The following is a 288,358-nucleotide window of genomic DNA, read 5'->3' as shown; positions in this document are numbered from 1 at the left end:
CAGTAGATGAATGAATCAAGAAAATGTGGTATACATACACAATGGAATTCTATGCCTCCATCAGAAAGAATGACATTGCCCCATTTGTTAGGAAAGGGAAAGACTTGGAAAAAATTATATTAAGTGAAGTAAGCCAGGCCCAAAGAAACATAGGTCCCATGGTTTCCCTTATTTGCAATAACTAGTATATGTCTGAGTCAAGCAGAAAAGGTCAGATAAGTTGGTGTTAGGGGAATGAACCCCAAAATAAGTATTTAAATGTTTTTTTTTTCTGTCATGCAATTGTTTCTATCATATTTATAAGATGATTTCTATGTTGCTTTGTATGTCCCTCCCCCACGGTATAACTCCAGCTTTCACTGTATTTGAGGTTGGTATAATTTATGGAAGGGAAAGGCAAAAACAAATCATTTAATAGAGATACAGGTGGACCCATTGCAACAACGAGATGTACAAGTCGTTATTTCCAAAACCGAACTTTACAACTTTGGTTGGAGGTGGGGGATCAGCTGGGAGTGCTGGGGGGAGTATGGGAAGTGATGGGAAGGGAAAACAAACAGGAGGCAACAATGCTTGATAAGATATGTACTCGTTATCTTGCCCATGTAATTGTAACTCCTCTGTACGGTATTCTCACAATAAAAATAAAAAAATAAAAAATAAATAAAAAGAATCTAAATAAAACTGACTTAACAACTGGAAAAAAGTTTTAATATGGTAAACAAGCACATATCTCTGAGTTACATTCTTAGTTCTTCAGTAAGGATTAAGCTTAGGTCACAGAAATCTTACAAACTTGCTCAACCTTGTTTGGCTGTTGCTGTTAGAATAGTTTTTGTTTTCTTCAGTTCATTATATTTATTTTGTTCTTCATATATTGTTATTATTATTATAAATGTGATGTACAGAGGGCTTATAGGTACATAAGTCAGAAAAAGAGTATTTGTTTTTGCACAATATAATCCCTTTCCTCACTCTCTCCTAGTTTTTCCTTCCTATTCCCATCCACATATTGTACAGCTCATTTTCAACATAGTGTCTAGTGAGTACCACTGCTGTATTTTTGACCCTTTGTCCCCCCATTTTTTGCTCCATTTTACCTTCCCTAAATCAGATAAACAAGCAAATAATAAAGAAAGCAACAAAGAGAAAATCTCTTTTTTCCATTTCCTGGAATTCATTTAGATTAATATTATTTCAGGTATTGCATTTTTATGATCCTCTCCTAAGAATATCCTTTGGTTCTCACTTGTGTGAGACTGTATCATTTATCATGTTCTGGTGTGCTTTTTTTTAACCATCCAGTGTGCTTACTTGTAGATTTATTTATAATTGTTCTCAATTTGTGCAAAATCCATACCTGAACTGGTGCTCACCTTAATGGTGGTTGCTTTTAATTAAGTGATCAACGTGGAAACAACTGGCATTTAAAAAATCTTTTTCACTGAAAACAATCAGGTTATTTTCAAATTAATGATGCATTCAAAGTTACAAATAGTTAGAATAGTAACTGTAGTGACCACATTTCTTTGCAGATGCAGCTCTACTTGAACTTTTGAGAGGGGAAAAATAATCTTCTACATCTTAATGGCTGTGCTTTGTGAAGAAATGAATTTTAATGAAACAGTGAAGGTACAGTAATTAAGACTTCTTTCACTTTTGGTTTAGCTAAGATCCGTTTGGAAGGATTTTTCCAGAACTGCCTTTTCAGAATAATACAGGAACTTGTGAAGTTAAATAATTAACTTCCTTTTCCTTGGCAAAAAATAAAAAAAAGAATGCTATTTTTAAAACTACTTTTCTATCTCTAGTTTCTTTGGTAAACATTAATTTGCATGTGGCCTTTGTGGACTGATATTATAGAGTAGTGTTTTCTTTCTTTAATTTTAAAAATATATTTTATTGTAAAGATACTGTTCAGAGGGTTAGAGTTACATGAGTAAGGTAATGAGTCCATTTCCTATCTAGCATTGTTATCCCCTCCTTTGTTTTTCCCCTATCATCCCTTTCCTCCCACCTCCACAACTCTTCCCACCTCCCCCCTCGCAAAGTTGTAAAATTCATTTTCAACGTAGTGTCTTGTATATCTCATTGTTACAATGGGTCAAAATAAGGATATAGAAGTGTTTTTTAATTCAATTTTTTTCCATTAGATTATAGCAGATTTTCATTTACTTAACTGTATGTGAAATCAAGCAAATCTGATTATGTGTTGCCTGGAGTTCACTGTATTACTGTGGTCCTTCCAACCTATGATTGGAAATGATAATTCTTTGTCCCAAGCCGCTGTGGTGCTGAGATTACAAGCATGTAGCCACCACACCCAGTTTGTATTCATTTTTTGGTGATTAATTTAACATAATCTACAATAAGTTTTGTTATTAACAACAAATATACATTTTAACAGAACTTGATATTTTGCTATACATTTCCATTTGGTTCATGTCCCAGTATTCTTAAACACAATGAATTCTTCTCTTGAATTGTTTTGGATTTTAGATACTCTTTCCTTGACAGTGTGGCATTTTATAAATTCATTTATTCTTATTGAAATTATTCTTAGAATGTAACCCTTCCAGGGAAAAGGTTTTAAAAAAGCAAACACTCTATAACATTGTAAAATAGATATTTCTTAAATCTAAACATTCTAATTTCGCTTAATGTTGTCTTGTTTGTGAAATAGTTCACATGGAATGAGTCTGTATTTGCAAGATGACAGTTCATAAGGATACATTACCTATTTCTCTATTCTTATTCAGAATAGTTTCTATTATTTCAAAAAGTCTTTGCTTTTCTGTGCCCTATCTCCATGTTCTTCATACTCTCAGAATTAAACTCCCAATTGATTACAATATATTATTTTTCCTTTAGTCAAAACATTATCCATACATAATTACTAGTGTATACTTACTGTACATCACAAAATGGTTTTATTGTAATATGTCCATATGTTATTCTTTCTTTGTCTCCTTTTTTTCCTTGTATGTTTTAGGGGTCTCATTAGTCTACTTTTACATATACACACAAAGTACCTTAGTCACATTCATCTTCCTCCCTCCCTGATTCTCATCCTCAATCATCCCCTTTTCACACTATCAGTTTGTCTTTAATATGTCCAGATTCTACATATTAGTGAAAGCATATGATATTTATCAAGTCACTGGGTTCAATATACAGAAATGAACAACTAAAAGGTTCATGAACTGATGAATGGAGAAAGAAAATGTGGTTACATATGCACAATGGAATATTTCTGAGACATAAAGAGAAATGACATTGTTTATAGTTCCCAACCCATTCCCTTCCCCACAAGTTGTATAGTTCATTTTCAACATAGTGTCTAGTAAGTATCATTGCTGCATTTGTTCACCTTTTGTCCGACCACTTTGGTGCTCCTCCTTACTCTCCTCCAAACAAATAAGCTTATATATAAGTCAAAATGAGCAGAAGTCAAAAACAGTGCCAAAGGGGAAAAACACACAAAAAAACAAAATAACAAAAAAACTCTGTACCCATTTCTTGGAATTCATTTCAATAAATGTCATTTTATATGATGAGATACACTTAGTTATTGAGTGTACTTGGTTATTGAGTGTCTGTGATTCTCTCCTAAGAATATCCTCCATTGGCCACACTGTCTCAATATTTAGAGTTCCAAATATTATGTCCAAGGTAAGCATCAATTTATAAAGGAATCAAGATGCTGTCACTGATTCAAGGTATTTAAAACGCTAGAATATATGCATTCAATGGAAAATGTTAGTTATGGGTAATATTGGAAAGAGATAATTTGCATCATTGTTGGATAGAAATGTACACACTTTGGAATTTATCTGAAAAATTACAAGCCAGGATAACCTAAAGACACTTGCATATCTATGTTCATTGCTGCACTATCCACCATAGCCAAGTTATGAACACAGCCTAAATGCTCTTCAGTGGGTGAATGAGATTTTTAGATACGAATAGATACCTGAATCTCTATATAGATAATAGAGATAGAGGTATTGATCTATATCTATCTGTGTATATCTACATGTATGCACACATGAAATTTACTCATCCATTTTATAGAATGATATCATTTGCATGGAAATAGATGTAATGGGAAAATTTATAGTAAGAAAAGAGTCAGGTAGACAATGGATACATATGTGGAAGTTAGATTTAATCATAAATGTATTTGTATTGAGCCAAGAATGGTATATTCGTGGAATGGTATATTCGTGGGGAATGTTCCAATGGTTTAACTCCTTTGAACAACTAACATTTAACAAACAGATTATCATTAAGCCTGGAACATGTGTGATCATGGAGGTTAAAGTAAAGTTGTTGATGGAGGAGACAAAGGAAGAGAGGAAAGAAAGACAAATGCAGCTATAATATTAAATAGACATATGTGAAAATGAAATCAGGAAAAATGAGGTGATGAAGGTATAAACAGGAGCTGCTTGTGACAGAAAGAAGCTGTATAGTTCTCTTTGTTGGCTTGTCTGTCCTTTTAGAAATGAGTACAACACTCAGAACAAATCTTTTAAGGCCCCCAAGTTCTGAGTGCTCCACTCATTCCAAAAACAAACTAGCCAACAAAGAGAAATATAGAGCTTCTTTCTGTCACAAGCAGCTCCTGTGTTCATCCTAGCATCTAGGACAGCCCCTTCCACTGTCTACAGCCACAGGTGTGATTTTTTTTCTGCCGAATTCTGAGAGCTGACCAGTGTATTTTGCCTCATCCCTATGAATTTTTACACTCATCGCATGGGTAATGCACGGTAGTAGCAAAATCTGCTTAGTTTTACTGATATTTTAGAGGTACTTTTTTTCTTGTATCCTATGCAGCTGTGATTATTTTCTCATATTTTTTCAATGAAACAAATTATAAAACATGCATTACCACTTTTCTCTTAGTTTGCACAGAACTTTTTTTTTCCATTTAAGAAACAATTCAATTCTTTCTTTACAGTAAATTTATCTTGTAATTATTTCATAACCGCAAGAATTTCCTTATTGATCATTAATCAAGGCAAGAGTTTTTGTTCATCTGATGCAGTGTTATCCACTTGCTCTTTAGCGAGAAAGTAAAAACAAGCTGCTTAAAAACTGGAAAAAATATATCTTTTCATTTCTTTCTAAAGATGAATACCTAATGTTATTCTTTAGTATTTCTGCTAGAATTGAAGCCCATAGAATACCTTTGCACTTCTTAAAAAAAAAAACATCATTTTGTGTGACCTCTTTAGGAATCTGAAGCTACATTTCTAAACTAAGAGATTAATTCACAGTGCCATTCTTTTCACTTTTCTTGTTTTAAATATATAGAAGCAGTTTCTACTGCCCTCTTTTTAAAAAGATTTCCCTTGTGTATAGTTTAAAAACTATGGTATTTTTTCTTTATTTCATAAAAGTGAAATTTATGTCAATATGATTACTTAATTAAAATAATTTAATGCTCCAATTCACAGAGTGTTAAAAGAGACTAGCACAATTGCCTGGCAATTGATCAGTGTTTTATCTCTTAAGACAATACTCAGATAAAAATAGCTCATAAATCTAAAAGATCGATTAGCCTAGCATCATGGGAATATTTTTACAAAAAAAAAATTAATGAAGAGAGAGGTTTAATGATATACACACATAGTATTTTCCTATATGTTTCATGTGCAAATTTCATTAAATGTTTTAAAAGAAAAGAAGAGCTCTCTTTCAGTAGAGTCCACAGTACTTGAGAAAAATGGTGCTTCATTGAAAGGATGGACAAACCGTAAATACAAAATAGCTTCACACATTTTTGGAAGTGTACCTTTAATACAAGTAGGTCACTTGCGTGCTCTGTAATCACTCATCATTTGTATATAAATTAATTGAGTGTTTTATGGCCATGTGCAAGTGATTTCAACTCTAAAAATCTGTCATTCCTGAGGCATTAGAAAAGCATGCCTCATAACCAGATCCTTGATGCCTATTTTCCTATAATAAATGAGCCACTTTAACCTAAAGGCATAGAATAATGATCCTCAGAATTTCCTACACAAATAAATATTTTCCAAACAATAAATTATAGACATGGTGCTATTAGAAGTAAAGTTTCTTTACCCAAATACATCCCATATTATAAAACCTAAATATATATCTATTCACATGAAGAGGACGTTGATACTATGATTGCCTTTTGATGCTTTATATAATACAATTTCAAAATAACTCTAGCATTTCTTCATAATTGATAGAGTGGGATACAATTTACAATCATCCCAAAGACTGTCCTGACTATCATCTGTAACAAAAAGTTATATACAAATTTACAATGTAAAAAAATACATGGGATACATTTGTAAGTCAGTTCTAAAATACAGAAGCACGGAATGGTCTCTTAATAGCAGTGAAATGAAGTATATCAAAACTGTACATACTGGTTTTCTGGAGGATACAAAATATTCAGCTACTGATAATTAATCACAAAATAACTTCATGTAATAACAAATACAATTATTATGGTTGTCAGAGTTCATTGTATGACAAAAAAGTGTAGTTGTAATTGGGCCAGATTTACAGATTTGAACCCTACTACTTATTAACTCAGGATAGAACATTGAAACTCTTACTGATAAGAAATGCACTCATTACCTTGATCATATAATTGTAACTCCTCTGTATGGTATTTTCAAAATAAAAAATGGGAAAAAAGAACTTTGCAAATCAAAAAAAATCATATAAGAAAAATTTCAGGAAATGTTCCCTTTAAAATTAGTATGAGAGCTAGGGGTAGGAGACCAATGTTTCACACCTGGAATCTTAGCTGCTCAGGTTGCGATCTAAGGGTCAAGGTTTGGAGCCAGCCTGTGTGCATAAATCCTTAGGAATTATATCTCCAGTTAAACCAGGATAAAGCCAGAAGTGTAGCTGTGGCTCAATTGGTACAGTGACAGCCTTGAGGGAAAAAGCTAAGGAAGAAAGTTCAAGGCCTTGAGTATAAGCTCCAGTATAATTTTAATCTGTATATGTGTGTGCACGAGTGCATGAACACACACACACACACACACACACACACACATGCACACACAGATTAAAATGAATTTATTTCAAAATAAGGATATAACAATGAATAGACAAAAGTCTTTTCCTTATTTGCACAAAACAATGGAATAGTATTTTTAAATATTTTTTAATTGTAAAGATACTTACAAAGGGGTATCCGTCACATGAGTAAGGTAATGAGTACATTTCCTCCGGAACATTGTTACCACCTTCTTTGTTCTGCCCCTACTATCCCTTCCCTCCCTACCTCCCCAACTTCTGCCTCCCTACCTCAAAGTTCTAAAGTTTGCTTTCAACATGGTGCCTTGTACATCTCATTGTTTCAATGGGCCAGCTTGTATTCTTGTTTCAGCATTTTGTCATTTCCCTTCCCCTCCCCAAATAAGAAAATTGTATATACAAGATGTAGGGCACCAGAATCAAATACAGTGAAAACAGGGCTTATACAATGGGGGAAGAATATACAATAGAAACAAAAATATCACATAGTACATTGTAAGTACATTAAAAACAATAGCAAGAAAGATTTAAAAAAAAACCTCTTGTGTTCCTATGTTGAGGTTCATTTCACTTAGCTAAGTGAAATGACCGTATTATATGGTCATATGTGCATAGCTTTTGACCTTTTCTACTTGCCTGGTAAGATTATCCTAGACATATACTACTTATTGCAAATGAGGAAAACCATGGGACCTATGTTTCTTTGGGCCTGGCTTACTTCACTTATTATAACTTTTTCCAAATCTTTCCATTTCCTAATAGATGGGGTGATAACATTCTTTCGATGGAGGCATAGAATTCCATTGTGTATATAACCACATTTTCTTGATCTATTCATCTACTGAGGAGCATCTGGGTTGGCTCCATATCTTAGCTATGGTGAATAATGTTGCGATAAACATAGTTGTGCTGGTAGCTTTAGCATGGCCTTGCATGGCAAAGGACATACCTAGCAAGATCAACAGAAAACCCATGGATTTAGAGATTTTTCACTAGCCATACAAAGATAAGGGCCTCATATCTAAAATATACTTAGAATTCAAAAAATTAAATCCCCCAACAACAAAGAATAACTTCCCTATTAATAAGTGGGCTAAAGACTTAAAGAGAGACTTCTCTGAAGAGGAAATAAGAATGGCCAATAGACAGAGTAAGAAATTCTCAACTTCTCTAGACATAAAATAAATGCAAATCAAAACAACATTGAGATACCACTTCACGCCCGTTAGAATGGCTATAATCAAGAACTCTAATAACAGCAGATGCTGGAGGGGATGTGGACAGAAGGGAACCCTACTGCATTGTTGGTGGGAGCGTAAATTTGTTCAATCACTTTGGAAAGCAGTATGGAGGTTCCTCAAAAGACTCCACATAGAGTTCCCCTATGACCCAGCAATCCCACTTTTGGGCATTTACCCAAATGATCACAAACAAGGACTTTTTTAAGTAGGCTGGACTAGAAAGATATTGAGACCCAGTTTTCTGCTCTTACTTGTATTTGTAGCCATGCAGCCATTTGACAATGGAAAAAAAATGACCATATAAAAATTGGTCTCACTATGCTCCTTAATATCTTCTAGTCTTTCTCAGCCTCATTTCTCATAAAATGTGGACAAGGTAGTCAGTTGCTTTCCATTATAATCAAATGGTCTGAGGCCAAATTACTAGGAAAAACACATGTATATTCTATAACAAAAATTTCAGGGGGGAAGCTTGGCTTGGTGGCTCATGCCTGAAATCTTAGCTACTCAGATGGCTGAGATTTGAGTATCAGGGTTCAAAGGCAAGCATTGCAGAAAAGTCTCATGAGACTCTTATCTCCAATTAACCATCAGAAAACTGTATGTTAGGCTGTTACTAAAAGTGGTAAGAACACTAGCTTTTAGTGAATAAAATGTTTACGCACAATGACTAGGCCCAGAGTTCAAGCTCCATGAACAAGAAGAAAAAAACTAAAAAAATTTCAGGGAATCTTTATCATTTTTTTTTTGGCGGGGGGGGGGGGGGGTTCTGGTCATAGGGCCTGAACTCTGGGCCTGGGCGCTGTCCCTCAGTTCTTCAGCTTAAGGCTAGGGCGCTACCACTTGAGCCATAGCACCACTTCCAGCTTTTTTTTTCCTGCTTATAGTGGTGCTGAGGAATCTAACCCAGGGCCTCATGCATGCAAGGCAAATGCTCTACCACTGAGCCACCTTCCCAGCCCAATCTTTATCATTTTGATTGTATGGGTTGGGTTTTGCAGTATCTGCTCTATGTTACTCTGATTTTATTTTCATTTTTCTTTATTCTTTATAATTAAAGTATTTAATTTTAGCTCCAAAAGATGCTTCCTTTTAATAATTTTAATAATATTTCTCCCTTATTTCAACTAAAGTTATCTAATGAATGATGTTAGAATAGTTGAAATCTGTTCAGCTACAATAGTCGTAGAAATGTACAGAAAACTTCTTTTCTTGTTTTTAAGCTGAACATGTTTTGAGAGCAAAAGAAATACTAGTCAAGACAAGCAATGAAATTTTTATATGATTTAAGAGCATAACACCTTCTCTACAGAATTACTATGGTTTGCAGCAAATTCCACATCAGCTATGAAATATAAAAGTAGCAAGATCTATGATTATGTATTGTTATACTCATACTTCTTCCAAATAGAATAGATATTAATGCAGACATCTGACACGGCTTGATACCAGCACAGCAACACCAAGCTTCTGAGAGCCTTGCTTCTCTTTCTTTTGACTGAAAAAGAAATACTCTGGCTCTACTTCCTCAGATGTTACTAAGACACATGGAGAAGGATGTGCCTACCTCTAATTAACTAATTTGCACAAGACATTAGTGGCAGACATTACTATTCCGTAAAAGTTTAATAACACTTGAGATAAAACATATTTTGTACATCCAACTTTATTTCTGCTTCACCTAGAAATCACTATATATTCAAGAAAGGTATTTTTAGGTTTTAGATCAAATGCACACTAACTTTACTTTTGATAAATGGTAAGACTTTTTTTTTGTAGGTTGTAGGGCTTGAGTTCTGGACCTGGGCGCTGTCCCTCAGCTCTTCAGCTCAAGGCTAGTGCTCTGCCACTTGAGCCACAGTGCCACTTCTGGCTTTCTGGTGGTTTATTGGAGATAAGAGTCTCATGGAATTTCCTGCCCGGGCTGGTTTTGAGCTGTGATCCTCAGATCTCAGCCTCCTGAGTAGTTAGGATTACAGGTATGAGCTACCAACTCCCTGCTATCACTTTTTTTTATTGTAAAGGTGATGTTCAGTTGCATAAGTAAGGAAATGAGTAAAATTCTTTATGAAAAGTGTTAACCCTCCCTTGTTTTCCCTTGCTATCCCTTCTCCCTGAGTCCCTCTTTTAAAGTCATTATTTTACTTGCTTCATACAGAAATTCTCTTGATGCAGATAAAAAATATGTCCATGCTTATGTATACTTTAACCATCCCATAAAAATTCATGGTGTGAAAATGCATTCCAAAATTTCAAGTTGCTTGGAAAAAAGTGCAGACACATTTTATTGCATATACTAATATTGGCAGCTCTCAGTGAAATCAAGCTTTAAGTCTACATAAGCATAGAAAAGAGTTAAAAGTCAGATACGCATACACACACAAAATCACATTTTTTCAATAATATTGTTAGTTACAAAGCACAAACAAAGTTCAAAACACTTAGTTTAATTTTTTTTTTGTTATTTTCTTTTTGGTGGGGCTAGGGATTCAACCCAAGGCTTTCAACATGGGAAACATGGATTTTTACCACAGAGCTACACCTTGAAAATTACTTCTATCTACAAGATTAAAAAAATCAACAATATTTTAAAGAAATATTGTTTCAATGTACAAATGGGTATGTATGGCAATATTGATTGGAGCCTGAGATCTGCAAACATTATTTTCCTTAAAAATGGTCAGGCACCAGTGAATCATGACTATAATCCTAGCTACTCAGGAAGCTGAGATCTGAGGATTGTATGTATATTTAAGCAGTTATACAAAGGAGTTACCATTTAACAAATCAGTTTATGAGTAGTAACCGCCAAAAATGTGGGAAATGGAACTGTGGCTCACATGATAGTGTGCCAGCCTTTAGTAAGAAGGCTAAAACTCAGCAATTGGCACTTGAGTTCAAGCCCCAGTACTGGCACAAAGAAAAAGGTGCATATAGAAATATCTGTCCTCATGTAGGGGATTTTATGTAATTTAAGAATTTGTGCATCATCTGGATTATTAGCAGAAAAAATACACTTTGCTTCAAGCAAGATGGTCGTAGAACTGAGACAAGAAGATTCTTAATATGATGGTCCTTTTTAACTGTCATATATTTATTTAAGCCTTTGTGGATGAAATAAAAGATCTTGAGGAGTGACTGACAATGGCTTCATGAGTGAGTGACAGGAAAAAAAAACCTGTTTTCTGCATGTAGCTGTTGCCAGTTAGAATCTGCAGAAGTAAGTCTGTGCCTTAGATCCCTAATCATCAGGAAAAAATGTCTGGAAACTAGTTTTTAATAACCATGAAGGTACATTTCTGAAATGCTCAGCTGCGAAGCTTATTGTTATTCACAGGAAAAAAAAATCTCTGTGCTTTCACTGATATGCCAGCACAGATCTTTGACTCTACTTGTGATTTCCCAAATTATCTATATCAAAATATTGGACTTTGGGTGAAATAAAGCGCCATGAAAAATAGTAAATAAACTTGTATTGAAATGATTTTTTAAACTCTTTCTATTCAATTTTATGTAAAGATTGATTAATTTCAAAGAATAGCTTTCTGAAACTGGCTAGAAAATATTAACATGTAGAACAGAAGATAATGGCTGTCTGACCAATGAATCACAGGGTTCTATAGCTTTGCTTTGTTGTATTTGTGTGTGTGTGTGTGTGTGTGTGTGTGTGTGTGTGTGTGTGTGTGTGTGTGTGTGTGTGTGTGTGTGAGTGCCAATCCTCGGGCTTGAACTCAAGACCTGAGCACAGTCCTTGAGTTTTGTTTCCAAGGCTAGCACTCTATTACTTGAGCCACAACTACACTTCTGGCCTTTGGGTAGTTAATTGGAGATAACAGTCTCAAGGAATGGGCTGGCTTCCAACCATGGTCCTCAGATTTCAGCATCCTGAGTAACTATTCCTAGCTTTTGCTGCATTTTGAGTGTGGGTAAGATGTTTTTAACCAAACTAAGGCTATTTGTAAGAGATGTCAACAAATCAATAAATGACTTCTTTGGCCTAATTGATTATAATATTTCAAATAACCAAACTTATTAAAGATTTTATCATAGAAAATTAATTCCCTAATTTTATCATGATAGGTTATAACAAGAAAAAAATCTAGGTTACATTGATGATTTCATTTTTCTGATATTATTGTTGCCAGTAACAACATTATCTTCAAGCTCTTAACCTTCCATCCTATTGTACATATTTTTTATCTAGCTATTTGTTTTATAAGCTTTCTTTGATCTCTGCTCTCTAGTTAGATGGTATGTAAGATATTTTTTACTCATTCTTAGATATACCTTTATATTACTCTGAAGGTATATTTTATTAAGAGGAGGTCCATTTCAAATGGGAAAACGAAGTATTTTTAAAAGTGAGCTTCCACCTTTAAAAATATATCCAGTATTTGTTGTGATAAATTTTAGGAATTCAAAATAATTTGCAATAACAGAAATATACCAAATTAAAAGGCGGCACTACCACTAAGATTGATTGAAAATCTAATGGGAAGCATAAGGTCATTATTAGGGTTTCCAACCAAGAGAAGGGAATAAGAGAGAAAAGGGAACTGTTAGGTAGTTAGGGATAAAATGTGGTGGGCATTCTCTCCACTTTTCTTCAACCTAGTATTAGAATGCCTAGCTACAGCAATAAGACAAGATGCAGACATAAAGGGGATTCAAATAGGGAAAGAAGAAATAAAACTCTCCCTCTTTGCAGATGACATGATCTTGTATTTAAAGAATCCCATAGACTCCACTCCCAAATTACTTAAGCTGATTCAAAACTTTGGCAAAGTAGCGGGGTATAAAATTAACCCTCAAAAATCAATGGCTTTTCTGTATGCCAACAATGAGAAAAGTGTGGCTGAAATTAGGAAAGCAACTCCATTTGTAATAGCCCCACAAAAAATAAAATACCTAGGAATTAACTTAACCAAAGAAGTGAAGGACCTCTATGATGAAAACTTTAAAAAGTTGAAAAAGGAAATCAAAACAGAACTTAAAAAATGGCAAAACCTCCCATGCTCCTGGATTGGAAAGATTAACATCGTGAAAATGGCAATACTTTCCAAGGCTATCTACAAATTCAATGCGATACCTATCAAAATTCCAACCTCGTTCTTCAAGGAAATAGAAGAGGCAATCCAAAAATTCATATGGGACAATAAAAAACCCCGAATAGCAAAAACGCTCCTCAACGGAAAGAACACTGCTGGAGGAATATCAATACCAAATTTCAAACTCTACTATAAAGCCATAGTAATCAAAACAGCTTGGTACTGGCACAAGAACAGACCTCAGGACCAATGGAATAGAATTGAAAACCCAGAAATGAACCTACAGACCTATAGCCATCTAATCTTTGATAAGGGAGCTAAAACAATAGAATGAAAGAAAGACAGCCTCTTCAGTAAATGGCGCTGGCAAAATTGGTTAACTACTTGCAGAAAACTAAAGTAGATCCTTATATATCACACTGCACCAGAATCAACTCCAAATGTATCAAAGCAGACACTCTGAAAACATTACAGGATGGAATAGGAGAAACCCTAGATCTCCTTGGCGCAGGCCGAAATTTTTTTAATAAAGACCCAGAAACACAACAAATCAGAGAAAGGTTGGACAAATGGGATTGCATGAAGTTGCAAAGCTTCTGCATGGCAAAGGACATAGCTAGCAAGATCAATAGAAATCCCACGGATTGGGAGAAGATCTTTACTAGCTATACAACAGACAAGGGTCTCAAATTTAAAATATACTTGGAACTCAAAAATTTAAATCCCCCAACAACAAATCCTCAAATAAACAACTGCCCAATAAATAAGTGGGCTAAAGACTTAAAGAGAAACTTCTCTGAAGAAGAAAGAAGGATGGCCAATAGACATATGAAGAAATGCTCAACCTCCCTAGCCATAAAAGAAATGCAAATCAAAACAATATTGAGATACCACCTCACCCCAGTTAGAATGGCAAAAATCAAGAACTCTAATAACAACAGATGCTGGAGGGGATGTGGACAGAAGGGAACCTTACTTCATTGTTGGTGGGAATGTAAACTTGTTCAACCACTTAGGAAAGCAGTATGGAGGTTCCTCAAAAGACTCCACATAGAGCTCCCTTATCACCCAACAGTCCCACTTTGGGGCATTTACCCAAATGTTTACAAACAAGACCACACTAAAGCTACCAGCACAACTATGTTTATTGCAGCATTATTTACCAGAGCTAAGATCTGGAACCAACCCAGATGGCCCTCAGTAGATGAATGGACCAAGAAAATGTGGTATATATACCACAATGGAATTCTATGCCTCCATCAGAAAGAATGACATTGCCCCATTAATTAGGAAATGGAAAGACTTGGAAAAAATTATATTAAGTGAAGTAAGCCAAGCCCAAAGAAACATAGGTCCCATGGTTTCCCTTATTTGCAATATCTAGTTTATGTATGAGTCAAGCAGAAAAGGTCAGATAAGGTGATGTTAGGAAAATCAACCCTACGATATGTATTTTAAATGTTTTTTTCTTTCATGCATTTGTTTCTAATGCAATTATAAGATTATTTCTTTGCTGCTTTGTATGTCCCTCCCCCACAGTATAACCCCTGCTTTTACTGTATTTGATGTGGGTATAATTTGTGGAGGGGAAGGGGAAAAACAAGTCGTTTAAATAAGGATAGATGTGGACCTGTTGCAACAATGAGAAGTACAAGTTGTCATGTCGAAAACGAACTTTACAACTTGGGGGGGGGAGGATTGGGTGGGATAGGTGGGAGGATGGGAAGGGATTGAAAGGGTAAACAAAGGAGGAGGCTGCAATGCTTGATAAGAAATGTACTCACTATCTTGCCCATGTAATTGTAACCCCTCTGTACAGTATTTTCACAATAAAAAAATTTTTTTAACTGTGGTGGGCATAACACATGGAAGATAACATGTGACCAATCATTCTTCTTGCTGTTCCCATAGTCCCTCACGCTCCTATTTAAATGCTACTTCCTCCCATAATGTCCTGTGTGCCCATTCAACAACGACAACAAAACTAGGGCAGCACATGCACAAAGCAATCAGCAATCAGCACAGAGCCAAGGTAAGGAGGTATATGAGGAACCCCATACCATACAAACCACATTCTCTGTGGACTCCATTACAGTCTTCTTTGGGCCCCTCTTCAGATAGAGAATCCTGCTACTTCCTTTTGTGAATTTCTTTCCACTTTCAAATAAACTTTCTTGTTTGCTTAGAAAAAGAAGTAAACATAAGATCCTGATTAGAGGACAGTGGTGAATCCACTACCACTACTAGAAGATGAAGAAGATGTAAATTCTTGAGAATAGAAAGCCAATGAATGGAAGCTCAATTGGGCTCATAGCCCAATATTGTCCAATGAACTATGCATCTCTGAGAGTACTCTTTTACATTCATGTTCTCTCCTCAGATTCCAATTATGCAAGAGAATGGTAAAATAAAAAATAGAAACAACAGTGAAATGGTAACCAAACAGAAAAATGAAGAAAATATTGGAATTGGAGAGAAAACAACCTTATAATTAGGCAAGGAGGACTGACTCTCATAGGCTTGTAGAGGAATGGAGACATGGCTACATCAGCAGTAAACAAGTTTCTGGAAAATGTTAATTATTGAATCAAAATGATGCTCCCTTCAAAGTTCTTTCACAATTAATATACTTCAATAATTTCCATAATGAAAAGAATAAATGTTTTACAAGAATAAAAAGTAGTGTACTTTTGAAGAAACTATTTGCCTAAGATTATTATTAAAGTATTTTTTGCAAAACATTATCTTATGCATGTTTCTTCTCAATTGATATTGTCAGTTTGTTATTGACTAAAAGTATAGTAAATGTATTTAGATTTATATGTAAGTAATTTGTTATTATCAGGAAAAAGTATTTTATGTAACCGTAAAAGTATTGAAACTTTGGCCGGGCGCTGGTGGCTCACGCCTGTAATCCTAGCTACTCAGGAGGCTGAGATCTGAGGATCGCGGTTCAAAGCCAGCCCGGGCAGGAGAGACCGTGAGACTCCTATCTCCAATAAACCACCAGAAAACCGGAAGTGGCGCTGTAGCTCAAGTGGTAGAGCGCTCGCCTTGAGCTGAAGAGCTGAGGGACAGCGCCCAGGCCCAGAGTTCAAGCCCCACGACCGACAAAAAAAAAAAAAAAAAAGTATTGAAACTTTGGAAGTGTCACCCAGTCATTTCTTCTGTCCAAAGTGACACTGTTCAAGTCCTTTTTTCTCTTTGAGCTTGCATCATTGCATTTTATAAAATGTAGTTCATTTGCCATTTTCCCTGGGATTATCGAATTAGGGATTTTGTAAACTACGTGTCAAGTTATAATAATGTATGAAATGAGATTTTCAAAAGTGAAAGAAATTGACCTATTTCAGTGGGGTTCTAAATCAATAAACTTTTGCATTCATTTTTATTCCCTGTGATTAGTTCTTAGCAATAGTAAAGTCTTAGTTATTATAAGAATAGTTGAGACTTTATAACACATAAGGAGGCCTCTTAAGAACAAATAACTCAGTGAGAGGAGAGAGACAGAAGACAGAGAATAGAGAAATAATTCAGTTAATCTTTCAACCACAACCTAAGCTTGATCATGCAGTTTTGCAGCATTAATTATACCTTAGAGTTTGTTCTGCCTTGAGGCGAGGTGATGTAGTTTCATGTGCCTATTTTAATCTGTCATTGGCTGTGGCATCCAGTAGACATAGGGAATTCCTCTGGTTAAATGTGTTTCCCCAAAACGTACATATTGCAAGTCTCTAATTCATATGTTCATTTCATTTGAGATGGGCCTTTCAGAAGACAAGGACTCAATGAGGTTCTTAGAATAGAACCTTAGGATGGCAATTGTGGCTTATAAAACAGGAGAGATTGTATTAGCTTGATTATGGCATCTGTCACATGATGCCTTCTGCTATATTATGATACAGTAAGAAGTCCTTACCAGATGTTGAGCCAGAGATGGAACCATGGCCACAATGCTAGCAGGATCTAGAACCATTAGCCATACAGACTTGGCATTTATAAATTACAGTCTCTGGAATCTTGCCATACAGAATGAAAGAGACTAAGATGGGGAGAAAAATGTAAAAGACAGACAGCTTCCAGGTCTTCTGTTCATATGGTTATTTTCTGCAGTCGTTGCTCATGTGCATTGTTAAGATCCTACAGAGACTGTGGGGGAGTACAAAACCAAGAAATTAGAAGGTTTAAATTTAAAGGTGCCTGAGACAGGCACTAAACAGTTCCCAACACCTAGATTTAATGATATTTATTGATGATATAATATCTATCAGATTCACCAAAAAATTCACTGGGGATATGGCAGGGAAAATAGAGATGAAAGCCACTGTCCTTAGTATTTTCTATAGACGCTAGCAATGTCTCTAAGAAGCAGGGAATATATGGCTTGCAGCCCATGAATCTTTTGGTACATGACAGAACAGCCTCATAGGCTTCTTCTCAACTCCCTTCAATCTGTCTGCCTGTATCACTAGTTTTTGCCCATGAATAATGCTATAGATATTCAAATGGCTCTTACCTGAAGAAAAAGTCCCCCAATCCTGAAGGGTTACATGAATTTACAATATATTGGAGTCAAAATCCAAGACTTAAATGAAAGTCATTTTTGAGGGAGAATAATTTAGAAATCATCAGTAACAAATTAATAACAAGAAAGAGACTATATCAAGATATGTTATGGCAAGGGGGGAAAGGAATAATAAGGGAATAATTTGTTTTACAACAGAGGAAGGAACAAATTATCTTTCCCAATCCACAGGTATCTGAAAGCTTAGGCAAAATGGTTTTTCTTATTTTCCTTTATAGAGAGAAGTGTATAAAGTTAGAAGGAACTGAATGTGTGAATGCAGATGGAAAGGATGTTTAAGCCTGCCACCAGCCTAATTTGGGGAAGAACTGTGATGGGTGTTTATAAGCTTCAGAGGCTGTGGCTAAAAATTTAGGAACCTGTAGCAGTAGAAACTTTTGATCCATAATTTTGACCAATAATTGGGAGACAAGTTGTGAAAACAAAGCAACAAAAAAAAGATGTTATGGAGTTGGCAGTTGCTAAAAGAGGATTCTCAATCCTTTATGTCCTCCAGAAAAGCTTTATCAAGTTCATCCTAAAGGTATTTGTCCAGAGGACAGAAGGTGAGGGAAGCATGGATCCATGGATTGCCCATCTAGCCATAGGTTTCACATCTATCTATAGATGCCCCATTGGTAAAAAGCTAACCTCTAGAACTACAGCACCAAGAAGTTTATTGTGTCATCTACATTGTGCTGTCCCCAAATATGACCATAATAAAGGGCAGGAAACTAATTATGGAAGAATTCCTTTGAGGTACTTTGAAAGCAATTACATACCTAGCTGAACTACAATAACAAAGGCTACAGACAATGACAGTTGCGTACAATCGAATGTAAGTTGTTCATAGGGGCTAGTGTGTGTGTGTGTGTGTGTGCATGCTAGTACTTAGGCTTGAACTCAGAGCCTTGAGATCTCCCTTGGATTTTTGGCTCAAGGCTCGCTCTATATCATTTGAGCAGCACTTCAACTTAAAGTTTTTTGATGGTAAATTGGAAATAAGAACCTCATGGACTTTTCTTCGAAGGCTGACTTAGAACCTCAACCCTTAGATCCCACCTTCCTGAGTAGCTAGGAAAACAGATGTGAGCCACCATTACATGGCTCATATGGGATATTTGAAACAGATCCTGCTGTCACCATGCTGTTTTATTCATTTTCTTCTTAAAACAATCTTCCTTCTTTGATCATATTGAGCAGTTCTAATTAGAATTTTTACCACCCTTCTTCTTATCTCTCACTTGTAACCATCAGTTTAGTTGCTCATGAGTTGTGGCAAGACCAATATGCTTAAAATACATGAGTTCTTATTTGGCTTATGCTTGTCAAGCTGTACTGACTCTATATTCAAATTTATCACTAGTCCCAAGAGCTAAAAGAGACTCAGAGAGAGAATGTCTTGGATTCTAGCAACTTCCTCCTCCCTTATGAGGTAGTACTCTTAATTCCTCATTTTAATTGGAGTCTATTACATCTGACACTATAGTAATTACTTTCTTTGCTAGCTGGCCTAGTAGAACAAAAATACTAAAGTAAACAAAGTGATAGTGTTACTTTTCCATGGGATAAATAGTGTTTTCATAAGCAGAACCATCCTCTTGAGTTTTTGAGAAATGGCAGGTTGGCCCTGACAAAGCTTAACAAGGTAGGTAGATAAAGCACTCTAGTAAAGGAAAGCATACATATCTCTAAAGCACAAGTCAAATCTGTAATCTCTGTCCTTTCCAGAGTAAAAGGTATCTGATGTAGTCATCCTGCCACTTAAATACACAGTGGTCTCCCTGAAGACAGATGGGGCATTCCAGCTCAACATTTGTCTCTGGAAAAGCAGTGTCCACATTCATTGAGGCAGGAGGTACATCAGCCTTAGAGAGAAGGCAGAAGAATTCTGTTACTACAGCCCTTCAGTCCCATACTAAAGTGTCCAAGGGAACTGACTGATTGCCATTGCTACAAAATACCCTATATCCCTCTTGTGTAAGGGTCTAAGGGTAAATAATCCCCTTTGGGGTGTTAATTGGGGCACAATTAGTGTCTAGTCCTATTGCAATACTCATGTGATTCTGTATAGAATTTCTTTTGCCTGATCTTCTTCTGATTCCTTCTAGAGATCTGGAAGGTACACACACACACACACACACACACACACACACACACACACACACACACACACACACACACACACACACACACACACACACACACACACACACACAGGATTTTTGAAAAATTCTTCCTAGTGATATATTAATAATAAAGAAAAATTTATGAAAGAGTAGATTTAAATATAAATATACCAGATCTCGTCAAATACTGCCTTTGTATTCCATGACAGGTACTTTGTGTCTCTAACAGCTTTCAGTAGCTAATTTTTCAAGTGAAACAGAAAACTATAATTTTCTTATAAACCTCTCAAGAACTGTGCTACAGCTCTTCTAATTTTTTTAATTTCTTTTTAAAAATTTGTTTTTACTAAATTTTATTGTTTTTCTTTTTATTATCTTTACCTAGTTGTACAAAGGAGCTGCCAGCTAATAAACAAAGCAGTTTATTAATGCAATATATCTTCATCAACATCTCCCCTTTCAATATCTTGTTCATCCCTTCCCTAAACATCCTTCCCTTATTCTTCTTTATTTTTCAAAATAGACATTGATTTTTGGCTGCATTCTCTCCTTCTTCTCCCCATTCATCTGCCTATTTTCCCTGTACCTCACACTCACCCCTTTCCAGTACCTGTTTCCTGGTGTTATTCATGGAGAGTTTTATCATCTGCCTATGTATCTGGGCTCTTCCACTTGGGTCCACTCTTGCCTTGGTCTCAGTGAACACTGGTAATTTTCAGATCACCAAAAAAATGAGTTGTGCTGAATAAATCATATGTTCTTTGCTGATATCAAAATCCAAAGAGGCCTACCAAGCAATGCCTCTGTCCTTTTATTTAACAAGGTTAACCATTTCCCCTTTATCTGACAGAAACTGTGGTGGACAATTATATTTCTGTAAACTTCACCAATTTAAGATAATGTGAAATATTTTTCTATCTGGATAAATTAAGAACGCTGAGCCAGTGCAGAACTTTGGAATGTCAAAATGATTAAATTCCTACAGATACTACTGTGCAAAGAACACCAATGCAAGGATGTGAACATTCACTGACATCCTTTCCATGTAAATGCAAATCATCTTTGATTCTCCTCGGTGATAAACATTAGCAAAAATGTCTTCGTAAGGAGATAATGACAAAATAAAAACCAGAAACCAGTGATCTCCTGCAGTAACCATTACTGAATAGGGCATGGGAGCTATTAAGTTTCCAGAGAACCAACATAACCCCAGCCCCTACAATTCATTTCATAACAATCATTTGTGACTGAAATGCAAACTGTATATCTTTACCATTTTGGCAGAACACTATTTGGATGATTGTTTTAGAGCAATGAAGAAAGAAAGAGTGAAGGCTATGAGCTCGAGCATTATATTTTCCAGGACTTGTTTCAGTAAGGTATTCAAAGGGTCACCAACAAGGAATTGAACGATATCATTCCTTTATCAAAGAATAGAAAGAGGATGTTTTTCTGCATACGTAGTTTTTCCACATATTCCTTTTCCTATCAAGTCCTTATTCCAAACAAACAAACAAAATGATACCTTTAGAAGCTGGGTTCATCTACTTTGCAATTCTGCCTTTTTTACCCTGATTCTAGATTCTACCCTGAAATTCAATCCATTTCATGTGGAGATGATGAAAAATAAAGTTCCTATCTATCTTGGAGACACATACTCTGTAGTCACTTAATACATGATTTGGCCTATAAATTTTATGGCTGCCTCACCATGATCTTTAAATAATTATCACTTCCAAATATGACATCCATATACAACGGAGAACCTTGCCTGCTCCATCTGCTTTACCCCCACCGAAATCTGTCACAGGTAAGAATTACACTAGCATAAAATTTGTTCATCTCTAAGATTTCCAGAATTCTCTCTAACAGCATGAGTAGTTTCTCATTTTCATGTGACCCATTTTTGATCCACCTCCAAAATTTCAGCTTTCTAGGGGATTTTTATTATCATTGCTTTAGCATGGTTATTCTACCAAAGCAAATTCTGAAATGAAAGGTATAAATAATCTGTGTAGAATAATTCCAGAAGCAAAAGCCCGAGATGAAGGAAAAGAAAATAGCACAAGAAGTAATAGAAAGTCACACCAAATAGGCAATGACTATAGGAGACTAGCTACTCAAGCTCATAAAGCCTTAATTTGTTTTGGAATAACACACTATACCCAAGAAATGAGATAGTACCTATTTATCCAGTGAATCCAATTCTCCATTAGTCGTTCCACAGAATGTGAAATTCCCACTTTCCACTCATACCTAGTTGAGATCCATATGCTCTGTGTCTATGATGGCAAATGAAAAGAGCAGGAAGTCAGAGGCTCGTGAGTTGAGGTATGAGACAGGAAACTATCAAGTGGTTCCCCCAATGAGACCATTTGAATCCTCTTCAGAACTAAAAACCATATTACTGACATGGGTAAAAATTAGGAGAGGTTGAGTGAATATGAAATAGCATAGTAGAGATGGATGATAATGAAGAGGCATAAACAACAAATACATCAAAGTACAATGCGGGAGACTGGAAAACTACACAGGAAGAAAGGGACATGCACAGGGTCATTTTAAACAAGTTTTATTAGGGAGGATCAGAAAGTTAAAATATGGTGAAATTATGTACAGAATTGAGGGCCATTTTAGGGAATCAGAACTGAACATTTTGGCAGAAATGATGGTGTATGCTTCTATCTAAGCTACTCAAGAGGCTGACACAGAATATGACTTAAGCCTGGAAATTCGAGTCTAGCCTAGGCAATTGTTTATTGATCTCATGTAAGTAAAAAGAAAGGCAAGATCTGAGAAAATATGTGGGGAGATGAATCTTGATTAATTATTGTCTGCAATCTATGGAACAAATTGTATATGAAGAAAGAGCTAAAGCAAAGAGACACATTTGAGCTTGTCATAGTAATCCAGTAAGCAAAGGTATAGTAGTGGTGGTATGAAATTTTTAATAAAGGGTGTATTCACATGTAGACCTAATGTGATTTGCTTTGAGAGTTTATGTGAGTTTTAAGGTTATAGACTTAATTCAAAGAATAGAAATGCGATATATATATATATATATAATTTTTATTAAGTATAATTTCAGCAGAGTTATTATTATTAAAATTCCAGCCAGAAGTTAGTGGCTCATGCCTATAACCCTAGCCAATTCAGAAGCTTACATCTGAGGATCACAGTTTGAAGTCAGCCCTGGCAGGAAAGTCAATGAGGCATATATCTCCATTTAAGCAATGAAACCTGGAAGTAGAGTGGTGGGTCAAGTTGTAGGACATTAAACTTGAGCCAAATGAAAGCTCAGGGAGAGTTCAATCCCTGGGACTGACACAAATACATAAAGAGATAGAGTGGTAATTTCATTGATCCATCCACACCAAAAAAATGGCTTATGTTCACATCATTCAATGCTATTTTTTTAAAGAAAGAAGATACCATAGTGAACAATCATATTGAAGGGGAGAAGTACTGACTCTTTTGAGTTCCAGTCCATTTTTTGTTACAATAAGGGTAGGAAGAAATAACACATTGTTTGAAAAATAGATTATTGGAAATTGTACAGGCTGTCTACATCAAGTCATCTAGACTCATGACTCTTCTGATTTCCGATAATGCTAAACTTAGATTGACATCCCTAAGTATATAACATTATGTAAAGCATGGTGTAGCTCCTCACAGAGATGGTTAATAGCAAATGTTTTTCCTTTAGGTTCCTACTTCTGTTATTTTAAGAATTCTACAGACTAAGTGAGGAGAAAGGCGGGACAGGATTTCACATATGAAAAAAGAATATGGGTTAATAGAACCTGTACTGAAATATTATCACCTTACATCAAAGTCATTTAACAACTGAAAAGGCACTTTGATTAGCATGTTTTAAATAGAAACTTTGTATCACAATAATCAGTAACTGAATCAATTATCTAATCCACTGATTCATTAAAATATGGACAAATGTGTTAGTCTATTAAAATAAGTTCTGTTGTTGGATGTTTGTCAAGGTGAAAATTTAATCCTACTACCTGTTGAAAGTTCCAATCTTTGATATACTGTTAAGTCAAAATCTCTATTACATGGCCATTACATCATTTATGCTTGTAAAAATGATTATATTTATATAGAGTTAAATTGTGTATAGACTGTTCTAATTGGGGAAATCTTGAGAATTCTTGAGTATGCAACCGATACCTTGGAATCAACGTTACACAAGAATTTTTATAAATGTAATAATAACAAGAATTGATTACAAGTTTTTTAGCAAATATATTACCTGATATGTTTATCTAAGCACTATATGAACACACATATAAGAAATATAAGTATCTTTTCTTTGAATGTGTGATAGTATAAAATGAAGTCAATACAAGACAAGAATAACTAAAACTCTAATACTAAGTAGGAATATGTCATTAAGGAGATATACATTAAATGATAAAGAGATTGAATAGAAAATCTATTTTTAGCTCTGACAAATGCAGGCACCCATCTACAAAGTTAATGACTTGGTATCCGGTGACTAAAAGTGAATTAAGTACTTAAGTAAAATATAAAGTAAAATCTTGGCAATGGAAAATCCTTCATTTAAGACTCACCTGAGACACTGGGAAGAAATCATAGGAAAATACGCCATGTATTTCCTTTCAAAGGGAAATCTTAATGGATAGTTCTAAAAGGAGTCCAAAACATGATATGGCTTTTACTTCATGATTTAGTATCTTCATTAACATCTTAGTTAGTGTTGTATGTTCTAGTGGAATATGTTATCTCGTTTCATCTAAATGGTGTGTTGTACATGGGGATAAAAGTTTAGCAACAACTGTAACTATTGATTTCTTTAAAATGATGTCAACTTTTTTGTATTTCTACCTTCAAAGTCTTTATGGCAGGCCATAGTAGTGGTAGTGTGCATAATTGTATGTTTTTATATGCTTAATAGTTACAATTAGAGAATCAAATGACAAAGTCATTCCTCTTGAAATGTATTTCTGAAAGATTCAATGCTTCGATGCTTTTTCAAATTGTAGTTGTTTTATATAACATAGGTAGAAAATAAACTCTTTCTCATGAGCCCACACATACTATTTTAGGTCACTTGAACCATGTTTGACTTACAGTAATGAAGAAGTGACAATTTCAACTCTTTCAAGAATTTTTGGTGAATTTTCATAACAGCAATTATGTTGTAAAGTTTATATTTCCTTCATTAGAGATGATAGATACTAGGTCAAGATTGTATTTGATAGATATCTGATAATAAGTCACTTGGCCAATTTTGTGATATTCTCATAAAATATCTGAGGTTGGCTATATTCATACACCCACACACATGGACATATGTGTATTTATATGTATGTGATTGATCTGGCTAAAGTATGGTATGTACATGTAAGATATCATGATCAAACTCCTTTGAAAATTAATATGCATCAGAACAAAAAAGAATAGAAAGAAGATGAAATATTTCTTGTATGGGGTGTACGTATTAATGGGTGGGGAGAAGATGACTAGAGAGGGGGAGAATGGATGAATGTAGCCAAGCATTTTATTTACATATATAACATGAAACAGCAATATAATGAGACTAGTTTGGGAAGAGGGAGAGGGAGAATGGTAGACAGTCGATATGGTCGAGAAGCAGTGTACAGATAAGTGGCTTTTTAAAACTATAACACAAAAATAACATTATTAGCACAACCAATTGATATAAGTATAAAATTGAAAGTGAATAAAGTAAATAATGAAACCATTGAAAAGAAACTTTATTAGAATATTCTAAGGTATATGTGCATGTGTGTGTGCATGTGTGTGTGTATGTGTGTGTGTGTGTGTGTGTGTGTGTGTGTGTATTCAATAGCTATCTGGAGATTCTGCATGAGACCCTAGAATTAGACAGTGTCTAGCTATTGGCTACAGAGATAATGAAATATTCCTGGTGCTACAGATGTTTCATTTTATTGCTATCTTCTGATTCTTTTTCTTTTTTTTTTTTTTTTTTTTGCTTATGTGGTGCTGAGGAATCAAACCCAGGGCCTCAGGCATGCAAGGCAAGCGCTCTACCACTGAGCCACCTTCCCAGCCCTTCTGATTCTTTTTCTATGTTTAATTAGATTAATCTCATACACATGATGCACAGTCCAAGATTCCCAAGGGACCTTCTTTAGATTTCTACAGAGCGAATTTTCTATATATCCTTCCTTTCTGGTTCTTAGCTTTACAAATCTGTCTTTACAAACTATAAATCTGCTTCTGCCATCCAATGAGCCCTGAAGATTATGTCTGCCTCCCTGCTCTGTTGCCTAAAAACTACTAATAAGCAAGTAAATGGAGCCATCACCAGCTTTCCCTCCAGCCTTCCCTTAGTGCCCAGGGTCCTGAACTGCCTTTTTTCCAGTATTTGACAATTGTTTTATGAAGCTAGAGGGCAGTCTCTCACATCTCACAATACTCTACAATAGAAATTCCTACTTCAATGTTTTATGTACAATATTATAATGAACAATATACGATATTACTATGTTACTTAACAAATCAGAAGTAATGCTCATTTGAATTTCCACACTATTGAATTGGCATTATCATATGCTTTGTGCTCCATGCATTGGCTTACCTTTCTCATGGGTGACACATTGAAATCCCTTCTCAAAGGAAAACTGGAAGTGGTAGAGACACATTGACTGGAGCAAAGTGTAAAAATCAATAGACACAAAAGTTTAGGAGTTCACACCCAGAGTTCTCCTTTGATCTGTATGGCTGACATTAGTGTCTTGGTGGGATGAAATGGGAAAGAAAAGAAAAAGCATGAAGGAAGTAAAAAAAAAAAAATACCAAGAAGTTTTAGTTTGCTGTTGACTCTTATAGGAAATTAAATATTTGTGGGCATGGTTTTTGAGGTTTTAAAATCCTTATGTACTCCAGTTCTGAAGCTGCTGATTGAAAAGTAAAGAGGAGTTACTCACCAGTCTTTTCCTTTTCATTGATAATTTATGAGTATATTTCTTTCTGTTTAGGTTTTTGTTTCTCTAGATGGAAGTCTTATAACTTGTCAAATCCCAAACACAACTCTATTTTTCTTTTAAAACCTCAAACAGAAATAGAGCATAACTATAGAAAAAAAAATCACTTTAGACATGGCACCAGAATACCACAAAACACAATACTGACTATATACAATACAGACTTCACCATATTTAAATGTACTTCAGTTTTAAACCAGATTAGAGCTATAAAGGTAAATAAGCACACATTTGTAAGGGATGCTATTAAATCAGATTTTTATGTCTAGTGATTTTGTTATGCTGTACATACAAATAGTTCTAATAGTATATCCTTAACATATACATTTCCATATGTTAATGTTATATAAAATAATTAAAATGTATGTATGTAAACAATACAATCAATTTGTCATCATTGAAGTTGTATATTACGTAAACTACAAATAATTGGAGTAATTTATATATTTTAATAAAAATTTAATTTTATTAAATCACTTATATACAACAGACCTATTTTTCTAGATATAATAGTCTGCTGACTCATACTGCTTATTCAAATTCCCCTCATTAATAACAAAACCTTGCATGTGGCAGAGAAAAAATGAAATCAATAGGCTTCTCAAACAATTTGGCTTTGTAGCAAGAGTCTTATGCTACAAGGTTCAGTTGAGTTGACCAGTTACAAACCTAATTCAAAAAGTATTTCAAAAGAATTCTTTTTACATCTTCCCATTGTACTTTGCATTAATTTTCAGGAAGTTAGCAGTCTTTACTTTAAAACAAACTGTTGGAAAAATTGTTTCCAATCCACTCTGAAAATGGTGTAGTGTATCTGTTTTGTCCACTGACTATATTTGATTCAAATTGTCTGATATTTTATCTACTATTTTATTTACTACTTGGGTTATGAAGCCATTCTAATCAATAACACCTATAAATTTAATGACTACATTTAACCTTCAGGAAAAGGACATCCTCTACTCCTCTACACTTTGTGATGTTAACCTCGAGCATAGTGTGCACAGTGTGTTTCTACTCGAGGAAAGGAAAATAGTTTTAATTGGGATTTCATGCCAATTAAAATATATATTTATATGTTAAAAATAATTATATTATTTGCTTCTTAAATTACCTAATTTGTGTCTGTATACCTAATTGAACCAACATAATTAGTTAAAAATATAATTTCCATTAATGTTTTGGTATGTGAATATAATTAGGGCTAGCTCATATTTTAAATAATTTGAATAAAAGTGTCAAAGAAATTATATACTTGATCTATTGGATGTCACTATGGGTTGGACATGCTAGAAAAAGGATCATCAAAGGGAATCATGAAAATTTTAAAGCGATGAACTAACATTTTCTAGATTTATTGTTTTAATAAGGAGTGATGACTTAAGTAAATGACATTTTGAGAGAGACCAGCAGGGAAATAGAGAAGCATTTGCCACCTTTGAATATCGATTCAAACATATAACTAAACTATCAGTACAACCATTTACTTTTCACGCTTTCTCAAAATATATTTATATCATATCTAATCATGAAAACATGAATCATTACCTATAGAATATGGAGTTCATGTTTGCATATTACATCTTTGCTCATGGAAACGTGAAAATCTGGATGCTAATTTTTTTTAATTGGGATTTGAATAAGCAGTGTATTTGCTGCTTCCCTGTGATCCTTGCTAGTAACTTGCCATGCTTCGCAGTTATAGTTGATGTGATCACTGCCACTTTATCCCTAGTAGAAACTATGTTCCTGCTGTCTGGAGGTGGCTAAGTCTTTAATCTAAGCAACCGAAGAGGTTGAGCTCTGGAAGATCAGAACTCCAGCTCTGCAAAAGGCAGGGCAAAAGGTGTGGCTCAAGTGGTAGATTACCATCCTCAAGCACAGAGCTCTGAATTCAACTCTAGCATCTGTAATTCTTGCTACCCAGGAAGCTGAGATCTAAAGATCATGGTTTGAATTCAGCACTGCTTCAAATAGATCCCATTTAATTTCATCTCTAATTAAACAACAACCACAAAAAAAAAACTTTTAAAAAAAACCCTGAAGATGTAGCTGAAATGGCAGGGTAATTTTGAATAAAACGCCAATCTTTGAACCAAAAAGAATGAGGCCCTGAGATCAGCCCCAGTATTGGCATAAAACAAAACAAAACAGCAACAATAAAAAAAGAAAAACACCCAGGACAATCACCATCCAAAAAAATTGTGATGGTTTTATTCATGCCAATAATTTAAATATTTATGAATTTTCATAAGATTTCTTTATTTAAAAAAATCAGTTAGACCCTGGGGTTTTATTCCTAATACAAAATAAAAAAGGAAGGAAGAAAGGAAGGAAGGAGGAAAGGGAGGGAGGGAGAAAAAGAGAGAGAGAGAAGGGAAAGAAAGATGGAAAGAAAGAAAGAAAGATAGGAAGAAAGAAAGGAAGAAAGAAAGAAAGAAAGAAAGAAAGAAAGAAAGAAAGAAAGAAAGAAAGAAAGAAAGAAAGAAAGGAAGAAAGAAAGGAAGAAAGAAAGAAAGAAATTGAAAGAAAGAAATTGAAAGAAAGAAATTGAAAGAAAGAGAGATAGGAAGAAAGAAAGGAAGAAAGAAAGAAAGAAAGAAAGAAAGAAAGAAAGAAAGAAAGAAAGAAAGAAAGAAAGTAAGGAAGGAAGAGAGAAAGAGAGAAAGAGAGAAAGAGAGAAAGAGAGAAAGAGAGAAAGAAAGAAAGAAAGAAAGAAAGAAAGAAAGAAAGAAAGAAAGAAAGAAAGAAAGACAAGAGAGGGAGGGGGAGGGAGGGATGTAGAAAAGAAAGAAAAGAAAAAAAGAAACTAACTACAAAACCAAGAAAAGAGGAAAGAAAAAGAAAAAGAAAAATCAAATTCAAGCCAATTTTACTTTCAAATAAAATACTAGTTGAAGGTTTAAAAAAAAATAAGGCACATTTGTCAAGAGAAAAATGTATAGTAATTGTAACATCTGAAAAAAATGTACTAAAATTTTATCATATTGTCATAGGTGCAACTCAGAGTGGTTTTGGCAGAGCTGGCCTCCCAAACCTGGCTCTACAATTTTTCCATATTCCTCAGTGTTGTAGTGGACAGAGGAGTGTTTCTAGGGTAATGAAGTAGTTGAGGTATCTGAATCTAATGATTTCAGAGCCACAGAATTCCCCAAGATGTTTTAATGCAGAGCAAGCAACTCTCAATCCCCAAACAAATATAAATGTTTCACTGTGATTGCCTCTGATTAGAATCTTTTCAACATCGCTGGCTGCCTATTGCACAATTCAGCCACCATTTCCACTGGGAAATGATGTCAGAAACACCGGCATCTCACAAACCAGTATGACTCTTTCCTGATGATTTATGTTTCCTGCTAAGCTCACAATACAAACAAATGTGTAAAGAGTATTCTGGGCTCAGAATCAATGAACACAAATCTCTATTTCCTGAAAATTAGAATTTAGTTAAAAAATTGATATTTTCCATCTAGTTGATATTCCTTTAGATATAAGTACTAATATCCATGGGCTTGCATGTTCTATCTTCTCAGAAGGTCAATAATGTCATATAAAACAGATAAACACTAAGCTTTTCCTCTCAAAGCAGAAAAGAAATCTGTCACAACTTCAAGTGAAACTGCATAACTATAGAAAGCCACAAGAAAAGGGAAAGTTTGTGGACAGTATTATATCATATTTTCACATATTTCATCATATATCACATATTTCAAAACTTTTCACATTCAATTCACTTATAATAATTTATTCTAAAATGTTATACAAAATGCTGATAATAAAATTTTTTTTATTGTGAGAATACTGTACAGAGGGGTTACAATTACATGGACAAGATAACAAGTACATTTCTTATCAAGCATTGTAGCCTCCTCCTTTGTTTCCCCTTCCCATTCCTTCCCATCTTCCCCCCCCATTCCCCCCCCCCCCCGCACCGAATCCTCCTCCCCACCCCCCACCAAAGTTGTGAAGTTTGTTTTCGACATAACGCCTTGTACATCTCATTGCTGCAATGGGTCCACCTGTATCCCTAGTTAAATGATTTGTTTTTTCCCTTCCCCTCCACAAATTATACCAACATCAAATACAGTGAAAGCATGGGTTATACCGTAGGGTAGGGACATACAAAGCAACATAAAAATCATCTTATAAATATGTTAGGAACAATTGCATGAAAGGAAAAAAAAAACAAAAAACATTTGAATACTTATCGTGGGGTTTATTCCCCTAACATCAACTTATCTGACCTTTTCTGCTTGACTCAGACATATACTATATTTCTTCTACCATGTTTATTGAAATGCTACTGATAGTGGCAAATAAATAGTATTGAATATAGTATTGAGTATTGAATAATACATTTTGACTAGGTAAACTGCATTATACTAATGTCATATATTATACAAAAAATGCCACATATACTTGTAAGAAGACTTTAAAATTTCTTTAAATTAAAAGTAATATACTGTATGCCAGGCACCAGTGTTTCAAACTGGTAATCCTTGTTACTCAGGAGACTGAAATCTGAGGACTGTAGCTCAAATCTAGCTTTGGCAGGAAAGTCCATGAGAATCTTTCCTCCAATTAACTACCCAAAAAGCTAGAAGTGGAACTTTGGGTATAGTGGTAGTGCATTAGTATTGAGCAAAGAAGCCCACAGACAGGGCCAAGGTTCTGAGTTCAAGCTCCAGGGCCAACACAAAAAAGAAAAAAAAGAAGAGTCTAAAGTAATGAACAAGGTGTTGCCACATAAACTCTAGAACAGAATCCTAATTCTAGTTTTTCTCTAGGCAGCTGTTTCTCTTGGGGCTGTTGGGAGGATATGTTGGTCGATATGTCTGTACTTCAGTGCTGAAATCAAGGAGGTGGTCAGATCTGCATTGGGTCCTTGCGATGAATGAGGACTGCCTGTGGAGAAAGTGATTCCCCTGCAGAAATCATTCTGTAAGATTAGATCATATTACTATTTGCATGAAAACGTTCCTGAAGTCCATGTGTTATGTGAAAAGAATGTAAAAACAAGACTGAATTGAACGGATGCATTGAAATCATTGATTGGAAGGAGTAACTCTCTTCATATGACTTTGGTAGTTTTTTCTACTTTTATTGCTTCTTTTGATAAGAATTTGTAGTTTTAATAAGCTATTTATTTATTATTTATTTGTGCTGGGAGTAGGTTTTGAACTCAGTGTCTGGGTGCTGTCCCAGACACTGTGCTTTTGTTGTATGCAAGGCTGCTGCTCTGCCAGATGAACCACAACCACATTTTAGACTATTTTATAGAGACAAAAGTCTCACAGACTTTCCTAACTGGGCTGACTGTAAGCAATGGTACTCAAGTCTCAGCCTCCTTAATAGCTAGCTAGCTAGGATTATAGGGGTGAGCCAACAGTGCCTTCCTTTTTTAAAAATAAGCTTTTGTTCTAACCAACAGTACTTTATTAATCAAGATTTGTCAGAGGCTGATATTCTTCTAAGATAAAGAAATGCGAATTTATATTCTCCGATCTCATTTACTTTCCTACACCTGACTCTTTCTTTCTCTCTCTTCCCTTTCTCTTGCTAACTAAGCCTAACTACATATGACTAGGCCTATGAACCCCACTTGTTATTATTCAAAGGTTGCATTTGAAAAAACTAACCAACACAAATGGGAAAAGAATTTAAATATAAAATAACCAGCTACACTGAATACTTTTTAATATTATGACATACTCTTGGTTATTCTATTCTGCAATTTCCATTCTAAGTCTTTGAAAAATTTTCTGTGTGTTTCCAATGTCATTTCTGAGACTCTTAATCTTGGTTTAATCCAGACTTTTCAACATAATTGCCCATAATCGTTGTGTCCATTGGAATTACCTCACCCAGTGACAACAAGTTACTGTTGTCATTAAGGAAGGAATTCCTATTATTCAATGGCAACTATAATTGTCATAAGCAAAAAAAATCATAATTGTACTTCATTATCAGAATGCTGTTATAAAAGAAAGTGACTCTGTCATGAGAAATTAATATGATATAGTTCATGTGGCAAATTATTGTCTTTAAATTTTAATGCTTTCCACATTTGTATGGAATAGATTTGATTTAATTGATTCTCCATTCTTCCCTGACACACACCCAGACAACATACACACACATATACATGCATACACACACACACACATGTACTCACATGCACATACACAGACACCAAAGCTTATGCTAGTAAGGATTAGAATTAGTGATAGAAGGTCTTAAAATCCTCAAGGAGATAAGTGATACTGCTAAAATTTTCTATTTCCTCTAAGGTGGCTGCTTTTTCTCTACATGAACTATTTTTTCCTGGTGTACCACTTAGCACTCTACTCGTCTGTGCTTTAAACATTCCTTCCAAAATTGAAAGCCATGTCTTTTACTAAATAAGTTAACATCGTTCATTCAATCATTCTGCTTTTCCATGAGTCCATTTTGATATACAATTAGTTAGTTTGTTTACTCTTTCTGAAGATCCTTGTTACTTCTCTTCTGTACAAAACTATCATCATTGCTGAAATAAATTTCTGGCACACTGTGGGAATAGAAAGAATAGGGACGTCTAAGAATCAAATAACAATGAGTTGGACAGAAAACAGCAATGGAACAAAGCCAAAAATAATATCCAAGGCAAATCTGAGTCAGTAATAAACTGGAATTCAATGGGTATCTGGAAGTACATAGAGAGCATGCAGCCCGACATAAGAGACCTCCAAAAAGAAGAAAAGCATGCAGTACTTTTACACTGTCAAACTCGTCAATAATGAGAGGCATGTTGGTAGATGGCAAGAAGAATAGAATCAAGGTGAAAGGGCATTAAGAAAATAAAATATTAAGAAACAGACACAATGAAACATGACTTGGAAGCTAGAGTAAGAGGAGTCCACTACTTTGAGATCACCCTAGGCCACTTAGTAAATGCTATCTCAAAATAATAATTGTTAGTATCAACTACTTAAAACAAAAATGGGAGTTTTTAATCTGAAAGGAGACAAAAAGTGAGTGGCACTAGAATACCACAAGGATCAAGACAATGTCAGAAACTAAAATAGAAATATTAGCAGGGGATAAGATTCTCAATAAAGGAATTTAAGTACCTGTCATATGAGCCAGCAGACAAGAATAACTTTTTTACTCCACTAAGTATATAAACCAACCAGTGAGTTTTCTAACATAATATTGTTGAGTGAAAGTTTAATACAAGGAAGTTGTGCTGTGGCTCAGGTGGTAGAGCACTAGCCTTGAGTGAAAAAGCTCAGGGAAAGCACCCAGGCCCTGCATTCAAACCCATCAACCAACAAAAGGGAAAAAAATATTATTAGTGGAATTGTAGAAAATAAATCTTGAGCCAAGTGCTGGTGGCTCACACCTGTAATCCTAGCTACTCAGGAGGCTGAGATCTTAGGGTCACAGGTCAAAACCAATCCAGGTAGGAAAATCTGTGAGACTCTTATCTAAAATGAACCACCAGAAAACCGGAAGTGGAACTGTGGCTGAAAGTGGTTTAGTGCTGGCTTTGAGCAGGAGGACTCAGGGACAGCACCCAGACCCTGAGGAGTTCAAGTCCTACAAACTCACACACACACACACACACACACACACACACACACACACACACACACACACACAAAGTTAAATGCAAAGTTTTTTTAAATTTTATTTTATTTGTGAATATACTGTACAGAGGGGTTACAATTACATGGGCAAGATAATGCATACATTTCTTACCAAGCATTGCAGCCTCCTCCTTTGTTTACCCTTCACCTCCCTTCCCAGCCTCCCCCCTTCCCCCACCCAACCTTCCCTCCCTCCCCCCCTCTACTCCCCCCCACTGACATTGTAAAGCTCCTTTTTGACATGACAATTTGTACTTCTCATTGTTGCAACAGGACCACCTGAATCCTTAAATGATTTGTTTTTCCCCATCTCCTCCATAAGTTATACTGACATCAAATATATTGAAAGCGGGGTTATACTGTGGGGGAGGGACATACAAAGCAACAAAGAAATAAACTTATAAATGCGTTAGAAACACATGCATGAAAGAAAAAAAAAACATTAAAATACCTATCTAAGGATTCATTTTCCTAACATCACATTATCTGACTTTTTCCGCTTGACTCATACATATACTAGATATTGCAAATAAGGGAAACCATGGGACCTGTGTTTCTTTGGGCCTGGCTTACTTCACTTAATATAATTTTTTCCAAGTTTTTCCATTTCCTAACAAATGGGGCAATGTCATTCTTTCTGATGGAGGCATAGAATTACATTGTGTATATATACCACATTGGCAAAGTAGCAGGTAATACAATTAACCCCCCAAAATCAATGGCTTTTCTGCATGCCAACAATGAGAAAAGTGTGGCTGAAATTAGGAAAGCAACTCCATTTGTAATAGGCCCACAAAAAATAAAATACCTAGGAATTAACTTAACCAAAGAAGTGAAGGACCTCTATGATGAAAACTTTAAAATCTTCAAAAAGGAAATCAACACAGAACTTAAAAAATGGCAAAACCTCCCATGCTCCTGGATTGGAAAGATTAACATTGTGAAAATGGCAATACTTTCCAAGGCTATCTACAAATTCAACGCAATACCTATCAAAATTCCAACCTCATTCTTCAAGGAAATACAAGAGGCAATCCAAAAATTCATATGGAACAACAAAAAAACCCTAATAGCAAAAAACGCTCCTCAATGGAAAGAACACTGCTGGAGGAATATCAATACCAAATTTCAAACTCTACTATAAAGCCATAGTAATCAAAACAGCTTGGTATTGGCATAAGAACAGACCTCAGGACCAATGGAATAGAATTGAAAACCCAGAAATGAACCTACAGACCTATTGCCATCTAATCTTCGATAAGGGAGCTAAAACAATAGAATGGAAGAAAGACAGCCTCTTCAGTAAATGGTGCTGGCAAAATTGGTTGACTACATGTAGAAAACTAAAACTAGATCCTTATATATCACCCTGCACCAGAATCAACTCCAAATGGATCAAAGACCTTGAACTCAAAGCAGACACTCTGAAAACATTACAGGATGGAATAGGAGAAACCCTAGGTCTCCTTGGCTCAGGCCGAAATTTTCTGAATAGAGACCCAGAAACACAACAAATCAAAGAAAGGTTGGACAAATGGGATTGCATAAAGTTGCAGAGCTTCTGCATGGCAAACAACATAGCTAGCAAGATCAATAGAAAGCCCACAGATTGGGAGAAGATCTTTACTAGCCATACAACGGACAAGGGTCTCATATCTAAAATATACTTCCAACTCAAAAAATTAAATCCCCCAACAACAAATTCTCAAAGAAACAACTGCCCAATAAATAAGTGGGCTAAAGACTTACAGAGAAACTTCTCTGAAGAAGAAAGAAGGATGGCCAATAGACACATGAAGAAATGCTCAACATCCCTAGCCATAAAAGAAATGCAAATCAAAGCAACATTGAGATACCACCTCACTCCAGTTAGAATGGCTAAAATCAAGAACTCTAACAACAACAGATGCTGGAGGGGATGTGGACATAAGGGAACCTTACTTCATTGTTGGTGGGAATGTAAACTTGTTCAACCACTTTGGAAAGAAGTATGGAGGTTCCTCAAAAGACTTCACATAGAGTTCCCTTATGACCCAGCAATCCCACTTTTGGGCATTTACCCAAATGTTTACAAACAAGACCACACTAAAGCTACCAGCACAACTATGTTTATTGCAGCATTATTTACCATAGCTAAGATATGGAACCAACCTAAATGCAAAGTTTTGACAGAAGATCTTGTGAAGTTAAAAACAAAAGAAATAGACGGGGCGCAGGTGGCTCACGTTGGTAATCCTAGCTACTCAAGAGTCTGAGATCTGGGGATCGAGGTTTAAAACCAGCCCAGGCAGAAAACACCATGAGAATCTTTTCTCCAATAAACAGCCAGAAAACCAAAGTGGCGCTGTGGCTCAAATGGTAGAGCGCTTACCTTGAGTTAAAGAGCTCAGGGAGAGCGCCCAGATCCAGAGTTCAAGCCCCACGACAAAAAAGAAAAAAAAAAAAAGAAAAGAAATAAGAAATAAGATCACAACAAAAGCCTGTGGTTCATTTGAAACATTCAAGAGCAGCCCCTTTCCAAGCAACCATGATGGACTATTTGATGGGTCATCTACCATTACTGCAACTAGGTGGCTGCTGGTTTATTTTTCTGAATGTCTAATTAGATTAAGATTTTTTTGCCTCATAGTATTGGTGACATGGAAACTATATGTAAAATATTACATGATCAATGCTTCACAAATGGTGCTTTTCTTTATTTGTATTAAAAGCAGGAGAAAAAAGGGTTATATGAATAATTTAAGTGGTAATATATTGCTTTGCAAAGCCTATCCATTCTTCTTTTTATTTACTATATCATGTTAATTTTTGTTCTAGTAAAGGGATTTGAACTTGGGGACTCATACTCTCTCTCACTTAGCTTTGTCACTCAAGGCTAGCGCTCTACCACTTGAGCCAATCATCCACTTCTGGGTTTTTATTATTTAGTTGAAAATAAGAGTCTCAGGTTTGGCTTCCCTGTCTGGTTTCAAACTGGGATTCTCAGATCTCAGCCTCCTGAGTAGATGTGAATATAGCCATGAGCCTCTGGAGCCTGGCTTGGGTTAATAGTTTCATGATTTACTATAAAGATGTGATAATTACTTTTGTGGTGATGTGTACCGGTTACCAATGATGGCAACCCTACTTCTCAATAAGATCATAGTTTTCTGCTAATCTTCAAAACTCTTCAACTACATATGAACTGTATCTGTGTGTACAGTTTTTCTATCTCATTGGCCAGTTTGTTTTTCCCAACAATATTTACATGTTTACATGTATTTTCTGCTTTATAATATATTTTAAAGTTTGATGTTTCTTTTATCTTTTTTTTCTTTTCTGTATTTTTTCCCCAGTCCTGGGGATTGGGTTTGGGTGCTGTTCTTAAGCTTCTTTTGCTCAAGGTATTACCACTTGAGTCACAGGGGTACTTCTGGCTTTTTCTGATTACTTCATTGGAGATAAGAGTCTCACAGACTTTTCTACCTGGGTTGGCTTTGAACCTCTATCCGTAAATCTCAGCCTCCTGAGTATTAGGATTCCAGGCAAGAGCCACCAGCACCTGGCTTGGTGTTTCTTATTCAGTATTTCTAAGATGAATTTGTTTGTCTATTCTGGCTCTTGAAATTTATATGCTTGGAATGCTCCAGTAAATCATACTTTCACATGAAAGGTATTTTTGCTCTTGAGGGGACAAGGTTCTGTGAATGTAGTCGTGTTCGGCTGTCACCACTGAGAGATCACTATGGTTGTGATATGGGTTAAAGGTCAGGGATGTTGTTAAACACTGTACAATGCATGGGACACTCCTGTTCACAAAGAAAAATAACCTGGCTTTAAATGCCAACAGAACTGTACTCACTTTAAGAAAAGCTATTTTATAGACTTGGTAACCTCAGGTTTGTGCTTCCTCAGTAACTGGTCTTCTGAACTCTATTTGTCACATGACTTCCCTTAGCAAGTGCTCAGAGATTGTGCAAGGAAGAGAATGATAGGAGAGATGGAAGGATTCTAGGTCTTTTTCGGATCTGTGTGTCTAAAGCAATACCTTACATGGCATTGGTGTGGTGTCAGAGGCCCAGCCACACATGTGATAAAGGAATCACATGGAACTGTGTTAAATTCATTGTGGGCCACTTTTTCCTGTTGTATACCATTACGATTTTTTTTTCAGTTCTGAAGCTTAAAAATGAGGGCCTTCTATTCTTGCTCGACTTTCTATCTCACAGCTTACCCTTTACCATGCCTCCAACACAGCTTTTTTGCTGGTTATGTTGGAATTGGAATCTCAGGGGATGTTTTATCTGGGTTGGTTTTGAACTGTGTTCCTCCAGATCTCAGTCTCCTGAGTAGCTAGGATTATAGATGTGAGCTCCTCGCCCCAGCTCATCCTTCTCTCTTAATAATTCAAACTGTCCTTCATATAAAACAGGCCAACCCTCTCTCTTTTCAAAATCTTATTCCATTACAGCTCAAGTCCAGAATATCAATATCTAAGTCAAACCCAAATATGGAAATAAACATTTTCTGTTGGCCATCTTGATTGAGGCTATTATTATTGTTTCCCAGTAGAAAAGAGAAAAACAGAGACAGAAATATCAAATCTGAATAAGTACATGACAATTTGAATTATTTCACTTTCTTCTTTGCTATATGAATGGCCATACAAAGTAGCAGTATTAGTGACTGCTTTATACTATATGGCACAACCTAAAGTAAGAGACATTGACAGCAGTTTGTTTTGGTTTTATAAATCAATGTTTCAAACAATTTTATTTGCTTTGTTTGAGGAATATCTATTTCAGGATAGCATATGAGAAATCTAAGAAAAGAAAATCTAAGCTAAATTTGTACAACATCTAAAGATTTCTTAAGATTTCTAAGTGACAAGGTTCCAGCTAACAAAACAATGACATACCGACTTAAATTTTCAGTAACATAATTCCATTTCAACTGAGTTTCTTTGGATTTGAGCACTTATTAAAATTAAAGTTAAATGAGTTGCACCAATGTGAGAAGTAGGTGAGCATCATGCCTTAAGAAAAGTGTAAATATTTGTAATGGAGGTGATATTGAAACACAATATAGTTCTCTTCATTCTCAAAATTAAATTTAATCCATTCTTTAGGAGTCCTTCTCATATCATAAAAAGATCTTTTATATCTGTGTTGTTGTTTAGTATTAATATTATTATCATTAGGAGTACGGGGCATGAACTCAGGGCCTTAAGGTTTGTTAAACAGGTGTTCCTCTACTTGAACCATGCCTCTAACACTTTTGTACTGAAGTTGATTTTTGAGATAACTTCTCACTTTTTGCCCTAGCTGGTAAAAACTGTATTCCCCCTATTTATATTTCCATAGCTTAGATAATAGGCATTTGCCACTACCTACTATATTTTATATTATATATATAATACCTATACACAAACATATATATGTATATACTTGTCATTATACCTTTCTATACTGAGATAGTTTTTCTCTGTGTGTGATTATTTTATACAGTTTATTCTTGAGACATGATCTTCCTGAATAGGATTACAGTATGCCGGTACCGTCGTGAACTCGTGGCCTTGTACACTTGCTTGGCTTTTTTCATTTAGGGCTGGTTCTCTACTACTGAAGTAATACCACCAATTCTGGCTTTTTGCTGATTACTTGGGGATAAGAGTCTTGGGGACTTTTCTACCCATATGTGTTTTGAATCATGCATTACCCTCAGATCATGACACTAAGATGCCTTAGATTTTTCACACTTGCAAGCAAATTTCTCAACTTGTTTACATCCAAAAGAGGAAAGATTGCTTTTCTGACACTTAATTCTTCTGCTCTTTCCTTTTTTGTACCATAATAGACTAAGTTCCATTGACTTGTACCAGGAAGGAAATAATATCAATATCTGAATCATAAAGAAATTAAAATTCAGTGCCTTGGTTGGTAAAGTTTCAAGTGATTTTGTTACTACTCCAAATTACCTTTGTGAAAAGAGGCTCACAATTTTTCATGAGCCAGGCAAGCTTTTGAGGACACCTACAAATGAAGGAAATAAGATTGCAAGCATCTCAATTATTTTTCTTCCTTGTAAGATTTCTTTCATTGGATAAAAATATGCCTTTGTCAAGACTAAAAATTCAATAGCAACATACTCATAGTTCTCCAACTGAAATTCTAAATGTGGGGTCACCAGTATCTATATGGATTACAAATTCATAATGTAAATCATATTTCAGATTATATATATCTTTAAAATAAACCAAATTACAATGAGATCACTCCCTTGTTATAGGAAACAGAAAACAGAAGAATATAGCACCATGTAAAGAAGGAGAGGCTTAGAGTAGCATATTCAACCTGAAATACATCACTGTCTTAAATCCAATACTAACAAGCTGTGTCACTATGGGAAACACATTTATTTCTCAAGATGAGCTTACTCTTTTCTCTGCATTATCAAGCATTGCTAAGTGATTGTTCTAGATATGTTTTTAAAAAAATAATTGCTCTAAAGATAGCAATGTAAGAACTTGGGTAAGAGAAACAACTTTGAAGTGTTGATTCAAATTCCATGTCTACCATTTATAGCTTTGGGCATTAGGAAAGTCATTTAACTTCCTAAAGTAGCATAAAATTACAGAAATTTGAATCTATTTCACAAGATTATTTTAAAGATTTAATGGCTACTATTTGTGAACCACTTTTTAACATCGAGAAAATGGCAATACTGCCAAAGGCTATCTACAAATTCAATGTGATTTCTATCAATATCCCAACCTCATTCTTCAATGAAATACAAGAAGTAATTCAAAAATTCATATGGAACAATAGAAGACCCTGAATAACAAAAAAAATCCTTAGCACAAAGAACAGTGCTGGAGGAAAATCAGTAACAAATTTCAAACTCTACTATAAAACCATATTAATCAAAACAGTTTGGTACTCGCCCAGGAAAGACCTGAGGACCTATGGGATAAAACTGAAGACCCAGAAATGAACCCACCTAATCTTCGACAAGGGGGCTAAAAAAATAGAATGGAAGAAAGACAGCCTCTTCCGTAAATGGTGCTGGCAAAATTGGTTAAACACCTACAGAAAACTATGTAGGAGATATTCTAAAAGTGTTAAAATATTTTACACATTTTAAAGTTCATTCTTGTGATCAATAGTCTTTTGAATATTTAATAGTTATTTTTCTTTGTTAATGATGCTTATTATTTAACCTGTTGTACTGACTATAGATATGTATTGCATACATCCATATGTATAGCATACACATCCAAGTGGTAAAGAGAACACAAATAGATACACTAACTCCTGTGACTAGGCTACACATGACTTGAGTTTCAGCTAATTATTAAGTAACTGGATTAGTATTTGAGAAATGTCTACTTCAGTCAGAGAGGTTATAAAAATGGGCATAACTGTGCCAGGCGCCAGTGGCTCACGCCTGTAATCCTAGCTACCCAGGAGGCTAAGATCTGAGGATCCCAGGTCAAAGCCAGCCTGAGCAAAAAAAAGTCAGTGACACTCTAATCTCCAATAAACCACTCACAAAACCAGAAGTGGCACTGAGGCTCAAGTGCTAAAGCACTCATCTTGAGCTGAAGAGAGCAGGGACAGCTCCCAGGCCCAGAGTTCAAGCCCCATGACTGACAAAAAAAAAAAAAAAGAGCACAAATTTAAAATACCATATTCAGAGAATTGTTGTGACTTTTCATAGAACCTTCTGCTATATTGATTTTACTCAGTATCATTAGAAGGACATTAGGCTGTTTCCTTGAATCCAGAGTTCAAAGTGAAGTTTAAATAATGACAAACCAAGTCACAGACCCGTTGTATCCATCATGCAATGTTTTCCTGGCTCCATTCTTCTTCTTTCCTGTATATCAAGCATCTACAGAGAACAAAGGAGAGTAGTTAGAAAATACAAAATTAAAATCTTAGCCATGCCCATAATCCTAGCTAGTCAGGAGTCTGAGATACGGAAGTCTCTAGTTCAAAGTCAGCTCAGGAAGAAAAGTCAAACAGACTGTCCTTAAAACAACCAGCAAGGGCTGGGAAGGTGGCTCAGTGGTAGAGCGCTTGCCTTGCATGCCAGAGGCCCTGGGTTCGATTCCTCAGCACCACATAAGCAAAAAGAAAAAAGCCGGAAGTGGTGCTGTGGCTCAAGTGGTAGAGCGCTAGCCTTGAGCTGAAGAGCTGAGGGACAGCGCCCAGGCCCAGAGTTCAGGCCCATGACTGGACCCCCCCAAAGAAAAACAACAACCAGCAAACTGTCATACTGGAGCGATGGCCCAAGTTACAGAGCACCATCTGTGAGCAAAAAAGCTAATCAAGAATGCAAGACCTTGAGTTCAAGACCGGGTATTGGAAGGCACCCACCCCCCGACCCACACACATATGTTAAATCTTTGCTTGTTTAGAGAACACAGATAAAATGTTTAGCACTAAAACAATAATACAAAAAATTTGATTTGATTCTAGGTTGATGCAGATGACAAATCTATACAATGGAATTCTATGCCTCCATCAGAAAGAATGACACCGCCTCATTTGTTAGGAAATGGAAAGACTTGGAAAAAAATTATATTCAATGAAGTAAGCCAGGCCCAAAGAAACATAAGTCCCATGGTTTCCCTTGTTTGTAATAACTGGTATATGTCTAGGACAAGCAGAAAAGGTCAAAAGCTATGTAAATATGACCATGTAAGATGATATTAAATGAAATGAACCCCAAGATAGGAACACAAGAGATTTTATCTTTATTACTACTGTTTTTAATGTACTTATAATGTACTATGTGATTGTTTTGTTTCTTTTGTATGTTCTACCCCCATGGTATAACCCCTGTTTTCACTGTATTTGATCCCGGTGCCCTGCATCTTTTATATACATTTTTCTAATTTGAGAAGGGGAAGGGAAATAACAAAATGCTGAAATAAAGATACAGGTTGATCTATTGAAACAATGAGATGCACAAGACACTATGTTGAAAACGAACACAGCTTCGGGGTTCAGGGAGAGGGAGGAGTTGGTGAGGTAGGGAGGGAAGGGATGGTAGGGGAAAAACAAAGGAGGAGGTAACAATGCTGGACAGGAAATGTACTCATTACCTTACTCATGTAACTGTAACCCTTCTGTACAGTATCTTTACAATAAAAATATATTTTAAAAAACTTGGACCCAGCAATGGCTTGTGGACAGGGTTTTTGGGAGTAAACTCACTGCCTATCTCAAATCAAGTATGTGAGAATATCATGCCAAGGTCAGTTAGAGAAGAGAAGATGCAAGAAGAAAGTAGGAGGAGTGATGGGTGGGACATTAGTACAAGCTCATTACCAAGACAACAGCATACATCTTATCATTCATTTTCTCAGAAAAAGTGCAATGCCTAGATTACACATTATGGATTTAAGGGAAACTCCAGACAACTGATGCAAGCAGGTGAGTATCCTCTGCGAGATACAGCACAGGAAAAAACAAAAACAAAAACAAGAGGGTCTAGCTAGGGCAAGGCGCATCAAAGAGCATCTTAAAGAGGAGGAAGAAGAGGAAAGAGGAAAAAGGGAAGAGAGACAAGAAGTATGATGGGGAATTAGAGAGATGAGACTGTCAAATGAAGCCTTGACTCTATGGACATGAAAAGCCTCAGGTTTCAGCTTAACTAGAAGTGTGGGTGGTTGCGCATTTCTCTGGCACAGAAGAAAGGTATTCAGAGGAGTATCATAGTAACCAGCAGTCATTTTCCCATTAAACTACAATACTAGGGTTTGAAATCAGGGTGTCATGCTTGCTAGGCAAAAGCTCCACCATTTGTCCCAAGATTCAAACTTTTTGTTTTTATTTCTCTGAAATTAATTCTCTGGTAGGTTCTTGTGTGGTTTTTTGTTTGTTTGTTTGTTTTTCCCTCAGCTAACCTTAGATTGGCTTTGCCCTTTAATCCTTCAGCTCTTAGCCTCCTGAGTATCTAGGATTACAGGAGTGAGCTACTATTGTCTAATAGTCAACTATTTTCACTGATTCCCTTCTCTGCATGAATGACTTGTGCAAGACTATGTGGTTGTTTTTTTTTGTTTTACTACAAATCCCCTCTAAATGTTTTCTTTATACTTTGCTTTTCTTTGTATACATTATGCTCTGAAACATTTTCATTTCATCTTTGTAACTCTCCAGTCTTACAATGGCCTTGTGTAGGACTAAACATAGTGGTTTGTCCCTAAATTTCTAAAGCATCAATTACTGTCATCCATTTAACAAACCTGCATTATTCTAACTTCAGTGCAGATGTGTTTTCTTGAAAGCATTCTTTTGAGCATTTTTTATTATTTCTAATACCATACTTATTTAAAATTATATTATGTAGAGTTATATTTTGAACACAGATATTCTAATTTAATTCAGATATACTACAACTATATCAAATTTGATGCAAATTAAATTAAATTAAGAAATCAATGGCTGTCTTGTTTCTTTCAACTTCTGTAGAATGAAGACACCAACTGCCAATACAATTATGCTGAAGACACTCCAAGGTAATGATATTAAATTATTTACTAGTTTGGACTGAATACATGATACATTTTAAAATGTGTTTATATAACACAAATACAATGAAAAATTTTCAAAATAAACTTCCAGGGTTTAAAAGTGTAGTTTGTAAATGATATAATTTTGAGAAATTTTTAGGGGGCTTAATAAATACTTCCAGAATAAAAAAATTAGATATACTTTACTTTTTTTGCAAAGGAGCATTTAATATAACTGTTAAGTTGCAGATAATTCATATTAAATCTCCAGAAGTTATTTCATAAATGTGAAAATTATTTCATAATTCTCACTCCTAGGAAAAGGTAAAGTGTGAATTCACAATTTATTTAAAGATTAACAAATATAATAGAATGGAAAGAAAACAAGAGGTACAAGATTATACATGAAGGTATATATTAGTAACTACAAAAACTAACCTGAAATTACTAAATAAGTTCTTAATTTGAGTAGAAAATTTTAGTTACAGGGGCTGGGAAGGTGGCTCAGTGGTAGAGTGCTTGCCTTGCATGCATGAGGCCCTGGGTTCGATTCCCCAGCACCACATAAGCAAAAAGAAAAAAAGCCGGAAGTGGCTCTGTGGCTCAAATGGTAGAGCACTAGCCTTGAGGTGTAGAGCTGAGGGACAGCATCCAGGCCCAGAGTTCAAGTCCCACGACTGGACCCCCCCCAAAATAAATAAAAATAAATAAATAAATAAATAAATGTAAAAAAAAGAAAATTTTAGGGCTGGGAAGGTGGCTCAGTGGTAGAGCGCTTGCCTTGCATGCATGAGGTCCTGGGTTCGATTCCCCAGCACCACACAAGCAAAAAGGAAAAAAGCCAGAAGTGGTGCTGTGGGTCAAATGGTAGAGCACTAGCCTTGAGCTGAAGAGCTGAGGGACAGTGTCCAGGCCCAGAGTTCAGGCCCCACGACCGGACCCCCAAAAAATAAATAAATAAAAATAAAAATAAAAATATTTGTGAAAAAAAGAAAATTTTAGTTACAAAATGTGAGGTTCAGTTGATCACAGTGTTTATAACAGTGATAATTTTATAGACAAATTAAGCTTTTGTCTCTCATAAATCAGAAGTTAATCAATTAATGTATAATTCTAATAGTAAGCTTTGATAAATATCACTTGCCAATAGAGTTAATCAGTTATATAAAAACAAATAATTTAAAAATCAAAGAATTAGCTGTCTACATGAAATGTTTTCTGAGATCTACTACTGCCTATTTCTCATAATTCAACTGAAATGCTGACACATTTGAATAGTATAGTCAGCATCTTAATGTTTGAAAAGTCAGGTTTATTATCTTTTACCAATAAACTACATACGTACTTTTTCAGTGGATACAAGTTGACCTCAATAAATGTAGACTAAGAATATTGTTTAAGATGAATGACGATCCCATGAAAGTTAATTAAAAGAAACCATAGATGATGCTTCGAATTTTATTTTAATGCTTTTTTTTTTTTTGGTCTGTTTTGGAGCTTGAACTCTGGGCCTGGACTCTGTCCCTGAGCACCCTACCACTTGAACCACAGTGCCACTTCCAGTTTTCTTGTGGTTTATTGGAAATAACAGTCTCACGGACTTTCCTGCCCCCGCTAGCTTTGAACTGTGATCCTCAGATCTCAACCTCCTGAGTAATTAGGATTACAGGCATGAGCCACCTGTGCTCAGCCTAATGCTTCTTTAGATATTTTGAAATATCCATCCAGGTCCAGTGGCTTAAACCTGTAATTCTATCTTCTCAAGAAGCAAAATTGGAGGATCGCACTTTGAGGTTTGTCTGAGCATGAATGTTGAAAAGACTCCATTTCAGTTGGCATTGCAAGCTACAAAGAAAGCATGTAGGAAAGTCTGTGAGACTCTTAACACTAAACACTAAACTTAACACTAAAAAGGCAAAGGCAGAGTTGCTCAAGTGGTAGGGCACTAGCCTTGAGCCAAAATCTGTGTACTGATACCTAGTATCAGCACAAACATATAAAACTACAAATAAATAAAGGTGAGACTTTATCTTCAACATAACCAGTGCCAAAAGGGACGGGCAGATTGATTCAAGAGGAGGAACACCAGCTTAGCAAATGTTAGGCCCCAAGTTTGAAACAATACTGATGTGTTTTCTTACAAATTCAAGGGAGGGGGGTAGATGAATGCAGGGAAATGGAATAAAATTCAGCAGAAAATTCAATGAATAGCCTACAGAATTCAGAAAAGTGAGGGAAGGGGTGGGTAGATAGGTGTGGGTGAGAAGCTCGAAAGGATGATATTGATCAAGATGCACTGTATTCACAAATTGCTCCCTTTAATAGTGACTTCTCTCTTTTTTTACTTTTTTTTTTATCAGTCATGGGGCCTGAACTCTGGGTCCCTCAGCTCTTCAGCTCAAGGCTAGTGCTCTACCACTTGAACCACAGTGCCACTTCTAGATTTTACTGCTTATGTGGTATTGAGCAATCAAACCCAGGGCCTTATAAATGCAAGGCAAGTACTCTACCACTGAGCCCTAATAGTGACTTCTTATACAACTATTAAAAGATAATAAAAATATTTCAAAAATTCAAAAGATGGTAACTTTAGAAAAAATTGTTCAAATTGTCACAACGTAATCTGAACTATTAAGATACGTTTATGAAAAGTTTTTAAAAATAGGTAGCAAATAATAGAGATATATATGGTAAACTAGCAGCAAACTAAACATTGAATAACATTTGTTGGTTTCACCTTTTATTTTGTTTCCTCTAATTCTTTTGTTTTTTGGGGGGGAGGGGGATTGCCTTTTCTTCTTTAGAAAAAAGCAAATTAGTTATCAATTTATTCAACATTTTGGTTCAGTCAGAATAATCCAGTTCTTCTGTGTTCCAAATTTTGCCAATGATAGTCTATTTGTACTGACCTTATTAGGCTTTCAAGCAATATTTTTCTTCTCTTTTTTGTGCCAGTCCTGGGGCTTGAATTCAGGACCTGGGCACTTTCTCTGAGCTCAAGGCTAGCACTCCAGAACTTGAAGCTCAATTCTACTTTGGCTCTTTTGTTGGTTTATTGGTGATAAGAGTCTCAAGGACATTCATACCTGGGCTGGCTCAAACTACAGTCCTTAGATCTCAACCTTTTGAGTAGCTAATATTACAAGTGGGAGCCACTGGCACCTGGCTTGAAGTATTATCATGTTGCACAAGATATACTTGGCTACCTTTTCCAACTCTTTGTCCATATTTTGAAAATGTGCTTCTAATTTTTAAAGAAAATATTGGTTTCATGAAGGAAAAAGTAAGAAAGACTTGTGTCTTTATTGCTCTGACAAGTTTTTATGAAGATTAATGAGAAGAGTGATTACAAATCTGCCTTTGGCTTCCTGAAACAACTCTGGGAGAGTTGTAAAATAATGAAGTCACTGAAAACTCCAAGATCTGGGATATATAGACATCTCCTAGGCTGAAATTACACATTATTTTCAAGTCTCTCAAAAGCCAGAAATGCTCAAATATCAAAACATTAAACAAGGCAGACTGCATAGAGAGACAGCATGAAGGAGCAAAGTGAATAAGCCATGAACACACAGGATCTGGAAGTACCTTAGTTTTATGCATCTCTCAGAGATAGATGAAATTACACCTTTGAGTCTAACAAAGCCAACCTATAAATAAGAGACAAAAAGAACATCTAGACAACAAATATCCATTATGATGTCTGAAACATCTTTGAACTCTCCTTAAAAGGTACATATTTATTCCCAAGCAAATAAATTAATTGGCTAAAAATATTTGCATACTCTATAGGAAGTTCATATAATCCAGATAGTCAGCAACATTATATTTAAAATGTCCAACATGTAATAAAAACTGTAAGCCACGTAAAGAATCAGGATATTATGACTCATACCTAGGGACAGAATTCTCAATATAAACAGATGAAAACTTGCCAGAAGAGAAACAAGTAAGAAGCCAAGGACTTTGAGATAGCTATTCTAACTTATTCAAGTATTAAAGAGCATAAGCAAGAGATATATAGATATAAAATGCAGAATACCTAGTGCCAAAAATATATTCGAAATAATCACTAGGTGAGCTTAAGAGTAAATTTAAAAAAGAAGGATCAGAAAGTGAAAGTGGGTGCCAAAGACATAGAAGTAGCTACAATGAATCACAGAGAGAAAATCGGGTAGGAAAATCTAAAACAGCTCTTTGATGTTTTGTAGACTGATACCAAGAAGGCAGACATGCCTATAATTGGAGGCAACAAAGAGGCCAAAGATAGGATAAGGAGCACAAATAAGGGAAACACAAGTTTTCATTGGAATTCAATTTAGAAGACAATATAATAACATGCTTAAAGTGCTGAATGAAAAGAAAAAGTAAGATTTTTCAATCTGGATGTTACCGACAGCAAAGCCTCTGAAGGAATCACCATAAAACACTCACATTCAGACACACAGAAGTCAAGAGAATCCTGAGGGAGGAGACCTGTATAAGAGAGGACAAAGGAGCTTGTTCGGGCTGAATAAAGTTTTACAAAGTGGTAAAAATCAGGATGAATAATTCTTACTTTTGAATTTCTTTATGTGATATGTTGAAAGGAAAATTAATATCATGCCTCCAGGAAATAGGAGCCTGTGCATATGCGTCTTCATGTCATTTCTCAATCGTAATGACCACAGTATTGCAGAAATCAGCCTGCTAAAACAACCATGATTTAACATGAGGGCTAATTTTGTACATTTTCTACAAGTGAGCTGAAGTTCTTCAAATGAATAAGCCTCCTAAAGTTGCGGGTTTTTTTATGTTTGCTGAATTGTATTAACGTCTTTTAATGAAAGTGCACCCTTGAATTATTGAAAATCATCAAATCATCACGTTCATGAAAGATTATGCTACCGTGATGAATGAGGAATTTTCTGCTCTGGTTTAGACTATGAGGAAGCATGAATGCAAGGTGGGTAAAGTTTCTCCCTTAACTTCGTGGAAGAAGTCACTAATAATGGATCTAATCTGGGATTTCTCTTCAAGTTAATATTTTTATGAAAATTTCCCATTTGAATAGATCTGAAGCTAATCAGTTCATTTCTGATAGCAGTTCTGGCAAGTTTTGATTTGGGAGATTTTTGTCAATTTCATTAAAAATTTGTGCAGGTAAAGTTACTTATATTACAAAACAATAATAATTTGAACAATTGTAGAATATTGATATTCATTTTTAGAATTAATATTGAAAATATGTGATGTTATTCTTTTTGTAGTTAATCATGCAAAAAACATAAATTTAGTAACTTTTTATGAAAAGGTAAGTTAGTCTAGGAGACATTCACGACTGGACACTTCTTCAGTGGTCTTTCACACTTGGTTTTATTCCTACAGTCCAATTTTACCACATTTACTTTCCTTGCTTTTTTTATTATTATTATTTTATTTTTTATTGTGAAAATACTGTACAGAGGAGTTACAATTACATGGGCAAGATAATGAGTACATTTCTGATCAAGCATTGTAGCCTCCTCCTTTGTTTCCCATTCCGATCCCTTCCCATCCTCCAACTGCCCCCCCACCCAATCCTCCCGGCTTCCTTCTCCCCCACCAAAATTGTAAAGTTCGTTTTCGACATAACGACTTGTACATCTCACTGTTGCAATGGATCCACCTGTATCCCTATTCAAACGATTTGTTTTACCCTTCCCCTCCACAAATTATACCAACATCAAATACAGTAAAAGGAGGGGTTACTCTGTGGGGGAGGGACATATAAAGCAACAAAGAAATAATCTTATAAATGTGTTAGAAACAATCACATGAAAGAAAAAACATTTCAATACATACCTTAGGGTTCATTTCCCTAACCTCACCTTATCTGACCTTTTCTGCTTGACTCAGACATATACTAGTTATTGCAAATAAGGAAAACCATGGGACCTATGTTTCTTTGGGCCTGGCTTACTTCACTTAATATATTTTTTCCCAAGTCTTTCCATTTCCTAACAAATGGGGCAATATCATTCTTTCTGATGGAAGCATAGAATTCCATTGTGTATATACACCAGATTTTGTTGATCCATTCATCTACTGAGGGGCATCTGGGTTGGTTCCATATCTTAGTTATATTAAATAGTGCTGCAATAAACATAGTTGTGCTGGTAGCTTTAGTGTGGTCTTGTTTGTAAACATTTGGGTAAATGCCCAAAAGTGGGATAGCTGGGTCATAGGGGAGCTCTATGTGGAGTCTTTTGAGGAACCTTCATATTGCTTTCCAAAGTGGTTGAACAAGTTTACACTCCCACCAACAATGCAGCAAGGTTCCCTTCTGTCCACATCCCCTCCAGCATCTGTTGTTATTAGAGTTCTTGATTTTTGCCATTCTAACTGGAGTGAGATTGTAGCTCAATGTTGTTTTGATTTGCATTTCTTTTATGGCTAGGGAGGTTGAGCATTTCTTCATGTGTCTATTGGCCATCCTTCTTTCCTCTTCAGAAAAGTTTCTCTTTAAGTCTTTACCTCACTTTTTTATTGGGCAGTTGTTTCTTTGAGGATTTGTTATTGGGTATTTAATTTTTGAGTTCCAAGTATTTTTTAGATATGAGACGCTTGTTGGTTGTATGGCTAGTGAAAAACTTCTCCCAATCCATGGGCTTTCTATTGATCTTGCTAGCTATGTCCTTTGCCATGCAGAAGCTCTGCAACTTCATGCAATCCCATTTGTCCAACCTTTCTTTGATTTGTTGTGTTTCTGGGTCTCTATTAAGAAAATTTTGGCCTGCGCCAAGGAGACATAGGGTTTCTCCTATTACATCCTGTAATGTTTTCAGAGTGTCTGCTTTGACTCTGAGGTCTTTGATCCATTTGGAGTTGATTCTGGTGCAGGGTGATAGATAAGGATCCTGCTTTAGTTTTCTACAAGTAGTTAATCAATTTTGCCAGCACCATTTACTGAAGAGGCTGTCTTTCTTCCATTCTATTTTTTTTTAGCTCCCTTATTGAAGATTAGATGGCTATAGGTCTGTAAGTTCATTTCTGGGTTTTCAATTCTATTCCATTTGTCCTGTTGTGCCAGTTACCAAGCTGTTTTGATTACTATGGCTTTATAGTAGAGTTTGAAATTTGGTATTGATATTCCTCCAGCAGTGTTCTTTCTGATAAGGATCGTTTTTGCTATTCGGGGTCTTTTATTGTTCCATATGAAGTTTTGGATTGCCTCTTCTATTTCATTGAAGAATGAGGTGGGAATTTTGATGGATATCGCATTGAATTTGTAGATAGCCTTGGGAAGTATTGACATTTTCACGATGTCGATCTTTCCAATCCAGGAGCATGGGAGTTTTTGCCACTGTCTAAGTTCTGTATTGATTTCCTTTTTCAAGTTTTTAAAGTTTTCATCATAGAGGTGCTTCACTTCTTTGGTCAAGTTAATTCCTAAGTATTTTATGTTTTATGGGGCTATTACGAATGGAGTTGCTTTCCTGATTTCAGCCATAGTTTTCTTATTGTTGGCATAAAAAAGCCATTGATTTTTGAGGGTTAATTTTATACCCTGCTACTTTGCCAAAGTTTTGAATCAGCTTGAGTAATTTGGGAGTGGAGTCTATGGGATTCTTTAAATACAAGATCATGTCATCTGCAAATAGGAAGAGTGTTACTTCTTCTTTCCCTATTTGGATCCCCTTTATGTTTGCATCTTATCTTATTGCTGTAGCTAGGCATTCTAACACTAGATGGAAGAGAAGTGGAGAGAGTGGAAATCCTTGTCTTGTTCTTGAGTTAAGAGGAAATTGCTTTAGTTTTTCACCATTAAGTATAATGCTGGCTGTAGGTTTGTCATATACAGCCTTTATTGTATTGAGAAATGTTCCATGGATTCCTAATTTTTCCAAGACCTTCATCATAAAGGGATGTTGGATCTTGTGCAATGCTTTTTCTGCATCTATTGAGATAACCATGTGTTTCTTATCCTTGCTCCTTCTGATGTGATGAATTATATTAATTCATTTGCATGTATTGAACCAGCTTTGCATCCCTGAAATGAATCCTGTTTGATCCTGTTTGTGGTGTATGATTTTTTGGATGGATTGTTGAAGTCGATTAGCCAAAATTTTGTTGAGAAGTTTTGCATCAATGTTCATCAAAGAAATAAGGTCTATAGTTCTCTTTCTTTGATGAGTCCCTGCCTGGTTTTGGGATGAGGGTTATGATGGCTTCATAGAATGTGTTTGGTAGTGAACTTTCTCTGTCAATTTCATTGAAGAGTTGGTGGATTCTTGGTGTGAGCTCTGCTTTAAAGGCCTTGTAGAATTCCACTGTAAAACCATCTGGTCCTGGACTTTTCTTATGGGAGGTCTCTTATTGCTGTTTCTATTTCAGTGCTTGATATGGGCCTGTTAAGATGGTTTAACTCACCTTGGTTTAGTTTTGGCATGTCAATACTTGCTAGGAAAAGGTCCATTCCTGCCAAGTTCTCAAACATATTAGCATGAAGTTTTGAGAAGTATTCCCTTATAATGTTCTGAATCTTGGTTGTTTCTGTGGTGATGTTTCCATTCTCATCTCTGAGTTTATTTATTTGGGTGTGTTCTCTTCTTTTTTTGATAAGATTTGCTAAGGGTCTGTCAATTTTGTTAATTTTTTCAAAGAACCAACTTTTGTTTTGTTGATTCTTTCTATAGGTTTTTTGGATTCTAATTTATTTAATTCTGATTCAATTTTAGTTATTTCTTTTCGTCTACTGGATTGGGGTTTATCTTTCTGCACTTTTTCAAGGGGGTTCAGATGTCTCATTAAATGTTGGTTTCAGATCTCTCCAATTTGTTGATGTGGGAAATCAGAGCTATAAACTTGCCCTTGAGTACTGCCTTTGCTGTGTCCCAGAGGAGCTGGTAATTTATGTGCTCATTTTTGTTGAATATCATGAACATTTGAATTTTCTTTCTAATCTCTTCCATGACCCCTCATGATTCAGCAATGTGTTGTTCAGCCTCCATGTGTTACCGGACTTTGGTGGCTTTTGGTGTTGAGTTCTAATTTTATTCCCTTATGGTCAGAGAGAATGCAAGGTATAGCTTCCATGTTTCTGAATTTGGACAAGTTTGCTTTGTGGCCTAAAATATGGTCTATTTTAGAAAATGTTCCATGTGCGGCTGAGAAAAACGTATATTTGATGCTGCTGGGTGAAATATTCGGTATATGTCTGAAAAATATGGGATGCTTCACGAATTTGCATGTCATCCTTGCTCAGGGGCCATGCTAATCTTCTCTTTATCATTCTAATTTTAGTATATGTGTTGCTGAAGCGAACACTGCCTTGCTTTTTTTAAGCATTCAAGGATAAAGGCTGAGATTATTGTTTTTGAATCTTTTTTTCCATGTTTTTGGAAATTTTTAGCATCCATTAGTCATAGAAAAAGGGCTTTATTTTGACATTTTCATAAATGCCTAAGTGTTTCTCAATCAAACTTACCTCTTCTCTTTCTCTTTCTTTCCCATCATACCACTTCTAAAACAATTTTAACAAATGTCATTTTTCTGTTTGTATATATGCAAATAAACGTCTTCACCCATACTAATCTTTAGTCATTTTCTCTGATAATACCCACTCTACCAACAGAGCCTGTTTTACTTTTCCATTCCTTATATTTTAATCACAATAAAACTTTGTATTGCTTTCTCTTTCCTTTTTCCTCCGGTCCCCCCTTGATCTTTCACTGGTATTCCTAAGGTCTTCTTCATACATAGTTGCAATGTATTTTGAAAGCATTCACCCTTCATTTTTTTCTCTTTCCTTCCTTTCATCTCAATAAAAAGTACCATAGTTAAAAGTGTGTTTTTAATGCTCAATTATATATATATATATATATATATATATATATATATATATATGAACACACACATATATGAATGCATATATCCATGGATGTTGGTTCTTAACAAGTATCCACATCTTGACTCCCCAGACTGGTGGCTTCATTTACTATCACTCTTTCCTTACCCTCTTCACCTTGACCATCTGGACCCATGTGGCTGGTGTTAGAACAAATATTTACTTCTGGATAGGACCTTGAACAGAGACCCTTACCAGGCTTCATCCTTGCCTTTTACTCATTCTACTTATGTCCGTACATCCTCATCAGACAATTCTAGTATTTCTTTGAGCCCACTACACATACCCAGCTGAAAAGCATGGGGTGAGTCTATAACATTAGCTGGTAACTCCTCTCACAAGTTTTCTCCCCCAAATAAATATGTACTTGTGTTAAGCCATTTCTCTGTCTCTCCTCCCTACATTAAAAAACCTTAGATGGTGATTTACACTGTATTGGATATATGTCCAGTGATGACATTGTGTTATTGTAATATAGGTCTATTTTTTAGCTGTTTTCATGAATCTCCATATGGATTTCCATAGTCATTGCACTAACTTATATTTCCACCAACAGTTGATGAGAGTGATTTTCTGAGACATACATATTATTCTTGAAAATATGTGCTAATGTGCCTAAGTAAGTTTGGCATATAACTCTATAAGCATTAAGATGAAAATATTTTCTAATCTCAGTTCTTATATTCTTTAAGTCTATGGGTTATTTAGCAGTATAGGACTTAATTGCTAAGATTTAGGAAACTCAATTATTGACTTCAACTTCATTTTTCTAATGCCAGAGAATAAAGTTTGAACTATGATACATCTTTTGTGAGTCAGAACATAATTTTGGTCAAAGTTACAGAAGAGCTTGAAAATAACAGAGCTTTCATTATTGTTGATGTGGATTCAAAAGATGTCAGGACAGTTTACAAATGATGCTTTTCAGATTTTACAAAATTATTTTTGTCATTTTCTTCTGCTAACAACAGGGTGAACTATAGTAAACTTCTTCAAACTGATTATGATTTTTATCCAATTTTTCCTTTTCCAGATTTTCACTTTTATACTTCTACTTTGCTGGGTAACGCGGTTATATTGTTTATCTTCCTTGTGAATTGAATATTGAACAAGTGAAATAATAATGTGAATCTGTAGTAATATGAATTAATAAAGCTTTTTCTAAGACTGATGGTAATTCATTCACATGAGCCTTTTGTGGTTAGAGAGTATAATATTTTATCCATTTATTTTTAAATATTCTGACTTGTCTCAGAAACTACAGTTGTAATTTGAATTGGATAGTATTACAGCATTTTAGAGATGCTATTTTAATGTCATGTGTTTCTGTCTTTAGTGTTGAAAGATATTTCTTTTCGTGTGTGTGTGTGTGTGTGTGTGTGTGTGTGTGTGTGTGTGTGTGACAATCTTTATAGTTTGTCTCTTCTGATTAGTTTGAAAGTTCTTGTTTTTGTTTGTTAATGGTTTTGCTATGAAATGCTTTATATTCTTTGAGTTTTCTATTGGCCATATCACATTTCAGGTCTATATAGCATTTGCTATTATGCCAATGATTACACTGCCCGTATTTGTTTCCTTTCTCATGCTCTGAAACTTAAATACTATATATGTCAGGAACTACAAGTATGTGTATAGTTTATACCATCCCACCTGTTCCTTGTGATCTCATAGTTTTCTCCTATTTATTTATTTTTTGCTTTTGTTTTTCTCTCCCAAGGAATGTGTTTCCTAATGCACTAATTTAAAATTTGCTAGCATGATTTCTGCCATTTCCACATAGTGGTTAATCCAGTATAAGGTGATCTAACTTTTGACATAATTTTGAGAATGTCCATTTGATCTGTTTAGATTCAATTTAATAGGTGAGATTCTTTTCCTTCTAAATAATTTCTTCTGTGTTTTCATTCTATTTTATTTAACATGATTATACAAATTATTTTATAGACCATATATGCCTCTTTACTACCTGAATCCTGTACATCTGCTACTATTGTCTATTTTGTCTCTTAGCAATTTTTGATTGAATGTGAGGCATACTATGTACAAACTATAGGTTTCTACAATATCAGCCATTGAACTAAGATCACCTATTCTTCTGCTTAATAGGTAAATAGATGTTTTAAATAGATGTTTTCATCTAAATAGAAATTGAGTTGAGTTTCATCCAGACTGTAGTTTGCTAAAATTAAGGACTGATCCATTTTTTCCTTGAGTTAAAATGTGCCCTGCTTTTTTTTATTGCTCATTTCAGAGGCTCTCTGGTTTTTAATAGATCTTTCCCTCTTGAGTTCCTCTAGACCATAAGACATGACACATACTACTGTGAGTCTTTAGCCTATCTGATTATTTTACCACTCTGCTAACCTTCAGAACCATGGACATGTCTGGCAGAGTAAATAGCTGTTTGTTGATTTTCCTCAAATCTATTTTGATACTTCAACTCCTTGTGTGATCCATAAATTCTTCTAATTTCTCTATTCAGACAAGGCATGCATCCCACTTCAGATTGGAAAATTCTGATAAAGAGAAAATAACCCCAGAGATTAGAATTATAGATTATCAATATAATTTAAAATTAAACTCTCAGTTTATATAAATGGTTGATTTATATAGTTAATCAAGCATTTCTTTCAGTGAGATGTTTACTACAAATAATTTCATCTTACCTAAAAAATGCACAATATTATTAAGTAAATTGCTGTGGTCAGGTGTAGTGGTTCATACCCATAACTCAGGTTACTGGGAAGGTAGAGATTGAAGGATGATAGTTAGAGGCTAACCCAGGCATTAAAAACTCACAAGGGCCAGTGCCAATGGCTTAGGCCTATAATCCTAACTACTCAGTGGGGTGAGTTCTAAGGATTGAGGTTTTAACTCAGATGGGTCAGGAAAGTCCGTGAGACTTTTATCTTCATTTAACTATCTCCACCCAAAAAGAGTCAGAAGTGGAGCTTTGGCTCAGGTGGTAGAACCCTAGCCTTGAGCCAATAAAGCTCAGGGAAAAAGCCTCAGTTTAAGGCCCAGGACTGGCGCGCACACACACACACACACACACACACACACACACACACACACACACACACACACACTCACAGGAATTCACCTGAAACAATGTCTGGGTGTGGGAGTTTATACCTATAGTCTCAGTTGTAAGGGAAGTACAATGTCTGGGCACAATAGCAGGCTTCTCTCATCCCCTATGACTCGGGGAAATACAACTGGTATCACTATAGCCTTGTTCAATCGAGGCATAAAGTGAGAATGCCAATACAAAAGTGAGTGGTAGCATGGCTCAAGTGGTAGTTCACCTGACTGACTAGCAAGAGGCCCTAAATTCAGTTCTCACAAGGACGTGAAGCAAGAAAGAAAAGAAGGAGCAGAGGAAGGAAGGAAGGAAGGAAGGAAGGAAGGAAGGAAGGAAGGAAGGAAGGAAGGAAGGAAGGAAGGAAGGAAGGAAGGAAGGAAGGAAAGAAGGAAGGAACAGAGAGAGAAAAAAAGAAAGTCCCTACAACTCTACTTCATGTAGAAAAATTTCAAGTGTACAGTACTCTTCTCAATATTTCTACAGGTCATTCCAGATGAGTTTCAAGTGGTTTTCTGTTAAGTTTTTCATTCTCCTGTGTCTGCCTGCAAGCTCTTTAAGTCCCAACCTCAACTCAATTTCTGTCTTTTTTAATTTAAATTTTATTGTAAAGAAGATGCACATAGGAATTACAGTTTCATAGTCAGGTAATGAGCACAATTATTTTTGAATAGTGTTACCTCTCCCTCATTTTCTCCCACTTTCCTCCCCAACACCCCCTCCTTCAAGTTATAAAATTCATTTCCAGTATAGTGTCTAGTGAGTATTTGTTGAATTGTTAAACCACCATTTCTGTGGTTTCCCTTCCCTTCCCCAAATCAGATAAATTCATATACAAGAAAAAGGGTACAGAAATATAAAACAGTGACAACAGGGAATAAACCAAAGGTAGACAAAAGAAAAAAAAGAAATAACTAAAACAGTGAAGTTTTAAAAAAAAAACACCTTGTTTCCATTTCTTGGGGTTCATTTCAATACCATCATCTTATATGATCATATTCACATTGAGCCACTGTGATCCTCTCCTAAGAATATGCTCCTTTATTCTCACTATGTGATTATTACAGCCTTGTTTAATTAATCATGTCTAGGTATAATTATTTGTTTTTTTTACTCTCTATTGTATTAAATTGTAGACTTATAGACATATTCTAGTTTCTTACAAATGAGGCAAAGCATGCAGCCCATGTTTCTTTTTGTCTGACTTACTTCACTAGAATGTGAAGAGGCCTGAGAACCAATAGAATAGAATCAATGACTCAAAAATGGTCTCATAGACCTATAGCCTCCTAATATTTGATAAGGGAGCCAAAAACACACAATCGAAGAAAGACAGCCTCTTCAACAATGGTGCTGGCAGAATTGTCTATATACTTACAGAAAATTGTAGTTAGATCCTTCTATATGATTTTGTACCAGAATCAACTCCAAATGGATCAAAGAACTAATGTAAGAAAGTATTATGATTTGTTTTTCTTTAGAAAATGTTGAATTGCAAGAATTGAAAAATTTGCCAAACCTAACCTTGACCACATATTGGAAAGTATCATTTGACTGTTGGTATTTATAGTTAGAGAGGTTGTGTTCTGAACCTGCCACTCATTGGTTATATATATCTTGGGGTAAAAGAGGGAATAATCCATGTATTAATATCTATGTTGGCCAAATGTAAAACTAACTCTCCTAGGAAAAGTTTGTTTTGAAATGTAATAACAAAATTATCTATTCTTCTATTTCTTCTGTCTCTTCTATCTCTTAATGACAACATCAAATACAAGACATAGTGGCGTGGAATGAGATGGAAGAGCCAAGAAGTTTCAGGTCTGCAAGTGGTTAGTAACTAGTGAAAATAACCAAGGTATAGATACATGATTACAATTCGCTGTGATAAATGTCATGGCAGTAAAGTTCAGGATGTAATAGACACACGGAGTAAAGCCTACCTACTACACTCTGAATCAGAAAAGAAAAGGAATGGAGCTATGAGACCAAATATAGAAGTTGGGGAAAGAAGCTGAATAGAGAAGACACTTTTTGTGGAAGAGCCTATTGCACAAGGCATTGTGGAAGTTCCAAGATAGTCAAATATGTCTAGATATTCTTCGCATTACAATTAAGCAAGTTCATTCTACTGAGAATTGGAGGTTCAAATGCTAAAGAGCTTGTGTGCTATGCTAAGGGATTTATACTTTCGTCATCAAGATAGAAGGGGCCACAAAAGGTATTTTCAGAAGTATTTTATTGCATTTTGAGAAATTTATCATATTCTTATTAAATACTCAACAACAATTATATAAATGATAATATCTTAGTTGAATCTGGAGTCATAGATTTTCAAAAGATTAGTTATGAAAAGAGCCCAGGTTATACCCTCATTAGCCTAAAATTTTGCTAGACACATTCTTATTGTGTCTGATTAAACACTAGAAGACTGGACATTGAGCTCTACAAAGCATTCAAAGTCAATAAATTGTCAGGCTATCCCTATGGAAAGCTATATGGTCAATGCCTAATTTCAATGTATTTATCATCTTTTGAAGTTTCCAAAATGATCACGCTGTGAATTTCTCAACAAAATACTTTAAGAAGCTATCATATATGAAGAAATGACGTGGATGTTAACTAGATTAGTAGGGGTGAATAAATAAAAAAAAATTAGGGTGAAACCACAGACTTGTTTTTTTGGCCATAGTTTGCCTTAACTTGACTACCTTTGCTAAACTAATGATTTTTGTCTTCAAAGCCTAAATCAAAATCTTTTGTTTGCCCTGATGAATTCAGCATCCTGCCTTACAATAAAATCATGTTGGTTTTGCAATATATGTTTTACACACAACAATGCTGGCTACTATTTTGCATCTGCAGTCCTCATGATTTTGTCAAATGTGATTGATGATTTGGTTCTGTCTTTTCTTCAGCAGTTTTGATACAATGATAATTCTGTAGCTTCAAAGTTTTTCTAGCATCATTTACAGGAAGGAAAAGGTCATGCATTAGTTTTGTCTTGTGTTTGTTTGATGGTAAGGAATTATTTCAATAGCTTTCAATTAATGCTTAATGATAATAGCAAAATAATTGATGCCATGAAGTATATAGCATGAAATTTCCTGTAAATTAAAGTATTCAGATTATTTTTGAAGAGGAATGTCTTCATTAAGAATGAGTGCTTACCTGTGTACCAATGGCTCACACTTGTAATCCTAGCTACTCAAGAGGCTGTAATCTGAGGATTGTGGTTCAAAGTCATCTTGGCCAGGAAAGTCTGTGAGACTCTTAGCTTCAATTAACTACTTAGTAAAAGCTAGAAGTGGCACTGTTGCTCAAGTGGTATAGTACTAGTCTTGACATAAACAGGTTTAGGGACAGTGCCTAAGCACTGAGTTTAAGCCCCAGGATCAGGAGAAGGAGAGAGAGAGAGAGCCAGAAATAGAGTGAGTGAGGGACTGAGTGAGCAAGAGAAAGAGGGAGAGAGAGACACACACACAGAGAGAGAGAGAGAGAAAGAGAGAGAGAGAGAGAGAGAGAGAGAGAGAGACAGACAGACAGACAGACAGACAGACAGACAGACAGACAGACAGACAGACAGACAGACAGAGACAGAGAGACAGGAGAGACAGAGACAGAGAGAGACAGAATGCTTTGGCCAGTTACCAGTGGCTCATACTTGTAATCTTAGCTGCTCAGGAGTGGCTGAGATCTGAGGATCTTGGTTCCAGGCTAGCTCAAGCAAAGAAATCTGTTTATCACCAATTTACCACTAAAAAAAATCAGAAGTGTTTCTGTGGCGGCTCAAATGGTAGAGCACCAGGCTTGAGTGAAAAGTTAAGGAACAGCACTCACTCCCTGAGTTTAAACCCTAGTACCAGCGCGTGTGTATGTGCACGCACATACACACAGACACACACACAGACACACACAGACACACACACACCATCATCATCATCATCATCGTCATCATCATCATCATCATCATCATCGTCATCATCTTCATCATCATCATCATCATCATCATCACCATCAAAGATTCTGGGTGCTGGTGACATACACTTACAATCCTTGCCACATAGGAAGCTGTGATCTGAGAATCTCCTGTTCTTTACCAAGCATGGATTCCAGAGTATGCTTCAAATTAACATGCTTTGATTTTTAAAAATGGCATAATCTGTTTTGTTTTTCTAAAATATTGATAACTTGCACGTGTCATCTTTATGTAAAATAGACAACCCATTAGCATCTCTGTGGAATATTTTGTTTCCCTGTAAGATCAAAAAGGAAAAAAAACAGTAAAATAAATTTTATTCCTTCAGATTATGTTTCTTGGGAAAGGTACTATAAAATACTTTAGAAGAATACACATGGGAAGACGTGCAAAATGAAGTAAAGTCACTAACACCAAAGCTTACTGTAACACTATTGATGCTTCAGGTACTTGGATTTTCCACTTGGATTCCCCAGCTATATCTGTAGTTATTACATAGACATCAAATATTTACTTATGAAATGTGAAGTCCTTTATCTTTAGTCCTCTAAAAGCAAACTAGAATCCCTGAACACAACTTCATCATAAGCACTACTCTGTTTGGTATGGCTAAGCATAATTACTAACTCTAAAATATTTATATTTATAATGTTCATTGGAAATCTAGATCTACTGCTATTGCATGTATTTAATTGTTTATCAGAATTCACTTAAGTTATTTTTCAGTCAGGATAACTTGTTGAAAGAGATTATAAATCAAAGAACTTAGGTACACTTAAGGAATTGGAATCTTCTTAATATGTCTTGGGCAATTCTGATGATGGTAATTTGTATATTAAATAATGTAAGTAATATTAAATGTTGGAGAAATATTGAAAATGAGAACTGTCACCATTTTATTTAAATGAGAATCAAGGGAAGTCTAATAAAGGTAGTAATGGAGTCCAATTTCTTAACTTTAGCATTGACTCTTGGATTTAGTATAATAGGTATGATAGGTAAAGTTCATCACAGTCTATTACTCATTATTTTCAAAATAGAAAATTGAACAGAACATCTTTCAATGGATTTTTATGAGAATGATGTTAGATAATCCTTCCCAAATGTATAGCAATGGTCCTCAACATAGAGAAAATGCTTTAAAGCAGTTGATTTGAATTGATTTTCCTCTGCTTTCACCACAGTTCTGCAGATTATTTTTGCTGTGCTCTCAGAGTCTCCAGTTTCAAGTGGAGATGCACTCAGATGTTTTTAAAGGTCAGTCTGGTGCCTGGGGCCTGGAGTCACAACTATTTTAGAGGCTGAGATGGCAGGATCACTTGAACTCAAGAGATCTTACCTAAGTGACACAGCAAGATCCTGCTTTAACAGGAAGAGGAGGAGAAGGAGAGGGAAGTAGCAGGGGAGAAAGGAAGAAGAAATAACAGAGGGAAGGAGAGAGGAGGGAGGGATGGAGAAAAGGAAGGAAGGAAGGAAAGAAGGAAGAAAGGAAGGAAGGAAGGAAGGAAGGAAGGAAGGAAGGAAGGAAGGAAGGAAGGAAGGAAGGAAAGAAGGAAGGAAGGAAAATAAGAAAGATATCAAGGTTATATCAAGGTTCTCCAGGCCATTCTGAAATTATTCTTTCTCTTCTAGATTCATTCTGCTTGAATTTTAATAGCTAGCATCTATAACAATTGCTTTCTTTCAATACAACCTTTTAAATAAATACCTTTGTTGCCTACAATTTGGGAAAATCACCCTTGTCCTTTATCTATTTGCTACTTTTACATTTTCCTCTATCTGTAAAATATGTTCTATGGCTTGAAAACAATATTGCCACACTAAAATGGGGAATAAAAATGTGTGTGTTGGGTGTGTTGTGTGTATGTGTGTGTGTTTGTGTGCGCACGTGTGTGTATGTGTGTGTGTGTGTGTGTGTGTGTGTGAGAGAGAGAGAGAGAGAGAGAGAGAGAGAGAGAGAGAGAGAGAGAGAGAGAGAGAGAGAGAGAGAGAGAGAGAGAGAGAGAAGTAAGCCAGGCCGAAAGAAACATAGGTCTCATGGTTTCCCTCATTTGCAATAACTAATATATGTCTGAGACAAGCAGAAAAGATCAGATAAGATGATGCTAAGTGAAATGAACCCAAGATAAGAACACAAGTGTTTTTTTTTCTTTCTTGCTATTGTTTCTAACATATTTATAAGGTTATTTTTTGCTTTGTATGCCCCTCCTCCACAGTATAACCCCTGCTTTCACTGTATTTGATGTTGGAAGGGAAAAAACAAATTGTTTAAATAGTGACACAGGTAGACTCATTGCAACAATGAGATATACAAGATGCTATGTCAAAAAATGAACTTTACAACTTTGGCGGGGGTGGGGGAGAGGTGGTGTTACACATACCTTGCTCATGTAATTGTAACCCCTCTGTAGAGTATTTTCACAATAAAAAACTTATTAAAATCCATAATTATTTTTGAAAGCACTATAGGTAGATCTCTGGAGTACTGTGTAGTACTGTGTAGTACTTCTCAGTTGATTGTTATAGTGCCTACAACATTCACACATTTGAATTTTTGATTATTTATTTTTTTGTCAGTCATGGGGCTTGAACTCTGGTCCTAGGGGCTCTTCTTGAGCAATTCAGCTTAAGATGAGCGCCCTACTACTTGAGCCACAGCGCCACTTCCAGTTTTCTGGTGGTTAATTGGAGATAAGAGTCTCATAGACTTTCCTGAATGGGCTGGAGTTGAACCATGATTCTCTGATCTCAGCCTCCTGAGTAGCTAGGATTTATAGGCATTAGCCACCAGCTCCGGGCTGCAGTTGAAGTTTTGAACAAAGAGTAGGATAGGAGTAAGTCAGAGGACAAAAAAATAGGTGAAGGAGGAGTTCATTCCTGACCAGTTACATTTCTCAAACGAAAACAGCCAATTCTTCCTTTAACAGAGAGAAGTAGATAAATGAAGAGAAAGAAAAAGACTAGACTAGATTTGTTACTATGCGGAGTAGGTAAGGCTAATTGATATTCACAGGGAATTAAGTAATAGATATATTATCAGTCTTTAGTTGTTGAAATACTCATAAAATGCAGATGGTGGAACATATAACTCTCAGACAAAGGAGGCTCTGTCTTATACTTAAGGTTGGATTGCCCCTACAAGTTCAGAATAGGTGTTCGAAGTACACAGACATTAACGAATACGCAATTATTTGTGTATGGTGTCTTACTCTTGGCCCTGTACTGCCCTTCAACCACTGTGTATAACGTGAAAGTCCAACATATATAACATTATTTCCATGTGAAAATGGACAATTATCATTTAGAAAGTTTTAATTACTTAAAAGTTAGAGAATTGTTCTGTAGTTTTCTTGGTGCTTAACACAAATGTACAAAATTAAGGACATCACACTGTAAGTCTTCTGTCATTCTTATGTGATTCATAAAGTTTTTAAATAATTTTAGCCATACTTTTGTCCTTCCAATATTAAAACACATATGGAGCAACACAGAAACTAACATCCAGTACTAAAGTTTTATAATTGTTAAAGCTTATACTTGTAGCTACCATACATAAAACTAACAAAATCTTATCTATTACATTGTAGTCTTTATTATTTCCCTCTGTTCCCAGTGACATACATATTTTATATGCATTGGGGTTTAACAACAATTAGAAACATTTTTCATGTTTTACTTTCATAAATCATACTATATTTGACATAATTTTCAATATTATTCTTCATAGTATATATTCTAATACAGGAAAAAGAAGATAATTAACATATTAAGCCAATTATAAATAACGATAATATTCTGGATGTTAATTTAGATAGTTAGGGAAGGTAATAAATAGATGGAAATGGTTTAAAAGTTATCCTCAAGACAGAGTAAAAGTGCAGAAGGTAAGAAATAAAATTGTGCCACTATTCTAACAGGCGAAGAACATTGGGACGCTAATTAATGGCAACATTTCTTTTTCTGATGAAAGATTAAAGAAACACTTAAGAATTGCCTGCCAGATTAATTCTTATGTTTGTCAGTGTTATGTAATAGGTGAAATCATATAGTAATATCATTTTATAACATAATATGATATATCTGAAAGACTGAAGCTCCATAAAAAATAAAAGTGGTGTTCTATTTAATCTCTTTTTTTAATTTAATTTTATTTTATTTGTGAACATACTGTACAGAGGAGTTACAATTACATGGGCAGGATAATGCGTACATTTCTTACCAAGCATTGCAGCCTCCTCCTTTGTTTACCCTTCACATCCCTTCCCAGCCTCCCCCCCTCCCCCCCAATCCCAATCCTTCTCCTTCCCCCCCTTCCCCCCCCACACCGACGTTGTAAAGCTCGTTTTCTATTTAATCTCTTAACAAAAGAAGTCTAGAACAGAGATAACTACCAAATAACACTATTCTTCTACAAATGAGGATTTACTTTACAATACTGCTTGTACCCAGGACCTTAGGCTTGAATGCAGAGCCTGGACATTGTCCTTAAGCTGTTTTTATCAAGATTATTAGCAGCACTGTACTACTTCAGTAGCTTTTTGGTTAATTGTAGAAAAGAGTATCAAGGACATTCTTGCCTTGGATCCTTTCAAATGAAATCTTCACATCTCAGCCTTCTGAGTAGTTAGGATTACAGGTATGAACCACAGGAATTGGCTTGCTTTTATACTCTTAAGAATTACCATAATTTGGGCAGGGGAAGGGAAAAAACAAAATGTTTAAATAGGGATACAGGTTGTCCCATTGTAACAATGAGATGTACAAGACACTATGTTGAAAGATGAACTTTACAATTTAGGGGAAGGGAGTGTAGTTGTGGAGGTGGGAGGGAAGAAATGGTAGGGGAAAAACAAAGGAGGAGGCAACAATGCTTGATAAGAAATGTACTCATTACCTTGCTCATGTAACTGTAACCCCTCCTCTGTACAGTATTTTCACAATAAAAACCTTATAAAAAAAGAAAATATCTGAACAGCAAAAATAAAGGAACCTTCAAGAGTATCAGTATTTTAATAGAGACAGTGAAATTGAAAGAAAGAATAAAGTATGCAATTATAATCACAATTTTAAAAAGAAGAATTACCCCCCCCCCCGAACTCTGGACCTGGCCACTGTCCCTCAGCTTTTCAGCTCAATGGTAGCACTCTACCATGATGCTACCTCCAGCTTTTTCTGCTTATGTGGTGTTGAGGAATTGAACCCAGGACCTCATGCATGCAAGACAAACACTCTACCACTGAGCCACCTTCCCAGCCCAAGAATTACCCTCTGGTTCTAGGTTTTATGTTTGTGAATACATTCATTGTTACACATGATTTTTTTTTACACATGATTCTGTAGGCAGTACTGTCTAAAGTTTTTCTAATGTTATATAAGTTGTGGATCAATTTTATGCTTATTGTAGGTCATAAATTCTAATGGTAGCTATTTGACATATAACTTTAAATATTTCACAAATATATTCTCATTAATCTATTGAAAAATACAGGATTTCCAAATGTATTCTATTTATCGTACTTTATATGTTTTAAAGTTAACTATGGTTGGTAACCTGAAATGAGAAGGAAAGCCAATGTAGTCATTCCATTTCTTTTATAGAAATTAAGACACTGTGTTGGAAATGAACTTTCCAACCTGTTGGGTAAGGATTCAGGAAGGGAAAAAGTGGTAGAAAATGAGGGAGGGGTAACACTGCTCAGAAAGCAATGTACTCATCATGTGACTTATGTAACTGTAATCCCTTTGCACACAACCTTTACTATAAAATGTAAATTAAAAAATAAGCCATAGTTGCTCTGAAAAAAATTCTTTTAACAAAGACAGAAGAGAAACTTTCATAGACAATCTTCTGTGTAGCAGAAAAACTCTACAGAGTATTATGCACAGATAGATTGCACTATGACCTCAATATCATCAAATAAATTGCAAATAAATACAAATTATTCATTGACAAATGGCTAAAAGGAATCATCATCATCATACTTAAGAAAAACTAAGCCATTATATTAACTTAGAAAAGCTATAGAGGGGCTGAGAAGGTGGCTCAGTGGTAGAGCACTTGCCTTGCATGCTCATAGGCCCTGGGTTCGATTCCTCAGCACCACATAAGCAAAAAGAAAAAAGCTGGAAGTGGCGCTGTGGCTCAAGTGGTAGAGCGCTAGCCTTGAGCTTAAGAGCTGAGGGACAGCGCCCAGGCCCAGAGTTCAGGCCCCACGACCGACCCCCCCCCCAAAAAAAGAAAAGCTATAGAAATAGCAGGATATCAAAGAATGTGTACTGTTTAATTCACAGCTTTTGTTTTTTTTAATTTTTTAATTTTTTTATTGTGAAAATACCGTACAGAGGGGTTACAATTACATGGGTAAGATAATGAGTACATTTCTTATGAATCATTGTTGCCTCTTCCTTTGTTTCCCCTTCCCATCCCTTCCATCTCCCCTGCCCCCTTCAACCGCCCCGGACCCCACCTCCCGCCCCAGGCCAAAGTTGTAAAGTTCGTTTTTCAACATAACGTCTTTTATATCTCATTGTTGCAATGGGTCCACCTGTATCCCTATTTAAACAATTTGTTATTTCCCTTCCCCTCCACAAATTATACCAACATCAAATACAGTGAAAACAGGATTATACCGTGGGGGAGGGACATACAAAGCAACAAAGAAATAACTTATAAATATGTTAGAAACAATAGCAAGAAAGAAAAACCATTTGAGTCCTTATCTTGGGGTTCATTTCATCTAACATCATCTTATCTGACATTTTCTGCTTGACTCAGACATATACTAGTTATTGAAAATAAGGGAAACCATGGGAACAATGTTTCTTTGGGTCTGGCTAACTTCACTTAATATAATTTTTTCCAAGTCTTTCAATTTCCTAACAAATGGGGCAATGTCATTCTTTCTGAAGAGGAATAGAATTCCATTGTGTATTTATACCACATTTTCTTGATCCATTCATCTACTGAGGGGCATATGGATTGGTTCCATATCTTAGCTATGGTAAATAATGCTGCAATAAACATAGTTATGCTGATAGCTTTAGTGTGGTCTTGTTTGTGATCATTTGGGTAAATGCCCAAAAGTGGGATTGCTGGGTCATAGGGAAGCTCTATGTGGAGTCTTTTGAGGAACCTCCATACTGCTTTCCAAAGTGATTGAACAAGTTTACACTCCCACCAACAATGTAGTAGGGTTCCCTTCTGTCCACATCCCCTCCAGCATCTGTTGTTGTTAGAGTTCTTAATTTTAGCCATTCTAACTGGAGTGAGGTGGTATCTCAATGTTATTTTGATTTGCATGTCTTTTATGGCTAGGGAGGTTGAGCATTTCTTCATTTGTCTATTAGCCATCCTTCTTTCCTCTTCAGAGAAATTTCTCTGTAAGTCTTTAGCCCACTTATTTATTGGGCAGTTGTTTCTTTGAGGATTTCTTGTTGGAGGATTTAATTTTTGGAGTTCCAGGTATATTTTAGATATGAGATCCTAGTCCATTGTATGGGAGCTAAAAAAAATAGAATGGAAGAAAGACAGCCTCTTCAGTAAATGATGCTGGCAAAATTGGTTAATCACTTGTAGAAAACTAAAGCTAGATCATTATATATCACCCTGCACCAGAATCAACTCCTAATGGATCAAAGACCTCAGCGTCAAAACATACACTCTGAAAATATTGCAAGACAGAATAGGAGAAACCCTAGGTCTCTTTGGCACAGGCCGAAATTTTCTTAATAGAGACCCCAAAACACAACAGATCAAGGAAAGGTTGGACAAATGGGATTGCATGAAATTGCAGGGCTTCTGCATTGCAAAGGACATAGATAGCAAGATCAATAGAAAACCCACGGATTGGGAGATCTTCACTAGCCATACAGCTTTTGTTTTTCAGTGGCATGTTTAATACCGCTTTGATTTATTACTGAACTAGGTTGTTCTCTACAAATGACTAAGTTTCTCTTATGGCAAGTATGTTGTAAGTATGCTAAGATCATCTGTTTTCATTTGTAGCATAATTACCATGCATTACTTACTTTAGATCTCTGCATATTATCATCTTCTCTCACATTTTTATAGCAATGTTTCATTGAATTTGTCTTTTCACTAAGTCCTTGTTACACATGATACACTGGTACCATGGAATAGAGAAAAAAGGAGGAGTTAAAGGCCAATAGAATACTTTTTTCAATCACTAATGTTGTAAAGTATAAGTACCACAGCAATATTTTATTTCCAGAAGATGAATCCCAACTGTAAGAATACCTGTTGAACTTGAAATTATAAAGTTAACATAAATAAGTTTCCATATTGTAGCTTGTCTACTTTTTCAATACAAATTATTTTCTTTACTCTAGCTAGTCATCTTTATTCAGTAAAGATCTAATAAATATTTATTTGTGTTTTTTCTTTATTATACTTAAGTAGTTGTACAAAGAGATTTCAGTTCAATATGTTCATTTATGAGTACAATGCATCTTGATCCATCTCACCCCTTTTGACATTCTCAGTATCTCCCAATCCAACCAGTGCCCTCAATTTACTTAATTCTATTCTTAAACATTCAATACAAATTTTTATACTCACATAAATATACTGCCCTCTTTGTGAAATATAAACGTGAAGAACTTAAAAAACACATGCTTTGAGAGGAGATGTAAGCATATGGAAATATAAATAATTTTTAAAAGTTATTTTATATTTTGAGAATCAATAAATGTAAATACTTAAAAGGTTATTTTGGAGTTGAATGACCTTGGCTTCATGCCTATAATTCTAGCTACTCCAGAGGCTGAGATCTGAGGATAACAATTCTAAGCCAACCCTGGGAAGGCAAGTATATTAAACTCTTTTCTACAATCAACCACAAAGGAACTAGAAAGGGAGCTGTAGCTCAAGTGGTAGATTGCTGCTAGCCTTGATCAAAAAAGCTCAGGGACAATGCACAGGCCCTGAGTTCAAGTCCTAGGACACACACACACACACACACACACACACACACACACACACACACACACACACATACACACACACACACACACACACACACACACACACACACACACACACACACACACACACACCAACAGTTATTTTGTCCTTGGGGAATTAGTAGTAACTATTCCTTACTTTATTATTCAGCTACCAAAATTTTACAAATTTATTGTCTAATTTTGTAGCCATGTGAAAAAATTTACACTAGTGCACCTAAATTCTTATGTGAAAATCATTTATCTAACATAGATAGATAGGAAAGAAACAAATGTAAACAGCAAAAAAGAGAGCGAATCACCAATATATATTAAGGAAATAATCCCATAGGACAGAAATAACTGCAGTTTTATCTAATACCTCCGAAGTTTGATTTGTACTTCTATTAGAAAATAATGGGAATTCTCAATGTTTTTGCTAGAGTTATCATTATGCTAATAGCACCATAAGTAAGTAATTCCATCTTGTTTTCTATTATTCTACAATTTCTTTGTTATGCACAATCCATCCCTTCAAAGGGAGTTTTCAGATATAATTTACTACATATCATCTATTTTTTTAAGAAAATAATGACCTCAAGGTCAAACACAAATGCATACACATTAGACATATCAAATCTTTGGCATTATTTGTTTAAAAAATATTTGAATCTTAACCACCCTGTTTTCACTGTATTTGATGTCAGTGCCCTGCATCTTGTATATACACTTCTCTATCTTGAGGAGGAGAAGAGAAGAAACAAAATGCTTAAATAGGGATACAGGTTGACCCATTGTAACAATGCGATGTACAAGACACTATGTTGAAAAATGAACTTTACAATTTAAGTAGGGAGTGGGGAAGGGGGAGAGGGGAGTGTAGTTGTGGAGATGGGAGGGAAGGGATGGTAAGGGAAAAACAAAGGAGGAGGTAACAATGTTTGATAGTAAATGTGCTCCTTACCTTGATCATGTAACTGTAACCCCTCTGTACAGTATTTTTACAATAAAAAACATATTAAAAAACTGAGTATTTTCAATAAAGGCTTGATGGGGATTTTTTTTCTTTTTTTTTAAAGGCAATATTTCTCTTTTTTTTCACCAAATCATAATTGTTAGAAAAAAAAATCTATAAGTATACAAGAGGGCTCTATTTCCAGGCTACATCTGCCCAGATCCTCTTGGCTGAGTGAAAAGGGTTGTAGGATTTAAGATGAAAGGTTCTTTTTCCCCTATTTTATTTATTTTTTAATAATATGTTTTTATTGTCAAAATACTGTGCAGAGGAGTTACAGTTACATGAGCAAGGTAATGAGTACATTTCTTATCAAGCATTGTTACCTCCTCCTTTGTTTCCATCCCCCTCAAATTGTAAAGTTTGTTTTCAACATAGTATCTTGTACATCTCATTGTTACAATCGGTCAACCAGTATCCTTATTTCAGCATTTTGTTATTCCCTTCCCCTCCCCAGATTACAGAACTGTATATACAAGATGCAGGGCACCGGCATCAAATACAGTGAAAACAGGGGTTATACCATGGGGGAAGAACATACAAAGAGACAAAAAAATCACATGGTACATTATAAATACATTAGGAACAATAGCAAGCAAGAAAAAAACACTTGTGTCCCTATCTTGAGGTCCATTTCACTTAACATTATCTTATCTGGTCATATGTACATAGCTTTTGACCTTTTCTGTTTGTCCTCGGCTTGGGCTAGTTATTGCAAATAAGGGAAACCATAGAATCTATGTTTCTTTGGGCCTGGCTTACTTCACTTAATATAATTTTTTCCAATTCCTAACAAATGGGGCAATGTCATTCTTTCTGATGGAGGCACATTTTCATGATCCTCAAAAACTCCACATAGAGCTCCCCTATGGTCCAGCAATCCCACTTTTGGGCAGTTACCCAAATGATCACATACAAGGCCATACTAAAGCTACCAGCACAACTATGTTTATTGCAGCATTATTTACCATAGCTAAGATATGGAACCCAGATGTCCCCTCAGTAGAGGAATGGATCAAGAACATGATGGGGGTTTTTTCTCCTAAACAGTTTCTCTTAAAACAAGCAATGTCCATAGACCTACTTTGCATATATTAATGCTTAGGAAACAGTAATTTTAGAAAATATCAGGTGTAATTGTTTAAGAAATGACCAAATCCTCCTTACCTTTCTATATTTTTGATAACACTTCTCTGGTTTCAAAGAAATAAAATTGTATAAGGATAGTTAAATGATATACTATTAGTGACAGGTGCTCCTTAACTTTTTTTTTTTTTTTGCTCTTCTGAAGGAGCTAATCACTTCTTTTAACTTTTTCCTTTCTTTTCTTAAATTTTCTTCTTATGTTTTCTGTTTTGCCTTTTCCCCCTTTTTAACTTCAAGAAAGTATATATATATATATATATATATATATATATATATATATATATATATATATATATATATATGAAGGATTAGAAACAGCCAAGGTCTATCCATCACTGAATTCTTCATGTCACACCAACAGGGAGTTTATTATATGTTTATGGAGATGGTAGGAGACACATTTCTCTGGGGGGGGGGTAAGATAGAATATACACTAAAAGATTTATACTAACTTCCATTTAAAATGAGATTTTTTTCGTTTAGTCTTCATAATAGTTCCAGACGACCAAACATCCTACATTCATATACAACGTCTAACCAACAAATTAATTCCATAAAGTATTCACTAATAGCCATCCACACCTATAACTGATCAATCCATCTACAATCATCGCGTGTGTGTTTGTGTGTTTGTATCTGGGTTAGAAAATGCACACTGGTAGTCTGCACTACAAACTTTGTTTAAAACCGTAGGACATCAGGTCTTCGGTCAATGGCAGCAGCCGCTTCCAGTGAACTGTTATTTGTTTCATAACCCTGGATAGAGCTGGAGCCTCTTCAGATCAAGTTGCCAGCAAATGCTCAGCAGGAACAAGGGAGTCAATCCTTGTTTGGTGAACCAATTCCCCGCAAAATATCTCCCCCCTCCTTCAAACCCCCAAGAGCTGTAGTGATGTCATATCCGTTGTCCAGGTCTCCACACCTTTCTCACCACTTATTTTCCCTTTTTCTTTGCTCTCGGGTCAAAACTTTTGAGGTCTAGCTTTTGCCTGTCTAGCTGCGGGTGCAGAGGAGAGACCTGGAGGTGCACGGAACGGAGGAGTTTCAGCACCTTGGCCAGCGCTCACTGCAGCCCCAGCTCACTCTCGGGTGGACTCCCCGCTCCAAGAATGCCTGCGGAATGATCGCCCCCCAGGGCGGCTGCTGCTGCTGCTGCTCCTGCTCCTGCTCCTGCTGCCGCCGCCGCCGCTGTTGCCTCCTCTCTGCTCCGACTAGCAGGCAGAAAGTGCAACTGCGAAGCAAGGGAAAGGTTTCTGCAGTGAGTGGAGTGCTACATAAAAGAGAGTAAAGAGGGGCAGAAACCCAGCTCAGAATGCAGGCGACGTCCAGCCTTCTCAACCTCTTGCTGCTGTCTTTGCTTGCTGGATTAGATCCTTCCAAGGTAAGGGTAATATTTTGACTCTTGTTTCAAATTAGTGAGAAACAGGCGATCAAAAATACCATAATTAATAATAATAATAATAATTACCAGCAAGAAAGAGCTTTCAGCTACCTTGTGTGGTGTCTTGGTGCAGCATCCCATCCCCACTGCTTGGAAGATAAAGAGGTGAACTACCAGAGGAATAGCTCCTCAAGGTAGAGTCGTGGTGTGAGTAGGGAAGGACGGGAGCGAACAGAAGGTGCATGGACAGCTGGCAATGCGGCTCTCGGGGGAATGGGGCTGCATGTTTTCTTCTGAAGTCTGACCGGCCAATGCAAAGGAGTTTGCAGTTGAGACAATGCAATTCACAAGCATGTGTTAGGAGAAGGGGGACGTTTCTTCCTTGGAAGCTGGGAAGTGTTTCCCAGCGAATCTTGGTCTGTCTTAGCCCCCATCGCAGACGTGCTGCGGTTTGTGTCCAAAATATTTGGGATGCAGCTTGTAACACACAGGGCAGAGCAGCAGAGCTGGACTCTGTGCCACAGGCAAGGGGCGCGGGGGAAATAAAAGGGCTTGTGTTTGCTTCTTTCATATTTCATGAAGGAAATTCGGGAGCCCTGGGGAAGTTCTGCTCAGCCAGGCTGAGAAACAGGAAGTAAGAACCCCATCCAACTAAGGAAAGCCAAAGGAAGGCGGCTTGGTCTCCTACGCTTTTGAACTCTGACCATTAGCCAGTCCTGCTAATTAAAGTGACTGCTAAGCAACTTGGGATACAAAGGCAGGAAGACATGAGAAGATAGTCCCAGCGACATTGCGAGAAAAAGCCTGCTAAAATAAATGCTCTTTTCAGAGCATCAAACACTCTTAGGAAACCGTAATTATGTGGAGTAAGATGTGTGGTATCTGTGACCGGAAAAAGAGCTACAATATGTTGACTATTTTACTTACTGAACTGGTAGACAGTACCTTGACAGTATTGGTAAAACACAAAATAAAAGTCATCTGAAGCTGTACATATATATATATATATATATATATATATATATATATATATATATATATATATATATACCAAAATCTATTACTGTGGTGGTGATATTTCCCAGACTAACAGAGTCAAAACTTAAGATCACGCCATATGTTACTTTTGTGTGTATGTATGTGTGTGTGTATATATATATATACATATATATATATATATATTCATTTTCAGAGAGGTGTGATAAAAAATAAAGCTCACTGTGGTTTGCTACTATCCCTAGGAAAGAAAGAAAGCTTCCCACAGTGTGTGATTGCCATCATGACGATCTGGATGGCAGATTTCATATCCTAAGGGGTAGCTTTAAAGCCTTTTATGTCTGTGCAGAAGTGTCAATTCTGTTTTTATGTTTTAAATCTTCTTCACTTTTATGACTTTTTGCCTGCAGTGAAATACTCTACACCCACTCTCCTGTGATACTGGTTAAAACTTTTAAAAACATTCCCTTATTTAACACATTGATAAAGTACTCTTGGTAAGACATTTCTATAAAACAAGATTAATTATTGAGGTGATACAGACACCATCACTGGGCTTAAAGTGAGTTTTCTCATTATTGAAAAATTTCAATACTTGTATCCTCATTAGCAAATGAATGTGTGTTTATTTTCTGACATCTTTAATACAGAAACATCATCACTGGCAGTGCTTCAGATGTCCAAAATTTTATGAAGAGAGGTAGAAGTAATCTTTTAAAATAAATTTCCAAAAAATAAACATCCCAGTTTGGATTAAGATGATTTTTTTCTAGTTTTCCAAGTTCATTTCTGCATATTCAATGATATCAAACTTTGCAATTTGGTCAGACTGAACTTTGGATGTTACAGATGAGAAATCCAGGAATGCAAAGGAATACATTCACTTTTCAAACTGTCCTACTCACGGTGCTGATGCTTCAATACAATGTGCAATGAGAAAAATTTGGCATTGTTCAATGCCATAGATGTCATAAGAGAGAACATATACTTGTTGATATCATATGATATTAATATTGCAAAGATTTTAGATTTGAGGATACAATATTTCATCTACAAGGGTAAATAGAGGGTAGTTTTGCAACTTGTGTATTGTTACCAAACTATATTATCATCCTTTCAAAAATATCACAGATATCTCCACTATGTCCTCAAAATAATTATCAATTCATTTAGAAACTGTGGATTTAAAAAATATTTATTATCATACTAGATGATGTCTTCAGCTGGAATTGATCAGGTAAATGATGTCTGTTAAAATAAAAACACAATACCAAAGAAGACCACAGTTTGAAGACAATTAAAGTGATGACAATTAAATGAACAGAAATTCCAAAGACCTACATTTTTGAGTACTAGTATATTATGACTGTTATATTGTACCATTGAATTTCAAAAGTAAATTCATTCTCTCTTTATGCTTGCTTTAAAAGTTTGTATAATCAAACTTGGATACACACAACCTGACAAAATCAGAGATCTCTCTAAATTAAGTGATACATTTTTAAAAAGTATTAAGACACCACATAATCAAATGTTGTAAATCTTAGAGTGTTTCTTGTATTTAATTTGTCTAAAAAGAAAATACCTCACAACATTGCCAATTCCATCATCTAAAACAACAGATATTGTTCACATTTATAGCTTTTCTTCTATGATTGAAACATACCTAACATATATGACATTCTATAAAATGTTGAGGTATTGACATCTTATGGTAAGTTTGTTTGTGAGTCAATTTTATTTAAAAAAAAAAAAAGCCCAAAGAGTCTAGGATTAACAACTTTTAACTGGCACCTACTTTCTTTTCCCTCACTGAGTACATGAGAAAATTGACAAGATCAGTATTTTCCTCCCAAAGGAAGCAATTTGTGGTTGATTAATTATTTGCATTTTCATATGGAAATATTGATTTTTCTTCTCAGGAAACTTACTTGAATTATGTTTTCTTAATTAAAGCCTAATTAGCAAGTTTCCAGTTCCTTTCATAAAAACTCATGGGTATATCACTTTGTCTATTTCAAGAAATGTCCTTTATTTTCATTTGCAATGGATTGTGGAATTTAGGTGTTATGCCAAATCACTACTCAATACATAAAATATTCAAAAACAGAAACTCACTTATTGCTCACTTACTTTCATAGAGAAAGGGCTATCTCTGGGCAGGAAATTCCTTATGATGTCTGCTAGATGGCGTCTCTGTGCTTTTAAACCAAAGGCATTGGAATTAGAAATGACCTTGATTGTAGGAGAGTGGACTTTTTTTCCACAAGATTTTTTTTTAACAGACTGTTATTTGAACATTTTAATAAAATGGTAATCCCTGTGACTCAGATCCACACATTTCTCTACTTTCTAATGCCAAACAATGCAGACAAGAGTATATAAATATCATTGTTCAGGTTCCAACCAGAATATTTATATTTAGAGAATAATTGGAGGAATAAAAGGTTATATGGACATGCCCACACATCCAAGTGGCTTGTGAGTTTTAACGTACTCATAGTTTTGTGACAATGACATTGCAAAATGTCCCTGCTAGTGGAATCATGCCTAGATTGAGGGAAATTTCACTCTCTTCTCACCCAGAAATATATTTATCTCAATGTCAGTATTCATATGCACACGTAAAATGCAACAATGATTCAGCAATAATCTCTTACACCCAACTTTTTCTTTCTGTCCAAAACAAACCAGACAATTAAATTTAAAATAATAATAATAATAATGCAAAATCACATATGCTGGATGGAAGCTAAGAGAATTACAATGTTATATTGATAAATGATTCATAGTTCAATAGACAGTAATGTCTTTATATTTTGAATTACTAATAACTTAATCTGTATAGAGGTAGTTTTTGCCATAAACCTATTGAAGTTCTCTTTCTCATAATTTTAAGTGAATTTATGAAAAAGCAAAAAACAGAAACATTCATTGAGATTCTATTAGTTTACTTTTAAGAAGTCTATTTTCTCCCATGTCTGCTGAGGGTCAGAAGCATCCTGTATATACTAAGGTTAACCCAAAGTAGGACAGCAAATATGGATCGATGGTGTTTGGCAAGGATCTGTAATTATGCACCAGTAAACCCGAGCTAACTGGCTCATGGCAGCACATCTGTGTTGAAAGAGCAAAAAGCACCCTTGTCTTACTTTCACTCACTCCATCAGCCTAGCTAAACTTGTTTGAAACAGTTAAGTACTCTTTCTCTCTTCTTCTCTAGATGAGTTAAAAAATAGTACTGCTTTCATTTTTCAATGATAATTTGTATCTGTGTCTCTGCAGCTCACTATGGTGGTATAGATCAGACTATTGTGCACTCGTACTTTCTCGTTTCTGGCCTTACTTTGCTACTGACACACACACACACACACATCCATGTGACAGAGGATGAAGGTCTTGGAACCCTCACATTTAACAGGAAGAGTTGAGGTGTTCATAAATAATAATTCTGTTCAATATTTTTTGATCACTCATCAAAAAATGTTTATGTTCTTTCATAAGATATACTTAATAAGATCGTAAGCTTTAGGAGACCTGCAAATGAACTTTCTAACTAATAGGAAATTTCTATCACTCATTGCCTATTTCCTTCTCTCCAGACTCCATACATGCCATCTGTTTCTTCAAAACCTTCTCCATTCACCATCAAACTGTTGTCCCGAGAGATCGTTTATCAATGAAGCAGTACTGAACAGCCATGTTCCCTATTTCAGCCATGAGTCTGTTATGTAAGGCAAAGTTCCCTAGTGAAGAGTCAAGTGAAAACTTATTTTCCATGTGAAAGTATTGGTGAGGATATATTGCAAGGTGTGGATGGTATTCAGGAAGACTAACTGCAAAGGTTGCACATGTTCTCTTGCTGAATCTTCTAGGAAGGCACATTCTTAAGGATGGTTTTTGAGAGGTTGATTTTAATTTTTGTGCTAGGAAAATATACAATTGCAAAAGAGAGACAAGTATAGATGCAGCCTAGAAACTAAGCTGTGGCATCTAACTTGCTGAAATACTAAATGACCACAATTTTACTTTAAAACAAAACAAATCATAATTGGCAATAGTAAATTTGAAAAAGGAGATAGAAATCCAGACTGTTGTCTTGGCAGGTGAGGTAAGGTTGCAATATTCTTGGAATCATCTATGCACTTACACATAGATGAATAAAATTACATTCTGGTGGTGGTATTAAAGTATTAAGGTAACATCAAAGTACTTTTAGACACAGTTTAAATCTGAAATGGGATGCTCATTTGTCATGCTCAGACAATTTGATGCAACTAAAACTAGCCGCCCACTGGGAACTCATGGTATATGCCCATAATCATAGCTACTCAGGAGGCTGAGATCTAAGGAATGTAGTTTAAAGCCAGCCTAGGCAGGAAAGTCCGTGAGATTCTTCTCTCCAATTAACTGGTACCAAAAACGCAGTTTTGCATCTCTAGCATAAGTGATAGCTCTCTAGCCTTGAGTAAAAATAAAAGACTTTAGGACAGAATCCTGGCCCTGAGTTCAAGCTCCAGGAGCAATGTGTGCACATGTGTGCATGTGTGTGTGTGTGTGTGTGTGTGTGTGTGTACACACACATTCACACAACCTACTCATCCATCTGTCATCCATTACCAACGAATAACCTGAGGAACCTTTTTATAAAGTTGATATTACTTAACTTCCTGACAATTTGCCAAATACAATTTTTAAAATTACATTTCTGAAAAGTGTAAAACTAAAGACAGAGCATGAAATTCTAAGACTTGCCTTTAAGTCCTAACAGTTGAACTTGTCACTAGCCAAACTAAAAATCTGTTTTCTTAAACGAAGAATAATACAATGGCAATGGGAAATTACTTGTTGATGATGTTCATAATGTGAAATTTTATTTTAAGCCATAATGTTATAGTCAAATGTACAATTTAAAGCCAAATGTAATGTCTTTGGAGATATTAAAGATATGTAATAATAATAAGTGCTTCCTGAACCAAGTGGTGGTCGCTCATGCCTGTGATTTGAGCTACATAGGAGGCTGGTATGTGAGGACTGGAGTTTGAAGCCAGCCCAGGCATAAAAGTTTGTGAAACATTCATCTCTAATTAATCACAAAAACAATACTGGAAGTGGAGCTGTGGCTCAAGTGGTAAATGCTAGCCTTGAACAAAAGAGCTCAGATCTTGAGTTCAAGTCCAAGTACCAGCACCAAAATATAGTACTTCTTATACCCTTTCAAACTTATGGTTACCTATTTTCAGTTATTTTTCACAATGGAAAATGCCACGTAAACTTATCAGTCAAACTCCTCAGAACCAGACAGTAATCTTGTTGCAAATTCTGATTTGAATCTGTCATCATGAAATCTTACGGCATCACCAAAGGATTATTTTACAAGTATTTTAGAGGAAAAAAATGAAAAAGAAAAAAAGTAGACCCAGAGTTATTTCAAAATATCAAAGCCAAACCAAAGGGTTTTTTTTAGTAATCATAGACAGGAAATCGCTGAAGGAATGAATGCATTTTAACAAAGAATCTACCAAGAGATAAACTTGCATTTTATCCCAGTGTGCAAATTATAGCTTTTTGTATCTTTGCAAGGTACAGCAATCATAAGGTGGTTTAACTGCTCAGGAAGATTAAGATACAGTACTAAAATAAGGACAGGAATTCTCTCAAGTTACTCAGTCTGAAAATGTCCAAGGCAAAACTCATGCAGGAAGGACTGAATTTAAGAATGCAGTTTCTCTGCTTCTTTTTACTGAATTGTTCTGTCTCTTCACTTGTACTTGTCTTCCTGCTGTCTTCGACAGAGTTTTCTAGAAAGTCTGTGGTATGATCTTGACCCAAAACCACCATAGTAACATTTTGAATGCAGTTCCTTCTCCAAGAGAAAATTCACCAGAGTAACTCTCAAAACAAATTTTTCTTTACCTAATTCAATGCATGGGGGTGGTACGAAGCTTAATAAATATGTGAACGAAGCTATATATGATCTCACAATCTATTCAGGAGCAACTAATAATTTTAAAATGCATTGGTTCAAAAATACTTCACACAATACCATGAGATTTAACTTATCCTTGATATGTTATACCTTACACAAAGTGCTATATTATTATATTATTGTTATTACTATCATTAATTTATAGGTCATTAGAAGATGCATGACACATAACATGAATCAACTCTATTATAATAACAGATACTAATAATCATACTCAAAAATGCTGTCAAAATAATCTTTGAAATAGTTTTCCAAGAACATTTATCTTTTTTTAACTTTAAAAACAAGGTGTTTAAAGCATGTATCACAGAGATATGCCGTCTGTTAGTCTCACACAAAACCTTTAGTGGAATAAAAATAAGCTAAGAGAGAAGATGGCAGATGCTCTTTGCAGTCCTGGTTTACCTCTCCCTGCAAAGCCCTTTCCTTTTTGCCCATATGTTAAAATTTTACCTCTATTTTAAGATGTAAAATGAATAACATGTTTTCTGTAAGTGCTTCCTGGACAATTCTTGAACTCCATGAGGAACTAATGTGGATGAGGAAATAATTTCTTTCTTTCTTTCTTTCTTTTTTGTCAGTTGTGGGGCCTGAACTCTGGGCCTGAGTGCTGTCCCTCAGCTCTTCAGCTCAAGGCTAGTGCCCTACCTCTTGAGCTACAGTGCCACTTCCCATTTTCTGGTGGTTTATTGGAGATAAGAGTTTACAGACTTTCTTGCCCAGGTTGGCTTTGAACCGTGATCCTCAGATCTCAGCCTCCAGAGTAGCTAGAATCACAGGCGTGAGCCACCAGTGCCCGGCTTGAAGAAATAATTTCTTTATACTAAATGTCATGTTTGTTCATCTTTTGCATCCGTATCCAACACTTCTGCTATCAGCGAGAGTAGTTCAATGAACAAAAGTAGGACTGTATTTCTATTCCTTTCCAACTTGTCAAAGCTCTTCATTTCCAATCCATTCCAATTTTTCATAATTAAAAAATATTTTAAAACACAATTTATTTTAACTGGTAAATAAAATTATATCTATTTGGGGTCCCATGTGAATTTTTGAAAAACAAATTTTAGTCCTGGGACTAACACCTTGAACTTGCTAGATAAGTACTAGACTAATTGAGCTGCATCCTCCAGCCTATTTTGCTTAAGATATTTTTGAATAGGGACTCACACTTATGCCTGGCTTGGCCTAGACTGCAATTTTCTTATATATGTTTTCCATCTAGTTGTGATGACAAGAAGAACACCATTGCTCCCAGCTTTAATAATAAAAAGCATTTTCTTTATGGTAAAGATATTCAAACTTCTTTTACTTCTAGATTAAAAAAATATATAAATATTTGAAATCCATGGTAAAGACCCATCTCTCCCTGCAGCACTGAGAACAGAAGTACAGCATTGGTTACAATGCTGTTGAATATTTTTTAAAAGAACTATTATCAGTCAGCCTCTATTCTAAGTACCACTTGGAAAAGCACTTTGGCACAACTTAACTGACCTTCTATCCTGGCCAGAAAGAAGCCAATCATTATTTGTGGGGATTTAAAAAAAATAATGTTTACTGTGCACTTAACTTTCTTCTCTTCCTGGTGTTCATTTTGTTGTATCTCTGACACTAAACTCTACAGTTTTTACTCTGTTGTGGCTATCTACTAAATTCTGTCAGGTTCTATGTCTCCATTAGTGTCTTCTTTATGCCTACCCAGAACCCAACACTGTGTTTTCTTCAGATAAGATATTAGTTATTTGCCATAAATCAACAAAGAAACATTTAAGAGACTTTAAATCCTGGGTTCAATGATAAGCAAATATGATCTCAAGTTTTCATCCATGCTTCCAATTGATTAGATGTTAGGGACAGAGAAGTAAGACTGAGTTTAAGAACCTTATTTCCAAGGGTTCATAATATGTATATCAGGTTACTTAGCTGACTAATGCTGAAAAAGTACATCTTTTTGAAATGTGTGTTAATTTCCCATGCTTCCCACCATCCTCACTGTTGCTTTGGACCTGTGGCATCTCTCTTGTATGAAACACACTGATTGTTCCTGGGAAGTACCTGTGTTTCATAAAGCTGGATGGCAAAGCCAGTAAATCCATTCTTCTCACTTACTGCATGGGTTTATAAGGCTAATCATTTAATAAATATGTGTCTTTTTTTAACTTTCTTTAGTTTATGTAATGTCTTGGTTTATTTGATAAATCAGCATATTGCCTATGTTTAAGGACTATGCTATCTTTAAGGATCTCAAGCATTCTATTGAAATTGTTCTTATTCTATTTTTTCCAACTTTGAATTTGTACTTAAGGCTTTACACTTGTACAGTTATTGGACTCACAGCAGGTTCTCTATTACTTGGACCATGCCTCCAGCCTTGCTTTTTGCTGTGATTTTGGAGATGGATTCTTGTAGACTTTTATGCCCAGGCTCTTTTAGACTCTTATCCTCAGCCTCCTGAGTACCTAGGATTACAAGTGTGAGCCACAAAGGCTGACATACCCTACATTCTTATAATGGCCTATGAAGAAAGGTAATTTTGCCTTGGTATTTATATGGTACTAAGAGACCATTGTAAAAACTTAAAGCAGTAAAACCATAATTATAGCAGAGTTAGAGTTATCACAAGTATAGCTTCTTTTTTAAAAATTTTTTTTATTGTGAAAATACTGTACAGAGGGGTTACAATTACATGGGCAAGATAATGAGTACATTTCTTATCAATCATTGTAGCCTCCTCCTTTGTTTCCCCTTCCCATCCTCCCCCCAAATCTTCCCCACACCCCCACAAAAGTTGTAAAGTTCGTTTTTGACATAACAACTTGTACATCTCATTATTGCAATGGGTCCACCTGTATCCCTATTTAAATGATTTGTTTTTCCCCTTCCCCTCCACAAATTATACCGACATCAAATACAGTGAAAGCAGGGGTTATACTGTGGGGAAGGGACATACAAAGCAACAAAGAAATAATCTTATGTGTTAGCTTCTTAATGGTATCAGAAGTTTAAAAATGTTCTAATTAGTTTTATAAGTCAAAATAGTCTGAGAAGTAATGCCAATAATAAAACAATTTAAACAGCACAAAAACACAGCTATCAAGATAACCCCAATGGGAGGGTAGCAATGGAAATGACAATTCTTTTAATTTTTCAAACTAACTTGAAGACAATGAAGAAGCATTATCTCTTGATGATATAAAGAGCATCATTGCAGGGACCAATTCCAGAGAGCAAAATTTCTTCAAATACAGCAGTATTGAAGATGTCAGTCATTGGCACCAAAATGTCACTGGTGAAACATTGCCTTACAAAGGACACCATTCTAGAAATGATCTATGTCTGGAACTGAGTAGGCAATTGTTTATCTGGAATTAGCACTGGTTGTATTTTTTACACCTAGTACATTTTGTTGCTTACTGATGAAATCCTAGCGTATTGTAACTCAAGACAATCTGAAATATCTGACTTGATGCTTACTAAACTCTTGTCACATATTTACTACCTATATAATGATACAGACATAGCCTACAAGTTGAACCCGTTATGCAGAAACAGAAATCAAATGACTCTATTTTTATCTTACCACAAGGAATAAGCATAAAGAAATCCATAGAATCTCATGAAGCTAATTCCACATATGATGCTCTTGGATGTAATTATTTTTTAAAAAATCGGCACAAGGGCCTGGCACTGGTAGCTAACATCTGTAATCCTAGCAATTTAGGAGGCTAAGATTGGAGGATTATGTTTCAAAACCATCTCTGACAGGAAATTCCATGATATTCTGATCTCCGATTGACTACCAAAAGGCTGGAAATGGAGTTTTGGCTCAAAGTGATACAGCACTAGCCCTGAGCACAAAAACTCAGGGACAGGGACCAGGTCCTGAATTCAAGCCCCCAAATCATCATTACTCTTCCCCCCCACCCTGCAATAAAAGGAACATAAGACATTTGAGGATAAGGAATCCACGCAATGGAATGAGTCAATGAGTTATTCATTAATGTCAAAATATTATAACTTTCCTGTCAGGGAACATAAAAGAAGACTACAAATTTAATATTTGTCATAAAACAAAACTAAACCTTAGGAAGTAATATAATTATAAATTAGTTAAGGTAGCATATAAACACTATATAGTTAAACAAAAAAGAGGAGTTGAAGATATTTATTTATATGTCATAGAGGACCTTACTTTCAAATTATATATACACACATATATGTATATATCATGCATTTACTAATATTTATATGTATGCAAATATTTCAAATAAGTTCATTACCTCTAACAACATCATATATACATGCAAACACACACATGTGCATACACTATATGATTATAATTGATTAACTTAAGGCTTAATCTGTCTTTTTTTATTTACATGTAAACATTTATTTTTAGATGAAGGTCTCCATAGTTCATCTAATCCTCACAAGAAGGGAGAGAAGACAGAATAAAGCAAAAACACATTTTTGCCCTCTGTTCCTTTTCCTTATTTGCATCTTAATTTGCAAAGAAAGAAGCAATCAAAACTGGATTGCATTTTGCCCATTTGTACATTATCACATTGGAAATGACACTTTTTTCCTCTCTCAAGAGATTCAACCTAAATAATATTAATTTAGCATATAAAATGAAGATAATGGAAGAGAGGAACCATATCAAATCAAAATAGCACACACTTAGTAGGAAATTGAAAACCTCATAGTGTTGTGGACAGAGTACTAAATTAGCAGTTAGAATAGCTAGAACGTGTGAACAGCCCTGCAACAATCTAGTGGTATGGCTTCTGGCAACTCAATAAAGTTTTATGCTTTCAGTGTTCCCATTACAAAAATGCTCATGCTGAAATATCAAATGCTCTTTTATGTTTGGTAGTGCATCCTGAAATGGGTCACACTGATCTCTGAAAATGTAGCTCATCATCATCTCACTCCCCCTCCTTCAGCTCACAGAGTCTCAAATTGTTGGAAATAAAGGTAGGAATCCAGGCTTCTTTCATTTCAATGAAAATTAGAATTAATGTCATTGCTTAAAGCATTAGCATCTGACTGTATCTGCATGCTAATAGAAATGCAAAAATAAATGAAAACTCGCAGGCATTACAGTCTATTTAACACATATTCTAGATTCTTCCCTTCCATTAGCTTTTGCAAGCTTAATTGGAAGATAAATTTTAAAAAATGTCATTGTATTTCTACTGTCTTTCTCTACAAAAGTAAAAACTCAAAAGGGACTCAGAATAATAAAGAAATAAACTCTTAGTTCAGCATGGACAAACCTCTACTACATAACAGATGAATTTTTTCTAGCTTCAGTTTGCATATGTCTAATATTAAAGAACTGGACAGTATTCAAGGAATTGAATTCAGTTTTATTCAGAAATAACTATTAGAAAGGTTCTTTTAAACCTGAAGTACATTGCTTCAGTGATGTTTTCTACTATGAAGCAATGATTTTTCTTTTGGCTAAACATATTAAGAATAAAGAGAATATTGGCTTTAGCAGGTAGAAACATATCCACCCAAAATAGTCACATCCTAACTCTCAAACCTACACATTATGTGTGTATTTGTATGTATGCATAAATGTGTGTGTATATACGTGTATACATCATATATTATATATACACACATATATACCTTATTTATTATATATGTATCTATACATATACATAGTTAGACTACTAAGGAAAATGTTTAAGAGTGATCTAAAAAGGATCTTCAGACTACTAATGACAATGTTTAGGAGTGACCTAATTAAGGATCTTACGATGACATTGATATTTTTAACAGGCTCAAAGCATTCAAAACAATGCTCACTAGGAAACTAGGGGCTCAAATGCAGAAAAGGCGGATGACAGAAGCTGAGGGGGGAGAGATGTACTTTCAATACAAACTAAGGAGCCAAAATCCAAAGAGTGGGAGCAGCCTGTGAAAGCTGAGAAATTAGGAAAAGTGAGTTCTTCGGCAGAGCCACCAGAAAAACACACTTTGATTTGTAAATTCCTAAGATACTTTTCAGATTTTGGATTGCCAGAGCCACAAACTAATACATTTTCAACCATTAGCTTTGTGGCAATTTGTTATGGTGGCAAAGGAGAACTAATAATTCTATGTGCATGCATTATTAATTACAGTAGTAATTATTATTACCTAAATTATTAATTGAATTTGCCATTGCTTATTGCAAAAGAATTGTGAGATCATCAATTTATAAAAAGAAAAAATTCATTTAGTATCAATTTTTGAAAGTTACAATGAATGTCATAATTCCCATTGCATGTGGATCTGTGGTGAGCAATAAAGAATGTAAAGGGAGCAGGGAGAATGTAATGGGGCAAAACAACTCACTTCATGATAAGAACATAAAACATAAAAGTGAGCCTAGTGCCTTTGGCTCACGCCTGTAATCCTAGCTACTCAGGAGGCTGAGATCTGAGGATTGTGGTTCTAAGCCAGACCAGGCAGGAAAGTCTGTGAGACTCTTATCTCCAATATAACACCAGAAAACGGGAAGTGGAGCTGTGGCTCAAGTGGTAGAGCGCTAGCCTTGAGTTGAAGAGCTGAAGAATTCTATGCCTCCATCAGAAAGAATGGCATTGCCCTATTTGTTAGGAAATGGAAAGACTTGGAAAAAATTATATTAAGTGAAGTAAGCCAGACCCAAAGAAACATAGGTCCCATGGTTTCTCTTATTTGCACCAACTAGTATATGTCTGAGTCAAGCAGAAAAGGTCAGATAAGGTGATGTTAGGTGAAATGAACTCCAAGATAAGGACTCAAATGTTCTTTTTTTATTTCTTCCTATTGTGCCTAACACATTTATAAGGTATTTCTTTGTTGCTTTGTATATCCATCCCTCACAGTATAACCCCTGTTTTCACTGTATTTCATGTTGGAGGGGAAGGTAAAAAACAAATTGTTTAAACAGAGATACAGGTGGACCCATTGCAACAATGAGATGTACAAGTCGATATGTCGAAAAACGAAATTTACAATTTTGACAGAGAGAAGGGGTGGAGGGAGATGGGAAGGGAGGGGAGGAGGAAACAATGGAGGAGGCAACAATGCTTGATAAGAAATGTACTCATTACCTTGCCCATGTAATTGTAACCCCTCTATACCATATTTTCACAATTAAAAAAAAACAACCCAAATACCCAAAAGTAGGCTCACCTCCAATAACCTGAAAATGTCCCTGAACTAGGCTCCACCAGCTCCCAAGAGCACAAGATGAAAAACAAGCTTTTATCATCACTTTTGTGAGCAGATATTCTAGAACTAAAGTACTATATATATATATATATATATATATATATATATATATATGTACTATATATATAGTACATATATATATATATATATATATATGTACTATATATATAGATAGATAGATAGATATGTACTATATATATATATATGTATATATATATATCTATATATATATACATATATATATATAGTTTTTTGTTTTTTGGGTTTTTTTTGGTTGGTTCTGGGGCTTGAACTCTGGGATTGGGTGCTATCCCTGCGCTCTTTGGCTCAAGGCAAGCACTCTACCGTTTGAGCCACAGCCCCACTTTTGGTTTTCTAGTGGTTTATTGGAGATAAAGAGTCTCACAGACTTGTCTGCCTGGGCTAGGTTTGAACCGCAATCCTCAGATCTCAGATCTCAGCCTCCTGAGTAGCTAGGATTACAAGAGTGAGCCCAGCTTAAAGTCTACAAATATTGAACAAGTAGAAACAAAATGTAATATGTGAGATAATGCTAGTCTATGCTAGAGAATATTAAGGTCAGAGAGAGGCCATAGAAAGGAAATTATAGCGCTTTATAAATTTTCTAAAGAAGCTAGATAATATTAAAATTAAAAAAATAACAACAACAAAATCTTTTTTTTAATTTATTTTTTATTGTGAAAATACTGTACAGAGGGGTTACAATTACATGGGCGAGATAATGAGTACATTTCTTAAAGAAGACTTTAAACTGGGCACTGGTGGCTGATGCCTATAATCCTAGCTACGCAGGAGGCAGAGATCTGAGGATCTCAATTCAAAGCCAACCCTGGGCAAGAAAGGCCATGAAACTCTTATCTCCAATAAAACACCAGAAAACTGGAAGTGGCACTGTAGCTCAAGTGGTAGAGCTCTAGCCTTGAGCTGAAGAGCTGAGGGACAGCACCCAGACCCATGTTCAGGACCCATGACGGATGAAAAAAAATGAAGACTTGAGTAAGCTTAAACATAACCTTAATTAAATTTCATGAATTGTGTGATAATTTTTGTCTACTTTATAACATACTATGTCAGTCTTTTTTTATGATAGTTTGGCAAAGTCTGCTGATAGAATCTCAACCACAATATAAGGATTAATTGATTGTGATTTCATTTCTTTTCTAGTATAAGGTTTTGTAAAGCACTGATGGCAAATTCCTTATGTTGGCTTTGTAATCCACCTTATTTGGTAATGAAATTACAAATAAATAGGTGACCTATGACTCAGTACAATGATGGTTATGACTTCTTCTTCTTCTTTGTTGTCCTCAGTCATAATTTGATTTACCAAAGGTATTGGCATGTCTTCAGATGAATGCATTTTTGTTTAGAGGAGTAATGGATATTATGCAGCACGGACATGGTCAGGAAGATGACAATGGCTTAGTGATATTTCACAAAATATACGACGATTCTCCTTTTGGTAGCACCAAAGAAAAAAATTCTTTTTTAAAAATGTTTTTTATTGTAAAAATAGTGTACAGAAACATTGTTACCTCCTCCATTGTATTTTGCCTACCATCCCTTCCCTCTCCACCTCCCAATTCCTCACCCCACTCCAAGTTGTAAAGTTCATTTTGAACATAGTGTCTTGTACGTCTCATTGTTACAATGGGTCAACTAGTATCTTTATTTCAGCATTTTGTTATTTCCCTTACCCTCCCCAGATTAGAAAAATGCATATACAAGATGCAGGGCACCGACATCAAATACAATGAAAACAGGGGTTATACCATGTGGGAAGAACATACAAAAGAACCAAAAAAAAGCACATAGTACATTTTAAATATGTTAAAAACAACAGCAAGCAAGCAAGAAAGAATTGTGTTTCACTTAACATCATCTTGCATGTTCATATGTACATAGCTTTTGACCTTTTCTTCTTGTCCTCGGCTTATACTAGTTATTGCAAATAAAGGAAACCATGGAACCTATGTTTCTTTGGGCCTGGCATACTTCACTTTTTTTTGCATACTTTTTGCATACTTCACTTAATATATATTTTTCCAGGTCTTTCCATCTCCTAACAAATGGGAATTCTGGATGGAGGCTTAGAATTTATATATATATATCACATTTTCTTGATCCATTCATCTATTGAGGGGCATCTGAGTTGGTTCCATATCTTAGCTATGGTAAATAATGCTATGATAAGCATAGTTGTGCTGGTAGCTTTAGTATGGCCTCTTTAGTAAATGGTGTTGGCAAAATTGGTTAAACACCTGTGAAAAACTAAAGCTAGATCCTTATATATCACCCTGCACCTGAATCAATTCCAAATGGATCAAAGACCTCGAAGTCAAAGCAGACACCCTGAAAACATTACAGGAAGGAATAGGAGAAACTCTAGGGCTCTTCAGCACTGGCCAAAATTTTCTTAACAAAAACCCAGAAACACAACAAATCAAAGAAAGGTTGGACAAATGGGATTGCATGAAACTGCAGAGTTTCTGCATGGCAAAGGACATAGCTAACAAGATGATTACAGATTGGGAGAAGATCTTCACTAGCCATATAATGGACAAGGGACTCATATCTAAAATATAATTAGAACTCAAAAAACTAAATCCCCTAACAACAAATCCCCAAAGAAACAACCACCCCATCAACAAGTGGGCTAAAGACTTCAAGAGAGACGTCTCTGAAGAGAAAATAAGAATGGCCAATAGACACATGAAGAAATGCTCAACTTCTCTAGCCATTAAAGAAATGCAAATCAATACAACATTGAGATTCCACCTCAGCCCAGTTAAAATGGCTATAATCAAGACATCTAATAACAACAGATGCTGGAGGGGATGTGGCCAAAGGGAGTCCTACTGCATTGTTGGTGGGAGTGTAAACTTGTTCAATCACTTTGGAAAGCAGTATGGAGGTTCCTCAAAATACTCTACACAGAGCTTCCCTATGATCCAGCAATCCCACTTTTGGGCATTTACACAACTGATTACAAACAAGGTTATATTAAAAAATTCTTACTGTTATGTTTATTTTGAAGTCTTAAATGAGATTTATTTTTTTACCTTTAAGAAGATATGTAAAGTGGAAAAAATCCAATGATTTTAATGATTACATGTAATAGAGTAGGCCATTGGCATTTATTTTGCTTTTTTGGTGCGTGTGCCTGTTCCAAGTCTTGAACTCAGGGCCTATGCACTGTTCTTGAGCTTCATATTTTAAAATTTAATTTCATTTTCAAGATGATGTAAAGAGAGGTTATATTTTCATATGTAAGGTAATAAGGAAATTGCTTGTCAAACATTGACCTCCTCCCTTTTTTTTTTACCCTTCTACCCTTTCTTCCAAATCCCTTCCCACCAACACCCTTCCCCCAAGTTGTAAAGTTTATTTCCAACATATTGTCTTGTGAGTCTGATTTGAGGAAGGGAAGAGGGACAACAAAAATGTGAAACAAAGGACAAAAAGTGAACCAGTGATTCAAGACAATATATTTCTGAGCTTTTATGCTCAAGGCTAATGCTCTACTTCTTGAGTGACAGCTCCATTTCTAGCTATTTGATGTGTAATGGGAGCGAGGAGTCTCACTGACTTTATTGACTGGGTTGGGTTGGAACTGAAATCCTCAGATCTCAGCCTCAATAGCTAGGATTACAGTTCAGGTTATCTGGAATATTGCAATGATGTTTAAGCTGAAGAGAAACCAGTGATAAAGACTATAATGGAATGTACAACCCAGGGAGAAATCTATACCACTATGAACAAAATATCTTAGGAAAAAATAATTAATTAATTATGGATTTATCAATGATAATACTCTATAATAATCAAACTTGAACATTGATCATTCTCTGTAGAAATGGAAATTAAAAAATAGTTTCACTAGACGGTTGCTGCCAAAACTTACCATAATAGATTTGGTAGAATATGAGAGAGGAACAATTGGAGGTAAGAGATATCAACAAAACTGAGAAATTCTTCTGTAAAGAGAAGCAAAAATGGAGTATGTATCGAGAATGTACAGCATTCTACATCTTTAGATTGATGATTAAGGTCAGACTATAATGCAGACTGGAATGACTTAAAGAAATTAATTTTAGGGGCTAGGGTGGTGGCTCAGTGGTAGAGCACTTGCCTTGCATGCATGAGGCCCTGGGTTCGATTCCTCAGCACCACATAAGCAAAAAGAAAAAAGCTGGAAGTGGTGCTGTGGCTCAAGTGGTAGAGTGCTAGCCTTGAGTTGAAGAGCTGAGGGACAGCAACCAGGCCCAGAGTTCAGGCCCCACAACCGGACCCATAAAAAAAAGAAAAAGAAAAAGAAATTGATTTTAAATGGGAACTTCTATGGGATCAGGTAGGCAACATCTATGGTCTGGATGATGTTGGTAGTTTAGATTGAAAAATGTGAATGCATGAAGGTTCACTTGTTAGCATTGTTTACATTTCCTCAGTGAAATAAACAGCAGGTTCAGCATTGAGAATGAGGAGATGAAAGGAAAGGAATGATGTCCTGAAAACTGCAATTAGAAACAAGGAGAACAAACAGCTTCTCCACTGCCAGGTTTCGTGATAAAGAGTGTGCCAAAGGGGTTGGGAGGCCTTTAGGAGCTTGGTTTCAATAAAGTAAAAGGGTGAAGGAAATTTCAGGGAACTAAGTAGACATGAGAAAATGTCACTAAAGATTGATGGTGAGTTTCTCCCATGTTACGGTGTGCATTTATTCAATACTGACTCTTTCATCTACATCGAAAGACAAGTCTGGTTTTCCCCCAGGAGCTAGTTATTTTTCAACTGGCCCAATGAAATGATATAAAATACTTGGAGGAGATCCAGCCCAGCCTTTAGCAGAAATGGGGAAATGATAATGCTCCTGTCTTTGCTCACTCTGACCCTTATTTATCTGAGGTGACCGCATCATATGCAAGGATGTGCCATGTATCGAGTCTTAGAAGGAGATATAATATTTTGAAAGCTTAGGTGGGACTATATATATTAACCATATTGACTCAAAACCTTATCCTGGGAACATATTCAAAGCAATGTGAGAACTCTGTGTTGCTAACTTTTGTGGGAATTATCAGCTCCAAATAGCAATAATCTCATAACTAAGAGAGTGTATTTTTTTCAATCTCCCCAAACATAATATGAGAAGGAGGTGAACACTTATTTCTTCCATAAGTCCTGGGACAAAAAGAAATAGAATATAAATTAACTATATTGTACTAAAGGAAATAAACTTAGAGCCAGTGACGTTTAACAATTTATCTCACATTGGCACTTAATTTATTACACTGTCTTTCTAATTATCTAGTAAATATCCAAAAGATGACAAATATTTAATTTCATGTGACTAAAGCAAGGAAACAAAGAGATCATTGTACCATTCTTCTCACTTCCCTACTATAGAAAAATATAATAAAGTAATAGGACTACATAAGGTATTATAATATTATTGAATTAAGGATACAGATGTGTGCTTCTCTCTGTGAGTGCAAATACACATTCAATATGATATGGCAAAATTTGATACAGAAATTACTATAGATAATAACATAAACACTTGATACTGATAATATCAGAAATAATTTTAATCCCAAACTGTGTACAATGTAAAAATGTAAGAGAATAATATGAATTATGGGTCTCTTTACACTCAGCTTGAATCATTTCATATTATATAAGACTTGTTACTTCTAATAATTTGATTTGAGCTGTTACCTAATAAGGATCTTTAGAACTCATTCTAAATTAGACAGAATTGCTTTCAAATTATCTGATTGATTAAATAAACATGGGTAATGAAAATTTTCTTGTGTGATTTAAATTCTCTGGATGAAAATGTTGGTTTTAACACCAAGAAATCTTCTTATCCTTTTTTCTTAATTTTTTTATGCAAAGAAAATGTCATTTTTAATCTCTGTCGCAGTTTTTATATGGTCTGAGTGATAAGAAATTGCAATATATAACTTTCCTTGTTTAGAATAGCAATCAATAATGTGTCTCGTTTGAAGCATGCTATTTCTCTCCAAATCACACTTTCCCAAGGAATATGGCAGAATAAAAAATATCTTTCATGGGACTGAATGAGGCTAACTTCCATTTTGAAAAATAAATTCACCCTTGAAATTTTAGTAAACCATAAGTGAATGGTAGCTTACTGTTCAGTAAGTTATGTTTGAAGACATTGTTTTTATTGTATATTTCATCTCTTAACTAATATGCTAAATCTACAACTGACATTACTTATTCATCCTATCCAGTGTTTGTGTGACTTTTTCAGGAAGGAAAAAAAGTTAAGTTGTTCCTCCCCTCCCTCATAAAGTGTAATGTTTTCAGGTTATATATTTTTATTGTGAAAATACTGTACAGAGGGGTTACAATTACATGGGCAAGACAATGAGTACATTTCTCATTACACATTGTAACCTCCTCCTTTGTTTCCCCTTCCCATCCCTTCCCATCCTCCCCCCCCCCCCCCCCGTCTCCCCACCCAAACCCCCTCCCCCCGTACCAAAGTTGTAAAGTTCATTTTTGACATAACGACTTGTACATCTATATCCCTATTTAAGCAATTTGATTTTTCCCTTCCCCTCCACAAATTATACCGACATCAAATACAGTGAAAGCAGGGGGTATACCGTGGGGGAGGAATATACAAAGCAACAAAGAAATAATCTTATAAATCTGTTGGAAACAATCGCATGAAAGAAAAAAATTTGAATACATATCTTAGGGTTCATTTCCCTAACATCAACTTATCTGACCTTTTCTGCTTGATTCAGACATATTCTATTTATTGCAAATAAGGGAAACCATGGAACCTATGTTTCTTTGGGCCTGGCTTACTGCACTTAATATACTTTTTCCCAAGTCTTTCCATTTCCTAACAAATGGGGCAATGTCATTCTTTCTGATGGAGGCATAGAATTCCATTGTGTATATATACCACATTTTCTTGATCCATTAATCTACTGAGGGGCAACTGGGTTGGTTACATATCCTAGCTATGGTAAATAATGCTGCAATAAACATAGTCGTGCTGGTAGCTTTAGTATGGTCTTGTTTGTGATCATTTGGGTAAATGCCCAAAAGTGGGATTGCTAGGTCATAGGGGAGCTCTATGTGGAGTCTTTTGAGGAACCTCCATACTGCTTTCCAAAGTGGTTGAACAAGTTTACTCTCCCACCAACAGTAAGGTTCCCTTCTGTCCACATCCCCTCCAGCATCTGTTGTTATTAGAGTTCTTCATTCTAGCCATTCTAAGTGGGGTGAGGTGGTATCTCAATGTTGTTTTGATTTGCATTTCTTTTATGACTTGGGAGGTTGGCATTTCTTCATGTGTCTTTTGGCCATCCTTCTTTCCTATTCAGAGAAGTTTCTCTTTAAGTCTTTAGCCCACTTATTTATTGGGCAGTTGTTTCTTTGAAGATTTGTTGTTGGGGGATTTAATTTTTTGAGTTCCAGGTATATTTTAGATATGAGACCCTTGTCCGTTGTATGGCTAGTGAAGATCTTCTCCCAATCTGTGAGCTTTCTATTGATCTTGCTAGCTATGTCCTTTGCCATACAGAAGCAGCTTCCTGCAATACCATTTGTCCAACCTTTCTTTGATTTGTTGTGATTCTGGGTCTCTATTAAGAAAATTTCGGCCTGTGCCAAAGAGACCTAAGATTTCTCCTATTCCATCCTGTAATGTTTTCAGAGTGTCTGCTTTGACTCCGAGGTCTTTGATCCATTTGGAGTTGATTCTGGTGCAGGGTGATATATAAGGATCTAGCTTTAATTTTCTACAATTAGTTAACCAATTTTTGCCAGCACCATTTACAGCCTCTTCAAGGCTGTCTTTTTTCCATTCTATTTTTTTAGCTCCCTTATCGAAGATTCGATGGCTATAGGTCTTTAGGTTCATTTCTGGGTTTTCAATTCTATTCCATTGGTCCTGAAGTCTGCTATTGTGCCAGTACCAAGCTGTTTTGATTACTATGGCTTTGTAGTAGAGTTTGAAATTTGGTGTTGATACTCCTCCAGCACTGTTCTTTCAGATTATATTTTGAAATAGTTCTGTTAAATGTTTATGTTTAAAGATAAAAACAAATTCTGTATATCAAGTTTGTAATAACAATTAACTTCTTTTTAAAGATTGCAAATGGAATTTTTATAAAAGCCACGTGTTGGTGGTTTATAGCTGTAATCCTAGCTACACAGGAAACTGAGATCTGAGTATCATAGTTCTAAGCTGGTACAAGCAGGAAAGTCCATTAGACTCTTATCTCCAATTAGCCAACAAAAGACTGGAAGCAGAGCTGTGGTTCAAGTGGTTGAGCATTAGCCTTGAGCAAAAATACCCTCATGGACAGCTCCCAGGCCCTAAGTTAAAGCCCCAGGACAAGCATCAAAAAACAAACTAGAAACCAACAAGACTCTCTTAAGCAGAAAGGGGTATAACCTGTAGGAATAAATTGAGCATATAGTAAAAAAACATAAATGATATTAAACAAAAGTTTTCCATAAGAGTTGAAAATTATTGCAACTTTTCCACGGGGGGGGGGGGGGGTGAGGATTGGGTAGAGGGGGAGAAGGCTGGGAAGGGATAGGAAAGGGAAACCAAGGAGGAGGTTACAATGCTTGATAAGAAATGTGCTCATTATCTTGCCCATGTAATTGTAACCCCTCTGTACAGTATTTTCACAATAAAAAAATAAATAAAATTAAAAAATTAAAAAAAGTTGAAAATTATAGAAAGGAGATAATTTAAAAGTTCGTTTTTGATTTAATTATGAATTATCTCTGATTTGTTGACTATCACTTCAGATTTGCATAAAGCCAGAGAAAATTGGACTAACAAGTGACCTTTGAGGTGATTCTCAATTGGAAAATATGTTTCAACTCAACAAATCTATGCTGAACATATGTTCTGGTCAGTTCTCCTGGAAACTGTGATTTTTTAGCTGTATCAATTTTTAATGACTTTTTTAAAAATTCATAGTTCATTTGATATTTATGAAGAATTATAGCAAGTGTTCAAAGAAAATTATATACAAACATTTAAATTTTGGTTGGCTTTGCTCTAATTTTTAAGCAAAGTCGAAATCTCAACATTTCACAGTAAAAAATTAAATAATTGATTTATTTATTTTTATTTTTTTTATTGTGAGAATACCGTACAGAGGAGTTACAATTACGTGGGCAAGATAACGAGTACATTTCTTATCAAGCATTGTTGCCTCCTCGTTGTTTCCCCTTCCCATCCCTTCCCAACCCTTCCCATACTCCTCCCCTCTCCCCACCCCCCACCAAAGTTGTTAAGTTCGTTTTTCAACATAACGACTTGTACATCTCATTGTTGCAATAGGTCCACCTGTATCCCTAGTTAAACTATTTGTTTTTTTCCCTTCACCTCCACTAATTATACCAACATCAAAAACAGTGAAAGTATGGGTTATACTATGGGGGAGGGACATACAAAGCAACATAGAAATCATCTTATAAATATGATAGAAACAATTGCATGAAAGGAAAAAAAAACATTTGAATACTTATCTTGGGGTTCATTCCCTTAACATCAACTTATCTGACCTTTTCTGTTTGACTCAGACATATACTAGTTATTGCAAATAAGGGAAACCATGGAACCTATGTTTCTTTGGGCCTGGCTTACTGCACTTAATATACTTTTTTCCAAATCTTTCCATTTCCTAACAAATGGGGCAATGTCATTTTTTCTGATGGAGGCATAGAATTCCATTTTTTATATATACCACATTTTCTTGATCCATTCATCTACTGAGGGATATCTGGGTTGCTTCCTTATCTTAGCTATGGTAAATAATGCTGCAATAAACATAGTCGTGCTGGTAGCTTTAGTGTGACCCAACAATTCCACTTTGGGGCATTTACCTAAATGATCTCAAACAAGATCACACTAAAGCTATCAATAATTAATTTAAAATAGCCAGAATAACATAAGATTAATTAGTAACAAGGTTATATGGGAATTTTTCCCAGCTGAAATAAAATGTTGGTGAAAATGTGGAGAATTAGGAAAGAATTGATTTTAAACTCCTAGATGAAACTTATTTAAGGTACACTCATATTTTAATAAAGAACATGTACATTACTTCTTGAACAGTTATTAAGATACATAATTTTATAATTGCCATCTAAGTTTCTAGAGAGTAAAATGTCAACTTTAATATGACTATTTTTTTATGGAAAGTATTGTTAAAAGCAAGGGAAGGTGTTCAATAGACTAATGCATCAAACCAGATGGTCCATGATCTAGAAAGTATGATCTTTCTTTCTTTCTTTCTTTCTTTCTTTCTTTCTTTCTTTCTTTCTTTCTTTCTTTCATTCTTTCTTTTTCTTTCTTTCTATCTGTCTGTCTTTCTTTCTTTCTTTCTTTCTTTCTTTCTTTCTTTCTTTCTTTCTTTCTTTCTTTCTTCCTTTCTTTCTTTCTTTCTTTCTTTCTTTCTTTCCTTATTTATTTTGGTTGACTTAAGTCTTGAAGTTAGGGCCTGGGCAATGTCCCTGAGGTCTTTTGCTCAAGGATAGTGATCTACTGTTTTGAGCCACAGCTCCACTTCTGGTATTCTGGTGGTTAATTGGGTTAATTGGAGATAAAAGTCTCATGAACTTTTCTGCTCTGCTGGCTTTGAACTGTGATCCACAGATCTCAGACTCCTGAGTAGCTAGGATTACAGACATAAGCTATTGGCATGGGACCTATCATGTTCTTCCTATCTTCTACATTTTGTTGATCTTTTATTTTATTTTATTTCATTTTATTTTATTTTTTGCTGGTCTTAGTGTTGACCTCCTTTTGCTAGTGTTCTACCAATTGAGCACAGTGCCACTTCTGGATTTTTCTGAGTAGTTTATTGGAGATAAGAGTTTTAGGAGTTTTCCCACAAGCTTCAAATCTCAGCCTACTGAGTAGCTAGGCATAAGCCACAAGTGCCCATCTGTGGTGTATTGATCTTATTGAAATATTCCTTGCTATTGTGCATAATAAATCTATCAGTGATAGACTTTTTCACATCTTCAATAAAAAGGGAAGACTGTTAATTTGTAGCTTGGAGTTCAAGATATAACAAAAATTTCAGTTTTTTGCAACTTGAAGAACATTTACATATACAGCATACAGCATGGTTTAAAGCTTATGGAATGACATAAAGGTTTACAAACAATAGAATCTTGAGAAATTGTTAGTTCCTATAAGCATTAGTTTACTTACATATAAAAATCAAAGAAGTATTAAACCTGTTACAATATTATGGGAAGTATATAATACTTTCTAAGGATGACTGAAACACAGAGATAATTACAAATGCAAATACCAATTGTAGTCTAATGGGTTAATTCTATTATTGGTACTAGTATTGGTGAGTGCATATAATTGCCCCTTTTTAGGATACTGATTACATAAGCCCTCTCTCTCAAGTGGGTGGAAAAGATGTGGACACAGATAAGTAACTGGAACAGTCTGCCTGGTCCTGGCACTTACCCAACCACCAGATGGTCAGTTTAATCCAATTGGTTACATGTGGTACTCTGCAGATAACACCAGGGCAGAATTCCTTAAGTTGGAATTAAACAGAAAATGATGTAATTTGGAGTCACTGAATTATAAATTAGGTAAATTTTTTCAAAAGAGTAGAGAAAAAGTTAATTACCATAAATCACTAATTACAATTTGAATTGTGTCTTTGTTGGGGTGGGAAATTTTATGTCTTAATATTTTATTCATTTATGTTCTCTCCTTTTTTAGGTTTCAAAGAATTTACTATATTTTAATTTGATAATGTCTGCTTGATTACCAATTATGCTTCTGTTTACTTGTAGCCGATCATTTCGAACTTACTGTAGTTTCCTTCACCTTTGCTCTTCATTTATGCTTTATCTCGTTTTTACATCCTTTCTTCCTTAGTTTTTATATTTGTGTGTATGTATGTGTGTATTTGTATATATGTATATATGTATAAGACAATGTTCCTTTTTTATTTCTTAAACATTTTTTTCCTGGATATGGTATCTTCTATTTGAAGAACATCATCTGCTGCCTTTCTCTTATTTTGCGGAATATTTCTGATAATTTGGATCTGTTATGGAAAATTTTATGAATTCATCATGCTACTTGTTGTGTTGCGAGCATTAACACATGCTTTACAATTTTTATGGCAGTGGTCAGTTGCATTTCTAAATGACATTTTACTGGCTGAAATGAGACTATTTTTTTCTTCATCTTTTTTTTTTATTGTGAGAATACCGTACAGAGGAGTTACAATTACATGGGCAAGATAACGAGTACATTTCTTATCAAGCATTGTTGCCCCCTCTTTGTTTCCCCTTCCCATCCCTTCCCATACTCCTCCCCTCCCCCTACCCAATCCTCCCCCCACCTCCCACCAAAGTTGTAAAGTTCGTTTTTTGACATAATGACTTGTACATCTCATTGTTGCAATGGATCCACCTTATCCTCAACTTTTGTTGATATTTTGACAAAAAGGACTGGTAGGGGGTCAGAAAGCCATAAAAACATATATCCTTTAGGAAACAAAGCAAAGAAACAAAGCAAAGGATTTCATATATTCTTCAGAATCCTCTAGCAACAGCAGGAAAGTAACATATTCCATGAAATGTAAAACAAGGTTTTAACATTTTTACCATTAATTTTACCATTAATTTTGTGCAAAAGATGGTGCTTGCATGTCTACAAAGAAAAGAGTAAATGTACACTCGTAAGAAGCTTAACTTCCTTTAAAAGAGCATATGTGGTTTATTTAATTTCTGCACACATGGTTCTATTTTGCTGTGTCACTGTAAATGTTAATGTAAAAATTATCTGACAATTATCTGACAGAGACATTGGGATACCGAGTTAATTTCAGATAACGGAAATTATTTGTTTTCTATAGAGCAGGGAGAATTACATGACTTACCTTCCATATGTAAGGCCCATCCCTTCACAGCCTTTGTGTTAATGACCTCATATTGGCTGCCTATTACTTACCTTCCATATGTAAGGCCCACCCCTTCACAGCCTTTTTGTTAATGACCTCATATTGGCTGCCTATTGAGTGAGTTAGGCATAAGCCACTCAGAAGCAAGTTCCACATCATCCACAGTGACATCAATCACTCAAGTAACACCAAACCTGAAGTTCTACTGCTGCTCCTCTTTTTTGAAAGATAAAATTAGGGACCCTGAGAAAGTTTTGCCATGCGTTTTCTGTTTTACTTATTCCTTGCTTTAAAGTATACAGTCCAAAATCATTCCAGAAACTGTACTTCTACTTGAAGATTACAAAACACTTGTAGACTCAGATTCAAATGAAAGGAGATAGCAAGGTAATGAGGTAGCAGAATATCAACAAATTATCAGAGGACTGCTTCAGAGAACAAGCATGAGTGGACTACATAGTGCTGATACGTACTAATGCAGCTAAATTGGATGATAGAACATTCTAGACCCTTGTCGTCTAGATAAGGGTGATTTTACAGCACCATAGTCATGACCCAAACATTATTTTTAATAATGGTGAGATGTTCAAATCTAGTGAAAAATGAGAGCATTCTGGTATCATTCATGTGTGATCCCATAAGGTCACTACGTCCCTAATTTTTTAGAGAGTATCAAGCTCTTTGAAATTAAATTAAAGATCCTCAAAATAGTTAACTATGATGAGGTTGATTTCAAGCACTATACCATTTTTGGAAATACAAACCTAGACAACCAACGCACTTACTAAGTCATTCACTTGTACCTCTATAAGCCATGAATGAGTAAAATGCTGGTTATTGGCAAGAATTTTTCTCATTGAGATAGATCTAGCAGTGGATTGAAATATGTGAGCAGTATTGGGTGATTTGTTTTCAGGTATGTTTAAGAAACTACCAGATTCTAGTCAGTAAGTTTGTTGAAACAAAATTTCTATGATACGGGCTAACTTGATTGGCATTTGAAAGCATATAAGATTTGGGCTGTGAAATTTAATGTTAAGGAATTAAGCAAGTGAGAAAAATCCTTGGGTTGTGGGTGATGCTATTAGAGGGTCAAAGGTTTAGACTATAAGATTTTTAACCTTCTGGGACATCAAGGCAAATCAAAGGCTTATTCTATCTAATCCTCTTATTAAACTTCAATAGTAAGACAATTTCCTCAGAAAATTATGTCACATTCCATATAAAATTCTCACACTATGACTTCATCTCTCTTTTCTTTATACTTATTATATCTCTATTCAAAGCTGTACTTCCCCAAACATCTAAAGCTCTAGATCTTGTGATATTTATCTTGCCTAGAAGACCAATCTTTCTGATTTTTTAATTTCACCAGTCTTTTGTAGATTCATTCAAAAGTTCTATTTTTCTCCTAACACAATTGCCTTTTACTTCCACAGTAACTCTGATAATTAATTGCATGGGTTAGCCTCACTGGGCTAAGAGCTACCCAGGTTCCTGATACCCTTGTGCAGGGATGTGAAGAGAAATGATTTGTACTTTTCAGTAGATGTGCAAAGATCTACTCCCCTCAATGTGTTTAGGCCTCATCATCCCATTAGAGCTTAAGTAGAATAAAATGATAGAAAAGGGGAAATTTTAATCTTTTCTTGAGCAGAAACACCCAATTTTCTCTGGATGTAAGACCAACCATCCTCTTGAGTTCTGCGGCCTTCAGACTCAAAACATTTCCTCATTCTCCATATTACAGATTGGATGTCCTTGGGCTTCTCAGCCTCCTTCATCTGTAAATTCATAATAAATCCCCTCTTATAGGTCTTTAGGCTTATCTATCTGTCTAACTATCTATCATCTATCATCTATCTCTCAACTGTCTACCTAGTCACTTGGTTGGGTGTCTCTGTGTAATCTTGACTAATACAGCTCACAGAGCACTTCATTTTTTAGTTCTGCAACAACATTTAAAAAGCTTAATCTTGGAAGTGGCACTGTAGCTCAAGTGGTAGAGCGCTCGCCTTGAGCTGAAGAGCTGAGGGACAGCACCCAGGCCCAGAGTTCAAGCCCCACAGCCGACCAAAAAAAAAAAAAAAGCTTAATCTTTTAGTGTCAATTATACAAGTTTAATTTCCTCATGAGTTCCTCAAAATTAGAAATTTTATTCTGCTTGTTTTGCATCTCTCCGAAGGGAAGCACACAGCAGCTTCCCAAAAGATTTGAGACCAATAGATCTGCAAATTCACCTTGTTAGGTATCTACTGTAAGTTTGATACATTATCTGTGTAATGTATTCAATGTAAGAGAGAAGGATGAGAGCTTTGGAGCATGGAGACTGTTTTGGAAAATAAATTAACAGAACAGAATGTAGATCTCACAATACAAATAAATAAAATACTTTTTAAAAATTAAAACTCTTCTTTGTTTTAAGGGCCCAACTAGAAGGAAAACACAAGACTGTGTTTTCAAGGGTTCAGGTAATGGTCCACAGTGTCCTCCCTCCTCAGCTCTCTGGACTACATTATCTTCATCTCAAACTTGAAATGTTTTCCAGACCAATATTTCTAAAGTCTAATCTAAAGAATTAGCCAGTGAAAAATAATAGGCATTTCAATCAGACAAAATAGTCCACTGGAAACAATTACAGACCAAATAGCAAAAGGGATACCTTTTTTAATGTCAAGGTCAATAAACAAATTTTCAGCTTTTTGTCACTGAAGTACACAAAGAATAATACAGCACTCTCCTAAAGCTATTTGGTATTTGCAGGTACAATTTAGAACATAGAGTGAGATTTTTCAACCTCCTTCTGAAAATATCGTAAGACTAGTTTCTATTAGGACAGAAACCCTGGATCTACCCAATGAGCACTCAGTGCTGTATCCTTGTTACTTTCTCAGAAAATGATAGAAGCAGAAAAATTAAATGCTCGACAAGAAATGTACTCATTACTTTACTCATATAACTGTAACCCCTTTGTACGGCATCTTTACAATAAAATAAAATTTAAAAAAATTCTACAATTAAAAAAAACTATCAAAAATACCAGTGTTGCTACAGTCATAAGTCAACAGAGAAAAATCCAATGTAAAACAAAATTAATGATTATAAACTCATAGGTTGATGCTTTAAAATATCTTAAAAGTCAAGTATATATGTGTATATATATATATAGCTTATATGCATTATACCTGTGTAAGATAGATACAATGCCCTGGCATCTTACTATATTTATAGCAAAATGAAGTTAAATTTGAACCTATTGGCACATTAATTATTTATAATATATTCCTTTATTTCTCTTTAGGTTATATGTCAAATATCTAACAACTTGCTTGATAGTGAAAATAAATCAAACTATATAAATTAAAATAAATTTATCTACTTGAAATTGTAAGATTTAGGTTTTGGTAGAGATGTGTACTTGACCCTCAAAAGTAGTTTTAATATAGTAAAACAAAAAAAACATGTGCTCCAACTAAATTACTTATTCATTTCAATTTAACAAGGCTTATGAACATTACATGGGAACTTTTTGTCTTGTAAAGAATTAAAATGGGCTGGCCCTTTTTTGATGACTAGGTTTCAAAGATCTGTCAACTAGTAGGGCTGTTTGATAATGTGTAGAAAGGATTGTACCAATGATTTTACCACTGGAAAATAGAATGTTAGCATTCTGAAATCTTTAGATATATTTTGTATAAATTGTCATTTCACATTTGGGGAAAAATAAACTAGCTGAAATGAAAAACCAGGCCATCTTAAATCTTAATCCAAGTATTGTCCCAGGTTACTCCCTTGTCCTAAAATCACATCCAAGTAATCACCAGCCTCTGCATCCATTCTATTAATCTGACTTAAATCTTTTCTCCTGCATTCTTCTTTTTACTGCACTAGCTCAAAACCTCATCTCTCTCAAGGGCAGCACAATTGATGCCTACTTGTCTCCTGTGCTATATTTTCATAGCACGGATCATTTCTGATTTAGCGTTGAGTTCCTCTTAAGAGTTTTTGAATTTACAATTCTATGAAAGTAATATACATTTAATAAAAACCGAACCTAGGCGTAAAGTCTCACACATGTAATAACAGCTATGTAGAAGATGTGAGTAGAAAAATTGCCCTCAAAGTGTCCAGGACAAAAGCATAAGATACAATTTTAAAAAATACTGCAACTGGGTGCCAGTGGCTCATACTTCTAATCCTAGATATTCAGAAGCCTGAGATCTGTGGACCTTGATTCAAAGCCAGCCTGGGCAGGAAAGTCTGTAAGACTCTTATCTCCAATAAACTACCAAAAATAAAAGCCAGAAAGGGAGCTATGGCTCACCTGGTAGTGCCAGCCTTGAGCAAAAGAAGTTCAGGGTCCAGGCCATGAGTTCAAGCCCCTGGAACCAGCATACACACACACACACACACACACACACACACACACACACACACACACACACACAAGCACACACACACACACACACACACATAAAATGCTGAAAGCTACAATCCCCAATCAGCAACCTAACCACTGGACAAAGAACCAGCACAGTGCGTAATTTCTAAACTACGTAGGGCATTTAGTAGGTTAGGAGGGCTAATCTATTTTTTGATTCTTGATAATTCCAAATTATGATGGATTATCAGTGATGTAACTCTGTTCTAAGCCAAGCAGTATATGGACATCGTACTCCTGCAGAGAGTACACCCTGACAACAATGACGAAACATAGGACTATTTCAGAATCAAGGTGTTCAAGACATTTTCATTATCTCAAGACAAAACCAAACCTCCTTTTATTTGTTGTTGTTGTTGGCCCTGGGGTTTGAACTCTGGGCTTGGGCGCTGTCCCTCAGCTCTTCAGCTCAAGGCAAGCACTCTACCACTTGAGCCACAGTGCCACTTCCGCTTTTCTAGTAGTTTATTGGACTTTCCTGCCCAGGCTGGCTTTGAACTGCGATCCTCAGATCTCAGCTTCTTGAGTAGCTAGGATTACAGGCATGACCCACCTGTGCCCAGCTAAACCAAATCTCTTTTATATGGCTTATACAGGTCTTCACAGATTGTGCAGTGCCCATCTCCCACTACTCCTTTCCTTCAGGCTTTATGTCTAGTAATGTACTTTAAAGTTCAAAACCCGTTTCCGTCCCGCCTCCTAAGGCATGGCTTTCGCGATTAGGGGAAGGATCCTCCTCCCCCCTGTTGCTTCTATATTTTGCAAATTCTTCAGATACAGCTGCTGTGTGTGTGTGTGTGTGTGTGTGTGTGTGTGTGTGTGTGTGTGTGTGTGTGTGTGTGTGTGTGTGTGTGTGTGTGTGTGTGTGTGTGGCCAATTCTGGAGCTTGAATGCAGAGCCTGAACATTGTCACTGAGCTTTTTTGTTCAAGACAAGCATACTACCACTTGAACCACAAGCTCTATTTCTGTTTTTTGGCTCTTAATTGAAGCTAAGCGACACCTAGACTTTCTTTCCAGGACTTGGCATTGAACATGAATCCTCAAATCTCAGCCTTCTGAGTAGCTAAGGTTACAGAACAGAGCCAGGGACCTAGGCCAGCTGCTCCTTTTGTATGAGGCCTAATCTAGCAGAAAATGCAGGAGGGGGCTATTTTTTCCCTTTTTTTTTTTCTTTTGGAAAAATCATTACAACACCAAATTTGATTATGATTTTCCTAATTGTGTTTGTCTCTCAAATAGAATGTGATGATCTTGAAGATAAGACTCAGAGCTCTATCTTCCTGACTTAGGTATCAGTTGTGGCAGAATGCCTGACAGAGAATAGGTAACCAGGAAAGATTAATTACAAAAGTAAGGGGAAAAAAACCAGAAAGGCAAAACGCAAAACAGAGTGAAAGATAGGATGGATGGAAGTGAGAAAGGACAGAATTCTTGAGCAGAGAGCAGCAGACAGCCAACAATGAGTCCAAGAAGGGTTGAAATAGTATTAAGAAACAGGATGGAAGGGGAAAAACAAAGGAGGAGGCAACAATGCTTGATAAGAAATGTACTCAATACCTTGCTCATGTAAATGTAACCTCTCTGTACAGTATTTTCACAATAAAAAAAACTTATTAAAAAAAAAAAAACAGTGTCTCAAGCCAGGTACTGGTGGCTCATGACTATAATCTTAACTACTCAGGAGGCTGAGATCTGAGGATCTCAGCCAGCCCAGGCAAGAAAGGCTGTAAGAATCTTTTTAATGTTTTTTATTGTCAAGGTGATGTATAAACTGGTTACAGTTATATAAGTAAGGTTATAAGCACACTTCTTGTCAAATGCTATCCAATTAATCACCAGAAAACTGGAAGTGGTGCTCTAGCTCAAAGTGATAGAGACTAGCCTTGAGCAAGAAAGCTCAGAGACAACACCCAGGCTCTAAGTTCATGACCAAGTTCCAAGTTCCATGACCAAATAAATAAATAAATAATGAAAGAAACAGTGTCTCATTGAAGTTCTGGTCTACATGCTTTCTAATACCATTTAACTTCACTTTTTTTCTTAATCTATTTTGTCTTGCTATTGTAAAGGTTGTAAAGGTGATGTACAATGTGGTTACAGCTACACAAGTCAGGTAATGAGGACATTTCTTTTTGAACAGTGTCACTTCTTCCCTCATTTTCTCCCATTTTTCCTCTTGACTCCCCCTTATCCGTAAGTTTTATAGTTCATGTTCAACATTGAGTCTAGTTTGTATCACTGCTGCACTTGTTCATGCTTTGTCCCACAAATTCTTCTAATCAAGGTCTTCTTAGGCTGAGTGTCAGTGGCTCATGCTTCTAATTCTAACTACCCTGGAGGCTGAGACTTGAGGGCTCTGTAGCCAATCTAGGCAGATAGATATGAGGGGCTCATCTCCACTAACCAACAAAAACCCAGTGGAAGTGTGGCTCAAGTGCTAGTTGAATGAAAAAGCTATGAGAATATGAGGCCCAAGTAAAACCACACAAAAAAAGAAAACTTCTGAATAAAAAAATCACTCCTTTAAAAGCTACAATTCTCTTCAATAATGGTAATGAGTTTTGTGTTTATGCATTGGTATCATTTATGCAATCTTGTAACAGATTTCCTACCATCCTGAAGTCACTGAAAAAAGTTGCCTATCTAATGCAACAGGAACAGCCAATTTATGGGCAAAGCGAGAATTTACAATGAAGGCAAGGGGTGGTTTTACTTTAGTCCTTTCCATATAAGTTGCCTTAAAATAGTATGTAGAGCACCTTTAGAATATGTATAGAGAAAGGTCCTAAAACTGATTTATTTTGCTTCGTTGTTCTTTAATAGAAGGGGCTCTATTCTTTCTCCCTTCCTCCCCCCGCTCTCTTTTTGCTAGTACTGGGGCTTGAACTCAGGACCAAGATGCCTCTTTGTGCTCAAGGCTTGAGTTACAGCGACACTTCAGGGTTTTTAAATAGGTTGTTAGAGATAAAAGTCTCAGAGGGACTTTTCTGCTTAGGCTGGCTTGGAACCTCAATCCTTAGATCTCAGCCTCCTGAGTAGCTAGGCTGACAGGCATGAGCCACCAGAGCCCAGCTCCTTTTACATCTCATTTTATTTTATTCAGTAACTCCTCCCCCCCAAATAACCCTACTCCTAAGATCTAGAAGTGAAGACAGTGTTATGTATTATTCCATTATGAGTGAAATATAATTCTCTGGGTTAATTACATTATTTCTGTGAAAACTATGTTCTTTCAGTTTCAAGCAATAGACGTGGAAATCTATTGAAACATAACTCTTTATGATATGAAGATTTCCTCTGTATGATTAAAGTGATTATTAAAAAAAAGAATAGCATACGTCTATTCACACCTGCCACGTGTTTGGTGCAGCTATGAGCTCATAGGCCTATAGAGGTCTCTAAACTATGTGAAATTGTTTAATAGGATATCTCATCCTTCCTAGGATTCACAACCATCATGACTTCGTAGAAGGAGCGACCACTCAGTTTTGTGTTTGCCACCTATGGAAATTAGAATATCATAGAATTACTGTTACATCAATGAAAGAGGGGTAAAGAATGTGGCTTACTAGTAGGGAACACACATAGTAGAGGATCCCCATTGTCAGTGACAATAAATGAACAAAATAAACTAGCCATTCTTGCTCTCCAGTTAACAAGCCACCAAACTTTACTGAAAAGAATTTGTGATTTATAAAGCGGGGGGGGGGGGGGGGGGAGAGGGGAAGGAGCAGAATAATCATCAATTTTTGAGCCAAGGAAAGGCAGCAAGGTATGTTATATAACAGCACACTATCTTTTCTTGAAGAAAAGGAATCTGCTTTATCGTTTTCTTGAGACATAACATGGTGAAGAACACAGTGTAAAATATAAAGAGGCTGGGACCATCATTAGAGTAACTGTTATAACACAATTCTTCACTCACCTTCTTTTCTTGCTGACAAGTGATCCTACCTATGTGTAAGAGAACTAGTGTGTACATATTTCCCTTTGTCTATTGAATGGGATAAATATAAGAAGGTGCAATCTTGAGCAGCTATTTCAGATTCCAAATGAGAATGGTGAATAAGGGGTTAAAAAACCTCTATTTTTACCAGCTCTGGTCAACTAATGTTTGATTGCTACATAATGAAAATATAAACAGTCTTATGTAAACCTTTGCTTTATAGTTTACTATTTTTTCTTTTTTTTTCTTTTTGGTAAAGCAGTTTAGATTGCTTTCAGATATAGCAAAGTAGAAAGGAAATATGTCCAACTATCGAGGTTCCAGTGTCTAGGAATTTGTCAAAATTAAATGTAAAATTGTTAAGCCTTTTGAGTAGAGAAGGTATTTAAGAATAGTCATTCTATCTGGGTGCTTGTGGCTCATTCCTGTAACCCTAGCTACTCAGGAGGCTGAGATCTGAGAATCCTGGTTTGAAGCCAGCCTGGGAAGAACAATCTGTGAGAATCTTATCTCCAATAAACTACTCAGTAAAAGCTGAAAGTGGCACTGTGGCTCAAGTGGGAAAGCACTAGCTTTGAGCACAAAGAGGCTCAGAGACAGCACCTAGGCCTTGAATCTTCAATCCCCAGGACTGGCAAAAAAAAAAAAAGTTGGATAGCAATTCAGAGATACATCAAGAAATTCAATAAGTAGCTGTTGAAATTTTGAATGCATAATAGATCCTGAAATAAGTAGAGGAGAGGCTAAATAATGAATGAAAATATGTAGACTGAAGGAACTCTCAAAGGAAAAACAACTGTTGGAGGTTGGTGAACATATGTGACAGAGAAGAAACAGCCAGAGAAGTAGAAGAGAAAAAAAGCTAATGAAGGAACCATATTACCCCAGATTTCCACAGTAGGCATTCAGAATACTTCCCTTTGGGAAACATATTTTATTTATTTTTATATATGAATTTCATCTAAGTATAAAAGAGGAGGTTTATTAAATTCAAGCAAGAATAAATTTTCTGTTGCCTTGTACATTTTCCTGCACAAATCAGCATATTTCATTAAGTATATTTCTCCACAAGCTAAACTTTTCTCTTTTAGAAAGTAGATGCTATCAATCACAGCCTTGGGTAGATACAAATGACAAATGCAAACAAGGAAGTTGCATAAAGAATTTATTTACCAAAGAATGAGACAGTGAAAGAAAGCCAACAGAAAGGGATCTAGGAATTTGAAGCCCATAAGAGACAAGCAGCAAGCTGAGCACCAGTGGCTCATGCTTGTAATCCTAGCCACTCAGGAGGCTGAGATCTGAGGATCATGGTTCAAAGCCAGCCCGGGCAGGAAAGTCTGTGAGACTCTTATCTCCAAAAAACCACTAGAAAACCAGAAGGGGTGCTGTGGCTCAAGTGGTACAGTGCTAGCCTTGAGCTGATGAGCATAGGGACAGCGACCAAGCCCAGAGTTATCACACCCCACGACCAACAAAAAGAAAGAAAAAAGAAAAAAAAAAGAGAGAGACAGCTACTACCGCAGGGCTATACAAGAAAAAAAAGAGCTAGTCATTGCCTTATTGGAGAGGCCAAAGTTCACCCCAAATTAGCACAGACACTGGTAAGACAATGAATCTAGTTTATAAACACTGAACTTCACGTACTTTCATCTTTGATATCCTACCATTACCTCCCATTGGGCATATGTACCCCAAACACAATCATCAATCTCCTTCCTCCCACCATATTTCATGAGATGATGGATGAGCAAAAGATCTGGAGGTGCAAATGAAAAAAATCTTCAGTGTAAGAAGTCTTTGGTTGTAAGAAGAGTGGCTAATGTAACTGAAAAAAGTGCTGTGTTGTGTGATCAAATGAGAATGTAACGTAAGTGGAACCAATGAACAGTATCTTAGCTTTTCCCCAGAATGAGATATTTATGGTGCATCATTTTATACCCAATGACTCTCAACTCTACACAAAGACCTAGGGCATCTGGGTTTCTACATGCCTGCCAGATGGTATGAACTGCTGAAAGATCTGGATAGCTAATTTTACACAATAACTGCTTTTAATAGGAATTTTATGTTGAAACCCCTGACATCCTTTTACCAGCACTTGCATTGCCAAGTCGGCCTGTAATAAACGGGCATGATTTAATAGCTAATTCTTCAGAAATTCACCTACCCTCCCCCCCCCCACCTTTCAATACCTTATTCAGCAATCCTTTATTCTACTGCATGCAGCCCTCTTTTGAAACTTTTCTGCCCCTATGAGGCGGCTCTCATTAACCTGGGTGTATACATACATTTGTGTGTTCCCATGGGAGAATTACAGATACTTTTAACCAAAGCACCCATTCCTGAATATTGAGGAAATTCCACTACTCCTGTCTTTTCCTCAAGTCCTTTTGCAGCCTTGAAAAATGCTCTGGTCTGTCTTAAAAGTGTGGCTGTCGCTACAATTTTCTCAGCTTTTCAACTTCATCACAATTTAAAACGGCTTTGAATGCTCTTCCGTTTGGAGCCGGAACAGTTCTGAGTGGCTTGTACTGAGAAATTTGCTGTCGCAGATTTGCTTTTTTGAAGATTCTCTGACATACATCATGCAAATGAGAGGAGGCGGAAAAATGCCAGAGTCCTCCCAGTGCAGTTTTGCCTTTCATTTGATTCAATTTCGACATTCTTCCCTTGTTTTCTGCTAGCTTCTCTAAAATAAAAATGCATTTTCATGGAGACTGGCATTTTGATGTTCTTGTGTTGAGTTTTCACTTCCTCTCCCTCAAAGCTAAATCAGTGCTAAAGGAAAGGATAAGCTTGCAAGAGCAGAGAGCTGTTTCTAGGGCTCTCCACCATGACTGTAAAGCAAAGATGGCAATAACATTCATAGTTTAAACTATCAGTTCAATTCTTTTGTTTCCAAAAAAACTAAAGGCCAGAAAGTTAGGTCTGTTTCATGTTGGTAAAGGTTCATCAAAATTTTGTGTGTTCATTTTTTCATTTTGTACATGTGTGTGTGTGTGTGTGTGTGTGTGTGTGTGTGTGTGTGTGTGTGTGTGTGTGTGTGTGCTGGTCCTGAGGCTTGAACTCAGGGCCTGGCTGCTGTTTTGAGCTGTTATACTCAAGGCTAGTACTCTGACCTCTTGAGTCACAATTCTAGCTTGTTTGTGGTTAACTGTAGATAAGGGTTGCATAGGCTTTCCTGCCCAAGCTAGTTTTGAACCATAATTCTCAGATCTTAGTCTCCTGTCTAGCTAGGTTTACAGGCGTGAGCCATGGGACCATGATTATTTTGTGTATTCTTGTCAACAGAAACATTCATTAGTGATGAATATTAATGACTATATTTTCACTGGATGCTACTTGCTCTTACCTGTAATCCTAGGTACTCAGGCTGAGATCTTAGGATGATGGTTCAAAGGCAGCACTGACAGTAAAGATTTTGAAATTTGGATCCTCTGATCCCCAATTGACCATAAACAAACAAAAAAGCCAGAAGTGAGGCTTGAACAGAAAAGCTAAGGGACAAAATCCAGGCTCTGAGTTCTAGCCCCAATGCTGGCACACATACAAATTCAATCAATTAATTTGTGGTATTAAGACTTTCATTTATAAATTTATAAAAATATTTTTCTCAATCTATGTACAACTTCTTCAAAGTCTCCCCTCTATCCTAATGTAAATTTGTATTGTTCAGTGTAACATACACACACCCTATGCTATTATGTGGTTTCTTGACTTTCCAAGGTTTCTCAGCATGATCTTCCTCCCACCCTTGTGTTTTAGTACTAACACTTCTGGCCTTAACTTCTCCCACACTTTTTTCCAGATACCATCATTACCACACCACCACTGTTTTCTACAATTTGCTTCAAGAATAATGTAGAGGCTCTGCCCCTGAAGCATTGCTTACAATGCTTACTAGATAGAGAAGAGATGAGAACCAACTACCAAGTTTATGTGAATTAGATTATAATGTAATGTGGGCATAAAGTCTATATCTATTTGTTTTTAACAATCCTGGGGCTTGAACTCTGGCCTTGTGTGCTATCCCTGAACCTTTGTGCTGAAGGCTAGCTCTCTACTATTCCAGCCACAACTCCACTTTTGGTTTTGTGTGGTTAATTGGAGAAAATAATTTCACAGATTTATCTGCTAGGCTGCTTTTGAACACCAATTCTCAGAACTCAGCCTCCAGAGTAGCTAGGATTGGAGGCATGAGCTGATACCAGCACACAGTTTATACCTATTATTATTCATTACTTATCCATATTCTCCAAGCATGGTACAAGCTCCTGACAACACAAATATGTGTGAGAAGAGTTCCTGTCCTCTAAAATGTAGTTATCCTTGGTCTGATAAAACTAGCTTGTAAATCATTATTTATATTATTTAATAACTTGTATTATCAGTGTCAAAGGATGCTCAAATAAAACAATATTTCTAGAGAGAAATCATCAAGATAAATGGCAGGATAATTTCTAGTTCCAGATGAGGAAGGAAGGTATTAAACTCTCATCCCTTGATCCTCTTATCAAAATCTTGGTTATTAAAACATTGCACACAGGGATTAAAAGAAAGTTGTTTACAGCTCTTTGAGTTATCATCAAATGCACAAATATGAAAGAGTTATGAGACCATTTAACTACAAAAAAAAAGAACAAAAAGAGAAGAAGGAGAAAACAATGAAGGTAACGAAGAAGGAAGTAAAGGAAGGCAGGAGGCATGAAAGAAGATAGATTTCTTCTGAGAACCTAAAATCAGGCTTTGCCCTCTCGATATCTGTGATGCTACCTTCAGGTCCAAATCCTAGTGATAAGACCCACTTGAAGAACTTTAAATGGATTGTCAATAGTTAGAGAAAACTGTCATTAAACTTAAAGTTGATTGGGAACTGAGCCCACCTAAGAAAGATCTAAAAAAGAGTGGTGACACTTGCTTTAGAATGAATCCAAGGAGAGTGATCAAGAATTTGATTTTTCTTCAAGAGTTTGTAAAGAAAAATGCAATACATGAGAATTTTCCACACGGTATATAAGTCAGTTGAGAAGAAGGTTTTCTTAGGCCCTGGCCAATAGAGTAGTTCACCTAAGGAACATCCAATCCTGAGCTGATAAAAGAGTGCTACCACCTACATGGCGCATTCACTAATAGCAACTCAACTGCAACAAAGAAACTTCACAATGAAAGTTTCAGTGAGATAGTCAACTTCCATTAAGGGTGAGGTAAGGATACCCAATTTAGGGATTAGTTTAATATGTATAAATATATTAAAATTGGTAAGAACTGGATTATTTCCTGACTCTGCTCCCCCTAAGCATGATAATCAAACTTCAACTTTGGCAAGAAGTGAACTACCCTTGAAGGCTAAAGATCCTTTGAATGCACAAAGAAGAGCTGTCAACCAGACAGTAGACTTCCAGTACAGAGACAGCTTGAGATGGGTGAGAAAAGACTAAAGGCAGTTACTGTCCTTTGGTTATTACAGTGGACATATTAATGTCTCTGTCCAGACCATGTTTACAGCTTGAGGTTTTTTTCTGAACTATCTGTAACTACTCTTAAAGTACAAAACCCTTAAAAACAGCTAGTATTTCCATTCTGGGCCCAAGAAACTCATTTTAACATATAAAGCACTAATAATAAACAAAATCTAAGATGTTGTATTAGGCCCTCATGCAAGTATCATTAAGCCAACAAACTAGTAAATGTGTAAAGTCTAACTTATTCGTCAAAAATACTGTAGGAGAATTATTTTTTTCTTTTTTGTGATGGTTACAGATTTTAAAAAGGAAGGAAAATGAGATTTGTCATGACTTAATATTAATCACTTGTCAAGTGATTTGTGAACACTGTAAGATTATAAATCATGACATTAATATGAAGGCTTTATATTACATAGTTCTTTACATGGTCAGGAAACAATAGCATTAAGAAAAGTATTTCTGCCAAATACTGGTGTAATCCTAGCTATTCAGGAGGCTGAGATCTGAGGATCATGGTTCAAAGTCAGCCAAGGCAGGAAAGTCCGTGAGACACTTATCTCCAAAATAAACTACCAGATAACTGGAAGTGGCGCTTGTGGCTCAAGTGGTAGAGTCTTGTCTTGAGCTGTAAGAGTTGAGGGACAGCGCCTAGGCCGAGGGTTCAAGCCCCAGGACCAACAACAACAACAAAAAAGAAAAATATGTTAGAAACAATCACAAGAAAGAAAACAAATCATTTGAATCCCTTGTTTTCACTGTATTTGATGTTGGTATAATTCGTGGAGGAGAAGGGAAGAAACAAATTGTTTAAATAGGGATACAGGTGGACTCATTGCAACAATGAGATGTACAAGACGTTATGTTGAAAAGCGAACCTTGGCCAGGATGGAGGGGTGTGGGGTGGGGAGAGAAGGGAAGGGATGGGAAGGGGAAACAAAGGAGGAGGCAACAATGCTTGATAAGAAATGTACTCAATACCTTGCCCATGTAATTGTAACCCCTCTGTACGGTATTTTCACAATAAAAAAAAGAAAAAATTTCTGAATTTTTCCCCCTCAGTCTTTTATTAGACAGACTTAAAGATTTAAAACTATTTTAAACATATTGTTTAGAAAAACAATTTCTTCTAGCAGAGTTATTTCTCACAAACAGAAGACTTGATATAAGGTATATACGAGTGCTAGGTAGGAATTAAAAATATAATGTGAAAATTAATAGAGTGTTAAATATTGGATCCATCTTAAATGTCAATGTAATGTAAAAAATATTTAAATCATATGGCCTACTGAAATTAAATTCCTTTACTTACAAATTACAAGTAAGTGTGGTTTTTCTTTTAACTTCCACTGTATACATTCCATCATTAATTTCTTGGGGAATTTATAAAAATTATATAACAGAAAGATCTTATTACTCTACTGTAAGAGGATGAGGTGAGACTGCCCATGATAAACTATTATATTCAGAAAGGTGTTTCCTAATCCATTGATTAATAAATAATATTTGGTGTATGCTGTCCATGTAAATCTGAACATCTAATAATTTGGATCAGAATTTTCTTTGTATTCAAATTAATCTTAAAGATTCATGTAGATATATCTTTACCAAATGCTCAAAATATTAGTTATATTATGAGTAATTTTTATGAATAGATGAAAAATAGTCCATCTTCAGTGTCAAAGAACTCACCATTTTCTGTAAGATTCTGAACAAAAACAGTTTAGGATGGATTGAGGGGCCTATGTGGGGCTTGTGTAGGGCCTGTATAGCTTATGTGGTGGAGCCTTGTGTAAAGTCTGTGTAGGGCTTGCATGGGGCCTGTGTAGAGCCTGTGTGGGGCCTGTGTAAAGGCCTGAATGGGACCTGGGCAGGGACTGTGTGGAGTCTGTGTAGGGTCTGTGTGGGGCCTGTGTGGGGTCTTTGTAGAGGTCTGTGTAGAGGCCTGTGTAGAAGCCTGTACAGGACATGTGTAGGGTTCCTCTAGGCAGATCCCTAGGATTCTAGAAACTCTAACCCTTTTCTGCTCTGAAGAGTGACAACTGAAGTTACCATGACTGAAAACATTGTACAACTTAAGAACATGGCAATCCAAAGGTAGAGTTGATCGGCCATAGATAAATCCTAGTATCCTAGCCTAGCTCTGGCTTCCTGGTACCTAATGATCACTACTGTGATCCTCTAAAGAACAGCTCACAATGATAGAGTCCTGCTCCTTTCTCCACTGCTCCTCAGTCCAAGACACCATTTCCACTCAATTGCCTCCCACTATTATCCATTTCACGGATATCTAGACCTGTCTCCCCATGTTACCCAAGTAATCTTTCAAGGTCCCAGTCATTGCTTCGGTTAGGACTCTGGGTTCACAATTTTATCAGTGCTTGTAGGGTGGTTTTAGTCTGATCTTCATGTCTCCTATAAGCATGAAGTTTTTAGTTAGTTATGAAGAATACAAGATTTTTTTTTTAGTGCAAGCATTCTGTTGTAGTAGAAACAATTGTAATCCTCTGTAGCCAGTCTTGAGGCTATAGGAACCAGTAATGGAATTATATGACCATGAGCTCTTGCACTAATTTCATTTTCTGATAGCTACGTGTTAATTCAATGCAAATATTCAAGCATGTGTCCTGTTCACATGGGAAATTATAAATTTACCTTTTACTATGCATGTTAATATTGTGAGAAGAAATTCTGAGCAAAAATTAAGATCATCTTGTGAAATTTTGTCTCAAAAATTACTAGCCTCATTCAGAATTGAGCTCATTTTATATCTTAGCAATGTTTTATAAATTGTATAATTTCTTTATTTCCTCAGAGGAGGGATAAATCTTATTGTCACCAGGTCTGGATAATTCAGTGAAACCTAAGGCTATTTTTCCTCTTTTTTTGCTTTAAAACTAGTATGATATTCAGGTACCTATTGCATAAGATAGTGGTGAATGGGTCATAAGCCAAGCACAGTATTTGTCATATAGAAGTTCTTGATGAATTACACCCACTATTTAGTACCATTAATTACAGTGAACAACACACTGCACATTGTGTGCCAGTCTTTTCTCACCTTTATGCTTTCAAATCCAACATCGGTTTAAAAAATACAGGAGATGAGAATGAAGACTATATTTCTATTTTAGGAGTTTGTGTTGCTGGGGACTCTATATCTATTGAGTTAGGCTTTATAGTGCTTACCCCTAGTAAATGTAACAGCAAAGAATAATTCAATATTTCTGAGGAGGAAAGCACTATACTTGATAGTATAAATGATATATGCAGTATAGCCCCAGATAATAAGACTCTTAGGGAATAAAGAGAATCTTCTGGAACTGGCTTTTAATGCAACATTTTGTAACTAATTTATCAAAATTCCAAAATTTTGGCTCAGGCCAAAAGTATTGGAGAAATGGAGAAATATTGGGCAAAAAGTACAAGCTATCAGAGAGAAAGAGTGAGTTGTGAAGATCTAAACACAGTGTGACTATAGATAGTACCTGAATGGAATACTTGAACGTTGCTAAGACAATGGATTTCAGGTCTTTCAGTTACCAAAAAAACGTGAGGATGAGAAGTGATGAATATGCCAGCTATATATTTTTACAATGTACATGTACATAAACACCATCATAATAGGTATCATAAATGTACGATTCTGTATCAATGAAAGGTAATATAATTTTAGAACAAATTTATTTAGCAGATGACAACACATATATCAGGAATCCACTTTCATCCTCACACACAAGAAATGCTTCCTGTATTATTGGAAAATATGTTGTACATCACTTGTTGGAAGAGAACAAGCATACCAGCTTCTAAAATTACAATGAGAAAAAGTCTATACATATCCCCAAAATGCAATTCATCTTTATGCTCTAGTAGTCACTAGATCTACAGTGTCATATTCTAGAAAGAATTCTTAATTGGTATGAAAAACTGCCCAAGCCACTATATACCACTAAGTTTACTTTCCCCAAGTAGAGTGGCACTATTAACATCACCAAGGTCTCCCGCCTCACAGTGTGGAAAAAAGAAAAATAAAAACATTGAGATGACTTAGCTGTAATTTTATGATGGACTACAAAAATGAAAGGCCTACCATCATCCCACAACTTCAATGATTTTTAAATGGAAAGCTTAATATAAAAAAGTCCAAGCTGAAGAAACAGAGTACTTAATATATAATATCCACAATACATAGTGCGATCTTAAGTTAATGTTATTTGTTTCCTACCATATTTCAGAAAGTTGTAATGCTTCAGGAAAACTGTGCTTGCTTCTGCAGTCTACAAAATTAGAGTCAGAACAGGTCATCAAAAGTACACTCCTACCAATGCCATTTCCTAAATGCAATAATAGCACTTCTAGGGTTCATTCATTTAGCTACATCAATCATTGCAGGATACAAGGCTTTGCAACATCTCTTTCCTGTTGTGCTGCTCAGATCACATTTTGCTCTGGTTGTCAGTTAAATCAAGCATTATGTTACCTCCCTCCCAACCCCCTTGGGATACTTCCAGAATTAAACACACTTAAGAAGAAAGTAAGGTCTAAAGTTTCTCTAATTTCTATTCTCACTTCCTTACTGTCCCTTGATATATGATCCTTGGAACTGGTGATTTGTCAATTTTAATAGTCTCTAACCTTTTAAGAACCCACAAAGTTATTCTCTCACTTCCTAATTATTCAGCTTCTTCCCAGAGAGACCTAATTTATACAACATCTACTTTTTTATCATTTTCTTATGATTCAAGTAAGAAAAAGTACCTGTAACTTATTAGCTGTTATTTCATTTCTGTAAGGACACCTTGGTGCAACCACTAACCACAAAAGCTACACTCTCAGCCGTATTTGGGAATACAATTAATAATAATTACATTTTCAGGCTATAGTTAACAGAACATTGTGCTGCAATTTAATTTTAGATCTTTATTTCTCTGTGTGGCTCTCTGTAAAAGTGAGGATGATTTTCATTTGTATTCAGCTTAACATTTTTATTGTCCCTTTGATGAGTCTTAGGTTCACCTGCCTTTTCTCTTCCTTGACTCTGGAACTCTGGTGGAGTTCTGTCCAAGTGTTCTTCCCACATCTTTCACTTTTCAGCACATTAAAGTGAAAAGCTTTGTTTACCACATTTTGAGTGCAAATTCAGAGACAATCTCACACAAGGGCTATGATATTACAGGCTGTTGTTAGGCAGCAGTTAACCCTAGTACCATCTTTTGAGTGTATATTTATGTTTTATATTATCAGATGTGCATACCTTCCTTTGAATTAATGTACTATGATGACAAGCCTCCAAAATACAACATACAAATTTTATGTCACATATGACCAGGCTACTGAAAGCCACAGAACATATACAAAATCACAATACATGCAATAAAATACAGAAATTTTATAAAGCTAATTTTGAGTCTAGTTTATCAACATCATTTTGTTATAATGAAGGAATTGGTTGAATTACAAAATGCAATATTGTCAAAAAGAGAAGTAATGACATGTAGTGATTTTAAAGATTCCATTTTCTAGAAATTAGATACATGTTTGGAAAAAAATCTCAGAACTATAATTCTTTCACACTTGATTCTGTGAAGTTTAGAGTAGCTGAGAATTTACTCATTCTGTTCAATTAGGAATGACAATTGTTCATTGCAGGTATCTGCAGGACCGAGCTAAAATTTTATAATTTCTATTACCTTTTTATCTTCCTTAGAAATCATACTCACTGAAACTACAGTAATTATTCACTTTTTTCTTTTCAGTCACATGGCATTTGATTGATTCATCTAGTAAGGCAGTAAGCTATGAGTAAGAAATGCTCATCAGAAATAGCAGAATGGGATTCTATACTATAATGCTGTTTTGACTAGTGAGCTGGCTGATTAATTGAATATATTTATTGATGTTATTCTGAGATGTAAACGAGCATATAAGAAGTATTTGATTACTCCTTGTGGATTTCACAATCTATAGGAATGTAGTTCTGGTTTGAAAAGTTATGAGTCTACTTCTCAAAAATCACTAGAAAAAGCCTGGCAGAAGGCATAACTCAGTGGTAGGATATTTGCCTGATATGTATGAAGAAGCCTTGGATTCAATCCATAGTACTGAAGAAAATGAATGAATAAACAAGTAAGAGGTGAGCTGGGAGCTGGTGTTCATGCCTGTAATCCTAGCAACTGAGGTGAGGAGATCTGAGGATCATGACTCAAAGCCAGTCTATGATGCTCTTCTTTAGTTAATCACCAGAAATGCCAGAAGTGGAGCTGTGGCTCAAGTGGTAGAGTTCTAACTTTGAGCAAAGAAATTGATGGGTAACATTCAGGTACTGAGGTCTAGCCTCTGGACCAGCACCAAATAAATAAATAAATAAGATGCATCTTTCCCCATAGCCACTCCCAAAAGATAAGTTCAGAATGATAAATGTGCAATTGTCTTATTTGTTTCTACACAGCGTGGAGATCTCTAGTGAGATGGACTGTTGTTTAAAGAAAGAAAGCCACTTGTGTCACGGCAAGTGATGTTTTCTAGAACTAAATGAAAGCTTATAACTTTAGGTTTCTTGCATATTTTTTTCTAGATAACATAAAGTTCGTTACTTGCAGTTTGGTTTGAACAGTTCTTTTGCTCTTCAGCAGTCTTAGGATGAATAAATTCTGTCTTAAAGGAATTTATTCTCCAACAGGGAAGAGAGAAAAAAAAAAGAACCAACTACTGCATTATCTGAAAGAATTATCTATAAACAAGGAATTGAAGAAAGTCACAGACACAAAAAAATTGAATACTTTCTGTCTCTACCCTATTTCTTTTAGATTGTGTCTGGGGAAATCTGCCAATTGCACCTACACAGACATTTACAAAGTAACCAAAGCAAACAGTTGGTGAATTATGAAGGGATATTTAAAATACCAGAGCATTCTATTGACATTGGTTAGTTTACCTGTACCAAATAAGATACTGCTTCAGATTCAATGTTTTCTTGCTGTGTATGTGTGCATGTGTGCATGTGCACCTGTGCATTTGCCAGTCCTGGGGCTTTAACTCAAGGCCTGGGCACTGTTCTTGAGCTTTTTCCCTCAAGGCTAGCACTCTACCACTTGAACCAAGCTCCATTTCTAGATATTTGGTGGTTAATTTGAGAGAAGAATCACATGACTTTGCTGCCATGGCTATCAGCCACAATCCTCAGATCACAGGCTGTTGAATAGAGTAGCTACAATTACAGATATGAGCCATCAATAACAGGCAAGACTCAGAGATCTTTTTGTTATTGATTTTGTTTTTTGTTTTCTTGAACTCTAGACCTGGGCACTGTCCTTCAGCTCTTCAGCTAAAGGCCAGTGCTCTACCACTTGAGCCACAGTGCCTCATCCAGTTTTCTGAGTGATTTATTAGAGATAAGAGTCTCATGGACTTTCCTGCCTGGGATGGCTTTGAACCATGATCCTCAGATCTCAAACTCCCAAGTAGCTAGAATTACAGATATAAACCACTGGTGCCTGGAAAGACTTAGAGTTTTAAAAGCAAAATTTATGTTTAATGTTAAAGGAATTAATGTGTTTATAAAGAAAATAGAATCCTGGCAAAGAGATTAAGAATAAAAATGAATTGATATTGGAAAACAAATACATGTTTTTAAAGAAGAGCTTACAGTATCATATGCAACAAGAAGACAGAAAAAGTCAAGGAGTTTTAAGACAGTTTATGATTGAGGGTCCAGAAGAAAATGTATTAATCCTGAAACCAAACACAAATGGCCTGGGGATCGGAGGGAGAATGAAGTATGAGATTAGATTAGCTGAGAAAATCAGGAGCAGATTATAAAAGACTCCAATAATAGAGAATATTAAGCAGATTTTGTTTATAGTAAGATTACTATAATGATATTAAGTTTAATCTAGTAAGAATGAAGAGAGAAAAATTCCAAGACAATTTTTGGAAAATATTTTTTAACTGAGATTATGGTGAGTTGACTGATGAGAGGTACAAGAAATAATCCTAAAATAAAATGGACAGAATTTGGAAAATGGTAATGGGTAAATTAAATATATATATATATATATATATATATATATATATATATATTTACTGTTATTTACTGTTAAGTAAATGACAGTTCTCAGTTTTGTAGCTCTTTAGTGGTTTATGTGGTTTAGTGGTTTAGTGGTTCATGAATTGAGATAAAGAATATGGAATAATGCCAGACACCAGTAAGTCACACATGTAATCCCAGATACTCAAGAGGCTGAGATTTGAGTATTGCAGTTCAAAGCCATCCTGGACAGTAAAGTCCTTGAGACTCTTATCTCCAATTATCCATCAAAAAGTGTGAAAGTAGAGCTATGGCTCAAGTGGTAGAGAAAATCTTTGAGCAAAAAAAAATCTCAGGGACTTCCCCCCCCTAGTCCCCCCACACAAATATTAGAATAGAAAACAGAATAGGCCTTTAGAGAAACAAGTAATGAAGAATTTGTGAAAATTCAATTTAAGGAACCTCAGTTGTTCAGGAAGGATTTTGCTGTCAGTATGTACTAAGCTCACAACTGAGAAACATTTGTACATTGAATTAGCTGAAAACATTGGGTAAATATGACTACCCTAAAATACATAAAGGTTTCTAGTGAAAAAATAAAGACCCCCACACACACACCTATAGACTTACAACTGGTAAGAAGACTTCAGCCATGGAAAAGCAAAGTGAGTAAACAGGTAAGAATTACTTTAGAAGGAGAATTAGCTTAGTGACTAATAGTGAAAAACAATTAAGAAATGGAAGATGGGCAATAGTAGTAATCTACACATGGAAGTTGAACAATGCTAAATACATGTGGCACAATATATAGATTATGAGTTTGTTAGAAGCTTAAGAATGTTTTCCAGTTATGTGCAGGTGACTCTTGCTTATAATCCTAGCTACTCAGAGGGCTGAGATCTGAGGATCACATTTTGAAACTAGCCCGGGCAGGAAAACCCCTGAGACTCTTACCTCCAATTAGCTACCAGAAAACTGGAAGTGGTGCTATGGCTCAAAGTGGTAGAGCACTAGCCTTGAGCTAAAAAGCTTAGGGACAGCACCCAATCTCTGAGTTCAAGCCCCTGGACTGACAAAAAAATTCCATTAAGCATAAAACCAGAGTTGAATTAAATAAGTATGAAAATTCATTAAAACCTTACTTGTACAAGGAGCTAGGCATATGTTATTATAAGTTTGGTCATAAAGAGTCCAAGTAATGGTGCCTGGGACAGGAGAGAATGTCAATATGTTGAGCTTTGTCTTTCCAGGACAGCCAAAGTGGCATTTTGATGATGTTACCATGAACCAAGGGGTATCTGAATTCTGCCTTAACAATTGCTTTTCTCCATTCCAACCTTGTAGAGGTAGGGTACCTCAGCAGAAAAAATAATTTAACATTTCATTTGATAACCTAAGATTTCAATGGGGGATATCAATGTATTATAGTGGAAAATATTTTATAAATTACTATATAAAATACTTGGGCAACTGAAAGAGTTTCATCATGAAATTAGAAACAGACTAGCCTCAGCCCCACCCATCTGAGGATTGGACCTGAGAATATTCAGCAAAGTTACACATCCCCACAGTAAAGTGTGTTCCGACTCAAAGCGTGACCAGGAGGAGAGCAACAACCTCAATAATCATTCATCATTGTCTGGGAAGCCCTAAAAGTTTAATTTATAAATACAATAGCTAAGAAAAAAATTAAACTTGGATTAGCCTAGATCACCATTCTTGCTTGTTTAGGATAAAAATAAAAGAGAGTAAGCTTCCTACTTCAGAAAAAGTACCCACTGATTAAACTTTTGTTAACACTATTATTTGGATATTCAGTTATCTCACTTTTCATTTCATTGATCTTCATGTTTAGGAGGAACATCTAGTTTAAGATATTTAAAGTAAGCTTCTTTCTTCTGTCATGTTTTTATGCTCAAGGTGAGAACCCTTAAGAAAACTATAAAATTATAATACCATAAATAGATATTTCATGCTGAATTAAACTATTTTAAGGGACATGTAATGAACATGTACCTATATATTACATAGCCTATCCAGGAAATTAATGAAATGTAATTATTTCACAATGTGAAATGTGTTCTATGTGTCCTATGAATTCTGCACACTTGCTCATGGAATTTCAATAATGAATACTATAGATAGGAGGAATCATACATTCCTACAGCAAAATATGAAGTAAATTTGTTTATAATGAAAGTAGTTACTTATTTGGTTCTCTATCACATGACACAAAAGAAAATCCCTTGAGTAATTATTCCCCTCATGTAGATGGACAACCTGGCCAATTCTTAATTATATAAGAAATAATCATGCCATTAATATAGCCTTAAAATCCAAAGGTCATTTTAAAATTCACATTGAAATCTATTATTAATAATTATAATCAAATATGAATGTATCTTAGGAATAATCTTCTTTTAAAATAAAATATTAACATTAAAATTCAAGAAGATCAAAGTCAGAGAAAGTTGGCAAGCCGAACCATTTGCCCTGCTTTCTTATTCTATCAGCTGCTTCATGCTTTCCTCTCAAAGTGTTCCCTTAGACTCCCCCTTACAACCTCAAAGCTGAGCTAGTTGTTTGCCATTATTTTATCTATATCTGTAATTGGTATATGAAAACCTCAAAATGTACTTATTAGAGGAGTACCATGTAATATGCAAGTAAGTGAACAAATGTATGGCATACCACTTAAATCAGATGGAACATATATAGCTCCTTGAATTGTATTATATCCTTATGTTGAAAATCTTCAAAATCCCAGCCTGGCATGGTGTTACATGTCTTTAATCCCCACTACATTAATCCTCAGACCCTAGCCCAGATAAAAATCAGCTCAGACGCTATCTCATAGTGGTACACACTGTGGAAGGATCAAGGTTGCTCCATGTGACATTTCCTATCCAAGAAACAAACTAAAATGCAAAAGAATTTGGTGGCTCAGTGGTAGAGCGCTTGCCTTGCATACCTGAGGCCCTGGGTTCTATTCCTCAGCACCACATAAGCAAAAAGAAAGAAAAAGCCGGAAGTGGCGCTGTGGCTCAAGTGGTAGGGTGCTAGCCTTGAGCTGAAGAGCTGAGGGACAGCGCCCAGGCCCAGAGTTCAGGCCCCACAACCAGAAAAAAAAAAAAAAGAATTAGCGATCTGGATCTGACTTGAGTCATGCAGCACTTGGCTGGCAAGTGTAAGGTTCTAAATTCCATCTTCAGTACAAACAATTCAATAAAATATTCAAAATCCTTTCTTACATTTTTATGTGTAGTACATTATTGCTGCCTGTAGCCACTCTGTTGTACACTAGAATACATGAACTTCTTACTTCTAGCTAACTGTAACTTATTACCCATTGATAAACCTTTCTCCATCTCCCTTGCTCCCTTATCTGTAGTTTTAAAAAGGGACTAAAATAGGGATAAATATATTTGACATATGGGTGATATTTCCTGCCTGCTCGCTGAAAAGTAAATATTCAGGATTATCACTTATTGGGACTGAACTGAATAGCTAATCTGGCAGCTAGCTCAAATGGTCTGTCCAGAATTGCTCTACTCAATAATGTTGGATGGGCTAAAAAGTCTGTATTCATCTAAAGTTTAGAGATTACAGATACTTATCTAATTAATAGCAAGAAATGACAGCGCAAACAGTGACAGAGCAGAGGAATGAGAAAAAGCTGTCTAGACCATGAATCTATAAACATCTTTTTCTAAAGGGCTTCAAAGTAAAGTGCAGGCCTAGTGGCTACAGAGTGTGTCACAATGCTTCCTCTCTGCCAATGTAATAAAAAATAAAGTGGCTTCAAAAATATGAACAAATGAGTGTGGTTAGCCACCAATGAAATTTTTATTTATAAAAAGAGGTGGCCAGAGCTATCCAAACTTCTTTATACAGTAGTTTAGTTGGCTTTCCTATGAACAGTGCAATCAAGTTTGCTTTCCTCTATATCCTCACCAGCGTACGGGTTTGCTCAAATTCTTGATGATAGACATTCCATATGGAATGAGATGGAATCTCAATATCGTTTTGATTTGCATTTTCTATGGGACCAGGGATATTTGGCATTTTCTTCATGGATTTCTTAGCCACTTTTACTCCTTCTAATAGAATGTTTACTTAGTCCTTTACTAATTTAATAATTGGGTTAATTTTGAGAGGATTAGTTTTTTGATATCTTTGTATATTATGGTAATTAGGGCTTTGTCAAACAAAACTTCTCTTGTTCTGTAGTCTGTCTTTTATGCTTAAATGATGACTCATATATAACACTCAGCCATTTATCCCAAAGATTGTAAGGATATACAATAAAGACACCTGCATATCTATGCCACTGCTGGACTATTCACTATAATCAAATTATACAAACAGCCATAGATCAGATACTCTACAACTGATCAAGAAAATATAATATACATTTAATGGAAATTTATTCACCTATCAAGAAGAATATTAGATCATTTGTAGGGCAATGTGGAGACCTGAAAAAAATTAGGTTAGGTGAAATATATCAGAATCAGAGGGCCTATAGATCTAAAATGTAAATATGTATGAAAACAGTTACAGGGTTTGGTATATATGCACAATTAAACTAACTAAAATAGGGTGTACTACCAACTCAATGTGTCACTAATAAAATAACTGCTTAGAAGTTTTATGTGCTTTGGAAATACTTTTGAATACTTTGAAATCTTTGGAATTCTTGGAAATAGTATGGAAAACATGTTATTGGCTATCAGTCTGAATTACTAGCTCTAGATTACACAAAAGAGTATGAGATTCACCAGTCTACAGCAATTGCCAGGAATTTTGAGCTGCAGAATTTTCTTAAAGATAAACTGGGAAGATCTTATTACTGTAAAGCCCAATCTAAAGTATGAGTAAATAAATTAGTATAAAAGTAATAACAGGAATGCCAGCTGGTAAGTAAATGAAATCATCCCTTGCTTTACATATTTTATATACATTAGAGTTTTCATTTTTAAGCAAGGCTTTCTTTTAAGAAATGGGATTCATTTCCATATGAAAATAAGCCTAAAAGTCTCTTCTACTGTATATCTTACTATTTCAGTGAAGGGGCTCCAAAGGTATTTGTTAAGTAGTGCTCATATTTATCATCTATTCCCAATGTCAGTTCCTTTTGAATAAGTCATTTGAATGTTCTAGCTGCATATTTACCAACTATTTAGCAAAGTGTTTGTGCTATTTGAAAATAAACCATTGAGATCTGACATAGAAGTGTAGTAAATATTAGGGAACTTTAAAATAGAAAATACACTATAAATTAACTTTAAAACAAACTGGGCTGGGCAGGTGGTTCAGTGGTAGAATGCTTGCCTTTCATGCCTGAGGCCCTGCGTTCGATTCCTCAGCACCACATAAGCAGAAAAAGCCAGAAGTGGCTCAGTGGCTCAAGTGGTAGAGTGCTAGCTTTGAGCTGAAGAGCTGAGGGATTGTGCCCAGGCCCAGAGTTCAAGCCCCATGACTGACAAAAAACAAAAACAAAAACAAAAACAAAAAACCCTAGGAGCCAGGCACCAATGGCTCATGCCTATAATCCTAGCTATTCAGGAGGCTGAGATCTGTGGATAAAGGCTCAAAGACACCCAAACAGGAAAGTTTGTGAGAGCCTTATCTCCAAAAGCTGTAAGTAGAGTTGTGGCTCAAATAGTACAGTGTTCACTTTAAGTAAAAGCAGCTCAGAGTCAACATGCAGTCCCCAAGCCTGAGTTCAAGACCCAAGACCAGCACAAAGACACACAGACACACAGATACAACACACACACACACACACACACACACACACACACACACACACACACACATTAATATGTAAGTCATTCTAGACAATACCTACTTTCTCTTCCTTCAGCAAAGTCCTAATAGATGGCCCATTATTTGTTTTTATTTTTTTATTTTTTATTAATTTTTATTATGTGGTAAATAGAAAATTAAGGGAATTGTTTGAAAATGACTAATAATCAATAGAATGGGGAAGAAATTTTAATAAAAAGGTAGCTATCAACCATATGTACTTTGGTAATTTGAAGTCTTCTAGTCCTTTGAGAAAATTTAAATATATGTAGACTTTAGTTTTAGTTTCATTTGATAGAAACAATTATCTCAACCATTGTGCATTTATGTGTGTGTATGCATGTGTGCCCGTGCACACGTGCATGCACACACGTTCACGTGCACCAGTCCTGGAACTCAAATTCAGAGCTTGGACATTATCCTTGACCTTTTTTACTCAAGGCTTGTGCTCTTCCACTTGAGCCCCACAGCTCCACTTCTGGCTTTAAAAAAAAAAAGTTGACGGTTAAATGGAGATATGATTCTAACAGACTTTTTGCCTGGGCTGCCTTCAAATCACAATCCTTAGATCTCAGCCTCTTGAGTAGCTAGGATTACAGGCATGAGCCACCAGTGCCTGGCTCAGTGAATATTTTTCATTAAAGTATTCCTTTTTCTTAAGGATATCTTTGAAAAATGTAAATATCTTTTTAAGCAAAGGCAATTATTAACTCTTTGGGGAAAAGAAAGTTGAATTTGAATCATGTATTGACATATTCTGAAATACATTATTATTTTCAAGACCACAGATCTTGTAATTTATGTTTCTGAATGAAACCTTTAGAGATGCAGAATATTCCAAGATTTATCATGAACAGAACATGTTTGTTAAAGACACGACATCTTTGAAATCTTGAATCTGGCTGACCTTTCCTTTTCTCTGCTTCTACAAGATAAATGGCTACAGAATGACTAAGTGTTGGGAGGGAAACAGAGAAAGCTAAAAATCTTCAAAACTCCAAGGCATTTAAAGACTGTAGATCATTCTCTTTTATCAAGGGAACCTTTGGCACTGTCTGATCATTTTGATGATTCGTTCAACCTAATCATGAATGATTCATTAAGTCAGCCCAGTTGCTAAGAGGAATAAACTGCAGGTATCTTGAATATAGATATAGAAAAGTGATCATTGTGTTTCATTTAAAATATTTACCAAAGTATAGGTCATTATATACAAAAATAGAGATGGAACTAATTCAAAAACAATCACCCTGAAAGGTTACAATACAAGAGTACTCCAGAGGTATCCGGACACCTGTCCTGAGAAGCTCAAGGAGTCAGAGACTGAAGTGGTGAGCAGCAACTCATGAAACAGGAAGTGAACAGTGGACCAGAAGAGCTCACCACAGAGGTGACTCTGGTCAGTGGGAGGAGACAGCAGACGATAGCTAGGAGATAGAGGATGGCAAAGAAATCCAGTTTGAGACATTATACAGAAATTAGGGCTACAAAATACCCCCACCCCAAAGTAAGTGGCGCTGTAATTCAAGTGGTAGAGCACTAGTCTTGAGCTGAAGAGCTGAGGGACAGCGTTCAGGCCTAGAGTTCAAGCCCCACGACCAACAACAACAACAACAAAATACCCCCCAAAGAAAATTCACCTTGGTTGAGGTGAGGAGGATGGCTAGAAGAAGTGGAGATCAGATATAAGGAAAACATCTAAGTTTGGGGTTACCAGTGGCTGAAACTCTGTAAAGATGCTCTCTGTACTGTCGTAACTACAGCAATTCCCTCTGGCCCACACTGAGAAATTTAATTCAGTGCCAACAGTATCGCCACTGGCCAATCTGACACACATTAGCCAGGAAAACAACACAGAAGTCAACTGGACATGGTGATACATACCTGTAATCCTAGCACTCAGGCAGCAGATGAGTTAGGAGGATCAAGAATGTCTCAATCAAGAGATTCACTCAGACTCTGGTAGATCCTATAACATAACTGAACTTGCATAATTGTATCTTTTCAATATGAACATTAGTATCTTTTCAATATGAACATTAGATCTGGATAAAGCTTTGATTTGTGGACAGTGGATAATTTATCATCTGTGTTATCTTAGTTAAGTAACTGCACTGCTCTCAAACTCCACATTTACAGATTACTTTTGTGAGGGAGTAAACTTTATATTGGGTAGCATAGTTAAGGAGCTCTCAGTGGTACCAAAACCAGAGTTAACAGTCAAGTATTGCATAGGTAATTCATAATCATTACCATTTGCATAGGTAATTCATAATCATTACCATTAGCCCTGAGTAGAAATTATGGTAAATTGGAGATCTCTGGATGAGAACTGGAGAAAAAAAATGGTCATATGCACATATGAAATCACCATAAGAGGAGTTAGATTTACTATCTGTACCTGAGGTACATTTTTCTCCAGGGTTTATGCTTTCTTTAAGTTGGCATTAGGTACGAATATCCTGAAACTGCTTCTACTCTTTCTTTATCTCTCCAGACTAACCTTCCCTTAAACATTCCCCTTTCTTGTCTGTATTCTGCTTTAAATTTATTAGAAAATAAAGTTATAAATCATTCTTATAAGGTTGATGAAATTTTATATGTGAATTTTTTGTATATTGTATTGATGGTCATGGATGACTTAGAGGGATTTTTGGGGGGGGGGGATCCAGTCGTGGGGCCTGAACTCTGGGCCTGGGCACTGTCCCTCAGCTCTTCAGCTCAAGGCTAGCGCTCTACCACTTGAGCCACAGCGCCACTTGCGGCTTTTTTCTTTTTGCTTATGTGGTGCTGAGGAATCGAACCCAGGGCCTCAGGCATGCAAGGCAAGTGCTCTACCACTGAGCCACCTTCCCAGCCCATTATAGGGATTTTTCATAGATTGACATCTATGATGTTTATTTCATAGGCAGGAATAAAATTTTAATCAGAAGTACCACAGATAATTTAAAATTATTTACATGTCAATAATCTAGTCACTGTCATATTTAGAAAAATTAGTTGCATCATAACTTTCAATTCAATGTTGAGTTGAGGTTAATGGACCATTAATTATTTGGCAATGCTGAAAGAAGCAAATTTTTTTATCTCCTTCATCATTAGTACTATGATACACATGTATTACTGTGTTTACTGATCTTAACCAGATATGATGCATTTAAATATAACAACAATAATAATAGCCATTATTCTTCTTTGTCTACCCCTCTGAAAATACATGTTGAAATATATGAGTATATAGATATATAATAGATGGTATACAAATACATGGATAATATGTCCGTGTGTTTTTTACTTTACAAGTTAAATTTGAATAATATATTATGTGGTATCTAGAAAAGCAACTTTGTGAAGGAGATTGACCTAATGTTTCAGAATCATTATAATTCTTCTATAACTCAAGGTAATACCTTCTGTTGACCTTGTATATTCCCTGAGGAATGAGGAGAAACCTGAACTTGTTAACTCTAACCTAATGGACATTTGCATACCGGTGTATGTTGTTAAGTATTCAGACAAAGAAGCAGAACCAATAGGAGGTATATATGAGATATATAGCAAAGAATTCTCCTTGAAAATTGTGCCATGTGTTAGTCCAGATTGAGATCTTATATTCATAGCATGGGGTAAAGCTTCCAACAACAGGAGATTTTTCTATTCTTGAAGGAAGTCTGATTTCTGTTTTTGAGGTCTATTAACCAATTGATTCAGGCTCATCCAGACTCTCTTAGGTATGCTCTTTCACTTAAAATCAATGATTGTGAAATTTAATCATGTCTCAGAACACCTTCACAGCACCATCTAGATTCATGTTATATAGGAACTTGACCGGTGAGATACAGAAAAGCCACATGTTGAGAGGGTGAATTGGGAGTCTTTATTAGAAATTCAGTAACCACAGATGGACTAGCATCCCCAAGACCCTGCAGCCCTGAATGCAGAGATTACAAAGCATCTGAAGGAAAAAACCACAACAAGGCAGATGTCACATGGTGCAGAGACCAGCAAAGCTTGTTCTACTGAAGAAAGTGATCTAAGGGGAACAATCAAGCACAACAAACGGCAAGTATTCTCTGGAGCAAAACTTTCCTGGAGCTAAACAACTCATGATACACCTGCAGGTCCAACAATATGACCTCTATATTGCTTAACAACCCACAACACATCTGTAGATCAAAGAAAGTCTTATATCATCTCCAGAGTTCTTGGAACTGGGTGAAAATTCCCCATTATCTCTTAAGATGACGAAATGGTGATGAGGACAAATGGCATTATTTAAATCCAGTATCCATAGTTCAGTGTTTGGTTGAATTGTTATAAGGGAATTCCGTCGAGAGATAGAGAAAAGCCACAATTTGAGAGGTTGAACTGGAGGTCTTTATTAGAAAACTGACAACTGTGAGTTTCCAAAAAACTTGTAGCCTTTTATGTACTTAATACTGTTAGGAAACTGAGTCATGGGGGTAGTAAAGGCAAAGCAGAAAAGCAATCTCAACAAACTGGATTCAACTCTAAAGAAAAGGTGAAAGGACACCATGGTCACCGGAGAAGAGTCAGGAGACATGAAGCATGGCGGCAGAGGTGGAGGGGTTTAAATAAGGTCCTGGTCAGGGAGCAGGGTTACAGGGAGCTTGCTTGTTCACAGTCACTTGAGTTAGTGGTACACGTCTGGCAGGTCGGGAACCTATTGTCCAAGTCCTGCCCCGTCTGCTTTTAGGGATTCATGAGCCTATCAGCTGAGGATGAGGATGAGAAAATGAATTTTACCTTTAAGAGTTTTCAGAAAGTCCCACCAACATATCAAAATGGCGCCAGTTAGACCCAATATCCATACGCATCCATATTTCAGAATGACATGAGACTGCAGTGTAACACTGCCGATTCATCCAAAAGGCCATCTCAGTGCTCTGATGTTTGGTCAGGAGATACAGGAATAGAAAGCTTAAGGTTTTTGTCAGTTTGGGATGTTTCCAAGCTCAGATACTCATGGATCCTTTCACCCTGAGATATGTAAAAACAGTAAGGGTTGCAAGTAGCAGTTCACAGCAGTCATTGTTATGAAACATAGTGGAAATTACAATCTAATTGCTGATAGGCTAAAAGATCATTCTTGATTTTCTCTCTCTTCCTAAGAACAAAGGAGGAAGAGAAGTATAGTTGCTCTTAGTGCAGTGCTATTATTCAAAGATCACACTCCAGTAATTTATTCGTTAACTGTGGGAGGAAAATAATTGAAAAGTTCTCGTATTGTACCACATGCATCAAAGAACAGTTCACACTATGGCTACCAATTATGACAGGCAATTGTCTAGTAGTAATTGAAAATATTTCAGAAGGTCCATAAAATAATAGAACTGTAAAGGTTGTTTTATAGAGCTATGATGTGGGTTACTGCAATAGCAATAACCAAATAGGAAGATGTGTCTGAAGGACACATAAAAAGAAATAAGATCTGAATAGAAACCCCATTCCCCAGGATACATATGCAGATGATATTAAGAAGAAATAATAATTTCACCCTAAAACTCAAGGTATGGTATTTGTTATTACAAAATTAATTCTCAAAGGTTGTTATTTTGCTTTTGTTACACAAAATCTTCCCTCAGTAAACTCCATTTCTATAGTACCTAGTATACTTCTAACTCTAAACTTATGTGTTGTGAGACCTTTAGATATGATGGATTGACTTTCTTATGAATATTTCATTTGTACATAAGCATTTCTGTGAAGTTTTCTGGAGAAATTACTACTAACATGATGAGATTCTCAAAATTTCAATTACCACAGAATAATTAAGATGAACTCTACATGTGCAAACTCACATCAAGGTGACTGTAATTGGAATCCAAACAATGATTCAAAGTCCCTATGGACCTAGGGCATATTTTCATTGTTCTATCTTGCTTCCACATATACAAAATTGGAATGAAATATTTTTAATAGTTATGATTAGCAAAAAATAAGATAATTAATGTGAACACGATAATGTGAACATGATAATGAATATGAACAGAGTAAAAATGTTTTCCTGTGTTATTTTTGGGGTATAATTTTAAGGGTATTACATCTGGCCTCTAACTCCTGAGGGCTTCAAGAGTATGTAACTAAAATTGCAGCTAATATCAATAGCACACTTAACCTGAAATGAGGTTGTCCTAAAATTTTACAAGTGTCAGTTATATTTTAACTTATGTATTTCTTTCACCTAATAGTTTTGAACTTCTTAAAGCTATTAAAAATGTTTTTATAATTTTAATTTTTCATTATTTCGGTCTCTGTCCTTCCTTTAAATAAACCATTAAGTTCTGGCAAAAATAAGTTTGTGATAACAAAGATAATACAAAACGTCAGTGGCCTCACCACCTCATTGATGGGCATAGATGAGTCCCACTCATGAATAGGTTAACCCAAAATAAGAAAACTGCAATCTCTCTGCTTTACCTTTAAAACTCTCTTGCTGTGGCATATGATCAGGTGCCCCAGTGAGATTCTCGTGTTTACCAATTTCATCTAGAAAACCAACTAATCTAAAGCTCCAGGTAGAGCCACACCCTGTGATGCATGGTTAGAACTGTACTAGGTCTGCTGACAGCCATTGTTTCACCAAGACAGTTACTGTCATAGCTGATCTCTTTGCTAAGGGAGAACTTTGTCAAACTCTTAGGAACCTGGACTCTTAGTTGGTACCTTCATTCTGCACAGATTTCTGTGAATTGAAGTGGAAAAGGACACGCTTCCTTCTATTACAATGTCCCACAGAATGGTTCCTTGAGCCTTGTAGAGCTGCAAAATTTCATGGGGAAGTTCTTCATGTTAAACAACCTACTGTTCGCAATGCAAATGTGTCTCTCAGAAGAGATAAGACTGATATTCTGTATATATGTGTGTGCAATCCCAAACATCATTTCCTTGTTGTTGTTTCTATTGTTGTTGTTACAATGCTAAGGACTGAAAATATGGCCTGTAGTACCAGGAAAGCGCTCTACATTCCTTTAGATGCATGCAAATTCCCATACCCATGAGTAGGTACCATGAAGGTTAATGAAAATGAGATGAATATGTGAGTTATGTTGTATATTTTATACTGATTTTGTTGTGTGAGTCTTTATTTTTGTTGGCCTTGAGGCTTGAACTCAGGGCCTGTGCACTGTCCATGAGCTTTTTTGCCCAAGGCTGGCACTAAACCACTTTAAACCACAGTGCCACTTTCAGGTTTTGAGAAGTTTGTCGGAGATAGTTTCATGTACTTTCCTGCCCGGGCTGGCTTCTAATCATGCTCCTCAGATCACAGCCTCCTGAATATCTAGGATTATAGGTGTGAATCACCAGCACCCAGCAAGTCTCTTAATTTAACTATAACTATTTTTACCATTACTATTACCATAAGTGATTTTTATCATCGATGCTGTTTTATGGATGATTTTTAAAGCAGGAGATCAAAATGACATAACTGAAAAAATATATGCTCCATGAATAGAGACTATGACAATGTCTGATTGTCATAAATTTTGAGTGCCCAAAATACAGTAATGGTAATTTAATTGTGAGCATCACTCACCAATACAAAATAGTAACCTCTAGACATCTCTTTCAATGTTACTTAAAAATCTTCCACTACTAGGAACTTTCTTCCTCAGAAAAACTCCCATCTTTTCTTCAGTCTACTTTATCTATCCTCTCCTCAGAGGTCCCAGCCTTGCCTTGTTTTACCTTTTCTTTCTGAAGTCTACTCTTCTTGCTGCATGTAAAACTTCCACATATATGAAGACTGAAATCTTGTCCCTAGTGTGTTTATCTGTTTTTCAATTGTGCCGAAGAACCTGAAAAGAATCATGATTTCAGATATTATCAACTTTGTCAAGAAAGCCTTTAAAATGTGAGATACAGATTTAGATCTTCATGATTCAAGTACTTGAGCGGATAGATAGTTGCTCAATCTTTAAGAGTCACAGGTTTTTTTAACCATTAATGAGCAGTTAACATATTTGTCCAATGAATAGAAGAATGGAAAAAAATCTGTTTTCTAAATATCTTTCTTATACAATTTGCACTTAGAAATTATTTCCTTCTATAATTTAATTTTTCAGTCACTTTTTGTTTGCAAAATAATCTGTTAAATCCAAAAACAGCACATTAAAAATGAAAGCAAATTCATTCCTTGTTGATAAAAAAATATTAGTGTAGACACTGCAATCTGTCTTTTTTATCCAGATAGAGTACTAGATAGTGTATGTGAAGTGTCTTTTTTTCCCAAGAAGGTTTTTAGACTTTGCAGGAGTTTTTACAAAATGACCTTGACATCACAATGTCTAAGAGATACTGAAACTGGGACTGTGACACACAACAGAGACAAAGAAACAAACTACCCCTCTCACAGTACCAGCCTCTCAACAAGGCCTCCAGGTGAATGGGAAATTTACCCTAGATAAGGAGGGAGGAGCCATCTGGGATTTTCCCGGCACACATGTCGCTTCTCAGCATGGCAGGATGGTCTGGATGAATACTTGATGGAGACACTCCAATTCTTCCTCGCCTCACGGGAACTCGTTACAAATACCTTGACAGAGACGACTGAACAAAACTGAGAGAGCAAGCCAAATAAGTGTTCCCCTCTAAAGTGTTCCAGGGAGCAAGATACAAAACTGATGCAAGGAAACTCAGCAGGAACCCTAATAACTTTTAAAAGTAGTGAGGTGAAGTTTCTGTGTCTAACAGAAACAGCAGGTGCTAATGACGTGCAAAGTATTAAGGAACATTGCTGTTGATGATTTTGATGGGCACCATGAAATCCCTGCCTAGTGGCCAGGTAGAGTCTAATTCAGAGTCCATCAGAAGACCAACCAAAGTTAAGCAAAAGCAAACAAGCCTGAGGATATTTCAATGGACACCCAACAATTTGTACATTTCATGAGAATAAGAAAGCAGGAGCCCTTATTGATTTACTTGGGTACAGATTCAGAACTAAAGAAATGTTTTTAGTGTTCTGCGATGAACCTAGACATAGATTTGCTGGAATTGCTTTAACAGCATACCAAGAGCTCAGTGGAATAAGAAGCTATATATTTCTTTCGGATTTATGTCTATAGCTGAGTGCTAGTGGCTCAGGTCTTATAATCCTTGCTACTCATGAAGCTGAGATCTGAGGATTGCAATTTGAAGCCAGACCAGGCAGGAAAGACTGTAAGACTCTTATTTCCAATTAAACACCAGAAAAACTAGAAGTGGATCTGCGGATCAAACAGTAGAGTATTAACCTCGGACATCAAAGTTCAGGGACAAAACTCAGATATATGTATACATATATATATATATATATATATATATATATGATGTGTGTTTATGTGTGTATATGGAGCTATATAAATACGTAAACATTGAGGAAAGAATGTATGACTCACTGAAAAGTGCTGGACTAATTTTTCTAATAATTTACAATGAAAAAAGAATTTCAATTTCTGGCTAAATCTTATAACATAAATTAAGGAAAACATATGTGTATTCTGGAATATGGAATTGGTTTGCAACTGCCAAATGCCAAGATGTATTCAGGAGTTCAAATGACAGCGGTAAATAAACCTCACAAAATGCGCTATTCTGGAGTTTACATTCTAGTAAGGAGAAATATCCAAGAAGCAAAATTTACGAATGCAACATTGATAAATGCTTGGAAGAAAGATAATACAAGGAGAGAGGACTAGATGTTTTGTATGGATAAAGGAAAATTGGAAAATACCAGTAAGAACCAAGACAATAATATCTTGTATATCAAATGGCATGAAGGTTTCTAAAAGGAAAGACTTAACTGTACAAATACAGTCACAGGAAAGTAATAGAAAAGAATGTTAGAAACAATAACTTACCTTTGAAATAATGGAATAAATCAGATGCTTAATTTTGACAAGAATCTGAAATATCCCTCTTAGACAATTCATTAAAATAAAATGTAAAAAGTCTCTGAATCTGATATAACAAGAATCAGACATCTTAACATACACTTGGTTGGTTCAAAATAAAAGAAAATAGACTGAGAAAACAACAGATGAGTAACATAAGCTAACAAGAAATAGGGTGAACCGTGTTCAAATGCATTGTGAATCCACTCACAGCTTCTAGGTACTAGAGATAAAAAGACAAAGAAAGTTCTTGTTCTTGACCAGGTCACTAGATAATGATTTAGAGGTTTCAGTTCAGAACATGTTTCCTCAATGTTTCCTACATACTATATATTGTATAAGATGATAAGGATAAAGAGACAGAAAGGAAAACCTATACAAAGAAAACCATTGTCAACAAGCAGAGAACATTGTAACTTAGAATTTTAAAATTGATTTGAATTAAATGTCATTGTTCTACAAAGTTAAGAATATAAAAATTATTTTACTCATTTCTGATATAATAAGAAGTATGAGAAATAGCTCTATGAAATTAGAAGTATGACTTTCAATTCATGGCTGGGTAAATTCAAATCCTCTCTACTGATTACTAGCTGGGTAATTTAATAGGAACTTAACCTTTCTGTTCTTCATTGTCCTTATAACAAGAAAGATAGTAATAAATGAGATAATAATAACACCTATATGATAGTTTTCTTGGACATGTTATAAAAGTGTCTAAATTTAGTGAGGACTCAATAAATATTACCTAGTAATAGCATTATAATGATACAAAATTAGAAATAAACTGGATCTTCTATTGCAGCACCAAACTGAATATAAGTGGGGAAAAATCATTACAATTGATGTAGCTCAGTGGCGAAGCACTTGCCTAGCACTTGCCTTGGGTTTGATCTCCAGTACTACAAGAAAAAAAAATTTAAAAATCAACAGTTGGAGGTGTTGGTCAGACGATAGGGCACCTGCCAACGAGCACAAAGCACCAGACAACAAATTTGAATCCTGGCTTCAGATGAGAAAACAAACAAAAATTACATAGATGAGAGGAAAATCAAGACCTTTCAATTCATTCAGGTATCCATCTAGTTTGTACATTTGAATACACGTTATAAACCAAATACTTTGAAATATAAACAAACAGGATAACGTGAAACACAAAAGACAGGAGCAGATCTGGCCGATAATGCAAGTTGGGATAACAGTTTATTGCCTTGTGCTATGCAGAATATATACTCTATCATCTTCATCCATATCTCAAACCCACACTGCTCTGGCTATGTTGACGGTGCTGCCACATCATAAGACGCAGTCATTAGATCTGTTTTATTGTTGGGTCAAAATGGCACAGAGAGAGTCATGGCATGATGGAGATAAAATATAGATGAAATCATATGTAAGCTGTAATGAAAAAATAAATTTGAATCCTGCAAGATGTCTTGCAAGAACCTCTGAGAAGCTACTGGAGTTGATACTCACTGAAGAGTTTCTTGAGCCATTTCAATAATAATTAAAACATGGGTCTTCCCCTATAAGAGGAGGATTGGGGAATGGGGATCGCCATGGGCATGCCGTGGGCCCTTTTGTCTGGTCTCATGAATGCAAGAGGCAATTCAAAAGATGCTTTAACTCTGAGTAATCTGAATCATCTAGAAGTCCCGAGCTTTGTATCTGTACCACTTGACCTGAGGTCTTCTTTGCTACAGTCAACTCTGCAATCACCATGAGCTCCAAGAAAGACCAAATTCAGAGGAGAACCCTCAAACAATGTTTCTTCCTGTTATCTTAAAGTGAACAGCCAAAAAAGTCCTCCTCTGCTACAATAATACAGTACTTACAAAGTCTCCTGAATTTTTCCTGGGACAATGAGCTGATGATGGCCAGGCAAGGCAAATCTTCCTATGCATACCTTTCTTGGTCCCTGTCCTTAATTCTCACTAATGTCACCCAAATCCAATGTCTGTACCTAGGAAGATGCTGAATATGTACTGAATACCATGTAACAAATCTCCTTTCTCTAACCTTCAACATTATCTCCTTTTTAAGCATATGGGGTGAGTGTCTGAACCTAATTTCCCACCCCTGGAGTTTAAGCTGGGGCCTAGAGCTTAAAATCTGCTTTCAAGCATACCAGGACTTAACTTAACTTTTTTGTTTGTTGCTGTGGTTTTGGGTTTGAGCTGAAGTTTTGTCACAACTATCATAGGGCCACAGCTGTAATGTTTCTATTGGAAGAAGGGAAGATGCAACCCTGGAATTTGCCCAAATACTCAGTGACATGTGGAATAATTTGAAAAGAAAGTAGAAATTACTCTGAAGAAAAAAAATGTAATTTTGCTATAGAAATAACATGAACAAAGACCAGAAATACAGACCAATTGAAAAGTGTCTGTGGTTTATGTTTAATCAAAACCTATTGTTAAGCCAAGTGCTGGTGGCTCATGCTGGTAATCTTAGCTTCTCAGGAGGCTGAGATCTGAGGATTGTGGTTCTAAACCAGCCTAGACAGGAAAGTCCATGAGAGGCTTATAACCAGTTCTGGTACCAGAACACTAGAAGTGGTGCTGAGGACTAGCCTTGAGCAAAAAAAGCTCAGGGACAGCTCACAGGCTCTGAGTTCAAGTCCCACAATGGATTAAAAAACAAACAAAAAACCCCAAACAAACAAAACTCAGAAAGCAACAACAAAAAACAACCTTTGTTATAAACATGATTCTTTTTTTGAAAAATTGTAACATAAGTACATTATTATCAGAGTTCACTCCCCGCAGGTTATATATGGAAAAGAATATCTCTGTAATCACAGGATTATGTTATTCTACATTAGTTTCATGCTGAGCTAAAAAGCTATAGGGAATTTTTCTTTACATATTGTTTCATAATCTTCCTCAAAACACAGTAAATTCAAGAGCTGAAGTTACTGGGCCTGGACTTGTTTTCTCAAATATACTTTCCTATGTTTTGGGCTACATCGGTTATAAAGCAATAGTCTACATCTTGGCTGTATACTATGACTCATGCAAAATAACTAGAAATTTCAGGAAGATGTCTTTAGGTAACCTCTGGTTCTTATTTGCAAAATAAGAGTAAGCAAAGAGAAAAGATGAGAAAAACTTACCAGGTATCTTCAGCAGTTTGGATGTATTGACCTCTGAATACTAATTACAGTGCATGTTGATTACTTTTTTTACTTAAGGAAATGGAACATTTGAAATTTAAAAACCTCAATTAATTTTTCAAATCAACCTTAAAAGCAATTTTACTATGTTAATTTAAATTCAAAGAATGGAGGATTTCTGCTAGATTGTTGTTTCATTTGTCCAGCAAGGATTTGTTGAATGCCACTTTTAGCCATTTATTAAACATTTATTACTTATTGTGTATATTGTCAGAACAGATCATCTGTCCAGAGATAGCCAAGGTAATAGCTCTCTTCTCCTATGGTTTTCTTATCATGGCACATACATCTAGCCAACCTTTACCAAACATACCATTTACACCTTTCAATGGAAAGTATATATTAGGAGCCAGGTACAAATGGCTTTAATCCTATCTACTCTGGTTCAATGCCAGCTGGGTTAGGAAAGTCCCAAAGACTTAACTCTAATTATAACCACCAAAATGCCAGAAGTGGAACTGTGGCTTAAGTGACAGAGAGATCTAGCCTTGAATAAAAATGTTCAGAGACAGACCAGGCCCTGAGATCAAGCCCCATTACTAGGATAAAAGAAGATTTATATAGGAAGTGTTACTTCATGCATAAAGCATTAGAGTGCCTGTGTATTGCAGTAGTGCACCTGTGATGCATGATCCTATTTGTATCAAAAGCAGGCAAAATTAATCTTACTAGAAGTCAGAACCCTGGTTCCCTTTGTGTTGTGGCAAAAGAGTGACCTGAATTTGAGGGACAGGTCTTTTCCTTTGTCAAAGAGCATGAACATAAACATATTCATTATGAAAAAATACCTCAGGGTTGTGTATCTATAAACTATGTACATTTGATATGTAGATTATACCTCATCAAACGTATTTTTGAGTAAGTCTAAAAGTGGTCAGTTGAGATTCCCTTTTATAATCATAACCAGAAAAATATCAGATGCCTGTTTTAAAATAATGTTCCTAAAGCATTCTGAAGTTATTTAAACACACTCTTTTGAAACATTAAAACAACAACAGCAAAAATCCATTAGATATGAGCCTGGAATACTCTAGAAGGCAGACAGTTAACGATGACTATGTATTTTCCTCAGTATATGACTCTGGTCAAAATATGAAGTGTGGAGAGATTTCAGGAGGAGTAAGCTTGGAATAATTTTCTCTTCTGTTAAAAAATAGTGTTGTAGGAGTTTCATTTAAAGAATCAGATTGCATGACACAATTTCATCTATATGAATATGCATAATTATTAAAATTTAGGTTAATTGTGAGTTTTTAGGATCAGTCTGGCATATATTTTTACTTCATATTGTTTTCCACAAAAAGTGAAAGACTCATCTATTTATAGTTAGAACAGATCATACTGTTCAGATATGGCCAGGGCAGGATCTTTCCTTCCCATGTGCTTTTCTTATCATGGCATATTAACACCCTTCTACCTAGAGATTGGGTCTTATGTTTCCTTTTTGAAAACTGAGTGGACATATGTAATTTCCTTGAAAAATCTGTGGTAGGCTGAAAGCATTTCCTGACTTCTAGGCATAAGCTATCAAACGCAATGTATCATTTCTCTTATTATTAAGATGGTGGCCTTTGAAATCTGATTTCTGTATTATAAGGAAATCAGGTCATATAATAAAGCTACATAAGTGTTCCTACAGTCTTAGCTGCCCCCAGATTAGTCCATACCAGCCTGTATATAAATAAAGAAGCCTTTGAATAATTTCATCACTCAATCTTTGAGTCTTCTAGCTGAGAGCTCAGCTATCATGGAGAGGTAAGAGCATTGTCTCTCCTGTAATTTGTCTCAGTTCCTGAACAGGTAAATTTGCTAAACTATCAACTTAACAATCACATGGTAAAATGCTTATAATCAGGACGAAGCAGTAAGTCCGAGTGTATGTACAAGGTCACCATATTTGCCAGCAAGCGTCATTTGATTATAAGAAAAGTTACACCCAGCTTGGCACAGTCATATCCATTTTCACGTTTAATACTATACAGTAAATAAAAGTTATGGAGTTTGATTGTCTTGCTTTAGTGCCCAAATCGCCTCAGACTTTATGTATGATCATAGAAGAATGAATAAACTATGTGTATGTTTCCACATCTATACCAGAGGACAGAAAGAATGCCCAATATCAGATACTTAAGGCTGAACCAAGGGGGAGCATGTTCAAACTTCTTAAATATGACTGGATCACGATCATTGTTTCTTGATGTTAGAGGTACTATGCCAAACTGCAGGGAATTAAACTTGACTCTTTTGTCTCAATATTCTTTTGTAAAATGTCTACTCCAGCCAGGAAAAAAAACAGTAGTTAATATATATAATTACAGCACTCAGAAGGCTGAGGCAGGAAAGATGAAAGTTTGAGTCCCTCCAGTTAGGATATATAGCAACAAAACAAAACAAAAACTCATCTAAAAGAGAATTAAGATATCCTTTGCTTTCACGGCAGTCTTAGTAAATCAGTATGTTGGAGGATAGCCCCACCAATCTCCAACTCAGAGCTTAGAGATGATGCCAGAAGGTTCTTGTGCACAGTGTTGGTTGAAAACTGCTTACAGTGAACCAATAGAAGCAATATAAAATTCTCACAAAAGAAAGATTGAAATTCACTTTTCCTTGGTGAAAGCTTTTCAGCAGAGAAAAAGAAATCGCTTGATCTTCCATATTCATCATAAATAAAATAATTCAGAGCTGTGCAGATTTTTTTCCCATAAGATTCCCGTAAGTGTTTTTAATATATTTATGACCTACGAAAAGCAACCCTTCCATCATTGTAAGTTACCCTTAGTTGACCATGGGAAAAACAAGATGAGCTTGTCCCCAGGTGTTGCCTTGTTGCTTCCTGGCAAGGGCAAATTGCCTTCTGTACATTTGATTCTGTTTATCTGGCTACCCACAAAGTTACAGGAAGAATTGTGAGAGTGGTCAATCCCTGAGGATTGTCAGCTACCAAGAGATGCCATTGATGAGCTCCCACAGCTGTACTGGGGTACGAGTGACAGATCTGTGGATTCTGAAGAGTAAGAACAGCCCTCTATCTATTCCCACTTCTCGTTAAAAATTAGGCATCTGTTCAATGTCGCTACAGGTACCTTTGTCTCATTTTCTCTGTGAAGCCTGACTCTTGTGGTTCGTTCTGTTTATGACTGCTAATGCACTAATGCATAAACCATTACTGCATGGACAATGGAGGCAAAGACAGAGACACTGAGGATTCCTCAGTGGCTCTGCCACAGGCTACCATGTACTTTCCAAATGGAAAGGCAACAGCATCATTGGCAGATGATGTGTCTTAGAGAGCAATGTGAAGGGGAGGGGAAGAAGAAAATAGAGAAGGGTAGATTTTGTTTTTCCCATTGAGAATACTGATTTGTATTAATGCCATAAACAATGGGACAACAATGGAGAATTCTTTTGGCCATATATATTTTATAAGAATATAGTATCCTGCCGGGCACCAGTGGCTCATGCCTATAATCTTAGCTACTCAGGAGGCTGAGATCTGAGGCTCACAGTTCAAAGCCAGCCCAGGCAGGAAAGTCCATGAGACTCTTATCTCAAATAAACCACCAGAAAACCAGAAGTGGAACAGGACTATAGTATCCTGAAGTGGATAAAAATGTGTTTTCAGTAGGAGCTATGAGATCTTTTTATTGAAAGAAAGATTTTATTTTATTTTTACTGAGAAAATTTAGACATAGGAACTCATTGAAAGTAACCTAAAACTGATAGAGTTCTTAGATATTATTCTATTTAAAGCTTCTTTGAAAAAAAAAGAAATAAAAGAGACACAGGCATGAAAGGAAGAAGTTAAATTATTCCAATTCTAGATATTCTTCTATAGGTAAAACACCCTACAGTTTGAAAAAAAAACCTCTTGGAACTACTAAAAGCTTTGGCCAAAGTAGGAAAATATAAATCAATACACAAAAAAACACCAACAACGAGCAGGCTGAGAACAAATCAGGACAGCAATCCTATCCTAATTACCATGAAATTACTTAGAATAAGCTATCTAAAAGGGTGATAGAGTTCTACAATGAAAACTAAAAACACTGAAGAAAGAAATTGAATAATACAGCACTGAAAGAAAGACCTCATGTTTATGGAAGCCTGGTTAATATTATAAAAATGATTATTCTACCAAAAAAAATCTGCAGATTCAATGATATCTACATCAAAATTCCAATGACATTGTTCACAGAAAATCCCCAAGTCTAGGTAGTGGTATTAAAAAAAAACACAGAAGAAATTCTTAGCAATACTAGAAGTATCACAATACAAGATTTCAAATTATAAAGCAACATTATCAAAAACAAAATGGAAATGAGCACAAAACAGGCAGGTAGATCTTTGGAAGGGAGTAGGAAATCAAGAAATAAGCCCAAAAGATTACAACTACTAGATATTTGGTAAGCATACATTGAAGAAAAGATCATTTCTTCAATAAAGGGGCTGGAAACCTAGATATCCTCATGTAGATGGCTGAAACTATATACCTACTCCTCAGCCTGCATGAAAGTCACTTTAAAAATGAATAAAAATGTTAATGTAAGTCCAGAAATTTGACACAAGAATTGGAAAATAAAGATTTTTAAGTACCATATTTCTGAATAGTAACCAAATAGCTCAGGAAATATGATCCATAATTAACAAATGGCTTATATGAAATCAAAAAGCTTCTGGCAGGCAATTGTTACAATGAAATTATAACCCACAGAATGGGGAGGGGGGAGAGGAATCTTTGCCAAGATTACTGGACAGTCACTAGATAATGAATTATTTAGAATATATAAAGAGATCAAAATGTTAGAAAAAGAACTAAATAATCCAATTAATAAATCAACAATTAAACATGCCATTCTCAAAAGAAGTAAAAATAAACAATAAAGACATGAAGACAAGTTGAACATCCCTAGCAATAAAGAAAATGTAAATCCCAATGATACTGACATTTCTTTTTACCCCAATCATATTGGAACTTCACTCAGAAAATAACAAAAAATGCTGGCCAGGATGCAGGGCAGAGTAACCTTTATATACTGTTGGTGGGAATATAAATACATATATCTAATTTGGAAATCGATTTGAAAGTTTCACTATAAACTAAAATAAGATGTTTCTATACCACTTTTGCTTGTATCTGGAGGCATAAAACTCACTATATTATAGCTCTGCATGCACACTCATGCTTACTACAACACTACTCACAATAGCCAAATTATGGAAGTAACCTTGGTGTCCAACAAACTATGTATAAAGAAAATATGACATATTGCACATGATGAAATAATATTCAGTCCTAAAGAGGAGTGAAAATATGTCATTTGCAAAAAAAAAGAAGAAAAAGGAATGGAAGTAGAAGTAATTATGTTAAATTGTAGGAAGATCAATGTTGTGTGCCTTCTTTGATCTGTGGGATATAGAACCCTCCAAAATATGCCTTTATGAAAATATCATAATGCAATACCGTTGTACAATTAACATATGCTACTAAGCATCTAAAACATAAAAGTCTGTTGTGGATGGCCCTCTGAGTTAGTACATATTACCATTGATTATAAAAGGTAATTGTAACACAAACATCAACTTGTAAAACCTGTGAGATAGCTCGGCATGCATTCCCATGCATATAGAGGATTCCTTTAGGGCCTATCATTTTGATAATCCATCTCAAAGTGAACACATAATTGATTGCTTCTGGAGCCTAGGGTCCTGGCTCAGCCAATCCCAAACATTGATATATTTATTCACTTGTTCTTAGTTTTCATTTTCTCATCTGTAAAGTAAGAAATGGAACGTCAAGCATCTTTAAAAGCATCGGAATCTCTGTTGTATTATATTGACTTCACCCTTCTTTAAAGCCTGCTGTCATTTGGTAAACTGCATGTCCTCCTGTTTATCCAAACAACTATCATTCTGCACACCCACACCACACACTATACAGCTGGGCAGTAAGGACTAACTTGTGTACGAATTAATGGATTGTGTGAGTGTGTGTACATGTGTGTGTGTGTGTGTGTGTGTGTGTGTGTGTGTGTGTGTTTGCCAGTTCAACTCAGGGCCTGGGCACTGTCCTTTAGTTTTATCATCCAAGGATGTCATTCTATCACTTCCACCACATCTCCACTTCTTGCTTTTTTCTGATTAATTGGAGATTGCAAACTTTCCTGCTTCCAAACCTTCATCCTCAAATCTCAGCCTCATCAGTAGCTAGATTATAAACATGAGACATTTGTCACCTGACCTAATTGATGAATATTTGAAGTAGAAAATCTTGTGCAAAACATCTATGAAGTACATCTTGTGATTCCTTTTTGATATGTGTGTGTGTGTGTGTGTGTGTGTGTGTGTGTGTGTGTGTGTGCATGCACGTGTGCGCACGTGCCGGTTCTGGAGCTTGAAATCAGGGGTTGTTTTAAATCCCTAAGTTTTTTGCTCAAGGCTAGGGCTCTACCACTTGAGCTACAGCTCCACTTCCATCTTTATTGATAGTTTATTAGAGTCTTACTTTCCTGCCCCATTTGACTTTGAAATGTGATCCTCAGATCTCAGCCTCCTGAGTATCTAGGATTACAGATGTGAGCCACAAGCATCTTGCCCATGTAATTGTAACCCCTCTGTATCAGCCTCCTGAGTACCTAGGATTACAGATGTGAGCCACAAGCATCTTGCCCATGTAATAGTAACCCCTCTGTATGGTATTTTCTACAATTAAAAAAATTAAAAAAGAAAGAATATAAAACTTCAAATTTTCAATAATTTGCCATGGACCCTAAACTGGAAATTGGAAAGGCCCATGACTAAACCTCAGCTAAAATCTAATCACTTTATCATACAGATTTCAACATGATGTAGTTTCCTTTCAGAAAACTCACAAAGCATTTTGTATTTAGCCTGTGGCCAATATTATAATTCTTCCCTGCACTGAGATGCTAGCACTTGGCTTATCCACTAACTAAATTATAGATTCCTTGAGGATAGACCCACACATTACTGACCTTTATGCTTAAATTCATAATGCCTAGTTTAATAAATATTTGTAGAACTGAGAAATTTAGCTTTCTAAAAAGATACAGCTGATCTCTTTGGGATGATTTAACTGTAACCCTATCTGTGGCAAAGGACAGGATTAAATGGTATTCAACAGCAAGATTATGTCTCTTTTATGGCAAATTCAAGCATTCTTCTTTCTCTTGTATTAAGTGACTTCTATACAAACATTACCTTTTGGGCCTATAATCTTATATCAAAATTTTCATGACACTACTGGGAACTATCTAAAACTTTTGAATATGTTTATCATATGCTGAATATCTTCACTACATGAATTATCATCGGATCTAAAAATATTTAGAACAAACCAAGCAAGAAAGAATTATCCAGGTTATTTACTTTGCAAACAAAAATGTGGAAAATTCTAGTTTCTCTTACTTGCTGATAATTTTTGGGTGATCCAAAGAAATTTCATTTATTTTGGGTGGCAGAATGTTTGAAATGAACCCCTATAACCTCTGCACATAGCATTTTAAATTTGATTTTATGGAGCTCTAAATGGTTTCCTAAGTTATTTTTAATTCATGGGAATTACCTGAATTGGTGGTCCATTAACTTTCATTACACTGTCTCCGGAGCTGACTGGGTGGCAAATTGCCAAACTCCTAGAGCCAGAGAGCTTGAGACAGAGGAGCAGCTCCCAGAGTGGGGAAGAGAAGAAATAAAATATGTCTCTATCAAGAACTAAACCCTCTTTACTGTTCCACCTTCACATGCATGAAACTCCAATTCTTTCATTTAAAATTATATTGTAATATCTTTCATCAGTCCTACAAAGGGGTTACTATGCAACATGCCTGTTTGTGAACACAGTGCATCTTAGTATCACACTTTCATTGTTCTTGCCCATCCCTCCCAACCTCACCCCGCCCCTCAGTCTTCCTACCTTCATAGGCTATGCATTGAATATTATGAATGCATTCTCCCTGCCCTGTCCTAAGATCCCAATTCTGTTAGTACTTTGGCCATTCCATAATCAATATCCCAGAAAAAATAGCATAACACCAGAAGAAGGTATCCCCAAAAAATGCCTCTGTTGTCACTCTTCTAATGCTTCCTAGCTTGACTTGTCCAAATGTAGTAAAGAAACAAAAAAATGGTTACACTGGGAGCACTTATGACATTTTATACTGCCAGAATGATTGAATATCTGCTTAGTTAAGAAGTTTTACCTGTGCAGTTGCTGCTGCTAAGAATCCATCACTAATGAGCTGGGGCCCATATATCATAGCTAGGAAGCATGTGACAGTTTGAGTACAATCCAAGTCCTGGCATTTCTTCGGGATTGTACTTGTAATTTCTATCAGGATTTCCTACAGTATGTACACCTTTATATAGAAGCTGACGTTGGTGATGGAAGCTAGGAGGACAATAAATTGGAACAAAGTTGCAAAACTAAACAGCAACAGCAGTAAATATACTTAGACCCACACTAACCAGAATTTGAAACTCTGGACAATCATTCCCATATTAACTTTTCATGAACAAATTAAAAATCTCTAAATTTCAGTTTCATCATATCAAATGGGTGCAAAGTATCTTTTTAATGGGTGTTTTTAAGAACTAAATGTGTTGGCTGCTGGAGTACTAGCTACCTACTCAGGAGTCTGTGAGATCTGAGGATTATGGTTCTAAACCAGCCTGGGAAGGAAAGTCTGTGAGACTTAATCTCTGATCAACTACCAAAATAAAAGGTTCAAGTGTTGGTAGAGTGCTAGCCTTGAGCAAAGCAACAACAACAAAAACAAAAACAAAACAAAACTCAGGGATAGCTCCTAGGCCCTGAGTTCAAGCCCCAGGAATGGCACGTGTGCGCACACACACACACACACACACACACACACACACACACACACACACACACACACACACACACACACACACATAACTAAATGTATATAGAAAAGATGTATAATGTCAACTCTAAATAAGTCTTCAGACATAGTATTTTCTCTGTCTTTGTCATTGTTCTGGACACATCTAAGCAAATGATTACCTTTCATTACATTCTCTCTTTTTTTGGGAGGGGCAGTCCTGTTATGGGGCCTGAACTCTAGGCCTGGGCGCTGCCCCTCAACTCTTCAGCTCAAGGCAAGCACTCTATCACTGAGCCACCTTCCCAGCCCTTTCATTACATTCTGACATGTCCTGTGTCCTAAGGTATCACCAGATATAATGTGGAATTTGAGAACTCAATGGCTTTTCTCAGGTTCTCTGTGATATAAAAGGAAAACAATGCTTATGAATTTAAGTAGAAGAAAACATAGCCTGTGAAAGTAGCACTGAATAGATTTGTCAGTAAACCTTCTCCCAGAGCAGGAAGGCACCAGGAGGTAGGGAAAAAGTCAGGATCTATTCCTGTCAGTTTGTAGATCTTGCCAAATCCAAAGCAAGTTAAGTCATGCACAAGAAACTTCCAGAATTCTGCAAAAGAAGCTATCCTAGAAAATGTAATGAACATAGATTTTGGATTTGCTTGTTCGTTTGTTTCATGACATGAACCTGGAAATGCTTTGAATGTGTTTATTTCCCATGACAATGTGTGTCTCTAAGATGTTTCATCATAGCCTAATAGTGCAAATAATCCCATAGGACTCAAAAATTTCATGTGGTCTCTAACTGCAACATTAGAAATAGTTGTGACAGCTTTTATAATGTCTTCTTCATTTGTTCAAGAGAGATTATTTACTTTCTGGTGAGTCAGGCATTGTAAAACGCAAGTTAGCACGTAGAAACAGAGCATGAATTTATAGACGGTCCACTGTACATCTTATTCTCTTGCTGCTAGCCCACTACTAATTTTTAATGACATCTTTATGTAATTCACCGAGAGGAACCTCATCCCAGAGTCTCTAAGAAACCATCTAAGAAACCCTAAGAAGCCATTGTTGTTTCCTGTTCTCTTCTAGTGTGATGAATGAGAGGCAAGTCTTGACAGTTGCCACTACACAGAGCTATTTAATGCCTGAACAAATACATTGTGTCTTCATGGCCGAATTACTAAAAGCATTTTTAATCCCCAGAATAGAAAGGAAACTTACTTTATCACCCTATTGTCTGTGAAACTACCACCATAAATTACCTTCTATGTGTTTTCGTTTTTCCATTCATATGCATATAATTGCTATTACAAAAATGTTATTGCAAAGTTCTTAGTACTCGAAATGCTACAAGGCAGGGTATTGTGGTTCATGCCTGCAACTGTAGCTCCTCAAAAGGCTGAAATCTGAGGATTGCAGTTCAAAGCCAACACAGGCCGAAGAATCTGAGAGACTTTTATTTCCAATGAGCCAGCAAAACACCAGAAGTTACAATGTGGCTCAAGTGGTAAAGTGCCAGCCTTGAGCAAAAAAGACAAGCAAGAGAGCATAAGGGCCTGAGTTCAAGCCCCAGTACTGGCACACACAAAAATAAGCTACTATTTTCATCCACATAATGATAAATATTTAAGGACATAGATATATGAATCTAGAATTGAGCATTACATAATCTACTCATATACCAAAACATTGCAGAGTACCAAGTAAACATTATGTATAATTGAAAACAATAAAAGGGAATGGAAACAAACTTCAGATTTTAGCAAAACCAAATAGCCCTATGGACTTGTGAAAGAAAAATTTTGACTGAGCTGCTAGTTTTAACCAGATTACCAGTCACCACTTGCTTATTATTTTTTAAACATTAAAAAAAATGAACTGATTTCATGAAATGGGGCTTCTTAAAGAAAATTTTGAATGACATGATAAGTATGCTGCCATATTGCCAGGGAATCTTTGAATGGATTAATTTTCAAAGGATAAAAGTTATTCTAGGTTAATAGAAAGCTGGTTCTTTTCTGTTTCATTCAAAAAAAATCCTGAAAGACAAGTCAGAATCATTTTAGGGAAAAAATGCAATTTTATATCAAACCCTTTGAGGCAGCTTTTACTTCCTTTTTCACAAGTCCTCCCTAGGCTATTATAGAATAAGGTTATAGAAGGCTGTCATTTCTATTTTTATGAAAAGTAAAAGTACGTGTATGGAAAAAAATAAAAGCCACTCATCCTTAGAAATCAGGCTACAGTTTTAAAAAAAAACAGATTTCAAGCTAAGTTTGTCTCTCAAGAGAAAACTAAAAGCAAACTAAAACTAAAAGCAAAAGTAATTGCATGGTTTTCCCAATTCTCTCATCCCAGCTGGTATTTTTCATGGGTTAGCACCATCATTAACTGACTTCCTCTTAGAAATACATTAAGAAGAGTAAAACATTTTTAGTAATCCAAGGTCACAAAACTTTGTATGGTTTCTATGTTTTATGTTTGATAATTTGAGAGACAATTGTCTAAAATATATCCGACTAATTCCATAATCACTCTTCTTTGAAATTGTATATTTATGATGATAGATATCAGAAATAATACTTTCCCTCCCACTTTAATAGATGAAGAAATTTAGGGACATGACAAAATAACATGGTTATTTACCTATGGCTTAATATACATTACTTTAATTAAATCCTCTTAAGCAAAAAACAAAAGAGGCATCCAGTTCAGACTATGTTTGTTTTTTTCTGGAGTCATAATTCAAATTAATTGCAGACTGTGCCTTTTGCTAAAGATTTTTTAAATCTTAAATACAGGGCTCTTTCTACTATACCAAGGATCAAACAAAGGCTTACATGAGTAAAGAGATCCTAAGACAAAAACAAGAAAGCAGGAGCTATACCACCACAAATCCCTTGGCAAAACCAAGGGATTCAAGACAAGCTAGGATTTGCATGATTTTTGTCTTTGACATAGACACACCTACTACGTGTAGATTAAAAATCATCCCTATGTTAGTACTTAACCTCTATTTTCACAGACAGAAGCTTGGTGACCAAACTGTTCAATATAATTGTGGATGGCTTAACTCTACTGTAAGAACATTTTAATATTTTCATATCCTCATTCAATTAAATTAGCCTAAGGCTTTAAACATTGACCTATTCATTATGAGCAAGAACATTACATATTCACAGCACTGTACTTTAAAACAATGTCTTCAACTCAAACAGCCTGCCATATTCCTTCACTGACTGCTCACCTAACTTCTCATTCTTGAAGAATCAAGGATGTTATCCTAAATTCATGATTATTGTATTCACCAAAGTATTCAAAATCACCTTCCAAGGAATGGAGCATATACAAGGTCCTGAGAGCGTAACAGAGAATAGGAACACCAGAATCCTTCAGAGATTTTCAGTTTAGTATGAACTATGTGGACACAATTTGAAAACCTTCCTAAACATCTTATACTCAGTCATTTTTACTATTATCCATCCTTGGTATTATGGTACTAAATACATCATGTTGTATAATTTGTGAATACACAAAAGAGTACTGGATGAGGTAGAAAATATGGCTCAGTACTTTTTAAAAAGGGATATAAAACTTTAAATATTCTAATAGAGATCCATTTCTGTCCACTTCCTGAAGGATCAATATAAATATTTAGGAAATAATGAGAATAAATATTTAAGCCCTTGGTCACATGACTGCATCCCACCTATCTAGCATTGTCCCTTCCTGTCTCTACACCTCATTAAGCCTCTGTCACCCTCCTGGTCTCCTACCTGGGTACATATGTGAGTACATAGCCTGGTCTTATGCCCCACATGATACCATTTGCTCATCAGAACTTCCTCCACTGATGCACACATTGTCTTTTGTTGCATTTTGTATCTCTTAAAGTCTTTCAGTCTGAACATGTTTGTCTAATCTCCTCTTCCACAGACTTTTTTTTTTTTTTTTTGTCGGTCGTGGGGCTTGAACTCTGGGCCTGGACGCTGTCCCTCAGCTCTTCAGCTCAAGGCGAGCGCTCTACCACTTGAGCTACAGCGCCACTTCCGGTTTTCTGGTGGTTTATTGGAGATAGGAGTCTCACAGTCTCTCCTGCCCGGGCTGGCTTTGAACCGCGATCCTCAGATCTCAGCCTCCTGAGTAGCTAGGATTACAGGTGTGAGCCACCGGCGCCCGGCTTCTTCCACAGACTTTTATACATGTCTATTCTGCAGTGTTTCTCCCACTATTACAACTCAACTCCCTACTATATATTACAACTAATCTCCCTTCTTCCCAAGTTTTTTGAATCCCCAGCTCTTTTCCCTATCATATGACCTATACTAGGAACTAAATAAATGTTTATTGAATTTTGACTAATTCACTTATCTCTTGAGCTTAGATTTTATTGGAGATACTACATTTATAGGGCTGTCTTGTTGAAATAAGCATATACAAATGTTTAAAATAAATCATGGTGGGAATTCAACAGAGAAGTCTAAGGAATAGACTTATGATTGTGGCTTGTAGAATAAAAATGAAAATATTTCTCTTCATTTACTGTGAATGACAATAATTGCAAACAGTTGAAAGGAAGACAAATGAGAATTAATAATAAAGGCAAGAATACTTTGTAAGAATGTGCAAAATTGTGTCAGGCAAATGAGATCTGATATAATGCAGTTACTTTCCCGGAATGCAGACTTTAGTAATGAAACATTGCACAAGAACAACACAACTTAGATTAAAATCCATGTCATTCTTGCCTCAGCTTTTGTTTTTAGTTGAATTTTAAAACACATCTACATGATTTTTTAATATCAGTTCCGTACGTTAGAAATAGAAGCTATAGGAATTGTAAATTCCTCTCAGGTCTTGAAAGTGAATTTTATGCTGCTGTGTATTTTTACTAAAAGCCTACAAAAGTATATTGTATCCCACAGAATGTATACTGGTAATCAGTGTAAAACTGATCAAATTGTATCTTTATATTTGAATTTGGCAACTGTGGTTGACTTTTAAAGTTTAAGATGCACAATAGAATTTTATCAAAGACTGTGTGTGATACGGACTTCTGATTTATGTTTAGTAGCATTACTTAGCTGAGAGAAATTATTTTCATTTCTGAATAATTGTTTAGTATACTTGGGGATCATACTCAGGCTTTACAAGTCATGATAATATTAAAGGGTTTATGGAACTATCTGATACCATGTAGGAATATTTGATCCTCAATAAATTATTACCAACCATTATTTTCAGATGTCTGTCATTACAATTATCTTGATATATGTAGCAAGGAAGAACAAATTTGAAAGGTGTGTGTGTGTGTGTGTGTGTGTGTGTGTGTGTGTGTGTGTGTGTGTGTGTGTGTGTTTGGGGAAGGGGGGAGGATGTTGGTTTGGACACTTGAACTCAGAGCCTATGTCCTCACTTGGATTGTTTTTGCTCACAGCTGGTACTTGACCACTTGAGCCACAACTCTGGTGCATCTTTTTTGTTTATTCATTGGAGTTCAAGTCTCACAGAATATTCTTCCTGGACTTGGCTTTGGATTTTAATGATCAGATCTCAGACTCCTGAGAAGCTGGAATAGAGGTTTGAGCCACAGGCACCCAGCAAATTTGAGAGTTTTAAAAACATGCATGAAAATATCAACAGACAATCTATCAGAATGAAACTGATAACAACATTCTAATGCCTATTAAAGAGAAACCATTGTAACTGTAGCTGCCTAAAGACTGTACTTAAGAACAGAAAGTGAATTAGGAAGTTAAAGTAACTATCAAGAGAATACTAAGTAAAGAGGACTCAGACATAAAAGTTTCAGAGACTTAGATCTTTTGATAATTGACTCACTTTCTAATTTTGCATTCTGTGCATATGTAAAAAAAATCCTACATACACATTTCATTTGTTAGATTTACATAGCATTTATCCCTCAGCTTTGCTAATTACATGAAACTTTAAACAGATTTTACCCATGCTTTAATTATTCCACTGGAAAGATGAGGCTAAGGATATACTCAGAAGATGTCACCGTTTCCAGGTGTTGCAGAATTCAGAAATGCAGAAATACTTTTGAAGTCCTCCCGTAGAATTCAGTGCAAACATTCAATCTAAAAACAAGTAATTGTATTAAGATTATGACTATAGATGGGGAGAATCTTAAAATCATAACGTATTCTACCAAAATCTCCTTAAATTATATTCAGGAGCAAATATTCAAAAAGCAAAGGAGTACTCACACAGGAAGGAGAATATTCTAATGTAAATTTTAAAATTAGCATTCTTTGAGGGCAATCAGGTTAGAGCCAGTCACTGAACAGAAAAATGTCTAAGACATATAAGGGCATTGTTTGTTACACCAGACCACCTGACATCCGGAAAGTGCCTGAACAGAATCCTCTGACCTTCCTGGTTAAGCCATGGGATCTCACAGTTAAATTATCAGCAGACCATGAAGGCTTCATGATATTACCAATTTAGGCTACTTTCAGGTCTGAGGTTTCTTTTCCTTTATATGTATATTTTTTCCTTTCTTTTTATATTATTTTTAAGTAGCTGTACAAAGGATCTGCCCATTTAACAAAGCAGTTCATGAATACAATGTATCTGGAACAATGTCATCCCTTTCAACATTCTCACCCATCTCTCACCTACTCTACCCTCCCCCACACTATTGTTAATTTTGAAGGATGTACATTGAATTCTTGACTGCATTCTCTCTTTCTTTTCCTCTTCATTTGTCTATTTCTTATCTGCAAACCAGGAGAAATTAGAACAACTTTTCTGGAGGTTTTCTCCAAAGACCAAATGAATGATAGAATGTGATTGAAGACAGGGCCTCTATCATAAACTCTGTGCACTTATTCTTTTTTTTATAAGCTTTTATTCTGACTTAATTTTATAAATTACAATTTCTATTTTATTGGTAAATACTAGTTTAATTATCAATAGGCATATCTGATCTCTCTGAAGAAAGACTATTCCAGGAAACAACGGGTTGTTGGTGGGGACTTTGAATGTGAACATTTTAGTAAATCTTAATCTACAGAAGGCAAAGATAAGAAGATTCATGACAGGCACTGGTAGCTCACACCTGTAATCCTACTACTCAGGAGGTTGAGATTTGAGGATCAAGGTTTGAAGCCAACCCCGGGGCAGGATATTTCATGATATTTTTATCTCCAATTAACCACACACACACACACACACACACACACACACACACACACACACACACACACACACACGTGGGAATGGACCTGTGGTTTAAGTACTAGTGCATTAGCCTTGAGCACAAAAGCTCAGAGTCAGTGATTAGGATCTGAGTTCAAGCCCCAGGAATGAAAATAATATATAATAAAAGATAATGAGAGGAAGCCGGACGGAGCTGGATTTAAATGGCTTCATCTTTAAAAGACTAAGAAAGCGGGACTTACGTAAGGCAAACAGAAGAAAACCTCATGAAACTCAAAGTTGATCTGCTATCTTTCAACTAGACCAAATCAAGAGGTGCTATCTGTGACAGAGTTCAGCCTACACTGTTCTTTTCCCCTCCTTAGATCAACTTGGGACTATCTATACAGTGTTCCAACATTGGAAGTTATCTGACATTCATCTGTATGATGAATGCACCTGACTGTATTTGGCAGGTAGAATTGTGAGACTTGCTGACTTACTGGCCCTGAATAGGAAAGAGCTCATCAGGTGATCTCTGCCCTCCATCCTCTCTGGTGATTCTACCATCATACTCACATGAAGTCTAGCCTGAACCTCTCTGAAAGATGCCAGTTCTAACCACACTTTCTTCCTGAAATTTCTCTCTATGTATCTCAGTAATGCATAATAACATTGAGAAGAAGCCATTATCCTGACAGTATCCTCTACTTGTTCAGGTATACTTTATTTATATTTGGACTTAGGTTTTGTGTCTTCATATCAAGTCTTTGACCTTTATTTTCATTGTACTGTAAGAATCTTGCTATGTATCAGAGGATCATGGTGACCACCTGCCTAAGAAGAGACTAAGAAATTTGATTCATTTCCATGATAATCAGATTACCATAGGTGAAAAAGATTTTTAGACATTTTATTCTATTTATTAACAATTCTTGTAACCTCATTCCTTGAAACTATCTACTGGTTCCAAATCATGACCCTTAGATCCAAGCATCTTCAATAGATAGAATTCCAGGCCTGAGCCTTTGGAAGCCAGGCTTGCCCGCTTTCTGGATATAAGACAGCTACAAAATTAATTGGAGGTGGTGGATATGGGACAATGAACTGATTTAGTCCACATATGGTCAACAGATTTGCTCCTTCATTTGAAATCTGAAATGCTAACTCTTCCTTGCTTATTTAATTGAATGTGTTAAACTTTGGACTTCAAAATTTTCAGGACTAATTTTATAGAAATTTTTAAATATTTTATTTGCTGCCATTAAGGTGTTGTCAAGTAATGAGTGCAACTCTTCATGGACAATGTCACCCCTTCCAAATGATTTTTATATGAATAGATTAAGACAACCTAAATGTTGAATCTTTGAGTTTACCAATACAGTCTATGCATATGGATCTTCGTCTATTCACCATAGTTAGCTGAACATGTTAGAACACTTACATTCATCAATAAACCTCTAAAACCAAGGTACATTAATACCCAGAAATTGTAAGCCTGTGAATATGTTACTTCACATGGAAAATGTTACAAACATGACATAAGACTAGGTTAAGGAATATGAAACAAGATTAACCTAGATGCTAGTGGTGGGCCCATAAGTGAAAGAAAGAGCTAGAAATGCTAGCCAGAGCTAGTATAGTATAGTATAGAGGGAGCAGAGTTTGGAGTAATGAAACATTTGCCCTTGAGCTGAAAAGAAGTGGTATGCCAAGCAATGAAAGCAGAACTAGAAACTGGACTAGATTCTTTCCTAGGGCTTTCAAAAGGAATTTATCTCTAACCTCAAGGGGCATGTTGGGATGCACTTGAATTCCAACACTTGGAGGGATGTGCCAGGTAGTAGAAAAATAAAAAAAACACAAATTATGCTTATTGCTATATTTGTAATCAGAAATCTGTTTACTCCTTAAAGAAAGCCTTTGTTTGTTTTTTGTAGCATTTCTTTGATTTTTACAGGTGCCCACACTATAATAGATGCTCAATAAATGGGTGTTGAAACTCTTCAGGTAAATTAGTATTTAAATTGGGCTGGGAAGGTGGCTCAGTGATAGAGCGCTTGCCTTGCATGCATGAGGCCCTGAGTTCGATTCCTCAGCACCACATGAGCAGAAAGAAAAAAGCCGGAAGTGATGCTGTGGCTCTAGTGGTAGAGTGCTAGCCTTGAGCTGAAGAGCTGAAGGACAGCGCCCAGGCCCAGAGTTCAGGCCCCATGACCGGACCCCCCAAAAAAATTAGTATTTAAATAGAGTATCAAAACCAGAGAAATAATTATAGACATGTTGTAGACAAGGAATTTCTAAAGGCAAGAATGATGGAGGGTATTTTTCAGCACTTTCCAGAATAAATGAATGTACTAATATATGTGAAACGTATTTTGAATAATTATAAAGATATCCGTCTTTCTTACTCAAGTATATATTATTTTTAATACCTAAACATTAGGAAAAATAAAAAAGTATTATTCCTATAAGTTTATATATGTGAGGTTCAAATATCAATGTAATAAAACTACATTCTTGGATTCATGTATTTTAATCAGGGGATAAAGTATCTTTCTATTTATTTGTTTTTACTTTTGGTATAGTGTCAAAGGAGGATGAGTAATAATAATTTATCCAATAAGAAACAGGACTAGTTTTTTGGAGGTAGGAGGGAAGGGATGGTAGGGGAAAAAACAAAGGAGGAGGTAACAATGCTTGATAGGAAATGTACTCATTACCTTGCTCATGTAACTGTAATCTCTCTGTACAGTATTTTAACATTAAAAATGTATTGATAAAAAGAAAAAATCAGGACTAGTTTTCTAAAAATAACTTCTCTAATACACACCACAAATTCTGTGACTGTTCTGATAAACCACTCTCTAACATATTTCAACCATTCACAGCAAACTCATCCCTATGACAAAGGTCTTAGCGATTGGGAATGGTTTAAAAGTCACTGTGACCGTAACTCTTCTTTCTTATTTTAAGTTATGCATTGGATAATTTAATTTAATTAGCATATTACTTGTACAGTTGAAGTTCTTCATATTTTCATACATGTTTATAATCTACAATCTTTGATCATATTCAGCCCTCGATTACTCAACATTGCACCTCTCACTTCTTTTTTACATTTTGATGGGTTTCATCGTTCTAATTTCAAATATGCTGCTGTTTCTTAATTTAACTCTTAAATGTATTAATCTCTCTTCTCAATGTCGAACCATAATTGGCACAAGTAGCTCAAAGTAAATGTATTTAAATGTTTGTTTCATAGTTCTAGTTTGGCTAGAAGTATTATAGTTCTGAGAAATCTGCTATTGTATTTTAGTATTATGTCAGAATATATATCTGTATGCCTCTTCAGAGATGGTTCTGTCTTGTTAGAAATATGCTATTTAACTTCAAAAGACTGTAACATAGGAAAAGAACATAAATCAGTGGAATTGCTTTTTCTCTTCATTTTTTTCACGAATGATTCAATATTAACTTCTTTTTTAGCTCAATGAGACATTTTTCCTCCTATTAACCTTAGCAAATGTTGAAGACCTAATTTGACCTTTATCAGAAAACTGTGATGCTCAAGTATTGTAAAGTACTTTCTATGTACTTAGTTTGCTCATGTGCTTTCTCCTTTGGCTAGCTCTACTCAGTTTGTTGCTTAGCATCTGACTCATACTAAGTTCATCATAATAAACCAATTACTCGGAGCTCTCAAATAATTATAAAAACTCCTGGACATTAATGATATTCTTGAAAACAACATTCATGAATATATGATTATGAATACAGATTCACAGCAATTTGAACTTAATATTATTTACACAAAAGCATGCAAAGTAGGAATACCTACAATAGTCTTTGGTAACAGAAAGGTAAACATTTTAAATAAAATTCAAAGTTAAAAAAACTCAAATATTACTCAATATTTTCTTTAGGAAGCCGGAAATATAATGTAATCATATATCTAGAGAGTTGTCAATAGTCACAATAATTCAAAATTTCACAAGTCAAAATGACCATTTCTCCAGTCTTTCCTTGTAAAATTAACTCTCTGTTTAATGCCATATAAAATCTGTTTGTGGTTAAATGAAGCAGTATATTACTTAGAATTTAGATAGCATGAGTTTAAAAATGTACTATTTAACTTCTCTGAGCCTACTTGCTTGGAAGACAGACATGTTAGGATAGGAATCTTTGAAAGCTTGTTAACCTTTTAAAAACAAGTTAGCTGAAATATCTAACAAGAAAAACAAATGCACACAACAGTTACTGTAATTTTCAATTGAGAAAAACAACTATTTGCAAATAATGAGCAAATGTTTAATAAACCATTTCACTACTTTTATAGTTAGTAATATCCCTGATCTGTATGTCACAGTTTCCAGTTCTGTAACTGAGAGTTAATTCAGTCTCTATGACTCAGTTTCCCACATATACACTGAAAGAGTATTGGAGAGTATGCCTCTTTATGTACCTCCAAGTTACTGCCAAAATTGAATTAGGCAGTACAAATGAAAGCACTTTGCAGGATACCAAGTGGAGTTATTAATAACTGTGCTAACACTCATAATAATTTTAAAAGCACAGATAAATCTGGCATTAATTCAAATGTGGGCCTTCTTGCTGGGGACATTACAATGATCTATTTTCAGGATAGAAAGTTCCCAATGATTTGGCAAGTATATAGAAATGAACTTCTGAGAGAGGCCAGAGCCAGAATACTTTCAGCTTTGTATGCTTGCCAGCTGCAGAATGTGAAACCCCTCTACCTGGAAAAGAATGATTATGGCTTTATTTTACTATTTATCAGTTTCTCTCTTTTGAACATTTGCCATCTTATTTTCAAGAAGGGAATCTTAATTAGTTCTACTCAAATAGAAGAGCAATGTATTACATTTTAGCTTGATTAAATGATTATCATTATCTATAAGCTCTTAGAAGACAAGTCTTTTTAAAAGTACGCATGATTTTTTGAACAAAGTGCCTAATTATATACTTCTTTATTTTAAAATAACAGGACTTTTGGATTGGTGCCTTTCTTTCTTTCAAAATTATTTCTTTGAACAGATCAAATGCTATAAAAATTATATTACATAAAGAATAGTCAATTTTTATAAAGCTAAATGGATATTATGAGTAATAATTCAAAGAGGTTATATGAAGGACACCCAAAAAAGTCAAGTATTTTCTGTATCATGATAGCATAGAAACCAAACATAAAATAATGATATTCACTGACATGAATTAACACTCAAAAAATAAATTTGACATTCTTTCATAGACCGCCCTAGTGTAATATAAGTAAGGAAAACATCAACCATATACATTTTGAACATCAAATACTTTGTGTTATGGGAAGTGAAAATTCATGTAATATTGGTGTTTGAATAATTAGAAAGGTTCTTGGAATTTAAATAATTTTGAGTTCTTAGAACTCTATACTTTACCAACAATTTAGTAGGTCAAATGGACAATGAAATAAAAATTTAAACAAATACTCATTGAGTACCACATTGATTAATAATCTAAACATTAGCCAAACTACCATACATGTGGATTACTGTTTTACAGAAAACACTACCAATGTCTTCTTCAAGTGCATTTTTATAACTGGACTCCATACAGCATTTCAACCAGTTTAGGAACCTTAAAATATTTTATCATGTTGATCACAATACCACCTAGAAAGTAGGCTGGACCCAGCAGCACCCTCTTTACCCTTCAACTCCACTTGATGCCTATTGCCTGATGTTCTCTCCCTGGGAAATTTCTGGTTTCATGATGCAACTTGGAGTGAAACTAGAAAAGCAATGGAAAAGAGTAAGGTCACCTTAGTGTGTAGACACAGAGTTTCAAAATTGAATAATGAAGGGAAGAGCAGATTTCAATCAGGTTAAATGCTGAATTTGTGATTGCATCTAGTTTCACAAATATGGGAGGCCAGATATCACCCAAGGACAAGCGATTCAAGGATAGCATTGCACCATGCTGTACAGATCATGGTCACTATCAGTTATACATGCAAATCCTATAATATTCCATGTCAGCTGTCTGCTGTGAGAGAAAGAAATGGTTATCCAACTTAGACAAAGGCATCAAGAATAGCTTCAGGATTTTTTATATCAGCAAGTCAGACTTGCAAGATGAGTACGAACTCTTAGATGTTAGTTCACTGTGATGTGTAATTGGTAACTCTAGGTTTACTTAATTAATTATGCATGTTCTAGTTCTTTCTGAAAAAGGAATAATGTCAGTATTGTGCAGCCTACTTGGAAAACATTGGCAAAAATAATTAAAATATTTTATGAGAGTCTCACTGTAAATATTTATTTTCACCATGTTTGATTTCAAGTTTCATGCCTCGAGTGTAGCATTAATTAACTCAAAATAAACAGAACAAATTTGGGGTTGCACATTGGATTCTGAGAACCGGGATGCACCTAATAATTCTTTTATCTTTCTTTGTCCCTTTTATTTCATATGTGTTTACTTAATTCATTTCTTCTCATGAAGCATTTAAATCATTTTTACTGCTGATACATTTTTACATGATTTGCAACTCTGCTAGTGAGGGCAATTATTGCTTTATTTCACTACTTAATAAATGTCCTTGGTACTCTCAATGCTTTTGACAGTTAAATAGTGGGTATTGATTTTTGTTCTGTAAAACTGTGAGGATTAAGGGTTGAACTCTTCACCTCTAGGTATCAACAGCTATTAATGATTATCAGGACATTATCTTTCTCTGAATGTTTCAATGTCAATCTTAATTAACATAAAAACAGCACTGTAAAATAGTCCTATTGTTGAGCAAATGTAACATGAATTTCATGTCATTTGTTTCAGTGGAGGTTTTAAATATGTCCTATTGATTAGTAATAGTAACAGTCCTTTCCTACAAAGTGAAATTTTTCTGATAAAATCCTTGCCCTTTTCAGTGGATAGAGATTTTTAAATCCCACAGTATTTCATGCAGAGTAAGTAACCTCCAACTTTGTTGAACTAGTTTCCTCTTAACCTTTCAATTAAAATGTCTGATGTGCAAAACCGATCGCTAGAGTTACATAATCTGCAGCCTTTCATGAGCGAGAAGATGGTGCAATTATTTCTAAGCTAGATATATAATTATTTTTCTATGCCCCAACTAAAGTTAGAAGGCTAAATTTGGAACTCTGCACTTTAGAAATGGCTTTGCCCCTTAAACATTTTTAAGACTGCTCAAATAAGGCTTTCCTACTAATTCAAATTATGTTTTATAGTTACTAGTGAGACAACTTTCAAGAAAATAAATTAAAGGGAAATCTGACTTTGAAGATTCTTTACCTGGTTTAGCTTCATATATTTCCCCTGCTTATCCTGGTTCTGGATTTTATGCTTTCAAATCCATTACTCTCTGATAGCTTGAACTCAGAGACTGGGTGCATCCATTAGCTTTATTCCCCTGACACTTTACCAAGTGATCCAGAGTTCCATTGTTGGCCTTTTGGTAGTTAATTAGGGTTAAAAGTCAGATAGATTTTCATGTTGGGTCTTACTTCAAATCTCAATCCTCAGATTTCAGCTTCATGAGTAGCTAGGATGAATTACAGGCATGAGCCACTGGTGTCTGGAAAAATAAACACTTTTTTATTTTTTGCTGGTTGTAAGACCTGAACTCTGGGTCTGGGTGCTGTCCCTCAGGTCTTCAGTTCAAGGCTAGTGCTCTACCACTTGAGCACAATGCCACTTCAGGCTTTTTCTGTTTATGTGGTACTGAGGAATCAAACCCAGGACCTCATGCATGCAAGGCAAGCACTCTACCACTGAGCCACCTTCCTAGCCCTGAACAATTTATATAGTTTAATTTGAAATGATTTTGCAAAAGGGACTTGTATTTGAACAAATCCTGAAGGTATAATAAATAGAGAAAATAAAGATCATTATGAATGGTCTCATGTGAGAAACTGTGGCCTCATCTGGATGTTCTACATGTTATTGAGAGCACCAAATTTGATATCCCTCATATGTGCAGTTTTCCATCTCCCTAAGGCCTTACCTGGGCTGAAAGGCCCTTTGGCCAACAGTTTCAGATCCAGTGCATGTCTTCAGAGTATAAATCAGATGATAGAAGAGATCAAACACTACTTCATTAAGACTCTATGTGACTTCCACAATGTCCCGCTGTCTCTAAACTTTAGTTCTATCCTATTTAGAAATAATAACAGAATTTAATCCATAGGATGGTTGCAAAGATTCAACAGGTGACAACCCTCTAAGTTCAGGTCCCTCAATGGGTAAGGTTTATTATGTTAAATACTTGGCATTTCCAGGTTAGCACTGATACTCATCCAAATCCTCAAGGAAACAACCACCTCATTAATAAGTGGGCTAAAGACTTAAAGAGAGACTTCTCTGAAGAGGAACTAAGAATGGCCAATAGACACATGAAGAAATCCTCACTATCTCTGGCCATAAAAGAAATACAAATCAAAACAGCATTGAGATTCCATTTCACCCAAGTTAGAATGGTCATAATCAAAAACTCTAATAACAACAGATGCTGGAGGAAATGTGGCCAAAAGGGAATCCCACTACCTAGTTGAAGGGAATGTAAACTTGTTCAACCACTCTGGAAATCAGTATGGAGGTTCCTCAAAAGACTAAACATAGAACTTCCCTATGATTCAGCAATCTCACATCTGGGCATTTACCCAAATGAACACAAACAAACCCATACTAAGCTACTAGCACAACCATGTTTATTGCAGCATTATTTACCATTGCTAAGACATGGAACCAACACAGATTCCCCTCAGTAGATAAACAGCTCAAGAAAATGTGGGGTATACACACAATGGAATTCTATGCTTCCATCAGAAAGAATGATATCACCCCACTCATAAGGAAATAGAAAGGCTTGGAAAAAACATCATATTAAGTAAAGTAAGCCAGACCCAAAGAAACATAGATTTCCATGGTTTCCCTTATTTGTAATAGTTAGTATATGTCGAGGATAGTCCTAGTAGATGAATAGAAGAACTCAATAGTTATATACATATGACCATATAAGATGATGCTAAGAGAAATTAACACCAAGATATGGAAACAAGACATTTTTCTTTCTTGTTGTTGTTTTTAACATACTATGTGGTTTCTTTTTCTTTTGTGTCTTTTTTTTCTTAGAGTTTATGCCCTGTTGTTACTGTATTTGATTTTGGTACCCTGGGTATTGTATATACATTAATCTGAATTAGGGAAGGGAAAGGGAACAACAAAATGGTGAGACAAAGGACAAAGAGGAGCCTATGCAACAGCGATACACACAAGACAATATGTTGGAAATGAACGTACAACTTGGAGGGGGTGGAAGAGGAGGGAAAGTGGGAGAGTAAGTTCAATAAGGGAGGGGGTGATAAGTTCAATAAGAAATGTACTCATTACACTACGTATATAACTGTAACCCTTCTGTACATCATCTTGACAATAAAATTAAAATTTAAAAATGTATGAACCAATAAAAATCCCCAAGAAAAGATTCTGTCAGATTACTACCACACAGCTTGTTTCCACAGCAATAATTAAGTGAGTGTGGTACCATAACCAAGGAGTAAACTCCTTTCTCCCAGATGACTTTACCATACCTTATTTTCAAAGCTTCTCTGCCTGTGAGACATTTTTGTATTAATAACTTAGGTACTCAACGTGAAAATCACATTACAACCTGAACTTTGAAATAAAATAACTTGGAAGTCCTCTACTAAGCAAGGTCAGAGATTAGAGCTAAGGGAAGAACTTGAAAAAGTACAGTTCAGGTACATGTTAAGATTCAAATGTCTGCACTCCAACTAAAAAAAGTCTTCCTTGCAATTCATGCACTGATAGCTTCATATTGTTTTCCTTTAATTTTTAAAATTATTTTTAATTAGTTATACAAAAGGAGTTGTCATTTCACAAAGCAGTGTAGGAATAAAATAAGCCTTGACAAATGTTAGTCCTTTCAACATTTTCACCCATTCCTCTCAACCTAACACTTCCCTCACTTTGCGTAATGTAAGATATACATTGAATTCTTGATTCTGTGTGTGTGTGTGTGTGTGTGTGTGTGTGTGTGTTTGGGGGTGTTTAAGTGCCTTACAAATGTAGTATGTGTATGCAGTTTATCTAATTGCCTTCCTGACCCCCACAGAATGTTGTGAGGTGAAAATTAGGTAACATAAAAAAATAGCAGCCTGGACCATGTTATTTAACTTCTTTTTCTTCCAAGACTTTGTATTTCACTGGTGGCCACATCAGGAAAGTCCTTAAAGTAAGTCTGTTTCTTCTTCCCAACAGCAGGTAATAGTTCTTGCAATCTCATGTATCTCTGACTACCAATGCTTCAACTTGAACCAGATTTGAGTGTTGCTTTTCTGAAATTGTTTACCCTTAATGCAAAAATATTCTTCATCTTCTGCTTAAATTAGAAATCTCATTCCATTATTCTGCTACTCTGGCCTCCTATCTCCTGTTGTCATTTTCTAGATAGAATCATATTTATATTAAATTGTAAGAGATTATGCTTTTACCCTTCCAGACATTTGTTTCTATCTTGCTCAAAGGGTTCCCACCGAGTCCCCTAGTAAATCATTGATTTGAATTACAATGTCTGCACTCATACGGTATGCATGAAAAATACCAAGATGCATAAAATATCACTTTCAAGAGTTCCTATGACCTTGTCTTGTTTTCCTTTCGAATATTTAATGTCACAATATTGGTAACTTTAGAGAGGAAACATTCTTTCTGGATTGTGACCCAAAAAAAATGCAAACTAGAATTCTATATTCCTCAAAGATACTACTGAATTGTAGCTTTTACTAATTGCTACATTTCAGTAGCTTTAAATAAAACCTTTAAGTAATTTGGAAATCATAGTGATTTCTATCAGGGAATTGAGCCTAAATTCACTCACTCATCAAAAAGAATTTTAAAGTACTAATTCGACACTGGTCTATTTTAAGGTCTGTACAAAGAGAATTATTTAAATATGGGCCCAAACCCTGAGGACTTCACAATCTAAGCAAACACTGGCAAGAAATAAACACAAAAAGACATGCAAAATACTAACCATGGGAGAAAATGCAACTTAATTTTGAGCCCAGTTTTTATGTTTTGTAGTTCATGTTGTTGATAGGCAACATGAATTTTGGATTTTTAGACTCCAGTCAGAATGTTCTTTTCACACAATAGATACTCAGTAAACATTTAGTGGAATTAAAGAGGGTTATTTAAGCACATAGTTGAAGGGACCATAAGGAAGAGGAGGAGGAAAGAAGGAGAGGAACACAGTAGAGGGGTAATAGAGGAGAAAGAAAAGGATCATATCTTACATTAGGATCAGATATTATTTGACTTTACTTGCACAGTAAAGCATTATTGCATGATTCAATAGTCTACCTGAATACATAGACTCCTTTTGGAGACAGCTGTCCAACTCAATACTCACTTGTTTCTTTCTTATTGACCTCAAACAACTATTCATTAAAAAAATAACTAGCTGCACACAAAATAATATGACCTACTAACATCAAAAAGTTAAACCTCAATGCAATCATCTAACTTTAAGAAAACTGAAAGCTGTATTCAGTAATTATTCAGAAATATTATGTATTTTAATACCGGGACAATTAAGTAATCATGGTGTTTGCACATACATGAAAGTGATTATAAATATGAGAGTTGCAAATGAAGAATAATCACATAGAAAATAGTATACCATTTTAGAATTACTACCAAATGTTCTTGTAAAAGAATTAGTATTTGCTGGGTTCTCGTGGCTCATACCTGTAATCTTAGCTGCTCAGAGGCTGCCATATGAGGATCACTGTTCAAAGCCAGCCCAGGCAGAAAAGTCCATGAGACTCTTACCCAAATTCTAATTAGTTTAATAACAACATACATATGTGCATATGCTCATTTGTAGAATTATGACTACATTTGTTAATATGAAGTTCTAAATTGATGTGTGTAAATAATTATATATGTTGATATGTTATTTAAGGATGGAGCTATGTCCTGAGAACTGCAGTGTTGCACAATTTCTACATTATGCCAACATCCTAGAGTATAATTACAAAAAATAATATGATGTAGCCTAAGGTATATGAAGTGTACAAAAATATATGGATATAAATGAATTCCCATGGCTCTCAGAGCCATGATAAGGAAAACAACATGAGATAAGTCCAGCATAAGAAAAAATGATGGAATCAAGAGATACAGTAAACCTGATACATGCAAGATAACTACCAAAATAACATGATATATTGTTTTATAGCAAGCTTACTTTAATAACTTGAAAAAAGCTCTAAAAGAAGATAAAATTATAGTAGAAAAGACATTCTTAATTTTATGTATACTATAATTGCATTGGCTACATTCTCACATGACTGACAATTCAATAAGTTTGTTTCCTTGGTCATTATCACAAACACACGAGTGCAATGTTACACTATGACATTATAACAGCTATGACATCACCAAGACACAGTTCTTCAGTTTTATTATAGTCTTATCACCATCAAAAATGCTTCCTATTGTACAGAAAATGACTTCATATGTGGATCTTTCTCAAGATTGATCATCAATGGACAGAGAGATTATTGTAGTAGAGATAATGTGCCTAGCTGCCAGATTTCCAGATGCATAGATTAGAACTTTCCTTTCACCTGTAGAAAGCTTAGGTTTTTGTCAAGAAGATTGTGTCAGCTTCATTTATAATTTACCATTGCTCAGAAAAAGAGGTTAGGTCTTGGTGTAAGTTGTGTGCCCTGGAAACTTCCAGGTTTTTCTATGGTTTCACTGTTCCATTTTAAAATATAATAGGGCTCGTGATTATGAAAAATAATTATACCAGAAGAAAAAAAGTTCTGATCTGGATTCAGCTTTCCATATATTTTCTTTCTAATCATGGAAATGTGTTTTACTTTATTGTGTCTCAGTTTTTCTTATACTTAAAAGAAAGGAATTAAATTACCTCTAAGATGATTTCATTGGTATATAAACCAGTAAATAGAATGTAAGAACATTCAAGAAGCAATGAATGTACCAAGATATACCATTTGTCCAACTCCAATTCAGCCAGCAAAATGCCAGATGGGGGCAGCAATTTAACAATATGAAAAAGCACATATGTTTTAAGTACATTTAACAGAGAAGAGTTAAAAGAAGTGTTCTAGCATATCATTTCTTCAAGAAAGTATGGTCTGTGGTTACTATGGAGTTGATTAACATGTCCAGTTTATTTACTCCTAATGTATGGAGGAAAAAGATACTTCTTTCTCCCTGGGCTCATCAAGGATGAAGAGATGTACATTTGTTCCTATTCATACTCTACTTGCAAGATAAAAAGAGATATGAGGAAGCAAGAACTTTCCTCTGTTCCTTGCTGGCTACTCATAATTTAACCAGGTAGTAAAGAGGAAAAAACATAGAAAACAATCCAGAGTTAGGGCTAGAATGTAGCATAGTGGCAAAGAGCTTGTCTAGCAAGTATAACATCCTGGATTCAATTCCCAGTACCAAATTTTTAAATTCCACAGTTAATAAACATGATGTAAGTATATTATTATTTTTTGTTACGTTGGACCACTGAGAATTCTGATCCTCTGCTCCAAGTTAGAGACCAGTTATTTCTGGCTCTGAATTATTCACCAACCTTAAGGGCAAGTATGCACCAATGGTTAAGGGTTTTCATGGACCTTGGCTTCTGCTAGTTACTGCCTTCAGAACACCAACTGTTCTGTGGTTTTGAGCATTAATGCCCAATCACAGATCCCCAAGCAGTAACCACAGTGTTTTCTCCCAGTGATACAGTCATCTCAATTTCACAGACTATAGTTAGTCCTGGAAACCAGCTCTTAAACATGGTGATCACTTCCTATTAACAAATTTATTTAATAACTTTCTTATACATGTAAAGAACCATTAGAGAGCAAATTGTAGGCTTCCTTCAAGAAGTAAATAGAGCTAAAGTCAAATAACTCTTTTGGCAATATAACACAGGCGTGAGGTACCAGTTTCCCATAGTTGGTCTGGAGACAAGAGTATTAAGTTAGATTTGGACTGGATCCATCCTTGAGTGTATCTTAAGTGATATTCTTATTCAATAGCTGCTGTTTAATGAGATTTTGATGTTCCAGGAAGTTCAGTTGAATCAATTACAATCAAATGAATGCTTTGTTGTCTTCAGATGACTCTCACAGTTTCAAATCTGGGAGAGGTATTTTCTCTCATGGTTGTCTTAGAATTTGGCAGAATGGAAAAAAGAAAGGACTGTGTACAGTCAAAGAATGTTCACAGAAGAAATTGCTGAGTGAATGCTTACTAGTGGAAAACATATGTGCTTCACTGTGAAGGGATTCATAGGTCAAAGATCCATTGTTTTCACAATTTCAACACCAACGTCTCATTTGTGAAATGTTTAGAAAAGTTTATTTTTTTAAATTTAACTATAGAGTGGGCATTTCCCATTTTCACCTCCTTCTCGTGTCAAGAACCTACAAGTTTTGTTTCATGCTGAGTGAAAATTGACATAGATAGATAGACAGGCAGGCAGGCAGGCAGGCAGACAGACAGACAGATAGATAGACAGATTTATATATGTATATAGGTATAATTTATTAAATAGTTATGTATAATTATTTCCTTATTTATTTTGGCTGTTCTGGTGTTTGCATTTAAGGCTTTGCACCTGCTAGTCAGGTGCTCTATCACTTGAGTTATTACTACACTTCTAGCTTTTTATCTGTTAATTGGAAGTAAGATTCTCTTTGATTTGTCTTCCTTGGCTGCTGTTGAATGGAGTTCAGCAGCTCTCAACCTCCTGAGTGTCTAGGATTCAGACTGTCTGAGTTATTTTGGAGATAAGGTCTCTCTCTGACTGGCATTGCCTATACCCATCCTCCTCCTGTTCATGCCTCCTGCCATAGCACTGCTAACATATGCACACCACCACACCCAACTTTTTTTAAGATAAGGTACTGTGAATGCTTTCCTGCCTGGCATCAAACTACAATTATATCTACTTAAGCCTTCTGAGTAGCTAGGATTATAAATATGAGCCACTATTCTGAGGTTATTTTTCATAATTTTAGGAGTTATTTTTGGTTATAAAAAGATACATGTTTGGTTTTTATGCCATTATTTATTACCTTGTAAGATGGAATACTCTTCAGAGAATAATAATTGGATATCATTGAATTAAATGTATTGCTGGCCATTGATATGATTCTTTTTGAAAAGATTTCTATTCACTGTTTGGGAGATGACAGTTTACATGTGCTTATTCACCATTTATTCAAATGGTAAAACAGATTCAGCTTTCTTTCACATATTAGAAGGGAAACAAATATTCTTTTCATTTAATTACTCTTTTTTTTCTGTTGGTCCTTAGGCTTGAACTCAGGGATTGGGGACTATCCTTAGCCTTTTTGCTCAAGGTTCATTCCCTACCACTTGAGCCACAACTCCACTTCTAGTCTTTTGGTAGTTAATTGGAGATAAGAGTCTCACAGACTTTCCTGTCTGGGCTGGCATGGAAAAGCAAACCTCCGCTCGTAGCTTCCTAAGTAGCTAGAATTACAGGTTTGAGCCACTGGCACCCAGCAACAAATACTCCAAGCATTTTGAATGCAAGTTAGAATTTGAAAAGCTCATTTTAGTCCACTCTTTCTAAGGCATCATAGACCATGTGTCAGGCTTGGTCTGGCAGAGAACAGCCACATCTTCCACAGAAAGAAGGAAAAAATAGAAAAAAGAAAAAAATGGAATTTCCCTCTCCCTTCCTCCTGCTGAATGTTACAAATAACTCCTGACTAGCTCCTAAAATAACCCTGAGATTTTTTTTCCTTCCTGCCTAACATGATTAGTTTCGGAGCTCTATTCCAATTTATTCCAGCTATATCTTCTCCCATCTTCAATTGCTCAAGAATATTTTCTTTGAGCTTTATTTTTTACTCATTTCTTGGATGATCTTAAGTAGTGTCTTCACGTGTGTGTGGTGAATGACATGATATCAAAACTATAACTTGACAAACTCTACTGATGACTGACAACATAAAAACTTTATGGAACTATACATTAGCAAAATAGTTTCAAATATTGCTTTTCCTTGATGCAAGAAGTCAGATTTCTTTTCCTTTCTGCCAGTTCTGTGGCTTTAACTTAGGGTCTGGGTACTATCCCTGAGCATATTTCCTTGAGATTAGTGTTCTATCACTTGATCAACAGCTCCACTTTTGATTTGGGCAGATTAATTGGAAATAGAACTCTCAGAGACTTACCTGCCTAGGCTGGCATTGAACTCTGATCTTCAGATTTCAACCTCCTTCTGTAGTTAGAATTGTGCACATGGCAAGAAGTTGGACATTTAGCAGAAGTTAAAAGCAAGTATTTACTAAACATTCCTAATCCAAAATTCAAAACAATGAAATCACAAAACTCAGTAACATATTTTTAAAGTCAATTTTATCTACTTTACCAACTCAAGAATTAATATCTCTCACTGAACCAAATTCCTATGTATCTCTGATTTCATGTACCTTAGCTCCATGACTGAAATGACCCCTATTTCCATTCTATTTCAGACACATTAAATTTTTCCTCTCAGGCACAGCAATGTCTAATTAACCTCTGTATTCGCAGGGTTTATCAGGTGCCACCTATGTTTCATATTAGTGTTTCTGAAAGAAAGAGATTCCTTAACACAATCTGTTGTTCTCTTCTACTGAATATTTGTGTTATTGATATAAGGACTACTTACTCCCTGTGTTTCCAATTAGCTGTTATCTGCAAGTTTCCTTTCTTTTCCACTCTGGATTGGACTTAATACCAGTCATTTGAAATAGATGTCAACTCTCATCCTAGGATTTTCCTCCATTTTGGTCTTCTGCAATATTTGTCTTAGAATTCCAGAATTTTCTAAAGTCTTTGAATTCTGATCAAATTTTTGTGGAAGAATTCACAAAACACACCAAATCCAAACAAAGTCACGCTGTCAAGCGCCTTGCCAATAGCTGGTAGAAAACCCACAAGGTCTTCCAGATCATGATCAACCATATTTCCATCACATACCTTCTCATCTCAGCACCTGCCTGGTGGTCAAGAATGTAGACCATGTAGGCAGGTCAGGCTTGGTACAGCAAAGTGAGACACTTAAACAAATACATTCTCAAAGTAATCAGCTTTTTTACATACAAAATGGACTGAGGTGCACAAGTCATAAAACCAAATATTTTTTTAATTTAATTTTATTTTATTTGTGAACATACTGTACAGAGGGGTTACAATTACATGGGCAGGATAATGCGTACATTTCTTACCAAGCATTGCAGCCTCCTCCTTTGGTTTACCCTTCACATCCCTTCCCAGCCTCCCCCCTCCCCGCCCATCTCAGTCCTTCTCCTTCCCCCCCTTCCCTCCCCCCCACCGATGTTGTAAAGCTCAAAACCAAAGTTTTTATAGGTGAATCATAATCCTGGGTGTTAATAACCCCCCAACAATTAGTGACTACTATTTTTTTATCTTTTACTACAATTGGATACATGCTTAACATGTCAGTTATTTGTGGAATTTCCATTTTTGTTATGTATCAGATGCCTAATTCTTTCTTGTATATATTTCTCTTTTAATCTGTACTTTGGCACTTCCTCTCCTAAATTTTATAGTTCCTCTTAGTTTCATTTCTATTTTTAATATATCTTCCTTTCCTCTTTGTGATGCTACTATTTTAGGCTTCCAGCCCATCTGTCCCCTTGCCTTACTGCCAAACCTGTGGAAGAAAATCATATCTGTTGCCTTCCTTTTCTCAGAGTTACCTAATCCTGAATTTCACCTTTATAGTCAGGATTGAGTTCAAGCTTATTCTGGTAAGATTGTTAAATATGATATTGAAAATGTTCTCCAACATTATATTAAATTTGTTCTCCCAAACTACTCCTGAATTCCCCACCAGTAGACACCCTTTCACTCTTTTGCTCTTGGTCAAATGACTCTTGTCATTTACCTTTCATCTTTCTAAAAATACCTTGTTTTTTTCCAGTACTGGCTTCTCATTCTCTTCAGCCTTTTGGTACTAATCTCTCTTGTCAAAAAATCTGTTCCCTTTTTAGCTCTCTCTGCTCTACTAATTGATAATGTTATTCATTCTTAAGACATTGACTCTTGTTTCTATGCAGATGATTCCTAAATCTGAAGTCTTAATCATGAACTCACTTCTGAATTTGTAGCTTATAATTTAAATTGAAGATTATGCTTCCCCATCTTGGTTTATCTTTAGCTTTTTGTTCAATTTGATTTAATTGAATTTTTACATTTCCAAATGCAAAATCTTTAAGCCTAGTAATTTTCCACTAACTTTCCTTTTCCACTAAGATACATCTTGTCTCCCAGTGGACTTCTAAAATTTAATATCCTTTTTCTTTCTCTGAGAAAACACTAAATATTTCTGGATGCTACTCATCACCAAGTTTTTTATATCTACAGCCTGTGCCACTAATGTATCTGGTAGTCTATCTGCATCCATAGTAGTCTTTTGGGCAAATTGCGATAGTCTCCTCCTTTCTTCTAATACTTAAATCTATTGTAAATGTTATGGCCCATGCCATCTCTAAAGCATTCAGAGACTTGCTAAGCCTATACTCTTGTTATTACAGTTACATCTGCATTGCTCTTATCTCTTCATCCTCACATTTCCATATTTCATAAATAAGGGCTTCTACACCCCACCTATACAGCTTGTCTCTGCAATGATGATCATATTTGATTATCTCTATTCCTTGTATTATTTAATATTATATAATAGGCTCTATATAGTGATAAGAGAGTCTTAAAAACTGGATTTAGACATATGATTATAGTAAAATAGAAATAGAAGATCACAGAAAAGCCCAAAATATGTCATGATGGACCTTATATTTAACTTCATTCTTGTAATACATTTAACAACTTCTTTAAAGATAAGCATTAGCTTCAAAATTAACTTCTAAATGTTCATGAAATCTGTACACTTAGTATGTGGATTGTCCTGCAGATAGAAGAACCACTCACCTTTATCCTAGACCAACAATGACAATTCCAGGTTTGTCACATCAAACAACTGGAGTATGCACATATGGTAGAAGTCAGGAGCTGGTGGCTCATGCTCCTAACTCTAGCTACTCAGGAGGCTGAGATATGAGGACTGTGATTCAAAGACAGCCTGAGTAGAAAAGTCCCTGTGAGACCCTTATCTCCAATTAAACACTCAAACACTGAAAATGGTGCTGTGGCTCAAGTGGTAGAGCACTAGCCTGGGGCACAAAGAAGCTCAATGACAGTGCCCAGGCCCAGAGTTCAAGCCTCACAACCAACAAAAAGAAGTGATAGGATGATAAAATAGAGACCCTGAGTGGAGTCTTTCCTTTCCTCTCTCTCTTTTCCCTTCTTTTGTCCTATCCCTTGTTTGTCTGTAGGGAAAGTAGCTACGGTATTGTGAGCTATCCTAGGGGATCTCCTATATAGCAAGAGATCAAGGGCAGCTTCAGACTACACCTAATGAACAAGTGATTGGTACATCCAACCAGACTCCAATAAGGCTCTGAAACCTTTGAACAACTACATTAATGAGCTTAGAGCCTTTGCAGGCAGTCATAGTCCCATCTTTGATTGTAGTCATATGTCCTCAATTTTAAATCAAAAGTTCAAAATCATTAAGTGTCATGAAAGCTGAAATAAACCGAGACGTAGGCCCCTTGCACCAATTAGCCAAGTTATAAATACAAAAAAAGATTTTGAAGGAAATTAAAAATGATACATTTAGACAACTGTGGCTCACACCTCTAATCTTTACTGCTCAGGAGACTGAGGTCTGTGAACTGTGGTTTGAAGCCAACGGGGTTGGAAGTTCCATGATAATTTTAACTTCAGTTAACCAGCTTAAACCTAACGTTAAGCTGTGGCCCACATGGTAGAGTGCCAACCTTCAGTGGAAGAGCTTTGCAACAGTGCCCAAGTTCTGACTTCAAGCCACAATATTGGAAAAAAAAAGTTTGTAAGGCCATAGCTGTCATGGATAATAATTCCTCCAATGGATTTGAGCAGTTAATTGAAAACCTTCTGGGAAGAATTTGTCATTCCAGATGACATTAAAAATATGCATGATTCATGGAAGTAAAAATAGTAACATTAAAAGAAATATTAAGAAAATGTTGACTCCAACTATAATGAATAACTTTGACATAGTAGAAAGAAGGTCAGCAGTAGGAGTGAATTGCTGAAATATCATAAACACTCTAAGGGATGAAGAGCTCATTCTTATGGAACAACAACAAAAACAAAAAAGATTTCTTGAGATGGCAACCACTCTTGGTGAAGATTCTTTGAACAATGTTGAAGTGACAATATAGGATTTTCAATACCACATGCCTTCAGCTATTAAAGCAGCAGGAAGGACTGAGAAGGAGTCACTCTGTTTGAAAGCTCAACAATGAGAAAAGTTCTGTCAGACAGTATCATGAGCTAGAGAGAAATCTTCTATAAAAGTATATAAAAGTATCAATCTATGCTGCGACGTTTGTCAAATTTTAAGAAAGTTCCAGAAATATTCTCACCTTCAACAACAACCATCTCCCTGACAAGTGAGCAGTCATTAAACATCAAGCCACAACTCTCTACTAGCAAAATGACTTACTACTAGCTCAGAAGATTGTTAACATTTTGAGCAATATAATCTTTAATAATTATGTACAATAGTTTCTTCACATGTAATGTAGTAGCACATTTAATGTACTACAGTGTGATGTAAATATAGAATTTACATCACCTAGGAAAACAAAAATGAATCATGTGAGTCTCCTTATTACCCTGTTTGTTTTAGTTCAGTGGTCTGGTTTTCACAGTTGTGAGTATACATTGTCACACCACCAATAATTATCTGACACTGTTCTTTCTCTTTTGTATATTTTATGTAGAAAGGTTTGTTGAATTATTAATTAAGTATATATCCAGGATTTGCCACTGGTATCATTCAACTCTGTCTTTTATGAGAGATGTCTATTTGCTGGTATAAATAAAATTCTTCAAATTACTTAGGATAATCATTTAAATGTGTAAAATTAGAGTTTGACCACCATTTGCAATTGCACTCTTTTTTTCTACAAAACCCTAGAAACTTGACTGAGATTTCCAATTTATCCTGCACTTTGAAGTATATTTGATACAGGTCATATTAACTCCATTTGGAAGGGGAAAAAAAAAGAAGATCATGAGCTAAGAATCTATAAGTAGGTTAAAAGATTAGAAATTCAGTTGTCATCAAAGATTTTTTAAAAGCCATTCATTGTTAAGTCTTGTTTGGTTTTTAGGCTTTGAAGTTTTAAGAAAGGAAAACTGATATGTTTCTATATAACATGTAGAAATGCCAAAGCACACATAAATGTCATTAATTTTCTCCAAATTTCCTTAAATGGGTAAATTGAAATTTGTAATGCAGTAAGAAAAAGTTAAGCACCTATTTATTTTAAACTTTTTTTATGTTTTCTTCCCCTGTGTTATCATATTTAGTTAAGAAAATTTATTCTTTTGGTAAAAGGTACTTAACTTCTAAAGTATTAATTTCAGAGTAAAAATCCTACTTATGTAGTAAAGATTTTTTCCAAGTAAAATCACACCATAAAGTAATAAAATATGACTCAACATTAAAATATCTGGCAACAAAGGAAATAAGACAGATTCATATGAAAGCATTTTCTACAGTTACTCCAAACTATTAAATATGTAAAAATCTTTCTTTTTAAACTAAATGAATGAGATAACTTTCCTTAAACCAGTTTTTTTTAAGTTATTGTAAAGGTGATGAACAGGGAAATTACAGTTACATAAATAAGGTAATGAGTACATTTCTTTTTAAACATTGTTACCCCCTCCCTCATTTTCTCTTGCTTCCTTCTCTGGACTCCCCTCCCCGCCCCCAAGTTGTACAGTTCATTTCCAAGTGACTAGTGACAATCATTGTTGCATTAGTTCATCCTTTTTCCTACTGTTTCTGTGATTCCCTTTCTCTTCTACAGATCCAATATGCTTATATACAAAACAAAGGGTACAGAAAACTAAAAGAGAAAGAAAACAAACGAGAAATAAACTAATCTGAAGACATTACCTATACAGGCAAATATAAATAGGAAGTTATTAATTTCTCTCAAAAATTTCTTTCACAAAAAGTAACAAGTAAATAAATGTCTAGAAAATCTGAAACTTTGTTTTTCAGATAATTAGTTTATCCAATAGAAAATTATCACTCAATTGGAATATATTAATTTCTAATATGACATAAGAAATCTTAGAAAACTATATTAGGAAAATAAAATATATTTCTAACCATTATCTTACTTACTGTCTTATGTTTACTCAAGAAATATTTGATTTTCCTACTTTCATCAGACTGGTTACTTGGATTATGTTAATCTATTCCCTTGCTGTATATTCCAAAACTGATAAACCATAGATGAATTTAAGGCTTTAGTATGGAATATGTTAACTATTCCTAATATTTGATACATAGTTTCCTGCACTGACTTGTTTTATTTTTCATGTTCATTTGAGGTTTTATTCTAGAAAACTGTTAAAATGTTTAATAGAAATTACAATAAATTAGATATTCATAAGCTAAAAATAGGGAGTATAATTTACTTAGCATTATAATTCAAATGTTCATTAATACTTAACTATTTAGTGTAGCTAATTGAGTCTATTGGTAAGTATAAATTATTGGAATTTTAATAACTTTTAGAAAGACTGGTTATGATTACATCATATTTTCTGCTTTTGATTAATAATGGTATCTATTTTTCATGTTTTATAGTCAATATATTTCATGAATACACACACATATGTATATATATATATATTTATATATATATATATGACCACACACAAGCACATTCCAAGAATTTTGCATTCTTTACACTTAAACGAATTACGAAAGTACATTTCAGTATCAAAAGCTGTTTATGGCCTATTATATTAATTTAATACCCTAACCATAGCAAACTCACACAATTTGTAAACTACTGCTCTGGGAACTTGTCAAAATAGTTGGCATCCTTTGTGAACTGTGTTGTCCTGGGTTCTAATAGAAGTAAGTCTGTGAGCCGGGCACTGATTCTAACCTGGAAGAAAAAGTCTGAGACAGAACCCCAATCCTGAGCTTAAGCCCCAGGAGTAGCACAAAAAGAAAGAAAGAAAAGAAAGAAAATGAAAATCAATTTTTTAAAAAAACTAATGTTGTTAAAAGCCTAATTGATGAGATTAATGGAGTCTCAAACATAAAATTTAGGTTTATTTTATTAGAAGTGAAACAAAATCTAACTTGAAGTTCACAGAGTAGAATAGCACACTCATCTAATGACATGAATATGATAAGGAATATGAATATAAGATGAATATAATAAGGAATAATTTAGAGAGACTATGTTGTATATATATTTTACCTCCAGCAAATATACTGACATTCAAAATATTAGTCTAATACAGCAGAAACAAGACAATACATAAATTTTTGAGGCTAAATTCTTAAGGATTTATTTCAGAGCTATAATTAAATTGAAAACATAGTACATTCCATTAATTGTGGTCAGATATAAATGTCATATAGCATGTGTATGGGACTAATGACTCTCAGAAGGATTTAAGATAATCATGCTACTAGAGCGAGCCCATTCATCACATATAGTCACACGGCCCTCAGCTGACCCTGCAGTAAACATTGTATTTGTATCTGTTAGTATCCTTATTTATTCTCTCTGTAAATGGAAATACTGTGCTCCTATGCTCTGTGCCCTGAGTGCTTAACTAAACAAATCTCTCAGGTGCTTCTACACCATGTATAGTGTGTTCAGTTCCATTTAGGAAAAAAAAAATCCAAACTGTGCTTGTGGCAAGCATAAGGGAAGAAATTGTCTTCCCAATGCACATGATTAGTGGTAAAGATGGTCCCATGTTACATTGCTTCAGAGCAAGTAGTTCAAGTTGTTGAAACATTTTTCACAGTTCGTATCATTGTTACATTATAGGGCCATGAAACGTATTTGCAATGACTATTAAGAAGAAAAGTTGTCTATGACATTGAGGCAAATGCACAATAAACATCCATTATGCTATAAACACTTTTTTCTTTTTAAATTTGAAAATCTTAAATGACACAGTCTGGGGAAGTATGATTTCTCTTTGCATTTAGATAGCATAAAATGAACAAAAGCAATTGTATCTGAAATATTATTCTGAGGGTTGAAATGATCTGAACTAGATTTAAACTAATAACCTATATGCCTCCAATTCTATGGGTCTCTGTATGTATTTTAAATATCTTAAAAGAGATTATTTCTTCCAATATGTAAGGATAATTGGAATAATTGTCTCCTTTCTACTTTGCTTGTATTCTGATTCTCTGTGGTATTTCTCTCTCCATTCCCATGCTGTTTAAAACAAAATGACAAACTATTTGAATCCAAATTGAAGAGAATTTCATTGGCTATCTCATGCTTGTACATCTGACAGGTTTCTTCAAAACCAAAAATGACAAGTGCCAGTAGCTCACACCTGTAATCCTACTCAGGAGGCTGATAATGGAGGATAGTGGTTTAAAGCCAGGCCAGACAGGAAAGTCCATGGTACTCTTATCTCCAACTGCCCCCCCACACACATGTACACACACATGCATACACACACACATATGCACACGTACATGCACAGAAGTGGAGAGTTGACTCAAGTGGTAGAATGTCAGTCAGCCTTGAGTGAAAAAGCTAAGAAACAGCATCCACGATCTGAGTTCAACCGCCAATGCTAGAAAAAAAAGAGAGGTGGGGAGGGATTCACCTAGTCTTTTAAGGATACCGTTGCCTGTGGCAAAGGTCAGAGGTTTAAGGATTGAGATTTCATGATTCCATAGTTGAATGAATGAAAATAAATGTAAACTCTACCATGTAATCATTGGTTTTGGAAAGACTCAAATCGTGTCTATTACGTTTAACCGAAATTACTGGGCGAAATTATGACAAGTGATGAATATAATTACTTTTAGCTTATTAAATAATTGGAGGCTGAATTAGGGAGCAAGTATTTGCTTACAAATATTTCCTTTTGTGGAGTCCCTTTATCTGTGCAATTCTTTGCTTGAGGCTATGGACTTCTCAGAGCAGCTCATTGTTATTAGAATAGAAGACTCAAAAGTAAGTAGTGGCTACACATTGCTTCCTAAATAAATTTTCTATCATTTTTAAAGGCTGAGCAGTCAAAAATACTGAATTTCTTTCAATAGCCTTAGACATTAAATGGAGAAAAAATAAGAAAGAAAAGGAAAGATCTTTCTAATTCTAAAAAGTCACCAAATTTTACTTAGGATTGTTTGGGAACAAGAAATTAAGAAAGGAGGATTGCTAGACAGATAGATAGCTTTCACATTAAAGTCAACTTTTTTCAGTCGTTGATGTGTGTAAGAGTTGATCTCAAATCTTTTTTTTAATACAATCATAAGTTTGACTTGTTTTATCTGCTATGGTATTTTATGCTAACTTTCTTGTAAGAAGGATTTGTGGTGAATATAATCCCTGATCATCTTCCCAGGCCATGAATACAATCTGGAGCAGAACTGAGACTACATGCACTGTTTCTAGGCAGTGGTTTCAATAGGGAAAATAAATCCCAACGTCATTTATCAACCATAGAAACTATAAATGACACTGAAAGGCTTGACATGGTTAAAGCTGGTTGCTCATTTAAAGGCTAAAGTCATGACTTTCTGTACTTGATAACACCTGTGAAAGCAAATTTTAGATTCCCAGAGACGTTTCATGTTAAACCATATAAAATTGACCACATTAAACATTTATAGCTTAAAAAGTCAGCAGTTTCACATGGCTCTGGTACATAGTAAAATATAAGTACATTTCATGATTTTCATAGATATTGTCTATGCCAAACCTGATATTTTAAGCACTGGTAAGAAATATCAAGGGTAGACACTGTTGAATATACTTGTCGAAATGTAGCTACTGCCATCTGTTTTCTATAATAGCTAAACACCAGACTCTGCCTTATAAAAATGAAAGTTGTATTTTTGTAGATGATCTAATGTATGTAAATGTTTGCCTCTATTATGTATCACATCATGAAATAGGGTGTAACGTTGAGTAGGGTTCTGAACCTGAGTGGAAAAAGAAAAATTCATTTAAAATGGGAATCCTGTACATGAAGCCATCAAATAGTAACAAAAACAAAACAACAAAAATTCTGCTTATGCTAAGTAGTAATTATCAGTACCTTATGAATAATTTTGTTCTTTAGCCGGATGCCTATGTTCTATTGTCTGTATTTTTAACATTCATATAGTAATAACCATAATGCAATTCATATTATCTTTCTTCCTTATATGGAACACTTGATAAACGATGTTATTATTTTAACCAAAGGTAATGACCTTTTAAAAAAATGTCCTCCTTGAAAGTCTATAAAGGATTTAAATTGCTATGTCTACCCCAACCAATACACTGTAAATTTTATAGGCTAAATTAATGATTCATGGAATGGATTAAGTAATATAAATCTAAAATCTCTAGATAAATCTTTCTAAACCCTGAGAATTAAGCAGAAATAATGTTCTCTCCTATCAAGAACTATCTACAGGGAGTTGTCATTAGTTCAATCAAAGTAATTATGGAAATGAATTTGTTGAATTACTCTGAAAATGAATACACTAACCATTTCTTGGAAGAGAAGCTATTTTATTCAATCAAATTCCCAGATTATCCAAATATTTGGTTAGACTAAAATTATGCTGCATTATGTAAGGCTTGATAGACCCACAGCAATGACTAAAAAGTGAAAATATTTGCTGAAGATTAATTTGTTTCAACAATATGAAGCTCTTGTTGCCCTAAATTTGTTTAATGACTATCTCTCTCTTTAGTAGAAGAGTTCAGTCTTCCTAAATTATTTCTATTTTTGGTTTTTTTTTATTGTGAAAATACTGTACAGAGGGGTTCCAATTACATAGGCAATTCCCATCCCTTCCCATCCTCCCCCTCACCCCACCTTTACCCAATCCTTCCCCCTCCACTAAAGTTATAAAGTGTTTTCGACATAATGACTTGTACATCTCATTGTTTCAATGGGTCCACCTGTATCCCTATTTAAACAATTTGTTTTTTCCCTTCACCTCCACAAATTATACCAACATCAAATACAGTGAAAGTAGGGGTTATACCATGGGGGAGGGACATACAAAGCAACATAGAAATCATCTTATAAATGTGTTAGAAATAATTGCATAAAAGAAAAAACATTCGAATACATATCTTGGGGTTCATTTCCCTAACATCACCTTATCTGACATTTTCTGCTTGACTCAGACATATACTAGCTATTACAAATAAGGGAAACCATGGGACCTATGTTTCTTTGGGCCTGGCTTACTTCACTTAATATAATTTTTTCCAAGCCTTTCCATTTCCTAACAAATGGGGCAATGTCATTCTTTCTGATGGAGGCATAGAATTCCATTGTGTATATATACCACATTTTCTTGATCCACTCATCTACTGAGGGGCATCTGGGTTGGTTCCATATCTTAGCTATGGTAAATAATGCTGCAATAAACATAGTTGTGCTGGGACCATTAGTGTGGTCTTGTTTGTGATCATTTGGGTAACTGCCCAAAAGTGGGATTGCTGGGTCACAGGGGAGCTCTATGTGGAGTCTTTTGAGGAACCTCCATACTGCTTTCCAAAGTGGTTGAACAAGTTTACAATTCCACCAACAGTAAGGTTCCCTTCTGTCCACATCTCCTCCAGCATCTGCTGTTTTTAGAGTTCTTGATTATAGCTATCTAACTGGGGTGAGGTGATATCCCAATGTTGTTTTGATTTGCATTTCTTTTATGGCTAGAGAGGTTGAGCATTTCTTGATGTGTCTTTTGGCCATCTTTCTTTCCTCTTCAGAGAAGTTTCTCTTTAAGTCTTTAGCCCACTTGTTTATTGGGCAGTTGTTTCTTTGAAGAGTTGTTGTTGAGGGATTTAATTTTTTGAGTTCAAGGTATATTTTAGATATGAGATCCTTGTCTGTTTTATGGCTAGTGAAGATCTTCTCCCAATCGGTGGGCTTTCCATTGATCTTGCTTGCATGCAGAAGCTCTGCAATTTCATGCAATCCCATTTGTCCAACCTTTCTTTGATTTGTCTCTATTAAGAAATTTTCGGCCTGTACCAAGGAGAGCTATGGTTTCTCCTATTCTATCCTGTAATGTTTTCAGTGTCTGCTTTGACTCTGAGGTCTTTGATCCATTTGGAGTTGATTCTGGTGCAGGGTGATATATAAGGATCTAGCTTTAGTTTTCTACAAGTAGTTAACCAACTTTGCCAGCACCATTTACTGCAAGGGCTGTCTTTCTTCCATTCTATTTTTTTAGCTCCCTTAGTGAAGAACAGATGGCTATAGGTCTGTAGGTTCATTTCTGAGTTTTCAATTCTATTCCATTGGTCCTGAGGTCTGTTCTTGTACCAGTACCAAGCTGTTTTAATTACTATGGCTTTGTAGTAGAGTTTGAAATTTGGTATTGATATTCCTCCAGCAGTGCTCTTTCTGTTGAGCATCGTTTTTGCTATTCAGGGTCTTTTATTGTCCCATATGAGTTTTTGGATTTTCTCTTCTATTTCCTTGAAGAATGAGGTTGAAATATTGATAGGTATTGCATTGAATTTGTAGATAGCCTTGGGATGTATTGCCATTTTCATGATGTTGATCTTTCCAATCCAGGAGCATGGGAGTTTTTGCCACTTTCTAAGTTCTGTTTTGATTTTCTTTTTCAGGTTTTTAAAGTTTTCATCATAGAGGTCCTTCACTTCTTTGGTTAAGTTAATTCCTAGGTATTTTATTTTTTGTGGGGCTATTACGTATGGAGTTGCTTTCCTGATTTCAGCCACACTTTTCTCATTGTTGGCATACAGAAAAGCCACTGATTTTTGAGGGTTAATTTTATACCCTGCTACTTTGCCAAAGTTTTGAATCCGCTTGAGTGATTTGGGAGTGGAGTCTGTCTAAATTGTTTCTTGAATTGCATTTTATAATGATTGAAAGAATGGATCAGTAGTTCTTTCGTCACTGAGTTTTAGAAATTATTTTATATAGCTAGCAGAGACAAAATTTCACTTGGATTGGAAAGATAACCAACTAACCCTCATTTAAACAATTTTTGAAAACCTGAATCCGTCTGATGATTTCACATTGGCTGTGATATTTTCTTTTTAAAATAACTTTATTAGTGCATTATAATTGTACAAAATGGGAAGTTCCATTCTGACATTTCCGTACATACAATGTGTTTTTGTCATAATCACCCTCCCCTCCTCCATCAGCCTCCTTCTTATAATTCTGAGATTTCTGACAGCAAAAGATCTGAATGCCCATTGATTCAGCTGCTGTTTTATAATGCCATATCTTAGGAGGTGGAGTAAAGGATATTTAGTGAACTTAAAAGAAATCTGCATGCTATGATTTTCTTACAAGAATACAATTTAGGAAAAATGTGATTTTAGGGATTCCTCGCCTTCATACAAATGCATGGAGAAATTTCTGCTGACTGACTCAGGGGGAGGGGGATGAATATTTAAGAAATTCAGAAAATACACCAAGTAATCTTATCTCACTCTTCTGTAAATTAAAACCTTCTGAATGCATTCTTTTTTTTCTGTTTTTCTATTCTATTCTAGAATATTTTCTATTCTCTTCTATGGCTACTTGTTATTCAAAAACTCTTTACATAAATGGCATTTAATCTATCAATAATTAAATCTAGGGTTTTAAACAATTCTACTTTTAGTATATGATGTAGAAAAATTCCTTCTCTGATAAACTTTAGAAGTAGAGAATGTGGAGTTAGACACTGGCCTCACAAACCAGAAAAGCTCGTTAAACCCAAGTAGGATATGTAAAATAGGTAACAAAACCAAACAACATGTTTCCTACAATGAAAACAAAGTGACACACAGCACGGGTTCAAATAATTTAAGATGTAGCCAAATAGCTAAAATATTGAGCTGAAAATCATTATTTTAAAGAATACTTTCTCATGTATGTAAGCTGGAGATACGGTCATGAATAAGAACTATGAATCAACTTGGAAATTTACCACTCTTACTCTGTTGGACAGCCAGTTATCACACAAAATGGCCCAGAAAAATTGATATTCGAAGTAACATATAGTTATTAATGGCTTAACCTTAAGCTACATGTTCTGTGCCTCATGCACAAAGGTGTCTTCATTAGTTTTGACAAAAGAAGGGTACCACAATCCACACAGATTGCCCTGAATTTGATAGGCTAATTCACTTCATTCTAAATCATCCCAAATCCACATTTCTTCCCCTTGGTGAAATTCTTCAGAAATTTCAGAAGTATTGGTGTTCAATTCTTTGCACAAATACAGTTCAGTCATCTATTTTGCAGCTCATAGGAGTTCTCTGGGGAACAAAATTATTGATAATTAAAGTTCATAATATGGTCCCCCTATAAGTTGTCTCCTTCACTGCTCTCTGTTAATTAAACTTCAGGAAGAGAACTTGCACAAAGACTAATCATGTTTTCAGGGTCTGTGTTGGCCTTTTATGTTTGTTTGTTTGTTTGTTTTATCTATGGCAAGACTTGTTTTTAGTATTTTTCGTTCATTGCTACTAGGGATGCTGTGAGCTCACAGGTCATGAATGATGGTTGGCAATAGTCCAGGTTGATTCTCTACTCTTTCTTTTATTGCTTTACCCCTGCTTCCATCCATAATCATGAGTCTCAAGGCAGGGTTAGAGACTCAGCATTACAGATCACCATAACTCATAACTGGAATAGATTCAGGGTTCAGATGCTCCAGCTTTGAGGAGTGAACTTCCCTTTGCACAGTAGTTTAATGTGTTGCCTTAACACATGGGCCTGCCTTTGTTCTCTGCGGGGAGGAGGAGGGCTCAATATGAGATGTATATTCATGCTTCTTTGGCACTGATATGTTCCATCCAGAATACTCTGGAGAAGTGAGCTCAGGAACACTGCCACCCTATATCCCCTAAATAACACACAAATTAATTTAACAACATGAAATAAAATATCCTCCATGAACCAGGCTCCAGCGTCTTACACTTGTATCTCTAGTTATTCAGAAGTCAGAGATCTGAGGACTTAGTACAAAGTGAGCCCAAGCAGACAAGACTAAGAGTCTTATCTCTAATTAACCAGCAAATAACCAGATGTAGAGATATGGCTCAAGTGATAGTGCTTCAGCCTTGAGCTGAAAAACCCAAGCAAGAACATAAGGTCCTGAGCCCAAGTCCCAATACAGGTACTAATATATCTATGTATCTACATATCTATATATCTATATACATATAGATATATGTGCACACAGATATATATATATATGTACCTATTCTCCTCACCATTTTTAATAATAATTTTAGCAAGATATCTGTTTTGCATATTTTTTCTAGCATATATAGCCTCCTGACTTTCAAAGTCTCAGGGTCTTGTACAGAAAGCAAAGCTTTCCTAGCCCGTTTTACCTTCTCTAGGCCCAGACCTTAAATACAAGGAAGAGGCTTTAATCCCACTGAGCTTCAAGAGCTTGTGCATGATGCCCTCTGCCTTCCTGAGTTGATTCTAAAACAAGGTGACATGTCATGTATACCGTGAACTCATTGATAATTATCAAATAAAAATCTTATCAAAAAAGGGAAAAATAAAACAATGTGAATCTGCGCAACACTCTATTAAGACTTAATTATAATGATATGAAACTTATGACTAAACTTAATTTAATATAATGTACTGTAGAAATTAAACCTGAAAAAGATGAAAATGTCCTATCTCTGGATGCTGGTAGCTCATACCAGCTCATACCTGTAATCCTAGTTACTCAGGATGCTAAGTTCTGAGGATCATAGTTCAAAGGAAAAATACTTAAGACTCTTACCTCCAATTAGTCATAAAAACTGGGAATGGTGCTGTGGCTCAAGTGGCAGAACACTAGCCTTAAGCAAAAGAAGCTCATGGACAGCACCATGGCCCTGAATTCAAGTCCCAGGGCTGGCACAGAAAGAAAATGTCGTATCAACAATGAATTTACTTTAAAGTCTTTACATTATTTTAGTAGGAATATACATGTGAAATATTTTATTCTTTTAGTAAGACTATACATATAAAAATGTATTCCTGTATTTATTTTTTAATGTAGATATTGAAAGTGGTACTGGACATTAAAAGCTTAGAATAGGTTCATCATCTGATTACTTGTCATTTCCTTCTGTTCTTGTAGTTCAAAATGATTATGTAAAATTTACTCATAAACAGAACATACAAAAGTAACTTATGTTCAGGTTTTTTATTTTATGTAATAATATTGTTTGAGAAATACAGTTCTTTGAAACTTTTGTTTTCAATGTATAATGCTGATACGAATACAAATATGACTGTTAGTAATTAGAATAAAGTGTGTGCTTTTTGTTATTTTGATGCCCTGATCTCATTTATAAAATAGTTGTCAAGAGATTATAATTAGGGCTAGAAGCCCTTTAGAAATTTGGAGAAAATGGATGGTACAAGAGTCTATCTCTCCTCTCTGAGAGGTTTACAGGTTAAAATGCTCAAGGTTCTGTCTCACCTCGACAGTGTTTCAAATTATCAACCAATTAGAAATAATAATAGCTTTTATCTTTGATTACTAGTTAAAGATTTCAACTGCTTGTAAGTGGTGTTGCATGCTACTTTATTATTCACAAACTATTTCTTACATTGGCTTACTTGTTGTTTCTCAAAATAGTTTAATGAAAGATCCATTCATCAGCAAGCATATTTCAGATATTGTATAAAAATTCTACACAAGTTGTGAATTATATTCTCTTTCTCAAGTTGACAAACTAAAAATTTAAAGCAAGTAACACACTAAGGGAAAACAGAGCCACCAATGGTAATTGTACTGAGTCTGTCCCAATTGAGGACAATCTCACTCAGAAGGCAATATAAAGACTATTATGTGACTCTGCAATGCGAAACAGCCTTGGGACAAACCAGATGTTTTGCTAACCATTTTAAAAAAGAGAATTAAAGTAGAATGAAGACTGTGAAAAATGTGAACAGATGAAATATTTTTAAAAGCTTAATCTACTAGGTGAATGACAGTAGCTAACTTGGAACTTATGGCTGAAATGATCTTCTATTAAGACAGACTTAAACTCATTTCCTTCCCCACATAAGTACAAACCAAACAACAAAGCTGTCATTGTTCAATTGGTTTCTCCAAACTTTTACGTACAACATTTTTCTGTTAGTTTTGTTAGTTTTTTTTTCTTTTTTATCTTATCCACTCTTCATCCAGAGATAATAGAAATGTCTTGTAAAACATATTTGGATGAGTGGACCATTACATAGACACTGGGAAGCCAGTATTTCTTTCAGAGCTTTCATTGGGCAGGTGTTTGGGGATCTGTTATATGTTTGAGAAGCCACAGAGGCTTGGTACCACTGCCTCTCCAAGCCTGCATATTTGCTCTCCTCTCCCTACCCCAGGATAGCTCAGAGCAGGTGCCTTCCTGCTGCATATAGATAGAGTTGAGGAAAGATATACATGAAATGAATATTTATGAACAATCCCAATCTTCATTTGAAGTATCAGGGAAAAATTAATTCTAAAGAGAGAACCCTAGGAAATGCTGATCTAGAGCAGCATCTTTTAAATATTTACAACCTTGTGTTATTTCTGATATCCTTCAATGTGAAGTAAGTACGGTACGTAAATGAAGAGAGCAAAGCCAAATCTGTTGGAACATTCTGATAGGTCCTCTTTTCAATTGAGTAAACCCATCATTTGTGTAAATAGTATGCTCATTTGCATAAATATTGTCTTCATTTGTGCCCAGATTGTTTTTCAAGCAAAGCTAGTATTTTTTGGTGTGTGTTACGTAGGTTTATGGCAGTCATTTAAATTCTAGTGTTAAAATTATTCCTTGTAGTTGTTTCAAAATTGACAAGGACATTCTGGTTGGATTACTGGTTGTTAGTTATAAGGCTTAATGATATTTTTCAATCTTTTTTTTAGTGGTACTGGGGCCTTTGAGTTCAAGGCCTCATGCTTCTTTGACAGTCATTCAACGATTTGACCCATATCCCTAATTCTTTTGCTTTTGTTATTTTCAAATAAGGTCTCCCATTTTTGCCTGGGCTGACTTGGACTGCATTCCTCCTATTTAGACTTCAGAAGTAGCTTGGATGACAGGATCATGCCACCATGCCAAGCCTATGATTTTCCTTAAGTTTATGATAAAGTAGGATTCCCCCCAATCTCCACCTCCTAAGTAGCCAGAATTAAAATATGAGCTACTTCAGCTAGCACCAACTTGTTTGTATGCAAAATAGTTTTAGGCGTGTTACAAGTTCAAAGCGGGGAAAAATGGTCTGATGACAAAAAAATATTTTTCAAATAACACTATTTTAAACAATTCAATATAGGGACTATGATTATAACTCCTTATGCATACTTTATATTAGTTCATTTGATTCATCACATGTGTGGAATACAAATCGTTTGAACTATCAGAATTTATTTTGGAGCTGAGCAGTTTTATGTTTACAGAGAAGTTGAATATAAAATACATTGCTTAGATGATCATTTGCCACCTCACATACATAAATTCTCCTCTTATTCATACTTTACATTGATCTAATCTAGTAAAATGATTATTATGATTCCCGCCTGCCTGTAATCTTAGCTACTCAGGAGGCTGAGCTCTGTGGATCAAGGTTCAAAGCCAAGCCAGGCTTTATCAGATTCTTATCTACAATTAATCACAGAAAAATCACATTGGCACTGTGGCTCCAGAGGTAGAGCGCTAGCCTTGAGCACAAGTAGCTCAGGGACAGCACCAAGGTAGAGAATTGAAGCACCAGGACAAGCCAAAAAATAAGTTATGACAGAGGAGTCAATATTGATATGTTGATATAACTAAAGTTCATAGTTTACACTAAAGTTCAGTTAGTGTTGTACATTATATGCATAATGATGAAAGGATAATAGAAGGTATCTTCCATGACAGTATCAGAGAATAATTTCACTGTCCTAATAGAATATGCATTTTTATTGCTTCTCTGGGTTACTCATTATCTTCTTAGTGCCATTCTTTCCAGGCTGGAGATTATTTTTAAAACCTGGTAGATACAGAGTCAATCTATTTTTTCATTTATAATGGATTTAATTACTTTGTTCCATAAACTAATTTCTTTAAATGGATTTAACCAAGACTATGAGGACAGAAATACTGATATTTACTGAAATTGTTACTCATGAGAAACCTTGTAGTTAGTGTACTTCAGGAAGCCTGATCCACATATTTAAAAAGTTGGGATTTAGAGCTCTTGCCATGACTGTCAGTATAATTTTGATCCTTTCCTTGAATTAGCATGGATAAATTCAACCTGAACATTTGGAAATTACTTATGCATCTGAGGGAGATTGTACAAAATCCGGATCCTCTTTTCTTTAAAGTTAGACTGGCAGAAATCTTTTTTACTTTCCACTCAGTGTCTCCTAAAATAAAAGCTACAAAAGACGCAAAATATTACCCATTTTATTTTGTGGCTCTGAAAGTAACAAAATGACACTCACTTTACTTAATACCTTCAACCATCAGGCTATGTAACATATACCATAGATATTAATGTGGTCCCTGATATGAGTTAATACTCAATGACTATTTAGCACTGTTGCATTATTATATTATCAAAGTATTTACTATAGATACAAGAAACAAGCTGGGCACAGTAATAGCCATCTATAGCATAGATGCCATTAACCCAGGGCTAACATAATTTAGTAAAATGATGGTACAGACAACATTCAATACAACAACTATCTATAGAAATTTCTCCTGATTACCTCCTGCATTATCTTGACATGAGCTATTTATTTATAGAGAAGTGGTAATAATTCAAAATATCATTCCTCTTTGGAAACCACATGGTCAATAGGCAGGAAAAAAGGCATTTTCAAAACCCAACACTGGCAATAGAATATAGACAATAGAAATGTATTCCAATTTATTTTATAATTTGTGGAATTGGAAGACTACAATGGTATGGTAAATATATTGGCAGTCAGTACAGTCTACATGTAAAAATCATATAAATGAAAAGAAATAAATAAAAATACAGGAGAAACTGTCAAATTTTCTCTACTGCATCTTAAAGTTAGAGACAACTTATTTGAATAAGTAAAATATAAGTTATTTGGCATTATCTTGCCCATCTAATTGTAACCCCTTTGTATAGTATTTTCACAATAAAAAATAAATAAAACTTAAAAATATATATAAGTTATTTGGGAATAATAATAACAGTTATGTTTACTGGTGGGATACCTACTTAATTTGGAAATATTTAAGTGTTGAACAAATGTCTTTTATCCAGAATAGTGCTCTGAATATCATTATTTTCCCATTCTAAACTACAGAAGATAAGAAAAAGATACACTAAAAAAATCAGCTAAGCTAGTAAATGGTGGGAAGAATAGTTAAACCCAGGCTATTTACAAGATCCTGTACACTAAATATCACACTAGGGGAAAAAATACACACTAGAAATAAATAGAATTGAATTTCAAACTCAAATGTCTAACATATAAAGTATAACTAGTATAACTAAAGTATAACTAACATATAAAGTATAACCTTCCTTGACAATGTAAACTTTTCTTTAAACTGTGGTTATGGAGACCTCATAAGGCTAATTTAAGGATCAAATGGAAGGAGTATGAAGCCTCCAACAGGAAATGTAAGGCTTTAAAATTAATTTAATCAAGAGACCCCATGTGATACTGAAGAACTCATATCCCTTGGGCTAGTCTGACATTTGTCTATCTCTTAAAGTATGAGTCTGGAACGTAATTGTGAGGTGTATCATGTATATAACTTGTGTGTCCTGAGTGTGTATGTATGTATAGATGATGTGTGTATAGGTGTGTGTGCATGTGTGTGGAAGACATGTATAGATAAAGGGGAGTGTGTACATATGTGTATGTGCATGTAGAAGGTGTGTGTGGGTATATGTACAGAGTACATATATACATAGAAGTGTGTAAGGGAAGGTATATATATAATATATATAATTACCACTAGGAATTTTGAACATATAGATTTTTTTAAGCCTGGAAAGCTCGGCTTCATTTGATGATCATCATTAAAATGTTTTCCAATGGGTGTAGAATAAAAGTTCCACAAATGTCTTGCAGATTATAATATTTTTATTTCTAATATAAAAGCTTTCATTTTAAAAATATTTTTTATTATTTTTAAGTAGTTGTCCAAAGGAGTTGCCTTTCACCAAAGCAGTTTATGAATACTTAAATGAAACAACAATGAAAGAGAATCTTGCAAGAGAAGCAAAAGTACAGAAGATGCTCTTGCTCCAATTTTGTTTTTACACTCATGTGTTGGTTGGTTCATTAATTTTTTCGGTACTGAGGCTTGAAATCAGGACCAGGCCCCATCTCTTAATGTTTTTTTTTTTTAATCAAAGCTGGAGTTATACTACTTGAGCCACTCATCCACTTCGAGCTTTTTGCTGCTTTATTGGACATAAGAATCTCAGACTTTTCTGCATGGGCTGACTTCGAATTGTGATCCTCAGGTCTTGGACTTCTTAGTAGCTAGGATTACAAGTGTGAGCCACCAGCATCCAGCAACTTGATCCAGTTTTAGGGTAATTATATACACCTTCACTCACACACTTCTATGCCCCATTTCAGTCACAAATCAAGTTTATACATAGTAACATGATTATTGTATTGTGATATTTGGATAGGCTTAATCTGATTTTCACAATTTTCTTAGTTCATGACATTCGGAGTTTTATTTTCTAAAACTGTTAAGTATTCATTGAAACATAGCTTTGTAGATGGGAGGTTTCATGTGTATTGCCAACATGTGCATCCAAGTGTCAGACCTATGACTTTATGAAAATTAAAAATGTCTTATTGTTTTGAAAAAAAGGATTTGAAAATCAATTCTCATTTCTTTCTAGACCTTCTTTATTGTTTGCATTGTATTATTCAGATAACCAATCAGTGACAACCTTTGATAGAGTTGCTCCAAAAGCAAAAATGATAGAACAAAGCTTGGGAATCCCAGAAAGTATCAACTGTCCATCTTAATATTGAAAATATAGCCATCAGATATACCACTTATTCTAGTGCTGCCTAGATTGTTAAAGCCAAGTTGAGGTTTCATTGTTATTTAACTTGGGAAGTCTAACTTCTGATGATATGCACTTGAACTACAATGACTGAGAATGTTGCAGAAAAGAGTGACATTTTATAGAAACTATTTTTAGGTGAAAAGTAATCTGCAATTTTCATTTTTACAAACAAATTCCTGTAAGGAAAGTATAACACTTAACTTCAGAAAAAATGCATACTTCCTAAAGCTGACTGAAGTACATGAAAATGAATTAAACTTGGGGAAAAAACCCTCGAATTTCAGAACCACTGAAATCCATATTTAGGAAAACATAACCTATACACAATTTTTCAGGATCTGCCTGGCCCCAGGAACTCCTTCACCAACAGGTGGAGGAGTTTATCATTTTTTTGTTTTGGTAGGTTGTGGGGCTTGAATTCAGGGCCTGGGCGCTGTCCTTGAGCCTCTTTGTGCTCAAGGCTAGCTCTCTACCACTTAAGTCACAGCACCACTTTCCAGTTTTTGAGTGGTTAATTGGAGATAAGACTTGAGGACTTTTCTGTCCTGACAGGCTTCAAACTGTAATCTTCAGATCTCAACCTCCTGAGTAGCTAAGATTATAGGCATGAGCCACCAGCAGCCAACACTTCTTTCCTTTTTGAAGCACTCAGCAATGATCTCCCCAATCCTCACACCATCAACTAGTGGTCCTTCAGATTCTTCAAAGGACATCCTTTCCAACCTTCCTCAGTAATTTCTATTCATATTTGCTCATTGTATTTCCTCTGCTGTGTCTCCATGTTCTGTCTCTAATCATCTTCTCTGTTTCCATGCTGAAGCTTACTCTGTGGTGTGCAGCTAGTCCCAAGTAACAGAGATCACATATAAATCTCCCAACTACAATTATCTTCCCAAATCTCCAGCAAACATTCCTGCTCTGTATCAGTTCCACACTCTCTTTTGGGGCGGGGCGAGGATCCTCTTCATATACTTGCATTCACTCCTTACTTTTCTTCAGCCTGGTCATTCGTAGGTATCTTTCTGGTTTTTCATTTTAGAGTTCTTCCAGACTTAAAAAACATTATTCTTCCTGAATTCTTTTCATGACTGTCTGATTCTTCTGCCTATCTACTCTCCACTCATTTACTTGAGTTACCTGACCACCAGAATCTAGTCACGTCGCTATCTTGATATAAACCTTTGCAACCTCCTTATAGCTGATCGTGTTAATTCAGATAGTCTCTGTTTTTCCATCCCTTTTCTCAGCTTCTTCCAACTCATCTCCAGTTCTCATCTCTCAGTGCTGTACTTCCAGATCATTGACATTCTCAGCTTCCTCCTCAGGCTTCTCCTTCTGGGATTCTGCTTCCATCCCTGCTATCAATTGCTGGTCAGCTTTATTGTCATTGCTCACATTTCCTAACCACTCAGCTTCCCTTGTGCATCACTGTTCCCACTGTTAATGATTCATGCTTCCATGACATCATGTGTTAAGAGCTGTGTGCACTCCTAACTTCACCTTGCTGATCTGTATGCTACTCAAGTTCGAGCAAAAAAAAAATCAGATAAATATGTACTAGGGATTGCACTCAGGTTCTTGCATATGCAAAGCTAGTCATACTCTGCTGCTGAGCTACATTTCCAGACTTTAAAATAATCTCAATGTAAGTTCTATATCCAATATATAAATGTGAATTCACCTACCTTATATGTACCTATAATATGTGTATATACACATATGTTATCTTTTAGGAGTTGTACAAAGGAGTTTTCATTCAACCAAGCAGTTTATGAATACAACCCATCTTGATCAGTGTGACCTTTTATCATTTTCTCCCACCCGTCCCAACCCACCTCTCCCTACAATTTTCTTAATTTTGTAGGATATGAATTCAATTTTATGACTATATTCTCTTCCCATTCGTTCTTCATTTGTCTACTCCCTAGATTAATCTCCCCACTCACCTTTCAACTATTTGTTTCTGGTGTTTAATTTAGATTGTGAGTTACCCTTTCAAAGGAATTATACTAGCTGGGTGCCCGTGGCTTATGCCCTGTGATCCTAGCTATTCAGGAGGCTGAGATCTGAGAATTGCAGTTCAAAGCCAGCCGGACAGGAAAGTCTGTGAGAGTCTTATCTCCAAATAACCACCAAAAACTGGAAGTGGCGCTGTGGCTCAAATGGTAGACCACTTACCTTAAGCTGAAGAGCTGAGAGACAACATCCAGGCCCAGAGTTCAAGCTCCACCATCAAAAACAAAAACAAAAACAAAGGAAGTATACTATTTCAAGTCTCCTCTGTGTGTGTGTGTGTGTGTGTGTGTGTGTGTGTGTGTGTGTGTCTATACTGCAGCTTGAATTTAGGATCTAGTGCTTTCCACTAGCTTTAACTTTTTCTCTCAAGGTTGATACTCAACGTCAGGAGCCACGTCTCCACTTCCAGCTTTTTTTCTCATTAAAAAAATTTTGTAAAGACAATTTTTATTATCCTTAAATAATTGGACAAAGGAGATGGCATTCCACAAGCAGTTCATGAGCACTGTGCATCTTGATCAAGTCACACCTTAAAGCATTCTCACCCACCATGCCTAAAATACCCCTCCTCCTCACTTTTCTTGATTTTGTAGGCTATGTATTGAATTATTTTGCCATTTGACAAAGCAGTTTATGTACACAGTGCATCTTGATCTGTGTCATCCCTACAACATCTTCACCCCCTTTCCACCCATCCCTTTCCTTATTTTTCCAATTCTGTGGAATATAAAATGAATTACTCACTGCATTCCCCCTAACCACCCCCCCTAATTTGCCTACCACTTTGCCAACGCCTTCCCCTTGCCACTGCCTTCTGGGAGGTGAAGTGAAAACACTGTTAGGTCAACTGAAGCTCCTGCAGGTGCTAGGTTTCCTGCTAATGGTAAGCAAACAGTTCACCCTGTTCCGGCTCTGGCCTTGACTATTGATGAGGCTAGAAGTAGAAGAAAAGATGGGGGTAGAAGTCAAAAGCTTATATTGTTTATTCGAGGGAAGGGCCTATTTCCTGGTATTTATTTCAGTGGGCTTTGACTTACTCTTTCTAAAGAATTATACTCTTTGAGTTCTCCATAGAGGTCACTATTCTTATACTAATTAATTTGTTACTGTTTGCATACCACCCACTGTGCTTATAGAGTTATAAGCTTTTTGGTGGTTAATTGGGTAAAAAGTCTTATGGAAGACTCAGATACACCATTTTTAAATGTTATCTTTTTATATATTTTAATATTTTGTAAAGACAATTTACTCCTTTGATATAACTTAGATATAACTTATTTGTCTAAGTTATAAATATGCATTTGTCTTGTTTTATTTCTGTTGCATCTTAGTGACATATCCATAGAGATTTTCTTGTTAAATTAAAATACATCAAACTTCTTGGCTATTTTAGGACTGTCTATTTTCAGGCCTGTGTCTATTGTTAGCTTCCCAGGCTATCATTTTGTACTATCCATGGTGTATCTTTCTTTAGAAGATATAAACCCAAACTTTCTTTGACAATTTATTATGAGAATACAGGGGGATACCTTGTCATAATTATGCGTAAAGTAAAAAAGTCTATGAAGACTTAGAATCTGCTATAAACCAACATTTGTGATCTTCAGTGCTTATACCATGTCTCTTTCATTTGAAAAAATTAACATATACTTTGATATTCTATCTGAGATTTCTAGTTGAATGATAAAATGAATATGGTCTTAAAATATAGTCATCCATGTATCAATACAAAATGGTATGTTGATTTTTATCAACTCTTTAGCATTTTATTTTCCTGGGATTCAAATGGAGAAAAGCTCCTATCCTCTATCTAGATGTTTGGTAGAGATGCTAAATGCAGAAATAAACAATTATAAAATAATGTGGCTGCACGGTGAGGCGGTGAGTATAAAAATGTAAAGTCAAGAATCAATGTTTGTCTATATGGTGGTAAGAAGAAGGAATTTTAGGTGATTTACTAAAGGAAGTAGAGAAATTCTTGTCTACTATTCATTTTAAAACTCATTTGCCCAATGTTTAGGGGGAGAAAAAGTGCTGATCACATGTGAAATTTCAGAATAGTCTCTTTAGATAATTCTGACCTTTTCTACCTGTACCTATGGAGGGAGCTGCTGTAAGAAAGAAAAGATCCTCACTCTTTCCACAACTTGGAGTTGTAGAAATCATCAGAGAAGATATATGTAAATTTGGGGTTGAATTTCCAGGGATTTGTAGTCTTAGTAGGATTCTGGAAGAAGAAAATAGTATCTAATTGCGTGGAGTATTAGGAACACAAAGGGCAAGGTGACATTAGGAAGTGTGAGAAAACAGAACAAAAGCTGTCAGAAAGCTTGGCTGAGATTACTCATGCTGGGTCACAGATTACACGTGCCTTACGAAAAATTGTGACTTGTATTCTTTTACGAAGAGGCTACTGTGGTGGCTGTAGCTGGTTCCAGGTGGATATTTTCACACTTGCTATTCTTGGTGGTATGAGTCAAACAGGATACTGCCCTGCACTGTAGCTGAAACCCTGGGTCTGGGGCACTGTGGGGAACAAAGATGATTAGGTGGTAGCTGAGGAATTATAGAAAGCTTTTAAAGCAATGAACATCATCCTCCTTGGAGCCACTGGTGTCTCAGAGATCTTAAATTTCCAAATATAAAATAATAATGCCCATATTGTCTGGGAAAGGGGAGGCAATTGTTTTGTAATTACCAAGTACATTTTCACAAGTGTCCATTGACTATGTCCTGTTTCTTAGGACACAGATGTGATGTGAATGTCAACATTGATGGTATTAATACTTTTCAATTTTAATCACATTAGTATTTTATCTGGTCAATTATTGCATAATACCCCTCATGGTAACTGTGAGGCACACATGGTTATTTGTTCATATTAGAAAACATAAGCTAATTGAGATAGATATAGATTGCATAGCATTTTTAATCCTTATGTTGTTGGGGCAGTAGAGCCAGAATTGTTCACCAGATCTGATTGACCCTGCAGTAAAACTCTTTGTTTTAGAATTACAATGATATCAGTAGTAATTATGAACCTTACCTGCTTCAGTGAACACAGCATGGTACAACATGAAAACAGACATGTTGAGGGGTAATATTCTAATGTATGTTCACTTTAAGCACAATACAGAGGAGAACAAAGACAGCACGAGTCCAGAGACTCCTGCCTCAATACAGAGGCACCAGTACCTCTCTATTGAGAGCTATTAAAACACTAAGGACATGACACCATTTTAATGCAGAAGGTGGAGTCAATTTTAAGTTAAGGGTGAGATTTAAAGAGCTAAAATACTTTAATCCTAGAAGAGCACAAGGTTTAAGGTTAAAGACATTCTCTCTATTTGATAAGTCTAGAAGTTCATTGTTTTCTGCTTCATTGCTATGTGGTAGCGCTCACGGTTTTAACTTATTTTCGCCTTTTCACATTCATTACAACAGAGATTACAATACAACTGACCACAATAACCACTTAGTACAGGCTTTACATACATAATATTGGTCACAAGGACCTGTAAAATAAAGCATAATTTAAATGTATTGTCCTAATTTTATACCCATTGCCTTCATGGATTGGCAGGGCAGAAACTCAACATTTTTTCAGTCAGTAATGAGCTGAATACTTTAAGAAATGGGATAATATTCTTCATATCTATATGTATATATACACACATTTTTATTGTAAAAGGACTGTACAGAGGAGTTACAATTACATGAGGAAGGTAATGAGTACATTTCCTATTGAACATTGTTACCTCCTCCTTTGTTTTTCTCCTACTATCCCTTCCCTCCCCACCTCCCACCTCCTCCCCCACCAAGTTGTAAAGTTCGTTTTCAACATAGTGTCTTGTACATCTCATTGTTTCAATGGGTCCACCTGTATCCTTATTTCAGCATTTTGTCATTTTCCTTCCCCTCCCCAGATTAGAAAAATGTATATACAAGATTCAAGGCACCCATATCAAATACAGTGAAAACAGGGGTTATGGGATAATGTTCTTTTAGCTCCATTAAAATGTAATATTTCTGCATGTTTTCTCATCACAACCTGTAGTAAAATCAAATAAATATCTTAAATCACAAACATACAGAACTTGAAATTAATAAAAAACTATATTGCATTACTGACATGTGATTATTTAAATGACTTCCAGTATTTGAATAAATAATTGATCACCACATATTACATTTCAGTTATTAGCTAAGTGGAAACATTTTATGCAGAATCCCTACATAAAAAGGGAATATGAATAAACTGATGCTTATTTGCATAATTTACTTAACTCATATTAAGTACTATTAAATGTTCTATGATTTCTTTTTTACAGTTATTTTTAAAATTAATATTAACCAGATTTTAAACTGCAGATTACATTCCTAATATACTGTGACCTTTAATTTTATGAAGGCAAGCATTTAAAATTTAAAGTACTAATCATATAAGCTAAAAATGTGACACTACATAATTTATTATCGATTTACTCAAGTATAAATTATATATTTACACAATTATATTGAAAACATTTTATTTTGCTAAAAATAGATCAGATATATTTAAAGCAGTTTTATTCAATTCAATAGTAGCATAAAAATACATTTAATTCCAAAATTATTCAGTGACTAAGATAAAAAGTAGTGATCTTGCAAGAGCAGAATTACATTTTTAAAGTAGAAATAATTATATTATATTTATATTTACTAAACATAATGTTTTCTTAAATACTTTTGGCTAAGAAATAATTTTATGGATAATTAAAGACATTTTATTTCCTTTGGCTCTATTTTAAACATACAAATGAATGGTCATTAGTTTTCATAGACTGACAGAAATGAAAAAGATGACCATTTTCTCCTTTATGTGGTTTTGAAAAGTCATGCCATTTTGTTGCCTATGATGGCAAATCATTGAGCTAATTCTCTTTGAGAAAGATTCTGTCCATGCAAAACAATATTTAGCCCAATAAAAATGTTACAGGAATTCTTAAAGATGTTAATAAACCTCTTTTCTTTTCTTTTTTCTTTTATTGTGAAAATACCATATAGAGGGGTTACAATTACATAGGCAAGATGATGAGTACATTTCTTGTCAAGCATTGTTGCCTCCTCCTTTGTTTCCCTTCCCATCCCTTCCCAATCCCCACTCCCTCCCCGCCAAAGTTGTGAGGTTCGTTTTTCAACATAAGGACTTGTACATCTCATTGTTGCAATGGGTCTACCTGCATTCCTATTTAAACGATTTGTTTTTTTCCCTTCCCCTCCACAAATTATACCAACATCAAATACAGTGAAAGCAGGGGTTATACCATGGGGCAAGGACATACAAAGCAACAAAGAAATAATCTTATAAATATGTTAGAAACAATTGCATGAAAGAAAAAAACATTTGAATCCTTATCTTGGGGTTTATTTCACTTAACATCAACTTATCTGACCTTTCCTGCTTGTCTCAGACATATACTAGTTATTGCAAATTAAAATCAAATCTAGTCAAGTTAAATGCCATAGAAAGTCAGGCCAAACAATCCCCAGATCTTACTCCTTGAACTGTCTGATCTGAGTCAATGCAGGCATTTATCAGCCCTGGACATTAATGGAATCAGAACCAGTATCAAGATTCATCCAGATTATGTCATTATGAGGCTGTTGTATATGCTAGGCTAAAGAGTAATGATTTTGTGCTAAAAAAGTTATTGCAATCACACAAAGAACTTCCATAAGAGCTGAAGACCTTTAGTGTGCCTTCACCTTCTAAACTAACATGCTATCTATACTGCATACTATCTAATACCTCATACATCACACGTTTGGAGAATCTGCCAGAGGGTGAAATAAAATGTAAAAACCTTATTAAAGAAGAAACAAAGGCTTGAGGGACCTTCAGTTGTAGATTGAATCTGCTCTGGGATTGTGTTCATAGATTATAGATTGAAAATGCGTATGAGAAGGTACAATGACTTTGAAAGTAATCCTGAAGGATCAGACACTTTCACGATGTTCTCCTATAGTCAGTTTCCTAAATCAATTTTGTTTTAGTGATTGGCTAAAGGTATTCCAACTAGAAAGACTGCAAGAAAATTTTCTGGAATAATGTGTCCATAGTGTGAGAAACCACATAGAATGTTCATGGTCCAAGTCTTTGAAGAGAGCCAAGGTGAATTCCATACAAAGGACATAAATACTGATCAACTTATTCAAACAATTGGAGCCAAGGAGTTAAATAAAGACAAAGCAAAACTCTACTGGATAACCCTGAGTAGAATGTGCTAGAAGTCACTGCCCTGGGGAAAAACACAAACAAGGAAACTGAGAAATTATTTCTGTGGTTAGCCTTCCAACATGTGTTGATGTGGATGGCTTCGCTGTTTTGGACTGAGAAACAAAGCTATCCTAAGTTTTAAAATTAAATGAGATATACTAGTGTAGATATTGAGGTTGGTTGCAACCTCAGGTATCACAGGTATCACCGAATCCCAACCTCACAAAACCCTCTCAGCCATGCTGTCTCTAAGCCCTTCCAGTCGCCACCAATTTATCAAATACATTGCATTGGTATTGAAAGACCCCAGACTCCTGGGATACTTTCGTCAACGGGAGGGCGCCCCAGAAAACTCAGACTCCAGGCCGGGAGATGCAATAAGCAAGAGGAGTTTATTTGACGTTTGCGCAAACGGACTCTCTGTCCCGAGCAGACAGGGAGCCCTGAGCAGCGGTTACAAGCCCTTTTTAAAAGGCAAAAACCTAAATAAAGGCAAGAAAATGTTTTTATTAAGTATTGGAAATAATTATTATTTTATTATTATTATTTATTTTAAGTGGATGAAAGCCACTTTTCAGTACAATCCCAAGAAAATTAACTGAAACATGATTAGAAAACATGGAGTTAAACTGCAAGTGTTGGTTAAAAAATACATATAATTATGCATAAATCAGCTCTCTCAAAATCAGCAAAATTTTATTAGAAAATATAATGGAATTTAAAAGGCCCCATGAAAAAAGCAGCTATGAAAATCACTCAGTAGTTAAACTGAAGGCACTCTTATGCCAAGGTCGCAGGACCCCCACCAAGAAGACCACCAAGAGTCAGACTCTACAGCTGTTTTATTTAAATGGGCTGCAGCTCTGGCCTCATCCTACACTCCTACACAGCAGAGCCCAGGAGGAGAGCCCTGAGCTAATGATTTGCAGGTCTTATAGGGGCACACAACCAGGTGGTTTAGCACCATGTGTTGCTCTGCTCTGAAACAAGCAACAAATGGTCATTGCCTCAAGTACTTTAACCCTTCAGGCACAACAATGCTTTCCCAGTATCCATAAAAGCCAATTTATAACTCCTTGATATTGTCAGTTTAATGCAGAATTTAAAATTTTGTGCATTTCATAAGTAATTGCTCTAAAGAGAAGAGTAGGGGAATGTAATGCAGTCATAAGATTTAGTTCATATTCTACAAAATTAAGAAAACTGAAGGAAGGGATATGGTTGGGAGGGATGGAGGAGAATGTTGGAAAAGGTGTCATTGTATTCATATAACACTTTGTTGAAAGTCAATTAATTAAAACTACTTAAAGATAAAAATAAAATAATGGGAGGAGGATTGGGTGGGGGCGGGGGGAAGAGCATGGGAAGGGATGGGAAGGGGAAACAAAGGAGGAGGCTACAATGCTTGATAAGAAATGTACTCATTATCTTGCCCATGTAATTGTAACCCCTCTGTAAAGTATTTTCTCAATTAAAAAAAAAAGAAATATACTCATTATTTGCCCATGTAATTGTAAATCCTCTGTATGGTATTTTCACAATAATAATAATAAAAGAATATCCATTAAAAAATAAAATAATGAAAAAAAAATAAAAATAAAAATAAAAGGCAAAAACCACAAGATTAACACATAATACAAAGCATTCCATGATTGGTCCATTTAAAGGTCATCATATACGCCAACAATCACTTTGCCACCCGGGAAATTTTGTAACACTCTTTGTAAAATGACTGGCCCATGGTTGGTTTAAGGGGGGTTTACATGGTTACAGGCCTATGATTGGTTGACATTTGGCTTAGCTTGTGGTCTTGCCAGGTGGTCGTTATCTCAAGGTCCTGTCTGGGGAATTTCTAAATGGGAACTGAGGAACACGTACTGTCTGTTCTTTATCTACGACCACTGACCTTGTCCTGGGGCCGACATCTGGGCTCTGAGACTTTACCCAATTCCTTATTTCCAGGGAGGGGGTTGGTGTTAGCGCAAGCAAGTTTACAGAAGCAGAGTCAGCAGTTAGTAAATTGTAAAATGGACGCAGCCCTAATTTTTCTAATTCTTCAGTATATTTTCTGAAATAAGCATTAAATCCATTTTTCAAAAAAGGTGGATTAAACATGGGACAGGCTAGGGGATAGATAAAGATAGATCAGTCAAACCCGTGTCATTTGGTAATTTGGTTCGAAAACTAGCAAAAACAATAACTACACGATGACACAATTTTTCACAAATCTCAGATTACTCATAAATAAGGAGATTACTTTAGCATACACTAACCTCATCTCATTTCTGAATGTATGATTTTCATTTTTTCACCAAGTGCTGGCAAAATATAATAATAAACTTAAAAATAAAAAAATTTTAAAAATGGGCTGGGAAGTTGGCTCAGTGGTAGAGCTCTTGCCTTGCATGCCTGAGGCCCTGGGTTTGATTCCTCAGCACCACAAAAGCAAAAAGAAAAATCCGGAAGTGGTGCTGTGGCTCCAGAGGTAGAGTGCTAACCTTGAGCTGAAGAGCTGAGGGACAGCACCCAGGCCCAGAGTACAGGCCCCACAACTGGACCCCCCCAAAAAATTTTTTTAAAAATAATCATTTAGAATGCCCACTTATATTACAGTGCTCTGTGATACCTCAAGCTCTCAGTCAGTACCACATCACATGCCTGTGACTTGTGGAATGTTTCCTTATCCCTGATTTCATGAAAATATGACTCTCCAAAAGTAAACTGTGCTCTAAAAAGAATGGAAAAGTAAATTACCTAGTGTAATTCGTAACATGAAAATGTGAGAATTAGTGAAAGACAACATGTCTTTACATTTGGGGAAGAATGAATGAGGCATCTATCTTGATTCTTGAATTATCCAAAATCAAGAATCTACCTGATTCAAGTACTGAAGTCTATGCATCCTGCTCAGGGATGTTGTTGTTTGTTTGTTTGTTTGTTTGTTTGTTTTCACGATATCATCCCCCCTGGAGCCATACACCCAAGAATACCAAAGCACTACTGTATATCAAAATATATCAAAGAACATTTGCTGGAAGGGGTGGAATGAGTCAGCTGAGGGATGCAGGCAAGAATTAAAGCACAATCAGAGAACCTATTTATATAAGCAAAATAGACACGTAACTACCTATAACTTCAGATTAACTGGTGGTATTTGTTGGATGAGGATAGAAATATTTTCTCTGTGCCAGTCAGAATTATAATTCCCCATGGAAAGGCTAAAAGATTTAAATAGTAAAATGTATTGCCATTTTTATGATTATCTTTACCTTTCTAATATAAGCTCATCACACCAATCTGAATTAATTGTAATTTTTCCATTCTGTGTATATATTATAATGTCCAACAAAACTATCCAAGGAATTGGAAGTTCTCTAAGCACCTCATAAGAGAAATGATGAAATTGGCACATTCTTTCTCCAGATAGACAAGTTTAGAAATCTGTTGAGTTTATGTTTGTGTGTGTATATGTGTATGTGTGTGTGTGTCTGTTTCTGTGTCTGTGTGTGTCAGTTCTGGGACTTGAACTCAAGGCCTAGGCTAATGCTCTACCTACAGCTTCACTAATATTCTACCCACACCTCCACTAATGGTGTTATTGCTGTTTTAATTGGAGACACAAGTTTCATAGACTTTCCTACCCAGGCTGGCTTCAAATGCAAATCCTCAGATCTCAGCCTTCTGAGTAGCTATGATTAAGGTGTGAGCCACAGGAGAGAAGGTAAGTTTAGGAATCTTGACATCTGAAGTATGACAAAAGTAACAGAAGGAAGTAGAGCACTGTCCTGGCCTGACATAGCAAAGATTTGCTTATGGATAGAGATATTGAATATGGAGTCATTTATGTATAAAACATTTAATCTGGGGCAAATAAATGATCAAATATACTGCAAAGGTATTCCAATACCGAGTGAAATCTGACTAGTTAAGACACATTCTTTATTGGTCTAAACTCTCCGAAAGTACTAGCTCATACCTACCCACCTATAATCCCAGCACTTGGAATACAAAGGCAAGAAGACTGAATTCTATTCGTATTTGAGAAAAAGATTTATATACACACATTCTGATGTTTTTCCTTGCTTATTTATTTATAGGAGTGCCTCTGAAATTTGGTATCATAAATGTATTTTCCATTCAAGTCTATGCATTGATATTAGGTCAGGAAATCTCAATTAACAAAGGCTATATGGAATTGTGCAACCCTCTAACCACTTATTTGGGGGTTCAAATGTTCACTCTCTATTGGCCAGCTGGGTGTTTTTTTCATTTTTTATTGTGAGTAAATGATTACATAAATTTCATAAATTTCACAGTATTGTAAGATAGTGAACTTAGTTAAAGTCACAAACACATTCTAACCTTCATGGGACAAATTGTCTTTATTGTGGTCTATAAAGTTTATGAATTCTCTGAGCTTTGACAGTACAGCTAGGGTTTTGATTGACCACTTGAACTAGACAGCAGCTAAGCAATAAGAGCAGTAATATTAACACTGTTTGCTAATACAGGTACTTGGCCTAGCACTTCATTTGCATTGTCTTGCTTTATTTGTCCATGCCTACAAGGTTAGACTTGAGCACTGCTTTTATTACTTTACCAGAGGATGTGGCACTGAAACACTTTGTTCTCCAAAATCACACACTATTAGATACAGCTTTTTTAAATCAGATCAGTAATAGTGGAATCACCCACTGGTGCCTGGAGGATTTGAGTCATTTTGACATCAAGAAGCAGCCTCAATTTTCAAGCCAGGTGCAAAGCTTCAGATAAGAGGCTTTTTTATTTTTTTTTTTTCCGGACACAAAATTCACCATTTTTCCTTAACTTTATAGTTTCCGAGGAAACAGAATCAAGCGCCCACTTCTCAACTTGGATCTGATGTACAACTCTTTCAATCAGGGCTTTGCTCTTTGGAGGACTATCAAGGTTCTGTTTTATTTAAATATTGTCTTTAGCTTTCCCCTGGTTTGGATTTTATCCTTCCTTTGCCTGGTAAGACATTCTATAGTTCTTCTGCTAAGCAATATCTCTGATACAACAAGTTAATACATCAATATGCCTAAATGTGATGAACTATGGATGGGTATTTTGGTTCCAATGCCAAATGAGCCTTATTAGTACTTAATGTCATGTCATCTTTAATTTAGAGATTAGTAAAATTAGGTAGAGAAAACGCTGAACTTCACCAGGATTTCACAGTAAGTGACGAACCTGACATTGCACCCCAAGACTGTGTGATGTCAAAGTCTACATTCAGACTTCAGACCCCTAAGCAGTCAGAGAAAACTAGAATATTCCATGCTGATAATTTTATTATTTTTTATTTGGTGAGCTTTGCCCTGAATGCCATGTCAAGTATTGTTAACCTTAAATGCAGAATCACTGCTAGAATCCAGACATTCTGACTTCCTAACACATTGTCCCATGGAAGAATCTGTCTCTTCAACTGCCCATCAATAGCTTTTCAGGCCCTGCCTTCTGTCTGCCACTTTCAGGTATTTGATGGGGATCTTAGGTTCCTGGAGCCTTCACTGAAACTTCAGAGGTAACCTCTAGGCCATCCCTCCACTCCAGATACTTCCTGATCATCCTTCTCTCTGATGGATGGGAGCCTGGCAAATTTCCATAGCTTCTGAAAACAACGCTGAATTAAGCTTTGTACAAATGATTGATAGAAACCTCTGAAATGAATGAATGATGTGAAAGCAATTATCTTTCTGTTTCATTTTCCACCCATATCTCAAAATCAGTCAAGAAGGTGACAGTGTTCTGTTTAAACCTCTGACTAACACTGGTGCTCACTCCTGTAAGCCTGAGCTTACAGCTGAGCCCTGAGGATTGAGAGACAATGCCAGCTCCGATTAAAAAGTCCTGGAGATTCATATAACCAATTAACCAGGAGAAAGCTGGAAGTGGAAATGTGACTCAAGTGGTCAAGCACCAACCTTGAGTAGAAAATGCCAAGTGAGAGAGTGAAGACCTGAATTTAAGCAAGAATACGTGCAATAAAAATGATTAACTAGCCAGCCACTGGTGGCTCATGCCTGTAGTCCTAACTATCCCAGGAGGCTGAGATCCGAGAATTGAGGTTTGAAGACAGCCCTGGCAGGAAAGTTTGTGAAATTCTTATCTCTAATTAAGCACCACAAAAGAGAAGTGGAGCTGTCACTCTAGTGGTAGAGCACTAGGTTTGAGGGAAAAAGCAAAACAAAACAAAACAATAGGCTTAGGAACAGCACCCAGGCCCTGAGTTCAAGTCCCAAGACTGGCACAAAAAAGAAGAAAAAAAAGCTTACTAACTGAATGAATAAATAAACAAACAAACCTCTACACACCTGAGTTTTAGTTATGCATGCTGGTGTCCCTCAATTCCTGCCATTATGAAAAAGTTCAAGTCAGGAAAAGCAGTCATGACTCTACTTTTAAGGATACTTGTTTAGTGAATCCTCTCCAAATCCTGCTAACCTACCCTTTACTTCCTAACAGAGAAGTCTTCCTTCTGCCACTCATTTTTGGGTACTGTAATTAGCTTATTTTATTCATTTAAATATAACAGAAGTAAATCTCGCTCATGTGAAAGACATGTGACTTCATGAAGTTGATGTAAATGTTGAGAGAGAAATGGCCAGAATTACTAAATAGTAGCTGGCAATTTCCTTCCTTTAGCAATTGAAGAGAGAGGATTATGGGACTTGTTCTTCAAAGATGGTCATTTGAATATCAAAGGAATAAAAGAAGCCCTGAAAAAAATAAGGAAATCCTTGAAGAATTTTGCAAAACAAATCTCTTCCCTGATTTTACTATGAAACCAAATGATGAGATTTTAAAAATCACATAGACACATGCCAGAATTAACACTTCCCCTAGCCATCTTTATTCATATTGTGATAACACACAGTTACAAATGTAACCTCACAATTGTATAATAAGGTCACTTTTTTTGTGTGTGTATCTCTCTGTAAGGTAATATTTCTACTCCAACTCATTTAAACTGGATTCATTTAAAATGTCTGTTTTTAGTAAAAGTCATCACTGGAAATTATTTTTGCTTGGGTAGTACTGTGATTTAAACTTACAGCACTGTTCTGTAAAATTCCCAAATGTTCTTTTCTCTTATATCATATTTGTAAAATTTAGAGGATATTCTTAATCTCTCTCTGTATCTCTCTCTTATTCATATTTAATCATTCACTATGTAAATATGACAGGTATTTTAATATCAATTTGTAACTAGAAAAGGTTTTCTTTGGCTCACAATTTTGGAGGTTTCACTCCATGATCATCGTAAATGATGATAAATGATCATGTTTTTGCCTGTGAGAAGGCAGTGGATCATGGTGGTAATGTTTGTGACTGAGCACTTTTTCTTCATGCCCAGGAAAGAAAAGAGAGAGGAAGGAAAATACCTCATTCCCACAATCCTCTTCCAGGTCACACCCACAGTAACCTACAGACCTCTCACTAGGCTCTGCCCTTTAAAATTTCCATCACCTCCCAATGATGCTAATCTGTGCATCAAGGCTTTCACACATGTTCCTTTAGGAGATACTTAATCAACACACAGCAGTACCTTGGCCATGTCATATGCTTTGTCTTTCTCTGTCTTAATTCATTCACAGGCACCAATGCAGATAACTCTTCTCCCAGGTATCATTCTTTTTGCAGTATTCATAGCATTGCTTCTAAATGATCTTTTTCTAATAAATTAATCTGCTATCATCCCCTGTGTTAGTTACCTGTGTGTTACAATAATACCTAAGACAGCTAACTTATAAACAGACAATACTGTCTTACTCACAGTTCTGGAGGTTCAAGCCCAAGATTCAGTGGTCCCATAGCTCCAGGCCTATGGAGATAGTATCAGATGAGAATGGATGAATCACATGATGGAGCAAATTGCTCATACAATGAGCCAGGAAGCATGGAATGGGCCAGAATCACTTCATCTTCAAGGGGTATGCTCCCAATGATGTACAAACCTCTTATTAGGCCCAATTTTACTTTTTAAAATCCATTTGTTATTGTAAAGGTGATGTATAGAAGGGTTACAATTACATAAATCAAGTAATGAGTATATTTCCCTCTGAAAAGTGTCACTCCCTCCCTCATTTTCTCCCACTTTTTCCCCTCCCGACTGCCTTCCCTCCCAAGTTGTAAAGGTCATTTCCAACAGTGTCTAGTGAGTATCACTGTTGGATTGGTTTACCCTTTGTCCCACCATTTCTGTGCTTCCTCCTTCCTTCCCCAAATCATTATATACAAGACAAAGGGTACAGAAATCAAAACAACTACAAAAGGGGGGAAAGAAAAAGACTATAAACAGTGCAATAAAATCCCCTTGTTTCCATTTCTTAAAGTTCATTTCAATAAGCATAAGTTTATACGATCATATGCACATAACTATTGAGCCCTTGTGATCCTCTCCTAAGAATATCCCAAGAAACATAGGCTGGATGGTTTCCTTTATTTGTAATAATTAGAATGTGCCTATAAATCTACAAGTAAACTCAATGAATACTAAAAGACAAGAAATTACATTTGGACATGATTAATTAAACAGGTCTCTAAACATTCATAAAGTGAAACCATAGGCCCAACTTTTGAAGGGCTTCCTGACAGATGTTTAGATGTTCTTAGATCATTAGGAGTGCAATGTAGTAGTGAGTATCTCTCAAAATTAACACCTGAGGACCATACCTTTTACATCTGGACTTTTAGGGATCACTATCCATATTCAAACCACATCTGCTCCTCGGAGAGACACAGTTCTCACTGATTCTGGGTGTCTCTCCAGACCTTCCCCTTTTCTTCCTCCCTGAGTCCCAATGGATCAAACACACTGAAGTTGTAAGTTGTCATATGTTGTGCCAGCATTGAGTGCCTGGACTACTTGGGAAACTTTTCTGAGAACTGTAAATTCACTGTCTAGCTAAAATTCCTCTGGCCAACCCAAAACAAATTAATTGTTACCATGCTTATGAGCATTGCAGGTCACAGACACAATGTGTCACATTATACTGAAATCGCTTTTTAGGTCTGTTTCTCCCCCTATTCTTTTCAAGATAAACCCTCAGGAAGAATGGGAAATCTTGTGAACTTTATAAATCTTTGATGTCTAACATTTACTGACTGGCACATAGAGGATGATCAATAAGTCTTTCTTGAAAGCATAACTGATTTAACATGAAGCAAATCATGTTCCTCAAATAACTCTAAATATAATTTTGTGGGACAATATTGAATAACAAATATGTTGTTATGGTTGATGAGTGTGGTTGGTACTGGGGATGAAAACTAGGGCTTCATGTCCTAGGTAATTCTGAAGAACACTACTCCTGAGATACACCCTTAGTCCATATATGTATATTCTGATAAATAAGAAATATATGGGCTGGGAAGGTGGATCAGTGGTAGAGTGCTTACTTAGCATTCATGAGGCCCTGGGTTCAATTCCTCAGCACTACCTAAGCAGAAAAAGCCGGAAGCTGCACTGTGGCTCAAGTGGTAGAGTGCTAAGTTTGAGCTGAAGAGCTGAGGGACAGTGCCCAGGCCCTGAGTTCAGGCCCATGACTGATCAAAAAATATATATATTATTGAGTGGACTATAAAGGAGAGCAAGCATTTATCGCTGACATTTACTAATTACTTTTGGTCAACATGTGAATGTTGAGTAAACATTAGTAAACAGTAGTTAAAAGTAAGTCCCCATATTAAAGTCAATAACTTTATGAAAAATCTCACCAATTTCAGTAAGAGGAGAACTATAACCTTAAAATGCATGTTCCAATGTCAGGAAAAGGCAGCTTCTGTTTGTTTTTGTTTAGTTTGAAGGGTTCAATGGGGGAAAATAAAATGTCCACATATGAAGTGAAAAATACAAGAATGGTTTGTTCATAAAAGTAGGGAGCATAGTAGCTCAGTGGGGGAGCACTTTCCTACCGTGATGAGGAAACTTCAATGAATCCCTATCCCTTGCCATGGAAATAAAACCAAATAATCACACAGTAAAGGGCAGAACAGAATCCTCAGCAAATTCACCTCAAATCCTGCTTGAGTCCAGGTCACCTAGAAAAGGGAAAAAAAGGAAGAGAGGGAGAAAATTAAGAAGAAGGAAATGAAGAGGAAAAGAGAAGGGAGCAAGAGAGGAAGGGGAAGACATGCCTGAAAAAGGAGTTTTTAATCAATTTTCAATAAAGACACACATCTCAACATTTCTTTTGGTTTGGGGGGGGCGGGCGGGGACAGCTAGGAAGACTTTATTAGAATTAGAATCTCAGCATTCTGTTTCGTGACTTGTTATGTGCAAATATTAGAGTTCTTTGTGCACATCTGTGTGTAATTTTGAAACTATTTTCTTGATAAGGTGAGGCCTTTTAAAGGGCTATCTTTCTTCTTGTCTGTCTTACTTCTCTTCTATGAAAACACTGTTTTCATAGCAACAATCATTTGCTTTCATTGTCCTTTTAGTCTCAGTAGCCCACCATGATGGTCTATGGAAATATGATTATGATTTATTAAGAGCAAGAGAAGTTAAAAAGAAAAGTCAGGCAAGAGAGAGCTATAGATTTTGAGCAAAGAAAGTTTCTGTACCTGAATCTGTACAATTTAGATCATATACAAATTTCTTTAAGACTAAACTTATTCTTTTTTAAATTTAGAGCATATAGTAAAATTTATTGTCAGTTTTCCTGTGTGAATTGCAAATGAGGGGCTGGATTTGTAAACAAGCTCAAGTATTACCTATTCCATGGAATTTCATCCTGGTCATTTCACCACATGGTAGAAATCTGCTCTCATCCTTTTATTCCCTCCATTGAATTTTGTTCTAATAGGCATAATTGTTTACATTCCATACTTTTCTCAAAAGAACAGTCAGTATTCATGTTAGTCCTGGGTTTGAACTCAGCAGGGTCTGGGTGCACTGCCTTAGCGTTTTTTGCTTAAGACAGGTGTTTTTTCATTTGAACCAGAGCTTCAATATTGGCTCTTTGGTGGTTATTTGGAGATAAAGAATCTCCCAAACTTTCCTGCCTAAGCTAGCTTCAAGCCATGATCCTCAAATCTCAGCCTCTTGAGTGGGTAAAGTTACAGGTGAGAGCCACCACCAATAGGTTTAATATTGTACTGTTTTTACATATACTATAGGCAATAGATCAAATGCTTTCTAAGAAAATACCTTTAAAATAAAAAAGAATAGTAACACTTCTGATTGCCTTTCTAACAACAGGAAATACTGCATACTGTGAGGAGAATAAAAAATATTAAGAATTAGGAAAAGCAACTATTTAATTTCCATACTAAGAAACAAACTTTTCCAACAACTTTTCCTTTTCTCGTCTATCCTTATGTACTGGAGCTGTTTTTAATGAGAACGTGTAAATGGACTTACTTTTAAGTTCAGTCACATATATCTTCCTAAACCTCACTTTTTAAAAATAAGGTTAGGAGCAGATGGTTTTCAAATTGACATTGGTAAGGATTATTTTATGGTAAGCTTGTAGAGATGTAGCTATGTGGTTGTTTTGTCTTTTTAAATTGTGTGTGTGTGTGTGTGTGTGTGTGTGTGTGTGTGTGTGTGTGTGTGTGTGTTCAGGTGCTAAGGCTTAAACTCAGTGCCTGGGCACTGTCCTTCAGCTTTTCCCATCACTGCTGACATTCCACCAATTAAGGCACAGCTCCACTTGCTGCTCTTGGGTAGTTAGTTGGAGATAAGGGTCTCATGGACTTTTCTGCCCAGCCTGGCTTGGAACTGTAATCATCAAATCTCAGCCTCCTGAATAACTAAGATTCCAGGTGTGAGCCATCACCATCCAGATAATGACCTGGTCTTAACTACTTTTGTGAACTTCTTTTCTAAAATTTGCAACTCCCATGACACTTTGAATGACAAGGTGCGATATATTCTAAGTCCAGATCTTTGCACATTTATATTTAACTATGTTTGTCTGCAAGTTTTCAAATCACAAAACAACCTTGACTACACATATTGATGAAGGGCAGTGGTGACAAGCAGTATAGCTAATGCTATTACATAAAAATCACCTCCAAAGTGCTCCTGCTATTTATGTGAATTTGTTTTTAAAAAGATGGCTACAAATGTAATCTTCTTGCACACTTTGATGTTTGGGGTTGTTTGCTACCAGCAGATTTTTGGTTGCAGCTAAACATACATTTCAAATTCCATGAGGGAGATAAGCTTTATGAAACAACTTATAACAACTTCTCAGAAAATTGCACATTTGAAGATCCAATTTTGTTTTTTCACGCTACCCCTGAAACAGCCTTCTTTGCTGATCACCAGGCAATTTCCCAAACTCTTTGAGAATTCTCTTCCTAAACAATTTTTTTTTCTAGAAAAGCTTTTGGCAATAATTTAACACTTCTGTCTGCCCTGGCGAGTTGGGCGAATTAGAAAGATGTGAAAATACGTTCCAAGGAAAATGGAGCAGGGCCTGAGTTCTTACTGGGGAGCCGGTGCCTCCCTGGTGAGCACGGTTCTCTGTCACATTACAAGAGAAGGAAACAAATGAAGACTTGTTACTTTTAATTTTTATCCTTAGCTTTAAGCATTCTTCTACTGAGCTCATGCAAATGATTAAATTGTAATGCTTCAGTAAAATGATTTCTATTACTACTACTACTGCTACTATTACTACTACTACTAATAATAATAAACCTAAGCTGGGCACTGGTGACTCACACCTGTAATCCTAGCTATTTAGGAGGCTGAGATTTGAGGATTTAGGTTCAAAACAAGCTCAGACAGGAAAGTCCATGAGACCTTTCAGTAAACTACACACACACACACACACACACACACACACACACACACACACACACACACACACACACACACACACACACACACACACACACACACACACACACACACACACACACACACACACACACACACCAGAAGTGGAGCTGTGGCTTAAGTGGTAGAGTGCTATCTTGAAGCAAAAAAAAAGAAAGAAAAGCTCAAGCTCAAGAATAGTGCCCAGGGACCAGGTTCAAGTCCCAGGACTGACAAAACAAACAAAACAAACAAACAAAAAACATGAACAAGTATGGGTTGTAATACTGATATTGTTGGAATATTAGATACATGCTGTCTCCTTGATGAACTATAATATTTATACATTAGATAAAAAGGATGTTTGTTAGGTATATGTATTTCTTTACCTATAAACTATTTGTAACAACCATCTCTCCCATAGCATTAAATGAATTCACATAAGTAAAGTTCATGGAACAGAGCTCCACCTACTCTATGTGATGAGTCTGTTTTATATACTTCCTACAGTACTGAGCAAATGTTATTAAAAACAGGCATAATATTCATTAGGAAAACTTCCCCTTAAAATATGTCTTTAAAAGTTAAGTCTGCCGGGCGCTGGTGGCTCACGCCTGTAATCCTAGCTACTCAGGAGGCTGAGATCTGAGGATCGCGGTTCAAAGCCAGCCCGGGCAGGAGAGACCGTGAGACTCCTATCTCCAATAAACCACCAGAAAGCCGGAAGTGGCGCTGTAGCTCAAGTGGTAGAGCGCTCGCCTTGAGCTGAAGAGCTGAGGGACAGCGCTCAGGCCCAGAGTTCAAGCCCCACGACCGACAAAAAAAAAAAAAAAAAAAAAAAAGTTAAGTCTTAGCTGAGTTTGTTGACACATACCTATAAACCAGCTACCAGAGAGGAAGGTTAGTATGATTTAAGGTCCACGGCTAGCAGAACAAGAACATTACCGAAACTAGCTAAAAGCAAAGTAAACCAACCAACCAAATAAACAAAAACAACCACCATCATGATGAGACAAACTGGTAGTACTATCCACAGGGCAGGTGGAGGTATCTAAAAAATAAACTAAAGCAATAAGGGCTGGGGCATGGCTCTAGTCAGAGAGCAGTTGAGCACAAGGGCTTCAGTTCAAGCCCTAGCTGCTTTTGCTATGCTGGTATTGGGGCTTGTGTTCAGGGTCTCACATTCTTAGCTTTTCACTGAAGCACTATACTACTTTACTACTTGAGCAATCACTATACTACTTGAGCAATGTCTCTAGTTGTGGACTTTTTTTTGCTGGTTACTTGGAGACAGTGATCTTCTGGACTTGTCTTTCTGGGATGACTTTAACCTTTGATCCTCAGATCTCAGGCTCTGGAGTAGATAGGATTACAGATGGGAGCCACTGATACCCAGCTTTAGATAGATAGATAGATAGATAGATAGATACATAGATAGATAGATAGATAGATAGATAGATAGATAGATAGATAGATAGATAGATAGATAGATAGATAGATATAGGTACATATACATACATACACACATGCACATATATAAAGTGGATACATAGGTACGTTTATATTAGCAATTGATTTGATGGCCTTTATTCTTTTATCACTAATGATCTCTATCCCTAATCTTTCTTCCATGAACACGGAGAGTCTGAGAGGTCTAGTAGCACCAGATCTGGGTGACATGACATACATGTGACTGCAGGAATAGAGTCTGAACTTTTTTTCTTTTTTTTTTCTATTGTCAAGAATGTACAGAGTGATTACAGTTACATATGTAAGGTAATAAGCACATTTCTTGTCCAACTTGTTACTGCTTCCCTCATTTTTCTCCTACTTTCCCTCCCCCAATCCCTCCCAAGTTGTACAAATCATTTCCAACATATTGTCTTGTGTATGTTGCTATTGCATTGGTCCCCCCTTGTCCTTTGTCTCATCATTCTGTTGTTTCCCTTCCCTTCCCTAATTCAAATAAATGTATATAAAATACTAAGGTACCAAAATCAAATACAGTGACAGCAAAGGATATACCATAGAGGGAAGAGCATACAAAAAAAATCACATAGTACATTAAAAGAAACAACAGGAAAGAAAAACCTCTTGTGTCCATGTTTTGGAGTTCATTTCACTTAGCCATCATCTTATATGGTCATAGGTACATAGCTATTGAGTTATTCTACTCATCTGCTAAGCTTATCCTAGGTGTATAGTAATTATTGAAAATAAGGGAAACCATGGGACCTATGTTTCTTTGTGTCTGGATTACTTCACTTAATATAATTTAAAAAGAGAATTCTCTGAAGAGAAACTAAGAATAGCCAATAGACACATAAAGAAATGCTCTACTTCTCTGGCCATAAAAAAATACAAATCAAAACAAGATTGAGATTCCACCTTACCCCAGTTAGAATGGCTATAATCAAGAACTCTAATAACAATAGATGCTGGAGGGGATGTGGACAGAAGGGAACCTTACTGCATTGTTGGTGGGAGTGTAAACTTGCTCAACCACTTTGGAAAGCAGTATGGAGGTTCCTCAAAAGACTATACCATAGAACGTCCCTATGACCCAGCAATCCCACTTCTGGGTATTTACTCAAAAAATCACAAACAAGGCCATACTAAAGCTACCAGCACAACTATGTTTATTGCAGCATTATTCACCACAGCTAAGCTTTGGAACCAACCCAGAGGCCCCTGAGTAGATGAATGGATCAAGAAAATGTGGTATAAATGTACAATGGAATTCTATGTTTCCATCAGAAAGAATGACACCACCCCATTTGTAAAGAAATGGGAAGACTTGGAGACTGAACTTTGGAGTGTATGTTTGGGACTGTATAGCAAGTTGAGTTGAATCCCTGTTTAAAGAACCTAAAACCAGACAGTCAGAGACATTAGCTAACCTGAGGGTCACTTCATCACATCACCTGACGTCCCCCTTTCCTCTAGCTTAATCTTATGTTTATATTTTTTACCTATTCAATTTTGTGAACAAAGTTAGAGAAAAAAATAAAGTCTGCCCTGAATCCATTCCTCCCTCATGCATCCGATTTTTCTCCTTTGAAGCAGTAGCGGCTGCCAAGGCAGGTTCCCTCGGGCCTATCGAGCATCAGTCAGCTTCGCAGATGAAGGCCAAGATGGGAAGACAGAAATCCCTCCTCTAGAGAACATTGCTAATGTTTTTCACTCTAAATTCAGTCTTTCATTATTGAGCACTTTTAACACAACGCTGAAACCTGAAAGGAAATAATGCAAAGTCCTGGATTTCAGGAAACAATGGATGCTTTCCTATTGACTGCCTAGGGCCAAACTGAAGTTGGAGAACTGAACGCTCAAAGGTCTGATTCATTTTCAATCTGTTTTTTTCTTGCCTTGTTGTTGTTTTTAAATTTTGTGCTTAAATTTTAGCATATATATTTGAGATATACAACAGGACATCTTCATATGCATATACATAGGAAAATAGCTTTCCTTCAACTCATCCTTCCACATTTTTCATTACTGTATTAGAGACAAACTTGATTAGCCAAAGACAAGAAGAGAAATCTGCTTTCACATTTATTTAAGACTTCAGTGGCCCTAGAGCCTTATCAAGAGAAAACAGAAGAGTAAGAGGCAGTGCTTTTTAGCTTAGATAAGAATTGCATATTCTAATCTGAGTATTGAAAGAAGAAAAACTAGAGAAAGAAAAAACACTGGTAGCTATCAGCATAATGTTTTAATATGTTACAATATTATTAGTCATATATACTTCTGTAATAGTTATCTTTATTGTCACCCAACTAGGGTAAGAAAAATCTACATTAGTAAGACAAAACTCTAAGGGGGAGCAGTGTTTCCAGAGAGAATATTAGATTTTGTAAGCTCTGACTTATTGGGTCCGGGCTGGGAAGTTGGCTTAGTGGTAGAGTGCTTGCCTCATATGCATGTGGCCCTGGGTTCAATTCCTCAGCACCACATAAGCAGAAAAAAGCTGGAAGTGGCACTGTGGCTCAAGTGGTAGGGTGCTAGCCTTGATCTGCTGCTGAAGGACAGCACCCAAGCCCAGAGTTCAGCCCCTACAACTGACCAAAAAAAAAAAAAGAAAAAAGAAAAAGAAAAGATGTACACAACTGACTTATTAAGTCAGAGTCTAATGGTTTAATTGTTTAATCCACTGATGAATTTGAAATTTCAAATAGATGAGTAGGAGACAGTAGAACTTCTTGTATTGCATAGTTAAAGGAAAACAGTCACTGGGTCATATCCTCATCAGAACTATACCTGGCAGGTCCCTTTCTGTTGCTTGTCTTCTTCCTGGCTGCCATGATGTAAACTACTCTGCTCTGACAGTATGAGTCAAAATAAATCCTTTCTTCTTTAAATTGTTTGTAGCATGTATTTTATCACAGTCACAAAAAAAAGCAAATAAAAATGCATCCATCATGCCTTCAACAATATGTAAAATGTAATATGTGAAGATTTTACATTGGCTTACTTTTACAATAGGCTCTACTATAAATTTGTCCTAAAATTGGCCTCCTTTTAAAATGGAGAACAGGTTAGTAAGCCAACAATAATATATCATTTACTTAATTCTTAATACCTATTTATTGACAACTCTCACTACATTAAGCACTGCCTAGGCATTGAGAATTTCTCAGGGAACAAAAAATACATCATTCCTGGATCTTGATTGGCAGTGCAGAAAACAAACAAGACAAATAGATAAAATACAGTAGACTTGTTCCTGCAGATAGATGGTTCCAAGGATATTACCACTGAGCAAAAACCAGGAATGCTCAGGATACACAGGTTTTAGTAATATTCAGTAGGTGTTTGTTTCATTTTTTCCCATAAATACTGCCCAAATTTCACTAAGGAGATATTTTTCAAATATATTAAAAAAATAAATGTTTGTTTTATCACTTAAATTAAGCACATTCACTTTTACTTTGCTTCAGGGGTACCATATTTGATTTGGAATGTGAATATTTTCACAAAATTAAAGAACAAAGCAAAACAGAAAAAGACAATATTGTAAGTTGCCCTCTGGAAGGATGGCAACTTCTTTTATTATCATCTTTAAGTAGTTGTATAAAGAAGTTACCATCCAACAAAGCAACTTATGAATAAAATATATCTTAATCTTTTTTATAGTGTGATTAAGAGGACCTGATGAGAAGCTGATCTTTGAATAGAAACAGGACAGAAATAAGAATATATTTGGCAGAATAGAAATTCACCAGCAAAGAGCAAGTGCACAGACAATGAAGCAAAATCTAGTCTCACATCACTAAGAAATTATCAGAGGCAAACTAAAGGAAAGATACAAGAAATTAGAACAGAGGGGGAAAAAAGGGGCCAGATTCTTTGTAATTATATAATGACAGCAAAATAGATTTGCTTTCCATTTGTAAGTAGGATGGGAATCTCTTAAAGAGTTTAAGTAAAGAAATCATATAATCTGATTTGCATTAACACCATCTGACTTATATTTTAAAAGGATCATACCGATTAGATTACAAAAGACTGAAGTAGTTTAAGGTCAATTGCTTTTATAATAATCCAAATGGGAAACTACATTGACCTAGATGATTGCAGTAGAAAAGAGTACTATGTAAAAATCAATGAATTTTAATGATATCTAGAAAGTAGGAATTAGACTTGTTGATATACATGTGTGTTTGTGTGTGTGTGTGTGTGTGTGTGTGTGTGTGTGTGTGTGTGTGTAGGGGAAATTTTGAAAACTAAATGTTTGACCTGTGTAATTTTACCAACTATCTACTTAAGGAATGTCATGTTTGTGGGGGTCTTTGTTTACTTGTCCGGGTTTTAATTTATTTATTTTGATCTATTTATTTTTGTCTTTCCTGGGAGTGGCAGGGCCTGATCAGGAACTCATTTATGAATATGTTCAATTTAAGATGTCTATTAAACATCGAAGTTGAGATGTCAAGTAGATAATTGGATATGCAAGTCTAAATTGATAGAAGAGGTTTGCAAGGAAGCAAAGAATTTGGGAGTCATTAGCATATAGATGAGGAAGAATCACCAAAGGAGACATAAAGAGAGGTCAGAAAGTTAGAGAAAAACTAGGTGACTGTCATATTCTGAAAACTAAGTGCAGAAATTAGTAAAGGAGAAAATAAAATTGATGGAGGCTGTTTATAGGTCAAAGGTATTAAGAACTAAAAATGGCTAGATTTCTCATTGGAAGAATTCATACAAGTAGTATGGACATCATATAGAGGCATAGACTGAAGTCTGATCAAGAAGAGAGAAATTAAATATAGTAAGTCTTGACCACTCTAGGTTGCTATAAAAGGTATGCTATAAAAGAATGGTAAGAAATAAGGGATGGATTGTAAAAATAAATTGGACTAAAATTTGATTTACAGAGTTAAGTATATGTTACTCATTATGGGAGGGAAAGGAGAGAAGAAATAGTCTTTATGACTCTGAATATTAAAGGGGAAAATACTGATGCTATAAAAAGAAGAAAGATCTCAGTGTGGTAATGCATGCTTGACATCTTGTCACTTGGGAGGCTGAGGCAGGAGCAAGTTTCAAGCCAACCTAGCTGAAGAAACAAAGAAGGAAGGACAAAGAGAAGGAAAGAAGGGAGGGAGGGAGGCAGCAAAGAATGAAGGATTGATTTACTGATTTAAGATTTAAGAGAGTTGTTAATATGAAAAGTACTATACCCAAAGATTGGCCCAAGAATAAAACAAGCTGGGAAATGGTTAGAAATGCAAGTTATTTTGTGTTTTGCTAGTGCCGTCAAAATTTCTTTTCTTTTTTTTTAATTTTTTTTAATTCCGGTCGTGGGGCCTGAACTCTGAGCACTGTCCCTCAGCTCTTCAGCTCAAGGCTAGCGCTCTACCACTTGAGCCACAGCGCCACTTCCGGCTTTTTTTTTTCTTTTTGCTTATGTGGTGCTGAGGAATCAAACCCAGGGTCTCAGGCATGCAAGGCAAGCGCTCTACTACTGAGCCACCTTCCCAGCCCCGTCAAAATTTCTTGATGGAATCCTAAGAATCTGGATCTTCTCAAGTTTCTAGGTAATTCTTACGCATGATGATCTTAAAGACATTGACCTAGTGAAGGGTGAAGTCTACCTGGCCTAGGAACACAGACAGCTTATGTTTGGCAACAGGAGAGGGGATGCATATATGGGCATAGGTGAAAATGGGAAGACAACCGTGATGGTAAAACTTATGGATATTGTCTTGCCATTGCTTTAGCTTCTAAATTGGGGAATCAAGATCAATTGTCCCTTTCATCTATCCATTTTCTAGCACTACAGCCCCAGAATATCTTGGTGTTCTGCAGCTATCTTATATTATGATCTTCCCCCATGACCACTGAGTTGCAGGGCAGGACTTACTCCCAGCTCAATTCAACATCCCCTTGTTAAGCCCCGCCCCTGTCATCATTGTTCTTCCAGCTCTGCTACTCCTTTTGACCTTCCTGAATGATAGTCTTATCAAAGATAGATAGAGTTGACATGAGTTAGGCACCCAACAAAGACATATGTGAGCACTTTCAAATACATGCTCTTATCAGGTTTTTCCAGTGACCCTTCTACACAAATACTTTCAATCTCATTTTGCAGATGAGAAAAGTTGAGATCCAGAGTTCATCAATGTCAGTTTGCTAGCCAATGAAAGAATCTGTAATACTATACGCTAAACTGCCTTTAAGGTCTTGTAGCAAAGGGAAAGAGATTTATTTGTCTAGTAATTGTCCTAGCACACCTGCACCAAGGTACACAGCATCCCCAAAATGATTCTGTCTCCCACCCTTTTCCATCTCTTGTGACTTTTCCTATTTAAATTGTTAACCACTGTCTACTGCTTTTTCTAGAGTTCATTAAAAAAAACCCTTTTGTTTACTGTAAAGATGATGTACAGAGGAGTTAGGGTTACATAAGTCAGGTATTAAGTACATTCCTTTTTGAATGGTATCTTCTGCTCCCTCAGTTTCTACCAGTTGTTTCCATCCTGACTACCCCCAATTGTGTAGTTTATGCCAACATTAAGCTGTTCTTACAATCTGTCAATCAGTGAAATCCATCAGTGTTCTACCCAATTACTAGCTTCCTCCTTTTCTCTTTTTTATCACTTATCTTTCTCCTCTTCTTCCTTTTTCACCTCCTTCATCAATAATCTATTAATCTCTGTAATTATTTTTTTCTTTTCTTTTTTCCTTATCCTGGTACTGGGTTTCAACTCAGCTCTTGCTAGGCTTTTTCACTCAACGTGGTACTCCACCACTTGAGCCACATCTCTACTTCCAGCTTTTTACTGGTTAATTAGAGATAAGTGTCTCTCATATCTCTCTGCCTAGGCTAGCATCCAACAATTCATAGATCTCAGCCTCTTGATTAAACAGGATTGTAAGTGTGAGCCACCAGTACCAGGCTTATTGTTGTTTCTTTACACCTGTATCTAATTTACAATTTCTCCTTTTCCCTTAAAAATACTATAAATTACAAAATGTAAGTTCACATTGATTATTTCTTTTTGGTGCTTAGTGAATATTCTTAAATTCTTTAATTTATTTTGCCCAAAATCAAATTTGGGGTCCACAATTATCTCTTTATCTAGTTATTTCTAACATATTTTGTGTCACAATCAGCACTTTTGCATTTATTTACCTTGCCATATCTGCCTGTGTGGTGTTCCCCAGGAATCCCCAGCCATCTATTACACAAATGGATCCAAAACTTAGAAACAAACATGGAGAATTAAAAACTATGTGCTACAAATCAAAAGAAAAACTTTTCTGTTACAGAACATACCTAAATTATATGTCTTGCTTACTTAATATTTATTTGCTTAGTAATTATATATTACCTAAGCCTAACATGAAATACTCAAGGTAATAAAAAAGATATCCTGGCATTTAAAAATATGTAATGAATAAATATGGTAATCAATATATTTTAGAATTTCATGAGCAATTATGCACAGTTGTAGATTTTATAGCTATTGATCCACCTTGAGATTCTATAAAGAAAATACATTTATAATCAGGACATATTTTCAGTGTGATTACTAGATTGAGGCAAGTATTTGTTACTTACTGGAGATAGAAGTTGTTTCTGTTTCTAACTTATTGAAAAAGTATGTAGATAATCTAAAGATTATCATGAGTGAAAATTAAAGAAAATCTCTGGTTGTTTGAAGATTGGGATCTATATAGGCTACACTGGTTTGTTTTTGTTTTTGTTTTTGTTTGTTTTTTGTTTTTAACTAGACCATAAAGGTTATGAGGCTTAGGTAAAGTCACCTTTTTTTTGAAATTCAGATTACCAGTCTTGGATGTTCTGTGCCTCAAGCAAGTCAGTCTGGGTATGGATAACAAGGAAGTATAATTCTTTGCCCCATCATGATTCTTCGGATGTTTTTTTATCCCGATAAATGACACTTATCATACAAACGCAAAGCTGGAGGCTGACCAATTACTTCTTCCTAACTTTTCACACGTACTCAACCACAATGAATTGCCAACTCCCTTACAAGCCCACATGGAATCCATCCACTCACATTCCACAGACAGATTCCTTATGCTTGGACGCCACCCATCTTTTACCTAAACTATATCTGTAAGTGACCTCCTGCTTCTGCTAAGGGTTGTTCACCCTGTAGCCCTTACCTGTCTCTTTTCATCATAAAAATGTCAAAGTAATAATTTACATGTAAGACGAATGATTTCACTGCTTTGCATTAAACACTTGCATGACGTGCACAATTAAGTCCAGATACCTCCGGGTGCTCTGAAGCCTTGGGACTGGTCCAGCCACTATTTCCAAGCTTCTTACCATTTCCGTCACAGGGCAGTCGTTACTTCTCCATAGCAAAAGTCTTTTCTATCTGTAAACTAGATTTAAACTTTTGAAATGGAAATCACAGCAGGGCATAATGTTGTACAACTGTGATCCCAGCTCCTGGGAAACTGAAGATTGTGAGTTTGAGGATAACCTATGCAATATGGATGTCCAGACTTTGCCTCAACTAACCTAAATAAATACAATGGAAATCACTCTGAATATGAGAGTTCTGCAAACTATTTAGTTCTTTGCAAATTGTAGTTATTTTTATTTCCTCCAAGGAATAATCATTACACTTTAAGGTTTTTCTATTTCTATTTGTGCATTTAAAGCTCTTCTTATAACCAGATTTTTTTAGCTTTCATGTTGTTTGTAAACATCAATGAATTATATACCTCATCATTTTTTACCAGTTCTTCAGTGTACTTACTTGCGTCTCTAGGAAATTGAAATAAGCACTGCATTTATACTGTTCTGTATTTCTTCCTTTCTTTTTAATTTGCAAATAAGAGATTTGTTTTCCCCTGACATTCAATCTTATACTCTTCTAAAGATGCTATTATTTTGTTGACTGATCGTTCATTAATAAGTAAAATTACCATCTGCTGCATGACTTCCTAAATTACCCAGTAATTGAATGTATATTAATTTTCCATTTTGGAAATTAAACTATCAAAATGACACCACTGTTCTTTGTTGGAGCTAGATAGAGTTCCAGGTATGCTTAGATTTGCACTCTGACATTACCACACTTATATACTAATGTCCACTTTCCCAGTGCTTTCTATGAATAATCTGCTAACTTAATACATAAACTAGTGTCCTTTTATCCTTCTTGGTTTTTAATGTATATATATATATATATATATATATATATATATATATATATATATTGCCTCGATTCCAAGTTAATAGATGCAAAGAAGATTTAGAGTTTCTTAGACTCACCCCATTTGAAAATGGTCTGGAAGTCTAAAGTACATAGACACAGTATAAATATGCATGCCTTTCAAATTTATTATAGACATTTTTCTTTATTTGTCCTGTCAAAACTGTTAAGAAAAACATGTATCTTTGGTTGAAAATTGCAGATGCAAACAGTTTCAGAATTCTCCTAAGGAATCAACAGAATATTTTTCCTTTATATGATCCATTGTATTTCATTTAATTTTCATGCAGCTACATTTCCTTTTGTGTCTTTTCTGTTCTTTGTTTTAAAATTCATTATTGTATATAACGATGACTGCCGATTTATTCCTTTTGGGGCCTGAAGTTTGGATGGATGCAGTTTGTAGACTTTGTTAAAAATAAAAATAAAAAGACTACAACAAAATTACTCACAAGCTTTGAACACGATATTCTGCATTTGCCAATGGAGTTCTAATAAACAGATTATTGAATTTTAGAGCTGAAAAGGGCTTCAGAGAGCATGGAATCCATCCCTCATATATTATAGAAAAACAATAAAGCCAAGGAAGATTAAGTCACTGACCACTCACACAGCTAACTAGGGAACAAGAACCAGACCCTCAAACTTGCCAAATCCAAGTCCTGTGGCCCATTTAATAAATCACACATCCTCTGAAGACAGATTTTCAGTATTATCAGACTGTCGTTCCTCATAAAGTGAAAATACAATTAGCTAAGTTTGCCATGTGACTCTATACCTACAAAGCAAAGCAAACATTCTCAAAGACAAACCTGGGAACATGGAATTTCTATAACATAAAGTTTCTACAAGGCCACCCTTTCTGACTGTTCAGATATATATGCCTTAAGGAAATGATCACACAGGCAACAGCTATTCATTTTTAACATGGTAATTTCTATTAGGATTAGTATCTGATTATCTTGGAAATTATATACAGATTTCCATTTTCAAAAGCCCTGTGCCCTCCCTTGTCCAGAGAAATCTGTAAATATTAAATTTGGCGGTTGAAATGCATGCTTTGGCAGATCTCCATTTAAAAGGAGGTTTGTGGTGTTTTATTTTTCCTATGAAAGATAAAGCACAGCTGATTATACTTGTACAAACCCCAAAGGAAATGGGCTTTGTTGATGGTAACTGACTGCAATGAAGCTGGAAAAGCTCTCATTTCTTCTTGCCCTCCAACCTCTGCTCTGATCATGACAAGCCAGCCCTACCAGGAACACAGTGATGATCCAGCAAAGCGTCTTTACTTGGGAGGAAAAAGAAGGCAGGGCACTCCTCAGGAGGGTGGGCAATAAAGGTTCTGTATGCTTTCCCGAGTGATTAGAGCTGGGATGTTGATCTCTTTTCATACTGTAGAGGTGGCTCGCTGCAGTCACGCCTCCCACTGCCAGCCAGGCTCCGGGATCCTAATCAGTCACTATGAAAACTCATTAGCTCCACAGCAATGAGTCCTCCACTGCTGAAGCTTGGTGCTCTGCTCAGTACCATGGCAATGATCTCAAACTGGATGTCCCAAACTCTACCGTCTTTGGTAGGACTGAACACCACGAGCCTGTCGACGCCAGATATTTTAGTAAGTCATTCCCATGGGTTTGACCATCTTGGGATGAGAATGTATTACATCAGTGTAAATTGCAAAAGCTAAGATTTTTATGTATAGTCTGACTTCAAAGAGATCTTATCTATACGATAACTTTAATCATAGATATTAAAGAACACTTTAAAGTTACGCCAAAGTGGGGTGGGGGGTGGTGGATTGAGAATTCTTTGAGAAATTAGCTGTAAAAAGAGGCACTAGACTCCTTAAATTCTTACGAATGAAAAGCTTTAAGTGGACTATATTAATTTGCAAATTGCAAGGAATCTTAAAAATGCATGGTTTACTTTTGGATTATCATTATTTTGCTTCCTGTGATGTCTGTAAACTTTCCATAACATCTCCCACAGGATGAGATGTCCAGTATATTCTGCCTGGATTTTTTACTAAGTAGGTTTTTCTTTGAAATGCAATTAATGCAGTGAGTAAATAAAAATAAAGAAATAAGCTCATGTATTTAAAGCCTGCCCAAAAGACCTGCAAGAGAGCTAAGTAACACAAATGATAGAAAACACTATATCATTGTATTATTTATTATTTTATAGACTTTTCTTGTTACTGGTTTAACTTGCATAGTTTTCTGTCCCCTGAAACTAACGGAATTTAGTCCTTCCCACTTTATTTTAATAAAGCCTTTTCTGGTACTTTGAAGCAAAGTTTGATTAATCACACTATGAAATACTTTAAAGACAAAAAAAAAATCTCTGTTAAAAAATAAAACTTTAAAAATTCAATTAAAAGGAATAGGTTAAGCAAAAAGACAATTTCCTTAATACAATATTTTTTTTAAATCTACAGAAACAAATAGGCTTTGAGGATTTTTAACCTTTATATAGATTATTTGAGGAACCAAGACCTGAAAAGTAGCCTTCTATTTTTAAGAGTTGTCTGCAGTTACTAATAATAATTAATCTATCAATCAATGTGTAATTAACTGAGTAAAGCTAGACTGAATTAGTTACATAATATGTTAGCTTCTCCTAGGGCTTAGGGACCAAGGGAATAATGTGAGGAAAACTTCTCCTGCCTTCACTTTTTACCACCCTGGAGTCATTCATAATGTATTACTGAGTAAAGTCTCTTCCTTACTTGCAGGTGATGGCTTGGCAGAAAGGATTTAAAGAGATTCATGGTTAAAAAGCAAATGTGATATGTCACTAACATTACAATTATAAAGAATTCTATACTATTTAGTGAATCAAGGTTTTCCAAAGCCTAGGTAGCTAATTCTTTCCATAACATAGTGTTGAGTTAACCCTTTCAGAAAAACAATACCCAAGGAAGACCAAGACATAGTTGTTGAGTTAATCCTTTCAGAAAAATGGTACCCAAGGAAGAAAGTGATTGATGAGTTAAATGAAAAATTTGACACCATTATCCTGAGGTGTTTTTTTTTTTATTTAGACATTGGCTTGGTTATTCTCTATTGTTAATAAATGAAGGGATGTAAATTTTCAAAGCCATAAATGATTCCTCTAGTTACCTTGCATGTTTAATCTTAGTTATTGCTACTTTCTGACTGATAATGTGTTCATTAAAACACACAAAGCATTGCTATAAGTAGACATACTTTTGGTACACTAATGCTTTGGATATTTCCCCTTGGTGAACAAAATCTCAGAATATCAAGCAAGTGTTTTACAATGGCTAGTGTTCATAAGTTAATAAATGGTATTCTCTAGAAAAACAAAGAAACCAGAAACCAAACTTTATTTCTGCCTTTGTCTGCTTTACAGAAGAGTAATATCAGTTCAATAATTATTATAGATGACTACTCATAACTTTAATTAAAATACTGAATGAATTGGTATTTCTTAGATACAGACCATAAAAATATTGATGCAGAAATTTGGATAGAATGTTAAAAAAAAATCACAAGCATCTGGATGGATTATTTTAACTTTATCTTTAGTAACAAAAATTTTTTTGGCAAAGTACATCTTAGATAATATATGCAGAATAGATATTGCTTCAGTAAAGCTATAAAATAGATAATTGATCAAATAACATCTGGGATGATCACTTATTAAGATTCTATCATTTTCTTCCTACCCATTCAAACTCTAAGCCCAGTGAATATACTCCACTGAAGACTTAGAGATGTTATACTGGGATTTAATCATGTGATATAGAAAAGTCACATTTTGAGAGGTCGAATTGGTAGTCTGTGTTAGAAAACTGGTGACTGTAAGGCAGAAACATGTCTCCCCAACACTTGCAGCTTCGAATACTTAATTCTGTTAAGATACGGAGCCATGAGGGTGGGAGAGTAAAGAAGAGCAGGAAAACAATCTCAACAAACCAGATTAACTCTAATGGGGGGTTGAAGTGGGTCCCGATGGTGACTTGAGTCAGGAGACACCAGGCATGGTGCAAAAAATGGCAGCTGAGATGTCAGGGCTTAAATAGGGTCATGATCAGAGGGTAGGGTCACAGGAAGCTCCAGAGTTCAAAGAGTCTCCAGTTCATGGTACAAGCCTGTCAGGTGCAGTAATCCTGACTCTAGGAATTCAGACAAACCTACCACCTGGGGTTGGAGGTGGGGTTTCACCTCTAAGAGTTTTCAGAAAATCCCCATCCACCAAGGTGCCAAGATGGCATCAGTTAGACCCAGTATCCAAATTTCAGAGGTCTCAAGATTTTCAATGGAAATACACCTCCTATAACCCATCCTTGTCATATTGAAAATGAAAAAAAAAAAGGTCTCAAAATGGACAAGTGATCAATGAGATTGCCTCCAGCTGGTTAAGGGCAGAACCAAATATGGATCCAAGTCAGTGATCTTCTACTCAATAACAAAATCCTATTACTTAAAATATGTCTTTTCATCTCTTTAATCATACAGAGCCAGAAAAAAGCTATAAACTCAGCTAGGTTGTAAGCCTTCCAAAAGGTTTTGCATGCATAAAGAAGACAAGATTTGGGAGGGTAAGGGAGATAACATAAAAGGTGGGGCAAGGGTGAACAAATACAACAGTGATGCTCACTAGACACTATATGGGAAATGAAGTGGATATCTTGTGCTGGGGATGAGAGAGAAAAACCGGATGAGAGCGATGGAAGGGGAGACATGGTAAAAAGGAATTGTACTCATTACTCATTACCTGATTCATGTATATCAACTCTACAGTAACAATTATAAAAAAAGAATCTCCTCTGTGGCATCTTAGTCATTGGGACAGAGCAGTGAAGGAGATGTTTCTGATCAGAGTCTGTGCTTCTAGAAGCCTCTCACAAAATTCAATAAAGAGCCTTATGATTATTTCTATGGAGAGGGTTGCTGGGACTCTTAGCTAGAAGCATGAGCAGATCCTTAACCAATAGGTATATCTGCATAATAATAAGCAAAACCAGCTTTTTTCTTCCATTTCCCCCTCACTTTCTACCATGAATGTGATCAGCCTTCAACCAGCACATGCCACACATGGAAAAGGAGGTCTCCAAATTTGTTTTCATGTTCGTTCCTGGAATGTGCAAGTAACAAAAAAAATGCAGCTGTGAGTATGAATGTGGTCTTTCTTAAAAATAATAGCTTCAATTGACCTGAATGTATATAATATGTATTATATACGCGTGTGTATGTGTGGGTAGATGTACATATGGATATATATTTTTTCTTTTTAAAGGATAGTTTGAGTCATTAAATCATTAAATGGCAATGAAATTTGCTTATGGCAGGTGCTTCTGAAATAGGCAGGATTTGATTGTCTCAAAAGCTGAAAGACTTTTGAAATTCCCAGAATATTTAAGAAAATAATAAATCATTAAATACAATTCATGAGGTGATAAACACTCTTTAGGTACGACTTTTTAAATGAAACTTTCATTTATTCGTCTCCTGTGGCCCTCATTTCCATTTTTGTTTGTTGCTTGGTTTTTCTATTTGCCTTTTCTGTGCCTTACTCCCCTGTTGTTGTTATTATCGACATTGTTGTTTTTCCTTCTACACTGTAGCATGGGGCTTGGCCTTTGGAGAGATTGGGTGTCTGAGAGGAGAATTCAGCTCTCTGAAGACTTAGACTCCCTCTGGCTCTTCTCTCTGATGCACAGTCATTTCCCCAGGAGGCTGAGCTTCTGAGAAGTCCCTCATGCTGTGGACTCCACACCAGGAACAACACAGGAAAGAGCAATTAAATAAAGCTAGAGGACATAGAACAGACACAAGCTGTTCTCAAATAGTCATCCTTACCTGCTGTTGGTGGTAGGACAAGGCCTGGAGGGGATTTGTGGGCATAAACCATTTGTTTTATTACATTTTAAAGTATCCATCTGAATTCTCCTTATAACTACTTTGATGAATTACTCAACTTGAAAGTTCTGAAATACCTCCAAACAGTCAATATACCCTCTAAGTTTCTTATCCTTGACTAACCAACCTGTTTTTAATTCTAAATGCAACTGTCTGACTTTAGTAGTTTTGGCTTGCTTTATTTATGTTTTGGAGGAGGAATGTTATTTTGATTTGTAGTGCTGGAGGTAGAAACACAGGGCTTTGTGCATACTAGGTAAACACCACCACCCAGTTACATCTCCAGGCTCTACTTGACTGACTTAACCTTTTCATTTAGTTTGTTGTTGTTGTTTTTGTTTGTTTGTTTTGAGACATCACTATATAGCTCAGGCTGTTCTCAAATTCAGCCTCCAGGTGCTCAAATTCAAGTGTAACTAAATTCAGGCATCTTATTGTGATTCATATGATCATTTTCCCCTGAAAAACCATTATGAAATGTATATTTCATGGTGAGCAGCTAAACAAATTAAGGAGAAGAATTGGGTGAAAGAATAGAATGGCAAACAAATCATTTTTTAAATTTATCTTTAAAAATTGTACAAAGGGGTTTAAAGTCACCATGTCAAGTACTCTATGTACTTAGATATATTTATTATATGTATTTGTGTGTCTTACGTTGATCAATATTTTGATAAATATCATCTCTTCTGTCAGTCTCCCTCACCTTCCCATCTATCCCAACCTCACCCATTGTCTCAAGTGTCCTAGTTCCGTTTTCACATTGTACTTTGAGTCCTGTGACTCTATTTGTCCACAGAATGGCAAATATCGGTAACGGAACAGAATAGGATAATTGTCTTTTTGTACAAGAATTACCCAATGGACAAGAGTAGGTTTATTGTTAAGTGCCTGAAACAGAAATAGGGCCCATAGAGAAGATGACAGAGAGAGAAATTCACACTGCACCCCTCAGCTTTCCATCAGGGGAAGAGGCTGCGGTGGAAGTACTGAACTCTCTATGGTACAGTGGTCCCACAATTCTACTGAGAATGGAAACACAAGAATTTAGGGCAGAAGTTTCATTGAGTAGAAAGATATAGGACTAAATAAGAGTTCTAAGGTCCTTCCTAACTCTTATTCATTATGATTTGTAAAAGAGCTGGGCAGAGCTAACTACTCTGACGGTAATGATACTTTTTTTGTTTCTTATTTGTTTTGTTTTGATAGTTTTTGTTTGTTTGTTTGTGTTTTTTGCCCTCTTAAAGCCTGGAGATTTCACTGAAGAAGGAGTATTTATTTATCTCAGTTCTAAGTATTCTTATAAATAACAGCCAGAAAACTGCTCAGGAGTGACATCTTTATTAACACCTCCTCCAGAACACAGCTTCTTTTAGTGTGATCTGTCAACCTCTCTCTAATTCCTTCCCTCACATCTCTCTTCTCACCACAACTGATGTCATTAGCATGCCAAACCACATTTCCTTCTCTGGGACCAAACATATCCTTAAGATAGAAAATTTATGAAGGGTTTTCATCACTCAGGTATCTCTACTCTAAATCAAATAGGTTTTCATAAATGAAATTTTTTCTGCTTTATGGCTCTACCTTGTACACTATTTTCAGTAGCTTTATCACTTTTGCCTAAGTGTACTTTATGTGAAAGACCCGGGAACTCAGCAGAAAGCATAAAATGCAACAATGTTCAAGTCACTAATTTTCTTCTGTCTAAAGGATTAAAATTGTCCCCCTTTGTCTGCTGCCCTGCTCCTTTGATTTCTCCTCCCTACAAAATCTAGACCCTTGCAAATGATCATAATTGCTGTTCCTAACCACTGCTATGCTGGGTGATAGCCTGTGCTTATCTGGATGTCATGAGCTGCTGAGGTGTCTGTCTTGGATTTCTCCTCCCTACAAAATCTAGACCCTTGCAAATGATCATAATACCTTTCATGGGAATCCTCTGCTCCATCTTGCTGTTCCTAACCACTGCTATGCTGGGTGATAGCCTGTGCTTATCTGGATGTCATGAGCTGCTGAGGTGTCTGTTTATTCTAACAGTCCTGCTATGGCTAACAGCCCGTGAACATAGATATGCTATCTACATTGAGTTACAGAATGATCATTTAGAGTTCTGGCCTGAAAGTTACAGTAAACTTATATGAGTCTCATATATGACTTTTACTAAATTGTATCACTTGGGGAAAAAAATCCTAAAAATCTTTGAGTTTCACTTCCTTCATGCGTCAAATAAGATATTGTCTATTTCTAAGTGCAAATTGTTCAAAAGGAATAAGATAAATGCAATTGCTAGTGATTTGGTAAGGGAAAAATTATCAAAATCCAGGTATTTTGATTTATTTTTCATTCCTCAGGGTATTTTCTTACTGATATGAAAGATTTACCAGGTGATAGCTTTATATTTACAAAGCATAAATTTATGATGAAATTTTAAGCAAGGAACCTAGAGTTGAAATAGTTGTTAAAAGTATCATTTTAATTCCTCTATTTAGAGTATTCTTAAATATTTCATGAGTTTTATCATATTCAGAATAGCTAACCAGTTCATTTAGTTCTTCTAATTAACACAAAAGGTTCAAAGAGGATGGCATCAGTAATCAGATTCAGGATGCTTTGAGTAGCAATAACCTATATGGGCATCCCAGTTCAGTCTTGGGGTTCCCAGTAGCCAGAAAATGCTCTGGGATACCATTACATATTATGGGAGGGTAGAAATGATTGGGGGTAGAGCATAGTGGTTAAACTTCATATTCTGAAATTAGGCTATACAAGAACAAATCCCAGTTCTGCTGACTTTCTTGCCTGACTTTAAGCAAAGTCTCAGACTCCTCATCAGTAAAATATGCAAAATGACATCAGCTGCTCCATGGAGTTATTATTCAAAGGTAATGAAACACAAAAAGTTAAGTAGTAGGGTTGTATACATGCTCTTTCTAGAGAAACAAAGTTTGCACATTTTGCATCATTTGTGGTAGCTAGAATGTACCTATAACTCTGTATATAAACCCATTGGGGGGTATGCAAGTGGTTACTAATGAGTTAACTGAGCACATTAGACTCTATGGAGAGCTCCAACAGTATATTCTTTTACAAAGACTAAATCAAATCTCAATAAAATCAACACCAGGAAAGGGATACATGTAAGAGACAAGTATGGAGCCAAGCAGAGACAGGTACATGAGTGAAGGGAGGAAAGGGGGAAAAAATGTAGTCAAGACTTCATTGTATGTACCACAAAATTAAGAAAAGAAAGAGAAGAGGTGAGCTGAAGAGGGGTGAACATTTTAAAAGAGGTGTCAATGATCATGATTGTAATCCTAGCTATTCAGGAGGCTGAGATCTGAAGATTGCAGTTCAAAGCCCTCCCAGGCAGAAAATCCATGAGACTCTTATCTCCAATAAAATACTCAGAAAAATCCAGAAGTGTTCCTGTAGCCCAAATGGTAGTGCTAGCCTTAAGCACAAAGAGGCTCAGGAACAGGCCTCAAACCCTGAGTTCAAGCCCCAGGACTGGCAAAAGAAAAAAAAAACAGATGCATTGTATTCATAAACTGCTTTGTTATATTTGTTATATGGTGCTTCCTTTGTACAACTACTTAAAGATAATTTTTTATCACAGAAAAAGAATAAATGTTCTTCTATTACATGAGTTTACTGATACCTGGATCATTGCTCTTGAAAGTAATATGAATATCTAGGAAACATCCAAATATGTCTTTCTTCCTAGCTGTATTTTGGTTCTTTTTTTCAAAATCAGCCTGGATGCTCCCAAAGCTTCCTCTATTTATCACTGACCCTAAGAGAGAGGTCAATAGTAAAATCCACAGGATGATTAGCACTCATCTTTTTTTTAAATTTTATTTTATTTTATTTGTGAACATACTGGTACAGAGGAGTCACAATTACATGGGCAGGATAATGTGTACATTTCTTACCAAGCATTGCAGCCTCCTCCTTTGTTTACCCTTCACATCCCTTCCTAGCCTCCCCCCTCCCCCCCAATCCCAACCTTTTCCTTGTTAAAAGAGGTGACTTTTTACAGTCTAAACCATTGAAAGTAGCTGTGGTACAGAAAGTCGTGCCTCTTTTCTGTGGATCTTCCAAGGAAACAATTGGAAGTACACACAGGGCTTGTGTCTTTAACAAGAAATGTACTCATTGCCTTACTCAAATAACTGTAACCCCTCTGTACAGTATCTTTACAATAAAATAAAATGTAATAAGAATGAGGAAGATATATGGCTAATGTTGATTGGGATACTTTGTATATATGTATGGAAATGTCATAACTAAAGCCTCCCTGTATAACTAACATGTGCTAATAAAAAGAAATATAGAAAAAAAAGAAGGTAACAGCTGACTGTTCACTTTTTCCCTGCCTCACCACCTAGCCCTACAATGATGAGCTTCACTTTCAACTAGCAAATACTTGGCAAGTGAGCACCAGTATTAATAGTGCTGGATTTAGTAATCAGTGTTTACATCCCTGTTAAAATATTTCAATATTATAATTGGGTGGTCCTGTCTCCTTCATCTGAAAGCTAGATTTATTCCATCTGCAAACCTTAATTTTCTGACATATTTGAAATTTACATCCAATGTTGGGAGACAACTCCAGAGCCTATATTTAGACAAACTAATCCCATCCTGTTACTTGATTTAACCTTGTAATAATATCAGTGAAAATACTCAGCTAAACTGTTGCTATATTTGTTCTGGAGATAATCTCTTTACTTTCCCTATAACTCCAAAGAATATGCTAAGATCTTTAAGATATTACCAGATTCCAACAACGTACAATTCTAAAAACATCTTTCTATGCTAACTAAATATTCAGGCACAAATGCCACAAAGAAAGGGTAAGTAGAATAACAACAACAGAAAAAGAAGTATAATAATGAGTCTAACCCCCCTCAAGAATATAAAGCAGGAAGTAGACAGATAAACACTGAAACAAGAAGTCTGGCTCAATTTGCTTTTAATAATAGAACAAAGACAAGGATAATGTCTTTATGATTTTCTCAAATTTATAGTTTATGGGCATCCAAATATTAGTTTATATTGGAATACCTGTCAGTATCCCAGATTGGTTATCATTTGAGCCTTTGAAGTAAAAATGACCTGTGCATTGATTTATAGTTAAGTACTTGATAAGCTGGAACTTGGGACAGAAAAAAAATGTAGATAAGACTGCTTTCCCTCATCTGTAGATTCAAGAAATTATTTTTATCTATCATATCTCAGAACAGTACAGAATTAAAAATAGAACCAGGATAAATAGAATTCATATCCTAGCTCTACAAAGGGACTCAGGATAAGTAAGAAAGACCCTTGATTTGTCTCAGATTTCCTCAGGAAAAAAAAACAAATTCACACAAAAGGAGATGATTTACCTGTACAACATTTGGTAGGCATTTTATTTTCAATATTTATCTTAGTAATCTCTTAAAAATTACATTTATAGTTACCACCATGTTATTATGGGGATATAGCACACAAATTAAAAATCACATACCTAAAATTCTACTTCTCCCACCCCAAAGCAAGCTCTTCATGTCTGTGAGACATAATCAGCACAAATGGAAATGTGCTGTAAATGAAAATACATTCAGAGTTCCAAAGAGAGGACACTTCTTTTCTATGAAATTTTACTAATATTTCATTAACAATTTTTATAGTAAATATTGAACTGAAGGTATTTTGGATAAATTCAAGTAAATACTGAAATTACTGTCACTACTTTCTTTCCTTGTCAAATGCAGTTACTAGAAAATTTGACATAACACATGAAACACTTGTATACTTCTATTATAATGTATAGTTTGGAGCAGAGCACGTGGCAGCAGACCGGAGACACTATTTACATTTTGCACATTCTAGGCAGGTTGGGCATCATCACAATCATAGCAGTAATACTCAATACCTGGAATCTGGGCTGCTGTTGTTGTACCATTGCATCAACAAGTCAATTAAAATGTCTCTCCTGAAATGGAGCCCAGACAATCCTCTAAGCAGACTCAGTGCAGACATGAGCCACCCAGTGCTCCCAGTACTCATAGGAATGGGAGCCACACTAGTATAGCAGCTCATCTGTTATAGCTTATATTGTACAATGGCAGGAGTTAGCTATTCATAAAAAATTAGGAGAGGCAAGCCTTTCCCATGTGTTAATGCAGATACTTCTATTTCACTTATTTTCAAGTCTGGTTACAGTAAAATTCTTCTACAGCTGAAGAATGAAAGTAAGTGTTGTCTGCTTATATTATTTGAGAACCTATTAAACTTCTTCTTGAAAGAAAATGAGACAAACACTGAGGTTAATTATCTATGCACTTGCTATGTATAGACAGGATGTGTTCATATATCCAATAGCCAGGCATATGTAATTGTTGAACTAAGGTATCTGAACTACAGACAACAGTACTCTACACATTTAATACCTAATGAATAACACAATTCTTCCAGTAGAAATCGAAGGAATGGATAAACTCATAGGCATGAAGTAGACAAATGAGGTAACAGAAGGGAAATGAGCAATGATGAGGGTCAACATGACATGCTTGCATGTTGGCTGGAATGAGGGTTTCTATTGGCCAGGAGGCAAAATTATGAGTATAAATTGAGGCAGAACTGGAATGACATGCCATGGTTCAAAGAGACAGAGAGAAAGAGAGAGAGAGAGAGAGAGAGAGAGAGAGAGAGAGAGAGAGAGAGAGAGAGAGAGAGAGAGAGAGAGAGAGAGAGAGAGAGAGAGAGAGAGAGAGAGAGAGAATATGATATGGTTAGGGCATAGGTATTATTGAAGGAACAGGTTGATACTTTTTCCAAAAAAAAAAAAACAACTCTTTCATTCCCTAAAATTCTGTCTTTCACAAAACAGCACTGATTTATTACCCTGTATTATCGTGTAACTTCTTTCCTATCTTATTAATAATTACTCCCTCAATACATAGGAAGCTCCTTGTTTTATTTCAGAACATCAGACAGGAGTAATGATCAGGAAAAAAATATACTATTAGTTGACATTTACTGTTAAAAATGACAAGCTAGCAGATCTGAGGCAGAAAGAAGCCTATATATGATTATATATATGATTATATATATGATTAAGTGGTTACTAGAAAGTTCTAAAATGGCATTAAAAGTCAGACAACTACCAAAACCAAACCAAAACAAAACAAAACCAAAAAAAGGAAGCAGTCAATGTGAGATCATCAAAGAGTTGTTCATTGAGAGTCTAAAGAAAGACAAAAGATTTTCATCAGAACATTCATTTTAGAAAGGTAGTTAAATGAAGTTACACTGCCTATGTAAATCATTTAATCTTTCTCTTCTCACTTTAAAGGATGAAGACATCAACTTTATACAAGCAAAGATGCTTTGCTAACGATGTTACAAACTCACATTCTCCTGATCCTATAACAAGAGCCTGTGTTTTGTGTGTTTGCCATTGGTTTTTCTCAGACTCAGATTAGCCCTAAGGAAGGGTGGCAAGTATACAGCTCGGCACAAGATCCTGATGGGCGATGTATCTGCACTGTGGTGGCCCCAGAACAAAACCTGTGTTCCCGGGATGCCAAAAGCAGGCAACTTCGCCAACTGCTGGAAAAGGTAGGTGTCTTGGGTCCTCTCTGCATATGTTTATTGAGATCTACCATTCTTTGGGGAAAAAGTATGACAGATCAGGTAGCTGAGTAGATCCCTCTGATTTTTGTCATCTTTTTCAAATAAGTTTAATTTTTTCTCACTTCTAAGGAGAAGTATCTCAAGCCTTCTACCATATTTTTGAACTTCGAGAACTTTTCCTTTTCCTAACCTCCTCTTCTTAAGACAAGGCTTTCTACTATAATTCTTAATATATAGTCAGTCTTTCCTAAAGGCAAAAAAAAAAAGAAAAATCAACATGCCTTCTTGTGATACCAGAAATTTATCTCCAACTCAGGATCAGATCACACTTAGCTCTTTGAGCTCATGGTTTCGGATACCATTAGTAATCTTGCAAGGAAGTTTAAATAATGGCAAGCAATATGCAAGCTCTCTGGGCAGATAATGAATAATTCCAAGTATTTATCATCATTCTCCAAGTCATTCCTTAGAACATTAAGCTCTTCAATTTCATTCAGGACCATTCCCTCTATAATTTACTTAAGCTGAATCCATAACAATCAAATGCAGAATGCCCTTGATGTATTCTCTTCTACAGATAAAAGTCAGCTCATGAGAGGTTATTTATGTTTATTTAGGAGGGGGAAAATCCAGTGACTGATTCTCTCAATTATCCCATTCAGGCTTGCCCTGTGCTCCCCTCTGATTGTGGGAGGACAGCTGGAGTGGTTAGAATGAGGCAAGGATGACAACATGCTGGAAGTTTAAATATCAGGAATAAGAAGATAAATTCAATAGAATGGGCTTTAGTGGGTATCGTATTCACGAATTCACTCCATGCCTTATTATTTCCATGAAGATCCAAACAGTTATGGCATTACATAGGAGCTATTCAACATAAAATCGAGACAGCAAATAACATGAAATCTAGCTTGTTCATGTAGACAAGGACATTTTTCACTATTTCAAGCCCAATTCTCATGACTTTCTTTCACCTGCCATAGAGACAGCATACATTTCTTTTGGGTACATTGTTTGGAAGTCTGCTGATGATAGAACTTATTGAGAAGTTTGCTTTCATGTTTTTACACAAAGCTTAGTTTGTTTCTCCCTCCCCTGTCTTGGAAGTCTTAGTGTCTATTGGCTGAGTCCTCTCAGCTCTTGCATGGTGAGATTGCAGTCTCCCTGCTCCTTCAGTATCCATCAGCAGACAAGAACATACTATACATCACTTCAGATCAAATTAATGACTCTAGCTATTATGTGTCCTAACTGTTAAATGTCATTGATTAATAACTATAATAATCTTAGGGGTATTGTTTTCCAATCAATTATCTTCTTTTTTAAAACTTTAAATATATAGTGGTTAGAAAAAGATTTAATATTTTAAATTCATTTTTGCTTTTCTATTAAATTGTATAGCTACTCAAATGACTGACAATCTGTATCAATCTTGTGTGTGTGTGTGTGTGTGTGCCAGTCCTAGAACTTAAACTCAGAGCCTGGGTGCTGTCTCTGATTTTCTTTTTGCTCAAGGCTAACACTCTACCACTTGAGCCATAGCTTCTCTACTTCTGCCTTTTTTGTGTGGTTTAGTGGAAATAAAAGTCTCACAGGCTTTTCTGCCTAGTCTGTCTTCAAAGTATAATCTTCAGATCTCACCCTACTGAATGGCTAGGATTACAGGCATTACTCACTGATACCCAACTAGTACTGAACTTTTCATCATATAACTATCTTTTTCTATGTCAAATATGCAGAGAAACATTTTAGCAGCATAACTTTATCTCATGTGTCATTTTTTTCAGTATAGCATTAGATATAAATAAGCATTTCTTCAATAATCAGTTGAAAACATTCAAATAAAGTGTAAATGTCACAGAGTAAATAATCCTCTCTACAGGTCCAAAGTGAAACGTATTTCAGAGATATGGTAGAATTAGAAATTAGGAGTGGATGAATAGGGGAAAGAAGGATAAATAGGAGTTTGTTTGAAAATAATCATGGAAATTAGTATTCTATTTAATAGTTCATTTGGGTACATACTTTAAAGGGATTCCACAAAGTAATGCCTTTAAAAATTCATCAACACCCAAATGAGAGAAAATGTATAAAATTATTAACAAAGTCTAAATCTGAGCATGCAAGGTTTATCAAATTTTCTATAAAGTAATTTTATGATAGAAGAGGAGTAATAAATTGTGTGCATACTTTTATAGTGGCCTGAAGGACATTAGCTTTAATGATCAAAAAAATATTTCAAATAAGCATTATTTTTCAGACTGAGTAGTCATTGGTGTCTATAGTTTTATTTATATCCAAGATTTTATAAACAAATAGAAATGAAGCAGCACACTCACCCTTAACCATAAAGCTGAATAAAAGGGAATATTATCAAAAGGAATAATAATGATCTGGCACAGTGTTTCAGGCCTGTAATCCTGAATTCTCAGAGTACTCAAACTGGAATCTGAGAATTGACGTTCAAAGCCATCCCAGACAGAAAAGTCCATGAGATTCTTCTTTTTTTTTTTTTTTTTTGGTTGGTCATGGGGCTTGAACTCTGGGATTGGGCTCTGTCCCTGTGCTCTTCAGCTCAAGGCAAGCAGTCTACACCTTGAGCCACAGCGCCACTTCCTCCATGAGATTCTTATCTCCAATTAACCAGTAAAGAAACAAAAGTGGAGGAATAACTCAATGGGTACAGTGCCAGCCTTGAATGAAAAGCCAGTTGAGAGCATGGAACTGTGTTCAAACTCCAGTATGTGGTACATGTATGCACACACACAGAATAATAATAGTAGTCCTCATTATTATTGTTAGTATATTATTTTATACCATTCAATCTTTGCAGAAAAGATTAGCTGTTTTTGTAAGTTTGCATAAAAGGAAATTGGAGCTTTATCAGTCTAGGAACTTTCCAATATCACTAGACTTATATCAGATTAATTTTTTTTTCTGAGACTTTTTTTTTTTAAAAAAAAACCACCCTGAATGTCATTGGTAGCAACTACACCAGTTTAGGTAATGTTTTGTTAAGCATTTTTACAAGTGTGTATACCACTAAACATTAGAAAATTAATTCTAAGGTATGTCAGATCATATGCTATACTATAACTGTTCATCTAAAAAGTATTTGGTAGCTAGTTGCTCCTACTTTATTTAGGCCAGTATTTCCTGACTTTTGGACTACTGCATGGGCAACAGTCTCTTTATAAATACAAATGAGAAAACCTATATATAACCCTTTCTCACTGAAGATTTCCAAGGCACAGTTTAAAAGTTTGTAAAATTCATGGTGAACAAATCTTATTTTTGTTGTTTTCTTTAAAAAAAAATGTACCATTAGTAGGGCTTGAACTCAGGGCATGGGTACTACCCCCTTAGCTTTTATTGCTGATGGCTGGTCTTGTACCATAGCTTTAAGCCTCTGGTCCACTTCTGGCTTTGTAAGTGGTTAATTGGAGTTAATTGTCTCATGGATGTTGCCAGAGCTGGCTGTGAACCACAATTCTCAGACCTCAACCTCCTGAGTAATGAGAAACCCATTTTTTTAAATAAACTCAAGCCTACCCAAATATATTGATCCATAATGCTTTTTCGAAAATAAACTGGCCTTCATAATAATCAATGCGAGTGACAAAATGTAAGTTAATTTTTGTTCAGAGAGACATTTAGCTTATAAGCAGAGACACAAAATGATCAGTGAATGCAGACAAGAAGTGGGTCAAACTTTAGTCAGATTGTTATTGTGATGGAACGCAGGTAAAAACTAAGAGAAGAAGGATGTATTTTCGTCTTCCAGTTTCAGAGGTTTTCATCCATAGGCATGTGGCTCCATTGTTCCTGGGTCTTGGTGAGCAGAGCATTGTGATGGGAGTGTATGGTGGAATAAAGTCTTCTCACCTGGAGGCAGACAAGAGGCAGAGTGCAAAGAAATGGCAAAGAGGGACGCAGAGGCAGCAAAGTTACAGCTTCTAATCACACACACACACACACACACACACACACACACACACACACACACACACACACACACACACCTATGATCTACTTTCTCCCTTTAATACCCACTACCTAAAATTTCTAGAACCCTCCAGAATATCATCTCTTGTTGGGGATCAAGCTCTGAATATATGAGCTTGTAGGATATATTTCACAGTCAAATTCTAACAGAATCCCAGCAGGGGGACATGCATGGAAAACTGAATTTCAGCACAACTGCAGTGGATATGCACACTAAAAGAGGAAACACAAAAGATAGATCACCTTCCTACAAGCCAAACAATTGAGGTCCAGTGCCCTGTGTCATTAGAAAAACCATGCTCCACCTTCAGTAGGAAGCAAATATCAGCTTCAACCAGCAAGAGAGCTGGCTAACAGCAACACAGAGCCAGATTCCTCACTTAGGAAGCTCTACCTCTAACCTTCACCCCAGCTGTAGCCTTAATAATTACTCATAATTATCATATATGAACTACCATAATGAATATCAGCAAAAAATTTACTTAATGTGTTTTTCCACCAACACAAATTAATTTCAAAATTAGCTTGATATTTTGAGTCAAATGCAAGATAAAACAGAAGCCACTTTAACTCTTCAGAATATCATTTCTGCTGGGCACCAGTGGCTCACGCCTATAATCCTACCTACTCAGGAGGCTGAGATCTGAGGAATGTGGTTCAAAGCCAGCCTGGGCAGGAAAGTCTATGAGACTCTGCTCTCCAATTAACCACCAGAAAACTGGAAGTGGTGCTGTGGCTCAAGTGGTAGAGTGCTCACTTTGAACTGAAGAGCTCAAAAGAAAGCTCCCAAGCCCAGAGTTAAATCCCCACAACCGACAAAAAAGAAAATCATTGCTCACACATCATTTTCTTTATCTAATGTATTTTGCTTTAATTATATTTTATACCATGATAGTAGAAACACAAAAATACTTTTTTGAAATTTGTCACCAATCATTATTACTATTGGAAAAGTCCATTTGTTAGACAATGTACAGACACATTTGGTAATAAGCATTGTGTGTTCTTCTAAGTGATGGATATTTGCAATTATTTTCCCCTAGCTAGAATTTTTATTATTTGTTTAAATAGGTTGCAATTCAACCTATCAATTTCTGAATACAATGCATCTTGATCAATGTCATCCATCATTATCCGCCCCCCATCTTTTCCAAGCCCACACATCCCCTTAAGTCACCAGGTTCCATTTTCACATCTGTACCTTGAATATTGTGACTATTTTTGCCTAGCCTTTCTGTTTCCTTTCTTCTTCCCTCCTTCCCTTAACACACCCACCCCACCATGATAACACATGTTGCAGTTTCCTGGTATTGATATTGTTTAACTGTAAGTTTGTTGTTCAAAGGAGTTACATCATTTTCTAAATGGACTCTGTCTGAGTACAGAGTCTTAGGAGGATCAGCCATGTTTTATAGTGGATATCTTTACAGACATATGCCATATTTAAATGGGTCATCAATTTCTATTAAACAAATGGCTTTGCTTTGTTCATGCTTAGCCATCAATGAAGTTAGAAAATTATTCTGAAAGCACTGTGTTTATCCACAATGGAGTTGCCCAGCTTTCAATGTTGGCTCAGGCATGTCGTACTGCACTAAAAACTATTTTTTTCACCAAAAGCTTTCTGGATGTAAAATTGATAGTAAAATAAGAAATCTTTGTGGTCATATACTGCTATGCTTTACAAGCAGAAGGGAAGGGCGTTCAGATCCTCCTAAAATATGGAGATATTAATTACCTATTGTTATTCTTGGAAACCCAAGTCCTTTACAGTGACAGAGCACTTGCTCTGTATCTGGTTCTGTGTAATGGCTTGGAAATAAAAGACATGAATAAAACACATCCCTTAACCACACAGAGATCAGCACATTGAGAGCCACATTCCTGGCACATCCCCAAGAACACATTATACATCCAGTTTTAAGATATGCCCTAAAAAAGACAGGATTCATACAGGGCAGGGACTAGGGATTAAGACAGCCAAGGGAAAAGAAAAGGGAAAATTGACTTGTCTGAGAAGAATGAAGGAACTAAGGCAGGTCAAGGTAAAAGTGCTCATTGTCTTTCCTGAATTTGACAATTCTAAGGTTGTGTCAACCAGAGGTTAAACTTGTGACTACCTGGTGGCAAAAATTGTCCCCGAGTAAATCATTCCTTTGTAATCCACATTTTCTCCAATGAAATGAACATTTTTGGTCCTTTTACTAATTACATAAGGAGTACATGCTCATGATAAACAAGTCGAACAACTTATATAAGTGTGAAAAATAAAGTAAAACTCATTGCAATCTCACAACCATTTTTGTACCCACACTTTAAGATATTCATTTGTGGAAGTAAAAATATTCAGTGGAAATGGATTTATACATATGCTATATCAATTTACATATGCCTTGCTCTTTAGTATTTATTTTCTGTAGCACTTCAGAAATCTAATCAGTCACAACCACCACCATATATACATACATATGTATATTTCTAAACCTTCCACATGTTTCCTCATAATGTTTCCTTATATATTCTCTTTCTTGTTATACGTGTGCATTTATTTGATTTAAAATGAAAGGATCAAATTATGTAAAGATCTTTACATTTGCTTTCCTGTGGAGATCGTGCGTGATAAAGCAGTGCTTTTCAAACTTTAATAGTCTTATGAATCTTTGGGGAATCTTGGCAAAATGAAAATTCCAATTCAGCAGCATTGGGTGAGTCTCACAATTCTGTACTTAGGACAAGCTGCTGGCGCATGCTGAAATTGAAAACAACACTGAGTACAGATGTCTATATAATCTCTAGAAAGCTTTGTTTGTATTCTATCATTCTTCATTGAACTCTATTGGAGCCTTTCTCTTTGTTTTCAGATTTTTGCTGCCACCAAAATTAGAGGTGCTTTTCTTTCTTCCTCTCATTCCCAGATGCTTTCTAGGCCTCCTGCTTCACGCTTGCAGTAGCCCAGGGCTGACTAAACCTGAGCCGATGCCATCATTTTAACATGTGTTAGTTGCATATCTACCAATGTGGTTGCCAGCACTGTAGATCCACCATGAAATAACTGTACTGAAAGTATTGCCTTCTAAACTATCAGACTCGGTGCTGCCACCCATCATTGCCTAGAGTCCCTGAGCTTTAGGAGGGCAGAAATACAACTTACGGAAACAATGTATTTTAACCATTTTCCCCCATTTCGGGGATTGCAAATTTGTGAAGTGTGGAGATGATAACTCTATTTTTAAACTTGTGTATTAAACTAAATTTATTAACTTCCCATTTACATTTGGCCATTTCTAATGATGTAGTGTCCTTCTTTTAAAGATGTCATGTTGAGGTATAACTTGGTTTTGGTAGATTTGTTATGTGTTTATTGCGGGGAATGCAATCCTGGATCACTACATTAATCCCATTTTTGGTACTAAAGAAGTGATTTCATATGCCCATAAACAGGCAATAACTTACAGCTAATGATTTTATCTAACAGGTTCAGAACATGTCCCAGTCTATTGAAGTCTTAAACTTGAGGACGCAGAGAGATTTCCAATATGTGTTAAAAATGGAAACCCAAATGAAAGGGCTGAAGGCCAAGTTTCGGCAGATTGAAGATGATCGGAAGACACTAATGACCAAACATTTTCAAGTAAGCATGACTTCTACAATCTTGCCACACCAGATGAGACACTGTGTACAATGTACATGGTATAGCACTCAGCTTTCTATAACCCTAACTTGGCCCACACTGGGGATTCAATCATCTCTCCACTGCAACTACTCATTAGCTGTTCAAAATGGGGGGAGGATGGGAAGGGATGGGAAGGGGAAACAAAGGAGGAGGCAACAATGCTTGACAAGAAATGTACTCATTATCTTGCCCATGTGATTGTAACCCCTCTGTATGGTATTTTCACAATAATAAAAAAAGAATAGCTTTCTAAAAAAAATAAAGAACACACAGCACACTGCTATAAAAGGAGCCTCCTTCTCCTAGAACAGATAGAGTTTCTGAATAGATTTTCAGATACTTCAATAGGTAAGACAAGAGGAAATTAATAATTAAGTTAACAAAGCTTTCCTACTAATATGGGACAAGTGTAGAGGCTATAAATGATTAAAAGAGACAATAATTCAATTACGAACAGTATGTTAAAGAAACATTGTCATGTAATTTTACAAAAATAAATTCTTCTTTTTAATTTTAAGTGGTTTATTGGCAATTATCTGGAAACTCTGAAAATGGGAAGAATGTTTGAGGTATGCTGTGTGACCTTCTATTAACTATATAGGACAGAGTCATTAATTTAAAAAGAATCTAGGTCTGATAATGCCACTTTGGCCTATATTAAAAGTAAATAATGTGCTTAAATGATCTGAATAAAGCACATTTTAACATGGCAGAAACTGTTGTAATTTGAAATTTCCTTCTGTGGTCTCAGTAACCTGGATTTGGGGTGTAAGGTGACAGATATTCACACCGAGCCAGTTTCAAAGTTCTATTAGCAGGTCACAGCAGAAGGGAAAGAGGAAATTGACAGGTCAGAAGGCTGAAATGGTCCACAGTATGGTTTAAATTGAAGACAGAAGCAAATAAATCCAGACAGTCAACAAATTAGAACAGGTTGGAGATAGATAGGAAAGATACAGTAAATTAAAAGATTATAGGATGTGAGACTATGAATGGAATGAATGGAGAATTCATGAGAAATGGTAAACAGTGAAGATTATGAGGCTAGGGGAAGGACTTTGATTTTAATCAGGATTGATGGGGACATATACACTGAGCAAAGTAATGCCAAACCTTGTACTAGGTGTCTAATGATTACACTCACTTTTCTATGGAAGTTCCCAAGAGGCAAAGGGAATGGATGGCCTATAGAGGCCTAAGCATCATTTAAAAGCACAAGAGAAAGGTGCTTAATCTTACTTGGAGAAAGCATGGGATTTAGCAAGATTCAAGAAAGCTGGTGACTCACGCCTGTAATCCTAGCTACTTAGGAGACTGAGATCTGAGGATCACGGTTCAAAGCCAGCCCAGGTAGGAAAGTCCATGAGACTCTTATCTCCAATAAACCACTCAGAAAAGCAGAAGTGGCGCAGTGGCTCAAGTGGTAGAGCACTCACCTTGAGCTGTAGAGCTGAGAGACACCATTCTGGCCAAGAGTTCAAGCCCCATGACCAACAACAACAATGAAAAAGAATAATAAAGAAAGCTGGTTTTGGTGTGACCCTCACACCCATACCAAAAATACTAAATTACAGAGTGGATCAAGAAAACCAAGACAAGTACCTATGGCTCATGCCTGTAATCCTAAACTATTCAGAGGTGGCTGAGATCTGAGAACTGTGGTTTGAAGCCAGCCAAGGAAAGGAAAGTATGGGTGACTCTATCCCCAAAATAATCAGCATAAGTCAGGCAGGAGGCATGGCTCAAATGGTAGAGTGACAGCTGTGTACAAATCAGCCAAGCAAACAAGCAAACAAAAAATATTCTAACTTACTTTAGTACTCATATTTAAGAGATAGGCGGCAGCAGCAGAACATCATGGGATGCCAAAGTTGAAGTCATCAACAACGGAGGAAATGTAAGCTGGAAGTTCCCCAAAAGGAACATGCTCATGAGACAGGAACTCAGGTTGTTGGTGCAAAGGGACAATGCTGTGAATATTCTACAGAGCACAATAAATACTTGAGGTTGCCCCGCTAGATAGGGTGGCAATTGAGTGAGGGAGCCCAGGTATGATTGGGAATTCCTGGGAGAAGTCCAAAAATGAAACAATCAATTACAGACAAAACAAAAAAAAACACAGAGAAATAACATTCCTAGTTGACAAGTTTCATTGCAGAAGCCACAGTACCAATGAGAAACATTCATTTTTAGACATCACCATGTGTAGTGATGTTTCTTAGTCAATGTAATATATTGGTGCCATCTATCAATATAGTCCCAATAGCATTAATTACAATAACAGTAGCTATTTTTCTTGAACAATATTGGATCAGTAAAGCCTATTTTTGAACGGTTTAAGTATGTTAAGCAATTAAATACTCACATCAATCCTACAAGGTAAGCATTATTTTTTAATCTCCATCAGATAAAGGAACTGATGTGGAAAGATGATGTGTATTTTTCCAGAGTCATATTATCTAGCATGAATATTACATTACCTATGCAAACAGGCCTTTTCTCACAAAAATCAAAATCACAATAATGATTAGATGTTCAACATACGTTTGTTGAATTTCTTTTCTTTTTTGCAGTGTGTGTGTGTGTGTGTGTGTGTGTGTGTGTGTGTGTGTGTGCATATGTGTGATGTGTATGTATACTGAGGCTTGAACTCAGGGCCTCAGGATTTTGCTTGGCAATTTCCACGTGTGGCTGGCACTCGACCATTTGAGCCACACCTCCTCTTCTGATTTTTTTTGCTGCTTAACTGGAGATAGGAGGTAAGAGTCTTCATGGGGTTTTCTTCTCAGGATGGCTGTGAGCTGCTAACTGAAGATTTCAGCCTTGTGAGTTACTAGGATTACAGGTGTAAGTTTCTAGAACCTAACATTGTGTTTTTGTTTTTGTTTTGTTTTGTTTTGTGGTCGTTTGTGGGGCCTGAACTCTGGGCCTGGGCACTGTCCCTCAGCTCTTCAGCTCAAGGCTAGAGCTCTACCACTTGAGCCACAGCTCTACTTCCTGCTTTTTCTGCTTATGTGGTGCTGAGGAATTGAGCCCAAGGTCTCATGCATGCAAGGCAACCACTCTACCACTGAGCCACCTTCCCAGCCCATGATATTTTTTATTCATTAAGTCCCTATGAATCCATGAATTCACTTTAATTTTGTTGATGTTATTTAGTCTATTTCTGGTCCTGAGATTTGAACCTAAAACTTAAGTCTCTGAGCATTTCTGTTTAAGGCTAGTGCTCTACCACTTGAGCCACAGATCTACTTTTTTGGCTTTTTGGTTAATTGGAAATAAGTCTCATGAACTTTCCTGCCTGGCCTGGCTGCAAACCTTGATCCTTGATCAGCTTGCTGAGTAGCAAGGATGATATGTGTGAGCCACCAGCATCTGGCTGAATTAGTTTTTACTACAGGTACAGAAATGACATGTTGTAGAAAGAGAAATGCAAGATTCCAAAAGCAAGCGTTGTTTTGGAAGTTATCTTTACAAAATCCTCTTCTGCTGCACATTTTTCATCTTACACAAATACTAAGGTATCTTCCCCCTTACAATTCTTCAGATAAAACGTTTAAGCTAGCCATCATACTTGAGACTATCATTTCTGTAAGAAAAATGCTTTGTGAAGATTTCAGCTACCATCAGGGTAGCACAGCAGAAAGTGAGACTCGGGAAGGGATTCAAAAACATGGATCTGTGCTATTATACTTTAATCTTTTATGTATTTGATTCACATCTTGGTTGGGCTACTATTACTTCCTAACAATTTCTGGAATATCAAAGTTGATTGTTGAAAAATGTAGTTATGAATTTATGAGAAGTAAAAAGATTTTAATGTAGCAAGGATGAATGCTATCAAACTTTTGACACAAACGTATCATTTAAAAGAGGCCCAGAGGTAGGATATAAAAACCTTCATTGTAACAGCGGTTATAATATGCAGCAAATATTACCAACAGATCTCTTATATTAAAATCCTAATGAAACAATTGTGCCTCCCATTAGGGGTACTACAAGATGTTCAAACTAATAAGTTCATTTCGAAATGAACAACCCTCTGCAATTTTGCCTTTAGAGTGTGCGAGTTATGAATCTTTCTCATTACCAAGATTCTTTATCCTCCCACACAATATGCACTTGTAGATAAGTTCGAAGATTTCTGAATTTATACCACAAATGGAAATTTCCCCATAAGAAATACAAGCTAATAAATCAGGGTAGCCATGGGATCTCCTGCTATTTTAATGCATTTATGGAAATAACATCTTCTCAATGTAATTTTCAAATGCAATTTTAGCTCCTTTAAATTAGTGTCGAGTACGGTTTCTGACAGTATCTATGGATTACGCTCACATGATCATAAGTATGGTTAACTCCATAAATAGTATCACCGGCAATGAATTCACAATGAATCAAACTCCTGAAATATTGTTACTGATCACAGCTACTAAGTTCAAGAGAAATACATTCCAGGTAAAATTGAAGTTTGACCTTAATCCTTTAATGGCATGGGATAAAGAACACTGCTTTGTCCACATCTATTTTTCTTGTTCACTGGACAAAAAAAAATTCAATATTTATGTTTCAAGCAACTGAGCATGGCTTGTTTGTTACATAAACCACAGCATCTCTGTCTCGTAAAGAGTTAATTCACTACATGGTTAAACCATTCTGCCTTACATAATGACCTCTAAATTATCTATGCCAAGACAAATGGAGTCAGAGTAGAGGCAATAATTCAAAATGGTAAATAGCAACATACATTTATTTGAGCTTTGGGAAGCTTTGCGTGATTTATTATGCTTGCTGAACTTACTTCCCAAATGAAGTTGTGCCAAGTTGGATATTAAAAAGAGCTTGAGATACTTGAACACAGGAAGGACAAAGGCATGAGTGGCCAGGCTAGAAGGCCAAGCGTGAGGACAGAGTTTATGCAGAATCCCAAATTTCCTGTATGTAGTTCAAGAACACAAAGATTCCATATATGGATAATTAATCTTAATTAAATAGTAATAGATTTTACTTACCTTTACTAACTTTATTCAATACCCAATTAGAGAATGGGATCCAGTTTCTCTTTTCTAACTAGATGATGCATTGTTCATTTTATGCAATGCTGACAGAAAGTGAGATAATGTAAAAGCCCATAATTGCAGCGACAGCGAGGTATTCTAATTATGATAAAGATCAATTGGTTTCATAGAAAACCATGTAACCACTGAAAGAGAACCTGTTTTATGGAAAAGGTAGGCTACGTGGAGCGATTACTAATTTCAATAAAAAAAATCAATGAGGAATTTCGGGACTTTGGAGTAATACACATCATCACACAAATGAGCTGGTGTGTTTTAAAATGACTCTCGCCTGCTTTACACAGGAATTGAAAGAAAAGATGGATGAACTCCTGCCCTTGATCCCTGTGCTAGAACAGTACAAAACAGATGCCAAGCTGATCACCCAGTTCAAGGACGAAATCCGGAATCTGTCTGCGGTCCTCACTGGGATCCAGGAAGAGATTGGGGCTTATGACTACGAGGAACTGCACCAAAGGGTGCTCAGCTTGGAAACCAGACTGCGGGACTGCATGAAAAAGCTAAGTGAGTACAACACTCTCTAAGCCATGGTTTGAAGTAGGGTCAATGAAAGTTGGCGTCATTACTGGTCAGAAAGTAGCTCGTTAGAGGAACGCCAGTAGTGCCTACTTTAAGTGTGTTGTGTGCCTTAGTGATTGAACTTCTTGGTTACTCAGGAATACTTGATGAAGACATTTTAGATCGCCATGTCACCATTTGGTGGTTTGAAATAAGTAGCCTCAAAAATACACCCGATTTTATTGGCTGAATGAGTAGAAATAAGTTGCAGGGAATTTTATAATATGTGATGACAATCAATATCTGACTAGGGGAAGAGAGGAAGATGTGGATAGATGAAAGCTAACCTAGTGTGAAGTGGAAAACAGCACTGATTAAAACAAACAAAACAAACCAATTACTCTGCAGAATTGCCACCTAGTGCTTTAATCTGCTAAAAAAGCAAAAATGAAAATCCAATGAGGAAATACCTATTTAAATATAGTTATTTCTCTGTGAGGACAAAGAAACAGATTCTAGCTGTGGCCTGCTAAACCACCTACTTCCATCTGGCTAGCGTTTCTAAGTCTTTTCCAAATCAACATGGGACTAGTCTACAACTTGAACATCATTATTAGATGATGGTAGGTGACCATGAATTGAAGAAGGAGGGAATGCAACATAGGGTCAGTTGTTGACATGGTTAACAGGGTAAGAAGGTAAACTCAATAATCCATATTCTTTCAAGGTACAAACATACTTCTCTGGAATAAGAAATGAACAGGCAAAGGAATAAAATACGAAAAATGATTAACTTCTAGCATAGAAAACATCCATGGCTAATTATATTTCTATATAATTATATTTCTAATTTTGTTTCTAATAAAATCTGAACATTTGCAAGAACGTGTTAAAGTATAGTCACTTATGTGTTCTGAATGATGAATGAAAAACCAAATGACAAAGCCCTGCATTCAATCGTCAGAATCTCAGAGTGTGGGGGTTGAAATATTGTGTATGAGTGTGTGAAATACCGCAGTGTACCCCTTTGCACAAATAGCATACCCTGAAAGATTACATGTCATGTCGATAAAAATAAGTTCTGGGAATGGGTACCAGTGGGAGGAATGGGAGTAAATGAAAAGGGTGAAGGAGGGTAAATATAGTTAAAATACACGATATTCATACGTGAAAATGGGACAATGAAGCTTGTTGAGATTGATTTGGGGATTTGGAGGGCAGGTGATGGAGGAGATAAATATGATCAAGGAATTGTGTGTGTATACCTGGACATGTCAAAAGGGAACTTCTTTGTCTACCTAGTTGATGCTAATAAAAAATTCAGGGTGGGAGGTAGAAGAGGTTTTTAAAAATGGGTATCATTATATGAGAGACTCTGCTATAGTTGCCATAGATTTTCTAACAGAATCCAACAAAAATTAATGAGAAAAATAGTAGCTAAACTCAAAGGCTAATTTCTCATTAGCCAAGATGTACACATGTTCTTCTGTAATTGGTCAACCATCAACTATCTAGTCCCTGCTCCTCTCCAGCCCTTCCAGCATGGGCCTTGCTACTTCTCTAGTCTTCCCAGGCCCTTGTGCCTTCTGCTTGCTTCTCACTGGGTCATTGTGAGCCATCATGGGTTCCTTCTCCTGAAGTACCTTCACCCAAAGACCCGTTCACTCTCAGCATACTTTCACCTACCACACATAGTACATGCTGCTTTCTTCAGGCCTTAGTTTCAATGTTGTGTTTTGCCAGATTCCTTTATTGGCTTCTACATCCCTGCAGTATGCCCCCCAAAACACTGATCGCTCACGAAAAATGAAGTATTTGTATCTGTCATCAGAATTTCATGCACAGTTGAATATCTTTGCCCTGCTAGTGGTCCATGAAGACCAGAATAATTCTGTTTACTGTAAGTTGTTCTGTATCCAAATGCCTAAAACACTTACTGGCAAAGAAGTTATTCAAACATATTTGCTGAATTAATTAATTATTTAGGGAGCCATAGGAATGATTGCTAAACCTATTCACAGAATATTAGCTCTTTCAAACCCCAAAGGATGATCTGTTTTGCTTGTTAAGATAAAGGGAGACTAACCAGTTATGATTTCTCATGCTGCAATGCCAGTTACTTAGGAGGTGAAAATAATGAAGACTGTAGTTCTAGGACACTCTTCCCCTAACCCTCCCTAGCAAAACATTATTGAAGCACCTCATCTCAACAAACAAGACTATTGTGATGATACTCACCTGTAATCCAAGTTATGAGAGATGTAAATAGGAGGATGATAGTCTGAGGCCAGGCTGAGGCAAAAAATGGGAGACCCTCATTGAAAATAACTAAAATAGAAAAGGTCTGGGGTTCTGGCTCAAGTGGTACACAAGTGGTACATGACCTGCACAGCAAGTACAGAAACAAACAAAACAAACTTAGGTATCCTAGGGCCATCTTGGAATACCAGCTTTGAAGCAGAGACAGTATGATAGCGATTCAAAAACTCCAAAGACCCTTCCTCTTAGCCACTTAATATTTATGCTAAAATAGCATAGGTTGATTAAGATTAAGCAGAGAAAAAAAGTTATCGAACCTAAATAGCCTATATACCTATGGAATTTCAGCCATATTGTATTTGATTCTATTTTTTAAAAAAATTACTGTAAAGGTGATGCACAGAGGAGTTATAGTTACATAAATAAGGTAACGAGTACATTTCTTTTTGAACAGTGTTACCCTCTCCCTCATTTTCTCCCATCCCCCATTCTCCACCCCCCCCAAGTTGTAAAGTTCATTTCCATCATAGTGTCTAGTTAGTATCATTGTTGCATTGGTTCACCCTTTGTCCCACTGTTTCTGTATTTCCCCTTCCATTTCCCAAATCAGATAAACTTACATATAAGACAAAATGCACAGAAATAAAAAAATGACCTATTTTTTAAAACTGAGAAATAAGTCCCAGGTAGTACTCATTACCAGATTATGTCTTTAATTAAGTGGTTCGCGCCTGTAATCCTAGTTATTCGGGAGGGTGACAACTGAGAATCATGGTTGAAAGACAGCTCTGTGAGGCTCTAATTGCCAATTAATCACTCAAAACCCAGAAGTGGTGCTGTGGTTCAAGTGGTAGAGCACTAGCCTTAAGCACAAAGAAGCTCAAGGACAGTGCCTGAGTTCAGGGCCCACAACTCACACACACACACATACACACACACACACACACACACACACACACACACACACACACACACACACACACACACACATGATAAAAAAAATCTTGAACTGCAATTATATAGCATTCAAATTACTTCAGGAATTACAAAGAAGTATCCAACTGCTTGCTTTTGGAGGGGAAGATGTATGATTTGAATCCAGAGCTTCATACATGCTAGACAGATGCTCTATTACCTGAGCAGCCAGGTTTCCAGTCCTTTTGGCTTTTATTACATTTTAGGTGGGTCTTGCTATTCTTACCCAAGCCAGCCTAAGTTGCTAGCTCACTTCCTGCTGGGAAGCTGGGATGAGAGGTGTACAGCATTACACCTGGCTTATTTGTTGAGGTGGGGGGGGTCCCACCAACTTTTACTCAGGGTGATCTTAAACTGTGATTATCCCCCATGTCTACTTCTTGAGTAGCTAGAATTCCAGATGTGAGCCACTGTGCCAGGCTCAAAATGTGTATTTTATTATCTCATAAAATATCTGTTACCTGTCCTATAGGAGATTTGTGTACAGCTTGTGTGGAGCTTTGACTTTCTTTGTGAAAGAAAGTTAAAGATGTTAAAGATGAACCATTCCATATCTTGAGAGTCAATTTGCTCTTTCATTCCCAGTATCTCATCATAAACCCAGAAACAAAACATCAGCTAAGGATTGATGGGTTTGCTGGAACAAGGAGAGTTAGTATTAGTGCTAGCTAATTACCCCTAGCATATTGAACAATCTTAATAGGGAAAACGTATTAATGAAACTTACTTCCATGTAGTCTCAGTCTACTGAGCCAGAAGCAACTCTGTTATGAATGGATAAGTCTGCATACCTCTCTGCTCCATCACACACAGCTTCCTTTCAAAATCCACATTCCCCTCCCTATACTCACCTGAAGATTATATTTGAAACTAAGAAGGAGAATAGGTGGACGACAAAAATCCTGCCTTTTGGTTCTTACTGATATTACTGCAATGGCATCTGTAAGACTTGATCCTGAATGTATTTATCATCCTAGGCCATTTTTATCCTTTCCTCATGAATCAGAAGTTGTTTTTGTTTTTATTTTGTTTTGGTTTGATTTTGTACTAGTACTGGGGTTTGAACTGAAGGCTTTTCACTCTCCCTTAGCTTTGTGCTGGCACTCTAGTACTAGAGCCATAGTTCCAATTTGGGCTATTTTCTGGTTAATTAGAATTAAAAATCTCATGGAATTTTCTTCACAAACTGTCTTCAAACCTCAGTCTCCTGAGAAGCTAGGATTACAGGCATGAGTCACTGGTACCTGACTAGACCCCAGTTTTGAAAGAATATGACAAACTTCATTGATTAATATTTATTTTCTTTTATTATTTTATGTTGATGTATTTATTTATTTATCTTGTAGTACTGGGCATTGAAACCCCCCGGGCTTCATATATGCTGATTTTAATTACTCTAAAACATATGTTCTAGCAGTGAATGTAATGTAAATATCAGTTAAGAACAAATTGGAATTCATCTTTCCTATTTAATGAGATGGCTATTCGTTGAGTTAGTTGAGATGTCCCCATAAAATATTGAAACTATTATTAATTTCTCAGTGTTTGTGAGGAACTGTCTCCAGGAGTCTCACAGATGTTCAGATCTGCAGGTGTTCACACCTCTGTACAACTTGAATAGTGTCTGCACATCACCTACACACACCTTCCCATACATAATAACCTCTAGATCACATACAAGACCTAACAAACCACAAAGGTTACATACCGAGTTATTATACTATGTTGTTTGGTTCTAGATAAATAGTCTGTGCCTGTTCAGTATGGATGAAAATTCTTTCAGATGTTTGGGATTCCTGGTGGGTTTAATCTGAAGATAAGGAACTAGTGAATATGTGGAGGTTGGGGAGGAGGGAAGCTAACTACAGTTCTTACACTTCTTAAACTTGTTCAAGTTATCAGCAAAACTGCCCTCCTTAATCAGTGCAGAGACCAATGCCACAAGCAATGAGTCTATAACTCTCTTGGGTTTTGTCTCAAAAACTATAGTTTGGTTCTTATTTATATCAACAAATTGCTTACTGAGCATCTCAAAGCAGAGAGGATATTTATCAATTGACCGGATTATACCTACTAATTACAATGTAAAAAACATTTTGTGAAGAAATAAATCTCTATATTTTTCCATTAAAAAGAATTACTAATTAAAAGAAGGTATCTAATTATAGATAGAGAGATAACAGAGGATGGTAATAGATGATAGACATATATGCACAATAAATATATACATATGATACATATACATAAATATATACATATAAATACACAATAGACATAGATTAATACATCTATATGAGAAAAAGAAGTTGAAGAAATCAAATATAATTTTGAAAGTGGCCCTAGGTTATAGTTTGATTAAAATATATCTGGTGTTGGGAGAAAAAATATCCATTTATCCAACTTTAAGGCTATGAACACAAGGAGTAGCAACAGACTGACAGACAGACAGATAGATAGATGATATATAGATAGAGATAGACACAAAGACAGAGACAGAGACAGAAATAGAGAGAGGGCCATTATGGCTTGGGTCTTATAACAAGAGCCAGCAGCTCATATATCACATAGTACATCACATCTTCCTCTTCACAAAGGCACAACCAATTAACAGAAAGCAGAAATGGACTGGAGAGAGAGAATAAATCGCAACAATGATGAATGCATTTACCTTTGTCCCCCTCCTTACTCCCCCCAGTGGGTTTGCTTTTAAGTAAAATGTCACAGGGTATATCACCTGCATTTTAACATGCTACAAAACAAACCAGCTTCACTGCTTTCAAGGTCTCTACCAAACAGTAAATAAGGACCTGAGGGAACTACAAGTCATGAAAAGCACCAGGGCTTCTTTTAGTTTGTTTCTCACAGTGAATTAAAGTTTTGGAGAAAAGAGAACTCAGAAAAAATGTTTCCATAGCATCGCACCCTAGTGGTCTGAATGGGATAATGTTATATTCTTCCCTAAATGCTTAATTTTCTCCTGTGAGAGGCTGAATAGACTAGTCCCCTGTGCTTAATTAAATCATATCACATTCCTAGACATGGAGAAAATAATTATATGCATGTAAAAATTAGCCTGAAAATAAAACATGGTTAAACCCCTTACACATCCCCTGAGATCACCAATGGACATTTTATGCAGATTATAACCAGCTTTCCAGTCCTCTCCTCCCACCCACCCCTCTCCACCCACTCCCTCTCCTCAGTTGTATTTTAGGGCAATGGTTTGGTGCCATCTAGTGAATGAATTGGAGCCATCTTTCTACTAACACAATGGCTAGAGTCGTGGTGTTTAAAGAGCCATCTGAAAGCATGAGAAACTGAGGGTCACAGTGATGAGACTTAGGTTCCTGTTCTTACTTTGCCAAATTAGTTCTTCAAAATCAACACCTAAGGAAGCTGATCATCTTTCTACACATTCAGCAAACACTTCCAACGCACTAGTGTGCACTTGCAGTTTGTGAGATATTTGCTGATGCACAGATAAATAGGAAGGTTTGTCTCTGTTGTGAAGAAGCTCTTAGTTGTACATTACAGTGCACACATGAGTAGATATCCACAGCAACACTCAGGTATACTGCTTGACAGGTCCATAGCAGCTATTTTGCATTCATTTAAAAAATGAATGTAAATGCAAGTACTGTGCATTACAATTGGCAATTTAAGGAAACATTCTCCAAGAATTCAATTAGCTGCCAAAGATATACTTTGGAGGCAATAACTTTGAACTTAACGTTTTTTCTGAATTCCCAGAGAACTTTTTTTTTTGTGGTTATGGGATTTGAACTCCAGGCCTGGGCGCTGTCCCTCAGATCCTCAGTTCAAGAGGCTAGCGCTCTATCACTTGAGCCACAACACTACTTCCAGTTGTCTGGTGGTTTATTGGAGATAAGAGTCTCCCTGACTTACCTACCTATGCTAGCTTTGAACCACAATCCTCAGATCTCAGCCTCCTGAGTAGCTAGGATACCAGGCATGAGCCACTGGTGCCCAGCTTCAGAGATCTTCTTTACACATGTAAAACAAAGAAAGATGACTAAGTTCTAATGTAGGGAATAGCACCACCACCATCCATTCAATAGTTTGGGGGAGGGGAGGAAGCAAGCCACAGTCTGTTATGTGTGATTAACCTTTGAACTTCTGCTCTCCATGAATTCACCACTTCTTTTCTGTGTGTTCTCATCCATTTCTTATGACCATCTTCTTTTGCATTCTTCTGTAAGGCATCGTTCGTTGTTTTCAAGAGCATGACTTCTGTGGTCTCCTCACCTATGTGTGTTTGCTGAAGGGAATTCTCTCTCTGTCATTCTAAGTAATTAGTGCACTATTTCTCCAAAATGTCACACTTGTATTTAAGTGGTTTATCTAAACTGATTCCAGACATGTCTACATGTCTCCTCTTAATGAATTGGGTTTTCCAGCTCTCTTCTCTCAAGTTCTCTTTGCACCCTAACCATTAGCCATTCCATCTGCCGGTTCCTCTATCTATCAAGCCTGCCTTCACCTTTCTGGACATTGAAATAGTTCTTCTCTTTTGTGGAACTCTTTGCCTCCACACCCTACCTTTCTAAATGCTTGCACTTGTACATTATTCACACTGGCACTAATTCTTCCAAAGAGCTTTTCCAGGTTGTCTTCAGGATAGTTCAAGTCCTTGTTTAGTCATAAGTCTGTTTTATACAAAGCACCCATTTGGAACTTTAAAATGGTTACATCCTTACAGACATGTTGTAACTTCCTTGAAAGGCATTTTTTTTCTGTCTATTTTTGGGTTGAAGAACGAAACTCATTTTTTTTTCAAATAAAGAATGTTAAGAAGTCAATGTGAATTGAATATAAAACATGTATCTGTATTCTGACAAATCCAGGAAGCTTTGGGAGAAAAAAAATGGTGACAAAAGCATACCATCCTTTTCATCTTTGTTTTCATTTTCCTGTGTTCTTTCTTCAATGGCAATTTCAGAATTTCTTTCCAAAACACCTGATAATTTGTCAAACTTTAAAGCAAGAAACACTGCAAGTCTCAGCAAAGGTGAGAACTAACAGAAAAGTCAAACTGTGCGTGCCTGAGGTGAAGGAGTGAGAGTTAACTCAGAATCGTAATAGGAAAAATTTATGGCAACTTTCTCAGATTAAATAGAGAGAATTTCAAATACCTCATTGAGCACCATTTTATAAAGACAGTCCTGCATACTCCTATATCAAAAGCTGTGTCATCACAGGGCAATTTCCCAGTGTCCTTGTACTTGATTAATTCTTTGAGAATACTTAAATCCCATTTGGACTACATTTTTTCACTAGCTGGTAAATGTTGCCATACATTGTTTTTAATCATAAATCTTCCTCCTTATGTCTTATATACACTTAGAAAACAACTAGATTATCAACTGTTTAAAAGCATGATACCTACATTTCCAGAGGCAAGGATGAATCTCCAAAGTATTTGAGATTCCATAACACATTTTCCACTTAGTATAGTACTAAATACACTTCTCTTTAAAGGCATATTCATAATGTAAGTTTTAGTTCAGAAAACATAAAAAGAATAACAGGTGCCTTTTTAAATAAGTAAGATGATAAAATGGTGTTAATTTTGGATCATATGAACTATGGAGATATATTTGTATTATTCTTGATTTTTATTTACCAAATTCCTATTCAAACAGAGTCTCATGCTCTGTTGATTTTTCTTCTCACTACTTTCTGTCAGCCATGTCATTGGTGAGACTAGAAATGCAGACCAAAGTTAATATCAACAGGGCTTTCTGTATATTAAATGTATGATGGATACTTACCTAATTGCAAGTAAGGAGGCTGAGATCTAAGGATCATGGTTCAATGCCACCCTGGGATGGAAAGTTCTTGAGACTCTTCTCTGCAATAAACCACCAGAAAACCAGAAGTGGCAATGTGGCTCAAGTGGTAGAGTGATAGCTTTAATCTGAAGAACTGAGGGACAGTGCCCAGGCCCAGAGTTCAAGTCCCACAGCTGACAAATAAATAAATGAATAAATAAAAATCAAGTCATTTCTATTTCTTACAAAGTTCTCCAATGGCCTAAAGTAGATAGAAATATAATTCTATCCATAAACATAGTCACTATTCCATCTAACTTACTTATATATGAGTATGTCCTTTATATAAGTATGACCTTCTGGTCTAAATCGAGCTGTTCTACTAGGAGATTACAATATACATTCATATATTGAAAGAATAAACACAAGACAGGACAGATGGATTTTAGGCTTCATTGGCCAAACAACAAATGTTCCTGCTGATATTTTTTTCCTCAGCTAATGATTAATAATTATGGCTGTAGCTGCTCATAAAAAATAACATATGAAAGTCATCAGAGAAATAAACCAGTTTCTTCCTTCTACAACTTATATGATTTGAATATATTCAGATTCACCATATGATCTGAATACATAAAATGCATATATGCAATGTATTATAAACACTTTTATTTCCCTGTGTCTCACTCCTGGCAGTGTTAGAGCATGCAGGAAAAGATCAGAGAAGCAAGACTCTAGATTTCTTTCTTTGCCTTCCACTTTTAAAGGCACATTTGTTTCCTAGGCATTCAAAAAAATTCTTTCCTGTTGGGTTCCCTTTGTCTTCCTAAGAAAGTGAGAGTGAAGTGAGAAAGATAAAATGACTCATTTGAACAAAAGCCAGTTCGAGGGAGATGGGAAACAGAAATGACTGTTCTTGTTTATTTTGTTTTCATAATTTCTGTGCTCCATTAGAATCTGCCGCTACCTGTGTTTTCCTGACATGAGGGCCCACAAAACTATAATTGAAAAAGCGTCCAGGAATGTTATGAATTCCTGTAATTTTAATTTTACTCATTTCATTTGATGAGAAAAACAATTACTAACCATTTAAAAAGACATTTCTATGGGAAAACATCAACCTTGAGATCTCTTTCTCTGATGTTTCTGCCTGTCTTTAAAAACACAGGGCAATAACGAACACGACCATGATCAAGCAGATGATAATTCTCTTGTTTGATGACAACCACAGATTTCACTTACATTCTACTTATCGGCATATAAAAGTTTGTTGATGGACTCTCTTTAGTGAAAATGGCAAGATATCAGACTCCAGAACTTCCATTTCATAGATGATGAAATCCCATTCCATCATATGCTTAACATATGGTGATTAATAGTATGACCTAGATTTTCCTCCCTCCTTGCCTCAGGGTTTTAACTGCACAAAAACAGTATGCCTGGAAAATGAAGGGGAAAAGAGCACGTGCACATGTGCAGTCTCAAAGAACATCTAGCGACTTGTCTGCTCCTGGCTACTAAATTGATGAGCTGTCATCTACTCTAGGGCTTCATTTACTTAATCATTGTCTTTCATATCATCAGCTGATGATGTCCCCTCTCCACTACATAATTCCTAGAGACAAACAAAGTTGCATTGAACAAGGACAATAACATTAGCACAATAATAACAAAAATTTCCCATGACTCCTTGTTTTTCTCCCCATCTCCACCTCCTTGCCCACCTTTTCAGTGAATCTGCTGAATCTGCTACCTTGGTTTATCATTTCTCCGAACTTATTCTTATCCCAATTCTGACTCATCACTGAGTCACACAATCACCGATGAGACCTTGCCACCATAGACTACAGATGTTTCTCTGACTGTATTTTGCTAGCCATCCCAGTGGGATTCTCCACAGGTCAGTAACACATTCTTCTCAAAATACTTTATTCCCTTGGATATCTAAATAGCACACTATTATCTTTTTTTCCTATTTATGGCTTCTTTTGGGGCTTTTCTACTGGGCCCCATACCAAGGTGAATCACAGAGCTCTGCTCTAGATACAGAAACTATACATAGCCCTGGTTTTCAGTACCATCATTCTGGTCAGGAGTGTCAACATCATTATCTTAAAAAGATATCTGCTCCCTCGATATATACTATTTCCACTGACATGTACACTAATCAAGAAAAAGTTAAAGTAGCTTGCATGTGATTCTTGATTTTTTTTTGGCTCTTAAAACCATTCCTTCTGAAGTCATTTCATCTGAGTAACTGACACTAAAGCATGCCAAACTGAGGAACACAAAAGCCTGAAGGCTATTCTGTAGTTTTGTTTAAATTTTCTTTATGGTTATGATGGAGGTGATGAACAAAGAAATTACAATTATATGAGTCAGGTAATGAGTACATTTCCTCTCATACAGTATCTTCTGTTCCCTCATTCTCTGCCAGTCCCTCCCTCTTGTCTTCACCCACTAGTTGTATAGTTCACTTTCATCAGTGTTCATTGAGCTCCAATGCTGCATTTTTCGTCCTTTCTCCCTCAAGTTCTGGGTCCTCCCCTGCCTTCCTGAAGAGATACATGCCAATATACCATATGTAAAGAAAAGAAGACAGAATCATCAGAAAATTAAAATTAAAGAGATCTCTTGTTTCCATGTCTTGGTGTTTGTTTTGATATACATATGTATGTATACATATGTATGTAATTTTATATAAATATAAAGAGGCATGTAGCGATTGTGCCTTTGTGTTCCTCTCCTAACCCTCACTGTGTGTGTGTGTGTGTGTGTGTGTGTGTGTGTGTGTGTGTGTGTGTGTGTGTGTCTAGAATCCTGTATCACTTAATCTATATTAGATTTTTACTTGAGCTTTTTGTCACCCATCCTCATGTTCAATCCACAGGCAGGTCACACAAACTTATCTTAAACACATAGTCCAGTTACACTGTGTCTTCCATCTCCATCTCTGTCTCCATATCCTATCTGCACCAATGGGAAAAGCTCTACATGGGACTTTCTGCCCTTACTTTGTCCTTCACAATTAATTATTCACATAAGAGCTGGGGGGGGGTGGTCATCCTACAAAAATGCAGTTCGCATTCTATTGCTCTCCTCCTGTTCTCTTTTAAAATCCTACATTTTCTTTCAATCATGCTTAGAATAAAATCCAAATATTCACTTAGATTTCATAGACTTCATGTATGAACTATTCATCTCCCCAACCTTCATCCAACCTTCAACTGCATTGCAAGAATATTGACTTAGTGAATATATTTTAAGTATCTATGTACCAAACAGTATTCTACACAGTTAGCAGGTGTTTCTTCTTTAATCTTGCAATTACATTGTGAGATAGATTTGATTAATAGTTTTACACATGAGACATTGAGAAGTCACGAAACTATTCAAGGTCTTTTGAGAATAAACGAGAGAATCATTATTCGGAGGGTGAAACATACCCCCCCACACAAATACTTTTACATTTTTATATTCCCCTATCAGATCTACAGAATGGCTGAATCCACTAAATGAATTTTCTAAATAAACTAAATGCCTGTTATCTTACCCTTTAATTTTTTTTATTCCACAATTCACTTCTTGTCAATTAAATCTCAGATTCCAAAAGGTTTTCCTTAACCTTTCAATATAAAGTAGCTCCTCTAGCATTCAAACCTGTAATCCCAGCTACATGGGAGGAGTCAATAGAAGGATTTCAGTCTGAGGCCAACTTTGAGCAAATAAATAAATAAATAAAATCACAAGATACTGTCCAAACTGGAAAAGAGTGAGAGAAGGGGTGACATTGTCCAAAAAGAAGTAGAAGTGTACTCATTCGCTGACTTATGTAGCTTTAACCACTCTGTACATCAACTTTCCAATAACAATAGAAAAGAAAGAAAAAGATACTGTCCGCAAAATAGCTAAATAAAGAAAGGTCTGGGCCATGACTCAAATAGTAGAGTACCTTCTCTACCTCAAGTGCAGACCCTGAGTTCTAACTGGTATCAAATAAAGTAGCTCCCATTTACTCTTTAACAATTTATATTTAATGTGGTTTTTGCTTGGCATAGTTAGCTAGCTTGCTAGTATATTCGATCCAAAACATAAGTTTCTTTGCACCAGGGGAAACACACTCCCCTTGTTACTGAAAGTAGAACAATGTTTAGGGGTCAAAAATCTCAACTGGACTTATAAATTAAAACAGTGAATAAATATGACATTCTTATTTTAAACACCTAAGAATTCTCTTTAAAAGGTAGAACTGACTGGAGTAGGAATCAATTACTCTCAACAAAATAGCTCCCTATTAGAAAAAAATCAGTTCACCAAAAGAGAACCCCACCAAGTTATTCAAGGGGGAGACACTTATGAAAATTATTTTGTCCACAAGTCAGTGGAAAACTAAAGTACATTTGCATAATACAGGAGGGAGCCAATGAGGAAAACCTGGCATTGTCTAATGTGTCTTTGGGAAAATGGGAGACTTCCAGAAGATGATAAATAGGCAAAGAAGGACATGATAAAAAGAGGATGGTATGTGGAAGAACCAGTGAAGGCAAAACACAAATTCCTGAATGCTCATAGATCCTCCCTAGCCAGAGACTGGATGTAAAACGAGAACTCATAAGCTTTCACATGCACATTTTGGAAACCCTTTACCTATCACTTAAAAATCTGGTTCACAAAATGTCCACAAAAGTTTGCAAAACTAAATTGATTAATGCAGTCTTATGTCCTTCGTGTAGATAATAGAGTTTTTACTAGGACATATGTATAGGACAAAATCAGTGAAATTTAATGAAACATATAACTCAATTCAAAACTCAATGCAACTATTCCTTCTGGAGTTGGAAGCATGGCTCAGTTGGTAAATGAGCAAGTGTCAGGTACTGAGTTCAAGTCCCAGTCTCATACCTGAAAAGAAAATACACAAACAAAAGCTAGTCATTTGTAAACCTTCAGATTGATTGTTTGGAAACACCTATATGTAGTTAACTGAGAAAGGTCATAATTCATAGAATTCTTATATTTTTCAGGATGAAAATTTAAAAAAAGAGATTGCTTTGTCAACTTCAACAGCTGGAAGTTTAAAAAACACAATTCCACTCAAATAAATGCAAGAAGTAAGATTAACTATAAATGTAGGATAATCACAACTCCTTATTCTGCAGGTGTTTTACATCTTACATTTCTACCTACTGCGTAGCTCTGCACAGAACTGTGACACATAAAGCCTGGAAAATATTTTTCAACAGTCAATATATGAGTGATTTTTATTTTACTTTTTAGATTTAACAGCTATGAAGTTTGTGCAGCTATTTTAATCTTTTAAATTATAACTTAAATAGTGTCTTCACATGGATAGAAAATTGTAGGCTTCAACTAAAATAAAAAGCTTGGAATGGAAATCAAGAGTCATCTTCTTCAGATGCTTCCCAAAGCTAACCACATTTAATCCTTTAATTTTAGATATATATTTCCAATAATGTTATTTTTCTACAGTTTTTACCAATTTTATATATCTTCTTTATTAACTTCCTGCCCTACAAGAGAAAGATTTAGCTACCTTATGCAGCCTTACTTTCTTTCCTGTCTTTTCTCAACATGATTTTTATGACAATTCATAGTCTGACCAATATCAATTTTGTGAATATAGGTCCTATTATTTCTCCATTATTTTGTCATCAAATACAGGAAAAATCTTTTACCATATTTTAACAAAATATGTCGACAGACTTTTACATTTCCATCTCTTGTCACAATTTTATTTTCTTGACAATGCAATTTTTATCTGTCTTCTATTCTATCATTGGAAACATTTTGTCTTTTCTGTGTTCACAAAGCAGAAGAAAGATCTGTCAGATGTTCTACAGTCAGCTCATAAGCTGATGGTACAAGTTAAACACACATGCTTACAGTGCTACAATGATGCTTTTTTTTGTTCCTTTGAAGCTGAATGATGAACTCAGACAGTGTCCCTTCCTCTCTAAATTCAGTATTATAATATCACTCTGAATCACAGGATATATATAAGGAGAGTTAGGCTAAATAAAGTCTGTTATATACATCAATAATTGCCTTCAGCATGTCCAGCTTTTCCTAGAGGGTCTTACTATCTCTGAAGAACAATTCTACTCTTTTTTATGCTTGTTTCCTTGCTTTTCCAGCTTAATGTCATAGTCTTTATTTGTTCCAGTCCTGGGGGCTTGGTTTCATGGCCTGAATGCTGTTCCTAAGCTTTTGTGCTCAAGGCTAGTGCTAAACCACATGAGCCATAGCTCTACTTCCATCTTAAAAAAAATTGATTGTTATTAACCAGGCACTGGTGACTCATGCCTATAATTCTAGCTACTCAGGAGGCTGAGATCTGAGGATCACGGTTGCAAGCCAGCCCAGACAGAAAAGTCTATGAGATTTTTATCTCCAATATATCATCAGAAAACCAGAAGTGGGGCTGTGGCTCAAGTGGTAGAGAGCTAGCCTTTGTAGTCATATAATGTAAATATGATCATGTAATATGTTGTAAAAATGATAATGTGTTGAGATTTTGAAAGTTTTGTCTTTATATATTAACTACTGCATTGTCAGGTCTTGTTATATACCTTTTTCAGGTAAAGTGTTATTTTATTGTATTATACACATTCACACATGCTATATTTATATATATATATAAAGGATATTTTTCAAAGGAACTGCTCATTCTATATTTTGTATTCTGATACAATTTGAAAATTTGAAAGCTTTTAGAGTTCTGGCATATGTAAATTATATACGGTCACAAGGTGAAGGGAAAAAAAAAGGAAGCTCCTGGACAATTATCTAATATTTTGATTTCTTTACTTTGGATGAAGCAGCTGTTAAATTGGTATAATGATGATGACTTTCCTCATTCATTTCTTTACAGATTATATCAGTCATTTCCCCATTAAAAATCACACATACTTTAGAACTACAGATTGAAAAAACAAGTGATGGTTCCAAGGACGCTGAAATGTGTGAATATAAAAGTTCAGCCATACAGAATGTGCGACATAAATCCAGGGATTTAATCTGTCTTTCCATGCCATACTTTATTCTTGACATGAGTGTATGTGTTGGAATCATTGCTCTGTTCATCCAACATATTTATCTTCCTCTTGTTTCAGCATGTGGCAAATTGATGAAAATCACAGGCCCCATTACAGTCAAGACCTCTGGAACTCGATTTGGTGCTTGGATGACGGATCCTTTAGCATCTGAAAAAAATAACAGAGTATGTTGATTCTACAAATCCTTAGACTTAAAATTATGTTTTATTTACACCTTTTTTTCTCCTGACCATTCTCTTCCGATATATTAGTTCTAACTTGAAAGTTTCACACAATTTGTATGTATCTCCTATTTGATAATACTAGCATTTCAAAAAGTATATAGCAACCAACAGTTAGTAAAATGTTTCATTGTATATTCTATTTTTTATTGAGGTGAACCTGTTATTTGTTTGAAAAGTGCCAGCGAAAAGCACATAAAATTTACTATATATTTTTAATGAATCATGGTCTTTAGTATGGAAAAATAACACAAAATAATGAAAATGTCAAGAACTAACTAATTGACTAAATAAATTAATATATCCTGGGGATCTAGAAATTGCTTTTAAAAGAAATAACATTGAAACTTAGAGAAGATGTTTTCAAATGTTGGTAATGCCTCCAGAGTTTAATCGAATACATTAGAAATTCAACATATCTCCACTTAGTACACAAATTAGTATCAATTAATGATTTCAACCAAATGAGATTAGTTACTAAATTAGTAAAATACTTTCATTAAAAGGTTGTATCTGTAGCTGCTTCATAGAATAAATGTTGCTTGAAGGCTTTGTGATATGCATAAAGTAGAACAGGTAAAATTCAACCAGGCATTTTTCAAAGTAAAGGAGAGAATAAAACAATTTTCAAGCCAGCACCAGTGGCTCATTCCAATACTCCTAGTGACTCAGGAGGCTGTGACCTAAGGATCACAGTTCAAAGCCAGCCAAAGCAGGAAATCTAATATTTTTATCTCCAATTAAACACCAAAAAAACTGGAAGTGGAGCTATGATTGAAGTGGTAGAGCACTTACCTTGAGCACAAAAACTTGAAGAAAGTGCTCAGGCCCTGAGTTCAAGCCCCAGAACCGGCACTTAAAAAAAAATAAATGAATTACAATTTTCAGATATCACTGATATCTTATTCCATCATAAATCAGATGATATGCTTTACTTTGGAATATATATATACATATATAGACATATGTATACACACAGTAATAAAAAATAATTACCAAAAACTCTAAAAAAAAAAACCCAAAAAGAAACAGAAGGTAGAATTCAAGGCAATAAATTCAGTTGTTTCTTTTCCACATAGACTATGCTAATATTATTTTTTTACAAAATCCCACAATAACTTCACATTACTGGGCAGCAGTTAAACAGCAGGGTAATTTGGCGTTGAAAGCTGTTTGTGATATTAACGTGCCTGACTCTCACTACCTTTACTTTTTGAATTCTCGAAGAAGTACACGATGTCTTCAAGTCCCTTTGCTTTCCTTCTCCTCCTCCTCAGGTCTGGTACATGGACAGCTACACTAACAATAAAATCGTCCGTGAGTACAAGTCAATGGCAGACTTCGTCAGTGGAGCGGAATCCAGGACTTACAATCTCCCTTTCAAGTGGGCAGGAACTAACCACGTTGTGTACAACGGCTCGCTCTATTTTAACAAATACCAGAGTAACATCGTCATCAAATACAACTTTGACTTGGGGAGGGTGCTGGCCCAACGGAGCTTGGAGTATGCTGGTTTCCACAACGTTTACCCCTACACGTGGGGTGGGTTCTCAGACATTGACCTAATGGCTGATGAAATTGGGCTCTGGGCCGTCTACGCAACTAACCAGAACGCAGGCAATATTGTCATCAGCCAACTTAACCAAGATACCCTAGAGGTGATGAAGAGCTGGAGCACTGGCTATCCCAAGAGAAGCGCGGGGGAATCGTTCATGATCTGCGGCACACTCTATGTCACCAACTCCCACTTGACCGGAGCCAAGGTGTATTACTCCTACTCCACCAAAACCTCCACGTATGAGTACACAGACATCCCTTTCCACAACCAGTACTTTCACATATCCATGCTTGACTACAATGCCAGAGATCGAGCTCTTTACGCCTGGAACAATGGTCACCAAGTCCTCTTCAATGTCACTCTTTTCCACATCATTAAGACTGAGGATGATACATAAGCACACGTGATTGGGTTGCAACTCTCCAAACGGCATCATTTGTGACCAACTCTTATAAGACCCTCTCTGTTTACTTTTTATCATCATTTCTCCAACAGGATGCATTTATTTTTCTGTTGTAAAATCGGTGTTGAAAAAAAAAAAAACAGCCTAGTCTGTCTAAGTTAATGTATGGCAAACACATCTCAATGGCTAAATTTACAAGGCCTATCATGTCCTTGTCATGAAAAGCACTAAAATAAAAGAGTTTAAGAGGCTAAAGTCGTAATTGTGCAAATGATTAATGTTCTGCCTTATATTGCAGTCAGAGACTAATGGTTGCTTAAATGCATGAATGTCTTCTTTTTTTTTAATCTGTCATTTTTAATGTCTTTTTTGCTCCACATCAGGAAATGTTTTAGTAGGAATTAGGGTTAGGAAAAAGCACTTCCCCATTTATTTCTAGGAAAATAATAGTAGATCACTTTGCTGTTAACATAGTTCTCTGATGTGGTGCTGTAATAGTCATTTTTAAATCTCGTGCTAACATTTTATTGACAATAGGTATTTCTACCATGGTAAGCATCATTGTACAAAGGTGTATTTCCTTCACTTCTGTGAAAGTATTTTTTTTATAAATAACACTGAAATTTATCCTCAGTTATTCTTTGAATCAATTTTTAAGTGTGGTCGGGAAGACTCTTTTTGGCTTACCCCTTTGCATAAGCATTATATATAAAAGAAGATAACCAAACCACCCATTCTTAACAGAGTTTTATTTTATCCCAAGTTTATTGGACTTTGCTTTGAAGGCAAAAAATGATCTCGGGTAACCAAGTTAGTCTGTTCCCAGAAAGCATTCCCCACCCCAAACCCCACCCCCAGAGATGTCTACAAAAGATGCCACCGCTTGAACTATAACAGTTGGATTTGAGTTGACAGTCAACTTTATTTTATACCAGATGATTTTGTTCTTCACAATTAAACATATGGATGTTTTAATTTCTTTTTTTCCTATTTTAGATATGGCTTGAAATAATGTAATTCCTGTAGGAAAAATAGAAAAGCCCATGGAAACTCTTAAAGTTGACAATTCCATAATATCCTCTAGATTTATATTATGCTAGAGAATTATTGACTAATGTGCAATAGAGGGAAAAATGGAAATGACTTGGACGTTGTCTTGTTTTGAATTGGAAACTGAGGTGAGAAGGTGATTCCTTGTTACCTGCTTTATTGTATTCATAGAAACAATGTACCTTAAAAGGAAAGCTTTAATACTTTATGTTAATGATTTCACAAAACATATATCAATATATAGTAACATGTCATTGACTTTCAGATGTACTTACTTTCCATGTATAAAAAGATTTCTTCTAAGGCAGCTTTATGAAAACTAAGAGGGTTTGATCTTACAATTTGATAAGTGTATTCAATGGTGAATAATATGTAACATATTATTGTCAATATTTAGTTGCACATATACATAGTGTCACAGTTTTCTTTGAAATGTAAGGATCAAATAATGCAGATTAAGCACTGTATAAAGCAGCACTAATATGTAGGGTAAGTCATTTCAATGTCGTAAGTGAGGAGCCATTCTCGACTAATAGCACTAGCTAACCTATAGTGTAATAACCCAGTATTGAAACCAATACAATTTAATAAAGATTTCTCTTTTTGCCTACAAAAAATTAGCATGATCTGATAAGCCCTGTGGATACCTTTGTTCCATTGTCTTCTCTTTTTTGAAGTTTATGTATGTTTTTCTGTATTATCAAGAAGTGGCAAACTTAAGATTTCATGTATCCCAATATTTGACCACCATACATCCAGCCAGAACTTTGTATATAGCATGTGTATCAGGAAAGAAAAAAAATCTCATCAGTTTAGCAATGAATCAACTTTTTTTTTGGGGGGGGGGTCCGGTTGTGGGGCCTGAACTCTGGGCCTGGGAGCTGTCCCTCAGCTCTTCAGCTCAAGGCTAGCGTTCTACCACTTGAGCCACAATACCACTTCCAGCTTTTTCTGCTTATGTGGTGCTGAGGAATCGAACCCAGGGCCTCATGCATGCAAGGCAAGCACTCTACCACTGAGCCACCTTCCCAGCCCCTGAAAAAACTTTTAAGTGGATGGCCTCTGATTAAAAAAATCTATTTCATTCCTCATTTACTTATAAAAGATGTCATGCAATATGTACATTCAAAATGTGGATACCCATGGCTTATGTGTGAGGTGTGTAGCTTGTAAAGAGTCTCAGTGGTTCCCATGTAAGGTTCTGTTACTTCTTCCCATTGGCAGTGTTTGCATTGCCAAAGCAAGCAAAGATTTAGTGGCACTAGAGATGTGTCTTGCATTACATGTTGACCATTTAAAAATGTTTTCCTTAGTAAATTATTTTTAGTTTTGTGCTTGAGTTAAAAAAAGAATCCAATCACTGTTTTTTTTGGTTTTGTTTTGTTTTCTCCTAAATCTCTAAACACTAAAGTACATTTGGTGAGCTTACACAATGAGTATTTTTCAGTCAGTTGCATAATCCAAGTAATGAACGAGTCAGAACTCTGAAAGTCTTAACAAAGTAAACTGTATAATTGGTATTTTCTGAATAACCAGACTAGCAACAAGTGTCCACGTTATCCAAGTGACAGTATATTTGTGATCTCATTGTGTTCTGTGGTACTGATATTTGTGGTCCTTTGTTCTTATGTGTATGACTGGTCCCTACATTTATATTCATGATGTCAGAAATAAAAGGTCAATTAATGAGATTGATTGCATACACAGGGAATCCCAAGTGATTTCTCCTGATCTACCAGAGTCTCCAAAGATCAGATTCCTTCCTCCAAACTTAGTCTTTTTATCTTCATGACTACTGACAGGATTCCTTTCACCGAAATGTCTTATTTTCAGAAAATGTTAACTTTTGTTGAGGCTGACTTATCATCATCATCATTATTGCCTTAAAGTAGGTGAGTTTTCCATTCAATATGTCAGTTTATGCGTACACTACATTTTGATTCATGTTACCCCTTTCTCATGATTCACCTGATTCTTAACAAGAAGCAGGTCTTCATATTTGGGAACTACTGGCAAACTTTCTTTTTTTTTTTTTTTTTGGGTCCAGTCGTGGGGCCTGAACTCTGGGCCTGGGTGCTGTCCCTCAGCTCTTCAGCTCAAGGCTAGCGCTCTATCACTTGAGCCACAACACCACTTCCGGCTTTTTTTTTCTTTTTGCTTATATGGTGCTGAGGAATCGAACCCAGGGCCTCAGGCATGCAAGGCAAGTGCTCTACCACTGAGCCACCTTCCCAGCCCTACTGGCAAACTTTCAATTACAAATTTTTCAACAAGAATTGTTAAAATATAACTGAATAAAATTGTGCTCATGTTCACTTTGAAGTAAAAATCAGTTATTTCCCTACTACAGTTTTTTTTGGTCGTGGGGCTTGAACTCTGGTGTTTGGTGCTGTCCGTCAGCTCTTCAGCTCAAGACTAGTGCTCTACCACTTGAGCCACAATACCACTTGCAGCTTTTTCTGCTTATGTGGTGCTGAGGAATCGAACCCAGGGCCTCATGCATTCAAGGCAAGCACTCTACCACTGAGCTACCTTCCCAGCCCCCTAATAATATATTTATATAGAATGATGCTTGAACATTACTGCCCTTAAGGAATAAGCTTTGTAAAAATTTTATGTAGTCTTTTAGCATTCAGGATTACCAGATCGTGTCTGTAAATGTTAAATATGAATGCATCTGACAACAAAATAAAAAGTATCCCTTTAAGTTGAAGCAGTTATGAGACATAAAATCATTGCAGTGTTTTAAAATCATGCATTTTAGCAAAGGGACACTTTTAAAAGAAAAAATAAAATGACATTTTTCTGGCTGGAAGAGGTGAATACAATTCCATCCTTTATCACACATGCAAAATAAGTTCCAGAGACATTTACAATGAAGAGAAACTTCACTATCTTCATGCTCATGATAGGTGAAATGGAAGGACTACAATTAATTATTCTGTTTGGATGCTATAAAAAAATAAAGCCTTAACCTCTGACTTCTGACCTGGAAACTTACTTTATTCACTTTGTGTTGATTATGGGGCTTATGCTCAGAGCCTTACACGCTCAGCTTTTATTGGCTCTCTATCACCTGAGCCACAGCTTCAGTACCAACATTTTCTAGTTATGTGAAGATCAGAGTGTGATTATAGGTACGAGGCAACATGTCATGAAATGGTTTTGAGTTCTAAAATTTAACTAAAGCAAGAATAAAACTATTAGTTAATTGTGTGTCAGGAAAAGGCAGGATTTACAAAAGTTTTTTTTAATTGTGAAAATACCATACAGAGGGGTTACAATTACATGGGCAAGGTAATGAGGGCATTTCTTATCAAGCATTGTTGCCTCCTCCTTTGTTTCCCCTTCCTATCCTTCCCTTTCATCCTCCCCTTCACTCCCCCCCACAGCAAAGTTGTAAAGTCTGTTTTTCGACATAATGACTTGTACATCTCATTCTTGCAATAGGTCCACCTATATCCCTATTTAAACAATTCTTTTTTTCCCTTTCCCTCCACAAATTATACCAACATCAAATACAGTGAAAAGAGGTTATACCATGGGGGAGGGTCATACAAAGCCACAAAAATTATCTTATACATATATTAGACACAATAGCAAGAAAGAAAAAAACATTTAAGTCCTTAACTTGGGGTTCATTTTCCTAACATCAACTTATCTGACAGTTCTGCTTGACTCAGACATATACTAGTTATTGCTAATAAGGGAAACCATGGGACCTTTGTTACTTTGGGGCTGGCTTACTACACTTAATATAATTTTTTCCAAGTCTTTCCATTTCCTAACAAATGGGGTAATGTCATTCTTTCTGATGGAGGCATAGAATTCCATTGTGTATATATACCATATTTTCTTGATCCATTCATCTACTGAGGGGCATCTGGATTGGTTCCATATCTTAGCTATGGTAAATAATGTTGCAATAAACATAGTTGTGCTGGTAGCTTTAGTATGGTCTTGTTTGTGATCATTTGGGTAAATGCCCAAAAGTGGGATTGCTCGGTCATAGGGAAGCTCTATGTGGAGTCTTTTGAGGAACCTCCATACTGCTTTCCAAAGTGGTTGAACAAGTTTACATTCCCACCAACAATGCAGTAAGGTTCCCTTCTGTCCACATCCCCTCCAGCATCTGTTGTTATTAGAGTTCTTGATTTTTGCCATTCTAACTGGAGTGAGGTGGTATCTCAATGTTGTTTTGATTTGCATTTCTTTTATGGCTAGGGAGGTTGAGCATTTCTTCATGTGTCTATTGGCCATCCTTCTTTTCTCTTCAGAGAAGTTTCTCTTTAAGTCTTTAGCCCACTTATTTATTGGGCAGTTGTTTCTTTGAGGATTTGTTGTTGGGGTATTTAATTTTTTTAGTTCCAAGTATATTTTAGATATGAGATCTTGTCCATTGTATGGTTAGTGAAGATCTTCTCCCAATCTGTGGGCTTTCTATTGATCTAGCTAGCTATGTCCTTTGCCATGCAGAAGCTCTGCAACTTCAGGAAGTCCCATTTGTCCATCCTTTCTTTGATTTGTTGTGTCTCTGGGTCTTTTTAAAGAAAATTTTGGCCTGTGCCAAGGAGACCTAAGGTTTCTCCTATTCTATCCTGTAATGTTTTCAGGGTGTCTGCTTTGACTCCGAGGTCTTTGATCCATTTGGAGTTGATTCTGGTGCAGGGTGATATATAAGGATCTAGCTTTAATTTTCTACAAGTGATTAACCAATTTTGCCAGCACCATTTACTGAAGAGGCTGCTTTCATTCTATTTTTTTAGCTCCCTTATTGAAGATTAGATGGCTATAGGTCTTTAGGTTCATTTCTGGGTTTTCAATTCTATTCCATTGGTCCTGAGGTCTGTTCTTGTGCCAGTACCAAGCTGTTGTGATTACTATGGCTTTGTAGTAGAGTTTGAAATTTGGTATTGATATTCCTCTAGCATTGTTCTTTCTGTTAAGGATCGTATTTGCTATTCAGGGGTCTTTTATTGTTCCATATGAATTTTGGATTGCCTTTTCTATTTCCTTGAAGAATGAGGTTGGAATATTGATAGGTATCGCATTGAATTTGTAAATAGCCTTGGGAAGTATTGCCATTTTCATGATGTTGATCGTTCCAATCCAGGAGCATGGGAGGTTTTCCCACTTTCTAAGTTCTATAGAAAGTGTTTTCTTTTGAGTTGTTGCAATTTCAAAATGTATAATGAAGACATTGGCATATGGAAGAAAAAATATTGTTTTATTATTTATCTAAGAATTTAAGAATTTATGTATCTGACTAGCTACCCCAAAAGCAACATTTGGAAGGATTGTAGTTCAAGACGATCTATCCTGGGAATAAATCTTAGCAAAACCTTACCTCAGCAAGTAAGCAAGTTGGGGTAGGGAAATCACAGTCTAGGCTGGCTCGGCACAACAGAAATGGGCAGAGGAGGAGAAGTGGAGGAAGAGGAGGAGGAGGAGGAGAGGAGGAGAACAATGAGAGAGAGAAAGAGAAAGAGAGAGACAGAGAGAGAGAGAGCAAAATATTACCTGAAAAGTAAAGCAAAATAGGCTGGGGGACAATTGGTAGAGTGCCTGCCTAGCAAGCAAAAGGCATTGAGTTAATATAGCAATATGATAACTTGAGGGGATGAGTAAGATTGAGATAAATGGGTGAAGAATGATGGAAGAGGGGCATTGATCAAGATGCATTATACCCATGAATTGACTAGTTGAACTGAAACTCCTCTGTCTAACTACTTAGAGATTTTTTTTGAACACACAGTATTGGCAAAAAAAAATTAAAGACTCAAATAAAATAAAATAAAATTTTAAAAAATTAAAGAAAGAAATAGAGAGAAGGGAAGGAGGGAACAGATTAATGAGGGAAAGAATGGAAGAAAAATAAGGAAAGAAAAATGAATCTGTTAAAAATTTCTTAGATGAATAAAAGAAAACTTCTGTCATACAGTTAGACTTGTTTAGTTGATCTGAAATAGTGCCCAGCCATTATATGAAAACAATCCAAAAAAAGAAAACAGAAAACAACTGAGAGTGATTTTGAACATCTGAAATTCTAGCATTCAGAAAGCTGGGACAGGAACACCAGAAGTGTGAGGCCAATGTGGGTTCTATAGTAAGATTCTGCAAGAAAAGGAGAAAAAGGAAGGAAGGAAGGAAGGAAGGAAGGAAGGAAGGAAGGAAGGAAGGAAGGAAGGAAGGAAGGAAGGAAGGAAGGAAGGGAGGGAGGAAGGGAGGAAGGGAGGGAGGGAGGGAGAGAGGAAGGAAGGAAGGGAGGAAGGAAGGAAGGGAGGGAGGGAGGGAGGGAGGGAGGGAGGGAAGAAGGGATGGAGGGAGGGAGGGAGGGAGGGAGGGAGGGAGGGAGGGAGGGAATGAAACAGAGAAAGTGTGTGTATGTGTATGTGTGTGTGTGTGTATGTGAAAGAGAGAGAGAGAGAGAGAGATTAGAAGGCTACTTGCTCTACCATTAAGCCAATCAGAAAATCCTCTTGAAATCTGTGCTCATAGAGCTGCTTTATCTGAAAATCTGTTATGCCATTTATCTCTCAGTTGATCTGCTCCATCCATCCGGTGAATGGATTTTTTAAATCCTTTTTGGAATCTGCCTTGTTCCAAAATGTCAAACTGATTGCAGAAATCTTACCACCTTTCAAACTCACTCTCCAAGGGCCAAATAAGTCTCACATATACAAATTTTATTACTAACCATGTGTTAAAACTAGTATAAAGTTTTGTCTTGTCAAGTAATAATACGATAGCTTTGATAAATATGACTTAGGTAGACATATAAGGATATACAGTGAATAAGGAGGGGTTCTCTATAAAGCTCAGTACTACAAGAATGAACATGCCTAGTTAATCAGGCATATGCCAACAGCTGTACACCTTAAATCCTGACCAAAGCCAAAGCTTTGTTGTTGCAAGAAAAAGCTTAGAGAGGGATGTATATATAAATGTGTCTGCATCTCTGTGTTCTGGGATTTCAAGCCTGTATCATCATGCCTGGCTTCCTTTTATTATTATTATTAATATCATCATCATCATCATCATCATCATCCTTAATACTATTGGGGTTTTGAATTGAGGAGAGCACTGTAATGCTTGAAGAAATCTCCATCCCTTTTTGCGATGGGTTAATTTTTAAATAGGATCCTGCACTATATTTACTTTTGCTTTTTTATTTTTGGCCTGATCCTACTACCTGATCCTACTACATGGGTAGCAAGACTCTTGCATTGTTTTTGTTGTTATTGAAATGGGGTCTCCTCATACCCATCATCCAGCAGCTCCCAAGTCTCTTCTACACACACATCACACCCTCAGTGCTGGTCTGGACCACAGACCTTCTGTTGCTGGCTTACAATAGAACTATAAGACTAGTGACTCCTTATTAAAATAAGAGAATTACTTTAAGTTTTGTTTTAAGTTTTACTTTTGTTTCCCTGTCTTTATTTGCTGGTTCTGGGGTTTGAACTCTTGGCCTGGACAATGTTACTCAATATTCCTCAAGAGTAGTGCTCCAAAATTAACTTTCTTTCTTTTTTTCTTTCTTCCTTCCTTCCTTCTCTACTCTTCTTTCTCTTTTTCTTTCTCCCTTCCTCCCTCCCTTCCCTTTCTTTCTTTCTCCCTCCCCCCTTCCCTTCCCTTCCCTTTCTTTCTTTCTTTCTTTCTTTCTTTCTTTCTTTCTTTCTTTCTTTCTTTCTTTCTTTCTTTCTTTCTTCCTTCCTTCCTTCCTTTCCTTTCCTTCCTTCTTTCCTTCCTTCCTTCCTTCCTTCCTTCCTTCCTTCCTTCCTTCCTTCCTTCTTCCTTCCTTCCTTCCTTCCTTCCTTCCTTCCTTCCTTTCTTTCTTTCTTTCTTTCTTTCTTTCTTTCTTTCTTTCTTTCTTTCTTCCTTTCTTCCTTCCTTCCTTTCTTCCTTTCTTTCCTTTTCTTTCTTTCTGACAGTGCTTCAAAGTCATGACAAATCCACCTCAGCCTCATAAGTGCTAGGATTTTAGGTTCATAATACCTGATAGCTTTCTTTCTTTATATTTCTTGTTTTAAAATTTTTTAGACTATAAACTAATTTTAGACTGTTAGAAAAATTCTACACATTTTCCCAGGCAATGTCATAGTAAAATGAGTTGAGTGTGTTTAATTAAAAAGCTCAGAATTAAATCTACAGGCCTAACTAGCAGCCCAGCAGCTGAAGAGATGGAAGGAGAGTGCTTGTTATTGTTTGCATGTCACCTGCCAAGACAAGTCTTATATTTAATGCCTTAAAATGTAGTTAAAATTCTAAAGATGTTTTAATATGCATGCAGTTTTCTAATAAAGATTAATATTGTGTGTTCCCAACAACCTAGTAAACAAAAATATTATGGTTCTTATAAACTATTGATGATTGCTCTAACTGCATTAGCTTTGCTCAAATTAATATTGACTGCATAGATTTAAATAATTTTAATTTCACAAGCTTGCTTGTGTGGGAGTATTTCAGAATATGTGTACTTAAAAAAGGGAGAAAGAGAGAGAAGGAAAGGAAAGGAATGGAAAGGAAAGGAATCCTAACATTTTGTCCAGGAAGTTCTCAAGCTGTAGTTCTTCTGATCTCTGCCCCTTAATTACACAAGCATAAGCTACTGGGCCCACCCTGACCTCCATTTGTTAAGTGGCTGAAATATTTTCCACTATATATATATATATATATATATATATATATATATATTACTATAATTCAGACTTACCAGTATTGCACATTGACAAATCTTTCTAAAAATATATTTGATAAAAGACTGTAAATGGAACAAGAAGTGAGCTTAATGAAATGCTTACCATTTTAAGTTGAAACTTACTGTAGAAGCCTAAGGCCAACATAGCCAGCTGTTTAAACCATTCTTAACTTGATATGAATTTTTTATAATTCCATGGGATGATTTAGGGGTTTTAAAACCTCGTACAGCAGATTATTTATTAGTAAATATTCAATAGGACATTGTGACATCAGAATCTGGTGAAAACAGGGTTCAGGAACAACAAAAATGAATGAACACTAAGTTGTGATTTCATTAACTGCTGGAAAGAAAAAAAATAAATCGAATATGTAAAGAGTGACTGGATGTTTTCCATGGCCAGGTAGGAAGAGATGATATTTAATTGGAATAGTTAAGAGAGGCATCTGTGCAAAGCTCCCTCCTATGTTAAGTTTATTCAAAGAATGGGACACCACCATTGAGAAGAGTGAACATTTTTACGTCTTCCTTCCTGTTCCGAGAAATCCATCAAGCAAATTTCTTTGATATTTTTTCTCCATGGCAAAATTTCAGAGCTTTTGATATATTTTGCTTTTCAAATTTTGGTTCAAGAAAGCACTACACGGATCTTGATTCACCAAAAAACACAGGCCAAATTTAACAAGTCTTTGTGGTTGGAGCTTTCTAAGAAAGTAGAAAGATTTCAATGTTCATCAGATTCTCCATGACTGACATAAGTTATCTCAACTGTATCTTTCCAACAAGCACTGAATATTTGTGAAATTTCATCTTGCTTCCCAAGAGAAATCAGAATGTTAGCATTATATCACATATGTTTTTCTATCAGAAGAATTTAAATTTAAGTTGTTTTCTATAAAACTGAAGAGATTTTTGTCTAATCCAGATGATCATCATATGATGATCTAACATGATTAGATTTTATCTTTTTTTAAAAAAAAGCAAAACATGAAGGAGCTGGAGTTAGTGGTATGTGTCTATAATCCTAACTACTCAGATCTCAGGAAGCTGAGATCCAAAGATTGTGATTGGAAGCGAGCAAGGGAAGGCAAACCAGTCTTTTTAGGCACACTACTGCCAAATTTGTTGATCCAGTAGTTTCTATTACCAGGCCTGTCCTCTCCTTATTTGTGTCAGAAAGCAATATCGTGTAATCCCAATGCAACCTTGTGGAAGGTCATTGGACTCTGACTAAAACTGAGCAGATACCATGCATTCTATCAAATTTAACAGTGAACTGCTTTTCTGAAATTAGCCACCGAAGAGCAAAGAAAAAGGCTTTCACACTTGCATTGGATTAGAAGCTTTTTTTAGTTGTTATGCATTTGGTGTACAGCATGCCTCAGAAATATTTTTTAATGCATTAAAAAAATTATCCAGCTACTGTTACGTAGTTAAAGTCACACTAAAGAGAGAAATGAGGATTTTCTGCCAACAATGCTCACTTTATTTGACTTCCAAATGACATGAGAAAATGCCTGATAGCTATATATCCTTCTGAAATAAACCAAAAATAATTTTAAAAAGTAAATATTTTCTTGTTGTGTGTTTTTATTAAATGTTTTTATTCTTTGATAGTGTCTAGCTATATAGCTCAGGCTGGGCCTAATGTTTCTTTTGCTTCAAAAAGTTTGGCTAATTTCCCAAGAGATAGGGAAAACTATTTTCACTCTTGAATGTCTTTATATTAAATTCCACTAGAAATGGCTTTTGGTAGTAGGCACTTTAAAATATTGTAAACGATTTCTTCCATTAATACTTTTGTATGTGTGTGTGCTATGTGTGCCATTCCTGGAACTTGAACTCAGAGCCTAGGTGCTGAGGCTTTTTGCTTAAGTAGTTCACCACCACTGGAGTCAAAGCTCCACTTCCTTACATTAATATTTTATATATTTATTCATTCATTTATCCATTTGTTTATTTATTTACTTATCTATTTACTTTTGTGCCAGTCCTGGGACTTGAACTTAGCACCTGAGTACTGTCCATGAGCTTTATTTTTTTTCTCTCAAGACTGAGGCAGATGCTCTCCCACTTCAGCCACAGCTCCACTTCTGGCTTTTTTGTTTTTGGTGCTTAATTGGACTGTGTGGACTTAGAACTGCAAACCTCAGATCTCAGCCTCCTCTGTAGCTAGCATTACAAGCGTGAGCCACCAGCACCTGGATCATTAACATACTTTTTTTTTTGAAAAGATTAAAGCTCATCATGTAAATCAATGACTGTTCTAGGTACTTGTTACCAAACATTAACTTCTAATTTGTGTGCTTCAACCCTCAGATTTCCATCTTTTGGAGATAATTTACTCATTGATCACTGATTCCTTTCCCATATAGTTCTGCTAAAAGGAGAATGAATATTCTATATACTATTATCTTCTAATAGTTCTGCTATTTCCATTAGTCAGAGACCACTTTTATTAACTATGGCTGTATGGAAATGTTTACTGATCACATATCAGGTTTACTAAGGCAGATAGGTCAAAGGTGAAGCATACACCTACCCTCTCATAACTCATGCTCAAAATTGACCTTTCACTCTGGGATTCAACTCCTACTCATCCTTCAAAATTCATTTTTAATGTTGCCTTATTTCTGAAGGACATACAAAGGTTATTTTTGTATTCCCACTGTTGGTTTTATATTGCCAAAATTATCACCTCACATTGCAGTGATTTGTTTCCTTTACATTTGTCAGTATGCCCTGTCAGGGGGAACAATACATTCTTCTCCTGACATTTCATTTCCAGAAACAGGAGTCACATAGAATGATGCCACTGTAAACGGCCATTATGTAAGAGCTGTGAGACTATACGGTCAAGACTTAAACTCCGAAATATTTAGAGCATTCTAAAGACATGGAAAAATAACACCTGCAAATGTGTTGTGTTGGAAATGAATTTCTATTTCCTATGTAGTTAACATTCTAAATATAGGAATTATCAAGAAGGCAAGCAGAATTTAGTTTACTTTTCTGAATGTGGTTGTCTCTCCCTGATGTGACAGATTTTTACCACAGGACACATGTCAAAAGAGTACTTCTAATTATCTGCCATAATAATACTCATTTTTCAAAGAAAAAATAAAACCATTGTAGCTTTTCACCTATTCAACTTTTAAGTCCCTAAGTAGGATTTTTCCCTCTATAAGTCAATATTTCTCTTCTAATATGCTTTATTTTACAATGAAGTCTCCCTCTGTACAACTAATATGTAAGTTAATAATAATTGAGAAGACATATGCTTTGTTTTTCGCAAAACAAACGTGATTTTAAGCAAGGGCTATGTGCTACCAGGCCTGGTCAAGGGGAAGGAGCCATTCTACCCTCATATTTCCCACCCTTCCCTATTTGCGATGCTTCCCATGCTTTTGCCTAGCTTCTTTTGCTGGTACTCCACTACTTAAGCCAAACCACTTCTGGCTTTTTGCTGGTTAACTGTAGATAGATAAGAGACTCTTGGATTTGTCTGCCCAGGATGGCTTCATAACCTTAATCCTCAGATCTCAGCCTCCTGAGATGCTAGAAAGATAGGCCTGTGCCCCTAGAGGCCAGTTTTAGTAATGCCTTTTAAGAAACAGGAAAGATCAGCTCTTCCTACACACTGCAAGCTACTCTTTAGAAGATGAAACATTGTTTTAAACATAGATTGATCTAATGACATGCAGTTGAACAAATTTCTGTATAATGTAAATAAAAGCATGGCATTTGCCAGTCATATTAAAAAACTGCCCCATAGAGCCAGGGTGTCCGTGAGATTCTCTGAGAATCTACCATGAAGGAATAGATGAACATTTAGGTAGGGTATCAATCACAAACTACCCCCCTCCCCCGCCCTCCACACACACAAAAGGAAAGTAACTTCTCTACTTTTTAAAGTGTTCCCAAGTTAAGCTTTTATTTTTGTGAAACACTTTGATGTCTTTAAAAAAAAAGAGTATGAAAAGCACTTAACTAGACGGAATCCAAGGTTTCATTTCACTCTAAACTTCTACTGATCTGTGTTTCTATAAGATCAATAAGAGCTGTGCATGAACTGAGACTTGGATACTTGTATAGTTTGGACCAATGGGGGAAATACCACAGGGAAGGGAGAGATGAAAGTAAAAGTTTACTGACTTAATTTCCAACATCTTTTCAAGCAGTTTCTAGAGAGTTCCTTACATTAAAACCAAAACAAACATTTCCTACTACTCCCTTATTATTCAACTCAAACTTCCTAGCTTTAAACATTGTTCAAGTCCAACTTATTTTTCACTCTGCATTGCTTTTATGATTTAACCATGGTTACAGGATGACTTACAATTCCATATTGGATCTCCAGCCTTAGAACTGTTAACTACCTAAACAGTACTCATATGGAAATACTCTAGCAACCTATAGCTTCATATCCACTAGAGAAGCAACTTCTATGATGTTTACACCCCTAGGTGGAGGGTCTTATACCCCAGGCGAAGTTCACACAGCCCTCTGCCACCCTCTACAAGTGAAAACTTGGGCCTCATTCTCCCCATGTTATTCCTCTTGCCTGTAACATGTCTTACATGTTTAAAAATTTTATTCTATTGTAAGGATTCTGTATAGAGAGGTTACAATTACATGAACAAGGCAATGAGGACATTACTTGTTGATCATTGTTACCCTTTCTCTTTTTTTATTCCACTATGCCTTCCCTCCCCCAAATCCACCCCCACAAAGCTGTAAAGTTCATTTCCAATATACTGTCTTGTTCTTCTCATGGTTACAATGGGTCATCCTGTATCCTTATTTCAGCATTTTGTTATGTCCCTTCCCCTCCCTAAATCAGAAAAATGGATATACAAGATGCAGGACACTGGAATCAAATACAGTGACAACAGGGGTTGTACCATGGGGGAAGAACATACAAACAAACAACAACAAAAATCACATAGTAC

The 288,358-nt window shown here is 35.9% G+C and overlaps 1 protein-coding gene and 1 non-coding gene across 3 annotated transcripts; one reads left to right on the top strand and one right to left on the bottom strand.

Annotated features, from left to right (window-relative positions):
* Nucleotides 1–54,343: 54,343 nt before the first annotated feature.
* LOC138817423 (U6 spliceosomal RNA) lies at nucleotides 54,344–54,450 on the bottom strand. Its single transcript, XR_011368868.1, has one exon. It is a non-coding gene; the product is annotated as a U6 spliceosomal RNA (small nuclear RNA).
* Nucleotides 54,451–74,412: 19,962 nt separating this feature from the next.
* Olfm3 (olfactomedin 3) lies at nucleotides 74,413–275,554 on the top strand. Of its 2 annotated transcripts, none has more exons than XM_070007850.1 (6): nucleotides 74,413–74,594; nucleotides 241,956–242,102; nucleotides 249,598–249,753; nucleotides 255,158–255,377; nucleotides 271,531–271,637; nucleotides 272,972–275,554. In XM_070007850.1, the coding sequence occupies exons 1-6, from the start codon at nucleotides 74,526–74,528 to the stop codon at nucleotides 273,647–273,649; spliced, it is 1,377 nt and encodes a 458-aa protein (XP_069863951.1). In that variant the 5' UTR covers nucleotides 74,413–74,525; the 3' UTR covers nucleotides 273,650–275,554. The 2 variants fall into 2 exon arrangements, with proteins under 2 accessions (XP_069863951.1, XP_069863950.1); XM_070007849.1 differs by lacking the exon at nucleotides 74,413–74,594 and adding an exon at nucleotides 230,074–230,218.
* The last annotated feature ends 12,804 nt before the right edge of the window (nucleotides 275,555–288,358 follow it).

The sequence above is a fragment of the Dipodomys merriami genome, unplaced genomic scaffold, assembly GCF_024711535.1.
Source record: "Dipodomys merriami isolate MVZ:Mamm:240054 unplaced genomic scaffold, mDipMer1.0.p SCAF_7, whole genome shotgun sequence".
NCBI classification, from domain to species: domain Eukaryota; kingdom Metazoa; phylum Chordata; class Mammalia; order Rodentia; family Heteromyidae; genus Dipodomys; species Dipodomys merriami.
Note: the sequence above shows the minus strand (reverse complement) of the source record. Positions and strands in the feature narration are given on the sequence as shown.

Coding starts and splice junctions, on each gene's coding strand:
- Olfm3 (XM_070007849.1), top strand. CDS start 230,090: ATGAGTCCTCCACTGCTGAAGCTTGGTGCTCTGCTCAGTACCATGGCA. Junction 242,103..249,597: donor TTCGCCAACTGCTGGAAAAG/GTAGGTGTCTTG, acceptor TTTATCTAACAG/GTTCAGAACATGTCCCAGTC. Junction 271,638..272,971: donor CATCTGAAAAAAATAACAGA/GTATGTTGATTC, acceptor CCTCCTCCTCAG/GTCTGGTACATGGACAGCTA.